Source organism: Schistocerca americana, chromosome 1, assembly GCF_021461395.2.
Source record: "Schistocerca americana isolate TAMUIC-IGC-003095 chromosome 1, iqSchAmer2.1, whole genome shotgun sequence".
NCBI lineage: Eukaryota > Metazoa > Arthropoda > Insecta > Orthoptera > Acrididae > Schistocerca > Schistocerca americana.
Genome location: NC_060119.1, coordinates 972,143,240 through 972,431,597, shown reverse-complemented (window position 1 = coordinate 972,431,597; position 288,358 = coordinate 972,143,240).

Below are 288,358 nucleotides of genomic sequence, written 5' to 3'. Positions count from 1 at the left end.
ACTCACGTTAGCAAGTTTATGGTGTTGCATTTCCCGAAAACGTAATAGCTACAAAAATACGGATTTATTTTGATTGAGAATGCTCGCCAAATATTATGTCTGTCGGTACCTAATGCAGTCACAGTTTTTAGCCATCGACCTGCTCAATACGCCAAGCGAAATTTATGTTTCTCGTCACAAAATTCACTTAAAAATTCCGAAATTTCTACACGCCCATCGGAATAATTATGACGTCACTTTACAACACTTTTGATGTATGACACACTGCTAGATCCGGCCACTTATCATTTCCATCGGAACTACTACTACACACGTCCGAACTGTTTCATGGCTAGGTTCCGACTCCTCTTTAGAATACTCTAAGTCTTCTTTACCAGCAGAGAAAGGCGCGCGAAGAATATTGCTTTACCATTGGTCAGTTTACTCAACAGCCAATAACTAAACAACATTCTCCCGCGTCAGTCCTCGCTTTGCATCAATAACCAATCGCAAAATAGTAAACCTCACGATTGCACTTTGTACCGACGTAAGTATCTAATAAGCTGAAGTTTTGTTTATACATTAAGTTAGTTACTATTGTTATTTATACCTGAATTAACTTTCCCTTTACCACAAACTTACTTTACAAATCTATTCTACAAAAATCCCCTTTGTCCACATCCATACTTCTTCGAAATGTTCCCACACTAAATCCCACTACATAACTCGTTAAACAATTATCTTCGTATTAACCTTAAACCACACTCAAGCATCATTCATACTGCTAAAACACATTTATACCATTTTACATACACAAAAAGACATAATCACACTTTATGAAAATACTAGAACAGTTTATGAAAAACATTATATTACTTCATTGCACTCTAGTGGGCACAATCGAAACTAAATCACAGTCCCCTATCCAATACCGTCCTCTACGTGCACGTCCAGTCTCGCGTCACCATCTGTCACCATCCTGCCCTGAGACACATCTCCTACTTAACCACCTCCAAAGCAGGATCGGTATACGGCGCTACGCCTCAGAGTGTCAGTGCGAATTTTATGTTTCTTATGGTTGCGTGATAGAAACTATATCATTTGAATTTCTTCTCGGTGAAGACAAGCTTCGCCATATTTGATGGGGTACAGGAGGAATGAAGTCACGATTTTGATGCCTCAGCTTTACAGACAACATCCGACTACCTAGCAACCACATCAATATACAGTTCCTCTCCAGACTTCTCGAGAAACTGAGGTGGACAAAACGACTCATACTCTCAGTGACTGTAAGTCACTCTTAAGTGGTCGTTAGGGATGTATTTGGAAAGCACCCTGGAGAGGGGAAAATGGAGATATCAGTGCAGGTGCGTTCCAGCATCTCCGGCAAGAGAAGTAACTTTGCAAAGGTATTAAGAAATTGAAAAATCTGTCGTTGCAGTAACTAAACAACTATCAACACTACTAATGCTTCAAATGTAACTGAACCCTTAGTAAATGTAGCTTCGGCTTCCAACTCCTAGAAACAAGATGTTATATATACTGTAAGACAAAGACAATAAGACGTATCACAAAGGAGTAATCCGAATTGGAGGGCAATCGGTAAATTTGGTGTACATGTACAGATAAATAAATCATTACAATTTCAGAAAATTACATCTCCGCTGGCCCCAGTGGAAGCATGTAATGGGCTTGTCATTGGTTGACAGTGTTGTTAGATGTCCTCCTGATTATGTCCAGTCCAAAATTCTCAGTTGGGGAGAGTTCTTAGTCGCCAAGGGATGGTTTGGCGAGCACGAAGACAAGCGATAGAAACTGTTGCCCTGTGTGGGTGGGTATTGTCTTGCTGAAATGTAAGCCCACGACAGCTTGCCATAAGAGTAACAAGACAGGGCGTAGAATATGGTTCATGTATCGCTGTGCTGTAAGGGTTCCGCGAATGACAACCAAAGGTGTCCTGCTATCAAATGAAATGGCAGACAGAACAATCAGTCCAACATGTCGGGCCGTATGGCGGGCGGCATTCAGGTTGGTATTCCACCGCCGTCCTGAGCATCTCCACACACTTCTTTGTTGGTCATCGGGGCTTAGTTCGAAGCGGGACTCATCACTGAAGCCAATTTAGTCCATCGCCAATGAGTTTCCAGGTTTAAGGTTCCCAACACCACCGCACATAGGCTTGTTGGTGTACAGAGGTCGATGGTAGTCGGTGCAACGTGCGTCGTGAGCTTAGCTCCCTTACTGTGAGCCACCCATTAATGGTCCTTGTGCTCTCTGAAGCTCCGGTTGCACTTCGGATCAATGATAATGATGAATCCGGGTCTCTGAGAACCTCTCTAACGATTTCTCGGTCCACACGTTCTTTCTCTAGGTCAAACGCTCCTTCTTGACGCAGTGTTTGCCCATGACTCACCCAGTCCTGCCATCGTCGTCGATTAGTGACATCCTTCCTCTTCAGATGTCGAAAGATTCGTCGATTACTTCAACAGGCGTCTTTGGGCCCAACTACACGTCCTCTCTCAAATGCCGACTGCTGCGTATATTGTTCACGCGCTCCTCTGCAAGGCGTATTTAATGTCCATCTGACAGCAAGAAATGAAATTCGTAAAGACCTCATGGCCTGGTACCGATATGTCCCCAGTTTACTATCCTTGCTAGTGAGTGGTGAAACTGCACTACAGTGTCACACATTCATCCATAGGCCGCCAAAGTTTACAATTTTTCATTTTCCATCGAAACCCACACGAATATTAATGTGTAACGAATTTGCCTAAGTCCTTCGTGGTACGTCATTTTGTTTTCTTTATGTATACTTTCGTCGCGTTGTAAATGCAGCTACCTATAGGTCAACTTACTCCTATAAACGTGCATATAGTGGTCCATGTACATTTTTTGCGTGAAAAGTTTCAAGAAAAACATAGGTCGTCTGCAGCCTACAGCTCTGCAGAAATTTTTCCCTCTTTCCTTATCAGTACCCAACAATGCTGTAATTAATATATCTTCTCTCGGAATGAACGAAGTTGTGGTCGAATTAAAAACTCCAGAAAGGCCAATATCCTTGTAAACAGCAAATATACAAGCTGGCATTCCTTTTGTCATTGTCCACACACAAAGGGTAATGAGAAAAGTCTATACAGACTTCAAAGACGCAGAAATTTTGGAAGTACAATCCGTATTTCTCGTTATGGGTATTGTGCTTACTGAGCAATATGTACGGCATATTAAAGAACGAATTATCAAACTACAGAACTTCTTGTTAATCTTAAACTCTCACTTTGCTGGATGCTGTGTCTCTGCATGTAACTAGGTGCCCCGCACACAATTATGAGCCATCTGAGGGTCGCCGGCCCGCAAGAGGATGCGTGGGAAGCGGGGGGATGCAGGGGATGCGCGACAAGCAGTGTGGAAGAAACGTACTTGCAGACAGCAATCTGCGGTGTTACAGGTCTACTTTTACCTAGTACTTGTGAGTGCTCCGTTGGATCGAACTTACAAGGGGAGGCACTTCTCAGCCGTTGTCGAGAAAATCGACAGTTAAAAGAAACCGTTGCGATGAAATACTCTCTACGACTAACGATTTACTACAGCGTCGTGGCGCAGCGGTAAGCGCTCGGGTTCGTAATCCGAAGATCCCCGGATCGAATCTCTCGCCCTGCAACTTTTTTTATTATTAGTTTTTTGTAATTCAACTATATATATATATATATATATATATATATATATATATATATATATAGCTTATGAATGTTGGTGAAGGCGGATCGCTCTCCAATTGTACCGCCTCCATTTTTCCGTTTGTTTAACAGGGTGTACCAAAGCTCTCACGTCCGCACTGATTCTCGACGATGTTCTAAGTAGCGCTAGGGACCGCATCTACCTTCTTTCGAAGTTAGCAGGCAACTACACTGTTATGCGGCGGCTCGTTTCGGCCCATTCAACATCTGTCCTTCAAGTGTAACGAGCGAGTAACGGAGTTTATATTTCATACCCGCCACAGCAAATTTGTGTTCGTGGGGTTTCTGTTCTAATTCGAACGTTTGACTTACGCTATAAGTATTCGTTTCGGAATATCGTTTCTACGTCTTCCGTTAACTATACGCGGTTAACATTATGAAGACAATTAATAACATTTGTGAAATACAAGTTTGTTTGCGGAAAACATAATGATGTTCGCAGTCGCCAGTTATTCCACGACAAACGACTTTCAACAACTTATTATATGCATAATTGCTGCAACTGATGGCCGGGAATTTTATATATATATATATATATATATATATATATATATATATATATATGTGTGTGTGTGTGTGTGTGTGTGTTTGTGTGTGTGTATATATACACGCATTTGAATTACAAAAAACAAATACTAATAAAAGAAGTTGCACGGCGCGAGATTCGATCCGGCGACCTTCGGATTACGAACCCTAGCGCTTACCGCTGCGCCACGACGCTGTAGGAAATCATTAATCGTAGAGAGTATTTCACCGCAACGGTTTCTTTTAACTGTCGATTTTCTAGACAACGGCTGAGAAGTGCATCTTGGTGCTTTGCCACACTACACCTCTGGCCGTGAGCTTTCATTATGCGCAGTATGAAATGAATCTGAGTTTCTCAATTGGCGGCCTCCCCTTTTTAGCTGGAAAGCGGCGGCCTACCTTCTCGGTTGGAGTTTGTCAGCTACTCAAGAAGCGAGCCGGCTGGACTTTATGGTTAGCTCTAACAGGCAGTAATTTCGTTCTTAACTGAGGTGTGACCCTCTGTATCCAGGTTGCTTTCGGAGCCAACTGCTATTTGCGGACCTTCCTCTGATATTCTGTCGTGAGCAAAGGTCTTCGTTTGCCTTTTCCTACCAGGCAGTGTCTAGCCTGTTTTCCGGACACTGAAACATGACAGACCAGTTTTCATACGATTTTAAAGCTACTCTGAGTTGCTAATCTGGATCGCTTATATTGTCATTAGGTAAGCCTTCAATGTGCTTTTCAACAGCATTACGTCAGAAGATTTGCTAATACTGTAGGTTGATTGGTAGGGACACACAACGTCTATTCCTTCAGTCGCATGTAGCACTTCACGTACAAACAGTTGTTAAACAAAAACAGACCCGCAAGAAATCGCGCGAGCAGACTACCACAATATGAAATTTTGAGCTGCACCGTGTGAAGTAACAGCAAGTGCAGGAATTGCGAAAACATTCAAAGTTGTAAATCTGAGTACACCTGAATCACTCTCTGACCATATACGCTGCTGGAGAATCTTAGTTTTCTCTGAACCGTCATCAATTCAGAAACTGCCAGGAAGAATCAGGTACAACGAAGTAACGAAAATAAGTTAAATTCGAGCCAACATTTTTTTAACAATCTGAGTTAGACCCATCCAACTTCTAGAACTTTTATTTCAGTTACCTTCTTCGAGATCATTATTCGTAATGACTTTTACTTTGCTCTATTTATTTTTTCGACTTATTATCTCCGGCAAGGCGCCTACACCACAGTATGGTGCTTGGAGCTGGGATCGTGATTTAATGCAGGTCAAAGAGCTAAAGTGAACTTGTGGGTTTAAGGTGTACTATCGTAACGTCAAGACTGAATGTCGATTTTATTTGGGAAACTAACTGGACAACGATACATTCTGGAATCAAAAACTTGCTAGGGCAAGAAAATTGGGCTCAGGAGCTGTGAGCTTGACTAGAGCTGAGCATTGCAACAACTGAAGTATATCACCTACTATTATTTAGTCCTTTTTTCAACTTCATCAGTTCAGTAGACGGTGTGAAGAACTGTTTGTTTCAGGAATTTTCTTTTCGTTTTCTCTGTTTCTTATAATATTTTCATGGTTCGCAACGACAGTAGGGCCTGCACTCAGGAGATGGAGGAGGAGGTAAATCTGATAGAAGATAATGAGGAGACATTTCAAGTTGATGGTAGTCAGGAGAGGAAGCAGTACCTGAAGATTCTGCCAGTATCTGTTCAGTTTTGAGGTATTACTAGGATGTAGCAGCGAGCTTTTTAATATGCTTGCGTGACTCATTGGGGAGAAATCAGACATTAGGACTGGGAAAAAACTTGAAAAACAGACTGAGAAATCACACAAAAAGCCTGGATCAACATCGAAAGAAATTTGATAGCTTAGATAAAGACTTTAAGTGACAAGATCAGTTACACCTAATGGTGCCGGTAAGACTCCGATACGGCGATAGTGTACAATGTTTTCTGTCGTGTGAGATCTCGGTCAATAAAAGTAATTTACAACTGTGGTGGGTTTGTTTACCATGAACATGTTGCAGAACACTTGTGGATGTCCCACACATTAAAAATTTATGATACTTGATTTTTTTCGAGCCTCATCATGAAGTCTATTTTGGTAATACAGTGGAACGCTAGATAATTCCAACAGAGGAGGCGTGGTAAGAGTAATATTTTTAAGTTAGCCTCATAAAGTTCCGTTATAGATTGTTATGGTTCAGATGGTATTATTTCGTAATATGAGAATGATGACGTTATATACGTAAAAATTTCGCTACCGCATAAAAATACCTAGTCAACGTATGACACAAACAAATCGAATTACCTTCCGTGTAAGTAAAACTCTGCTCTCAAAATATTTGCAGTTGTGTCAGTGTTTAAAGCTCCCGAATACAGCACTGTGGAAGATGACTGGAGACAACAGATAATGTGGTTTCACCCTCCCTTTAAAATATCATCATGGAGCATTATGAGAAGGCATAGCAGGCAGAAACTCTGAATGTCATGGAAAAAAATGACCCGATGACAGTCTACGATGTATCTCCTGTTCTAGTACATACACTTATCGCTAGAACTTCTGCAATAGATGTGTATTAATGTATGATGTATATTAATAATATTTAAATTCGCCGTCTACAACACAACCTGCTGCGGGAACAGTTGGAAGCGATTCAACCAGGTGCAGCGACGTCGTCGAGGTAGTTTGATCCCTGCAGTCTTTCATGCTTCCCACAGCTGTGCTCGTGAAGGTTGCCTGGTTTCATCTTTTTTTTTACACGTAAAGTTCTATTGCCAGTTTCATCACTTTCCGAAAGGTTCCATTCATTCCAGGCAAGATATCAACTTTTACAAGTGAATGTGATCTTCATGAATAGATTCATTAGGAAATCTAGGGAGAGTCGTCAACTTAAACTGTGGAGAATTCCATAAAAAACATTTTAAAGAAAAGAAAAATGGGCATACAGACAATGTTCCTCCTGAGTCTGTGAAGCTTATCAGATGGTATTTCTCACCAGATCAGTTTTCTACATGCATTTTGCGAAGAAGAACACTAGACTTATAGGATTAGACAAAATTCTGTCAGTCAGCATTTAATTTTAAGCACCCTGGCAGATTAAATGTGGATGCCGGACTGAAACTCTAATCTCGGGCCTTCGCTTCTCACGGGTAAGTCCTCTACCGGAGCTAACCGAGCGCAGCTCATGACTCCCCCCTCCTTCTCGTCATCTGCTTCACTTCGGCTGCAGCTCGAAAGGCCCCATGTTCAAGTTCCGGGCCGGCATAAAGTTCTAATCTGCCAGGACGTTTCAAATCAGTGCAGACTGCACTGCAGGATGAGAATTCGTTTCTGAAGTATTAGTTGAATTTCCGCTCTGTAGAGCGAAACCTTTCACTATCGATGTGCTGTCGTTGCCGCAAGATAAGTTCATCGTATTCAACATTATTAGAGAAGATACTGAGGTAGACGGGACTGTTATTTGCTTCTCGCTTATTGGCACTGTCAGCTGTTCTACGTCATCATAAGGACTGGCTTTTGATTCAGCGTCATAATGGACGCTCACTCAATCATCAACGGCTAAATATGAACTTCCGTTCTTTCAGCAAAGTCTGTTCGCAATTTTGTCAGCATACCAAAAGTATTCCCTACAGAGCCAACATAACACTTCACACACTCGTTCGTTTCTACATAAATACGCTTTTCGCGGCCCTTAGACGGTAACTTCCCTGCCTAGAAAACACAGCATTCTTTTTTCGTGACGTGGAATTGAACTAAACGAAATTCCTACATGTAAAATGGCATGCTGAAAAGTAATGCATCCGAGTTGTTTACGTGAAAACCCTTAAAGGTTTTTAAATCAAAGCAATATTCTATATCTTTCTGCTTGATGCCTACATATTTATTCCTCAACATGATCACCCTGGAAACAAACACATTTCTGTCAACGAAAGACCGTCACTGTAGAACGTTGTCAAAGCGAACTCCTATAAGGTTTACCTTAGATTTGGAAACAAATGAAAATCAGATGGGACCACGTCGGGACAATATGGAGGATGATCGATGACAGCGGACCAAGGCGTCGAATGTTTGCAGATGTCGCAGCGCTCGTGTGTGGTCTGGGAATTCATGCTGAAGGAGTGGGTTCACCATGTGCACGAAGTCTTCGAATTCAAAACACGATTACAGCACGATGTTTCTCACGCGTTGACATAGTTATGTTACATGCAGCCATGTTACACGCTACAACTCATAATAACCTCTAGAGGCAGAGGGCTGCATAAATGCAGACATAAAGAATAAGGTTGTAGAATGATAACATCGTTTGTTTTATTTAAAATTCGGAGACAGTGCTTTTCAACACGCTCTCGTTATTTGTAACGACCCTAAAGACTTTAAAATAACATTATTTTTTGTTAGTGTGTATCAATTTTATCACTTTAAATAAGACATGGATCACGCTCTGTATGTGTGGACTATAATACTACCTCTCCTTGTGAGATCAAAGGGCGTGCTGTGTCGTCGTGTTTATGGTGTAGATGGTGGGAGAAACGCACAGTTTTGCTAAGTGGCATAATTAATTTTATCGTTGGATCCAGGTCTACATGTTATAGTCACAACCTCGTGAAACAAAAGGAGTCGTCAGTCTCACTTTGAACTGTGATTAATTGTTAGTCAGTCCTAACTTTTACAATACTGATTTTAGGTCTGTCAGTATCAAAACGCACTTAGAAAATCTCTTGATTCGACCTGACCGACTTTGTTCTCCTTAACCTTCCTGTTAGTTCCTTGAACCACCTTAGGATTTCGAAACAGTATACAGAAATACGAGAGTCAATTACAGAGAAACAAGAATTTTGGCGTGATGAAAATAGTGCAGGTGACTTCCTCCAAACCATATCTAGTATAAGAACCTTCTTGATAAATTAAATCTGTGTCCCGGATCTCGATTCGAGCATGGGACCTTTGCCTTTTGGGCGCAACTCATCAACCGAATGAGCTTACCAAGTGCGGCTCACATCAGTACCACAGCACGTACCTTCCTAACTTCATAGAAGTTCAACAGCGAAACTTACAGGACTGGCGCTCCTGGAAGGAAGGATACTGCGGAGACATGGTATAGCCATGGCCTGAAGGATATTTCCAGATTGATATTTCCTGGCATCTCTGAAAACATCGCCCAGGCTGTGACTATCCAGCCGGCCGGTGTGGCCGAGCGGTTCTAGGCGCTACAGTCTGGAAGCGCGGGTCCGCTACGGTCGCAGGTTCGAATCCTGCCCCGGGCATGGATGTGTGTGATGTCCTTAGGTTAGTTAGGTTTAAGAAGTTCCAAGTTCTAGGAGACTCATGACCTCAGATGTTAAGTCCCATAGTGCTCAGAGCCATTTGAGCCATTTTTTTTTTTTTTTTTTTGTGACTATCCATGTCTCGGCAGTATCCTTTCTTCCAGCTGTGCTACTCCTGCAAGTTTCGCAGAAGAACTTTTGTGAAACTTAGAAGGTAGGAGACGAGATGCTGCAGTACGTAAAACGGCGGCAACAGGTCGTGAGACGGGGTAGGATAGCTCAGTTGGTAGAGCATTTGCCCGTGAATGATTCAGTTTTAATCTGCGAGGAAGTTTCTTAGCCGCACACTCTGCTGCAGAGTGAAAATTTCATTCCGAAGTTCAAAACAGTTGGTTACTCTGATGGACACCTACTCCACCGTGAATGAGTGAAATGGCACAGCGGTTAAAGCATTGGACTCGCATGGGGGGGGGGGGGGGGGGGGTGAGGAGAAATCCAGGTTTCAGTCTTGATTCCTGCCACTCATGTTTGGGTCTCTGTCCTTTTTCTAAATCTCTTAAAGAAAATTTCGCTATTACTCTTTCGATAACGATGGATGATTACTCTCCTGTGTATTCCTTCTCCTAGCTTTTATATTAATCCTAACGAGATACCGGTTATGAGAGTCTTTACTTTCTTCTTCCTCCACTTAGCTCGTACTCCAGCATCCTAATAAATGGCTTCTGTCGAGAAGTAACGCATGCGTGGACTAAATCACGAATCTACATCTTTCCTTATTAGTATTGCCGGAAGTAACTTCATTTGTTCCACTTGCTGCAAGGTGCAGGGTATAGTAGCCGGGATGCGTGACCTGAGCATAATTTCCATGGAAGATACAATTTTGTGGCAGGTGGGAAAGACGGGAATAGGAGGAAAAACGGGATATTGAACTAGAAGAAGAAGTAGAAGGAGAAGATGCAAGGAAATAATTAGAGGGAATTAAAATGGGAAAATTGTGGAGATGTATGATGGAAAATCGTGAAGAAATTTAGACTTGACTGTGTTGAGCAACAGTTCCACTAGACCTACCGCTCCCTGCTACAGAGACTCCTGGATTTTGTTTCCAGCCACAACCCTGCCATTCACGTGCCATGTGTGTCAACGTAACTGAAATGAGTAGAGCACATGGCTTGAGTGTTATTTTATTTGTTACGGTTTTGGATTGATCAGCAGCCAAATAATAAAAATGGAACAGCGGTATAGTTGCAAGCAGTTGGACTATTAACAGTAATTTATTTCATGTTGTGCACTTTATCGTACAAAAAGAGTTTATGAAATAAGTAGTCTTTGCATCATTGTAAGGTCGAGTTGATCTAAGCCAATAAACAGAATAAGCAGCACAGCAACGAGTATCAAACAAAAAGTGAAATGATGCCGATGAGGGCGAGGGAGCGCGCTCCGCGTTGGCTCCATTAGTTAAGCCACCGGTACCAATCTCCGTGCTATGTACTCTGAGTGTGCATACAAGACACATAATACTTAACAGTTGTCGACTTTTTAAAAATATTTAGTCTAGTTGCTAATCAAGACTGTTTGTGGATTTCAGAAGGTGAAATGTATTCATTACTTGACAACAATACTTTCAATGTCACAAAATACACTCTAAGCCAAAGAGATGAAGCACCACGAAGAAATAAACCGAATGGGACGCACATCTATAGGCAAACAAATTATTACAATATCAGAAAAATAGGGTGATTTACTAAAGAGAAAAAGCTCCACAAACTGAGCAAGTCAATAACGCACTGGTACACCACTGGCCCTTATGCAGCCATGATTTGGCTTTTCACTGACTGCTAGAGTTGTTGGATGTCCTCCTAAAGGGTATCTCGCCAAACGCTGTCCATTTCGCGGGTTAGACCGTCAAAATCCCGTGCTGGTTGGTGGACCCTGCTCATAATGCTCCAAACGGTGGCGAGATCCAGCGACCTTGCTGGCCAAAGGTACGTTCAGCAAGCACGAAGACAAGCAGCAGAAACTCTCGCCGTCTGCCGGCGGGCATTATCTTGGTGAAATGGAAGGCCACGCTGTGCTGTAAGGATGCTGCGCATGACAGTCAAAGGAGTCCTCCTATGAAATGAAATGGCGCCGCAGACCATCGCTCTTGGTTGTGGGGCCGTAAGGCGGGCGACAGTCAGATTGGTATCCCACCACTCTCTGGAGCACATCCACAAATGTGTTCACTGGTCATTGAAACTCAGTTCGAAACGCGACTCATCAGTGAAGACATGTCTACTCCATACAGTGAGATTCCAGGCCGAAGATGTGGCTGCAAATGCCGCGGACAGCGGTGGGATACCAACCTGTCATCCACCACGCAGCCCAACAGCCAGCTGTGATGGTCTGGAGTGCCACGCCATTTGGTAGCAGGACCCCTTGTCAACTAGGCACAATGACAGCACAGCCGTAGGTCGACGTTATTCTACGCCTCGTTCTGTTACCCTTCATAGCAGGCCATCGTGGGTTTACATTTCAGCAGGATAATGCCATGGCGAGAGTTTGTACTGTTGCCTTCTTCCTTGCCAGACCCTGCGGTGGCCAACATGGTCGCCGGATCTTTCCCCAAATGAGAATATTTCGAGGATCGTGGGCAGCGTCCTTCAGGCAGCTCGGAATTTTGACAATCTGACGAGTCAGTTAGACAAAATTTGGCGTAATATCCCTTAGAAGGACATCCAGCAACTCTACCAGTCAATGCTAAGACGAATTACTGTTTGCGAAAGGGCGAGAAGGGAGCCAACACTTCGTTGCTTCAAATGGTTCAAATGGCCCTGAGCACTATGGGACTTAACTGCTGAGGTCATCAGTCCCCTAGAACTTAGAACTACTTAAACCTAACTAACCTAAGGAAATCACAAACATCCATGGCCGAGGAAGGATTCGAACCTGCGACCGTAGCGGTCGCGTGTAACACTTAATTGACTTGCTCAATTTTTTCAGCGTCTTGTCTTGAATAAATCACCCAATTTTTCTGTAACTGTAAATGTAACACACATCTACCTATTTCAGTCCTATTCACATAATTCCTTCGGGGTGCGCCGTTTCAATTATTTTATTTTCTTAGATAGGAGATGGGCGGCCTACAAACTACATTCAGAGACAATATGATACTAAGTGGCAAGTTGGTGAGTGTCAAATGATTTTTATAGATCCTGTAAGATTGGGAACATTTTTTCCTTCATTGCTCCATGTGTGACAAGATAAAACTATTGGTGAGACGAACTTTTGAACGGGCACTCCAGCTCACAGGTCCGAATTCCCGTCGAAAGAACACTTTGTAATGCATGACGAAGGAGCACTGTGAGAGCCTTCTTTCTAGTATCATGAATTTATTGGCAGATATGAACCCCAAGTTTTCTTCTGCATCAAATAAGGAAGCTAGTATTCATCATTTGCACTTACGACTCTTATTTGGGTATGTATATAAGTGAAGAAGCTGAACCCGTGCAGTAGGTACTGCTGCTTTTCCAACAGTCTCTACGGGCGCGTCTGTCATTATGGCGTCATGTCTACAAAGCTGATGTCCGGCTGCTGCACCGAGGCGGCGCCAGACGGGACGGCGTGTCACAGGGAGCGGCGCGCCTGTCAGAGCGGCTCTGCCGGCGCCGAGGGTGTGTCAGCGCCGGCCCGCACAAAAGCGGCCGCCTCCGGCTCAGCGCTCCATTCGGACGCCGCGAGCGGCCTAATCCGGATATACTCGCGCGAGCGGCCGGACAGTGCCGGCGCGCCGCCATTGGCTGCGAGTGGCGCGCCCACGCTCCACCGCACGAGTGCACCCGGCCCCTTATACGGTCACTTATCTCGCCGTTGCCATGCGTGGGTGGCCCGAGTGCCGTGGCAGGTCATCATGCACGCACCGCTGAGCGGCTGTCGGCGATCTTTTGTGCTTGTGTGACAGCCGATTGTGGGGGTGAAATGTGGCCCAAGGCGCACTCCGCAAATGCACGTGCACACTCTTCTGCTCGCTTCTGCCAGCCCCAGTGATATAACGGTGGGAACTATGGACTCGTAATTGCTTAGTCTCTGGTTATCCTATGCACTGAACTGAATTTCTTTGTCTGTAAAGCGGGTGCAATTGACGACACTGCAGATACAGAAGTTATTAGACGGTAAGTGACAGAACCTCAGTAGTATACATATGGGCGTCCTGACGCACTTTGTTTGCATTGGTGTCGTCACACGACCGAGGCTATTCGCCTACTGACTTCATCAGCCTTATCAATAACATCATCCTTGTCAGTGGGGCCGCGCGGGATTAGCCGAGCGGTCTTGGGCGCTGCAGTCATGGACTATGCGGCTGGTGCTGGCGGAGGTTCGAGTCCTCCCTCGGGCATGGGTGTGTCTGTTTGTCCTTAGTGTAATTTGGGCTAAGTAGTGTGTAAGCTTAGGGACTGATGACCCTAGCAGTTAAGTCCCATAAGATTTCACACACATTTGAACATTTTTTGTCAGTGGGAAGCCATGTCCACTGCGCTCTCCCCACACTCCACAATTTCTTCAGCCAATTACAGCTCCGAAAAAGTCTAAGATGGTGGAAACAGACGACTCCCCCACCACCACCACCACCACCATCACCCCACAACCACCTCCCTATCTCCAACCAATCACGGAACAGCAAGGCTGTGGAAAGAGGCCAGTTGATTGTTTTATACCCCACACCCCCTCATCACCATCTAATCAGTGCATCGTATTAAAATAGTGTCAAATTAATTATTTGTGATGTATGCATCAAGTCACGCCTCCTTCCCGCCTTCCTGTCTTCAGAAAATCGTAACGCAGTGTTTATAAATCCAAAATGGTGGAAATATGGAACTGAATTAAAGGAAAAACTTTGACTTCCTCATATGGAAACAAACACTTATTTGCACCTCCCTGCTCATGTTCCAATCAACCCAGACATAGTATCTATATAATGTGGCAGATATGCAGTAAAGATTATGTAAACTCTGCTTGAAAGTCAGAGGTATGCATAATTTCCTTGAAAGTCAAACATATGCAGCTTTAAAGTTTCATTATTTTCTTGAAAATTAATAAAACGAGAGTAAGGTCACAGGTTGAGATATGCATTGCATAACACATACAAGATATTATTTTATTTAATATGTCCAATTCTATACTCCTTACAAACATGTGTGATCTCTCTATCTCTCTCCCTTTTTCTCTGTACAAAGTAATTCACGAATTCATAACCAAGCCATTTTTTGAAAGTATTATTCCGTTTCCTCTACACGAGTTTTTCAGCTTGATATATAAATGGATATCTGGTTTTTGCTAGTTCTGTGATGCGGAAACTTCCAGCTACAGGTCGTGGCATGTTATCGTGCGGCAGATACGTTCTTGGGTTAGTCTCCTGAACTGCTCGAATTTCGAATATTTCAGTAGACCAGTTGGGGGTGTAGCATTTCTCAAAAACTGCCATGTGTTTACTATTTCCAACAAAATCACCAACTCTGAATGTACCTTTTAGTGAATCTGTCACCTTGATCTTCTTATACACAACAGACCAAAGGCTCTTATCTTTCACATCATCGACAGGCTTCATACTAATTGTTCCATGTTTTGTTTGAGGTACTGACTTACATGGTCTCATACGCTATCAATCTATCTGAAAGAATAGTGAGCGAGGAAATGTTTAAACACCTTTCCTTTACAAGCTGTGTTGAATCATTCCACAACTGAAGTTTTTAGAAGTTCTGAAAGGATAGGTAGTGATTAACCTTACATTTTTCCTTAAACTTCTGTTTGTTAATGATTTGGGATCCTATGGCTCTCTCTGTAAATTTTTCTTAAGTGCACCTACTACCTCAGAAACAGCTTTTGTCTTTAGAGTGGCAACCTATGCATACTTTGTATTTGGTGTACACATCGATTACTGTTAATAATTATTTATAATCTGAACTGTATTTGGAATATGCAGCCAGGTCAAATAAATTAACTTTCTTTCATAATAACCGCTCTCCTGAGATAATGTTTGCGTGCTGAGTAATGCTTCTTCAGTTATTCCAGGTTTCATGCTGATTGCTGTCAACCAGTAAGAAGAGCAAACTCTCTCATCAGAATGACGTATCAACAATGAATTGTCTCTTTATGCTGTATGTTGTGGAAACTGTAAAAAAAAATTATTCTAGATATAAATTTCATTATAAAAATATTACACCAGGGTATAGTATCTTTTACTATACATTTCTTTCACTAATTCAACGACAGGGTCCATTCCTCTCGTTGGCTTCATAAGCAAAATCTCTCAAGTAACACCACTGTTCTAACAATTTTACGTTTCATTCTCCAATGACGGCTTTCCGTTTGTCCACAAGCGTTATAGATCAAAGTGCAGGAAGCGAACGACAACTTTTGTTTTATGTATTACGCATATGATATTCCGGCAACAAGTCTTTGATGCAATTCACTTTATCCAACCCCTTCATCTGGACATTCGACTCGGGTGGAATAATTGCGTGTGTACTATTAATTGCAGTCTTCAATGGCACACGAGCTGAGCCGATACTCTGATGGTGTTGAGTTTCCATTAGACGTTTTACATCGTTGTCCACTGTCGAATGAAATAGCTAGAGGCCACTATGCTACTTCGAGCACTAGTCAGCATTCGAAATGCAAGTTTCTCGGGAACAAATAGACTGTTTGTGATGCAGAATCCTTGGTGGTCAAATAAGGCGTCAGACATAGTTCTGGAAAAAACATAACACAGCCATGGGCAACCTCACACAAAATCACACTCTCTTCGTAAACACGAGAGAAGTGTTTTTCCTCTAATTACCTGCGAAGGAGAATACTCAGTAGACGACTGATTAGTTGTTACTGCCAACACGTGTACTCTAAAGATCCTACACGGCAGCTTTTTCTGTAGCGTGAACAGGCCTCGAGAAAATTGTGAGAATCCCTTTTCATACGTAAGACATTAAAAAAATGGTTCAAATGGCTCTGAGCACTATGGGACTCAACTGCTGTGGTCATAAGTCCCCTAGAACTTAGAACTACTTAAACCTAACTAACCTAAGGACAGCACACAACACCCAGCCATCACGAGGCAGAGAAAATCCCTGACCCCGCCGGGAATCGAACCCGGGAACCCGGGCGTGGGAAGCGAGAACGCTACCGCACGACCACTAAGACATTAAATCTGATATATACGTATGCCTTGTTACCCAGATGGTTGAGGCGTCATGTCTATGCCATATTCATGAATAACCAGACAGTGAGCTATCGTATATTTGGGTAAAGACCTTTTCGTTTGTATTTCAATTCTCATATCAATGACAAATGATTTCAGTGTATTTTCACCTCGTACGACCCGTGACCAGCTTTCTCCTTAATCCTCGTTCCAAATAATACAGACACACAAAAGTGCAGTACGTTTCATAAGCTTTCCCAGCATTCTTTGTGCTAAAATTAGCTGAATAATTAACTTCGGGAAATTTAAATGAACTGCGATATGCATTCATTTGTGTTATTCCTGCTACATCGAATACACTGCAATCAGAGGACATCGAATTCTTGTTCGTCTGAAAAGCTAAAATTAAGCGTATTGTCCTTTCGAGTGCTGCATTTAATTTAAGTTTCCACGGTTATGTACTAATTTTTAGTGCAACACATTCATCCAAATCCCAACAACGGAATATTTGGGTCAGACTTGGATCACTTTTTAAGATTGTTCACAATGATATTTGCTCTTTCTCGAAAACTCGTGTTTCTGGCATTTGCTAGTAAATTTTTTCGATCACAGTTTTCGACTTGGTGCCTACATTACCTGAGATAATACATTTAGTGTCATTTCTGCTCTGAATTTCTACGGGTTCATGGGAAGTGTTTAAACCTATTTTCCTGTAATCTTCTGCGAACCCAAGTATCATACGAAACGAGAATACCCCGATCATCAGCAACAAATTCCTTTAGTTCATTTCTCGTTCCCAAACCAGCATTCTGCAATGCGACTGCGTCATTTGACGTAAAACATGCATATTCTTTAATCAGCGTTGCAATTACAAATAGAGCACGTGATCAGTAATTTGGTTATTCAAACGATACTGTATTTCCGAAAACAAGTGAAGTGTACAATTTTTATTTATTTCCATGACGCTAGTTTTCTGCAGTTCTGATTCATCCACGGGTCTCCCATCAGCATACATAAAGCTTTCGCGTGGTAGTGGGTAAATGTTTTCATTTTGTATCACATTCGATATGGAATCGTTATAAGCGAAAACTGGTTAACCAAACGGTTTGTGTTTATAACATTCGAAGCGAGCAATTTCGTCTTCAACAACAGTTTTTTATTCAACATTCTGTATGTAACTCATCATCTTCTATTTCTTCATTATTCTCTCCATCGCTCAGCACAATGTAGAATGAGAGTTTGCAGACAATGGAGGTCATATTTATGACACTGTGTATCTTAAGGCTTACAGTATCTGCTGATTAGAAGGAGTCGAGAGGATTTCCACTTTCTTATTCTTTTTCGTCATCGTCGTCTTCTTCATATCCATTTTCTTCTTCTTCAGCCAGATCACGTTATCTGACACCATACTCATTACGCATGCTTTCTGAACTATAATACACACAACAACAAAAGTTTTCCATCTTCTTGTTTCAGAGAGATCCTGAACCTGTACAGAAAATTTGAATAGAGATCAACATAAACATCATATCCGCCGTTTTTATTGCTCATGAAGCCACACAGAGCACGTTGTGCCACCATACAGCGAGACCGTCAGAGGTGGTGGGACTGATTGCTGTACACAACGGTACCTTTAATACCCAGTAGCACGTCCCCTTGCGTTGATGCATGCCTGTATTCGTCGTGGCGTAATATCGACAAGTTCATCAAGGCACTGTAGACACTGATTGTCCCTCCTCAACGGTGATTCGGCGTAGACCCCTCAGAGTAGTTGGTGGGTCACGTCGTCCATAAACAGCCCTTTTCAATCTATCCCAGGCACGTTCGATTGGGTTCATGTCTGGAGAACATGCTGGCCGCTCTATTCGAGCGATGTCGTTATCCTGAAGGAAGTCATTCACAAGATGTGCACATGGGGGCGCGAATTGTCGCCCATGAAGACGAATGCCTCGCCAATGTGGTTGCACTATCGGTCGGAGGATGGCATTCGCGGATTGTACAGCCGTTACGGCGCCTACCATGACCACCAGCGCGTACATCGGCCCCACATAATGCCACCCCATAACAGCAGGGAACGTCCACCTTGCTGCACTCGCTGGACAGTTTGTCTAAGGCGTTCAGCCCGACCAGGTTGCTTCCAAACACGTCTCCGACGATTGTCTGGTTAATGGCATGTGCGACACTCATCGGTGAAGTGAACGTGATGCCAGTCCTGAGCGCTCCATTCGGCATGTTGTTGAGCCCATCTGTACCGCGCTGCATGGTGTCGTGGTTGCAAAGCTGGCCTTCGCCATGGACCTCGGGAGTGATGTTGCGCATTATGCTGCCTATTGCGCACAGTTTGAGTCGTAACACGACGTCCTGTGGCTGCACGAAAAGCATTACACAACATGGTGCGTTGCTGTCAGGGTTCCTCCGAGCCAAAATCCGTAGGGAGCAGTCATCCACTGCTGTAGCAGCCCTTGGGTGGCCTGAGCGAGGCATGTCATCGACAGTTCCTGTCCCTCAGTATCTCCTTCATGTCCGAACAACATCGCTTTGGTTCACTCCGAGACGCCTGGACACTTCTCTTGTTGTGAGTCCTTCCTGGCACAAAGTAACAATGCTGACGCGATCGAACCGTGGTATTGACCGTCTAGGCATGGTTCAACTACACACAACACAAGCCGTGTACCTGCTTTCTGGTGGAATGAATGGAACTGATCGGCTTTCGGACCCACTCTGTCTAATAGCTGCTGCTCATGCATGGTTGTTTGCATCTTTGGGCGGGTTTAGTGACATCTCTGAACAGTCAAAGGGACTGTGTCTGTAATACAACATCCACAGCCAACGTCTATTTTCAGGAGTTCAGGGAACCGGGGTGGAGCAAAACTTTTTTTGATGTATGTAGAGCCACTGTTTCTTTTTTGTCGAAATCCACAACGTTTCTCCTTAATCTCTAATTTCTATAATTAACTCTGAAACGTACTTTTCCTCGACAATGCTGTAACTGAGCGGACTATGTGATTCCACAATCATATCCGGCCGTTACTGCAGGCCAAATATGATGTATGATGTGGAGGAGCAACAATTTAGGAATGAACCATCGAAAATGTTACGGTCCGCTCAAACGATATTAAAGTTCTTGACATTTACTGGATTTTCTGCTGCCTTAAAAGTTTATTTCTCAATTATACTTTTCCACAAACACTGCAACTGAGCCTATATGTACCATTCAGCTTAAAATAAACATCATCATTCCTGCACATCTCACCTCTTTCAAGACTCGTTTCGTAACTGATGTTCAGTTCAGATTTTTCTCCGTTTCTCCTCATCATCTTATCCCTCGTTCTTGATGTCGTATGACTCTGTTTCTCTAACAGGGTGGGAAGAAACGTCTTCGAATTTATAAGTTTCACTGTATAAACTCGGTCCATTATTTCCACGTTGCCTATCTCATTATAAAAGAAGAAGTTATTGTTCATCGATATAGTATTCGGAGCTGAATTGTAGGTAAATACTTTGGGTAAAGCAACTTCGTAAACTTGATGAGGTAAGTTAAGCGTGGGGTTAAAGGCAGCTGTTATAAGAAAGCTGTAACAAACGGTCTAACATTATCTCATGTCCGATGATATCCATTGTCTTAGTTACAATATGACATAAGAGACATGTTAATTTGTCTAGAGTTCATAAAGATGACCACATCTTTGTCTTCTAGACCATTAAAACGCATTGTAGTCATACTTTATCGTATAAGTTTTGAAATACCTTACTATTTCTGGAGAAGGTGATAATTTGCCGAAAGCAATCAAAGTAGCATACAACATTAGGCTGCTATTTGCTTCAGAATCTCAGTTTGATTGTAATAAACTTTCTTGAGGCAGAAGCTTGTGTCGACGAATCAGCATGGTTTTAGACAGTATTTGTCGTGCGAAACTCAGCTTACCATTTCCTCACATGATATGCGGCGAACTAAGGATGTAGGGCAACAGGCAGATTTCTAGATTGCCGGAAAGCATTTGACACGGTGGCCCATTGCAGGCTATTAACGAAGGTACGAGCATATGGAATAAGATCGCAGAAATGACAGTGGGTCGAAGGTAATGGAACCCATTACATTGTCCTCGACGGCGAGTGTTCATGAAAGACAAGGATGTCGTCAAGAGTGCCCATGGAAGTGTGACGATACCGTTGTTGGTCTCTACCTACGTAGCCGATTTGACGGAAAGGGTGAGCAGTAATCTGCGGTTGTTTGCTAATGACGCCATGGTGTTTGGCAAGGTGTCGAAGTTGAGCGACTGTAGAGACATACAAGACAGACAAAATTTCCAGTTGGTGTGATGAATGCCAGCTAGCCCTAAATTTGGAAAAAAGTAAGTTAATGCGGATGAGTAGAAAGATCAAATCTGTAATGTTCGGATACAATATTGGTAGTGTCCTGCTTGAGCAGTCAAGTCGTTTATATATCTGGGCGTAACCTTGATAAGCGATATGAGATGGAACGAGCATGTGAGAACTGTGGCAGAAAAGGCGAATGATCGACTTCCCTTTATTGGGGGAATTTTCGGAAAGAGTGGTTCACTTGTAAAGGAAACCGCTTGTAAAGGAAACCGCATATAGGACGCCGGTGCGACCTATTCTTGAGTACTGTTCGAGTGTTTGCGATCCACAACCGGTTGGACTAAATGAAGACATTGAAGCAGTTCGCATGTAAAGGGAACCGCATATAGGACGCCGATGCGACCTATTCTTGAGTACCGTTCTAGTGTTTGGGACCCACAACCAGTTGGATTAAAGGAAGACACTGAAACAGTTCAGAGGCGGGCTGCCAAATTTGTTAGTGGTAGGTTCGAACAACACGCAAGTATTATGAAGACGCTTCGGGAACTCAAATAGGAATCCATATAAGGAAGGTAACGTTCTTTTGGAGAAATACTAATGAGAAAATTTAGAAAACTGGTATCTGAAGGTGACTGCCGAACGATGCAACCGGCGCCAACATACATTGCACGTAAAAACCACAAAGGTAAGACACAAGAAATTTTGGCTCATACGGAGCTATATAGACAATTGGTTTTCCCTCGCTCTGTTTGCGATTTGAACAGGAAAGGAAATGAGAAGTGGTAGAGGGTATCTGAAACCTAGTAGCCAAGGGAAGGTAGGATTCGGTTAAGATTGTGGACAGCGCCGTAATCAGTTACTATTTGTTGCCTTTTACAGTTACACATAATTTATTTTAAACCAGTAATTCCAGACTCAACAATAAAAAAATACCACACATTACCAATGAAGGAATAAACAATTTTGTAAATAATAGCGTTTTCAGTGAGTTACAATTTAGCAAATCACCGTTAAATACTGATACAGTAGATAATGTTTTAAAAGTAAGCCACTGTGATCTGGGCGAAAGGCCTTACACGCCAGGAATGGCAATAAATTAACAATTGTTTAAAACTCGCTGCAACTTACAAATTACAGGTATTGAAATATTGAAGGCAAATCGCCATAAATATAGCAGAATGCATCAGAAGACAGGAATGGCAATAAATGAGATTTTAAGGCTTACTACTAAAGTACAAATAACAAATTAGAATTTTAAGCAAGTGATCACAGTCACGGCTGAAGGCCTTACACGATAGGAACGGCAATCATATTAAAAATTTAGAAACCTTTTGTAAAACAGCAAATACAATAGCAAAGGTTAATTAAAAAAAACAAGAAAGTAATCACCAAACTTTGTAACACAACCCTTAACATCCACTTAACACTACACTGACAGATTTATTCCAGAAGACAACCAGAACAATTAAATAGACGTATATTACCTTTAATGTAGGAATTACAAGGTATTACAATGATGACGATAATGATGATGATGATGATTAAGTCCCATACTCCTTGACAGAGCGTAGGGAAACGACGCAGAAGACCCGCACTGCCGTACTAGGCAAGGTCCTATTGGAGGTGGTTTGCCATTGCCTTCTTCCGACCGTAATGGGGATAAATGATGATGATGAAGACGACACAACAACACCCAATCATCTCGAGGTAGGTGAAAATCCGTAACCCCACCGGGAATCGAACCCGGGACAGCGTGCTCGGGAAGCGAGAACGCTACCACGAGCTATGGACGGTATTGCAATAAATAATACAATAATAAAACACAAGGACTGGTGCATAAGTTCCTTAAGGGGTACTGGTGCAGATTATACCCGCAGGAAGACGTGGGCTGAAGGAGCGTTCAGTGTAACTATTGGCCATCAGACCGCCTTTTAGAACACACATGTCATACAAGAACCTAGGGGCCACAGACGGCGCTCCAAGAGTCGACCTCTGAGAAGGTCCGGCAACAAACACTTTCGCGAGCGGTGAGGTAGGCAGCCAAGAGTTGCATTCACTTCACAGGGTGGTAACTCAGACGAGTGGTAGTCTAACGAATAACTAATGAAAATCTTGCTTAGGCTACCTGACGTCCGATAAACCATATGCAACGATGGAACAACACGCCAAACCCGGAACCGGCGGTCTACACTACGTCCCCAGAATACAGGGTTTCGAGCGCCCAGAACGAGAAAGGAATCACTACCCCCAGAGTAGTAGGATCACCAGCCGGCCTACAATCAAGAAAGCTGTCGGAACTACACGCCTTACCGGACTAACCTAAAGACATCACACACATCCATGCCCGAGGCAGGATTCGAACCTGCGACCGTAGCAGTCACGCGGTTCCAGACTGAAGCGCCCAGAACCGCACGGCCACACCGGCCGGAAGCACGTTATCCCCAACGGTGAGCGTTAATTAGAGACAAGGGTACCATCGGATGTGCCCCAAGGGAATGTGACATGATTGTAATTATTTTGTGTGTTCATAAATGATCTGACGAACAGGGTGAGTTGGATTGGGTTGCTTTTGGGGAAGGAGACCAGACAGTGAGGTCATCGGAAGCACGGGGAAGGAAATCGGCCTTTCAAAGGAACCATCCCGATATTTGCCTGGAGCGATTTAGGGAAATCACGGAAAACCTAAATCAGGATGGCCGGAAGCGGGATTGAACTGTCGTCCTCCCGAATGCGAGTCCAGTGTGCTGGCCACTGCACCACCTCGCTCGGTGGACAGGATGAGCAGCAGTCTATGGCTGTTTCCTGATGATGCTGTGATGTATGGAAAGGTGTCGCCATTAGCCGGACGGTGTTGCTGAGCGGTTCTAGGCGCTACAGTCTGGAACCGCGCGACCACTACGGTCGCAGGTTCGAATCCTGCCTCGGGCATGGGTGTGTGTGATGTCCTTAGGTTAGTTAGGTTTAAGTAGTTCTAAGTTCTAGGGGACTGATGACCTCAGAAGTTAAGTCCCATAGTGCTCAGAGCCATTTGAACCATTTTGTCGCCATTGAGTGACTGTTGAAGGATGCAAGCTGATTTAGGCGAAACTCCTAGTTGGTGTGAGGAATGGCGGATAGCTCTAAAAGTAGAAAAATGTTAGTTCATCCGTACGAGTAGAACTCAGTTACGTCATTCAAAAAGGAGCACATATAAAAGCTGGAAGGAAAGGCGAATGGTCGATTTCGGTTTATTGGGAGAATGCTAGGAAAGCGGGCTTCATATACGAAGGAGACTGCATGCAGGACTAGTGCCACCCAGTCTTATGTACTGGTAGAGTGTTCGGAATGCGCACCATATCGGATTAAAGTAAGACATGAAAGCAGTTCAGAAATGGGTTACTAGATTGTAACAGGTAGATCTGAGCAAAACGCAGAGATTATGGATATGCTTCGTGAGCTCAAATGGGAGTCCCCGGAGTGAAGGCGACGTTCTTTACTAGGAACAGTATTGAGAAAATTTAGCGAGCCAGGAATCCTACAGCCGCTTACGTACATCTCACGTAACGACCACAAAGATAAGAGAAATTAGGCTTGTAACGAGGCATAAAGAGAGTCGTACTGCTTCGCTCGATTTGCTACTGGATCAGGAAAGGATATGACTAATAGTAGTCCAGGATATCCTCTGCCACGCAGCTAACGGTGGCTTGCGGAGTGAGTATGTGAATGTAGACGTTGATACACAATATCACACGTCAACAGTCCTACTGTAGCACTCTTCGTGCAGAACAGTGCACCAAATTAATGCCATTACCGTATTTTTACCAAAGTCGATTTAGTAGTCGAGCTTTACGTGATGAAGTCTACAGAAAATTCTCAAATGACACAACCAGCCATGGACTATTATTTAAGGCTTGCCTAGGACTAATTTTATATCTGAAACCATTAACTTCAGCTGGTTTAACCAGTAACTGCGCTTTTTATCATAAAAGGCTGGGGACGTTACTTGAAATGCCCACACTTCTGTGCTCTCGTCGCTGACTGGCTATCTCTTAATGGCTTTAGTTCTTCAACAGTGTATTTCCGACATACAACTGGGGTAAACCTTGGTAAGTTCGTGGCATTGCTTATTTCGTGATACTTTGTTGATTATCAACCACGCTAGAAGTGCAGTCACTGACCCACAGACAGCAGTACATGTCCCCTACCTGCAGCGGTATTTCGCGCAGCCCTACCAGCGGCCTTGGCAGCACAGTGAGTTGTTTCCTTCCGTTGGGGGCAGTTGTCTTTCGCTTTCGCGCTGCACAATCCCACGTGTTTTTAAAGTGCTGATTACTTCTCATTTTAACAAGATAAAATTTTTGTATTTTGCACAGTTGTTTTGTGATATAAGTAAATTTTTCTGATTAAGGTTTGTGTTTTTGGGTTCGTTAGTTTAGACGTAGCCTTAGCTTCGCTAGAAAAAATCTTAGCATTTTAACTGCCATCTTACGCCACCCTAGACAGTCTTCGAAAATAATGGCTAATAAACGTATTTAAAAGCGGATATTTAATTATTTGTAGTAGCTTGCCCGTGGTATAGATAGAGCACTTCATTTTAAACCAGAAAATATAATAAATTTACGTATCACGAATTAATCAAGCTATCACGAACTTAACCAGTTTTTTCCATGTTAGATGCCTCCAAAATATAATATGCCAACCCAAATATTATTACAGCAGCAAGGTTGGTGAAAGAGGAGAGGTACTCAATTTACAAGGCATCAAAGTGTTATGAAGTGCCATGAAAGACTTTCTTAGCAGGACTAAAGGACCTAAAGGATCTAAATTAGGGAAATCGTTTTCTTTACCTGAACAAATGAAACAAAGAATATGCAATTACATACTTTCCATGCAGGAATTAGGATTCAGATTGACTGTAGTTCACATTCGAAAACAGGCATATAAGCTATCCACAGCAACTGGTGGGAAACATCCATTCAATGAAGAAGAACAAGCGCTGGGGACTGGTGGTGCAATGATTTTAAAACATGTGCCTGAAAATATTGCAGCTTATAGGTCTCTAATGGAAAATAGGTCAATAATTACTGACTTTCATCAAAAATCAGAAGCGTTAGTCACAGATCTAGGAGTTCAAGATCGTCCAGATCTATTATGGAACTGAGATGAGACAGGGCTCTCATATGTGGTGAAAGAATCCAAGACCGTTACAGCAGTTGGCAAAAAGTATGTATATAGCAGAACGTTTGCTGATCGAGGTGAAAATCACACATTGCCTGCCTGTGTCAATGCTAGTGGTCACTGGATACCACCTATGGTGATATTTAAGGAAGTTCGAATGTCAGAAGATCTTCTGAAAGACGTAATTCCTGGCACCATTGTGAAACTATCACCAAAATGGTGGATAAATGGAGAACTTTTTCTGGAATGGTTCAATCATTGCATACAATGTATACCTCCTACAATACCTATAATTTTAGAAATGGATTCCCATAGATTGAATATTTCAGAGAAGGTCATTGATCTGGCCAAGAAGGACCAGATCTTTCCTTTGACATTTCCTTCTCAAACTATTCACAGTCTGCATCCATTGGATGTAGTGTTATGCAGGCAACTTAAAAGATCATGGAGGAAAACCTTCAAATAGCTACATAGTCAAGAATCCAGGTCTCAGACCCAACAAATCTGATTTCCACAAATTGCTGAAACCTGCTTACTATAGCGCTTTCAATCCTGAGACCATCATATCAGCTTCTAGGAAAAGCACTCCGTCTTGAAGCCACAGTGGCCCATCGGGGCCATCCGATCGCCGTGTGATCCTCAGTTGATGATGCGGTTAGGAGGGGTGTGTGGCTAGCACACTGCTCTCCCGGTCGTTATGATGGTTTTCTTTGACCGGAACCGCTACTATTCGGCCGAGTAGTTCCTTAACTGGCATCACGAGGCTGAGTGCACCCCGAAAAATGGCAACAGCGCATGGCGGCTGGATGGTCACCCATCCAAGTGCCGGCCACGCCCAACAGCGCTTAACTACGGTGATCTCACGGGAACCGGTGTATCCACTGCGGCAAGACCGTTGCTAGCTTCTAGGAAGATTGGGAGATATTCATTTAATCCTGCCGCTGTGACTGATGAGGCAATATCAACATCAAAGCTGACAGACAAACCTGCAGAAGACAATCTGGTACCAGCATTAGATGATTCAGAAAGTCATTCAGAGGTGAATGAACTTCTTGCTCTGTCTGTCTTAATAGATGATGGGAACAAATGCAAGCGGGGGAGAAAGACAGACAGCAAGCCAAAATGTCTGACCCCAAATCAAGAAGCAGCTCCCACAAGAACCAGAGGTAGGCCTATGCTTTTTCTTAAATATTATCTCACGTGCTTCATTAACAGAGTGGACAGTTGCTCCTTTGAGCTGTTGTTTATCTATTTTAATTATATTTATTGACTTATAGGCAGGCAATGAAACGAAGATACATTAAATCCACAACCCAGCACGTCTGGAGTGTCAAAGAAAAGGTCGAAGGATGACAATAAATGTGGGTCCTGTGGCCAGAGTTACTTAGAAGACGTGAGGAAAAAATCAGGGGCACTATGGATTCTGTGTAGTTTTTGTTTAATGTGGAACCACTCGGAATGTCAGCATACTTTTGTAGAGAGTGAGGACGTTTTTATGTGCAACAAGTGTGAAAACCTTTGTGATGAGGACTAGGCCGGCCGCAGCGGCCGTGCGGTTCTAGGTGCTGCAGTCTGGAGCCGAGCTATCGCTACGGTCGCAGGTTCGAATCCTGCCTCGGCCATGGATGTGTGTACTGTCCTTAGGTTAGTTTGGTTTAATTAGTTCTAAGTTCTAGGCGACTGATGACCTCAGACGTTAAGTCGCATAGTGCTCAGAGCCATTTGAATTTGATAAAGACTAAAATAAGGCTTTCATTTAATCGATACATTCGATTCAGTGTTTTTCCTCATTACTTCGTCAGTACTTTATCATTCTTATCACAAATAAGCCTGAATGCCGTAAAATGTCAAAATAAAATCGTTTATAATGGTTCAAATGGCTCTGAGCACTATGGGACTTAACTGCTGTGGTCATCAGTTCCCTAGAACTTACAACTACTTAAACCTAACTAACCTAAGGACATCACACACATCCATGCCCGAGGCAGGACTCGAACCTGCGACCGTAGCGATCGCGCGGTTCCAGACTGTAGAGCCTAGAACCGCTTGGCCACTCCGGCCGGCAAAATCGTTTATAGAAACACAATGCTCCCATTATTTAATTAATGCATTATCACGCAATTACCCAAGTAACGTCACGAACTTACCAAGGGGTATCACGAAATACCTTACAAAATTCTTAGTTGATGAAATCATAAGGGAGAGAATGTAGAATCAACAATTCATAACATTGTGCATATTGAGTAATGCATTTCAGGACAGGCTTACATATGTAATTCAGCAGGGTCTCAAAATATTTTTATTGTACTTTAAATTAACTTAATACAGAAATCCTCACGAAATTACTAAGGTTTACCCTATTTGGAAGTTAGAACGATTCGAAGTCAGCCACTCTGTTGTAAACTGATGAAGCTGCTTTCTCCCCCTGTGTAGCTGCCGTTCAGATATCCGTTGTGCGCCACTTACGCACTCGGACGTGGGCTGGCAGTGACGGGTTGTCGGCCACTTAGGAGTCTGCTGCGACGCGTGCAGCGGATGCTGGGCGTTCCGCGCTCTCGTGTTGCTAATGGCCCTCGCGGTTGCGGCGCAGTCGATCGCCGGCGACTGACATAAATCCGGCAGCTCGCGGGCTGACGACCGACTGCACACTACGTCAACGTCGGCGTACCGCGCCAAGGACGAGAGCGCGCCCCGCATTGAGATGGATCAGGGTGATTGATGCAGGTGCTCTGTGCATTCGGGATTTACTGCTCGGCCCCGGCTGCGGTACGCGGCGTTTACTTGTTGACAGCTACTGCTGCTATATTGTTGGCATTTGTGGAATCCCCGACTGCCGACAATATTTCTGTGCATACTTTCCTTACGTGTCTTAGGAAACATAGAACATGAACTATGTTTCATCCCGATAGTGGCAAATGCCGTGGTATTTTGATAGTTCTGAATGAAAGAATCTGATAACAGTAACAAATGTCTCAGAATTTCATATAATGTCACTTGCCAGGTAAAATAAATGCATAAATAAATAAATAAAAATAAAATAAATAAAGGCCATCAAAAATATGGGGTGTAATACATATCGATACATCATCCTACTGTCGCGTATTTCTCTCTCCATTACAGGGCGGAGCCAAAGGACGTGATCTATTACTGACAATAAGTGTTTAAAGAATTAGACAAATTATAGTGCAAGGGAAAGGAAATGCAAATACACACACGAGTTCAACGCCCCTGCTACGGACGGAAAAATACATACAAAAGTTCTTAAAATACAGGATGAGTCACTAACTATCGTCACATAGAAAACTTCGAATGTATGATAGCTGCTGAAAAGTTTGTGGGACAAATGTTGCGGGGGCCACAATAAGTCGTGGTTTTCTGTTGCTAGGTAGGATCGCTTCAGAGATATGGAGGTCAACTTTTTTTTTTTTTTAACGGGGTGCTATAATTTGGTACTTATTTTATGATAACGGCTATCGCGACGAATCCAGTGATGTGTAACAGTAAGGTCTTTGAAGGTCAACGAAGGTCACAAAGGTGGCTTGAACGTCCATTTACAGAAGGTGTTCGCCGAGCTGTCTAAGGTGCTGCAGTCATGGACTGTGCGGCTGGTCCCGGAGGAGGTTCGAGTCCTCCCTCGGGCATGGGTGTGTGTGTTTGTCCTTAGGATAATTTAGATTAAGTAGTGTGTAAGCGTAGCAGTTAAGTCCCATAAGATTTCACACACGTTTGAACAGAAGATGTTCGAAGTGATGACCATTGGTATCAATGCAGTGCTGCAATCTTCTTATCATGGATTTAAGTGGTATTCCTTATCACTTCGACACCCATCGAAGCACAAGCTCTGAAGTAAATATTCGCCGAATACAGCGTATCCATCTAAGGTGCCATTGACATGTTAACACTATACGACGGTTTCGCAGTACAACACTAACAGGAACGGTAAGACCAGTATCGTCGAATCAAGCGAATGCGAATGACGTAGTCCGTCGAAGAAGAAGTCGGTATGCACCTCATTTACGGAGAATGCCAACTAAATTCAGTGCGAGCTAGAGACTTACACGCTGAAAGATATTCTCAACGTACTCACTCTACACGTCGTACATTTAAATATGTGTATGATTGAGAACAACTGGATCTATAACGCATCGGAAACATATCCGACAAAGGAAAGCTACTAACGAGGTAACGGAAACTGGTGGTCTACTCTTGCCACTGTCGTTCGAGATCCTTGTGTTAGTTCACGTCGAATTGCAAGGGAGTCAGCCACGAGCAAGGATAGTGTTCCTCGTGCTCTCCATCACCATAACTATCATCCTTACGGTATCAGTCTCCACCAGGAATGAAATGGTACAGATTGTATGCGTCGCATAGAATTCTGCCTATGGGCTCAACTTCATTTTCAGCGGGATGACACGATTATTAATCCGATTTTATTTAATGACGACGCTACATTCACGAACCATCGAAATGTTAATTTGTATATCATGCATTATTGGGCAACTGAAAATCCATGTTGGCTGCGGCAAGTTGCACACTAGAAACCGTGGTCGGTGAATGTATGGTGTGAGATTCTGGAGGACAGAATTATAGGCACCTGTTTCATCGAAGGAAATCTTAATGGTAGAAAGTACACCACATTCCTGCAAGAAAGATTAGGTCTGTTATTGGAAGAAATACCTTTAGTAACAAGGAACAGAATGTGGTATCAACATGATTGGCGTCCGGCACATTTTTCACTGATGGCTGAAAAAGAGTTGCAGAGACAATGCCCAGATAGTTGGATTGGACGCGGAGGAGATGCATGGGGCCGGCTCCTTCGCCAGTCTTCACGCCTCTGGAGTTTTTCTTGTGGGGATTCATAAAAGACACCTGAAGATGTGCGACAGGGAATTGTCAGAGCATGTGCTTCGATAAGTGCCTATCTGTTAAGGACTACCACTCAATTCATAATAACAGGATTGCAACACTGCACTGATACCAATGGTCATCACTTCGAACACGTACTGTAAATGGACGTTTATACCACCTTTGTGACCTTTTTTGACCTTCAAAGACCTTAGTGTTACTCATCATTGGTTTCGGCTCGATAGCCGCTGTCAGGAAATAAGTACCAAACTATAGCACCCCACTTAAAAAACGAAGTTGACCTTCATATTCCGAAGCGACCCCACCTGGCAACAAAAAACCAACGTCATATTATGGCCCACACTGTGCCATGCAACTTTTGTCCGACATATTTTTCAGCTCATATCATACTCTCGGAACTATTCTTGGTGGCAATAGTTAGTGACTCACCCTGTATTTCGGTGCACATTCATGTATTTCGCGATACATTAAGCGTAATTTTCTCGGAAACAGGTGAGGGTATGAACTTTGTAGCAGAACATGGTTGAGTTGCTAGTATCTCTGCTTTCAGCTATAGAAATTGTTTCGTAGATGACCAGTATGATGCCTTGATCAGCTCAGAAACAGCATATATGTCATTCACACTATTCCCGTTCTGCTGTGGCGTTATTTCTCGTCAATCGTTTCGTTTATTACGTCTGTCTTGTGCAATATATCATTGGAATATGAGCTTAAGTGATTTATTGTTGTCTCGCCAATTCCAATGTGTGAGTTCTGCAGCATCCGTAAGAATGCATGCGTTACAACCATGAGCTTTCCGCTTCGTACCAAATAATTGGATTAATAATATCACGTCTACACCTCTACTCCGGAAACCACGTTATGGTTTTTAGCGTAGGGAGCTTATGGTACTGTTCTCATAACCCACTTTCCTTGTTTCATTCGCAAATAGTGCCTGAAATATACTTATCAGCTACCATATATCCGACTTTCTCGTCGTGGTAATTTTGCGAACAGCAAGTAATTTGTGATTCACCTCTTCTTGGAACGTACACACTTCCCTGTCCGTGATACACATATTCTCTCTTCTTGCGTCTGTCACTAGAATTTTGAAACTGTCCGTGACGATCTCGCAGCTACTGAACAATCCCGTGGTGAAACGTGCCGCTCTTCCTTGGAACTTTTCTATCTCTTGTATTATTTCATCCTAGCACAGGTCCACCTAGCACAGGTCCCAGACCTACAAGGCACATTCGAGAGTCGGTCTTATATCTGGTTTGTAGCCTTATGCCTTTTGTAGATGCATTACATTTCCTTTACACTGTTCTAATTAAGTTCAGGCTTGCATATACTTCTCCTACAATTAGTTCGCTCCGGGCGGTTACTCCAAGGTGTCGTAAGGCTGTTACTGTTTCTAGTGTTTACCACCAGTGGATCACTTCGTCTATACATTAAATTTATTTGCGTTCGGAGTCAACGCCGATGGATAATGTTCAAAGAAGAGCATCAGTTCACAATCAAGTTGGCAGAGTGAACCACGTTCATGCTACTTCCTACCGTTCTACTCTCGAACTGCGTGCGGGTAAAACGAATACTTACATTTTTCCGTGCGAGATCCGAATTCTCTAGTTTTAGTATGCTGATCATTTATTCCTGTGTAGGTGGGCGCGAAGAAAAAATGTTCGCATTCGCAGGACAATCTTGATGACTGAAATCTCATGAGAAGATTCTGCCACTACAGAAAAGTCTTTGTTCTTATGACTGCCACTCCAATTAGCGCATCACATCCGTGGCACGCTCTACTGTATTTTTGCTTAGTACAAAATGAGTTGCCCTTCGTTGAACTTCTCGATGTCCTCCGTCAGTCTTATCTGATGTGACCCCAAACCGCACAGCACTACTCCAGAAGAGGACGGACAACTGTGGTGTAGGCTGTCTCTTTAATAGACCTGTTTTATTTTCTAAGCATTCTGTCAATAAATCGCAATCCTTGGTTCTGTTTTCCCAAAACACAAACTATGTGACCGTTCCAATTTAAGTTATTCGTAACGGTTACCCCTAGGTGTTTAGTTGAATTCACAGCCTTTAGATTTTTGTTACTCATCGTGTAACCGAAATTTAGGGGCTTCCATTTAGTACTCATGTGGATGACTTCAAATTTTTCATTATTTAGAGTGAATTGCCTCTTTTTGCAACATACAGATGTCTTGCCTGAATTATTTTTCAATTGGTTTTGATCATCTGATGACAGGTTCAGTTAGTAAGCGCTAAGGTGCTCAGCCAACTCCAATGTCAGGCGCTACAAAATGAAGCGTTTTACATCACAGTGTGGCTTACAGTTACAATTTCAAGAGTGTACATTCTTAGAGGAAAGACACTGTAGGTAAAGTTAGAGATATCTGAGTTCATACAGAAATTTGCCAACAATCGTTCTCCTCGCAATACATCCACCACTGGAACGGGGATAGGGAGGGGGGGGGGGGGGTATGTAAGGAGGCTGTTACACAAAGTTCACTCCGACTCCTACCTTAAGGGGGTTTGCCAAGTAGAGATACAGAACTCAATGAAATATATATGTACAACTAGAGAACATCGTTTGGGAACAGACTCATCGACCTCCGTATATTATCCACTAAATCACTGTGAAAGACGCAAAGCTCTCGTGGCTTGCCCCATTCCATTTTTTTCTTACTTTTTTTTGTCTTGATTCGACAATTTCTTTTCAAGTTCCCGACTGGTGGTGGCCAACTAAGGTCATTGGAGTAATGAAATGTGAAAATAGATTTTTGATTTTCTTTAGATAGTAACTAGATGATGGGGCTGGCGCACTTGATTAGGTGTGTGACGATGTGAGAGGGGGGGGGGGGCATGGCTAACGGAGCGACAAATGCAGAGTACGGCCCGCTTTTCGCACCACAGCGGGTGGCTGGCGTTATCGCATTTTTCTACCGAGGCGAGCAGGGTGTCTGGGCACACTGTAAATCTTCTTAGTGCACCGCGACCCTTTGTTCGCCTACCAGACAGACAGTACGGCGCCCACGTAGAACACTGTCATCCAATGGCCAGAGACTGTTTCAGGCCAATACTTTCCCGTGCATAGACCGAAAAACACCATTTGATTGCTGGACCGTTCTGATGTGTGCTGACACAAAAGAGAGCACTGCGAATTTATCGGGACGACCTGCGATGGAAGGAAAATTGGTTGTAATACTTCAGAAGGGAAAGAAGCAACAGAATCTAAGACTATAATTGGCAGCTGTTTCTGGTTATCTTATGGCTGAGGATTTTCCTACGCGGTGGAGACAAGGCGCTGGTGAGGTCACTAGTGTTTAGCTTCTGGACTGCCAGAGTGAATGTTAAGAGTTCTTCACATCTGGTCACCCAGAGTGGAGGTGAACGTAAGAGTCAGAAATACTACTGCCACGGTAGTTGGGGCAGAGATGTCTGTTATCGCTTGGTGACAAAACTCCGTATTATCTGTCATTTCATGCTGGCACTGTCGGTCGGGTCTTTATCCACGGGTGCGGATGGCCACAGAGAGCAGCTGCAACATCATCCCTGTGCTCCGAGCCGTTGGCGCGACGCGCGGCCAGTCGGGCAGGTGATGACGTAATCACAGCACCGGCTAAGTAGACTAATTAATTTGAGGCCTCCCAGCTTACGCTGTTGCTCTGTCGTCGTACACAGTCACGGTTTGCATGTGTGATCTGTATATGGGCTCGAATTCGTGATCGATATTGTTTGTAATGATCAGGTGTACCTTTTTAAGGCTTACTCACAAAGTTTGTAGGGCTCTGTAACGTGATAGTTGATCTCACCCCTCTGCACGAATTGACCCAAAATCTCATCACAATTATTAAATTGTTATTCTTAACATTCCATTCAATATTTATATCTTCTAATACTTTATGAATACTCGCAATAAATCACTTTCTGATATCAAAATCTGCATGCTGTTCAGTTGTTGAATTTCAGCTTTGCCAAATACGAGCGAGCAGCTATTATCATAAGCAGATTTGTGTCGAAGGCGTAGCTCTTTAATTGTCCACCTACAGAGCCATACCATAATTTTCTCCATAAACTGGCTGTTGTATGATAGGAACTGTGGTAGTTAAAGGGGGCGTTGATCGTATTAGTCAAACTAATACGGATTTATGTAAGGAATGTGGGTGACATGTCCACTTCTCAACCCCAGCATTTGGCGTAATATGGCGACCTGCGCCTAGGGTCTTTCCAGGTTGGCTCTGAGAGGCAGTCAGCATTGAATAAAATTATTTTTTTCCGTCCCTTCATTTATATTAGCTCCGCTGCACTATAAGGCGGAGGCACGAATTTATTAATCATTGTGTTGTTCTTTTTATCAAATGTCGATGTCCACTGAAAGGACCATTAGTCAGCTGCATTCAATGCACAATCCTTATTTGGTAAGGAATACTTTGTGTGCGTGAGTCAACAGAAAAAATCTGAAGGTTACACTATTATAATAAGGATATTTGCCTTCTTGGGGAATAATGAATGTGTTTTTGCTGGGTACAAGAAACCAATTTTTAAGTGTTTAAAAGTGTCTGTGAAGCAGCAGCGACCAGGTGGTCCTATAATTTACAGCAACTTTCAGCACGGCATTCTACCAAGTGCCCAGTTATCATATGTGTGATGACTTGGTCGTTTAGTGTGTGTGGCATGCCTGAACATGTGTGCCTTGCAGAAGATGTTGTAGTTAGTGGGAAATAGAGGTTAGCTGTATCGGTCTCTCTTCCACCTACCTTCATGTACCTATTAACTTTCCCTAATTTGATTAAGATGCAATGTATGTTCCATCTTCTTAGATATTTTTATGTGTATGAACGCTATCCTAACCCTAAATGAGCCAATCACTATAAAACAAAACATTTTTTGAGTAAGGATCTATGAAGGAACACGCGATGCTCTCGTGGATAGACCCATTCCATTCTTTATCATTTTGACTTGAGTCAGCTTCTTCTTTGCATATTCCCGAGTGATGACAACCAATTAAGGTCACTAGAGTAATGAAATCTGGAATGAGAGTTTTGATTTTCTTTAGACAGTAACTGGTTGATGGGATCGACGCACTGTATTAAGCGTCGGACGGTTTGTGGTGGCACGGCTACCTGAATGACAAAGAGAGGGTACAGCCCGTTTGTGGCATCAAAGGGGGTAACCGGCCTTTTTCGCCTTTTCTAACGAGGCGAGCAGTGTGACTGGGATGTGGCCAGTGTGAGGGCTGGCACCTCGCCTGCCTTTAACTGCACTGGGGCCCGCCCCTAGCCTACCAGATGATGTTGGATGGCTGCTTTCTATGCATCACTTTGGAGAATTTAAATGTCTGCGTCCTTTGAGGGTGTACAGTACAGCGGCCACAAATGTCAGTGTCATCCAATGCCCAGACGCTGTTTCAGGTGCATAGACCAAAAAACGCCATGTTGTTGGTGGACCATTTCGCAGTCCCACATTTTCGGTCAGGTCTTCATCAACTGGGTACTTTCTGCCATAGAGAGCAATTGTATCATTATCCTTGCGATCCGAGCTGTCGGCGCCGCGCGCGTGCAGTCTTGCAGGTAGTAATGTATTCGCATCACCGGCGCAGTAGTCTAATTTGAGCCCTTCCAGCTTACGGTCTCGCCTCGTCGCCCTACTCACCCACTGTTTGCATGTGTGAGCTGTATCAACAGCTCTCATTCCCGGTCTCTATTGTTTATAATAGTGAGGGGTAACGTGTAGCGGCATACTCTCACTCGAAAAGTTTGTAGGGGTTTAGTTGATCCTACTCCTCTAAGCGAATTGAGTCAATATTGTTCTCCCTTATATTGCATTCAATATTTGTGTCTTGCAATACTTTAGGAATTCTCATAAAAAATCACTTTGTGATCCTAAAATCATTATATTACTTAGTAGTTGAATTTCACCTTCATTATCGGGGCCCTTTACCCGATAAGAGTGATCGGCTACTAAATCATCATAAGCAGAATTATGTCAATATTGCAACTCTTAAACTGACCACAAACAGGGCCATATCATAATTTCCTCCATAAATCAACTGTTGTATGATACACTACGTGATCAAAAGTACCCGGACACCCCCAAAAACGTACGTTTTTCATATTGGGTGCATTGTGATGCCACCTACTGCTAGGAACTCCATATCAGCGATCTCAATAGTCATTAAACATCGTGAGAGAGCAGGATGGGGCGCTCCGTGGAACTCCCGGACTTCGAACGTAATCAGGTAATTGGGTGCCACTGCGTCATTGACGGTCTGTACGCAAGATTTCCTCACCCCTAAACATCCCTAGCTCCACTGTTTCCGATCTGATAGTGAATGGAACCTTGAAGCGACACGTGCAGCACAAAAACGTACAGGCCGACCTCGTCTGTTGACTGACAGAGACTGCCGACCGGTGAAGAGGGTCGTAATGTGTAATAAGCAGACATCTATTCAGATCATCACATAGGAATTCCAAACTGCATCAGGATCCACTGTAACTACCATGGCAGTTAGGCGGGAGGTCAGAGAACTTGGATTGCATGGTCGAGTGGCTGTTCATAAGCTGCTCATCACGCCGGTAGTTGCCAAATGACGCCTCGCTTGGAGTAAGGAGCGTAAACATTGGACGATTAATCAGTGGGAAAACGTTCTGTGGAATGACAAATCATGATACATAATGTGGCGATCCGATGGCAGGGTGTGGGTATGGCGAATGTCCGGTAAACATCTTCTGCCAGGGTGTGTTTTGCCAACAGTAAAATCGGAGGCGGTGGTGTTATGGTGTGGTCGTGTTTTTCATGGAGGGGGCTTAAGCCCCTCGTTGTTATGCATGGCATTATCACAGCTGAGGCCTGCATTGATGTTTTAAGCACCTTATTGTATCCCACTGTTGAAGAGCGATTCTGGGATGGCGATTTCATCTTTCAACACGATCGAGCACCTGTTCATAATGCATGGCTTGTGGCGGAATGGTTACACGACAATAACATCACTGTAATGGACTGGCCTGCACAGAGTCCTGACCTGAATCCTATAGAACACCTCTGGTATGTTTTGGAATGCCGACATCGTGCCAGGTCTCATCGACCGCATCGATATCTCTCCTCAGTGCAGCAGTCCGTGAAGAAGGGGCTGCCATTCCATAAGAAACCTTCCAGCACCTGATTGAACGTATGCCTACGAGAGTGGAAGCTGTCATCAAGGCTAAGGGTGGTCCGACACCATACTGAATTCCAGCATTACCGATGGTGGGTGCCACGAACTTGTAAGTCATTTCCAGCCCGGTGTCCGAATACTTTTGATCACCTAGTGCAGGAGCTGTGGTATTTAAAGGGGGTGGGGAGTTGAGTGTGTTAGCCTAAATAATAAGGATTCCTTAAATGAATTTGCGTGACATGTCTGCTTCTCAACCCAAACACCTCACAAGTTACAGGCTGTATGTTATGAACTGCAGCGGCCCTATAACAGTCCCTTGGATTACTTCAGAAATTATCTCCACATCTGTCAATTTCGTCTCGTTGACGACATTTTGAGACCTGTCTACTAGGAAGAGCTGAATCCAGTAAAATATTTAGTACGATTTTAAATTTGTTTCCAATGGCGCTCACTGCAATAGCTCCCAACTTGTAGTGTAATTAGAAAAACTTTATGCTTCGTGTGTTTAAAAAACCTCACCGTTCTTACAGGTTTGACAAAATTGGAAACAGGTAACTATGTGACTTCCCTCCCTCCCCCAACCACCCTAAAGGGAAGGTAGTCAGACAGGAACCATTCCGTTGTGTAGTAACATTCTACATATTGATACATCGGAAATAGTCACATGTGGTTAGATAGTATTCTTACTTGTTTTTCAGCTTCCTTCTCAAATAACAGTGAGCTAGTGGAAAAACATCTGGCTGATACTGGATATGATAACATGCATGAGGTACAATCGCTACAGGGGAATTTGCACATTGTCTAATAGCGTAGCCTAAAAGTGAGCTTTCGAATGTCTCCATATCTAGATATACGAAGATTGAAGTATGATCGGTGAAGCTGCCTTACTGAAGAAACGATAATTAGGGCTTAACGCCCCGACAAAGAGGTCATTAGAGACGTTGGAGAAGCTCGGATTGATTAATGATTGGGAAGAAAATAGGCCTAGTTCTTAAAGGAACTTGCCTTAGATTTAGAGCAATCATGTAACACCTAAATCTGGCTAGTTGGACAATTATTTAAAGCGTCGTCCACCCGAATGTAAGTCCAGAGTGTTAATCAATATGCCACCTTGCTCGGTGCTGTGTTACTGGACCAATTCAAGGCTCCACCGACATTTTTGTAAGGCGTTACGTCATACAGGGCGTACAAAATGAAATATTACGCCGTCTTGGACAAAGAGCCTCCGTTGTCTTTTGCAAGGGTACCGTTTTCAAATAACTCCGGTAAATCGTCGTGCAACAATTGTAGGTATAAATACTGTAGTTCATAAGCCCGTTAAAGCGTATACTGTTTCTAGATTGAAACCTAGACGTTACTGTCACATATTCGTACTAAGGCGAACCATGCATCTACCGTAAAAATAGTTTATGTGATGTTTCATTATTTCACTGACTACGGCTTCAACGATTAATCGTTATCAGAGATATAATCTGAAGTGACTGACATTAACACTATTGCCACTATTAAGATGGACAGTGACAAACACAATCCATCTTTCTGGACATATATTTAGCAGACTGTTTTCTTAGCTTTTAAGAATACTATTTGCTTTCAGAACGGCGAACACTTTCTTAAATACCTCCTACATTAATATAAATCAATGACCTAAAAGATTTGTAAACAAATTTTTAACAGAAATGTATTGAGTACAATGTGTGTAAAATGACGGCAGTACTGAAACTATCACTCCATGAATCTGGTAATATGAAGAAACTAAAATACGATTGGATCACAGCGGAAGAGTTTGTTGCTGTGTACTCCAGCGTTTGTTGATCATGATGAGAGTATAACTGTTCACTATTCCGGCTGTTAAGCAGGGAGAGAATCATCTGGGATAATATTTACAGAAGATTCTTGTAAGAATGATGTCTACTGTCAGTTGTAGAACTTACTGAGGAGTTTTCTTCAAGATATGTGATGTTTTGGAAATTGTTCGCAATACGTGTATTTATTAATGTCGTCTGTCGTTACCAATATTCCTCTTTTTAAAAAGTATAAAGCGACGCAGTACTACGTAAATACAAACAAAAATAACATCTACAAAGACTTCCAGGACACCCTTAGGATTTATATACAGGCGTACGCATGCATTCAAGAACCTGACATGGCAAATTAAAGCGTGAGTAGAGTGGCTGACTTAAAACCTTTCTGCCGAGCCAAATCTACGATATCTTTCAAGAGTGTATCCACAGAAAATTTTAATATTAACATTTTGAGCTATTTTCTAGTTAATATTTTCAAGGCATCGCACTGCATTACAATTAGGTAAAATGTACATCGTTGACTTCTTTCGACATCCCAGAGAGTACTCTCTGCGGGATTATGGAATATGATTAATACAGTGTAAAGGGATCGCTCTGACTCTGTTATATCTGTTGTACGATTACGAGAATTATTTCCTCAAGTGCGTTTTTTTAGTTTGTGTAGTGTAATATTTTATTACAACCGTGCTATAATGTATTACACACCCGCTTGTATGCACTGTGGTCCCTCACTCTACACGGCGGTGTTTTCTATATTCACTAATCTACGAGTGTACTGCTCGTTTAACGTCAGTGAATTTTTCTGTTTCATATAGTTGCGTATAGTGCGTAGCAACGTAAGTAAAGCGTCAACTTGATACGCGGAACAGTTCTTTTTCTATGTTTTCTTTTTAAACTTACCGTCATAAAACTCTGTGAATAGCATGATTTGCCATATAAAATGGCGAATGGGAATAACGAATCTGCCACTGGTACTTTTTTTTCGACAGTTAAATGAAGAACAGCTAAATTCAAAGGTGACACAATTTGTCCCTGAGGTAATCCACGCAAAAAACGTCGAACCATTGCAATCGAAGATTGAAAACTAAAAACCTGCTTAAATTACTCTAGGACTTTCAGTGATTAACCGTGTATTTATTAGCTGACATAATTGTCAGAGCAGTAGTAAGAGTACTTCATTTAGATGATGCATTAATTAGCGGAAAGCTTTGTGCGAAGTGAGTACTGTGGAATTTCTCATCTACTTAGACTCACTGAGTGCCCTGCAAATTATTCAGCGTCCGTATCCAGCAAAGTAATCAGACGTTTTAATAGAGGTCTCCACTTTATAGCTGCAGAGGGTGAGTAATGGACGGTGGCCGTTTATGACCAGAAAAGTCAGAAGAAACTAAAAAAATATCATCAGACATGAAATAGAGGCTGTGTTATGGTTTGTGCTTTGCACGGGTGTAGCACTTTTGTTCTGGAACAGATAAGCCGGTACTTCAAGTGTAAGATTACAGCTGAGCTTATTGTAGTTGTTATATTCAAGGTCAGTCCGCTCCACCCACCTCCTATCCCCTTCCCCTCCCTCTCCATCCCGTCCCGTCTCCCATTTTGCTGCTATACTATCAGATGTCATCATCATCACTCTGGGCTAACAGCTAAAGGCCCCTCCGCTCTCGGGCAATTTTACCTCAGCCAGCAGGAAATAGGCACTACCTCAGACCAGCCTAAATTGCTAAATAGGACTGTTAGATCTAAATGCAAGTGTTCGTCCATCAATCATAAATCATAATGTTAATAACTTCCATATTAGTCTTTTATTAATATATTCGCATACAATTACGTTTTGTTAATTTTTTTTCCAACAGTGCAACTCACTCCTGATTCAATACCAGCAGTATTGTCGGCCCAGAACATGGAGATGTTCCGCATAGAGTTGTCTGAGCAACCGCAGGAGCAGCAGTCTACAGGCAGTCATCTTCATTTATCGACTTGGCGTTATCATCATAGCAGACGGTGCAGGATCTTCAACTCGCTGAGACTCATTTAAGTTCCAATAGAATATTGCTATTTATCAATAAACATAATTTGACTGCTAGTGGGTCTAAACACGCGAATGTGGGCGTAGAACCTGACAGAGACTTTGATGTAGAAACTAAAACAGAAAATGTTCAAGGTTTCAGGGCTAGAGCGCATTACTCATGGCAAGAAGAGGATCATCTATGTAGCTTGAAGGTGTATATAGGAAAGAAGTACGAGTCAGGCCGTACATCCATCAACATCACTATGTTTTAGAGGAATGTTGCAGTAGTTGATAGGTATGGAGAAGCTGGGCTTGAATGAACTTCAGAGGATGTGTGGATTTTCATAAAACCTTAGAGAGTTGTGACTTTCGGTGATCTATAGTGTGTGTCTGTGATTGTGACAGACAGACAGAGTCACTGCCGTCCATGTGTCACAGGTGCATGAGAATAATACATATATGAATCAGTTAGAACTGTGTATAAATGCTTGTATTCACCCAAGGCCAATATGTGCTAACGTAGATCCAGTAAGCATAAAGCCTACAAAAGCTGAATTCTTGAATGGTACATCGGCGTATGTTGTTGTGCCTGTAGATTTGTATGCTATATAGGCATAATTTAAGGCGTATAGAAGACAACTTCTCGCTAAATACTGCAGAAAACAGTGACTGTAAGAAATTTAGACGAATTATATGTGTAAGTAAAATAAAACGTTTTCTAGGAAATGATTATTATTCCCCCCCCCCCCCCCCAATTACATAATCAGTATTCTAGAGTCAATAAGTAGTCAATCAAAAGATACTTGATAGGCAAGGTAGTTTACAGCGTTCAAACTATGCGATCTTTCAGTAAGTTTCCTACAAATGTCAAAAATCAGTTTATCAAAAAGCATTTTGCACATAATTATAGATTTCAGTCACTAAAATACGTAATAAGGTGTTTTCTGCTCCTTTCTCGTTGAAATCATAGTTCTCCAGCTAATCACCATGAGATATTTGAGAATAATTAGTTCCAGAGTATCTAGGATATCTGGGCTAAGCAGTTTTCTTAAACATACTGTCGTGCAGTATCATTCTTCTTTAAGAACGAGTTAATGTATAGCAGAAGGATAAGCAGCAACAGTCATAATTTGAAATATACGTTCACTACCATCACAGAAGTAACCGTCTCCCTCAATTTATAAGATTTAGTGTCAAGATCTATAACCTTCCCCATTTCCGCACAGGTGACAGTGATGATATGACTGTAGAGCTTAGATTATTTACACTCCTGCCAAAAAGTTCTATATTAACAACTATTAATAAATAATTTACCCACTTATGTCAGAACACTCAAAGGGTAAGCATGTCGAAGCTGCAATGCTGCTGCAATTAAAGGATTACTGCTGATGATGGCGAATAAGAATGTAGTTGGAACAAATATATACTTAACTTATTGTCCCTTACATTTGTGGCAAACTCACTGCAGCAGCAGCCACATGACGTGCAAATAATGTTGTTTAATATCAGTTACAGTTCAAACAACAGCACCTGTAAACGTATTAGCATGGGAATGGTGTAGTATCGTAAGTTCTAGACGATGGTGGTATTCGGAAATACTGCATACAATAATGCCAGAGTAATATAATCCCTGGATGAGCTGGTATATCTTTATGGTAGTTCACTGCAGATTGCTGCCTTTTTACAAAAAGCAGTCACTGCCCTTCAGTGATAACAGGTGATTATATGATCATTGCAGGGGATTCCCACAGTCAGTTTCGTCTAAGGGAGCAAACGTTTAAAAATCTATCAAATGCCAGTTGTACAGTCCAGCATGCTCTAGACTATGAACTAGGCTGGTAACTATATTTCTGTCGACTCTATGAGAGAACGTGGAGCAATCTGTGGGATACAGAACACAAAGCTCTTCATCTGTCAAAAGAAATTATCCCTCAAATTCATGATTCATGTTGTGTATCAGTGCAAGTAGAAATGTATGAACCAGCTGAGCCAGACGTAGGACGAGAACTATATTCTCACCAAGTATCTTCATATACCCTGTACACATAAATCTCTACAAATAAACAAAAAAGAATAAGAGCTAAATGTTTGTGTTCTTCAGTGTGCTAATATAAGCACGCTATCAGAGCCCTGACAGAGTGTACGAAAGGCTCCATTGGTAACCATCAGGTCCTGCAGTGGTGTTGGAAACTGATAGAAAACAAAAATGGACTGCTACTTTACAGGAATACCCATGCTGTAATTATTGGACCATCTGACTGCAGAAGACTAACCTTCTTCTGTCATTTCAGCCAAAATACCAGCTGTTACGGTACATTTTCTATTATATTGATGGAATTACGTACCAGATATTCAGTTAGAGCAATGATATCATGTCACCTGAAAAGTAAAAACTAAACATCATGGAAAACCGGGATAAGATAGGCAAATATTTTTGTTTTAGCTGTCACATGAAAACTGAAGTGTTTTTAGAGATCTTTTACACGAGCCAGAAACATTCGAGGATTTCAAAGCAGCTGGTAACTGATGATGTTGTGATCTTCAGTACGAAGATTAGTTTGATGCAGCTCTCTACTCTACTCTGTCCTGCACAGACCTCTTCATCTCCTAATAACTATTGCAACCTACATCCTTCTGTATCTGATTACTGTATTCATCTCTTGATTCCTACTAAATTGGCGATCCCTTAATGTTTTAGAATGTGTGGAAAAACCAAACAGCATATTCATATTTGACAAAATTGGCATTGTAAACCAGGATAAGCTAGGCAAATATTTTTGTTTAAGCTGTCACGTGAAAGCTGAAGTCTTTTATTAGAGATCCTTTACTCGAGCCAGACGTATTCCAGGATTCTATAGCAACTGGTAACCTATCCCTTCCTCAAGTCTGGGCCTACCACAATTTTTTTTCTCCCCTAGCGCCTGTATTTCACTTGCATTAATGGCTACACTCAATAGAAAAACTTCCAGAAAACACTTCCTGGAACTTAAATCTGTATTCAATGTTAACAAATTACTGTTCTTCAGAAATGATTTTCCTGTCATTGCCAGTCTACATTTTATACCATCTCTACTTCATCCATCATTAGTTATTTTGCTGCCATAAGAGCAAAAGTCATCTACTACTTTAAGTGTCTTGTTACCTCATCCAGTCCCCTCAGCATCACCTGATTTGATTAACTACATCCGATTGTCCTTGTTTTGCTTTTGTTGATGTCCGTCTTATGTCCTCCTTTCAAGACACTGTCCATTCCGTTCCATTGATTTTCCAAGTGCCTTGCAGTCACTGACCCAATTAGACAGTCAGCAAATCTCAACGTTTTTATTTATTTTCTCTGGATTTTAACTCCTACTCCAAATTTTTCTTTGGTTTCCTTTACTGCTTTCTCAATGTAAAAATTTAATTATATCGAATGTTAAGCTACAACCCTGTCACTCCCTTCTCAGCCACTACTTCCCCTCCATACACCTTGATTCTTGTAACTGTCCTCCTGTTTCTGTGTAAGTTCTATACTAGATTTTCACCTCCTGTATATTACTCCTGCTGCCTTCAGAATTGCAGGGAGAGAAGTCCAGTCATTTCTCTGGAATTCAGACTGATCTTTCCTGAGGTAATCTTCTACCAGTCTTTTCCATTTTTATGCAAAGAATTCTTCGTGTTAATATTTTGCAGTTATGATTTATTAAACTGATAGTTTGGTAATTATTCACACTTCTCAGCACCTTCTCTCTTTGGAATATAAGTTATTTTATTGTTCTTGAAGTCTAATGGTATTTCGCCTCTTAATACATTAGTGCACTCCAAATGGAAGAGTTTTGTCAACGCTGGTTCTCCCAAGGATACCAGTAGTTCAGATGGAATGTAGTCTATTCCAGAGGTCTTATTTTGACATAGGTCTTTCAGTGCTCTGTTAAATTCTTCTCGCCGTATGATGTTTCCCATCTCATCATCCTCTACGTTCTCTTCTGTTTCTATGCTTTTATGTTTCTATAATGTTGTCTGCGCATTCATCTCTCTAATATAAAACCTCTATATACTCCTTCTACCTTTTAATGCAAACCTCATTATCACTTTCAGACAAGACAACATGCATTTAACATATATTTATCAGGTGCATGTAGGAACCAATATAAGGTATGTGAGTATTGCTGGAATCACACACAGTACTTACTTCTGGTTATTGAGAAAACATGAAAATTGAATGACAGACAATGCATAATAAACTTCCATAAGTTTCTCAATAAGTAGTGTACCATTACATAACTGTGTCAGTATACTAAATACAGTGGACAATTTTGCACCTATGTGGTGCATTCATTCCAAGGAGATAAGATACAGGCCAAACATGTGTTACACATTGATACAGAACTTTAAGCACTTAACAAACAAAAAATTAACACAGTTGGAGTTTTATCAAGGAAGTAGCTAGAGAAATCAAGATGTTGGATACGTTGAATGATAGAATCCAACAACATGAACCATATGTCTATGGAAAACTAAGCAACTCAACGCTCAGCTTTATCCATGCAATAGCTGTGACAATTGACTCCTGTCATCACTAGCATTCTCAGAATCTCTGAATGTATATATACATACATACATACATATATATATATATATATATATATATATATATATATATTCTGGGATTATATATATATATATATATATATATATATATATATATACACTCTCAGAATATATACTCTCAGAATGTGTGTATATATACATCATTCTGAGATTCTGAGAATGCTAGTGATGACAGGAGTCAATTGTCACAGCTATTGCGTGGATAAAACTGAGCATATATATATATATACCCCGTGTGGGGTTGTTGGTACCCCCATTGGGCGCCTCCCTGGGTGGCGGATAGGGGAAAGCTTCCTAGATATAGGTGGCACTGAGGAAATGAAATACCCAGGGCGGCAAAAACCAATAAACCCAGTGGTGTCTGTTCAGCATCTGGCGGCCAGTGGCCAGCGTCTGTTCCTCTAGTTGAGGCGGCTGCACAAAATCTTCTCGAACTCAAAAATCGAGTCGTATACCTGTGGTCTCAACAGAGATCACCACAAAAACTAAAATTCAACTTGAACGCATGATGGAAAAGACGACCACAGAGTCACTACCCCAGGCACCAGTCGATAGACTGGATTCACCTGATCATCGGATTCTGGGGGATCTGGGACACCATGCGGAGAAGAATCGGAGCATCTCAAAAACTCCTCACACTCTCAAAACGAAACGTAAAAATTTTATTGGTACAATTAATGTGAACACCCTCACTAAAACAGGCAAATTAAAGCAACTCATCAACGCAATGAGAAAATTTAACCTGAACATCACTGCAAGAGACAAGATTCACAGATGAAGGACACTTTAACACAGAGAATTACAGGATCTACAAGGGCAAACCTGCCATAAAAGTAAGAGACAAACTACCACTTTTCGGAACAGGATTCGCCATACACACTTCCGTACTCGACTCAGTTATTGACTTCACGTCTCCCAATGAAAGAGTCTCTCTGTTATCAGTAAAATCAGCTAATAAAGCATACACTCTGATCAATGTGCACGCCCCCACAAATCACCACAATAAAATCTACCCTGAAAGAGTGGACAATTTCTGGGAAACACTAGAAGAAACAATAAATAAAGTACCTAGGCACCATGTGAAAATCTTAGTAGGCGATTTTTACGCACAATTAGGGAAGGAAGAAAATTCAGAGATACCACTGGACCCCACGCCAAACACAAACGTACCAACAAGAATGGTGAAAAACTAATCGACCTCTGCAGAAACTTTGGACTTAAAATAATGAGTACCCAGTTTCCAAAACCTGCACATAAATTAACCACACGGAGATCACCCAGTCTTAGACAAGGTGAATACCAAGTAGATCATGTCGCAATATCGAAAGAAAACATAAAATAAATTCAAAACATCAGAACCCGCAAAAGTGTCTTTGAATCAGATCATCATCTTCTCCAAATAAAAATAAAATTCCAACCCAACAGATGCTAAAAAGGCCACCCAAAAGTACCAAACCAGATCCGGAATATCTGCAACTCAACAAAGAAAAAAATCATCATCCAAATTAATGAAGAAAAATCAACAGACTGGAAGAAACTAACAGAGAAAATTCAGGAAGCCCTCAAATTAGGACAACCCCCTCGCAACAGGAAACATCGCTGGTGGAATGCAACCTGTGATGAGGCAGTCGACAACCGAATAACTGCACGGAAAAAATTTAACAGTCACCAAAACTGAAGAAAACTGGGAGAACTTTCTTAAAACTCGAGGATATGACAACAACAGACTCTCTTAAATCCAGCAGGATTTCATAAAAAATAATACAGGATATTTTTATAAGATTTTCAGAGAAACCTTACAGGGATACCAGGCGCCTAGCTTGTGCTTCAAGAAACCCGATGGCTCTTTGGAAACCAACACGAAAAATAACTGCAAAATCTTAGCCCAATATTTCAGTTCCCTTCTCAACTGCGAACCACCCCAAGAAAAACTTGTCTTCTCTTCTCCAGTATTCACACACCCAGACTCACATGCCCCGGATCTTGAAGAAATTATGGAGATAGTCAAGCAGTTGAAAAATAACAAAGCACCAGGAGAAGATGGGATCATTTCTGAGCTCTGGAAACTAAACGATCCGATACTTATGCGGAAATTACACCATATAATGTCAGACATATGGATGACGGAGCAGATACCAGAGGACTGGAAATGCGCTCTAACTCACCCGCTACACAAAAAGGGCGACAACACAGACATGAACAATTACAGAGTAATTTCCCTGCTCCCAGTCGCTTACAAAATCCTCTCCATAGCACTTTTAAACAGGATAGAATCCCAAGCAGATACACTAATTGGTGAATACCAGACCGGATTCAGAAAAGGACGCTCATGTGCGGAACAGATCCGGTGCTTAAAGACAATATTACAAATGAGGAAATGCAGAAACACAGTGTTCATCGACTTCAGGAAAGCATATGATTCGGGGGACCGTGGAATCCTGTTTCATATCATGGAAGAATTTGGGATCGACCGAAAGACACGGAAAAACACAGAACAGACAATTACAGGAACAACGGCCAAAATGAAATTCATGGGCAAAGTATCAGAACCCTTCGAAATCAAATCTGGAGTCTGACAGGGGGACGGACTATCCCCAATCCTTTTCAATATTGTTCTAGAAAAGATAATCAGGGAATGCGAACCTCACGTAAATGGTATCAAAATTGGTATCAAGATAGGGATCCGAATTAATGTCAAGTGCCTTGCTTTCGCTGACGATATTGCAATTATCACCAATAACAGAACAGAAGCGATTCACGCAGTGGAGAAACTACATGAAATTTCACAAAAGAGCGGACTACAGATATCTTATGAAAGAACCCAATATACGGAAAGGCAGCCAGAAAATAGATCCCCTTTAATAACAAAATATAGTAAAATTGCACAAGTCTGCCATTTTAAATACCTCGGTGAAATTATACAGTCCTCAGGATTAAACCGAATTGCCAATGAACAAAGAATCACCAAGCTCCAGAAGGCCTACAAGCTAACATGGACGCATTACAACAAGAAGTGCATTTCGACAGACGCAAAATTAAGGCACTATACAATAGTGATTCTTCCAGAAGCAATCTATGCAGCTGAAAAAATTGTGATTGATGGTCTTTCAAAAATTAAGGAAATAGAAAAGCAGGAAAGAAAAATTCTCAGAATATTTACGGTCCAATCAATAAAAATGGCATTTGGATGAAGAGACCACAAAACGAACTCTATAGAAAGATCAACATAGTAACAGATGAAATCAGAAAGCGCGGAGCCAAATTTTATACACACATCACAGGATGAAAGACTCCAGAACAGCAAAGAAATTATTCAATACTATAACAAAGAGTAAATGTGGCACAGAATGGCTGAAAGAAGTCCAGAGGGATCTACAGCAGATCAACATAAAAAATCTCGAAGATCGCACCGAGTGCCGGCATAAAATCACAAGTGTGAAGTTTGGGGAAAGAACATCGCCTGGTAAAAAATGGACAGAGGAACGGAAGAAGGAGCATTCTGAGAGGATGAGGAGCTTTTGGAAAGCAAAGAAGAAAAACATCCGAAGATGAAATTATGAATTCAAGTTCAATCGCTCTCCTAAAGGGGAACAATCGTTATATATATATATATATATATATATATATATATATATGTGTGTGTGTGTGTGTGTGTGTGTGTGTGTGTGTGTGTAAAGTAGCATGATATCTCAAGACCAGTTTAGTAGTAATAGCATTTTGAAGAAATGTAAAGTTGTCAAGGTGAAGAAGGCTCTTCGCCATAAATTGTGACTGCTGAAGTTATGACAGGTGCAACTAGGTCATTCTCTCTCAGAAATGTTGAAATCATTAGCTGACAGTCTAAGAAGTTTCTCACACTGCTCAGATGGAGGTAAAAGATGTGAAGAAGAAGTAGAAGAAATAGAGGAAGGTAATGCTACCGATTTCATTAGCAATCACAAGGCAAAGTGAGTAAAGGCCGTTGTGGAGGTGTTTGTACAGTTGCTGCAGATGAGGACAAACTGATGTCATGACAGTCTTCAGACTGACCATGAAGGCAAATTTTACAATAGAGATTCCACGTCAGTAGTGGGACGATATGGAGTAAACCATTTCTCTCATATGAAAACGAGTAATGTGGATCATTTGAACAAACTGACAAAAAAACCATACATGGATGAGATTTAATACTCAAGTGTCATAGTAATGACTAGTCACTCTCCCACAAATTATTGGGAAGTGAAATCGAGTTAAACGTCATACAGTTAAAATGAAACAACTGATGTTCATGATTATGAGCTTCTAAATACATCATACAATTGTATTAAGCTGATGAATCAAAACAAGCATAAAGTCAGTGCAGGTGATTCAGTGCTTATTTCAAAAGACAATGTGCAAGGGACAAACCTAAAAACATACCTTTTAAAGGGCAGTGATGGGGAAGACACTGGTGAGGAGATACAGAAGAGCTCTGAACCAGATGTGTTTTTCTTACAGCATGTCATTAGATATCTAGGTAACAAAACTTCAGAGAAATGGTTGGACTTCCCATCATGACACAACAGTTGGCTGAATGTACACAGTTTGGTATATAACAGGCCATGCAGAGCTCAAACCATGTAGTAGTGTGGCATGAGTGGTAGGAAACGTATTTGAGGTAGTGGTTGTGACATTCTCGGTAATTCACCAGTTGAATTGAGAATCCCTGGAAAGTAGCTGAAAAAGTGTCTAGCTCATAGTGTTACAGGAATTAATATACCGGACGAAGCCTGCAGGGAGCATGATTTAACATTTGTTGAAAATTAACGTTTGGAAAAAGGCACTTGGCAGATCGAATTTTAACTGATGAAGACAAAACAATATGCAGAAGACGAAGAGACACACACATGAGGTAACTTATTGCAGCGTTTACAGTTGATAAAGCTATCTGTGGCAAACATAAACTGAGTGCTAGGATAAATTCCTGAGAAATAGTAGATTCCGTTCATCAAACAATAAAGAAGTAGCAGAAAAAACCTGCAGGATGTTAAACAAATTAAATCCAATCAAAAAAAGGCAGAAGCTAAAAGCAGTTTGAAGAAGTAAAGAGTAAGATGAAAAGGTGTGCCTAAATGCCAAGGGTGGTTAGACACTGGACTCGCATTCGGAAGGACGACGGTTCAATCCCGCGTCCGGCCATCCTGATTTAGGTTTTCCGTGATTTCCCTAAAATCGCTCCAGGCAAATGCCGTGATGGTTCCTTTCAAAGGGCACGGCCAATTTCCTTCCCCGTCCTTCCCTAATCCGATGAGACCGATGACCTCGCTGCCTGGTCTCCTTCCCCCAAAACCAACCAACCAACCTAAATGCCAAGGGATCTACCAATACCTAAAACACTTTGTGAAATTTTCCAGTTTCTATTTCTGGTGCTCGTGGGACTTTCAGGTAGTGGCTCATTAGTAGTAGGTGCTGTTGCCATATCCCCAACAGCGTAGAACGCACAAGACGCAGAAGAGCAACTACAGGAGCTAAAAGGCATAGTAGGTTAACGGATGCCATCGCTATTCATAAATGACTACACTTAAAAATGGACAGGAAAGGGCTCGGATGGTTCACACAAGACATTTCGTAACGTTACTATCAGACAGACTGCTTACAAATACAGATATGCTTAAATTCCTCAGAAACTCAAAATCTCATAATTTCGTGAATTTTTATGCTGGCAAGGTCGCCAAAGACGATGTGGTGTTGTAAAATTTAGTTGTAGCAGGAGGATATAGGCCTCATTGGATCACGTATGTTAATGAAACCAGAATACCATCTACTACTTCGATTGATTCGGCGCCTTAAGACCTTTGGAAGAACTGTGTTGTTACTTTATCAACGAGAAATACGTGTTCTGCCATTGTCAGGGCTACCAGGACTCCCATTTGTATCTCTGCGGACATTTCTGTCTAATGTATCTCCTGACAATTACGTAAAAACAAGCTGCTTACAGAAAACTGCATTTTTTACGTTTTAGTTCTGACTTTGTACATTTCAACTTTAGAAAAACGCTCATCTGTATTAATAACAAACTAATTTCCTCATTAGATTCAAGTAAAGGGGAGTCGCAAAACTGCATTAGTTGAGGTTTAAAGGTGACTTCGTACACTACAACTTGAAAAGGACACTCACCTTTTTTAGCAGTGAACTACTTTCCCCGACAGGTCGAAGCAAGGTTGAGTGGAGTACTGCACTGACTGGTTTCAAACCAAACATAGGAGATAGCAAAGCTGTGCAAATGCTCCTGGCTTATACGATGCTGATAATTTAAATATGTACATAAAACCTTTTGTAAAAGGGTCTGAGTTACATGCAAAGGATAATATGTACAAAACAGGGATAAATAAAATGGAAGAAGCAGAAGACTTTAATAGCTAAGGTTCAATAGGACCATTATTAGGTTTCTCAAGAAGCCAAGTTTTGAAGAATAATACTGAGAAAATATACGGGTGGGATCAACGAGTGAATAATCTACCAGTTAGCTCGATCTGTGTCAAATGAGATACATTGCTACAAATTTACACATTAAAAACTAACTAATTCATACCATACACGGAGTGTTCTCTGTAGTAGGGCTAGGGTACCATATTCCTGTGACTGTTAGATATTACCTTCTCGAGTTGAACGTTGTCAGCGCAGATGGTAATCTAGTCTATTTTCGAGGAGAGAAAATCACGCAGTGGAAGCAGAATGTGACAACACATGGGAACTGGCACTTCCTTAAATTAATAGGATTGAAACCTCGCAATGATATAATAACTCCATTTTAACATGACTATCAGATCATTCATCAGCAACATTTTTCTTATACACCGTTTGCTTTCGCAGGGCTTAACAGTAATCATGAAATAAGAATTCTCATTCACAGTTAAGATGACACAACGGTTCTGAGCAACAGTTTCCTAAATTTGGAAGGAAGATTTGTGAAGAAGAAGGGTGGAAGCTCTCCACAGTTACTTCACAACTCACAAATAATGTGTTCATCTTTCCTTTTCAAGAAACAAGCTACAAACTTAATGGCATTGACGTCGATCACACAAGAAATGTTGGAACCATATCTAAGCATCAACGTTGTACCAGAATGCTTTACAAAATGCTAGACAGACAGCTCGATAAATAACCACTTTACTTTGTATATTCTACTCAAAATGTTAGTAGTGTTCCTTGAGATTAATAAGCACATCATTATGCATGCTAAACAGTTGGTGCAGTCTTCTTAAATTTCCTTTCACAGCACTTGCTATATTAAAAAACATCTATTTTGTAAAACTATAAATTATCTTTATAACTGCTTCTACTGTTATTGTTATTATTGTCATTATTATTATTAATCTGGTCAATATCATTAATATTGACCACAGCAGCAGTAGTAGAAGTACCTCCAGTATTAGCTTTATTAGTTCTTGGTCTACATAGATATTCTTATTTTTTAAAATACCTTTTGTCATATTGCAGTTGTTATTCCCTTGGTAACTACGATGTATAAAATTGAATGAAACCCTAGTCCAATGAAAGAGAGGGTCTGATATCCCTAATCAGATCAGATTCAGTACATAAATTAGAAAATTAGTAAACAGCAATAATTACAGTTAGAATTGCTGAGGATATTAACTCATATATTATTCTTGAAAAATCAAGTTAGCCTAGGTGGCTAATGAGCCCTTTTATTACTATGACCAATTTCAACAGATCTTTGCTGTCATCGTAGGATCTTGCACAATTATTAATAGTACATGCTTGTTTGAATACTGAATGTCACATAGTAATGTTGCATGAAACAAAGCTTGGCAGGGCAAATCAGCACGTCACAAATAAAATAGCACACAGTTAAAACAAAATGTATTTTTAACTATGTGTTAATTTATGTGTGACATGCTGATGTTCCCTGACATGTTTTAGTTGGCACAACATCGTTATGTGACTTACAGTATTGTAACAAGTATGTGCAACAGATAATATTTCAAGATCCGATGATCACTGTCTATATCTGTCGAAACCAGTCATAGTAATAAGAAGACTTGCTAGAAATGTTGGCAAACTTGATTCTTCGAGAATACATAATTTTCAGATCGCCCCCAAATTGAGGTACTGTCAGACGTAAATGACATATGTTCAAGAGACAAGAAGACAAGCAAAGAATTTAGTTGGATAAATTGGTGTGTTAAAGTGCCCTGCTTACCCATATAAGATAATAAGGATCTGAAACTTCTATGCCATTCAACTGAAATGCTCAGCTGCCACTAACTTTCCTTTCATGCGAAATTTAAGTGTCTCCAACACTTACTGAGACATCAAGAGAAACATGGACAATCAACAGATCAGTAAAATTAAAAACACCTCGATCTATTGTTCTGGCATTGCAGACAGATAGGAAAGGGAATTTGAAAGTGTATTTGAGCATATTAGACAACTGAAAACAAACTAACTCTACAGTGTACCCGAACTCCGAGGTTTTCCCTCATAACTCACAACCTCACAGGGATAAAAACGTGTATATGCTATTGTATGACATACATCCAAGATCTTGCCCTTCTTACTACAACATTGAGGATGGCTTCGAATGTTCTACCAACACAAGAAATTGTAGGGGAATTGTACGTAAACAGCTGTCAAAAAATCGATTTTTTAATTTTTGTCTAAAAAATTCTCTGTAGTTTTCTGAATGGCAAAAAGTTTACTTTCAGGAAAGTGGACCCCAGAATAAAGTTTTGCTCTCATTTGTTTCGTTTTTATGACTTTTCAGTCCCTCATGTTGCCTGACCTGTGAAAACTTCACAGTTTCTCATTTTTTGTTCATACAGAGAGTTTAGTCATTGTTTGCTGTTGTTTTGGTGCGAATATTTTGTTTACAGTTAAGTATTTGTGTGTTGTGAGATTCTTATTGTATTATTATGGACAAGCCATAAGACAAAATAAAAATGATCTTAAGGGAATGAAAAAGGCAGTATGTGCTACCTTCTTTCATAAATCCTCCACAGATGACAGCCCATGTCATGCAGTATGCCCACCTGGCAGTGATTCGTGGTGTGGCTACCAGCGAGCTGTCACTCAAGGTGAGAACTACAACTACAAACATTCCTTGCCATTTGCTATAATGGGAGTTATAAAACCTATACATGGCAATCTTAGAGACACAAGATTTTTAGAGAAATGTTTACATGGTAGTACTCAAATCCAAATGAAAGTTTCAATCATTGTATACATGAATGGATACCAAAAACTGTCGTAGTAGGACTAAATATTTTGAAAATTGGTGTAGTATATGCTGTTCTATGTTTCAGTGTCGGTGCACTGTCATGACTTGATGTTATGGAGCTGATGGGAATGGCTCATGGACTAAATAAGTGATGAGCTCTTGTAGCCATTGGACGAAGGAGACGCTTCAAAGTGGAAAAATCAGAGTTGGAAGCCACCAAAGGAGCAAGAATACAAAGAAGTGGTGCAAAAAGAGAAGGGAGGATGAGCAACACAGGAAACAAGATGAATATGCGCCTGGGATTTATTAGCGCCATGCAAGTTTAACAGAAAAAGCAAGTTTTAACTTTAACGCGAGTTTCAAAGAAGTTAAATTAATTCATGTTCTAGTACACTTTGACTAAATCTATTGATGATAGAGAACTGAATCTTTTTTACTGTCTAAAACATGCTTAACGACAAAGTAGATGACTCATGTGACTTAACTCTAAATATAAAATGATTTTTGAAAAAAAACCAAATTCATTTCCAAAACGTTTGATAGTCATACTTGAAACTTTTTTATACCACAGTTTACGACAGCACCATCTTTTCAATAGTCTGCTCCAAAGATAATAATGTAAAGAACTTACAGGAAGAAAGTAAACCTTCTACTTTGTTTTCATTTTGAGTAATGTGGACCTAAGATGTACATAAATAATTCGCGTGGTGTATTTCACTAGCAACAAGAAACTACACTTTAAAGAAATGCATAACTAAGCTGTGGTTCATACAAAAAAATGTTTCCTAACAAAGTCTTAAAAGATGGTAACCATTATATGTTGTAGTTTTTGTGGCCTTCAGTCCTGAGACTGATGTGATGCAGCTCTCCATGCTAATCTGTCCTGTGCAAGCTCCTTCGTCTACCAGTACCTACTGCAACCTACATGCTTCTGAATCTGCTTAGTGTATTCATCGCTTGGTCTCCCTCTACGATTTTTACCCTCCACACTGCCCTCCAATGCTAAATTTGTGATCCCTTGATGCCTCAGGACATGTCCTACCAACCGATCTTTTCTTCTAGTCAGGTTGTGCCACAAACACCTCTTCTCCCCAATGCTATTCAATACCTCCTCATTAGTTACGTGATCTACCCACCTAATCTTCAACATTCTTCTGTAGCACCACATTTCGAAAGCTTCTATTCTCTTCGTGTCCAAATTATTTATTGCCCATGTTTCACTTCCATACATGGCTACACTCCATACAAATGCTTTCAAAAACGCCTTCCTGACATTTAAATCTATACTCGGTGTTAACCAATTTCTCTTCTTCAGAAACGATTTCCTTGGCATTGCCAGTCTACATTTTATATCCTCTCTACTTCGACCATCATCAGTTATTTTACTTCATAAATAGCAAAACTCCTTTACTACTTTAAGTGTCTCATTTCATAATCTAATCCCCTCAGCATCACCCGATTTAATTTGACTACATTCCATTATCCTCGTTTTGCTTTTGTTGATGTTCATCTTATATCCTCCTTTCAAGACACTGTCCATTCCGTTCAACTGCTCTTCCAAGTCCTTTGCTGTCTCTGACAGAATTACAATGTCATCGGCGAACCTCAAAGTTTTTACTTCTTCTCCATGAATTTTAATACCTACTCCGAATTTTTCTTTTGTTTCCTTTACTGCTTGCTCAATATACAGATTGAATAACATCGGGGAGAGGCTACAACCCTGTCTCACTCCTTTCCCAACCACTGCTTCCCTTTCATGCCCCTCGACTCTTATAACTGCCATCTGGTTTCTGTACAAATTGTAAATAGCCTTTCGCTCCTTGTATTTTAACCCTGCCACCTTCAGAATTTGAAAGAGAGTATTCCAGTTAACGTTGTAAAAAGCTTTCTCTAAGTCTACAAATGCTAGAAACGTAGGTTTTCCCTTTCTTAATCTTTCTTCTAAGATACGTCGTAAGGTTAGTATTGCCTCACGTGTTCCAACATTTCTACGGAATCCAAACTGATCTTCCCCGAGGTTCGCTTCTACCAGTTTTTCCATTCCTCTGTAAAGAATTCGCGTTAGTATTTTGTTGCTGTGACTTACGAAACTGATAGTTCGGTAATTTTCACATCTGTCAACACCTGCTTTCTTTGGGATTGGAATTAATATATTGTTCTTGATGTCTGTGGGTATTTCGCCTGTCTCATACATCTTGCTCACCAGATGGTAGAGTTTTGTCATGACTAGCTCTCCCAAGGCCATCAGTAGTTCTAATGGAATGTTGTCTACTCCCAGGGCCTTGTTTCGACTCAGGTCTTTCAGTGCTCTGTCAAACTCTTCACGCAGTTTCTTATCTCCCATTTCATCTTCATTTACATCCTCTTCCATTTCCATAATATTGTCCTCAAGTACATCGCCCTTGTATAAACCCTCTATATACTCCTTCCACCTTTCTGCCCTCCCTTCTTTGCTTAGAACTGGGTTGCCATCTGAGCTCTTGATATTCATACAAGTGGTTCTCTTCTCTCCAAAGGTCTCTTTAATTTTCCTGTAGGCAGTATCTATCTTACCCCTAGTGAGACAAGCCTCGACATCCTTACATTTGTCCTCTAGCCACCCCTGCTTAGCCATTTTGCACTTCCTGTCGATCTCATTTTTGAGACGTTTGTATTCCTTTTTGCCTGCTTCATTTACTGCATTTTTATATTTTCTCCTTTTATCAATTAAATTCAATATTTCTTCTGTTAACCAAGGATTTCTATTAGCCCTCGTCTTTTTACCTACTTGATCCTCTGCTGCCTTCACTACTTCATCCCTCAGAGCTACCCATTCTTCTTCTACTGTATTTCTTTCCCCCATTCCTGCCAATTGTTCCCTTATGCTCTCCCTGAAACTCTCTACAACGGTTCTTTCAGTTTATCCAGGTCCCATCTCCTTAAATTCCCACCTTTTTACAGTTTCTTCAGTTTCAATCTGCAGTTTACAACCAATAGATTGTGGTCAGAATCCACATCTTCCCTTGGAAATGTCTTACAATTTGAAACCTGGTTTCTAAATCTCTGTCTTACCATTATATAATCTATCTGATACCGTTTAGTATCTCCAGGATTCTTCCAGGTATACAACCTTCTTTTATGATTCTTGAACCAAGTGTTAGCTATGATTAAGTTATGTTCTGTGCAAAATTCTACAAGGCGGCTTCCTCTTTCATTTCTTCCCCCCAATCCATATTCACCTACTATGTCTCCTTCTCTCCCTTTTCCTAATGACGAATCCCAGTCACCCATGACTATTAAATTTTCGTCTCCCTTCACTACCTGAATAATTTCTTTTCTCTCGCCATACATATCATCAATTTCTCCATCATCTGCAGAGCTAGTTGGCATATAAACTTGTACTACTGTAGTAGGCATGGGCTTTGTGTCTATCTTGGCCACAATAATGCGTTCACTATGCTGTTGGTAGTAGGTTACCCGCATTCCAAATTTTTTATTCATTATTAAGCCTAGTCCTGTGTTACCCCTATTTGATTTTGTATTTATAACCCTGTATTCACCTGACCAGAAGTCTTGTTCCTCCTGCCACCGAACTTCACTAATTCCCACTATATCTAACTTTAACCTATCCATTTCCCTTTTTAAATTTTCTGACCTACCTGCCCGATTAAGGGATCTGACATTCCACGCTCCGATCCGTAGAATGCCAGTTTTCTTTCTCCTGATAACGACGTCCTCTTGAGTAGTCCCCGCCCGGAGATCCGAATGGGGGACTATTTTACCTCTGGAATATTTTACCCCGGAGGACGCCATCATCATTTAACCATACAGTAAAGCTGCATGCCCTTGGGAGAAAGTACAGCTGTAGTTTCCCCTTGCTTTCAGCCGTTCGCAGTACCACAACAACAAGGCCATTATGGTTAGTGTTACAAGGCCAGATGAGTCATTCATCCAGACAGTTGCCCCAGCAACCATTGAAAAGGCTACTGCCCCTCTTCAGGAATCACACGTTTGTCTGGCCTCTCAACAGATACCCCTCCGTTGTCATTGCACCTACGGTATGGCTATCTGTATCGTTGAGGCACGCAAGCCTGCCCACCAACGGCAAGGTCCATGGTTGATGGGGGGATATGGGGTAACAAATATTATCCTTTGCGTTGCACTGTTGTTTGCGTTACACTGTTCACGGATCAGTTCCCTTCAAGGATGATCACTCTCCTTGGCCACAGATCATTCAAAACATATCAATCCCTTATTCTAGTCAAAGTGTGCCACAAATTCCTCTTCTCCACAATTCTATTCAATACCTCATTAGTTTGTAATCTAACCATCTAATCTTCAGCATTCTTCTTTAGCACCATATTTCGAATGCTTCTATTCTCTTCTTGTCTACACTGTTTTTCACTACCATTCAGGGATATACTCCATTCAAATACTTTCAGAAAAGACTTCCTGACAGCCGGCCTTTGTGGAGGAGCGGCTCTAGGTGCTTCAGTTTGGAACCGCGCGACCGCTATGGTCGCAAGTTCGAATCCTGGCTAGGGCAAGGATGTGTGTGATGTCTTTAGGTTAGTTGGGTTTAAATATTTATGAGTTCTAGGGGACTGACACCCTCAGATGTTAAGTCCCATAGTGCTAAGAGCCATTTTTGAACTTCCTGAGGCTTAGATCTATTCTCGATGTTAACAAATTTCTCTTCTTCAGAAACGCTTTCTTTGCCATAGCCACCCTACATTTTATATCACTTTACTTAGACCATCATCACTTATTTTGCTCCCCAAATAGCCAGATTCAACCAGTACTTTAAGTGCTTCATTTGCTAATATAATTCCCTGAGCATCACCTGATTTCATTCGACTACATTTCATTATCCTCGTTTTGTTTTAGTTGGTGCTCATCTTAAGTCCTCCTTTCAAGACACTGTCTATCCCGTTCATCTGCTCTACCAGTTCCTTTGCTGTCCCTGAGAGACTTAAAATGTCGTCACCGAGCCGGATTAGCCAAGCGGTCTGGGGCGCTGCAGTCATGGGCTGTGCATCTGGTCCTGGCGGAGGTTCGAGTCCTCCCTGGGGCATGGGTGTGTGTGTTTGTCCTTAGAATAATTTAGGTTAAGTAGTGTGTAGGCTTAGGGACTGATGACCTTAGCAGTTAAGTCCCACAAGATTAAAAAAAAAAAAAAGAAATGTCATCGGCAAACGTCAAAGCTTTTATTTCTTCTCCATGAATTTTAATTCTTATTCAAAATTTTTCTTTTGTTTCCTTTACTGCTTGCTCCATGTACAGATTGTATAACAATGGGAATAGGCTACCACCCTCTCTCACTCCCTTCTCAACCACTGCTTCCCTTTCATGCCATTCGACTCCTATAACTGCCATCTGGTTTCTGTATAAATTGTAAACAGCCCTCTGCTCCCTGTATTTTCCAACTGTCACTTCCAGAATTTGAGAGAATGTATTCCAGGCAACATTGTCAGTAGCTCTCTCCAAGTCTACAAATGCTAGAAACGTACGTTTGCCTTTCATTAACCTATCTTCTATGATAAATCGTGGGGTCAGTGTTACCTCGTGTGTTTCAATATTTCTATGGAATCCAAACTGATCTTCCCCGAGGTCATCTTCTACCAGTTTTACATTCCCCTGTAAAGAATTCGTGTTAGTATTTTGCAACCTTGACTTATTAAACTGATAGTTCGGTAATTTCACACCTGTCAGTACTTGCTTTTTGGAAATTGAATTATTATATACTTCTTGTAGTCTGAGGGTTTTTCGCCTGTCTCATACATCTTCCTTACCAGATGGAAGAGCTTGGTCATGGCTGGCTCTAACAAGGTTAGCAGTAGTTCTAATGGAATGTTGTCTACTCCCAGGGCCTTGTTTCGACCTATATCTTTTAGAGCTCGGTCAAATTCTTCTCGCAGTATCATATCTACCATCTCATCTTCATCTGCGTCCTCTTCCATTTCGGAAATATTGTCCTCAAGTACATTGCCCTTGTATAGACCCTCTATATAACCCTTCCACCCTTCTGCTTGCCGTTCTTTGCTTAGAACTGGTTTTCCATCTGAGCTCTTGAAATTCTTAAAGCTGGTTCTCTTTTCACGAAAGATCTTTTTAATTTTCCTGTAGGAAGCAACTATCGCACTCCTGGTGATAATGCTTCCACATCCTTACATTCGTCCTCTAGCCATTCCTGCCTAGCCATTTTGCACTTTCTTTCGGTCTCATTTTTAATCAATATCTGTTTTGTTACCCAGGGATTTCTACTAGCCCTCATTTTTTTACTCACTTGATCCTCTCTTGCCTTCACTATTATATCTCTCAACACTACCCAGTCTTCTTCTACTGTATTTCTTTCCCCTGTTCTTATCATCATTCCCTAATGCTCTCTCAGAAACTCTGTACAGCCACTGGTTCTATCAGTTTATCCAGGTCCCATCTCTTTAATTTCCTACCTTTTTGCAGTGTCCTCAGTTTTAACCTACAGTTCATAACCAATAAATTGTGCTCAGAGTCCACATCTGCCGCTGGAAATATCTTACAATTCAAAACCTGGATCCTAAATCTCTGCCTCACCATCATATAATCTATCTGAGTCCTTCCAGTGTCCCCTGGCCTCTTCCAAGCGTACAAGCGTCTTTCATGATTCGTAAACCAAGTGATAGTAATGATTAAGCTAGGCTCTGTTCAAAATTCTACCAGGCAGCTTCCTCTTTCTTTCCTTACCGCCAGCCCATACTCACCTACTATATTTCCTTCTCTTCCTTCTCTTACAATCGAATTCCAGTCAGCCATGACTATTAAATTTTCTTCTCCATTAACTATCTGAATAATTTCTTTTATCGCAGCATAAATTCCTTCAATTTCTTCTTTTATTGTGGAGCTGTTTCGCATATAAACTTGAACTACTTTGGCAGGCGTGGGCTTCGTGTCTTTAGTGGCTACAGTAAAGCGTTCACTATTCTGTTTTTAGTAGCTTACCCATGATTTTTTATTCATTATTAAACCTACTCATGCATTACCTATATTCGATTTTATATTTATACATATTTGTATTAATATGTATGTGACTATTCGTTTTAAATAATGATTTGCATTTGTGAACAATGCTTATATGTTTCTTCCCTTGTTTCTAGGTGATCTGAATACTATTGTATTTATGTTTGAGTGCGCCAACAGCATACTGGATAACAAACACACAGAAACAGCCAAAACAACGAGAGAAGACACAGAACTATGCTGAGCACCGTCAAATATAGTAAATTTTTAATGTATCATAATCACTTCTCCTAATCAGAGAACGGTCCCAAATGGCGCAAAACAACACACATGTTCTCAGAACCCTGCCTGAATCTACTTTCCTTATGCAGCATATCCAAATACAATGAAACACCTGAAATCATAAAAAATCCATCCATATTCAATACCACACATTTAAAGCATTGGAAAATTTAACGAAACATAGATAGTCACTACAAGCGCTCAAATATAACAACATGATATGCTTTCAGTCCTTACGGCAAGCAGCTAACGATCTCGATTCTGAAAACTGATGTGAGTCTTACTCGTATTGTCGGCACATACTGCTCACAGACAGCAACCCAATAAGGCAACTAGTGTCCACAGAAATTGTACTATCCACAACTTATTTGCTGTAAATAGTCTTCGTTAGTGTTAGCATTAGACTGAGACACATACACATATCCTACTTTCACAAACTGCACCTGCAGACTATCAGTTCTGTCATGTTCATACAATGGTGCAGAAGTGGCCAGAAAAGAAACCATAAGTTCACTCACCACACCAATACGGTCAAAATTGCTAACTGGAGCTGGCATTGAGTTGCAACTGCAGAGTCCTCCCAACGAGTGGCAGACGTCACGTTAAAAATTTCTGACATCTGAAATTAGGAATGAGGACGTGACCCTCACTGTGCTGGGTGAAACGGTTGATGGAGTTCTCAGGGTGTAACAAAATATTTCCAGCTAGACGTGGGATATAGGTGTAGTTGTGACAGGGCTCCTATCGCATCCACGAGTAAAACATTGTTGGTTATAATAACACTTTGTGCAACTATGTCAACCATGAGTAGAACATCGTTGGTTATAACAACATATTACTTATGCCAATTACAATGATGGAGCCATAGCCAGATGGTAGATTATAGAACTCGGTGATGTAGAGGGTCACGAGCGTGCATCGTGTTGGGGTCAACATTTCACCATCCTGGAAGGCTATGCAAGCAAAAACTGCCACTGCTGTCGTCAACTCTGCTTTTAAGTCCTGATATAAGTACCATCCCATATGCGATGGGAGACCGTGGCACAGTGACAACACTCTTGATTATGCGGCGTTAAACCATTGTATCTGAAGTTGAAGATGTATGCCCGCACTGGGTACTGATGAGCAATAATAAGGGATCTTGCAATAGCTTAACAGCGACAGTATAGTCCAGTCTCGAACACGCGAACTACTAAGGGAGGTGGTTGCGAGCAGAATGGAGTGACACACCTGGTAACCCAGCAGCATGAAGGAGCCATGTAGTCTCGCCTGCAACTCCTGGAGTCAACCTCCATTATAGGTGGCTGCCTGCTTTTCATGTACTGCAGTGGTCTTTGTTTCGAAATTAACAGCTGACATTTATTTCAGTGTTCAGCATCACGCACCCAGATGGAAACCGCTGGGCATAATGAATATTTGCGAACACCGGAGAGTAATTATTTGAGCTTACTAATTAGTATTTCTGAATTGCTTGCACTTCCACCCAGAACTCATAGAGAGCTGGAACATTAAGGTGTAGTGATTGGACAGCAATGACTTCATTTTCTCTGATTTTCTTGTTTCGTCAGCGTCTACCGAATCCTGTAATATTTTCCATGTTCGCCTTTCAGAGATGCTGGTCGGTACCTTCCGCTTTGTCAGCGTCCTCAATGAGTGCTCCCGCATTCTGAATACAACTTCATGCGAAACGGTGTCTGAACATTAGGTTGACGACTATTTCCTCCTCTATGACTTTTTTCTAATGAGTGTTGCAGAACAGCATATTTCACCTGGCGAATCCATGGTTGAATACTAGGAACAAAAATTAAATTGAAATTTAAAAGAGATGCAATGAAGAAACTTGTGTTAGTACTGCATATAATAACACGCCGATGGAAAAAAAATCTCAACACCGATAAGGAGTTCTGCAACATAAACGAAAAATGGTAGCCGTGTCTCTACATCAGAAAGATGGTGTCCATTCAAATTTCGCTCCAATCGCATAAGAGTGGCCCTAGTAGCTCCACTATGAGAATGTAAATCGTATTTGCTTTAAATATACGCCATAAGCGTTAGTTGCCTTTGAGACTGGGCGTGGTGAATTGCTGTTAGTCAAAAATGTCCTTAAGGCGACAAAGAAGCCATTATCAGCAACCCACTGAGTTAAAACGAGATGGCCTAATAGGGCTACGAGAAGCTGGATGTTCCTTCTGCGATATGGCAGAAAGACATGGCAGGAATGCAACCTCTGCACATGATTGCTGGCCGTGGTAGCCGCTGTTTTCACAAAAATCTTCGTGCAGCTGATATCATAAGTTCCTTCCTTTTCCCTTATTTCTTCCCCCACCTGTAATTTATATAGAGTATGTTTGTCGTTTCGGAAAGTATACTCATTTAGAAAAATCAACTTGTACGACAGGCAGAGATAAAGAACAACTGCAGCGGTCACGGTTATTGTCTGTGACAACACTATACACAAATTATCGAATTAGTAAGAACTTTAAAGTAAATTTGGCAACGACCTTGCCGCAGTGGATACACCGGTTCCCGCCAGATCACCGAAGTTAACCGCTGTCGGGCGTGGCAAGCATTTGGATGGGTGACCATCCGGGCCGACATGTACTGTTGCCATTTTTCGGGGTACACGCAGCCACGTGATGCCAATTGAGGAGCTACTCGACCGAACAGTAGCGGCTCCGGTCAAAGAAAATCATCATAACGACCGGGAGAGTGGTGTGCTGACCACACGCCTCTCCTATCCGCATCCTTAGCCGAGGGTTAAACGGCACTCGGATGGTCCCGATGGGCCATTGGTGGCATGAAGACGGAGTGCTTTTTTAAAGTAAAATAAACAATATTTTTAATGAGATGATACGAAAAGGGAGACTCTTAACAGCCATTAATAAGATAGTTTAGTATATTACAGGTATGAAGCTGGGCATCCAAGATTTCCTTTTGCATATGATAGTTAAAAGTCTTTTACGTGCTATAATTTTCCAAAAAATGTAAGTTTTTGCGCGACATCGGTATCTGGTGCCAGTAGCCGGTTAAAAAGCGTTTCTAACGACACGTCATTCATCTCCGTGCGACTAGCATTTGTTGAGGGAAATAGATGTTGACATAAGAAATAAAATAAACTATAATTAAAACAATATTTTTTGTAATCTGCGATTTTCCGCCTCCTGCTACGAGGGAACTATTACTCTTGGAGAGGAAATGTATGGGATGTTTTCGTAATAACAGCGACTTTTGAGTTACTCAAGGAAAACATAAATACTGACCTTTAAACGCCCCATACCCACCCCAAGGATCATCCCTCACAGTTGGGTAGAGAAGTCCTTGTGACAGTCTTCATTCGCCTGCATGTTAGGGTGGTAAGCGAGCCAATGTTGTTTGTTCAAGTGGCAGTCTCGACGGCTGCAGACTTGCCTACAACCTGCCGCAACCTCCCATGGCGCGGGGACGGTAGGCTACCCGCTGCACATTCCAAGGCTGCTGCCGCGTTTTATAAGACGGCCGTTGTTGCCACAGCTGTGGGAGACTGACCGCTATTGCTCCGCAGGCACTCTACGACACTGCCAAAAGACACATGCAGTCACGTGTCAAACAAGTAATGTCCTACATCAGTTATTCAGTACTGCTAGTTTTAAGTCTTCCCATTACGGCTTTACAAGTATGGATGGTACACTGAAAGTGTCTGCGTCTGACTAGTTATTTCTGAGACTATTGTATTGTGTCCTCCAGTAAATTTGTAATCTTTTTCAGACGCAATGAACGTAGTCCTACTCTTTCTATAGGTCTGATGCTCCTTTAACACAACATAAACTTGTTCCATTGTTCCAGCAGTTTTGGTTTCACTTGGCGGCTGTCTGTCCTCAGTGAAGCTTCCCGTTTTCCCGCAGAAGAGACGAATCGTGTAAACTACTTTATTGTGTGTATATAGTCCTCAGTACAGAATGTCCAGCTTCCTTTTTTTCTTTTTTCATCTAGTTAATTGTGAAAGTCTATGTGTTCATGATTTTAAATATTATTATCCCCAGAACACGAAAGGTGGGAATATGTTACATTGTTGGTGAACTATCATATATTACAATACTCCATATTTTAATCCCAAGGAGGTCATTATAGTTTATGCCCCAGTTAATTAAAATTATGTCTCCAGTGGCATCTCTAAAAAAAAGCACAAAATGTTTTGTTTAATAACGTATACACAGGAAACCAGATCGGCGGGAAACGCGAATTGGTGTCAACCGCAATCTTAAATTTTACGAGGGTTTAGTAATATATGGTTATACTCTTTCACTGAGATTTACATAACCTAGTTACAGTCATATAAAGGGTATTTCCAAAGTTTTAAGTATCACACTGAATATGCAAGTGTAAGTAATTATACTTTTGTTCATTTGCAGATATACATCTTCATCCTGGTACACACTAAAATTCGAGTGCGGTAGTACCGTAGCATGTCGCTAGATGAGTTAAATAAAGATTCTGCGACCCCGTTGGCAAATTGGGCGATCATTCGGTTATCTGCTTTCGAAGTTTGAAGAGGAAAAATATGGTCAGAATGGTCCCACATATGACAGGTTGACAAGGTGGCACCGACTCGTTCAAGGTGGACATATATGCCTCAATGACGAAGAACAAAGATGTATACACTCTTGTCAAGAACCGGTGAACGCGAGAAAAGTGGAGGTTCTGTTGTTCGAAGACCGGCGTATTGCAATCATGACGACAGTGGAAATATGACGTTTACTCACCCGTCGGTGTTAAAAATCTTTGACGATACTTCAACCGATTACTGATCACTGCTTCTTTTCAGCGACATCGATAACGTTGATCATCTTCGCTGTTTCACAAGTGCCCTTACTGTTGCTTTTGCGACTGCACAGTTTTTAATGACGTCTGTGGAAGCCTGTAAGTTTCCCTAAATTATTTGATTCCACGGTGTACCCTGATGGTAAACAGCATCATCTGCCGTGATTCTTCCCCATTACAAAAAGGGAATTATTTGTTTCTGTTCCATTCGTATTACAATGCCTCGTTGCCATTCTTGTTAATATTACTTTCATATTCCGCATATTAAAATGGCTCTGAGCGCTATGCGACTAAACTTATGAGGTCATCAGTCGCCTAGAACTTAGAACTAATTAAACCTAACTAACCTAAGGATATCAGACACATCCATGCCCGAGGCAGGATTCGAACCTGCGACTGTAGCGGTCGCTCGGTTCTAGACTGTAGCGCCTAGAACCGCACGGCCAATTCGGCCGGCTTTCGCTTATTACTTTCTTTTTAATGGCACACATTTAATTACACATAGTTGTGCTATTCAGGGGTTTCTGTTCTTTTCGAATTTTCTTTTCCTTTTTGATCTCTGTAGAGAGCTTTCAACATGCCAAATTACGTGGTAGTCGTTACGGACAAACTTGTCGCATAGTTTCATTACGGAAATAATTTACACACGATACATGGATAACAAAATGTTGTTATTGTAAAATATTTTGTTATCTTCGTAAGCTGTTGTGTATGTGGTGCTGTAGAAAAGTGCGAGAGGTGAACAGAATTCTGTGATGGCGAATATTCCAGCCAACCAGCACCCTGAGCGGGAAAAACTATTTGAAGCAGCAGCTGGCCGATGTCTGAGGTCACAACACCCTCACTCGATAATTTGAAATTGCTAAAAGCGCTAATAACACTGGTCTTTAATTTGTGCTTATTGGCTACTGAACTGTTTTGATCTTTTTAAGAGTCATTACAGTTTTGAATAGTGAACGACTTGGATCAGGTCGGATATCCATTATCTGAATGTGTTTGAACTGCAAGTACATAGGGGTACGTCAGCAGTGGTGCCGAACGTCTCAGTGAAAGTCGTGGCGGTGGAGTTATTGCGTGCTAATTTTGCAAATATAAGCCTAGATTTCGAGTGTAAGGGTATGTTGAGCAGCTTTGATTTTAAATCGGTGTTAAATGGTAACTGAGGTCTTACACAGCTCACAGGTGATTAGAGGGCGTACAAAAATAATAGAAGCATTAGGGATTTCTGAGCTGTGGCGCATTCGCTTTATACCTGGTGCCTGCCGTGAGTCGACCCTTCGCCTTAGCTTGTTTTCAGTGGACTGATTGACGACGTCAAGTTTAGAAAGGAGGGTGCTAAGACGAGCTGACACGTCGGTTTCCAGTGACGTTGGAAGGAGTTACAGGCAGGTTCGGAAGAAGGCAGTACTCTCGTGTACCAAGCGCTGTACGGTGTACGGCGGTCGCAGCGAGCAACCAGCTCTGGAGCAGTGGGGTAGCTGTTGGTTTGGCGTAATGCGGCGGAGCGACACCGCTGTGTCGGCGCGGTAAGGCCAGGATGGCGTAGCGGAACTGGGTTTGTCGGCGTCCGCTGCTGTTACAGACAGCGTCCTTTCTAGTGGCTGAGCCGAAGTCCTGTGCTTTGAAATACCGAGTTGTCGGCAGTTATTTTTTTGTTGGAAACCCTGCCATCTTGTGATTCCACTACTTTTCTGTCTGGCTCAGCAGTGCCCGACTTCTGCCGCTTCTGTACTGCTATGTACATTTAAATCAGTTTATTAAGCCTCTAAAACGAGTTTTCTCTGGTCGTGCCAGGCACGTAACATTTAGAATGTTTTAACGAGAAGCCAGTGAAAAACAATAAACTTCTGTAGTTCTGTTAGTGATTCTTGAGCTACATTCCATCTGGAAAGTGTCATTATAAACACTGTACTTTTCAAATGTATTTGCTGCCCGTTACTGGTGCCCAATGAACATTTCTCCCGAGTCACTGGGTGAGGTCACTGAATTTGTTGAATTTTATAGAAGTTTATTGGGCGATTTCCTGGATGATTTATCAGGTTTTGAGGTTGGCTTCCCATCTCTAAAGTAGGTTTATCGATTACAGACACTTTTGGATCACCTAGCTACTAGAATTCGTGACATACACTGTGATAGTAAAGATGCCTTACAGTTGTCCCAAATACAAAGGTTAAGGGATGAGGTTATTGCCTTGCAACAAAAAGTTATTCCTAAATTCGTGAAATGGGGAACAGGTTGCTGAGATTAAAACTAATGATGGAAAACACGAACCAAATACTAGTAGTCCGTTCGATAAGTTGCTGAATCCACTAATGGCTATTCTTAAAGGGGAGTTGTGTTTGTCAGTAGGTAGTGCCGGTCAGTTAACTGAGTTGTTGCTGTTGGTTAGGCTACATGAACAGGCTAAAGTGTTAGTTTCGTCACAGGCTGATATATTCGTTATTTTATCCATTGGCTGTAGGCCGTTTGGGTAGAATGATTATGGAAGCATATATACCAGGAGATACATTGTGGTTTGGAAATATGTTAGGGTAAATAAAGTAAGTTAAAAGGGGTATTGTCATATTGTATCCTTAAATGGGTCTAGTCCTCCTACTCCCGCCGCCATGTGCTCTGCAATTACCTATCAATTTAGCCGTGAATTGGCTCTGCGTTAAAAAAACAATTGTTCAATTTCCGTCATGCTGGAGCGTGTGTTTGTTCTGCCAATGTTCATAGAAAAACTTGAATATATGTGTATGTACAGTCTTAACATGGTTTCCCTGCTATCACAAAATATACCACTCTTTCTGCTGGGTGTTTTGAAAACAGATTCAGATAACCTGAAACTAGTCATCTATCAAATTAAAAACTAAAGCTTGCAACTTTGGCTGGTTTCTACATCAAACAGAATTGTTTTTGTAGACATGGAGTGGCTTAATTATTAATCGCTGCGGAGTCTTATTTATTGTTCCAGTATTTCGGAATTTTGGTCCTGCCCATATCCTGCACATGCTAAAGAGTGGTGCCTGACCGAATTGGGGTGACTAGTTATGTGGATATTACAGGGAGTGCATAGCGACGACTCGTTTTTATATACTCGGTGGTCCATTGATCGTGACCAGGCCAAATATCTCACGAAATGAGCGTGAAACGAAAAAACTACAAAGAACGGAACTTGTCTAGCTTGAAGGGGGAAACCAGATGGAGCTATGGCTGGCCCACTATATGGCGCTGCCATCGGTCAAACGGATATCAACTGCGTTTTTTAAAATAAGAACCCCCATTTTTTATTACATATTCGTGTAGTACTTAAAGAAATATGAATGTTTTAGTTGGAACACTTTTTTCACTTTGTGATAGATGGTGCTCTAATAGTCACAAACATATGGCTCACAATTTTAGACGAACAGTTGGTAACAGGTAGGTTTTTTAAATTAAAATACAGAACGTCGGTACGTTTGAACATTTTATTTCGGTTGTTCCAATGTGATAAATGTATCTTTGTGAACTTATAATCTCTGAGAACGCGTGCTGTTACAGCGTGATTACCTGTAAATACTACATTAATGCAATAAATGCTGAAAATGATGTCCGTCAACCTCAATGCATTTGGCAATACGTGTAACGACATTCCTCTCAACAGCGAGTAGTTCACCATCCGTAGTGTTCGCACATGCATTGACAATGCGCTGACGCATGTTGTCAGGTGTTGTCGTAGGTCACGATAGCAAATATCCTTCAACTTTCCCCACAGAAAGAAATCTGGGGACGTCTGATCCGGTGTACGTGCGGGCCATGGTATGTTGCTTCGACGACCAATCCACCTGTCATGAAATATGCTATTCAATACCGCTTCAACCGCACGAGAGCTATGCGTCGGACATCCAACATGTTGGAAGTACATCGCCATTCTGTCATGCAGTGAAACATCTTGCAGTAACATCGGTAGAACATTACGTAGAAAATCAGCATACATTGCACCATTTAGATTGCCATAGATAAGATGGGTCCAATTATCCATCGTCCCATAATGCTGCACCATACGGTAACCCGCCAAGGTCGCTGATGTTCCACTTGTTGCATCCATCTTGGATTTCCCGTTGCCCAATAGTGCATATTATGGCTGTTTATGTTACCGCTGTTGGTGAAAGACGCTTCGTCGCCAAATAGAACGCGTGCAAAAAATCTGTCATCGTCCGGTAATTTCTCGTGTGCCCAGTGGCAGAACTCTACACGACGTTCAAAGTCGTTTCCATGCAATTCCTGGCGCATAGAAATATGGCGCTGGTGCAATCGATGTTAATGAAGCATTCTCAACACCGACGTTTTTGAGATTTCTGATTCTCGAGCAATATGTCTGCTACTGATGTGCGGATTAGCCACGACAGTAGCTAAAACACCTACTTGGGCATCATCATTTATTGTAGGTCGGAGCTGACGTTTCACATGTGGCTGAAAACTTCCTGTATCCTTAAATAACGAAACTATCCTGTGAACGGTGCGGACACTTGGATGATGTCGTCAAGAATTCCAGGCACCATACATAGCACACGCCCGCTGGACATTTTGATCACAATAGCCATACATCAACACGATTCCGACCTTTTCTGCAATTGGTAAAGGGTCCATTTATCACGGGTAATGTATCACGTAGCAAATAGCATCCGCACTGGCGGAATGTTACGGGATACTACATACATTGTGAGCCGTATGTTTGTGACTATTACAGCGCCATCTATCACAAAGCGAAAAAAGTGGTCCAACTAAAACATTCATATTTCTTTACGTACTACACGAATATGTTACAATAAATGGGGGTTCCTATTTTTAAAAAGCGCAGTTGATACCCGTTTGACCTATGGCAGCGCCATCTAGTGGGCCAACCAGAGCGCCATCTGGTTTCCCCCCTCAAGCTAGACAAGTTTCGATCTTTGTAGTTTTTTCGTTTGACGCTTATTTCGTGAGATATTTGGGCCGGTCACGATCAGTGGACCACCCTGTATAGTAATGGCCTGTACGATTGATCATGGTGACAGAACTATAAAGGCGTAGTACAGCATAAATGGCCCGAAATTGTGTAAAGATTCTCACCTAATTTTATTACATTGTTTGGAATAGTAAAGTAACCATTAAGAAAAGCTATGGAGAGTGTTGTCAACAACTTAAAGGGAAAAAATCTGTGGAGAATGTATGAAGTGTTGAAAATTTCGTGTGGTAAGGTATTAGTAAGGGTCCAACGCTAGAACAAGCTGAGGTTTTGCGTACTGATGTTAAATGAAGGGTCAAAGTGGCTGTAGCGACCTTTTTTTTTTTTTTTTTTTTTGTTATTTAGAGCTTGATAAGTTCTTTTGGGGCACACAGATTCCCGTGGATGTCAGCGAAATAATTGTATTGGGCACTAGATGAAACAGAAAACCTATTACTTATTAAAAAAATCGTAGTTTCCTGAACTCATAGTTTACCCTGCAAGAAAAATTTCATGATCTATCGCTGAATATTCATGAAAGCAGTAAAAGAAAGATCATAAAAGGAAAAGGAAAGAAAAATAATTCCGGGTATATGAGTAATAGTGTCAACTGCAGTTAATATGAATAAAATATTATTAATCTTCACAGTGAAAATTAGTTCAAAATTATGGGAGAAACTGTATTTTTGAGTTTTAAACAATACTGTTGAGTAGTTGCTTTTTCATAAGAATAATTTGTTACATTAACGAAAGAAGATCGAAACGCTAGTACGAGAGCAGCTCCAGTTACGAGAGATAAGTGTATGTGACTAACTACATACTAATCAAATACAAATATTATTACACCATTAAACGTAGTTTAAATATGAAAAGGGTAAACAACACATCACTAACTCTGAGCTAAAATATTTCTTCACTTCCTTGTTCAGAACATTAAGGAACAAAAGGCAGAGGAAATTATCCAGTTTTGAGGAAAAGTTGATTCGTCCCCAGAGACGGCAATATTGTTCAAGTACATGCGCTTGTTTCAATCGTAGCACACCATTGGTGCAAGTTCAGCAGTAGGAGGAAAAAGTCAGAAAATAAAGAATAAATTATTACTAGAGGATAATCTTCAAGGAAATTTATTGGTGCTTAGTGCTATGGTGTGTTGTATTGATAATAGGCACAGATTTGTTGGTAGACCTCGCAGCAGTTACGGATTTAGGAGAGGGTAGTATGACCATTTATGGAGAGCTGCATCAAACCAGTCTCAGGACTGAAGACCACAACAACAACAACAACAGTATGACCATAACAGAAAACGGTACTCAGAAATTACATTTGGTAACATTTTTAGTCCCAGAGGGAAGATGCTGGGTATGTACAACCTAAAAGTAATACATGAGTGTTTTCAGTGGGAAGTAGAGAAAAGGGAATGTATTTCACAGCGAAAAGGGAATCAGAGTGAGGTTTGTTCAGGGACAATATATGAAATAAAAAATAAAGAATAAAGTAAAGAATATTGATGTTATTGATACAGATGGGAAAAGAGAGCTGGAAAATGTGTTGTTAAAATGGACAGTATTTTCTGGTAGACCAGGATTAATGAAGGGATAACCTTATGAATTTAAAGTCAAGCCACATAAAACTTTAGGAGTATATATAATACCCCTATAAAAAAAGAACAAACAAAAGTACCATTTTAACTACGGCAAAGCAAAGTGGAAATAAAATCTGGAGCCCCAAATAAGGGAAATTTATTCTGAGGAAAAAGTGGTATTGCTCCACAGAAGTAATTGTGAGATGATGTTAAGTTATGTTTACCTCAACGTATGGTATATACACGTGAGCATTTTTAACCCAAAATGAGTGTGGGGAAAAAAATGTGTATTTTTATCAGTATGGTAGAGTGGTAGGAAAATATTAGAAAGATGTAAAAAGCGCCAGAAAACAAAAACAACTACAACCAGCACTAAAGCGCAAACGTATTGTATTATACCGAATGAGATAGGTGAGCAAACTGAAGCCAATGTGTTCGGGCCTCTACCAACCAGCAGATAAATAAATGTTGGTAGCAACGGGTATTGTACCGGAAGTTTTAAGATATTCCCTATGATGAAAAGTACCAGAAAAGCAATAGACAGCGAATTAGGGTAAGATTATGGGCATGCAATATTCAGAACTTAACAAATACTTAGTGATAGTGAATACCAGTTTTTATCAAAACCTTGCAAGAATACCTTAAAAATCTTGATATAAAACGTGCCATCTGTATTCTAACCCCATGGAGAGGGTTATGAGAGAGCTAGGAAGACTACGTAGATCTTTTTGCCATAGCCTGAGGAACGTATGTCAAGGAGTTTGCGGGGATAATTAATGAAATTCCACATTCAACAATAGAAATATCGCCCTATGAATTGTTGACAGCCAAAAGACCTGAAACTATGATCGAACGGTTAGTAAAATTCCCATAAAGACCTGATTTGAGTTTGGAAGAAGAACACAAGTTAGGTTTGGAAACGTAACAGCAAAGGGAGAGTCTTGAGAGGTGTAGCAAGAAGATAACACTTAACGAATATATCTTGAGTGATCTGGTACTGATAAGTATCTTGGGTGATCTGGTACTGATAAGCGCTCACAGAAAATAATCTAAAACAAATGCTGAAATAAGAAATTTTTACAAAATTTTTGAAGGATCATGTGTGATTAGCAGAGTGCCATACCATTATGTAGTAGGAGTAGCACATCCCGAGGCCCATGTAGTACGGGGCATACACAATGTAGTCGACGTTAAGAGATTTCGTGGTAATCGAAGGGAAGCCTCCAAACACTGACGAGCCTGAACTTCAGTTATAAGATAGAATTTCTCGAGTAAGATACAGAAGATAATACATTGTGAAAGACAGACACAAACATGAAATTCATTGTATACCAGTTCCATTGAACCGCTGAGAGAGAATGTAGTTCTAAGTATTTTGAAATAACTTATGTCGAGTTTGTTTGTAAAGAAAAGGCAGAGGTAGAATTAACCTCCAGATGACGTGGTGCCCGCACAGGCAGCGACCGGCTAAAACATGAGCAGGTCACAGTTGCCTGCTAAAATAGTGAGCTTGGCGATTATATGACGAAAGCAGAGACACTGGTAAACATAGCAATCCATTGTGAAGTATAGATAAGCCAACAACGCAAAACTAAATGAGTTAATACTAAGAGTTAATAGCTAGTATTAAAGAATCAATTAAACAAAGAATAAAGTAATTAATGGAGGATAATACTTCAAGAATCAATGAAATTAGACTGTCACGTAACTTTAAAATTGTTTACTAACCCTTTGAAAGAATTCACTAATTCATGAAGGTAGTATTTAATTGAGTTTCGAATTTTGGTCACTTGGACAGAACCAATAGAGTCAGAAGAAAATATCTGTGTTTGGGAAATGTCATTTATTACTATGTTGGTTCTGCATTATGTTTCCTGGTTTCGTGTATCATACTTCGTGTCTTGATGATGGGAACACGAATTCACGATAAAGTGCAATGATGACCAAGTCTGTAGACACTGTTAGCATATGCTCGAATTATGGCTACAATCATGATGCAGTGCAAACACGTTGCCTAGGACTAACAATTTCTGCTGGCCAAAGATACCATAGTGCTTCTCGCCAAATAAGTGTGTCAGTGCAGTGATTTATCGCAGAACGACCTTGAGTTTTAAGTGCACCATAAATTTCAATGGTGCTCAGAGAAACACCATAGCATTTTAAAAAAGAAAAATTGACATCTGGCTTTATGAAATGCGTTGCGTATTTTGTAATCTTATGAATATAGGAAAGTTCTGGATACTAGGCTGCAATGGATCCCAGCGGTAAACCAATTAGCTACTAGAAAACGTGAGCTAAACGTTTGTAATAATTTTTCTAGATTTATGTTAAAGTTAAGAAAATTGTACTATTATGATATTTTCTAAACAAATTTTACATGGTTGACAAATGTTTCAAAGGCCAATGTTTGTCTTTGTTAGTATACTTGACGTGTTTTCTATAATATGTTTGTTGATACACGTATAAATGTGATATTTTGAAAGAAATTTGATAGGTAAAATGTAGGAGAGCGCAGTAGTCCAAATTGAAATATTAATAATCAGAAGCTAGGAAAACTGTTTCAGTAGGGGCAACTGTAATAAGATTTCATAAACTAGTAGGTTTTACATTTTGGAGGCATCAAATTACTAAAACTGTATTTGAAGAGAGAGATTATTAGAAGTAACTGGCATATAGTAAAATTATCTATGGTGTAAAGGCTGTTCCTAAGACCTGAGATACATTGTTCCTAATGTTTGAAAAATTCCGATTTTGTCTGAACGAAAAAAAATCGGTTTTGAATAGAAACTACTGATAGGGATGTGTAAGCTACCCCTTGCTAGCAGATAAGAACGCCTTGTACTTCATTTCCAGTTTTCCTGTTTCACATACTTGAGGTGAATACTGTATGTCAGTGCTGCAGTACGTACAGAGTACGTAGCAAGCGGTAGGTTCCTACGCTGGCTAGCATAGGCAATTGGCCACCTCACGCTTTCAGAGCCAGTGGGATGAGGTGCCGAAGCAGAAGTCGCTCGTGACGTCAGCAAACAGATACGTAGGAAAAATACGTAAAGTCGACGCGAATCAAACAATTCTTGTCATTAAATGTTTGTTAACAACATATTTCGCCACTCAGTCATTAGGAGTAGTCTACAGGTCATAAATACTATCTTCCAGTAATTTATAATCTCAGGAAACGTCGATATTAATAAATAAATAACTCTGGCGGAACCGAGGACGTGCGATCTTATACAAACTATACCGATTGTACGCTTAAGTTAGGCTATGCGCCATGGTCGGCAGCCGTTGAAAGGATGCCTTTCGAACTTGTCGTGCGGTAGATGATGCCCTCGTACCGTTAATAATTAGCTTACAATCAGTGTGAGCGAGATCAGTTTACGGTATTCCTCAAATAAACGCACCATAATGGCATCCAGTGTAAAAATTATTTGCACAGAAAAACTTCTTCCTGCTTCATCACATAAGACAGACAATAGTGTTGCACTTTCAGAATCCGATGGCGCTGCTACAGCTCTGCAAGCGGACGTAAAAATACAAGAGCATCTCCACGTAACAGGTGGAAAGAATTACTACGCGGCTGCTCACTAAGTCAGTTCAAAGACTGACTGGGTTAATTATCGCAGAACTCGGGTAGGAAAGCGTGGCAAGCTATACTGCACGTCTCTTATATCACCATCTACGGACCCGCCGGATAAACTGAGACATTTCTGAAGGTCCAGCAAGAAGCAGGGAAGCGATCGTAGGCTTGTTACATGGTATCTGTCTCAACCTCGTTGTCAGGCGTTCTTGGTTTTGACTGACTCACCGGTTCGGTTTGATGTGAGTACCGATTCTTTCGGAACACCACTCACGCGTGAAATCACTGGTGAAACTGTTCTTGACCCAAGTATCTGATCTCTGTGGACCACCGTCTTCTCCAGCGACTTTATTTATAACTGATACTGATATCTCGTGGCCTGCAAATAGAGTTCAGTATGTGTTGATCTTCTAAATAGACTGTGACCCAGGAATCCGTCTTTTCTTCTCCTAGGTAGTCGGTGAAGTGTTGGCAGAAGAGCCAACACCGTTTTGCTAGAGGAGGCCGAAATGCACGCTTTTAAACTCATGCAGATTGGCGTGGGGTCTGGAACAAGGTAAAGTAATTATCCTATAAAGAAAAGAACGTAGTTCTTGGAATACTTAACTTTAATCCACAATTGGAGAACATCGCTCTTGTTTAGACATTAATATAATCTCAATATAACTGGTAATGGCGCCTTGCTAGGTCGTAGCAAATGACGTAGCTGAAGGCTATGCTAACTATCGTCTCGGCAAATGAGAGCGTATTTGTCAGTGTAGCATCGCTAGCAAAGTCGGCTGTACAACTGGGGCGAGTGCTAGTACGTCTCTCTAGACCTGTCGTGTGGTGGCGCTCGGTCTACAATCACTGACAGTGGCGACACGCGGGTCCGACGTATACTAATGGACCGCGGCCGATTTAAAGGCTACCACCTAGCAAGTGTGGTGTCTGGTGGTGACACCACAGTCGGCTTTCTTTTTCAAGTACCATTGTGAATTTTATTGTACTATGGATATTGTTTAAACGTTCCAAGTGCTGTTGAAGATTGTCCGCTCCATATTACCACAACATAAAAGTGTTGTCAATATAGCGACAGAAAGACGTTGCTTTCAACTTCACACAATCTAGTACCTTTGGTTCAAAGTGTTTCATGCACCGGTTCACAACGGACTACCCATCGTCACGCCATCAGTTTGTTCGTAATATTTTCCGTCGAAAATGAATTTAAATAACGCTTGGAGCCTGGCACTCAATTTATTAAAATCTCGTCGGCTATCACATACACCAGAGTTGGAAAAAGATGAGAGAATTTGCGTTTCACGGAATACTAGTGCGTAGTCTGAAAACAGAAGAACTTCGCAGGGCATAGTGAGCGCCGGACATCGATCTAGGCTAAAAACAGCGGCATGATCGCAACGGTCGTTGACATTATGTTTCACGTCCAGGCAACTTGTGCTAAAGCAACGAAACTCGCAGGACTTGAAGATGACGACAGTCTCAGTAGTCGAAACATTGTGCAGAAACTGGAAACAACAACTCGGCAGAACGCCCAGAAGTACAGTATTAATCAATATCACGGAAAAAATCTGAGAGATCAAATAACAATATAATTATTATTAAGCGTCGTCAGTACATGGACGTCAAAAATTAGTTGCTTCTTAGTTGTAACAAAACACTCTTCTTCTGCAATGCCTTCAGTAAATAGCATCACAAAATTGCAGGCTATACGCAAAATTAAATGAATCTATACGGTTCCAAAGATCTCAAGCCTTAAACATCTCTGATATGTTTATGCAGACTGAAGCTTCGAATGAAATCTTGTACCAAAGCCGAGATTCGAACCTGAGTCTCCTGCTCACTAGGGAGATGCCTCAATCATCCTGGCACAGTTGCTTTGCACAACTGCACAGATCACAGATTACCCGAGTATGCCTCCCTCCTAGAATTCCCATTCACACCTCTGACCACTTGGCATTCCCTCTGAACTCGAACAGCATTAAGAGGCACTCCAGCTTTATTGGAATAATACCTCATTCCCGAGAGCATACAGCTTTACTGCATGATTAAATGATGATGGCGTCCTCTTGGGTAAAATATTCCGGAGGTAAAATAGTCCACCATTCGGATCTCCGGGCGGGGACTACTCAAGAGGACGTCGTTATCAGGAGAAAGAAAACTGGCGTTCTACGGATCGGAGCGTGGAGTATCAGATCCCTTAATCGGGCAGGTAGGTTAGAAAATTTAAAAAGGGAAACGGATAGGTTAAAGTTAGATATAGTGGGAATTAGTGAAGTTCGGTGCCAGGAGGAATAAGACTTTTGGTCAGGTAAATACAGAGTTATAAATACAAAATCAAATAGGGGTATTGCTGGAGTAGGTTTAATAATGAATAAGAAAATATGAGTGCGGGTAAGCTACTACAAACAGCATAGTGAACGCATTATTGTGGCCAAGATAGATACGAAGCCCACGCCTACCACAGTGGTACAAGTTTATATGCCAACTAGCTCTGCAGATGACGAAGAAATTGATGAAATGTATGATGAGATAAAGGCAACGGCCTTGCCGCAGTGGCTACACCGGTTCCCGTGAGATCACCGAAGTTAAGCACTGTCGGGCGTGGCCGGCGCTTGGATGGGTGACCATCCAGCCGCCATGCGCTGTCGCCATTTTTCGGGGTACACTCAGCCTCGTGATGTCAATTGAGGAGCTACTCGACCGAATAGTAACGGCTCCGGTCAAAGAACACCATCATAACGACCGGGAGAGCGGTGTGCTGACCACACGCCCCTACTATCCACATCCTCATCTGAAGATGATACGGCGGTCGGATGGTCCCTATGGGCCACTTGTTGCCTCAAGACGGAGTGCATGATGAGATAAAAGAGATTGTTTAGGTAGTGAAGGTACAAGATAATTTAATAATCATCGGTGACTGAAATTCGAGAGTATTAAAAGGGAGAGAAGGAAACATAGTAGGTGAATATGGATGGGGGCTAAGAAATGAAAGAGGAAGCCGCCTGCTAGAATTTTGCGCAGAGCATAACTTAATCATACCTAACACTTGGTTCAAGAATCATGAAAGAAGGTTGTACACATGGAAGTACCCTGGAGATAGAAGATATAAGATAGATTATATAATGGTAAGACAGAGATTTAGGAACCTTGTTTTAAATTGTAAGACATTTCCAGGGGCAGATGTGGACTCTGACCACAATCTGTTGGTTATGAACTGTAGATTAAAACTGCAGAAACTGCAAAAAGGTGGGAATTTATGGAGATGGGACCTGGATAAACTGAAAGAACCAGAGGTTGTACAGGGTTTCAGGGAGAGCATCAGGGAACAATTGACAGGAATGGGGGGAAGAAATACAGTAGAAGAAGAATGGGTAGCTTTGAGAGATGAAATATTGAAGGCAGCAGAGTATCAAGTAGGTAAAAAGACGAGGGCTAGTGGAAACCCTTGGGTAACAGAAGAAATATTGAATTTAATTAATGAAAGGAGAGTATACAAAAATTCAGTAAATGAAGCAGGCAAAAAGGAATACAAACGTCTCAAAAATGAGTTCGACAGGAGGTGCAAAATGGCTAAGCAGGGATGGCTAGAGGACAAATGTAAGGATGTAGAGGCTTATCTCACTAGGGGTAAGATAGATACAGCCTACAGGAAAATTAAAGAGACCTTTGGAGAAAGGAGAACCACTTGCATGAATATCAAGACCATTGATGAAAACCCAGTTCTAAGCAAAGAAGACAAAGCAGAAGGATGTAAGGAGTATATAGAGGGTCTATACAAGGGCGATGTACTTGAAGAGAAAATTATAGAAATGGAAGAGGATGTAGATGAAGATGAAATGGGAGATATGATACTGCGTGAAGAGTTTGACAGAGCACTGAAAGACCTGAGTCGAAACAAGGCCCCTGGTGTAGACAACATTCCATTAGAACCAGTCCTGACAAAACTCTACCATCTGATGAGCAAGATGTATGAGACAAAAAAACCCTCAAACTTCAAGAAGAATATAATAATTCCAATCCCAACGAAAGCAGGTGTTGACAGACGTGAAAATTACCGAACTATCAGTTTAATAAGTCACTGCTGCAAAATACTAACGTGAATTCTTTACAGACGAATGGAAAAACTGAGAGAAGCCGACCTCGGGGAAGATCAGTTTGGATTCCGTAGAAATGTTGGAACACGTGAGGAATACTGACCCTACGACTTATCTTAGAAGAAAGATTAAGGAAAGACAAATCTACGTTTCTAGCATCTGTAGACTTAGAGAAAGCTTTTGACAATGTTGATTGGAATACTCACTTTCAAATTCTGAAGGTGGCATGGGTAAAATACACGGAGCAAAAGGCTATTTACAATTTGTACAGAAACCAGATGGCAGTTATAAGAGTCGAAGGGTATGAAAGGGAAGCAGTGTTTGGGAAGGGAGTGAGACAGGGTTGTAGCCTATCCCCGATGTTATTCAATCTGTATACTGTGCAAGCAGTAAAGGAAACAAAAGAAAAGTTCGGAGTAGATATTAAAATCCATGGAGAAGAAATAAAAACTCTGAGGTTCGCCGATGACATTGTAATTCTGTCAGAGACAGCAAAGGACTTGGAAGAGCAGTTGAACGGAATGGACAGTGTCTTGAAAGGAGTATACGATGAACATCAACATAAGCAAAACGAGGATAATGGAATGTAGTCGAATTAAGTAGGGTGATGCTGAGGGAATTAGATTAGGAAATGATACACTCAAAGTAGTAAAGAAGTTTTCCAATTTGGAGAGCAAAATAACTGATGATGGTCGAAGTAGAGAGGATATAAAATGTAGACTGGCAATGGGAAGGAAAGGGTTTCTGAAGAAGAAAATTTTGTTAACATCGAGTATAGATTTAAATGTCAGGAAGTCGTTTCTGAAAGTATTTGCATGGATTGTAGCCATGTATGGAAGTGAAACGTGGACGATAAATAGTTTAGACAAGAAGAGAATAGAAGCTTTCGAAATGTGGTGCTACAAAAGAACGCTGAAGATTAGATGGGTAGATCGCATAACTAATGAGGAGGTATTGGATAGAACTGGGGGGAAGAGGAGCTTGTGGCATAACTTGACTAGAAGAAGGGATCGGTTGGTAGGACATGTTCTGAGACATCGAGGGATCACCAATTTAGTATTGGAGGGCAGCGTGGTGGGTAAAAATCGAAGAGGAAGACCAAGAGGTGAATACACTAAGCAGATTCAGAAGAATGTAGGCTGCAGTAGGTACTGGGAGATGAAGAAGCTTCCACAGGATAGAGTAGCATGGAGAGCTGCATCAAACGAGTCTCAGGACTCAAGACCACAACAACAACCTCATCATCGAACGAAGAATGGAAACCTGCCTGAAACCCATCGTAGATGCTTTAAGCAAATTGAATTTTATGGTTTCAAAGACCTTTTCAAGTCTCAAACGTCTTTGACGAACGTGTACGTATGCAAACCTTAATGATAAATGAAAAGTTGTGAAAAGGCTGGGATTCGAATAAGGATCACCTGGTCATTAGGCAGACGAGCTAGCCGTTATGCCACCCTGACACAGTGGCCTTGCACAACTGCACCACTGCCCTAGCTGCTTCTCTCCTTAGTCCAATATACCATTCGTAACACAGCCTACATTGTTTTCTCTCCAAAGCACCTAAGCCCGGGTTTCAGAGAAGCTTTCCTGTTTCGTTCGATGCTCGATGCAGAGGTGCTATTTTAATACAGCTGGAGAGCCTCTGCAGTGATGTTCCAGTTTAGGGGGAAAACCAAGTAGGCTCAGACGTTAATGAAATTTGGATCCAGGAGAGAGGCGTGCGTGGGTAGACCATACAGTTGTATAAAGCCACTGTGGTAGGGTGGCACATGCAGAGTAATTAATAGTAACTTACTAATTAACAAATTCTACAAATAAGGGATGGGTTTGAATGGCATAGAATAAATATATGTAGTCATGGCACACCAAACAGTCCATGAGAATTGAATGGCATGATTGTATATACAGTCATACCTCAACAAGTAAATGGAAGGGGTGGGGTTTTGGCTTGGAAAATCCGTGGTGGACCAAGCTGCCGTATACACCACTCGTTTCAGGTACGCAATGCGCGTTACTGACTGCATCCATCTGTGAAAGGCAAAGCGTCATCGACGTGAGATGGGTCATCGTAGCTACCACTAAAGGCGGCCTGCAGTAGCTGCGGAGCTACTAGTTGCAACTAAGCCTAATGCCACTGGGAGTTGAACTGGTAGTGAGACTATTAGCTAGATGACTTCTCCCGACTTGAGGGTGTGTACCTGGGAGCCCATGGTGCGCATCTGGAACTGACTAGCCGCCAAGTTACCGCTTGCTTTGAACAGGCGCTTTACTACTGCAGGAAACCCCTGAATGCTCTGCTGGGTCATTCGTTCAACTCCACGTGCCCGGATAGTTTCCGTACTGACAAGGGTAGACCACGACGTTTGGAATGCGGATATACTGCAAAATTTCGTACACTCGTAGTACTCCATGAGGACAACAAAATGTGTAAGCAGTAGCGCGTACTTCTCAAGCGATATTGAGAAAATCGCAAGATAATTTCAGTCATCAAATATGTACCTGAGCGTGGCCGTTATTATCACGAAGCTGCGGCAGCCGAGTGGTTAGTGTCCAAACCCCGTAATCGTGGGTCGCTGGTTCGAGTGCCGTTCGTCACATTTTTTTCCAACACAATCATGTTCTTTACTATTTATATTACAGTTCATATATTGGGAAAAATTCGTGTAATCAGATTAATTTTTATTACATTTACAATGTTATTTGGCAGTCTACAAAGTTTTTTTATCACAAATCATATAATATTCATAACTACCAAACGCACAAGTAGTAGTAGTATGGTATTCTGCTATACGGCAAGTCTTGTCATGGGTTAAGCCTCTTCCACTTTTGTCTGTCCATAGTCTTTGATTTCTGAATATATTATTTATATCTTCTTTTTCCTCTTCCTCTTTTTCCCTCCACCATTCCTTCTATTCCTTCCTTCAATAAACAGTCCCTCCTCAAACAATGTCCAATCCATTTCTGATTTCTCTTTCTGATGACTTTCAGCATGTTTCTTTCTTATCCAACCCTTCTTAATATTTCTTCATTCCTTACTCGGTCTTCCCATTTCAGTTTTTCCAGTCTTCTGCATAACCACATCTGTAGTGCCTTCAATCTTCTTTCATCTTCCTTCCTCAATGTCCAGGTCTCAGCACCATATAAACGCATAAAATGATACTGAAAATGTTTGCTTGTCCGTGATTTGAGGAATCCCTTATACCTGGAAGGAGCCCGAAAGTACTTGTTTCCTGCACGTTTTGACTGCCACAGAGAGCTTTCGAAATATGTACAACTAATTATCGCTTTCAACATTACGAGTATGAGTTGCAGGATGGTATTTTTCGTATAAACATGGAAAACATAAAGTTAAGCGGCACCAGCTGCATTGAATATATGCTGTGTTTCCACATATGCAGGGTCTTTTGAGGTTTTCCATGGAAAAACAAACCTCGTTAACATTTTTAAAAGCCTGTCTTTCATCCGCTAATTTGGAAGCAAACCATGCATAACACAGCACTTCCTTAAATATAAGCGCTGATAATTGGTCATGCATTATCGAGTGTATTTTAATAGCGTCATCACGAGAAGCAATTTCTCGTTCTCTTTCGATTAAATAAAAACAGTTTTGAAAACGCTTAATGAAATAGAAAATTAGATGTAGAGTGATAAATATGAACATTTACTTGCTGATAATTTTGGCGAGACTCTACGAAACGGTCATAGGTCCACGAATCAATTACCGAATATTTATCGATCGTTGATCTCCCAGATTTTATGTTTTCTTCCCATGTCATCAATTCGTCTTTTCATGTCAAACTTCTAGACCCTTTTATCTGCAGAGTTCGAAGACTCCATTTGGGGTGTTCTTTCGCCAGTTTAACATTTATTTTGGTCTCCAACGGAACATAATCGCCTTTTGACGCCTTTTCTGCTGGGTCATAATCTTCATCGTCGGACGAATTTTATTCAACTTCACGGAATTGATCTTCTATGTCTACTTCATCAAAATGAATAAGGTCCTCGTCAATGATAAGTATTTATTCTCCTAACATTTCCATGATAGCCCGATACAGTTCTTCTCCAATCATCATTGCATCAGCAGAAATCGTTGCTGATGCTTCTGTATCAATGACGTCCGCTTCCTGAAGAAGACTCTCACATTATACGAACGCATCTCTCAAACGACGTTTCGCAACTACACTATGGATTGAATGTTCATGACATTCCTCGTCCGCAGTTCTTGACGAACCGGGCGCCACTTCCATTTTTCTAGTCACGATATAAGGTTTTATACTTCACGAACAACTTGCATGTACGCTATTTCTTCCTGCTACATAAGCAAGGTCTCACCGCTATGCGAGTTAACCGTCGAATGATCCCCAATCTATCCCGGTTCAATCCTGGCCCTCCCCTCGTTGGTCATTTACTAGTCGATAGTTATGAATATTATATGATTTGTGATAATAAAACTTTGTAAACTTCCAAATAACATTGTAAATTTAATAAAAGTTCATCTGATTACGCGTATTTTTCCCGTAATATCAATTGTAATATAAATAGTAAAGAATATGTATGTGTTTGGAAAAAAGTGACGAACGGGACTCGATCTAGCGACTTACGATTACGGGTTTTGGACACTAACCACTCGGCTGCCGCCGCTTCGTGATAATAACGGCCACGCTCACGTACATATTTGATGACTGAAAAAATCTTGCGATTTTCTCAATAACGCTTGAGAAGTACGCGCTACTGCTTACACATTTTGTTGCCCTCATGGAGTACTACGAGTGTGAGAAGTTTGCAGTAAATCCGCATGCCAAACATCGTGGCCTCCCCTTGTGAGTCATGCAGCTGGCAAGGAGACCAATGTGACCGACTAGGGCCGCTTCAAGAAACCGGAGAACCGTGAAACGATAGCAGCTGAAGTGAGCGCACAATCACACCGGCTGAAGCCCTGCCTGTGCCGAGACATAAAATCGGACACGATCCAGTTTCTCAATAATCAGACCAGCAGCCGATGTCTCCCATAGTGGTGTACTGTTCCCCAGTCTGATACCCTGACGTTGCTCTACTCCGTCGATTGTTGACAACGTATCCTCGCTTCAACTGCTGCCCGCTGGAGAGAGCGACGCTGGGTGCTGGTCGATGGTTCAAATGGCTCTGAGCACTATGGGACTTAACTTCTGAGGTCATCAGTACCCTAGAAGTTGGAACTGCTAAAACCTAACTTACCTAAGGTCATCACACACATCCATGCCCGAGGCAGGATTCGAACCTGCGACCGTAGCGGTCGCGCGGTTCCAGAATGTAGCGCCTACAACCGTTCGGCCACTTCGGCCGGCCTTAGGTGAGGTATCTCGTAGAGCTAAGCATATTTTCCCCACCTAAACCAACCTGCATCTTGTATGCCATGATCACCACCCTGCATCAATACGACTGTGCTACCTTTCACTCGGTGCAACTTCATTTATGTCAGCTCTGTTTTTATGCCTCCATATATCGCCTCCCTGTTAATCGACCCTCAACGCCGTCTCTATCTATAGCGGGGTACCTGACCTCACCAGACATCCTAGTACCACTTTATATATGGTTGGATGTAAAAGAGTGACTGAAGCTCTAACCCTACCAAATGAAATTAATGGATAAATAAATAAATAAATATTTTAAGACTATCCTGAAGTATATCAACTGGACATTTTGCGCAATTACACACTCCAAGAGGAAAAAAAACAAAGCACTACGAAGAAACTACCCGAATCGGACAGAAATAGGTGAGCGTGAGGTATATTTATAGACAAACAATGAATACAGATTCAGAAAAAAATTGATAATTTATTCAAGAGAAATGCCTCCAAACACTGAACAACGGAATAACGCGTTGATCCACCTCTTGCTCTCATGCAAGTAATTTCTTCGTCTGGCATTCATTGACAGATTTGTTGACTGTCTTTCTGAGGGATATCGTGTCTAGATCGTCCAAATCCCGAAATGGTGTGATGGTCCTGCCAATAATACTCGGAACGTTCCCAATTAGAAAAAGATTCAGTGTCCTTGATGGCCAAGGAAGTGTTTGCCAAGCACGAAGACAGGCAGTAGGAACTGTCGTCGTGTGCAGGCGGGCTTTGTCTTCTTGATATGTAAATCCAAGATAGCTTGGCATGAAGGGCAACGAAGCAGGGTGTAGGACAGCGCCCCAGATCGTCATTCCTAGATATTGGGCGACAATTTGGTAGGCATTCCACCACTGGCCAGGTCGTCTCCAGACACATCTTCGCTGTTCATCGGGGTCAGTTAGAAGTGGGACTTACAACTGAAGATACTGAGATCCCACGGTGAAGACTTGTCTGGAGATGCCCCACACGGCGGTGGGATACGAACCTGACTGTTGCCCGCCATACAACGAGGAGGGAAGGTCGGGAACCCTTCGATTGTCATCCGCGGTACTTTTACAGCGTAGCGGTACGTCTACGATGTTCTAGGCCCCTTTTTTTGCCTTTCGTGGCAAGCTACCCTTATATTCCAGAAGATAATGCCCTCACGCACATGGTGAGAGTTTCTTTCTGCTGCTTGTCTTTGTGCTTCCCGAGCCCTACCTTGAGCAAGGTCGCCAGGTCTCCCCAACTGAGAACATCTGGAACATTATGGGCCAGGCCTTCCACCCAGTTCTGGATTTTGATGATCTACCGTGCCAGTTGGATAGAAAGAGGCACCATATCACTCATGCAACCACTCCATCAGTCAAGGCTAAGGCGAATAATTGCTTGGATAATGGAAAAAGGTGGACCAACGTGTCACTGGCTTGCTCATTTGTAAAGTTCTTTCTCGTGAATAAATATTTCAAAATAATTCATTTTCTCTGAAGTTGTAATCATCTGTATGTCTGTAAATGCACATCACGTTTACCGATTTTCACGTCGCATTCGGATAACTCCGTCGGCGTGTGTTTTTCTTTTTTGACTCGATAGGAATTTTGCGTTATTATGTTGGGTGCAATACTGATTTTGTTTATGTATATCTATTTTTTACGTTCGATATACACAGTCATATATATATATATATATATATATATATATATATATATATATATATATATATTAGTGTTTAACACACTAATCGCCATTAATATAGCCTTACACACGAATGAAAACAGTCTGACAAAGTTCGGATAATTTTTTCAATTTCACGCCTATGCATAGTATGTTGGCAGCACTTCGTCGCCTTGCCTGTTATGCTGTGTAGCAGACTTTAAAGCTGTGCGGATCAGCATAACGAAAAGGCGAGGGGTCTCGCTCGTTTTGTCCACGACTGTACATGTATCACATTGGAACAACCGAAATAAAATGTTCAAACGTACCTACGTTCTGTATTATAATTTTAAAAAACCTACCTGTTACCAACTGTTCGTCTAAAATTGTGAGCCGTATGTTTGTGACTACTACAGCGCCATCTATCACAAAGCGAAAAAAGTGGTCCAACTAAAATATTCATATTTCTTTATGTGCTACACGAATATGTAATAAAAAATGGAGGTTCGTATTTTAAAAAACGCAGTTGATATCCGTTTGACCTATGGCAGCGCCATCTAGTGGGCCAACCATAGCGCCATCTGGTTTCCCCAAACAAGCTAGACAAGTTTCGTTCATTGTAGTTTTTTCGTTTGACGCTTATTTCGTGAGATATTTGGCCATATCACGATCAGTGGATCACCCTATATATATATATATATATATATATATATACATATATATATATATATATATATAGTTGCAGGCGATACATTAGCATATTACTCGTAGCAACGCCTTCGATCCAAATCACGTTTATAGGAATGCAAATAAAATCTATTTGTCTACACACATGGTAATTCAGATCCCAGTATTAATGCCACCGCGTTTTAGAAGTGCGAGCATTCTCATTGCCAGCTAGAAACACTTCGGCTGATGAACATTTTCTGGGTCTGGCGAGTCTAATGGAGACTTAGAAACATGTCGCCGTTTATTTCCTGGGGTGGTGCTGAATTATCCTACTAAATTTACTCGCTAATAACACTATTTTGTTATTGCCATTTTCGTTGAGCAATTGCCGGATTATTCATGTCTGGGGTAAAACAGAGGGCTGTTTACCTGGGTTGTCTCCTAGTGTAGTGAAAGGTGTTTGCTACTGTAAGGGAGGTCCGGTTTGTTTTCGGTTCTAATCTCGATGGAGGCAGATAGACTATCAGTAAAGCAATTTCAAGAAATTATTGAGCCCGCGATACGTTTTATTGCTACCCTTATTCTGTACTGGCGCCCTTTGGATGTCAATATGAAACTCTTGTAGAGTCTCATACTTGTTACTGCCTACTTTTTCCGCTTCTGTCAAAAATTTTATTGACTTAAGTGTGACACTGAATGATTTTTAACTGAATTTCGTTATGAATCTTCACGCATTGCTAAATTTGCACACTTTCTTGGTAGGTCAGCAACGGTAATCCAGTATGATTGGTCTCAACGTTGACACAGACCTTTTCGCGGCCGAATGCGCATAATATTTTGCTAATTCGTTGCGATCTCGAGAACCTTCTCCTATTAAAACAGTTACGTTATTTCGATAAGCTGAAATTAATTTTTTTAATTACAGTTCAAGCTAATTAGCGTTTCTTCTTTCGTTTATATCTTATATTTACGTGTTGTGTTTAACACACTAATCACCATTAATATAGTCTTATACATGACTGAAAACAGTCTGACAAAGTTCGGATAGTTTTTCAGTTTCACGCCTGTGCATAGTATGTATGTTGGCAGCACTTCGTCGCCTTGCCTGTTACGCTGTGTAGCAGATTTTAAAGCTGTGCGGATTAGCATAACGAAAAGGCGAGGGGTCTCGCTCGTTTTGTCCACGACTGTACGTTTGTGAACTTATCATTTCTGAGAACGTATGCTGTTACAGCGTGACTACCTGTAAATACCACATTAATGCAATAAATGCTCAAAATGATGCCCGTCAGCCTCAATGCATTTGGCAATACGTGTAACGACATTCCTCTCAACAGCGAGTAGTTCGCCTTCCGTAATGTTCGCACATACTTTGACAATGCGCTGACGCATGTTGTCAGGCGTTGTCGGTGGATCACGATGGCAAATATCCTTCAACATTCCACAGAGAATTAAATCCGGGGATGTCAGATCCTGTGAACCTGCGGGCCATGGTATGGTGCTTCGACGACCAATCCACCTGTCATGAAATATGCTATTCAATACTGCTTCAACCGCACGCGAGCTATGATCCGGACATCCATCATGTTGGAAGTACATCGCCATTCTGTCATGCAGTGAAACATCTAGTAGTAACATCGGTAGAACATTACGCAGGAAATCAGCATACACTGCATAATTTAGATTGCCATCGATAAAATGGGGGCCTATTATTCTTCGTCCCATAACGCCGCACCTTAAATTAACCCGACAAGGTCGCTAATGCTCCACTTGTAGCAGCCATCGTGGATTTTCCGTTGCCCAATAGTGCATATTATACCGGTTACGTTACCGCTGTTGATGAATGACGCTTCGTCGTTAAATAGAACGCCTGCAAAAAATCTGTCATCGTCCCGTAATTTCTCTTGTGTCCAGTGGCAGAACTGTACACGACGTTCAAAGTCGTCGCCATGCAATTCCTGGTGCGCAGAAGTATGGTACGGGCGCAATTGATGTTGATGTAGCATTGCCAACACGACGTTTTTGAGATTCCCGATTCTCGCGCAATATGTCTGCTACTGATGAGCGGATTAGCCGTGACAGCAGCTAAAACTCCTACTTTGGCATCATCATTTGTTGCAGGTCGTGGTTGACGTTTCACATGTGGCTGAACACTTCCTGTTTCCTTAAGTAACGTAACTCTCCGGCCAAGGGTCCGGACACTTGGATGATATCGTCCAGGATACCGAGCAGCATGCATAGCACACGCCCGTCGGACATTTTGATCACAATGGCCATACATCAACACGATATCGACCTTTTCCGCAATTGGTAAACGGTCCATTTTAACACGGGTAATGTATCACGAAGCAAATACCGCACGCACTGGCGGAATATTACGTGTTACTGCGTACTTATACGTTTGTGACTATTACAGTGCCATCTATCACAAAGTGAAAAAAGTGTTCCAGTAAATCATTCATATTTCTCTACGTACTATACCAGTATGTAATAAAAAATGAGGGTTCCTGTTTAAAAAAAACGCCGTTGATATCCGTATGACCTATGGCAGCGCCATCTAGCCGACCAAAGCGCGATCTTGTTTCTCCATTCAAGCTAGACGAGTTTCGTTCTTTGTAGTTTTTGACTCTTATGTCTTGAGATATTTGGTCCGGTCACTATCAATGGACCATCCTGTATATATGTATGGAACGTCAAAAATAACTAAATATATTATGGTAACAAACACGTGTGATGCATAAACTATGTAAGCAGAGGCACCCTGTTCGATACGAGCATTCCGTATGGGCGGTCGCGGGTGGTTCTATGTAAGATTCGATGAGTGAGACCAGTTGTCGCTCTCGGTATAGGCAGCTCTTTTTAGTCGGTGCAGATCGATTCTAAGGGAGATGCGGTGATTTAGCCTTGTAGCTGTAGCACTTTGAAAAAGATACAAGAAATCTGGGATAGAACTTTGATTTTTCATGTTTGTCACAAATGAACAAATATTTTCGCAAAAGGTTGTACTGAGTGAAATTCAGGGTATGATGCGTTCTCACAAAATGTCGTGGAACACTGAGCACGTTCGGGACTCTTGTGTTGTTTGAGATTTCAATCAAATTTAACCTGTATGCCTACTACTTATGTCAAGAGACTACAGTCTCTCATTAAGCGTTAGAACTCCGAGATAATATACAATTTTTGTGGAAACGTAAGTAGCCAATGTAGAAAACAAGTAATTCTTGTTTTATTTGTTACACCTGCATCTTTGCCTAAATGGAACTTGTCTGTTTATTTCGCGCCAGCGGAGTGGCTGCGCGGTTTAGGGCGCTAGGTTACGGATTGCGCAGCCCATCCCGCCGGAGGTTAGAGTCCTACCTCGGGCATGGGTGTAGGTGTTGTTCTTAGCATAAGTTAGTTTAAGTAGTGTGTAAGACTGGGTACCGATGACCTCAGCTTTTTGGTCCCTTGGGAATTCACACACAGTTGAAAAGTTTATTTCTTAGTGTGACGTATGTGACAACAGTCTAACTACTTATCCACGAAAGTCGGTCATATTTCTCGCGCCGCTGATGGCGACTACCTATTTTCTTAACTGTGTAAGACACGAAAATTTAGGGAAATAAAAGGAATTGCCTGGGTTCTATCTCATATCCTTCTACGGAATTCACCCTACTTTCTTGGAGGCAGATGGATACAGCGTGGGTGGACGCGAAGACGCAGGAGGAATGGCGGCAGCGTAGCGCCACGAGGTCAGGAGCGTCAGGCGCCATCCGGAAGCTTACCGCTGCAGCCGCTGTATTTCTCACCGTCTGGCTAAGCCGCTCTTGTTAGCTAAAGCAGGATACCGCCGCAGCCTGAGCACGCGAATTTGTCCTGGCGCTTAGCAGAAGGCCGGCGAGCTCGTGGTCGCAGCCTGGTTGCTGTTGCGTTAGAAACTGAAGGGCGAGTTACACACATGTTTGACAAAAATATAGCCGATTGTAAACAGATTTGGGAAAATTGCACTAAAGTAAACAGCGAAAACTTTTCCGACCAGAAACTTATATCACAAATAGTGGTCCACATCAATATACTTTATCCTACCTCTATTCAGTGTATAAGTACTATTCCTTAAAAGACTATTCTGGAAGGCTTAGACGGCCGGAGTGGCCGAACGGTTCTTGGCGCTACAGTCTGGAATCACGTGACCGCTACGGTCGCAGGTTCGAATTCTGCCTCGGGCATGGATGTGTGTTATGTCCTTAGGTTAGTTAGGTTTAAGTAGTTCTATGTTCTATGGGACTGATGACCTCAGAAGTTAAGTTGCATAGTGCTCTGAGCCATTTGAACCATTTGGAAGGCCTTTGGTTGCTCCTTCTTATTAATCATCATCATCTTCTCCATCTGCACTTCATAATTAGATATTAGGCCTGTTCAGTTCTCAGAATTGCCTGTCCATGTCTTCTTAAGTCTTCCAACACGCCTTCTTCCTTCCGGTCTACAGGCTAAGGCTGGTTTGGAAAGTCATTTACAGTCCATTCTTTGTACTTATTCGTACCAGGTGTTGTCACATCGGTGTGCATGCGACATCATGCTTGCCAATATGTTCCTAAACGTCGCGCATAGAAACAGGATTCGCCCATGCTCATAACTCGGGTTCTGTTAGTGAAATGTTTTATATAGCTCATGAGCTAGAGCTCATTTGTGCACTCAACAGAAGAACGCTCTTAGTGTCACTATTCTACAGTGTAGGGTTAAGGTCAGAATATTACACACTTCCTCCTGTTTAGGCAATTGGTGCAAATAGTATGCGATGATACTTATGGAGACACCATTAGTTCACGAGCACTATCTTGGAAAACACCAAGCGAAAGGGTATTTTTGCTATGTTTTAGCCGTCATTAGAGGACCAAAACCCAGCAGTGGATTCCAAGACGGTTGTGGACAGCGAACGCCGAAGTTTTTACTATATAATCCTAAGATCCCCTTCTAGATCAACCTTGAAAATTTCTTAGATATCTTCATTCGTTTTCAGGATGAAGTGGTTCAAATATGACCTAAATCTACACGTAAAATTCGGTACGAGACAAAACTTAAATAACAAATAACTGCAGGGAAATTTTAAAAGTATATTCTCTATGCATTTATCGAGAAGAACCGTTTCCTCGTTTTAAAAAAGCTTCATCCATTATTGAGAAACGCCCCCGCCCCCAAATTTTTTTTTAGGTACGAAAACCTAGCCGCGTATTCCGAGACGCTTAAGCACAGCATATGTTGTAATTTTAACGATGTATTCCTAAGATCCCCCTGCCGAAAATGTTTGAAAATTTTCTTCATATCTTTACCCGTCTGCGACATATAGTGATTCAAAGTTGCCCTTCTGTTACACATAAAGTACGCACGTAAAATCCAATATTAGTCGAAAATGTAGTGACGTAACACGGAGAAATACGCTGCACAGTGTCTCCGCTATCATGTGGGAAATCCATCCTGTGGTACGGAAGCACACTCAAAACATTTTTGCACGTTGAGTCTGGTCTATACCATTTTCCTGGCCAATACAGTTCTTTTCATATGAGTTACTGCCGTGCTGTAGCAGAGAAAGGAAGGAAGCCGATGGAAGAATGCTTCTATCCGAGCACAAAAATTGGGATATTTTGCTATTTATTTCAAAAACACTGACTGAAGTCAGGTACCAGCTGTCTCATTCCACCTTCCATAGCACGTTTAAAATTTTCTCAAAAATTTTGTCATGCTCATATATTACCGCTTTTTTAATGCTGAAAGAGAATAAGACAGTGGTATTGGCAAGGAGATGGAAAAGTAATAAACAGTTTAAGGTAGCAGACAGTGGTTCTATTATAGAAATAACGAAGGAGACACTGGCAGTGTTAGAGAAATAGAGGCTCACCATGGTAGCTGAACATAACTTACAGTGACAGAGCAGTGATGGAAGAGTGAAGGATATAGCGCCAGGATAGGAGGAATAAAGAAAGAAAGTAGAAGTGGGTGAGAGCCACTGATAGTGAGAGACCGGGTGTATGAGAATGACAACAAGAAAGAGAGAGATAGTGACAGTGAGAAGAGTCAGCAGCAGCGAGAAGGAAGCAATGAGATATTAGCAGTAGAAGAAAGTCAGTGGGAGAAAGTGACAGTGAGAGTACAGCAGAACGAAGGTTGCTGTGCCCGTAACACAGGAGACAGTGACAGAGAGACACAATAACAGACTCGAAATGACAATCAGTTGCACTGAATGAGTGAGAAAGGACAACCGGAGAGGATGGGTTCGAGCGACTTCAGCGATGGATTAGTGGGTGTGAGTGTGTTACAGTTAGGAAAGCTTGTGGAAATTCGAGGTGAGTAGCCTGTTAAAAAAGCGCTGATATGTTCAAATGCCAAAATTTTAGAAATGATTTAAAGCTGCTAAGGAAGGTAGGTAGAATGAGGCAGCCGGTATCCCCACTTCAAGTCAGAGAATTTTAAATGAACAGAAATATATTAACATTTTTGGTGCTCCGAAAGGAGCATCTTCCCACTGCTTTGTTTATTCTGAATTCAACAACTTCTACTTTTAGTTCCTGTCCCAGTGTTTCGTTGTTTTTAGAAATCTTTCCGTGAGTAGTCTTTTGTTCTTCTTAAAAATCTGTATTTAACCTAAAATTCTTCTTGTAGGTTCACTGCCTTGAAGACAAGAAGAAGTGCTGGAGAGTCATAGTTTCATGAAGTTTTACTCTCGTTTGTCGTCTGGTTTTATTTTAAATTACATTATGCTTAGTGCCACATATATTTCCGGATCTAGCGGGTTGTACAACTCGATCTATATTACTGTCTAGGCCAATTAGACAGCCAAACTAAGTGAAGAACGGTATTTATTCTAAAATCACATTATATACAATGATTTTTAGTGGAGCCTCATTTTTGTCCCAGAAAGACATCACTTTATCCTTGGTATTATAAGTCTCAACATCGTGTTGTTTTCAAAGGCATCTCAGGTGGTTCAGTGCACGTTTGTAATTCGACTTCTTTTTCTTGCAATATACAGACATAGCATGCATAGAGTAAAACATTTAACTTGGTGTTTTTTGATATTTTCATTTTTTGTGTGTAATGCTTCCAGTTTAGGATAATGTCATTAATATAACCATTAATAATAGTGGATGATTTTGGGCACTGTCACCGTACTGGTTTGTATATTAAAGTTTCTTTAGTTGTTAAAAATTTTATATTCTTTCTACACCTGTTATTTAGGTCTTTACCAGTTTGCAGGGATGTCTATTGCTTTCCATTATAGTCCATATTTGGTTTCTGTTCACATTGTCAAATGCTTTGAAACAAATCTTTAAATGTTTCGTGTGTTCGTAACTCAGATTCTCGTCTTTTCTCAATTACTTTTTGACTAGTAAAGACTTTGTCTGTGACTACTCTTCCTTTTCAAAATCGACTGTGTTCTTCACTAATGACGAATTTCTGAATTGTGGCAACCCTGCTGTTTCTCGCATACAACTTATACAGCGAGTAGACAGGACTTGCGCCTCTATAGTATAGGCAGTTTCTCCAGCCCCCCTCTCGATATATGCTCTGGTGGCAGCAGATTTGCTGTACGAAAATTCGCTACACTCTCTCAGCAGACTTCCAAGAATTCTTTCATTCATTTTCACTACTATTGATTATCAGGATTCGTCCCGGTTCGTCCCTTGCCATATCACTTCTTAGCCTTACCCCATAAATATTATAATGATACTAGTACGATGAGCACCAAAAGTTCCCAAAAAATCTTGCAGTCGGATAATAAGGATTTCTATCTCTTTGTTCTGAACATTATCCTCCATTCATTCTCTTTTAAAAAGTACTTCCGTTCATTAAGCAAAGTGTATTCTTCTTCCAAGTCTTTTCGCATTTCCTAAGGATTGTTCAGCCGTTGCACTCACCTGTAGGCACAGCACCGTCGGTGAACAATGGTAAGTGCTGCTGACGCTACGTAATACAGATCGGATGCTCATATTGCAAACATGAATTCTCCATTTAATCTTCTTTGGGCATACACAATGTTAATTTTGTTTCAATTGAACATTCGCCAGACCGGTATAGCGTACTAACTTGTATTTGTCAAAGCTATACGATCCAATCGAAAATGATAACTATGTTCTATATGACCGTAAGTAGAAGTCATATGGTTAAAAATCTGATGAATACTCGTAGTTTTCACTGCATCTTCGTGGGAAGATATATTATTCTGAAGAAAGACAATTCTTTTTCTTTTTCAATCAAATGCTCGGCGCTCATAAACATCTTGATAACCTATTATTGTAGCAGCAGGAACCGAAATAACAGCTGCGCCAGTCAGTTGTCATATACAGGCCTTGCCGACCGCTGCTCCGTATTCTGCGTGTTTATGTATCTCTGTATTTGAATACGCATTCCTATACTAGTTTCTTTGGAGCTTCAGTGAATATATATATATATATATATATATATATATATATATATATATATATATATACATACATATATATATATATATATATATTACGGAAGCTAAGATTATATAATATATTTGTAAAAGACATATAATCACTTTTCTGTAAATACTTTGCCAAGAATTTCAAGTTAATTTTAATAAGCACTAAATGTCATTCTCGAATCAGTTTGGAATGCAATAAATGTGCTACAATGAAACCTAAATTTCAGTTAATCATCACGGCTTCTCGTTTATTGCATCAGTTAAATTTTAATTTCAGTGGCCACTGCATTTTTCATTCCTATCAAATAATATGTCTTGCATTAATCGCCACTATATATATATATATATATATATATATATATATATATATATATATATATATATATACCACAGAATGCATTAATCGTCACTATCTGCAATCAGCACAAAGTAAAATTGTGCCACTTAGCAGTGTAGTTTTGTAAAAGATTTGCCTTTGCCATAGATTCATTAATTTGGTCATTATAATTACTGGTAAACAGTACTAAGCGTTCAATGTAACAACTTACCGATGATCGTCTCCTATTGCCATCATCACTCAGTGAAAAGTAATTAAAAGACATATTATTTGATACGAATGATAAATGCAGTTGCCACTGAAATTAAAATTTAACTGATGCAATAAACGAGAAGCCGTGATAATTAGCTGAAATTTAGGTTTCATTGTAGCACATTTATTGCATTCCAAACTGATTCGAGAATGACATTTAGTGCTCATTAAAATTAACTTGTAATTCTTGGCAAAGTATTTACACAAAAGTGATTATATATCTTTTACAAATATATTATATAATCTTAGCTTCCGTAACTTCAGCGTTATGGTGAGTCTTGCTATTTGTAAAATCCTGTTGAGTACGAATGACGTAAAATCAGGTATGAGATATTGAATAGTCGCAGGTATTGCTTTACCAAACCTGGTGACAGTAAACCTTATAGTGAGTGACACTGCTCAGTAAATCCGCGTTACACGTTGCTAGTAAATCATCAGTATCATTTTCACTTATGGTATACAGTTCATTACAGTAATTATTAACTTTCACCCAAGTTATTATGCGTGACTTCACACAATGTAGTACATATTACTGTACATGACATTCTCATTTGAGCTTACACGTGTACATATAATGTTGCTGCCTAAGCACATCTTACTAACGGTTACTAACATTATTTTCAACTAAACAGATAAAAATACATTATTTTTGCTCAAGCCTGAGCTGGTGACCGTAAACAATCATTCAATAATTAATATTCAGTCTCATTTACATAATTATTTACTCATTTAATTAGCTACATTAATTTAACTAACATAAATAGTTACTTCGGATCATTGCTATACAGTGTCCGTAAGTGTTTGATGACGACCAATAATAATCTATCTGGATTCTTCCGGTTATAGTGTACTCTTCAGAAACGATGCCTTTTCTGTGAAGTTCATAACATTAAGTTAGAAGTGTTATTAACATACCGAAGGGTGCAGGGCTGTTATAAGTGCACAAATACATTGAAATAACAGTGGAATATTCGAAGCTTTGCAAGAGCTGTAATGTGATCCGTATGATAATGAACAGAAGTGAATGTGTTAAAAATACATATTTTTCAATTGATACTTCGTAAAACGCATGTAGCTACGTTTACTTCGTGTTGTACGTTTGCACATGTATAAACCTGACGTTGTATTGAACAACGTAGAACGTAAATAACAATGTACATTAAACGTGTTTTGTCTTGGAAACTATTCGGAATAGGGTATATGTCCATACGAAGTATTTTGCTTCAAGTGAAGATTCCTGTCGTATCCTTCAAAACTACCTGGGACACCCTGTATATGTCATGCGAACCCCTCTTTAAAACTGAAATGTTCCAAATCTTCCCATAAATCTCAGTAAGAACTGTCGAGACACAAATTAAAAGCGGCCTAATGGGACGTACGCCCTTCTTGTTACTCCGTGTTAAACATTTGTTATTTTCTCAACCTCATTCATCTCTCTGGAACTCCGTCATCGTCCTTCAAAAATTTAAGCAAATTTACTGACATTGTAGTTTGATGTACGCGTAAGGGGTCGATAGGTCAAATGTTTTTCCTTGTGATTATCATTAATTTCATCTGTTTCTGTCACGTTTCCAAGGTAACATAATTACGAAAATTCAGTCTCCTTATGTCTCTTTCCTCGTCAGCTGATTCTAAGTCGAGTTCTAAAATTGTAGACGTATCAAAAAACTGAATAAAGACTTCTGATTCTGGAGCACACAACACACGCATTGCAGACAGGGAATATCAACACTTATTTAAAAGTAAGGAATGGATTGCGTCTCAAGGCTACTACACAGTTGACAGCTTCATTGGAAAAGGCACAGATATATCTGATGCAAAGAGAATTTAATTTTTGATTTGCTCTTCGGAACGGTTTGTAGTCAAATATTTTTTATCTAGAACTAAGGATACATCCTTTTCACTTTCTTCTATTCCTTGTTTCTTTAGAATGGATCTTTCTTTTCTTTTAAACAGTTTCTGGGGGTAAAATCTATTAAAAAAAGTGTAATCAAGTACACGATATTACAATGGCTTAGCTTTCGGGAGTAATATGACGTGACTGACACAAAAAAGTGCTCGGAACTTTAAATATTGACTTATAAAATCATACTTTTCCTTTTTCTATCGATTCTCTGTGTGGCGGCCGTGATGATATTCAATTTCAGTTGATGACTTTCGCCTTGATTAAAATGTCTGCTGGGTGCTGCTGCATTTTTTTCTTCTTCCTACTGTTGTGTTGGCAAACACGCCCTCTGCCGCTGTTTGTTTAGCAACAGTTATCTGTGAATATTTACGGATGTTTCACTTCAGAGAGTTTTCCGAATTATTCTGAAAGCAACGTCCGCGCATCAGAGCGAATTTCATCACGCAACAAATCTTTTATTCACAAAGGTGCATGGAATATTATATCGAGATACTACGAGCTCCGGGCAGCGAGGGCATAGTGATCCGGGCAGTACATCATCTTCTGCCAGGCATTTCCGGTAATTCGGTTTAAAAGTGACGCGACCTGTGTGCTCTGCATTCGAAATACAAATTTTAATTTAAAACAAAATAAACGTAAATTAATTAATGTCACGTCAAAAGTCAAATACGTCAGTGGCGTGCACGTACGTCAGAGTTAGAAAAGTCCTGGTGTGGCCATTTCTCTGCTGGAATTAAAATGTCAGCTTGTCAGCGTACTGACCTTTGCGAGCAGACGTTGCTCTAGCGAACACGCGGTCTGCATAAGCGTGAGATTCTACGCCACAGGGCATTCCACTCCAACTTCTGAGTTAACTGGAATTGGGAGGTTTCCCCTAATGCACGACAAGCTCTTCCCTTTGATGATTCCCGCCTGCCTCATTGTATCCTAGAGCACCGCCAAAGTTTCATTTCATATGTCCATCCTACAAAGTTACCATTCACTTTCCAGTCAAAATAAAATTATCTGCCGATCATTTATACATATTTACTCAGAGTTTCTTTAGATACTGGACATGTTTCTTCGCGCTGATTGCCATTACTTGACCCTCCTTTTTTACACTATTTCGTCATTCAAAGAAAGGTACGACTGTTCGCGCTAGTCTTCCTGGTACACGAACGACGTTCCCTGATAGTCCGACCGAATAATCCCAAGGTTTCAGCACTAATTCCCCATGGGCGGTATGAATTTTTTTTACAAGGAGTCTCTATCAAAGATATCTCCCACCTTTTCTAAGAATGTTCGCCACAGCCTGGTGTGATTGACGTCACTCAGTTACTATTTATTGCTGATTCATTATTATTAGTGAAAATGCACACAGTGTACAAGTACAAAACACAAACAAATACCAACACAAAACTGACTTAAGTTACTCTAGGCGTAGATTTATAGTTGACATTGTTCTTTTTCTGCAGTTTCTTGCATGATATCTTTCGCAGTGTTCAATGCACAATTCACACGCACAGTCTTCGTTTAGTTGGTGGAATGGCAGAACATGTGAAACCCAAGTGTTGCGCATCGTGTTGCTGAATGTCGGAGTTCGTAATAGACTGTTTCTATTATTCTGTTATTATGTCGTCGGTCGAGTAAAAGTCATATCAGATTTGCGTTTTGCTGTGACCAGTGGGCGTGTACTTTCGTAGGTTTTGGCGTTTGCAAAGAGCATCTGCATTCTGATGTTTCTACGAAAAAGGTTTCTTTCATTAAGACATGAGCCAGCTTTGAAAGCTCAATGTTCCCAGTGTCCAGAATTTGTTTCAAATAAAGAGGCTGGACTTCCTGTAATGTTAACGAGGTCATTAACTATTTGTAGCAGATTACGTATATTCCATAAGCTGCTATTGCTGATATGGTTGTTTTAAAAAGAGTCATTGGTTGTTGTAAACTGCTTATATTGCTGCTGTTGCTCTTTTTTTTCTAATGGATGTTGAATAATGTCAGTGTTGAAACTTCCTGGCACGTTAAAACTGTTTGATGGACCTAGACACGTACTCGGGACCATTGCCTTTCGCTGGCTAGTGCTCTACCAACCGAGCTACCCAAGCACGACACACGACCGACCTCACAACTTCAATTCCGCCAGTACCTCGTCTCCTACCTTCCAAACTTCACAGAAGCTCTCCTGCGAACCTGCAGAGGTAGCACTCCTGCAAAAAGGAAATTGCAGAGACATAGCTTATCCACAGCATGTGGGATGTTTCCAGAATGAGATTTTCACTCTGCAGCGCAGTGTGCGCTGATATGAAACTTCATAGCAGATGAAAACTGTGTGCTGGACCGAGACTCGAACTCGGGAAACTGCTGCATCATACATGACGTTTAAATTTATTACTTCTCTTTTACAAACTCCAACAGGAATAAATGTTACAGACACTAGCCACACATTCCACTAAATCCAACAACAAGATTACATCATAGTACCACACATTGTTCAGGAGACATGGCGTCAGAAATAATGAGATGCGTGGAATGTGCCACATTTTCCATGACGTTTGAATTTATTTCTTCTTTGTTACTAAAGCAGTTCGCAACACATTTTGCTGACAGTATCCACATATGCATCTGTACGTAGCTAATCAAATACACCATTGTACGACACAGTTTCTGATGTGTGACGTCATTAACACTGAGATGCGTGAAAAAATCTCGCATCATGCATGAGGTTTTAATGTATTCAATCTTTATTGATAAGAAGATCCTGAAGTTAAGGAAATTCCTGATGCCTGACAACGCCTTTGACACCTATCAACTGTGAAGTTCAAACGGCTGTAGGCGAAAACAATAGCCCTCTATATAGCTACGAAGAGGCGTTGCCATAAAGACTTTTATAAAATCGCGTTGTGAATACGCGAAGCACCTGTGCCCAGCGTACAGATATACTGTATTTCTTAATTTGTACATCATGGATATTTCTTTGTACAACTGTTTCATAATTTGAACGGTGTTGTCATGAATACATGAAAATGAAATTTTTTCGATATTATGCTACAAACTCAATTATTTTTGTAGAAAAATAGAACACTGGCAAAATGAATACCCTCTAAATACTTCGTTTGTCAGACAGTATTTTATAATTGTTTGCATACCTTATAAATTTAATTGATTGCAGCTTCAGAATCATTATTACGAGAGAAACTAGCTCACATAAATATAAACTGATAATGGACCCTGCATCAAACAAAATTTGCAGCCATCATATATCGTGAACAGTGCAAGATATTGACCAGTGATTTCAGTACATGATAATTGCGTATTTGATAGACACAGTTGCTGTATCAACTAAATTACTGAAGTAAATATGTTTTAAGTGGAATGACATGTTTCTTTAACGACATTCGAAACCCCTTGAAAAGACGATTTAAGTGATAAAAAATTTGCCAAGACAGGCGTTGAAATTGTTAGCTAAAGTATGAAAAGCAAGATGGCAGGAATCTGCTTTTGTAGTGTGAACACGGCCAAGTGCGGTTCTCATGGCAGTAGCCTGAGTAAGCACTTAGGAAATTATTGCAAGCAGAGTTTCATTACCAAGTATATAAGCATTAATCTAGGTTTTGTTGGCTATACAAGTATCTGAACTACCGAAAAGTCCCCTTTTAAGGGATATCGTTTTTAAATTGAAGCATATCAGTAAATTAGCAGTAATGTAATAATTACTTACAAAAAGGTGGGCCTCCAATGGGATCCCCAGTACCGGGAACTTTGGCAAATATGTTCATCAAGCACATAGAAAACAATCTTTGATACAGTCATCACAAAAAAGGAAACAAAACTGTTCACTATCACAGGTATGTGGATGACATAATCTTTATGGTAGATGTACCAACAGAGACAATTGATAAATCTCATAAAGTAATGAACAATATACTTAAAAATATTCAATTGTCCATGGAAAAGAAATACAAAAGCAAATACATTTCTTGGGTATAACAATGAAGAGAAACGGCAATAAACATACATTTGACGTCTTCAGAAAGCTAACAGCCACAGACACAATTAATATACCCGCAAAATCAAAAATTAGCGTCCCTAGAGCATATGTTACACAGACTAAATAACATTCCACTCGGCAAAGAAAACAACAAAAAAGAAATACACACAATACGACTCATAGCCACAAACAATGGTCACAACTCCCATATAGTACAAAACCTCGACCAGAAAATTAGCGCACAACTAATGAAAAATGAAAACAAGCACAGAACACAAACACCAAAGAATCCAACCCACACACCCACAGCCGGCCGAAGTGGCCGTGCGGTTAAAGGCGCTGCAGTCTGGAACCGCAAGACCGCTACGGTCGCAGGTTCGAATCCTGCCTCGGGCATGGATGTTTGTGATGTCCTTAGGTTAGTTAGGTTTAAGTAGTTCTAAGTTCTAGGGGACTAATGACCTCAGCAGTTGAGTCCCATAGTGCTCAGAGCCATTTGAACCACACACCCACACACACACACACACACTACAGTTCACGCGGAAACAAAACAGTAAAACGCAAGACATGAATAAATGAAAAAATATGGTACACTTTAACAAGAGAACACAGAGAAACACTCAATGCAGCAAATATATTAAAGAAACAGGGATTACACATTGCTTACAGAACAGGAAACACGCTCCAGTCACATTGACAAACAACAGACAATCGAGATAGATACCAATACCAGTTAGAGTGCCATAAACGTAAACCAATATTCCTGGGGATGACAGCTAGGAACTTGTAAACTACGTGCAGAGAACATATAAGAAGTGGGAAATATCAAAATAGCCATTCTACTTCCGCCGAACACCTGATAAAACATGGACACGAACCATACAACATGAAGCAAGATATGTCAGTTATTAGAGTGACTAATCACAACAAAAAGCTCTTGACGTTGCAAGAAAACTTTCGCATACAAAGACAGTGCAATGAAAAATACTCTACTTAGTGAACAAATCCATGTAAGCAATAGCTCTCTGATCATGCTAATCACTGAACGAAAAAAAATAACAAAAATAAATAATTAATTAATCTTCCTCTCCCCCCTTCTCTCTTTTCTTCTCTCACCATCTCTCTTTCTCTCTCTCTCTCTCTCTCTCTCTCTCTCTCTCTCTCTCTCTCTCTCTCACACACACACACACACACACACACATACACACAAAAGAAATGAAAATATAAAACCACACACACACACACACACAAAACACAAAGGACGAGAGATAAACACACAGCAACAGTTGGCAACACTACACACCGTAAACATGCACATGTCGAACACAAAATATAAAGTGCAAGTGATGCACGTCATGTGATGAAATAAATGTGGGCGAAAGACTGCCTGAAATCGGCCAACTGGAGCATGAAGACTAATGAACACATCTGCGGGACCACACACATGGGCTAACAGTGCTGGAAATGGTAACACCGAACAATAATTTCACATCACGACTCTGGTGCTATAAAAGTTGATTCTAACGTAAAATAGAAGAGAAAACATGACGAAATGTAACATAGTTACAATAAATTCATCATTAGAATAAACCTGATGTAAACAGACGCGGTGGCACACGTACACTGGTGGTGTTACGCTCTTGGAAGTAGGTCCTACTGATGTATTAGATATCTTGTTACTAAGTTACGTTAAATGAAACTTTAAGATATTCAAATGTATTAACAGCTATCTAAATTTTCTGTTAATTACGCTGTAGCTACGTATCTTTTATTTCAAAAATCGTGTACAGTCACAGCCTGTGCAGAGTTGTGCTCTGATTGTCGCGCTGCTAATGTGCAGTATGAAAATGGCGGAGGCTGCTTTCTGTTCCGTAATGAAACACGCGCTTGGAACACGGTTAAAAAGTGCCGAGAAATAGGCTTATCTTAACGTTTTTCATAAATTTACGGATATAATCGACTTTTAAGTTTTCCCAAAGTCGTGTATAATGCAGTTGATTAAATAATTCAAGTTGATCGTGTAGCGCAGGCGGTAGCGTAATGGAGTGTGAACTGTTTGTTCCAATCCCCCAAGAATCGTTTTTTTTTCGTTCAATCTGAAATACCTACATCTCGTAATTATAAAACTCATCATCAATTCATATGAACATTGCACGTTTTCTTGTTTCTAATTACATATTGAACGCGAAATTCCTTTTTCCATTTCGAATACAAATTCTTAATTATCGATGTTTTATGAAAGACTGTTCATAAAAGTAGTTTAAATTGAATAAAAATAACAATTTTTAGGACAAAAATGAAAAACCAAATCCTCTTTATCTGGAATATGTACATCGTTTTATACCACAGAGGTAGATAAGTATGGTAGAAACATGAAAATCAATCAATTTCACAGCATCGAGAACATCATACAAATGCTGCATTTTTACATTTGCTACTATACCATTAAAATACGAACCCAACAGAACTGATCTGAAGCCGGGCTGTTGGATTTGGCCCAAGAGGTAACAAGACTGTTAAGCTGCCAGACGTACTGGAACTAAAGCATGCAGCTTTTTCACACGTCACTGCCGAACGCTGGAGGGATATAGAACGGCTCGTCGGAAAAGAAGAAGAGAGAATCCTGCGCCTGGTTGTCTTCGTGGATTCTATTGTTGATAGGCTCGTTATCAACGTAGCAGGTGACACTTCCAGAACTGAAATGTATATCTCGGATTCTGATAAGGAAGGAGCTAAGAGATTACCAGACGACTGACTATAAGTAATACCTACAGTGGCTTCAATATTTAACTACACGGTGAAATCCTCCCATACGCTCTTACGTTACACCCAGCTTATGCAGAATAATTACTCTGTCGTTTTTAATTTCAATAATACGTTAGCTAAAAACGACAACGTGTTGCGGTTTTCTTCTAGGAGCATATTGTGGGAGATTTGCAGTGTATTATTTCATTACGATTAAAAATTAAATGGGATTCGAAGTTGCATTGCTCCTCTGCTCGTCTCTTTTTTTAGTGTCATCTGCAGCTGACCACGGCACGGCAGGCAAGCTGTACTAGCAGACTGGCCAGTGCTGTCCAAGTTAAATGCGCGAGTAAATCTGTTGTCTTGTATTATCGCTTCGTCGATGTGAGAGTAACGCACAGCGCAAAACGTACCCCTTTTATTGTACTTGACAATACTCGAGACGGCTTGGCTACAGTCCCACGTGAAAAGGAAATTCAGTGAGGTTCCAGAAAACGCGGAAGAATACATAGCGCAATGTTTACATCAGGTTTATTCTTATGATGAACGGATTATACCACCTAATACATTTATAAGCCTCCTGCTTCCCATGCACTGGGCCCGGGTTCTATTCCAGGCAGGGTACTGGGTGGTTTGATGTCCACATCATCGGCCATAAGTCGCCCAATGTGGCACCGACTGAAATAGACTTGCACTTCGCGGCCGAACCCGTCTGGGATATCCCGACCAACAATGTCATACGATTATTTCATTTCAGAGCATTTATTATATGTATAAAAAGAAGCATGTATTACAGACCACTGAAGATGCTTCACAAATAATAGAAGCGAAACGCGTATTCCAATAAACAAGCTGCCTTCAGTTCGTTGCACAGACGGAAAATGACTCCACCAAATTAGCGGTCTTAAAATTATGTAAAATGTGCCATACTATTACCGGGGGATATTGAAATACCATTTGCAAAAAATTCTGCGAATATTTCCTCATTCTGAAATAGCTGCACAAAGAATTAAAAAGTGTCAGTTTTACCTCCGGAAAATATGACTCATAATTTCGAGTTTTCGGGCGTCCTCAGTACGGGTTGTCAGTGAAAGCTAAAATATAATTAATACGTACCAAATGTTTGTTTCTGAAGTAGAGAGGGCTGCATAATTGTCGGTTACTCAGCAGACGTTTCAGCCGTAATAAGAAAAATGTTCAGTCCTTGTGCTTTTTGATACAGAAGTGACATTTAAAATGTTTCCAACTTCCATTGTAGACACCTGCACAAAGTTCAAGATATCGATGCACTTAATCCAGGTCTCTTTAGTAGTATCAGCTGGCCACAGTTGATCGCAATGAATGCACGCCTAATCCTCTTCATTTTTTAAACCATGTGCAGCCACATTTGTTGTTGCAATACGTCCAGCTCGTCATTGGCCCTTCAAACACTGGAAATATGGCATGTGGAATAAAATTCGGAATATCTGCTTGTATTAACTGGCGCCAAATTTCAGGCACCCTAAATATTGAAACCCATTGCTATTAGCCCTTAGAGACCGTCCCTTACTACTTTGAAGTCTCATGCTGCTTGGCAGAGCGTAGGGGAACCATGCGGGAGATCCGCACCACCGTACTAGGCAAGGTCCTAATGCAGGTGGTTTGCCGTTCCCTTCCTCCGACCGTAAAGGGGATGAATGATGATGACGATGAAGACGAACCAACAATACCCAGTCATTTTGGGGCAGGTGAAAATCCCTGACCCCGCCGGGAATCGAACCCGGGACCCCACGATCTGGAATCGAGAACGCTACCGCGAGACCACGAGCTGCAGACTCTTACAACTTACAAACCGAATTTCCGTAGCTGCAATAGGATCCACCAAGGATGCAGTCAACAAACTAAATACTGCAAGAGTTCAAATGGTTCAAATGGCTCTGAGCACCATGAGACTTAACAAAAAAATGGCTCTGAGCACTATGGGACTCAACTGCTGTGGTCATAAGTCCCCTAGAACTTAGAACTACTTAAACCTAACTAACCTAAGGACAGCACACAACACCCAGCCATCACGAGGTAGAGAAAATCCCTGACCCCGCCGGGAATCAAACCCGGGAACCCGGGCGGACTTAACATCTGACGTCATCAGTCCCCTAGAACTTGGAACTACTTAAACCTAAATAACCTAAGGACATCACACACATCCATGCCCGAGCCAGGATTCGAACCTGCAACCGTAGAGGTAGCGGGGTTCCAGACTGAAGCGCCTAGAACCGCTCGGCCACAACGGCCGGCTACTGCAAGAGTATATGAACTATGTTGTGAGTACCGAGCTACCTACATAGCGAATATAGATAGACCAATTGACCAACTAGTACAGGAGTAAAAGAGCATGAACGATATGTGCGTATAGCGCAGCATAATAAATCGGCGATAGCGGAACACCACCCTGAGTGAGGGCAGTGTATCTTATTCGAGGGAAGCCCGTGTGCTAGTTACAGAGTCCTAGACGCGCCAAAGCAGAATTCGAGAGTCGATTAAAAATATTAAGCATCCTGACAGCATCAACAGAGAGGGTGGCTACAAACTGCCGGGGTCTCGGCTACCAGCTGTCCCAGGCCAATGGGCCGCGAGCGCTAGTGGGACAGAAGCCTCACCGTACTCACGGGACAGCATAAACAAACTGCTGCAGGGAAACTGTCAGTGTATATCCGCGCATGCCAGGAGCAAAGCATATACACTAGAAACCAATCGTTGGTTTGCTGAGAGTCACCAGTCACTGACAAGCCGGCTAGCTCCCCCCCCCCCCCCCCCCCAATAGCTTTTTTCCTATCCTCTCCCTTTTTTCATGACTAATATGTTATATTCTAGGGCCAATAATGTTTCACAAATATGGCGTATTAAAGCCGATTGTCTACAATAAACAAAGGCATCTTTCTTCCATCAAAACAAGTCCTGCCATGAGGAAAGCCTTTTTATTACGGTCGAAACCTATGTTTTACAGTTTACAATTAATGTATTCTATACCATGGTACGGTACAACATGCAGAAGAACGTTAATCACCATATTTATCCTTTATTTTCTACAAGTTCCGGACGTCGTGGCCACCTCCACACGAAGAAAAGAAACTGTGCATTAGATGGATATGCAATTTATCTGCACATTGGACAAACTGGAAACTATCACAGTCATAAGAAGTTTACAGAATCACATACAGCAGATCGTGATTTAGACGGAAATGAGCGCATAGCACTGTTCGCCGGGAAGCTCTATTCGGAGAAGTTCGGCCGCCAAGTGGAAGTCTTATTTCAGTCGACGCCACATTGGGCGACTTGCCTGCCGGTGATGAGGATGAGATGATGATGAGGAAAACGCAGCACCCAGTCCACGAGCTGAGATAATCCCCAATCCGGCCGGTAATGGAACGCGGGCTCGCGGCATGGGAGGCAAGCACGTAACCATCCAGCTAAGCAGGCGGACGTGATTTATATACCAGCACGAAACTGACTTCACAATAATTAAATACAGGCATTCGTTACGGCAGTACTAACAAATACCCGATAATTACACGCATTACTTAATCCAATATTTATAGTTAATTAATTATATTGCCATGATATGTAATTAAATAAACCTAGCATTTTCATAATGAGACGTGTGAAGATTTGCGAATGCCGCTATAAAACTGTCTACGAACTATTTCGTTTTAACATCCAACAGTTCCGTGGCTGAACCAGATATGACCTTTTAATCTATAGTATCTCACCACAGTAGAGTTAACTATTTGTGTACAATATAAATGTCTACGGAAAATGAACATAAGAGATCTCATGTGCTTCAGCAGTGTATCACAGCTCCTTCTCATTTGGCGACGTCTTTTTCGTGTTAGGGAAAGTAGAAAAATTTGCTTTCGTTTGAATCCGATTCAGGTCAGTTCACTACAAATCCAAATGAGTTCTGTACTACCACTGATTTACATACTCCAAGTTGAATCATAGGCGTGAATCTAATTTTTAGATCGAAAAACATGAAACTTACTATTACTGCTATTTTTGCTAACTTCAGCGTTATGAATTAATATCGTTGAATTATACTAGTGATCAGTCTTTTGCACCATAACTAAACTTCCGTAGGATCATTTGAATTAATTGAATGCAACTGATAAATAGATTTAAAAAAGGGGGCGCTAATGGGACTTCGGTTGACTTGGGACTTAAAGTGCCAAGAAGCATTGCTCTGTCGAAACCCGTCGTACAACAAAATGCTTTTTTAGCGATTTTGACTTGTGAAATTTCCTTCAGTTACCATATACTGCCGATCGCTCCCTTATGGACAATGTCAGGAAAATACAGGGTGAAAAGTATTTAAACCGACAAACTCTGGGAGGTTGTAGGGGACATCAAAACAAATACTTTTCGCTAATGTCATTTTTTTCCAAGAGGATTTTTTAAACATGTGGAGGCCGTACTACGCTCGTCAGTTGTTAGAGGCCGTATTACGATCTTCAGTTGTTAGATGGCATATTACGCTCTTCAGTTGTAGGCAACTGCTCAAAATGGCTCTGAGCACTATGTGACTTAGCTTCTGAGGTCATCAGTCCCCTAGAACTTAGAATTAATTAAACCTAACTAACCTAAGGACATCACACACATCCATGCCCGAGGCAGGATTCGAACCTGCGACCGTAGCAGTCGCTCGGTTCCAGACTGTGGCGCCTAGAACCGCACGGCCACTCCGGCCGGCTAGGCAACTGCTGTCCACCAGTCTAGTAGTGCACTGTCTCTGTTTACTAATGGAGCGATACACCTGGAGTGAGTACACTCATATGGTTGGTGCGTGCTACGTAGCGCACCACAACGGACGAGCTGCACAGCGGGTTTATCAACAATATCCTAATCGCCGTATCCCGCATCATACGACCTTTGCTGCTGTGCACCAACGTCTGCGTGACACCGGGTCATTTAGCAGATTACCTGGACAAGGACGCCGTGGCACGGTAAGAACGCTGCAATTTCAGGAACCAGTCTTGCAGCATGTGGAGCGGGACCCTTCACTCAGTGCAGTTCTTCGCTAATGTGTGGGTGGGTGTTGTTACGGACTGTTTAATTGGGCCGTATCTGCTACCTAGGCCATAAAATGTCAGGCATTATTACAATTTTCTCGCCAGAGCATTGCCAGAATTGCTGGAAGACGTCCCGCTCCCTACAAGACAACGCATGTGGTTCCAACATGACGGGGCGCCGGCACATTTCGGTCGTCGTGTGCGTCGATTCCTGGACCGACGGTTCCCAGGAACGTTGATTGGCAGAGGTGGCCCTGTACCATGGCCTGCTCGATCCTCAGATATGTCCCCTCTGGACTTATTTGTGTGAGGCTAGATGCGCAATCCTGTTTACGCAACTCCTGTTGCATCAGAAGAGGATAGTAGCAGCAGCTGGAACAATTCAGGATACTCCTGGGGTTTTTGCCCGTGTCAGACAGAACATGATCCGACGGTCTAACCTTTGTTTACGTGTCAATGGAGGCATTGTTGAAAATCTAATGTAACTGAAGTTGAGTTGTATTAATGTGTTGTCTCCTGGTCATAAAAAATGGAAAAATGTTTGTTGGTTTAATGAATTTGCGACCAGAGAAATCTTCCTCTACTACACTCCTGGAAATGGAAAAAAGAACACATTGACACCGGTGTGTCAGACCCACCATACTTGCTCAGGACACTGCGAGAGGGCTGTACAAGCAATGATCACACGCACGGCACAGCGGACACACCAGGAACCGCGGTGTTGGCCGTCGAATGGCGCTAGCTGCGCAGCATTTGTGCACCGCCGCCGTCAGTGTCAGCCCGTTTGCCGTGGCATACGGAGCTCCATCGCTGGTAGCATGCCGCGACAGCGTGGACGTGAACCGTATGTGCAGTTGACGGACTTTGAGCGAGGGCGTATAGTGAGCATGCGGGAGGCCGGGTGGACGTACCGCCGAATTGCTCAACACGTGGGGCGTGAGGTCTCCACAGTACATCGATGTTGTCGCCAGTGGTCGGCGGAAGGTGCACGTGCCCGTCGACCTGGGACCTGACCGCAGCGACGCACGGATGCACGCCAAGACCGTAGGATCCTACGCAGTGCCGTAGGGGACCGCACCGCCACTTCCCAGCAAATTAGGGACACTGTTGCTCCTGGGGTATCGGCGAGGACCATTCGCAACCGTCTCCATGAAGATGGGCTACGGTCCCGCACACCGTTAGGCCGTATTCCGCTCACGCCCCAACATCGTGCAGCCCGCCTCCAGTGGTGTCGTGACAGGCGTGAATGGAGGGACGAATAGAGACGTGTTGTCTTCAGCGATGAGAGTCGCTTCTGCCTTGGTGCCAATGATGGTCGTATGCGTGTTTGGCGCCGTGCAGGTGAGCGCCACAATCAGGACTGCATACGACCGAGGCACACAGGGCCAACACCCGGCATCATGGTGTGGGGAACGATCTCCTACACTGGCCGTACACCACTGGTGATCGTCGAGGGGACACTGAATAGTGCACGGTACATCCAAACCGTCATCGAACCCATCGTTCTACCATTCCTAGACCGGCAAGGGAACTTGCTGTTCCAACAGGACAATGCACGTACGCATGTATCCCGTGCCACCCAACGTGCTCTAGAAGGTGTAAGTCAACTACCCTGGCCAGCAAGATCTCCGGATCTGTCCCCCATTGAGCATGTTTGGGACTGGATGAAGCGTCGTCTCACGCGGCCTGCACGTCCAGCACGAACGCTGGTCCAACTGAGGCGCCAGGTGGAAACGGCATGGCAAGCCGTTCCACAGGACTACATCCAGCATCTCTACGATCGTCTCCATGGGAGAATAGCAGCCTGCATTGCTGCGAAAAGGTGGATATACACTGTACTAGTGCCGACATTGTGCATGCTCTGTTGCCTGTGTCTATGTGCCTGTGGTTCTGTCAGTGTGATCATGTGATGTATCTGACCCCAGGAATGTGTCAATAAAGTTTGCCCTTCCTGGGACAATGAATTCACGGTGTTCTTATTTCAATTTCCAGGAGTGTAGTTTAAGTATTCCTCATAGGAAAAAATGACATTAGGGAAAAATATTTGTTTTGATGTCCCCTACAACCTCCCAGAGTTTGTCGTTTTAAATACTTTCTACCCTGTATAAGCGTAAAAGTGACGCTGTGAAACGATGGCACTGCCATAGAGCGGTACAGTCGCTGCAACTCCAGACAACAGCGAAGCTTGAGCTAGCGGGCCCGGTGGTCTTCTCACAGCAGGTCTTCGCGTGCTGGGCTAGTGGGCTGTACTAGTTCCGCCTCTTACTGTTAGGGCATCGAGTCTTAATTTTTGCGTTCCATGTCGTGTAAGTACTCGTGCGCGTCGCATTGCTGTTCGTCGCCTATTGTCTGGTGTCTGGTGTTTGTGCATCCCTCTTTGACGTGGCGTTGTCTTGCTCCGTGATGTCCAACTTGTTGCCTGCGTACAGGTGCTATCAGCTTCAGTTTTATAAATAGTCTTCACGGGTGTGCGCCGGATGACGTTGTGCAAATCCCACAATACTTCCTCGCATCAACTGTCCGACATCATCAGGTGATTTAACCTCGCTGGTGGCTAGGTACAACTTGTCAGTGTGGTGCCTACGCTACAGTCCTTGACAGTGCAGGTCTTACAAGTGCTAGCAGCCATCTCCGGCGGGGAACGAGTAAATACCTATATGTCACTCGAATTTAATAATTCTTAACTGCTCGTTTATATCTATGTAAGCTCGCGGTAGCACACGATGCATTTAAGATCTGTAGTGGGTACCTTTCCAGTTATATATCGGTGCCGAACGTTCGAGAAGCGTGTCGGACAGGCCGTCTACTGTGATCTCATCTGCAGGGACCGTATATTTCGTTCGTCCCGACTCAGGTCCCCTTTATGCATCGTGTCGGTTCAGTTAGCGCGGTTCTTTTGGCGAATGCACAATTTGTCTATTCAGATGTTCGGGTTTTTAATCTTCCGCTAAAGGTAGACGACAGTTTTTTTAGGTCCACCCTGCTCCGTTATGGGGGTACATAACACATTCGAAGGGAACGCTGGTCTGCAAACACCGCATACAGTTCTAAAGTGGCGTTCGGTCGGTAGAAAGGGGGACTAAAATAATATTCCCTCTCACTTATGGGTATATGGTTACTTATTATACCGGCCAGGAAAGAACCTGCTTTGCTTGTAATCAGAGGAGCCACCTCACTACCAGTTGTACGCGATGTGTGGTAGTATTAAAAATCGTAAAAAATTACTTTGGCAGATTTTCTCCAATAGGATTCTGGAGCTGAACCAACTCTAGTTATTGATGATGAATGTGGATTTGAGAGATAATTCTGATGATTTTCTCCAACAAAAAAATGGTTCAAATGGCTTTGAGCACTATGGGCCTTAACATCTGTGGTCAAAGTCCCCTACAACTTAGAACTAATTAAACCTAACTAATCTAAGGACATCACAAGCATCCATGCCCGAGGCAGGATTCGAACCTGCGACCGTAGCGGTCACGCGGCTCCAGACTGAAGCGCCTAGAACCGCACGGCCACACCGGCCGGCCTTTTCTCCAACAGTCCATGCGTAGGGACATTAATGCCGTCACTCCTGCGGTGCTGGCCCAGTTATTCGCGTCGAAGAACACACGGAGAGGATGCAGATAAGGAGCCTTTACGTTTGGCTCGCCCTTCGGACAGCCCTCCATTGAAGGACCCTCTTCTCTGGCCTGAGTTTGTGGACATGAAAGCCATGCGGCTCCTGCACCTGATATTTGATTACTGATAAGTCATCTGGAGATTCTCACGTTGTCCAGAGCGCCTCGTCCACGCCCCCTGTTAAGGAATCTGTTTCAGGACCCCAATTGTTTCCCTCGGCTCTATCGTACACCTCTCCGGTTGTCTCAGATTCCCAAACTACTTGTGCTCCTTCTGTGGCGGCCTCCGTGTCACACCACCTCGCTGAGAATAATATAACTTTATTGTCTCCCAAGGGCAGAGGGACGCCATCATTATCAAACAAACCAATGGACGCGAGTAGCTGTCCGTTTACGTGTGGAGTACGAAGGTTTCTCCCTAAACGTTAGACATGGAATTTCTGCATGACACACCCACACGGCCGGCCGCGGTGGTCTCGCGGTTCTAGGCGAGCAGTCCGGAACCGTGCGACTGCTACGGTCGCAGGTTCGAATCCTGCCTCGGGCATGGATGTGTGTGATGTCCTTAGGTTAGTTAGGTTTAAGTAGCTCTAAGTTCTAGGGGACTGATGACCACAGCAGTTGAGTCCCATAGTGCTCAGAGCTATTTGACTCGCCACCCACACAACCGCATAAGGTAGCGACAATTCCGAGGAGCAGCAATAAAGAAGGTTTCCAGCCCGAGAGAGTAGCATCACGGGGAAAAAAGCAGTTGAAGTATGGGAGAGATGTTCAAACTTTTGCTCCCTCCGTTTCGTCCATCGATTTTGCCATAGCTTCCCTCGAAGATGGTTTTGTAATTTTGCAGTTTTTGTTCAAGTTCAGTTGTCTAAGCAAGGATATACTTTGCGACAGTTTACATATGACTCTGGTGCAGAAAATTTTACAGGAATTATTACTCTGAAGACCCAAAGAAACTGGTACACCTGCCTAATATTGTGTAGGGCCCCCGCGAGCGCGCGTAAGTACAGTGTTAACAAGACGTGGCATGGACTCGACTAATATCTGAAGTAGTGCCGGAGGCAACTGACATCATGAATCCTGCACTGCTGTACATAAATTCCTAAGAGTACTAGGGGGTAATCTCTTCTACACAGCACGTTGCAAGGCATCCAAGATATGTTGAATAATGTTCATGTCTGGGGAGTTTGGTGCCCAGCTTAAGCGTTCAAACTCAGATGAATGTTCCTAGAGCCACTCTCTAGCAATTCTGGACATGTGGTGTAGCGTTGTCCTGCTGGAATTTCCCAAGTACGTCGGAATGCATAATGGACATGAATGGACGCAGGTGATAGGACAGGATGCTTATTTACGTGTCACCTGTCAGAGTCGTATCTAGACGGATCAGGGATTCCATATCACTCCAACTGCACATGCCTGACAGCATTACAAAGCCTCCACCATCTAGAACAGTCCGCCTCTGACATTCTGAGTCCATGTATTCATAAGGTTGTCTCCATACCCGTACACGTCCATCCACTCGATACATTTTGAAACAAGACTCGTCCGACAAGGCAACATGTTTCCAGTCACAAGAGTCCATTGTCGGTGCTAACGTGCCAAGGCGAGGCGTTAAGCTTTGTTTCTTGCAGTCATCACGGGTACACCAGCGGGCCTTCGACTCCAAAAGCCCATATCGATGATCACACTTGTCCATGGCCCAGCATTCAAATCTGCAGCAATTTACGGAAGGATTGCACTTCTATCACGTTGAACGATTCTCTTTAGTCGTCGTTTGTACCGTTCTTGCAGGATCTTTTTCTGGGCGCAGTGATGTCGGAGACCTGAAGTTTTACCAGATTCCTGATATTCACGGTACACTCGTGAAATGGTTGCACGGGGAAATCCCCACTTCGTCGCTACTTCGGAGATGCTGTGTCTCATCGCTCGTGCGCCGACTATAACAACACGTTCAAACTCACTCAGATCTTGATAAGCTGCCAAAGTAGCATCAGTAACCGATCTAATAAGTGCGCCAGACACTTGTCTTACATTCGCGTTGCCGACCGCAGTACCGTATTCTGCCTGTTTACGTATCTCTGTATTTCCTTGGCGCTTCAGTGTAGATGGCTCTGTTATACTTCATTTGATCGCCTTTTCTATATTTGCAAATTACTTTAAGCTCTCTTCCTTTGTATTTTGTTTTATAATTAACCGTTGTCTAATTCAATTATTTCTGTTACAATGTCCTAAATGGACGCATGTCACTGTCCGCACCCGATTTGCGGCGCAACTTGTTTTCGTGGCACGAATGTAAGCCACAGGGCCGGTCAGTCTGATGTTATTCCGAGCGAGGCATACGTGCCAAAGGCTTGAATGTGTTTAATTTTAATTTCTGGCTTGAACGTATCTGCTCGAGACTTTGAACATTGCTTTCTCGCAATTTAACTTTACGTATTTAATTTCTTGTGTGCTATGACAGTTGTCATCTTGGTTACCATTTTTGTCAAACTTGATTTTCTATGGATTATTTTATAATTTTTCTTAAAATTTCATTCTGATGAATACATCCTTAGAGGAGTCGAAACCTATGTCAGTGTACCAAACAGTTATTTGCAACTGGCTGGCTGTGTGATTCCTAAGGTGTGACTCCGTATTATATTAACTTTGCGATAGCGCTAGGCAAGGTCCACTGCGGGTTATGGATGTACGGCGAATTAAAGACAAATTGCTACAGTTAAAACTATTTCAGATGGAAGGACTCCAAACAAAATCCCAACCATGTTCCATTCTACAAGATGAACTGACTTCACTCTACCACCTTATCAGTATGCGGGAGCGAAGGATACGCGCTGCCTTACCGAATCTTTGTGATGCTCACGTTCCGGTTGAAAGTTTTCTCACGACATTTCCCCTATGTTGGACTGCGTCGTCACCCTGAATTGAATGGCGTTGTTTTGAATGATTCCCACAATGACGGTGTATGTGATACTATTACAGGGTCTCAATCACGCAGTTAACCTGAAATAGATGGTATTTCTAAAAAATTATATATTCATTTTTGTCTTCGCGTATGTGACACAATAACGTCGATGTTCAATGAAATGGTGCGGGGTGTCTCGCTTCCTGCTCCTTTCAAAGAAGGTAAAACGATTCTTATCCCGGAAACCAAGGGTCGACCTGACCTTGACTCACTTCGTCGATTACTCTTCTAAACTTCGAGAATAAAACTGTCTCTTGAGCTAAAAACACCCATCTCTCTAAGGTGCTCCACAAAATCATAGCCGTTCACCAAAGTTGTCTGCCTGGAAGCAAGACACTAAATTCTATTACCGAGTGTGGATATGTCATTCTGTGGCTGCAGTCACTAAGATCTCGAGTGCCTCGCTTTTTCTCGACTTCCAAAAGGCATTTGATCGAGCAGTCACAGTTTTTAACGGCTTTGGTTTATACTCACGACGCGTGCCAGGACCTAGCCAATTTCAAAAAAAAAAAAAAAAAAAAAAAAAAAAAAAATGTTCAAATGTGTGTGAAATCTTATGGGACTTAACTGCTAAGGTCATCAGTCCCTAAGCTTGCACATTACTTAATCTAAATTATCCTGAGAACAAACACACATGCCCATTCCCGAAGGAGGACTCGAACCTCCGCCGGGACCAGCCGCACAGTCCATGACTGCAGCGCCAAAGACCGCTCGGCTAATCCCGCGCGCCCCCAATTATTTCAGTGGTATACATGCCCCAGTTATGAACATTCACCTTACTCACCAGATTTTGATACGACGGTGTCTATCCCAGGGCAGCCCCTTATCCATGTCGGTCTTTGTTTTGTTCTTAGAACCCGCGCTTTGGTTTATCATCATGCAACTACGTGGCTGGCCTATAGCGGGAGAACGATACTCGGTCCGCTCTTACGCCGATGACGTCATGGTTTTGTTACGAAATGCTGACGATATTTCATGGCTCAAGCGTACCTTGAATTCCTTTTGTCGCCTTGCCGGTGCTCAAATTAATGATCCCAAATGCACGTTCTTACCGTTGACATGCTTTAACTAAGTGCTAATTCCTTAGGCGACGGTTGTCGATCACCTCAAGACTGCAGGGATCATACTAGATCGCAACCAGATCAAAATGGCGGCACTTAACTGGTCAGATGTTACCACTCGGTTTCAGGGAGCAATTCTTGAAGACTAACGGCATTCTTCATTAAGTCCAGGTCTTGACACCTACATTTTCGGTAAAGTGTTTACATCGCGGAGATATTTCGCTATCCGCGACGAAGGTCAGCAGAGTCAAACAACTAGCCGGTCGATTCTTGTGGCAATGACGCATCTTTAGAGTTCAGTATGACACAAGCTCGAAGTGTTAAGTCTGCCCGATATTAAAGTGAAGGCGTCCATTTTCTTTGTACGACGAAGTGTCCTAACATGTACACACACCCCGCATTCCAAAATATCTTCTTCATTTCTTTATCTACAACCAGTGAGTCTGACTCCTCCCAAAACTGCGACATACCCGCAAATATCTTATAACTGTCAGTTTCTTAGGTGTTGATGGTTTTTCAGAGACGCACTTCACTACTACAGACTTATTATCCCGTTGAGGTCAACTATCTTGCCTCTCCCCTGCTGAAATAGCTTCCCCGTCAACCTCTGGAAAATGGTTGGATCTCATCTTAATCTTCCTTTAGTACCGATGGAGACTGCTTCGTTGTGATATATGGTCATTCATACTTTGATACGGACTGGCGTCTGTGATTTCCGGATAGGCCTCTACCCCACTGATATATGTGACGAATGTCATCACGCTGATATTCGTCTCTTGCGGACGGGATCATTGGCTCTGGATTCACAAATAGTTGGCATTTCTTTTCCGAGGACGTGAATCCCGTTTTTCGTCTGGACGTATCCTTTCCTACCCAGATGAAGAGGAGTACGATCGCCTTGCTCCTGGGTCACTAAATTCACTACGTTGTTGATGGAGGGAACAGCCCTGACACCCGGTTTGGGAGTGGCTGCGGCTCCCACGTCATCGAGCACTATTTGAAAATGTGCCTTTCCTTGTTTTTAATTGACAGGCTGTTGGTTAAGTTCCCAAGTGCTCTCTGATTCCTCCCTATTTCTGGTTCCAATTCTTCCTAATACAGTTAAAAATGAAAACATAAGAAATTTACAAATGTTAAATTAATGAAATTAAAAAAATAAGACATCACGCCTTGAGTTACTTTCCGGGTTGCTCAGATTATTTCTTTTTGTGTTGTTACTTACAATTTTTTGTATTCGCAATTTGAAGCTGATATTACATGATGATTTTGACTGGGATTGTCTGAATTATCATGAAAGTACAAAGTCACGCTGGTATAAAAAAATTAACAGAAATAAAAGAAAATCTGCTGAAGTGCGTGCTTGAATGGTTGCGGGATCGAATCACCATAGGACCGTGGATTTTTCACTGTCTCGTAACCCAGCATTCACCTCTCAATGATGTGGACATAAGAAAGAGGAAGAACGGGGTACAGAGTCCACATTAAACTGTAGGTGTCATTTTCAAGAGTGCAGTCGGAGTCCGACTAGGTGGTGTAGATACAAATGCGTGCTTGGTAGCTGAAACTTCGTTGGATCGAATGCTGACTGAACCACGAAATTTTAGCTTTCTTTTTTAACCTATCATTCAACCCTGAATGACAAGGATGTTTCGGGAACCACTATAAACCGAAGGTCGCCTTTTTTCCAGGTGTATAACTAACTAGGGAGACGTATTTCACTGGACGGACGCCCAGTTGAAGATATTTGCATCAGGACATTGAACCACACGAAAAAAATGGTTCAAATGGCTCTGAGCACTATCGGACTCAACTTCTGAGGTCATCAGTCCCCTAGAACTTAGAACTACCTAAACCTAACTAACCTAGGGACATCACACACATCTATGCCCGAGGCAGGATTCGAACCTGCGACCGTAGCGGTCGCGCGGTTCCAGACTGTAGCGCCTAGAACCACTCGGCCACCCCGGCCGGCGAACCACACGAACGAATCTATACATATATAAGTACATTTTCGTTTATATATGTTATGAAGCCCCTTCTGCCTATACGTGATGACTAATCCCAGAAATCACTGTATGGATTTTGGTAACATTGATCCACCTGGAAGATTCCTATATACAAATTATACACCTTTGGTGTTAATTGGCTGAATGATGAATTACACCCCCTGTCTGTCTTGAGTGGCAACGGCCTTACCGCAGTGGCTGCACCGGTTCCCGTGAGAGCACCGAAGTTAAGCGCAGTCTGGCGTGGTCGGCGCTAGGATGGGTGACTATCCAGGCCGCCATGCGCTGTTGCAATTTTCCGGGGTGCACGCAGCCTCGTGATACCAATTGAGGAGCTACTGGGCCGAATAGTAGCGGCTTCGGTCAAGAATACCATCGTAACGACCGGGAGAGCAGTGTGCTGACCCCACGCCCCTCCTATTCGCATCCTCCACTGAGGATGACACGGCGGTAGGATGGTCCCGGTGGGCCACTCGTAGCCTGACGACGGAGTGTATTTTTTTCCGTCTGTCTTGAGTAGGCCATTCTCAGGAACTGCTGCACGGAATTAGTAACTCCCAGCGCGCTGGCGCGACCGCCCCGCCGACAAATGAGGTGAAGTGCAGCCTTTGATACACGGGTTGCATTGTTAAAGGGTTGCTATCGCGAAGTCCGCTCAAGCCTTTAGGCGCTGCAGTACACCAGCAAGCGACGTGTGCTTATTAAATAGTGTAATTTACATGAAAGTGATGACATACAGAAACCTATCATCGTTCTTTGATTTCTCATCACAACTCTACGCCGTAGATACTTACGAGGAGAACACGGCAAGTGGCATACGTGATTTCCCATGAAATTCATTCACTGGTAGAGGAGTCAATGTAAGCGAGCAAGAGTCTCGTCTTCAGTAGATAATTCTGAAAACAAACGACATTCAAAGCGTTCGAGGTATTGTCAAGGTTCTTTACGTGCCTTTTACCGCAGTGTAGCCTCAGACGAAACTGTGACTCTGTGGTGAGCGTCGCGGCTTCTTAACTTTGAGCCCGGTGTTCGAAAACCGATTATTGTCTATATTTATCTTATTTTTCTTTTATTGTTTTCATTTATGTACTCATGTCCGTAGAAGGTTACTGTATGAATGTTTCTTACCAAATTAGGGAATGAAAGGACTTCATATTACTTGTAAAATTACAACTGGATTCCATATTTATTATACAGTATATGTGTGTATGATACGTTGAGGCGTTACAATCTTTTTTAATTCTCATATTCTGATGTTTCATTCTCGTATCAATTGTTGTATTAACTCTCATATTTTATTCACGTGTTTATTCTTTAAGAAAATTTGCTGTATTCTCTTGGATGATACCGATCACAGATACATTCCAAACACAAATATTCCGAAAACCACGAGCAATGTGCAAAGGCAGGGTTGCCACAGTGACTTTTCTTCGTATGAATATCACTCGGGAAAGAAATGTGGTTAACAGCGGCGAAGATTTGGTGCTCTGGCAAAAATTTCGCGCCGGACCATGCGTAAAGGATACCTTTTTCGAAATCTGGCGCTACAATACAGGAATTCCACCGAAAACAGTTTCAAATGATTTTCACATTTAAAAAAAAAAATTCATTCATCTGTCGTACAGTCAGTAGACGAATAGCGACAACGTTATATAAATATATACTGGAAAACATTCATATATTAATCTTCTACAGGCATTGGTATATAATGAAAACGAAAAATAAAAGTAATAATCAAGTTTCCAACACGGGTCGCTAAATCAAGAAACCACAACGTTACCCACTGTGCCACCCAGTCGGGAATCGAACCCGTGCCCCGTAGGACGGCAGTCCGTCACGATGACCACTTTTTTTTTTTTTTTCTTTGTTCGCTTTTGTTCGTGGCATCTGCTCAGGGCGGACGTCGTAAGACATCCTTTTAAGTTCGTTGTTGACCGATTAACTCAGTTTTTTTATTACAGAGGGCAGCTAACCCTCTGACCGAACACGCTGAGCTACCATGCCGGCGTCCATTCAGCTATCGGGGCGGACACCTTCACAAAATTCTCTATTACTCCAGTCTCTAACAACGGGCGGAAAAAACGAACACCTAAATCTTTCCGTGCCTGACAACATGCTTCAGCGCATAAAATGTTCAAACGTACCTACGTTCTGTATTTTAATTTAAAGTACCTACCTTTTACCAACTGTTCGTCTAAAATTGTGAGCCATATATTTGTGACTATTACAGCGCCATCTATCACAAAGCGAAAAAAGTGGTTCAACTAAGACATTCATATTTCTTTACGTACTACACGAATATGTAATAAAAATGGGGGTTCCTACTTAAAAAAACGCAGTTGATATCCGTTTGACCTATGGCAGCGCCATCTAGCGGGCCAACCATAGCGCCATCTGGTTTCCCCTTGCAAGCTAGATGAGTTTCGTTCTTTGTAGTTTTTTCGTTTGATACGTATTTCTTGAGATATTTGGCCCGGTCACTATCAATGGACCACCCTGTATGTCTAGGACCTCATTGCATACGAAACTGAACCTAAGTAGCTTGGAAACATAAATACTATTGGGCAGCCCTGATTGCAACGGCCGTTACGTTCATTTGTCTTATGGTAAGTAGTGTATTAGTTTCTGAGGACAATTATCCATTTATGCATCTCATAAGAATGTGGAATGGCAACATACGTTGTTAATGATAAATTTACCGATGGCGCAAAGTATTTGTGAATAAGACGGGTTTTGTTTTTCAAGTCTTAGAATCTTTACTACGGTTGTACTAACAGATAACGTTCCATCTGAAATTCTAAAATGATTGGGGGAAGGGCAACAAAACGGCTATTCACGTAGGTGGGTAGAATGTGTGAGTCTGGCGACATACCATCTGACTTTCGGAAAAGTATCATCCACACAATTCCGCAGACTCCAAGAGCTGACAAGTTCGAGAATTATCGCACGATCAGGTTAAAAGTTCAATGATCCAAGTTTTTACCAAGGATAATATACTGAAGAATGGAAAAGAAAACGGTGAACGTGTTAGATGACGATCAGTTAGGATGTAGGAAAGGTAAAGTCACCAGAGAGGCAGCAATGTCGTTGAGGTTGATAATGGAAGCAAGACTAAAGAAAAATCAGGACATGTTCATAGGATTTGTCGACCTGGAAAAATCGTTCGAAAATGTGAAAGTGTTCGAAATTCTGAGAAAAATAGGGGTAAGCCTTAGGGAGATATGGGTAATATACAATATGTTCAACAGCCAAGAGGGAATAATAAGAGTGAGCGGCCAAGGACGAAGTGTTCGGCTTAAAAAGAGTGTAATACAGGGATGTAGTCTACTGTTCAGTCGGTACATCGAAGAAACAATGACAGAAATGAAAGAAAGTTTCAGGAGTTGAATAAAAATTCAAGGTGAAAGGGTATCAATGATACGATTTGCTGATGAAATTGATATCCTAAGTGAAAGTGAAGAAGAATATTGGATCTGCTGAACGGAATGAGCAGTCTAATGAGTACAGAATACGGACTCAGGGTAAATAAAAAAAAAGACTAAACTAAGGAGAAGTAGCAGAAATGAGAACAGCGAGAAACTTACACCAGAATTGATAGTCACGAGGTAGATGAAGTTAACGAGCCCTACAACCTAGGCAGCAAACTAACCAATTACGGACGGAGAAAGGAGGACATCAAAAGCAGACTAGCACTGACAAAAAGGGCATTCCTGGCCAAGAGAAATCTACTAGTGACAAACATAAGCCTAATATGAGAAAGAAATTTCTGAGAATTTACCTATGCAGCACAGAATTGTTAGGTAATGAAACATGGTAGTCGGAAAAACGGAACAGAAGAGAATCGAAGTATATGGGATGTGATGCTACAGACGGATGTTGAAAATTAGGTGGACTGATAAGGCAATTCGGCAGACGGAGATGTTGTTGCCAAAGTTGTCAGGAGGCACGCATTTTTCTCACATCGATTGCGCGAAGCATAACCGCAGATGCCGTTGGAAGCCACTTCTCAAAATTTTTACAGTTCTGCATCCCTTTAGGCTCTATCAGTTTATACGCTAGCCGTACGGAATTACTTCTGCGTCAGGAATTTACCATTGATATTTGGAGCAGTTGATTCAGAACATTTGTTGTTGTGTAAACTCTCTCAGTGATATCTGCGTCACGCGAGAGGAGCAGTTCCCGAATTTTCAGGTCATTTTCCAATGTTTTCTGCTGAACAGCATTCGTTGCAAGCTGGAAATATGTAATTTTCTTCATATGATGGTGTATTTTTTGGGACATGTGCTTAGCACCTCGTAACTACAGACCAGCATGTCACAGCTATTGTCATCTGACAGCGCCCTCCTACTTCATGTGATTATGCATTGACGTCCAACATCTTGTCACTTACTAGTGGTCTCACCATTCTTCAATCACTCCCCATAAATGCTCATCACAATAGGAATTGAATAACCGACATGCTGCGGCGTTTCCGGGATCCTCCTTCTGAGACCCCAGGCCATTACAACAAACTGCCCTTTGTTAAAGTTGCGTATGTCAGTGGATTTCCGCTCAATGGCCCACATCGTCGCAAGTCTGCATTCTTGAGGTGGGCAGGGAGCATAATGACTGGGCTCTTCATTGCAAATAAATATTATATCTCATTTACATCGAGGTCATTAGAGATTAACTAAACTGAAAAAGTTCCGGGTATGTTCACCATTGGATTTAATTAATGAACCACTCCAATATCAATCCAACCTGACACAGAAGCCGAATCAGAAGCGGATGACACGGTTTTGTGCTGAGTCCTTCTAGAAGTCTTGTCCTCCGATTAAAGCATTGCGCCAACTCAGACAGTATCGTAAGTACTGTCGGAAAGAATGTATGCCAAGCAGTTAATTCCAAGATAGGCTGCCCATATTCCGTAAAAAGGACATAGTTTGTATCCTTTGATTGTTAGAAACGGGTGTATACTTCAAGTACGTTCTGATAACTAAACAAAAGAGCCTATGGTGCCTCTGTAATTTGGTAGGCTTAAACCAGCTGCACAGATTGTGCAAGAAATTTTATGATTTTTAAATTTTCTGTACATGAGTCCGCTTCAAGAGAAGAAATGTAAACCTGCTCAGTGATGGCGTATGCTGGAGATGCAGAGAAAATCACCACGTCACTGTATTACTTATTGATAAAATACTTCCTTTGTCAGAAAATTGCAGGACAGTTCTTTCATTTCTGAATTTACGATACTGACCACGAAAAAATGTTGGTTTTACGTTACCTGATATGTGTGCGTACTTAAAGTGACCTTGTCCATGTCTCCAGGAAATTTCACAAGCCGTCAGGGCTGTGTTTTGCGATACACTGTTGTGTTTTTGGCGCTTGCGTTACGCCAATGACAAAAAATGGCTCTGAGCACTATGCGACTTAACTTCTGAGGTCATCAGTCGCCTAGAACTTAGAACTAATTAAACCTAACTAACCTAAGGACATCACACACATCCATGCCCGAGGCAGGATTCGAACCTGCGACCGTAGCGGTCGCTCAGTTCCAGACTGTAGCGCCTAGAACCGCATGGCCACTCCGACCGGCGCCAATAACACAATGGATGCTAATAGTGAGCAAAAAGTAAATATTTAGTTTTGGGTAAAGCTCCGGAAAACCCTGCCGAAACGAGTAAAGTTATTAAATAATAATATGGAGGTGGTGCACATTTACGAAGTCGTGTTCTCGAATGGCACAAAAAGGTTTTGTGAAGGCAGAGATCCAGTGCGGAATGATCCCACAGCTTTTCGCCCGTCTGCAGCAAATACCGATGAAAACGTGGAGCGTGTAAGGCAGTTATTGCGAGAAGGCCTTCTTGTAGTTCTGCGTACAGCATCAGAAGAACTTAATTTGAATCGTTATGTGTGTCATAAGATTTTACGCGAAGATTTAAGGAAACAGGAACTTAATGCAAAACTCGTCCCTCACACTCTAAAAGACGAACCAGAAGCAGGAAAGATGAAAAAGTCTGCTCAACCACTAGATACAGCCCGACGTAATCCCACATTTCTGTCAAAAATTATTGCAGCAGATGAAAGTTGGTGCTACCAGTAGTGTGTCCTGGCATGAAGTGTCAATGTTAGTCAAACGACAACCTTCGAGAATAAAGACAATGTTGATCGCGTTCGTCGATAGTAAAGAGTTAGTTCGAAACGAGTATGTTCCTCCAGGTTAAACAGTGAACCAAACTCCTTATATGAAAGTCACAAAACGTTTGCGACAAGCAAATCTACTTCGCCGCCCTTACCAGTCGCTACTTCCAGCGTGGTTCTTAGTGCATGACAATGCAAGACCCCAAAGCCCCATACTGTTTTATCTTCTACCGAGTATCTGGCCAGACAATCTGTTATTGCCTCTCACATCCACTACATTCACCCACCCACTCGCCTTGCGATCTTTTCTTGTTTCCATGAGTGAAAAGGCAACCGAAAGCAAAGCTTCATCAAGATATCGCAGACATCTAAGGGGCTGTAAGCTTCCAAGAATCGCAGTTGAAAGTTTCCTTACTTCCTTCCAAGACCTCGAAAATGTTGGCAGTGTGTATAGATAGTCAAGGGGATTACTTCGATAGGAGCTAGGACCATTACTAGGTGTTTCCTATTTTCTTAGAAGCATATCCTGGAACTTTTCTACAAAGCGAGTAGCCGAATAGAAAGATTTAAATACTAACAGTGGTCAAAGTATTTTGCTTCAGAGAGCATAACCTCTCATCAATAAGTAGCAACTTTCCCCACAGATTACTTCATGTTCCTACAAGGGGCGATCAAAATGTTTCCGTTCGAAAGCCCCACGGCCCATAATCGGTATGCCATTCAGGCAATATCACGCTAAGCACTGAGGCAGTCATCCCACTGACACACCGCTTGAAAAAACGCCATGTTCTGCTTCGTGAAGACGCCCGTAACTTTCTGATACACATCATCGTCGACCTTCAAGACCTAAGGGACTGAACGTGTGATTAATGCCATGGGGAGAGGACTACAGCGCAGCTGGTCGAGTATCTCCCACTTGAGTTGGTCCATAATGAATGTGACTCGCCTTCCATATCGACCGGTATCTTGTTTCAAGTTGCGGTCAGTAAGGAATTTGGCCCACCATTCCACAACGGTGGTTTTCGACAGATATGCTGCCTCATTCACATTCTTCATTTTCCGACCGGTTTTTGTGCTTCGACAGCCAAGATAGGAATAACAGCACGCTGGTCCTGTTTGGACTCACTTGGTAATAATGTCACTGTAGTTCACGTTTCTGCATTTCCCACACGCACGTCGCACAGACACGAATGCCACACTAATCCCTTGACTATGACAGTCGCGCTACGTTGCCTGTACTACGTTGCATATACTCTGCAGCAAAACATTAAAAACGGAAACTTTTTGATCGCCCCTCATATCTTAGAATAGTCTAGATTCACTGGACAAAGTATTTGTCACTATGTGACTTTGGTTAGTTAGTTACCTTCATGTTCCAGGGATGCTTTAATGTGGGACGAGTCATTTTACATGAATATCCCAAAATAATTTTTAAACTTGGATACATTCTAAACATTTATAAAGGTGTTTTTTTTAAAGATAATATACAGGCGTCAGTTAGCAATTCCTACACTCCACCTTTTACACATTATAGCAATAATAGTTTTTCTGCTGTAGGAGTTGTAAGGAAATACATTTTCAGCTTGTTATCAAATATTATTTTGCTATCCGTCCTACGTTTTACATCACTTGTAAGGTTATCTAAAATGTTAGTTGCAGCATTGTGCACACCTTTTTAGCTAAAGACGACCTTAATGTGGAACAATGAAAGTCATTTTTGCTTATGGTGTAATTACGTCCATCATTGTTCCTTTTGAAGTGCTATGTATTATTTACAACTAAGTGCATGACGGAATAAACACATATACTGTGAAGCAGTAGATAGAATGCCAAATTCCTTAAACTGATGTCTACCAGACAATCGTGGGGGTGCATCACGTATTACTCTCACAGCAAGTGTCTAATCAATGAAAGACGTTCTTTCTCAAAGATGAGTTACACCAAAACATTATTCCATATGACATTATTGATTGAGAATATGTAAAATATGTCAACTGATGGATTGGAGTTGGTGTAGAAGTGACACAGGGCCGTCAAGTGACTCTTCATCTCCAACTTAAGTCACAGCAGTAAGTTGTAAGTTCACCGAAAGTGTCACTTGGTGGTTTTGAATCACGCAGGAAGATTGGTCGACATGGGGACGTGACAAGCTGGCAGGGAGTTTGCACGCTGTACCAGTCACAGCTATGTAACACGTCGCGATTACAGTGGTTATTGGTATATAATAACCGACGGCGGCGGGAAACGAGTGTCACGGATTGTCGAACCCAATAATAATTTCTGCTGTCAGTGATGCGTGCCCATTTCGACAGTTTCGGCAGATCTATACGGAGGCAGACGGGTATCTCGCTAAAGGCCAATGTTCACAGAGGAGCATAAAGCTGCAGATCTCAGCATTCGTGAGAAAATAGTTAGTAATATCTGAATCATTTGAAATAATAGTTGAAAAGTTTCTAAATCAGTCGTCCCGTTCCATTTACGTAGCTTCTGCAGGGTTTGGAATTTCCGGCTGTGGAACTAAATTATCACATGTATTTCGTTTTTTAACTAAGTGACGTTGTAAGGTAATGACATTAACGGCATTCGGTGCGAGCTGGACTCCACAATACCGAAAATGTCACTTGCCTTCAAGGTACTAAGATATTTTCACAATTTTAGCGTGTCATTGTTGACCGTTTGCTGCATATTTGCTGTCTTCCTCCCTACTTTAGTAAGCAGTTTACAGTTTTGGTCTGAAATGTTTGTCTTTGTCATTGTCCAAGACTCAATAATTTTTAATTGTAAAGAAAAGTGGAAAAGAAGTATACGGACTGTTTCAGTAAACTACTTTATGTGAAATATTTCTTACTGCGTAACCTTCGTCCCCAATATTACTAGCTTCTCATATTGTAGTGTACAGCAGCTATTCTCAAGCTATGCGATGCTCCCCCATAGGGCGGCTTAATAAGACTCAACGGGGGCGCGAGCTTCTTGGAAAGAAAAAAATATGAATGCAAAAATTGATTAATTTGTTGAAAGAAACACAAAGAAAAATACGTCCTGGTAACATAAACATTTAAATTCACGTTTGCACTGATATAATGCACTCACAAGTAGAACTCCATCGATACTGCACAGTGCATTTAATAATTAAATTTGAAGTACTAAATCGACAACATGTCTAGTAATTCATAGTGACTCCCTTGGGTCTGGCTTACGAGCAACGTTTTTCGAAAGAGGGTGTAAATTATAAACAGGTATCTTGAGTCCTTTTACTATTTTTAGCTGAAATCCTTAGTCCGCCTTCAAAGCAGCTAGCACAGAAAACCCGCAAAGATAGGATGCTGAGAACAGTAATTGTATACGAATTGTTCTAGTTTTCAGTGTAGAAAATGTGTAATCCACCCCTGCACAGAATTCAGGCAACGGATTCATACAGAGCTTTTGTATGTCCATCTCTGTATAGGGTGTTGGTTGGGACACCCACTGGCCAATTTGAGATAAGCAGCAGTACACGTACAGCTGTAAATTTTGAACCCTTTATTAAGTTGCCGATTTCGATGTCACAATATATCGTCATCAGGGCCCTTGAGAAAAGTCGATCGGATAAAATCCAGTTACTAAACTGAGATCTCATGCATCCACTTGCCGTGAAGTCTATGAAAATTTCTTCTTCGTCAGTATTTTGAAATTAATTCCTAACGAACACGTAACGTGCTACCAGCTTTTAATCAGAAAGTAAATACTCTCTAAAATAATTTTCCGGGATGGCTAAATGATTTTGAATTGTTACAACAACAGTGTTAGAAGTTTAACATTCAGTTTTGTTAGTCTTAACACTTTCTTCCGCAAAAAACTTAGTTTTGACTTGTATTCATTGGAACATTGACATTTCGTCCGAAATAGAACTTACAAGTGTGCACTTTAATACTGTGATAACCAGCAAGCATGTAAATAGCGTTGTTAATTTTAATGATTACTCCCAGCCCTATAACAAATAAAAAAATCTTAAGACTCAGCAGCTCGCGGAATTTCCTTAATTTTCATGAACAGTTTCGCGGGAATTGGTGCGGCCTCGAGTGAAAAGCTTCCGCTCTTTGAACACTGTGCAAGCGACCAACATACGCACAAGATTTGGGCTTCTACATAACCAGAAATGACATAGGAACGTTTGGATCGACTCGAAGTTTTGTGTCACGTAACTGACTTAAATAAAGAGCTACCACTAAAGGGCACATTTGATGCTGATTGCCTCTGTAACATGCATTCACGAATCAGTGTTGCTTACGTGTGTGATCTATACTATTGAAGCTCATCTGTAGGAGTCGCGCACAGCCGTAAATTCTCGGCACTGGATAGAAACAGGAAAACGTTCCCTCCCTCCCCCAACCCCTCCCCCCCTCTAATGTCCACTGATCCTACGGTAAACATGCTAGTCCTCCTCTGTAAACAGCATTCCCCTGAGGAAATATGTCAATTTTTAGCGCGCTCTCTCTAAGACACGGAGCAATAGAGGGCCTTCGATTCCGCCTTTACAATGTAGCGGATCGGAGTTGCGAAACAGCAATAAATGTGCTCATTCTTTGTCATTCGTAAGGTTTGTAATTTGAAGAGTTAGCGTCAAACTATTCAAAGTATATAATATGAGGAAGGCGTGCGCAATGAAAATTTTGATCGATATTTCAGTGTTGAATACTAAAAGGCTGAGAGGCGCTGATGTTTACGAATACGTACTGTGACTCGAGATGGTCGCTTGTGATGATACTTAAGAATGGGCCTACCAGATATGGCACACACCTACGCACACGCATACAGTGTTGATGTTTTACATAAAAATATCCTTCCATGGAACTGGCGAAAGTAAATGCTCCGTTACAAACAATGCAGGTAGATAATGTTGATAGTCTAATTTTGAATGAATCCATATTGTATTCGTCTTTCAAACGAAGACATTCATTACGTAAGTACGTTATTATGAAAAATATGATAGCCATCTAAAAAAAAAAAAAAAAAAAAAAAACAATTTTAAGTTATTAAAAACTGAGTAATCAAATGCAACAATTTTATTGTGAGCCGGCCGCTATGGCCAAGCGATTCTAGGCGCTTCAGTCCGGAACCGCGCTGTTGCTACGGTCGCAGGTTCGAATCCTGAATCCTGCCTCGGGCGTGGATATGTGTGCTGTCCTTAGGTTAGTTAGGTTTTATTAGTTGTAAGTTCTAGGGGACTGATGACCACAGATGTTAAGTCCCATAGTGCTCAGAGCCATTTGAGCCATCGTACTCTCGTATTGTACTAATTCTGCCATTTTATTTGGTTTAAGTGGCAGATGTAATGCAACAGATTTTTGTGTAGAAAATAACTTTCACTTTGGTGTGGTTTCATTGAATATTACAGGAAAAATGTCTCAGGCATTGATGGCTTCAAATGGCTCTGAGCACTATGGGACTTAACTTCTGAGGTCATCAGTCGCCAAGAACGTAGAACTACGTGAACCTAACTAACCTAAGGACATCACACACATCCATGCCCGAGGCAGGATTCGAACCTGCTACCAGAGCGGTCACTCGGCTCCAGACTGTGGGGCGTAGAACCGCACGGCCACTCCGGCCGGCTCAGGCATTGAAATCCTGGCAGTAGTTACTTACGAGCCAACTTCCTTGACGTCAGTGTCACAGAACGCCATTGATAATTCAGAATTCTTAGTGTTTTGTTTGGACCAGAAGCAATTGCTCCGACACAGTGCATTCAGTATCCTCGCAGGTCTACAAACTTCAGGCGAGATTAGAAAGCGCGCATTTGAAGCGTACTTTCTCGCTGGTGCTTCTCTTGGAGGCCGGAAAGGGCAGGGTAAGTGACGGCGAGGAATCCACGGCTTTCAGCAGTAATGACAGCCACCTGCGGCGGGCGTCCTCGCCTCGCGGGGATGAATGTCGCAGCGGCAGCAGCGGGCTGCGGCCCGCGGCTGTGCTTGTTATCTCGGCATCTCTGGTGTCACGGCCGCAGAGGCCAACACGAAAAGCTCCACTCGAAACTGCCATTCAGCCGACTGGGTAAGGGAGAATTTCCCCAGGGGCACAGACGCAGCTGTTGCTGTTGACCATAAATGACACGACAGACTGAACAACTTGTAGCTTCCCTTCTTTTTGTCGGCCGCGAATTATTTTTTAGAACAAATACGTTCTTTGCCATGGGTTGCAAGCAGTTCACCATAAAAGGTTTAAACATCTGCGCCGGCCGGGGTGGCCGAGAGGTTCTAGGCGCTTCAGTCTGGAACCGCGCAACCGCTACGGCCGCAGGTTCGAATCCTGCCTCGGGCATGGATGTGTGTAATGTCCTTAGGTTAGTTAGGTTTAAGTAGTTCTAAGTTCTAGGGAACTAATGACCTCAGATGTTGAGTCCCATAGTGCTCAGACCCATTTGAAACAATTGAAAGATTGTCCTTCGAGTCAGGCGAATTCAGGGATGATTCCATTGAAAAGGCACGGTCGACATCCTTACCTAATTCGAAGGACCGATCACCTCGCTGTTTGGTCCCCTCCCCCCAAATCAGCCAACCAACCAACCTTTCGAGTCCATAGTACGCTTTGCAGTGAACGCCGGGACGCATCGTCTGAGGCTTAAAACATGTAAATTCGTTATGAAATGCTGCCGAAGAAGCGTCTCTGCTCAGGATGGATGCCTTCAGCACAACACCGGTGGAGGCACTGTGCATGGTAACGGGACTGTGCCCCATTGACATCACCGTCCATCAAAAAGCAGCAGTTTACTGGTTGAAGAAAGGCAGACGCGACGAGGAGTTTGAAATTATAGGAGAGGACGTGACAGAAAGACGTCAACTAAACTGCTAGTGAAATGATACCTTGTAGTGAGTACGGAATTCGATAGAAAAGGTGCGTTAAATCCGTACTTTTTTTTCCCAAACATCAAGGAACGAATGATGCTAAAAACATACAAATACCGCAACTGGCTTGGTACATTTCCTCACGGGCTATGGATACATATGGCCCTGAATTACATATGGCAATAAATGAAAAATTCTAAAACAGCTTGATGATTGGTGCTCGCTGAATGACGTAAACGATAATGTCTCGCGTACCTTACACGAATTATACAAACAAGAGCAATCACATACACAAATATGAGCTAACATACATAAACGGGAACATGATACTTGGATTGACATAGACACGGAATCAGACCCAGATGCTGAAACAGATACAAACAGTGAGTGTAATATACAGAGCTAGATGTAAGATAAGAGTAAATTCAGGAAGACAGAAATCGATCAGCTGTCTTAAAATATTTTAATATATGTAGAAATGTCTTTAGTAATATGTGTAATTTATATTATGTAAGTGTTTATCAAGCTTAGGTACCTGTAGTGAAAATGATTCAATTGCTTACTAATCCTAGGTGAGGTTTAACCTTACAGACAGTACAAACACCATACACACAACACTTAGAAATAAGGAAGTCGAGGATACACAAATAATGTACCGATTATCCTCCGTATGAATCACATATGACACATAATAAATGTGGTACCAGAGTAATACACACAAAGGACTTTCCAAACAAATTTATCAAATAGATATATTGAGCACGGTACCACGAATTTGAGAGGCTCGATAATTTGCCGAGCCTTCATATCCGACATAGCTAGGTGCTGGGATCACTAAAGGTAATCTCTGTAAATTCCTATTATATTTTATTTCCCCTTCTTGAAAGCAAAAGTCTTGTAATTTCAGAACATCCTTCCGAATTTTAATATGCCATAAGGCTATGAAATACCGTAACCTCTTTTCCGTCTTCCTAAATTCCTATCTTTTATTCACAAATCGTTAATTTTCAGATCTTCGTTTCTTAATTACTTTTAAGTCTATAAGTATTTAACTTTGCAATATTATTAACCCGTATTACAAATAATAAATATCAAATAAGTTTCGTGTTCTGTACAAATACAATCTCGTATTGTGGAAATACGACCTGTCTTAGTAACCAGGTGTCAGGTCATTTGTAAATGCCAGCAAAAAGAAAAAAAAATTAAAAATCTGCCGCAGTCTCTTGAGTAGCTGTGGTACCTACATTGCTATTGAAGGAGGGCAAATAGAAGTTATTCTAAATAGCGAATCTCTTTATCTTTACGCAAATTTATCTCGGGGGTGACAGAAGACTTATCAGAGAAATCAGTACAAAGTTCAATAGCCCGCCGCTGTGGCCGAGTGGTTCTAGACGCTTCAGTCCGGAACTGCGCTGCTGCTACGGTCGCAGGTTCGAATCCTGCCTCGGGCATGTATGTGTGTGATGTCCTTAGGTTAGTTAGATTTAATTAGTTCTAAGTCTAGGGGACTGATGACCTCCGATGTTAAGTCCTTAGTGCTTAGAGCCATTTGAACCAGCCATGTTCAATAGCGCTGGTTGTTCCATTGGAGAAATATTAGAGTTGAACCTTATGTCGATGAGGGGACCGTAAGAGGTGGAGTACAAGCTGTAATTTCAGAAGCCAGGGGAAAGAAAGCCTCCACGATTAAGAAAGGAATTGTACTGACATTTACCTCAAGGCATTCAGGAACACGACGTAATATTTAAATGTGGATGGTAAGATGGGGAATTGAACTTCTGTCATTCTGAAGGTCCTGTGTCAATCATCTCACGTTTAAAAATCCGGTATGAAGAATTTATTGCTTGATTTATTGGCTAATGCGTTGAGCCTTATCTATTCTACTGTTTGCGACAGTCATTATTTTCTGAACAGCTTATATTGTAATAAACAGAGCTTTTTGTCGAACCTCTAGTGGACAACTTATTAAAAATGGAACACAATGGAAGACGAAAGACAGACAGTCTACTCATTGATGAAAAACTTCTCCATCTATAATTACTGAACGAAAAACATGAAGAAAAGCTTACCATTCAAAAAATATTAGGTAACTAAGTGTTTGTCCTCAGGACAGTGAAAATGAAGAAAAATCACCTAAATTAAGGTAATATTTATCAAAAGCAAAAATATTTGACTATGTGTCATCTGTTTCCTCTCTATTCGTTGTACTTCGTGGTGCTGTCTTGTTATTAGTCTAGTACTAAATTGAAGCCAGCCAACACGGACGCTCTATTCTGTAGAGCTCTTTAAATGATCTGGCACTAAATTTGCTATGTTGTGCTGGAAATACTTACAATTCTGGTTCTTGTGTTGTGAGAAAGAAAGATGGGTGTTACATTGCACTTTCATTTTTACCTACAGCTGTTGACTTCCTTTACGGCACGAAATAGTCTGTGCTGTATTCAGCGAGACCGTCCAGTAATCAGTATCGATTAACTGCGCAAACTCTTTGAGTCCTTTCTTCGTTGTGTTGCTTTAGCTTGTCTATCTTCTTTGGTGAGACATTCTCTCCCTCTCTCTCTCTCTCTCTCTCTCTCTCTCTCCCTCTCTCTCAGGCAATATGCGAGAAATAAATGGCAAGTGTCGGGAAGGTACGGCGAAATGGCTGTACGAAAAATATGAAGAAACCGAAAACGAAGTGGTTGTCGGCATGACTGGCTCAGCATAGAGAAAAGTCAAAACAATCATCGGCGAAACTAAAGGCAAGGGTGGTAACATTAAGAATGCAATGAGAATTCCACTGTTAACGCAGAGGATAGGGCGAATAGGTGGAAAGGGAAAAAATAACAACTCTATAAGGGAGAGAACTTGCCTGATGACGCGAAAGAAGAAGGAACAGAAATTGATAGAGAAGAATAGATTTTACAATTTGAAAGAACATTGAAGATTTAACATCAAATAAGCAGAAAGGATGGATAATATTCCCCATGAAATTCTAAAATAAACGGGGAAGTGGCAACAAAACGACAATTCACGTTGGTATTGCAAAAGGTACAGTGCCCAGAGAGTCATTTCTGACGTTACAGTTGCAAATGGAAGCAAGACTGTAGAAAAAGAAAGACACATTCATAGAATTTGTGACCTGGAGAAAAGCCTTCGATACAATTAAATGTATCTGAATGCTTGTAACTGTTGTAAGTAGGCTGCATCTGTGTTCGCAGCGCAGAGTAGCGCTTTGCATTGGACCTCTAACTGCGCTTCCTTTGTAAGAGACTCTGTGGCTGTTTGAATTCGTTGTTGGAAGTTAGTCACCAGCAGTGACGGAAGTACTGTTGGGCAGTTGGAGGTGAACAGCCAGCAGTAATGGATGTTAGATGTGACAAGTTAGCACTGATGGAGGGTAGAGGTCTGAAGTGTTAGCGTAGGCCATCAATCTCTACATGTTCGACTTGGAGATTGAATATTATTCATGATTATATACCTGTGTACTAGATGTCAATGACGATCTATTCGTGTCTGAAGTGGATGTCACATCATTAAGGTAAAAAATACATTATTTCGTTTGCAACAAAATCTTTCCTTTGCTAACCACTTGCATATTAGTAGTTAGTGGCTTTAGTAGATAGAGTGTTTTATTTACCTGGCAGTATTGACGCTCGCTGTATTGCAGCAGTTCGCGTAATGAAGATTTTTGTGAGGTAAGTGCTTAATTATATGTATAGGTTATTGTTAGGATTTCTTTTTAGTCAGGGCCATTCTTTTGAATTAATTATTTGAAGTCAGGTTATTCTTTATTTGAGCAGTCAGATTGCTTTGCGCCAGAATATTGGCGACCAATGTTGACATGATAAGAATAAGTAAAGGGAAAGTAGGCTCAGTACGTTCAGTTTTACTCAGCTCTTTCAGAATTAAATAACGTAGAAGCCTCAACTCCCCATTTCATTCAGCAATAGAAGCAGAAAAAAATTTCAATAAAGAAGTTTCATCTGTCGACCCTTATCCGAGGATACCTCACTGGAATTTTCTGATTCTTGTCGTATTTTGAATTATTAGTGCATTATTAGAAATTAGTTATTGTTACTGCCTGCGCATAACTGTATAGAGAATTTCCTTCGTAGTTGTAGTTTTTCATTTTTGTGCAATATTGTAATGAGCAAAGCCGTTGTGGCATGCATGTGAAGTTGCACCAAGTATTTCGCAGTCGCGTTTGCAATTAATTAGATATTATTTTAATGCTATTTTTAATGCGTTTTCTTATTTTTGCACTTCAAATTGTGTTTTTCTGTGATATCGCGGGAAATTCTGTGATAAATATGGCGTGTGGAAAGCGACAATAGGATCGAAGTAAATTGAGAAGTAACAGTGAAGACGAGAGTAGCGTGTTAGCCATACATTGTACTGAAGTGACAAATGTCCATAATAATTTGGTAAATGTGCATAGGGAAATGGACCACACAGTCAATAACCTTGTAGATAGTGAAACAGTTAGTGATCAGTGAAGTGTTGTCGATCGATCGGTCGACAATAGCTTGCCTCAGGAATGCGAAATGACAGAACAAAATATTGCAAATACCGTAGATTCAGGTTTTACGTACTTACCCTTTTCTCAATTAAGTCAAGACTCACTCTCTGCTTTTCAAAATGCGAATGTTGCCGTTGCAAACGCACTGGCAGAAAACACAAAGGAAAATGTTTCTGACACTAATACACTGTTATTGCAATTTATGCAACAAATGGCACAAATGCTTCAAAAGTTAGACACAATGGAAAAAAAATCTTCAAAAGTTAGACACAATGCTTGAACAAACACGCGAAGGTTTAACTGCTCAGTTACTTAAAATCGAATCTAAATGTCAAAAAGTTTGTAAAGACGTAAAAACGCAAATTTGTGGGCAATTTCAGCCTATTTTTTCGCGGCATGAAAACACATTACAGAATCATGAAGCACCAATAAAAGAACTGCAGACTATTGTTCACGAAAATCACGACATCTTGCAGGCTAAAATTTATTCAGTTGCGTCTACCGATACGGTCACGGAACTTGTTCAAACTCAGTAAAGGGAGACAGTAGATACGCTGTCGACACAGATGGACAGTTTAAAACTTGGTTCACAAAAACATAATGAGGAAATTAGTACAGAATCCGAAAAAGTAGTCTAATTTTCGAATCAGCTTACTAATTTATCTAGGAAGGTAGATGATGATCTGAATGACTCAAGACCGGTAGCATTTACTGACACAGAAAGTGTACGAGCAAATCAGGAAATTCAAACAAAATGAGAAACAAATCAATACACAGTACAAAAGAGAAATTCGGGAAGTACAAGATCAGTTGGCTCACGTAAAACAGAAATTACATATTTCAGAGGACACTCGCACTCCAACACGGGAAGAGGGATTCAGAAATAAGGAAAAGTCACAGAGTAACAACACAGGGTATTTTAGAGATTTTGAAAGGAGTTGGCAACGTGCACTGGATCTTGAGATGAAACCACCGACACGACGTAACAATGACCGATTTGCAACTCGCCGACACGATGATTTTTACTATAAGCTCTTCATTACAATGCGTTAATTTAAAACATTCAAAAATTCCACAAGCTTGGCTTCATCAGTTTGCTCATTGCTCTCCTCCTAATTGGTCATTGGAGTTCAGATTAGAAATTATGTGTGGTTATCAAGAAAATAAACAGCAGTTAGAATGCGTTCGGGTATTCCCGACTGCCACAGTGAAGGAGATTTCTATCATGCCTTCCTTTCTGCATACTGGTCTCGGGCTACTCAAGAAGGAGTAAAACACAGCATTATAATGATGAAACATTCTGAACAGTCTGCACTCTCCAGCCCAGTAAAATATTTTGAAGATATGTTGCACAAAAATCAGTATTTGTCAGACTCATACAGCCCATCAGAACTCCTCTGTATTTTCTTAAATAAATTTCCTGAACATTTGAGACATGTTATTTCGGCAGGAGTTTGTAAAGATGACATTGAAGCTTTTGAGGGACTGTTACAAGAACTGGAAATCGACACAGACTGTCACGGGATGTGAAGACAGGAAAATGACAATTACAGGTCCTATCTGACACAATTCCATGACGACAGAAATAACAACCGGACACGACAAGACTACTTTTATAATAATGCAAATAGACACCACCCATACGATAACTGTTGGCAGAATAACAATAGTTACAGGGAAAGATCACCTTTCCGTGGTAATGAATATGACAGAGACAACCATAGGAACAGACAATATGGGAACCAGAACAATTATTATCAACGGAGACAAAATGACTTCAGACGCAACAGCCCACCTCGTTATTACGATTCAGGGAGAAATTCTCCACCACGTGAGTGACAAGAAGGAAATTGCAGAATTTACCAACATGACGACAGACGCTATAATCATGACGACAGATCTGAATTTAATCATAACTGGCGGGAGAGCCCTCACGACAAATTTAAATTGTAGAAGTTAGATCTCCAGATCCCAGTAACGAAGCTCGACTACAAAGAGATACTTGACAATGACTTGCACAGCAGGCAGCCACGTGCGCCGGCTGGCCTTGAGAAAAGCAACAGAGAAGCTAACACCGAGAAAAATTTCAGTATTATTTACATTCTTAAAGTAGCCTTTGAAAACTTCGTCACTGCTTCTTTAAAGGACATTGCTTATGAACAAGACAAACAACCAGTTTGGAAAGATATCAAACGAAAATTGCATGAAAATACACACACGAAGATTCGTCATTATTATCTGGTTACAAACAACATACTCTTCAAACGTTGCACTCTTGATGATAAGTTATGGGTACTTTGTATTCCTGACGATGTTGTTAAAAAGCTCATCAGGTACATTCATTTCAGCTACGCACACTTCGAGCGACTTGTTATTTTAACAATATGGAAAATAGAATTTGGAGGGTCTTGTCTATTTGTAGGCTCTGTGAAAAAGCTAAACCATCTCACATCGTGCTCCGTTGTTTCCTATCATTCCATCTAAAGTAAAGGAATTTGCTGCTGTTGATCTCTTGGGACCCCTTGTCAGAACATCTAATGGATTTTCGTACGTTCCAGTCGCTGTGGAACTTACTTCAAAATATGTTTCTTTCACGACGTTATGCAAAGCCACTGGACGGTCTGTATCCAGTGCCTTTGTTAAAAATTCCTTACGTGAAGTTGGACACGTTGCTAAAGTTATTCCAGATAATGGACCGCAATTCAGATCTGCAGTTTGGTCATGCATCCTTCGGAATCGTAAAATCAAATCTGTTTTTATTTCATTGTACTCACCACATTGTAACCTGTCTGAACGGTATTAAAGAATTCAATAAGCTTAGCACTCTTTATTGTCACAGGAAGCATCAGTATTGGAACAGATACTTACACTTATTTCAAAATGTGATCAATGAAATCCCTCATGACTGCACTGCTTTGCCACCTATTATTGTACTGAACAATGAAAAACCACTGAAGAGAATTAGAGAGCTTGTACCTTTTCCAAATACACATTAAGTTCGACATAAATACATAATTGATATGGCTATTAAAAATATAAATTCTGCTGCAGACAAAAGGATAAAACTACAAGGTAAGACAAACGCAAAGAAACTGCATATTGGTCAGAAAATTCTCATTAAAGGCCGTTCATTGTCACATTGGAATTTGAGTCACAAATTCTTTCTGATTTACAAGGGACCTTATAGGATCTGACGTATACTTCGTGATAATTGTGTTGAAGTTGAAACCCTGCGTACTAAGAAAAGTAATGGACTACACCACATTTCTCATATAAAACCGTTTATTGAGAGATAATTTGCTTTCTGACTTAGTCTTTGCTATAATTTTTTTTTTTACTTTACGTTACTATTGCGCTTTGTCACACTTAGAAACTGTAAACATGTATCAATGTTTTGAAGTTAACTATCCAGTCAAGAACCTATGGGACTTATTAAGACAGTAATTTTAGAGTCCATTTTTATAGGGAACAGACGACACAGTCTCTGTGTGTGTACGTTTTTGTTTGTTGGTTGCAGGATTATGTAACGGCTATAAGGCTTACGTACTTGGAGCATAAACTGCTAATGTGATTTTACTGCAATGTATTGGTTTACTTGAAAAGACATATTTTATTGAAAGTACTTTATGAGATATTACAAATGACCGAGTAATTGGTTTGTTTGACAACTACATGATTATACTACTACGCTATTAATGAGTAACACAGTTTTTATTATTATTTTTGCGTTTTTCTGGAAAGTAAAACATATTTTCGTAACGACTCTTACGACGTAGATACAATAAGACAGGTATTTTTCATAAAATAACAATATGCTATAATACAGTACTTTCTTGGTTACAGTAATGTACCAGGTGATCAAAAAGTCAGTATTAATTTGAAATCTGAATAAGTCACGGAATAATGTAGATAGAGAGGTACAAATTGACACACGTGCTTGGAATGACAAGGGGTTTTATTAGAAGCAAAAAAAAAAAAAAAAGGTTAAAAAAATATCCGACAGATGGCGCTTCATCTGATCAGAATAGCAATAATTAGCACAACACAGTAAGACAAAGCAAAGATGATCTTTACAGGAAATGCTCAATATGTCCATCATCATTCCTCAACAATAGCTGTAGTCGAGGAATAATGTTGTGAACAGCACTATAAAGCATGTCCGGAGTTATGGTAAGGAATTGGCGTCGGACGTTGTCTTTCAGCATCCCAAGAGATGTCGGTAGATCACGATACACTTGAAACCTTCAGGTAACCCCAAAGCCAATAATCGCACGGACTGACGTCTGGGGACCTGGGAGGCCAAGCATGACGAAAGTGGCGGCTGAGCACACGATCATCACCAAACGACGCTTTCAAGAGAACATTCACGCGTATAGCAATACTTGGTTTTTTTCGGTTCTAATAAAACCCCATGTCATTCCAAGCAGGTGTGTCAATTTTTACCTCTCTGTCTACATTATTCCGTGGTTTATTAAGTTTTCAAATTTATACTGACTTTTTGATCACCCGGTACATAATAACTTCGACATCTATTGGCATAGCATTTTTACTTTTGTGTATGACAAGGTATGTATACTGACTTCTGGAGAACTTAGCTTAGGAACGACGATAACTACGACGCTTTGCACCTTTTTACCGTTAGCCAATGACAGAAATTATCTACAGCAAGACGCATAGTTCAGCACTACATGATTATCTTTCGTACTTGGAATACTTTAAGAAAATTTTAGAACCACTATGATACAGAGGTGATTTCCAGCGACACATTTCATTCCGTTGTTGTTATCTGTAACATCTGAGGGTATAATTACATTAACCCTCATGGGGGTATACGCGTACTTTGTGTACCATGCGTGTGGCAGTGGGTCTGCACCCTTGGTGACCCACTACTGCCATAATCTCTACAAAAACTACAGTGGGTCTGCACCCTTGGTGGCCCACTACTAACATAATCTCTACAAGGACTGCAGTGGGTCTGCACCCTTGGTGGCCCACTACTACCATAGTCTCTACTAGAAATACTGTGGGTCTCCTCTGTGGTGACCTACTAATTCTACCAGTATTCTTCAAAACTTCGACTGACTCTGCTATGGGTTTGCTCTGTTGTGGCCCATTACCAATCTTCATATCAAGAGCCAGCACTGTGTTTCCGTTGGGGGGACAACACTTCTTCAAGACTGCATGGAGATCCACTACTTTTGTGTGCATTTTCTATTATTGTTCAGACTTTGTGCATAAAACTGTCATAGACTACTACTCTGATACATGATTAGGACTGTCTTTAGGGACTGTGAGGACAATATTTGGTTTTGACAAACAGTGCGTTAATAATTGTGTGCATTTGATCTATTTGATATTAGATTTAAAAACAGCCGGCCCGTTGCAAAGGATAAAGTAATCTTTACCTAGGTTTCGATAAGTTTAAACCTATCTTCTTCAGAAGTCGGCCTGAGGAAATGAACATCGTGATTTATATGAAAGGTATATACATAAGTCAAGTTTTTTTTTTTTTTACTTTATTGTTATTTTAAAACCTGTACAACAGGCAGGCTGTCAGCAGCACACTACGCTGCTCTTCAGCCAGAGAAGACACAATCAGCAAAAACAGTGAGAAGACACATAAGTCACAGAGCGGTGGGCAATAAAACAGGAGACACATAGGGACAATCACGGAGCCGGCATAAGTCAAGATTAGAGTTTAACATATATTAAGAGAAACTTGTGTTACAGAATATGAGAAGAATTTCTTGTACTTACACTATTATATTAACATGGAGTAATACGTCGTTGCCATTTTTACAAACGTCTCCGTAGCTCCATTAGTCAAAATCAGATATTGCCCTAAGAGTAGGGTTTGTCAGATAAATAAAATTAAGTACATGGAAGCTGGAGAGCGCATAAGCAACTGAGTAAAATCGGCCTGCGTGGTAGCACTGCGACCAGGACAGGTGGCGCTCAGGTCGCGTACTAAGTGCCGATTGGGGTACTGAAGCTACATGTAAAATATAAATGTTAATTGCGTCCTTAGATAGAGTGACAGTAAATAAGAGGAAAGCATTTAACATTACCATTATGACAATGTGGGAGCCTTAGAAACAATAACGTAGGAACATATTTCAAAAAAGTAGGTGGCGCATACGCCATGAGTTACATGTAGTGGCATATACAGCCAAAATAAAATTATGTTACCATGTTAGTGAAGCACACAAAACGTATACAAGTCAAAACCCCAAAACAAACAGTAATGGCGTCTTAAGACATAAATTATGAAAGCTGGTCCACAATCTAGTTAATACACATTCACTGGGATCCGAGGTTTTAGGATAAGCGAGAATTATATGAGGGCCAGTGTAGTGGCAGCCATACATCATAAGTAAATCACACTGCATAAAAGGTAGTGCGCTTAGAGATACAAAAATGCATTATAGTTTCCTGAGGAAATAGACAACTGAGGTTATCAACATTAATGTTATGAAGTAAATAGTACGGGTTTAAAGCCTTCAAAAAATTGTCTACAGGCAAGGTTCAACTGATCATTGAGTATATTACCGTCTTTGAGCGCTAGATGTTTAAAAATAAATAACTCTTCCCACAGATCTAGTCTCCGTCCTTTAACTTGTCTGTGTAGGATAACCGTATCTTCTAACTGTTTAGGCGTATGGCCGGCTATCAAGAGGTGTTCAGCAAAAGTAGAGTTGTGAACATTAGCTCCTTTTTTACCTAGTAGATATTCTTTATATCGTGTTTTAACAGCCCTGCCTGTTTGACCAATATAATATGAGGGGCAGTTATTACAGGTTAGTTTGTATACACCTGAATTAGAAAACCAATCGTTAGCAATTTCTACTGAATCTATAAGATTTCATTTTTAAGCTGTTGTCTATAGAAAAGGAGACGTTACAGTTATATTTTTTATTTAGAAGACGTTTAATCCTATACGAAATGTTACCCAAGAAAGGGATGGAAATAAATTTTTTAGTTTCTGTGGTATCTGTGGGGAGGTTATTACTCAAAGTCGAACAATTTTGGGAAATTTTCTTATTAAGCAAGTGATCGATCATATTCTGGTTATATCCATTATTAACAGCAATCGTTTTGATGACATTCAATTCCTTTTGCTGATCCGCAGGTGATAAAGGCGTGGTTACCATTCGGTGAATGGCGGAATGAAAAAACGCCAGTTTGTGCGCTTTAGGATGAGTTGAGTCAGCAGGAATGGCATTATCTGAATATGTTTCCTTGCGGAACATATTGAAAGGAAAGGTATTATCTTGTATAGAAATTGTTAAATCTAGAAAATTAAGCTCACGTTTATCATTTTGAAGTTCTTTTGTGAAGGAAATTTTTTCATGTAAACCATTGAAAGTGTTGAAAAGCTGCTCTAACTCATGGTCAGTGCCATCAAAAGCAATGAAAATGTCGTCCACATAACGTGCATAATAGCGGATTTTTTGGTGTAATTCTGAACTAGAATTGAAAAATGCTGTTTCCAGGGCGTTAATGAAAACCTCTGCTAGAGTACCGGCGAGGGGGCTGCCCATTGCTAGACCATCTGGCTGTATATTCATTTTCCCATTAAATGTGAAATAATTGTATTTTAATATGACCTTAAGCAAACCAATAAGTTCAGCAATCTGAGTTTCACTTAGTTTTTTATGCTTAAAAAGATTTTCTTTTACAAGGTCTATGGTTTCATCAACCGGGACATTTGTATAGAGGCTGACGATGTCGAAGGACACCAGTCTAGTGTCAGGTGTACATTTTACAGATTGAATATTGTTAATTAATTCCTTACTATTTTTTTATAGAAAAGTTATTTTCAAATATGAAAGCATCTTTAATTTTAAAATGGAGGCGCCTAGCAAGAGTGTGATGTGGACTCCCTATACCATTCACTACAGGGCGGATCGGATGATTTTGTTTATGCAGTTTAAACTGGCTTCTGAGCACGGGTGGTTTCGGGTTCATATTTATAAGCCCTTTCTTTTGAAACTTATTAAACAGGCTGACGGAATTAGTTAGAGTACGTCGGATTTCATTTTGCAGTTCAGCAGTAGGATCTACGGTAACCTCAGTGATGTCGTTTTCCTCAAAAAACTTTACAGTTTTCTCTATATATTCATTCTTATAAGCCACGACAACGGTGTTACCTTTGTCACTCTTAGTGACTAAGGCGTCGTGTTCTCTAAGTTTATGATTAATGCTTTTTACTATACTATATTCGCCCGACTGACTATTAGGAGATAATTTAATTTCTTTTTCTATTATGTTATTACATTCGTAGGCACATTTAACTTGCTCCGTTTTATCTAATTTCAGAGATTCTAAACCGGTGTTCAGATCTACAATGAGATTACAAATAACTGGATATTTATCGAGTTTTGAAGGCAAGTTATATTTAAGGCCTTTACACAATAAGTCATTCTCAGCCTGCGTGAAAGTGATATTAGTTTTATTTAGTACTCTTTCATAAAATAGGTGCTTGCCACTATTGTCTGCTGTATTAACACTTTTTCTTGTGGTCCTATTACTAAACTTCAAAAGCTTTCTTTCATGTCTAGCCTCGATTTCTTCTTTACGATTAAAGAGCCATTCATTGATATTATTTAACAGGTGGTCAATTTGAAAATTACAAAGATCTTTAAAAGCTTTAGTTAAAAATAGGTGTAAACAGTAGGCTTCACTATTAAGAACATCTTTTTTCTTGTACAAATTCACTATGCTATCCGAAATGACTAAACCCACTAACTTCTTTTTAATAGAAGGCACTCTGTTACACTGTTTAAAGTTTACGTACGCCTTCACGTAATCAGGGATAATGTCTTTATCTAGGCACTGTTGATTAAAGTCAATAGCCATACCTGCTTTCACAATTTTTAATTTGATGTCCATATACCTGGAAGCAGCTTTTGATACCTCGGCAGGCAAGAATTTCATTATTTTAAACATAGCTGCGTAACAGCAACGTTTCCACGTAATTAGATTTAAATTATATTTGATATATTTGATCCTGGCCACTGCCAAAAATAATTAGTAAAATTGTTTTGTGGGGAGCAAGGGGGGGGGGGGCTATGTAAGTCAGGTGCTTGTGCGTTGACAGCACTGTGTGGCGCTTTGCATTGGATCTCTGACTACGCTTTCTTTGTAAGAGACTCTGTGGCTGCTTGGACTTGTTGTTTTGGAAGTTAGTCGCCAGCAGTGATGGTAGTACTGTTGGGCAGTCGGAGGTGAACAGCCAGCAGTGATGGATGTTAGAGGTGAAAAGTCAGCAGTGATGGGGGGTAGAGATCTGAAGTGTTAGCGCAGGCTCACGATCTGTACATGTTCTACTTGGAGACGGAATATCATTCATGATTGTACACCTTTGTACTAGATGTCAATAACGATTTATTCGTGTCTGAAGTGGATGTCACGTTACCAAGGTAAAAGTCTTCCCTTTGCTAACCACATGCCAATTAATAGTTGGTGGCCTTAGTAGTTAGAATCTTTTATTTAGCTGGCAGTATTGACGCCCACTGTGTTGCAGTAGTTCGCGTAATGAAGATTTTTGTGAGGTAAGTGCTTAATTATATGTATAGGTTATTGTTACGATTTCTTTTTAGTCAGTGCCATTCTTTTGGATTAATTATTTGAAGTCACGTTATCCTTTTTTTTAACAGTCAGATTGCTTTGCGCTACAATATTGTGGGTCAGTGTTGACATGATAAGAATAAGTAAAGAGAAAGTAGGCTGAGTACGTTCAGTTTTACTCAGCTGATTCAGAATTAAATAACGTAGAAGCTTGAACTCCCCATTTCGTTCAGCAATAGAAGTAGAAAGGAATTTTAATATAGAAGTTTCGCTGTTCGCTGCACATTTCTGACATGGTTTACACATCTTCAGTAATATCTTTTTTGACTATGTTACGATTGGAAATGAGTCTCAGCACGAAATTAGTCATCGAGTGAACAAAAAAAGTGAAATTTGTTACTTTAGGCTAGTTTTTGTTTCTACCGATTAACGGAAGTTGCTCTCTCACAGCAATTCCAGCATGCTGGAAGTTCGGAAATGTAAAATGGTGCAAAATGTTCGAAATTCTGAGAAAAATAGTACAAGCTGTAGTGTACAAGAACCAAGAGTGATTAATAAGAGTGGGAGACAAAAATCGAAGCTGTCGGATTAAAAATGATGTAGGAGAGGTATGTAGTCTTTTATCAGTACTTTTCAATCTACAGATCGAAGAAGTAATAACGTCTTGGACCCGTGGTCTAGGCGTAGCGTCTTTGATTCATAATCAAAACGTCTTCGGTCCCGGGTTCGATCCCCGCCACTGTCTAAATTTTGATAAATAATCAGCATTGGCGGCCGAAGATTTACGGCATAAGAAGTCAGCCTCATTCTGCCAACGGCCTTGTCAAAGAGGGCGGAGGAGCAGTTAGAGGTTCAGGGCATTCTCTTGTCCTAGGGGTGGGAAATTGTCCCTAAAGGCGGAAGAATCAGCTATGATCAACGACATGAGGATGCAGAAGGCAAAGGAAACCACTGCATTAAAGACACGTAACGTGTACCCACAGGACATGTGGCCTGTAATAGAAGAAGTGTCAACATGATCTCTCCATTGACAAAAGATTCCGGAATAGTCCACCATTCGGATCTCCGGGAGGGGACTGCCAAGGGGGAGGTTACCGTGAGAAAAAGACTGAATAATCAACGAAAGGATAACGTTCTACGAGTCGGGGCGTGGAATGTCAGAAGCTTGAACGTGGTAGGGAAATTAGAAAATGTGACAAGGGAAATGCAAAGGCTCAATCTAGATATAGTAGGGGTCAGTGAAGTGAAGTGGAAGGAAGACAAGGATTTCTGGTTAGATGTGTATCGGGTAATATCAACAGCAGCAGAAAATTGTATAACAGGTGTAGGATTCGTTATGAATAGGAAGGTAGGGCTGAGGGTGTATTACTGTGAACAGTTCAGTGACCGGGTTGTTCTAATCAGAATCGAAAGCAGACCAACACCGACAACGATGGTTGAAGTATACATACCGACGTCGCAAGCTGAAGATGAACAGATAGAGAAAGTGTATGAGGATATTGAAAGGGTAATGCAGTATGTAAAGGGGGACGAAAATCTAATAGTCATGGGCGACTGGAATGCAGTTGTAGGGGAAGGAGTACAAGAAATGGTTACAGGAGAATATGGGCTTGGGACGAGGAATGAAAGAGGAGAAAGACTAATTGAGTTCTGTAACAAGTTTCAGCTAGTAATAGCGAATACCCTGTTCAAGAATCACAAGAGGAGGTGCTATACTTGGAAAAGGCCGGGAGATACGGGAAGATTTCAATTAGATTACATCATGGTCAGACAGAGATCCCGAAATCAGGTACTGGATTGTAAGGCGTACCCAGGAGCAGATATAGACTCAGATCACAATATAGTAGAGATGAAGAGTGGGCTGAAGTTCAAGACATTAGTCAGGAAGAATCAATACGCAAAGAAGTGGGATACGGAAGTACTAAGGAATGACGAGATACGTTTGAAGTTCTCTAACGCTATAGATACAGCAATAAGGAATAGCGCAGTAGGCAGTACAGTTGAAGAGGAATGGACATCTCTAAAAAGGGCCATCACAAAAGTTGGGAAGTAAAACGTAGGTACAAAGAAGGTAGCTGCGGAGAAACCATGGGTAACAGAAGAAATACTTCAGTTGATTGATGAAAGGAGGAAGTACAAACATGTTCCGGGAAAATCAGGAATACAGAAATACAAGTGGCTGAGGAATGAAATAATTAGGAAGTGCAGGGAAGCTAAGACGAAATGGCTGCAGGAAAAATGTAAAGACATCGAAAAAGATATGATTGTCGGAAGGACAGACTCAGCATACAGGAGAGTCAAAACAACCTTTGGTGACATTAAAAGCAACGGTGGTAACATTAAGAGTGCAACGGAAATTCCACTGTTAAATGCAGAGGAGAGAGCAGATAGGTGGAAAGAATACATTGAAAGCCTCTATGAGGGTGAAGATTTGTCTGATGTGTTAGAAGAAGAAACAGGAGTCGATTTAGAAGAGATAGGGGATCCAGTATTAGAATCGGAATTTAAAAGAGCTTTGGAGGACTTACGGTAAAATAAGGCAGAAGGGATAGATAACATTCCATCAGAATTTCTAAAATCGTTGGGGGAAGTGGCCACAAATCGCCTATTCACGTTGGTGTGTAGAATATATGAGTCTGGCGATATACCATCTGACTTTCGGAAAAGCATCATCCACACAATTCCGAAGACGGCAAGAGCTGACAAGTGCGAGAATTATCGCACAATCAGCTTAACACCTCATGCATCGAAGCTGCTTACAAGAATAATATGCAGAAGAATGGAAAAGAAAATTGAGAATGCGCTAGGTGACGATCAGTTTGGCTTTAGGAAAAGTAAAGGGACGAGACAGGCAATTCTGACGTTACGGCTAATAATGGAAGCAAGGCTAAAGAAAAATCAAGACACTTTCATAGGATTTGTTGACCTGGAAAAAGCGTTCGACAATATAAAATGGTGCAAGCTGTTCGAGATTCTGAAAAGAGAAGGGGTAAGCTATAGGGAGAGACGGGTCATATACAATATGTACAACAACCAAGAGGGAATAATAAGAGTGGACGATCAAGAACGAAGTGCTCGTATTAAGAAGGGTGTAAGACAAGGCTGTAGCCTTTCGCCCCTACTCTTCAATCTGTACATCGAGGAAGCAATGATGGAAATAAAAGAAAGGTTCAGGAGTGGAATTGAAATACAAGGTGAAAGGCTATCAATGATACGATTTGCTGATGACATTGCTATCCTGAGTGAAAGTGAAGAAAAATTAAATGATCTGCTGAATGGAATGAACAGTCTAATGAGTACACAGTATGGTTTGAGAGTAAATCGGACAAAGACGAAGGCAATGTGAAGTAGTAGAAATGAGAACAGCGAGAAACTTAACATCAGGATTGATGGTCACGAAGTCAATGAAGTTAAGGAATTCTGCTACCTAGGCAGTAAAATAACCAATGACGGACGGAGCAAGGAGGAGATCAAAAGCAGACTCGCTATGGCAAAAAAGGCATTTCTGGCCAAGAGAAATCTACTAATATCAAATACCGGCCTTGAGAAGAAATTTCTGAGGATGTACGTCTGGAGTACAGCATTGTATGGTATGGACTGATAGGGTAAGGAATGAGGAGGTTCTACGCAGAATCGGAGAGGAAAGGATTATGTGGAAAACACTGATAAGGAGAAGGGACATGATGATAGGACATCTGCTAAGACATGAGGGAATGACTTCCATGGTACTAGAGGGAGCTGTAGAGGGCAAAAACTGTAGAGGAAGACAGAGATTGGAATACGTCAAGCAAATAATTGAGGACGTAGGTTGCAAGTGCTACTCTGAGATGAAGAGATTAGCACAGGAAAGGAATTCGTGGCGGGCCGCATCAAACCAGTCAGTAGACTGATGACCAAAAAAAAAAAGAAATGACGAAAGTAAAAGAAAAGTTCAAGAGTGGAATTAATATTCCAGTTGGAAATGTCGTGCGGCTAGGGCCTCCCGTCGGGTAGACCGTTCGCCTGGTGCAAGTCTTTCGATTTGACGCCACTTCGGCGACCTGCGTGTCGATGGGGATGAAATGCTGATGATTAGGACAACACAACACCCAGTCCCTGAGCGGAGAATATTTCCAACCCAGCCGGGAATCGAACCCGGGCCCTTAGGATTGACACTCTGTCGTACTGACCACTCAGCTACCGGGGCGGACAACGTAGAATATCTATGATTTGATTTGCTTACGACATTACTAGCTTGAGCGATAGTGAAGGAGACTTACAGGACATGCTGAATGGTGTGGACTGTCTATTGAGTACGGAATATGGTTTGAGTACAAAACGACGAAAATAATGAGAAGTGGCAGAATTGAGAATTGACAAATTGAACGTCAGAAATAGTGATGACGATGTAGATGTGTGTTGCTACGTACACAGTAAAATAACACATAACGAACGGAGGAAGAAGGCCATAAAAGTCAGAATAGTACTGGCAAATACGGCATTCATAATCACTATGAGAAGTCTACAAGTATTAAACATAATAATATCATTTTGTTTAAACGCCAGTTTAACCTCCTTTTACAACCGTTAAAAAACTTGTTTCTGAAATATCTGATTTTCTGTTTTTAATTCCTGTAACTTCCTGTAACAAACGGAGAAATGAAACAAAGTCTGAAAAATTAGGACTGTCTCAGTTCAAGATGCATAGAATCAAAATATTATATTAAATACGCAAATAAATTAGACTTAGCCCGTACACTCTCCGCTGCTAGTCTTTAAAACTGATACGTGGTTGAATACTACAGTAAAACCACCAGTATTCGCTTAGTGTTTCTAAATTTTTGAATCTACCCTCAAATATCGTGTTATAATTGAGGATGCTACCACTATTTGGGCATTACAAATAGTCAATGCTGAAGGGTGAAATCTGAGATTGATGAACTCTATTTTCCGTTCTAATTTGTCCATTTTCGAGAGCTGCGAGCAGGTAGAGGCATATTGTGTACACCCACGTAGCCAATCAGCTATTTTCTATTTTTAATGGTAAGCGATGAACGAACTGTTAAGCAAGTTTGTTGTGACGCTTCCCGTTTTTAATCTTTTGCAAAAAATGGAGTATTGCATTTCACTGCTACCGCAGTTTGTAAAATACTTCCAGACTAGGTACGGTGCCATTCCGTAATACAATTGCTGTCTGACGACGACTGTGAGAAAGTAAAACACAGAGCAGGCGGGGCATATCTTGCACACTGCGTTCACACATGTACCACTGTAACGGAACATCCTCCTCTAGGATTACTTTTCCTCAACAGTCGTTGTCGATACCAGTATTTTTTTCGAATTTTGAACTGGTCAATATTATCTCAGCTACTTTTCTGAAAACTTTCGTATAATTTTATACACAATATGTTATATTTCAAGCTAAAATTTATAAAAAGGAATTACTTTATTTTCGATGTTACAATCGATAAGTACAAGCTCTGAATGTACAGTTGCAATTCTTTTTTTGGGAAACATTTGAAATTACGAATTATTTCGCACACTTAAAATTTCTGTTTTTAATTGCGCAATCTAGTGTTGTTTATTGTGTTTACTGCAGGATTTATTTATGAATTAATAACCGGAATTAATAGAAATTCATTTGTCAAGACTGTTGTAAACCCTTTGGAATAAGGTAACTACCGCAGAGTGAAGCAGTAGCAAGCATGCCTCTCATGTTATTGGACGTATTTATGTATTATGAGAGAGCAATGTAATTTCGGCTTTGTTAATGTGGGGAAGCTACAGCCGTAATTTTTCCCGAGGGCATGCAGCTTTACTGTATGATTAGAGCTGCATCAAACCAGTCTCAGGACTGAAGACCACAACAACAACAATGTGAAAATTCAAAAGACTGTATGAAGTACTAAAATGTGACAAAAACGGGGTGGTCCATTGATAGTGACCGGGCCAAATATCTCACGAAATAAGCATCAAACGAAAAAACTACAAAGAACGAAACTCGTCTAGCTTGAAAGGGGAAACCAGATGGCGCTATAGTTGGCTCGCTAGATGGCGCTGCCATAGGTCAAACGGATATCAACTGCGTTTTTTTTTTTTTTTCAAATAGGAGCCTTTCATTTTTATTACATGCTCGTGTAGTACGTAAAGAAATATGAATGTTTTAGTTGGACCACTTTTCTCGCTTTCTGATAGATGGCGCTGTAATAGTCATAAACGTATAAGTACGTGGTATCACGTAACATTCCGCCAGTGCGGATGGTATTTTCTTCGTGATACATTACCCGTGTTAAAATGGACCGTTTACCAATTGCGGTAAAGGTCATATCGTTTAGATGTATGGCAATTGTGATCAAAATGCCCAACGGGCGTGTGCTATTTGTGCTGCTCGGTATCCTGGACGACATCATCCAAGTGTCCCAACCGTTCGCCGGATAGTTACGTTATTTCAGGAAACAGGAAATGTTCAGCCACATGTGAAACGTCAACCACGACCTGCAACAAATGATGATGCCCATGTAGGTGTTTTAGCTGCTGTCGCGGCTAATCTGCAACATCACTAGCAGACAAATTGCGCGACAATCGGGAATCTCAAAAACGTCGGTGTTGAGAATGCTACATCAACATCGATTGCACACGTACCATATTTCTATGCCCCAGGAATCGCATGGCGACGACTTTGAACGTCGTGTGCAGTTCTGCCACTGGGCACAAGGGATATTACGGGACGATGACAGATTTTTTGCAGGCGTTCTATTTAGCGACGAAGCGACATTCACCAACAGCGGTTAACGTGAACAGGCATAATATGCACTGTTGGGCAACGGAAAATCCACGATGGCTGCGACAAGTGGAACATAAACGACCTTGGCGTGTTAATGTATGGTGCGGCGTTATTGAGGAAGGATAAATGACCCCCGTTTATAGATGGCTATCTAAATGGTGCAATGTATGCAGATTTCCTACGTAATGTTCTACTTTGTTACTACAAGATGATTTTCACTGTATGACAGAATGGCGATGTACTTCCAGCATGATAGATGTCCGGCACATAGCTCGCGTGCGGCTGAAGCGGTATTGAACAGCATATTTCATGACAGGTGGATTGGTCATCGAAACACCATACCATGGCCCGCTCGTTCAGTGGGTCTGACGCCCCCGGATTTCTTTCTGTGGGGGAAGTCGAAGGATATTTGCTATCGTGATTCACCGACAACGACTGCCAACATGCGTCAGCGCATTGTCAGTGCATGTGCGGACATTACGAAAGGCGAACTACTCGCTGTTGAGAGGAATGTCGTTACACGTATTGCCAAATGCATTTAGGTTGACGGACATCATTTTGAGCATTTATTTAATGAATGTGGTGTTTACAGGTAATCACGCTGTAACAAAAATGGTTCAAATGGCTCTGAGCGCTATGGGACTCAACTGCTGTGGTCATTAGTCCCCTAGAACTTAGAACTACTTAAACCCAACTAATCTAAGGATATCACACACATTCATGCCCGAGGCAGGATTCGAACCTGCGACCGTGGCAGTCGCACGGTTCCGGACTGTGCGCCTAGAACCGTGAGACCACCGCGGCCGGCCACGCTGTAACAGCGTGCATTCTCAGAAATGATAAGTTCACAAAGGTACATGTATCACATTGGAACAACCGACATAACATGTTCAAACGTATTTACGTTCTGTATTTTAATTTTAAAAAACCTACCTGTTACCAACTGTTCGTCTAAAATTGTGATCCATATGGTAGTGACTATTACAGCGTCTCCTACCACAAAGCGAAAAAAGTGGTCCAACTAAGACATTCATATTTCTTTACGCGCTACACGAATAAGTAATACAAAATGCGTGTTTCTATTTAAAGAAACGAAGTTTGACCAATGGCAGCGCCATCTACCGGGCCAACCATAGCGCCATCTGGTTTCCCCCTTCAAGCTAGACAAGTTTCGTTCTTTGTGGTTTTTTCGTTTGACGCTTATTTCGAGAGATATTTGGCCCAGTCACGATCAATGGATCACCCTGTATATTAACGTAACAATAAAAACTCTGCAACAACAATCATAAAATTTATTTGGATCAATTCAATCATGAGGACCTAAAGTGGGATAATTTCAGCTTCAAGAATTTCGCTCCCCCCAAATTTATCATAAAAGACTTTGCTAATTGTGGTCAATAGCTGGAATTAGGAATTTAATATGCCACATCACTGGGAAACAGATACATTACTGGCTCAGTAACGCTGTTCCAATTTTTATGCCATGTGTTTATTGCTCATTTCTGTCGGCATTGTTATTAAAATAGCATTAATCGCTTTTCCCATTTTCTATTATAAGGCAATATTTAAAAGCAATGGAAATATTATGAATAACCATTCCTATGTCTTAGGTTTAATTAAAAACCAATAATTGTAGTACTGCTCCTGTCACTAATTGATATTTCGATTATTTATTCGATTGATAGTAACAATAAAAAAACATCTGTTATAACCCAGACCAAACTAATACTGAGAAATACCGGTTAATCAGAACTAAAATATCGATATCGCGTTCAACCGGTCGATTTTTCCCATCTCTAGCTGCTATCTCTACTCCATCACTCCAATCGCCATGCCACTCAGGTACAGATATGGACACTTAGACTTCACAGCAATTCTCCGTGCTATGTTCGTTCTTAACTCACCAAGTACTAATACTGTACTCCGAGAACAGTACTTTACTTGAAACTAGTCATACAGTCACCTCATACACACTGTCACCAGTAAATTGATCCCTAATACAATGCCATTACCTCAAGACTTAAAAATAACACAGGAGAAACGAGTGTTCGTAGTTTTTCATATTCGGTGGTTGTCGCAGTTTTGTTTGGACCACAAGATTTTCAATCTTACCTTCTTAAGTGAATGCCTTTTTTTGCTGAACTGATATCAGCTTGTAACGAACTTTGACCTACATAAGCTGTCCGACGGTGTTTTTTTCGCGCCTATAACTCCGACAGTCGGAACATACAATCTGTTATATAATTTATGCACCGTGGTCAGATCTTCTCCAAACTATTTTGCTGTTCTGAAATTGAAAAATGGACTGCAACACAGTTCGGAATGTAAGCGAAATATTTGCTTTAGTGAGTAGAAAGACATACTTACTGACGTTTCAGGTATGTACCGAGACAGTCAGATATCGTAATTTATATCTCCAGACATATTCCATCAATGGGAGTCAAAATTGTGGAATCATGTCATCACAATAATTTCACACTAACTGCTACTCGCTCCGCTTTTTCTCGTACGCAAAAGTATTTATCCTCCATTCGTCAGACAATTCTTGCATTTTTAACTTAGCGAACACAGCTATTTGTGAATGATGCGCTTTCAGATTAATTCCTACTGTCCTGGTGACACAGACTCCATTACAACACGAGACAAACGTGACCGCTGTATCCTTTTCACAATATGTCTCCGATCACCACGCTGATCTCTCTTTGGCTTGGACTGTCTCTGTCCACCTTCTGGATTCATCTCAGATTTGTCGTATAACTTTGAAATTAATTTTCTTTGCCCATGGCTGACTAACATCTTAGCAGGAAAGTTTTATACAAACACAACATATACAGTTATAAATATAATTCACATAAATATTAATGCATTGGAAAATTACGTGTACTCTACTACATAACGTCTCGTCCACGACGAAGTACGAGCGTTGGAACTTAATTAGTGGCACTTTTTATTCACAACCGATACAAAAGAGTCACATGATTGCACCCGTCACCAGCGTTGCGTAGAATCCGTTGCCACCGATGTGGAAGGCGTAATATACCGTTAGCAGAGCCTGTTCTGTTGATGGTGCGAATGGAGCGGTCTACTGCCTGTCGAATCTCTGGAACAGTCCAGAAGCGAATGCCACGAAGTGGTTCCTTCATCTTCGCAATCAAATCCAAGTCACAAAGACTTGATGATACTGTCGTCCAGGGAGTATGGTGTAAAGTCCGGGGAGCATGGTGAGTGGTACAGTCCGTTCCCGTCCCATCGACCGAACAGTGCAGCCACAGCTTGCGCTGTGTGCGCCAGCGCATTGTCGCGCAAAACGATGGGACGGTTGCGCAGAAAGTGTTGCCGCTTCTTTCGCAAAGCTGGTCGCAAATGATGCTCCAAAAATGAACATTAATACTGTGCACTGACGGTCTGCAGTGGAGGAAAGTAATGCGTTAGGGTAACACCATCACAGTCATACAAGAGAATGACCATAACTTTCACCATACAGGGGCTCTGACGCACTTTCGCGGCGACCAGTAATGACGCCATTTGTTCGATTGGCGTTTCAGTTTTGGCTCGTACGATGTGGACCATGTCCCATCCAGTGTTACGATACGGTGTAAAAAAGCCTCTCCTTCTCGCTCATAGCGCTCCAGGTGTGTCTGAGCAGCGTCGTAAACCAACCATTTCTGTATTTCCGTCAAGTCATACGGAACCCATTGTGATACAATTATTCGCATGCCCAGGCATTCCTTCAGGATGCGAAGCCCAGTCGTATGCGCTAATCTGGTTTCGTGGGCGAGCTTACGACTGAGTCGATGGAGTCGATCACTGTCCACTTCTCCTTCAGAGTTGCTAGGATGACCTGCCTAATGCATGTCTGCCACAGTTTGCCGACTTTCGTTGAAGGCTTTTTCCCAACGTGCCACTGTTCTGTACGGCAATGCCGATTCCCCGCACGCCTCTTGAAGACCTTGATGAAACTGTCGTGCTGTACAACCTCTGAGACATTCAATCTTGATCCAACTCCGTTTTTCCTGTTTCGGAAACAAATGACACCGTTACGTTGGGGCGCTCGCTCGTAAGTGACTGTGTTTCCCTCGATTGTGCGCACGCCGGTGACGTGGGACGGGCGAGTACATTTGCTCGAAGGTAATGTAGGCATGTCAGCAACGTGTGCTATCAGCGACGATAGTAGATTCCATTCTGTAGTTTCACCACAGCAGCGTTGCCACTACTTAAGTTCCAACCATCGTAGAGAGGGACGAGACACAATCAATAATGAAACTGGCCAAAGAATAGATCTACTGCGGCCAGTCAAAGAAAACATCGTGGTTGCATGTGGGGAAAACACAGAATACTTGTACCTTAATGTAATTGCGTTGCATTAATCATTGCGTAATCCTTGACTGTGTACCACATATGACGGCCTGAGGTTCAACACAAGAGACAGGAATTCACGCGTTTACCAGCAAACCAGAAATACCGATAGCGTATTGAATGAGAAGGCGTGTGTGCATTGCAGAGTTTACATGTCATTACCTCAAAATCTGCCACCACCCGTTATTCCACGCCTTAACAGAAAGAGTCTGTCATGAGCAGCTCCGAGTACGTGTGACTGGTATATGCCAGTGAGTTTCGAGTTTTACAGACGAAGAGTATCCCACATCAATTTCATAACCGTTGGTCTGTTTTAAGTGACCGACGACATTCAGTAAAGTGTGAAAAGAGATGTGCTTTAAAGCGAAAAGACAACACCATCGGATACTAGCAGCTTACTAAATCTGCAATGGATACTAAATCTTGTGTGCGAGAGGCTTACTAACGTTCATTAATTCAGAATCACTTACCGTTACAGCGCGGAAGCGTATGAAAATGCCGCTCTCAGAATTAGGACTTTTTTGCGGGGGTGGAAGGTGATTGTTGGCGGACCGGTCTTGGTGCTCGGTGAAAAATGAAAAGTTTTCGGTTCAGCCCGGACAAGGGAACATTTCTATAGCCATTCTAACATCTGTCATACTGTAGCTATGTACAGTATATTAAATGAGGGATGAACGACATACCGGAGCTGGTGCCGGAGCAGACTGTGCGAATCGAGTAATTCCTTTTGCAAAAGATTTTAATTGGGCTGAAATTACTGCTCAGGTAATTGCACTATTTGTAAGTGCAACGTCCGGATTTTACTTGCAAGTCGAGAGTGGAGCAAGGCTGACGATTGAAACTAAGTCCACAGGTTATTGGACCTGTATCGTTTGAAATAAATCTTATTTCGTTTGGATTTTACGTGAAAAAAAAAAAAACATTTTCTCGAACGTTCCTGAAGTGCGCCGGTTGCATACTATAGACGTGTGCGAATCGGTTCTAACCTTGCACGCCCGCATCTCGTGGTCGTGCGGTAGCGTTCTCGCTTCCCACGCACGGCTTCCCGGGTTCGATTCCCGGCGGGGTCAGGGATTTTCTCTGCCTCGTGATGGCTGGGTGTTGTGTGCTGTCCTAAGGTTAGTTAGGTTTAAGTAGTTCTAAGTTCTAGGCGACTGATGACCATAGATGTTAAGTCCCATAGTGCTCAGAGCCATTTGAACCATTTAACCTTGCACGAAGATAGATAAATGGATAAAGCAAAAATAATTTTTCATCCAGTAACCTTTATCCATTGTCGAGATACGACGATTTAAATTCGAGCTAAATGTAAAACGTGAAATTCGTTCTTACGTGAACTGAATGCACGGAAACGGTTTAGAGGGAATCAAATAAATAAATGATGCATTCTTAAGATTAAACTGAACTCGCTTTCAAAAATTCACCTTTATTCCGATTTTAAGCCCAACAGACATGTTTATGAGTTTTTTTTGCGAGCGCCGTTTTTATTTTTCTAACTTGTGCGAATCGGTCCAAATCTTGACAGAAGGTAGACAAATACATGCAATTAATGGTCGTTCTTTTGTTTTGTGAAAGCTTTATACATTGCCATGATATAGTGGTCTACAGCTGCACATAAGATGCATGTAGAATCCGGTTTTACACGAAGCGCATGTACTGAGATAGTTTACAGTGATATAGGTGATAAAAATATACTTACGGTAATTATAAGAAACGTTGGCAAAATTATTTCGCCTTTCGGGTTTTACGTAAGAAAAATCACTCTTTTACACACGAATTTCGTAGAGATGCACTGCCTTTAAACAGCTGTATTTAGAAATAATCGATGAAAGTGGTTATTAAAGTTGATTATTGTTTCATTGTTTATGCGTGAAAGATTTTATTCACTATTGGCTTAAAATTTTCGAAAAATCTTTGGGCGTGCAAAACAATTCATGTACAAAAGCAAAATTATTCCCAGCCCTATACAGAATGATACAGTCTTTGATCGACAATTTAAAGCTTTATTCATTGCTACACAGAAAGTTAAACTAACACGAAAATCGCTATAAAAGTAAACCTCTGAAAAAATGTCACCTGATCTCTAACCAGTAGAAAGTGTTTAACTGCCTTTTCTTGAAAAACTTGCATGCTATAAAGTAAAAAATTGATTTTCCGGCAGAACGAGCTTTATTTCGTCAATTTTCGTATCGGATTGAAAAGTTGCTAGCGTGTTGTCGTGCGTACATAGTTTCGCAGTTCTTCTGTGTACTTCAGCTAATCATAATGAAAACTAAGAAACCGTAGCTAGCAAAGGTTTATTATTATTACTTAAGTATTAATTTATTATTTAATTCGGAATGGTTGTTGCAACATTTAGTGCCAAAATTATTCACGTGAGTTTTTCTAGCTGCGGTCTCTTCGTTCTCAGTTTTTATTATTGCATACTTTAACAAACAATGATTAGAATTACAAGATAAGCGATAAAAAAGCTTATGGTTTTCAGTAGTTTCTTATTTGTAGCGCGAATCGTTCAGCGTTCTTGTAGTGCATGCTACATTAAACACCCATATTTTTCCTTATTTGTTTTCAGACGCGTTTAATTTACAACAAACTTCCGAAAAATTTCTAATACTTCGATAGGAAACGTTCGCTCAGCTGATAGCGAAGAAATTTTAGCCGGCCGCTGCAGGCGAGTGGTTCTAGGCGCTTTAGTCCGGAACCGCGCTGCTGCTACGGTCGCAGGTTCGAATCCTGCCTCGGGCATGGATGTGTGTTATGTCCTTAGGTTGGTTAGGTTTAAGTAGTTCTAAGTCTAGGGGACTGACGACCTCAGATTTCAAGTCCCATAGTGCTTGGAGCCATTTGAACCATCTGAAGAAGTTTTAACCGCAGATCGGTAGGTTTCCTCGTAAGTTGGGAATATTTTGTAGGTTTCCTCGTAAGTTGGGAATATTTTGGTTTAAAGTCAACAGTCTCAATCCTCAACTACTTAAATAGTCAAATGTCTTGTCAATTAGACAAATTAATTAAACTGTCAGTTGATTCTTATTGCATCGTCTCGTCACTCGAAGTCGAAGAGTCAGCGGTTTGTTGCTCGCGCTTCGTGATTCATTATTAATAAAAAATTCACAATTTATAATGCCCCACTGTAATAATTGTAGCAATATTTATGTTATGATTGACGCTGTAAATATTGGGTTTTGTTATTTGGGATCCATTTTAGAAATCGAGGGAAAATCAGAGTCAGAAATCAATAAAAGAATTAGTAGCGGACGGAGGGTCATTGGGATGCTTAACTCAGTCTTATGGAGCAGGAATGTAATGAGCAGAACAAAAAAATTAATATACAAATCCATATTATAAAGTGTAGTTCTGTATGGAACGGAGACCTAGACGATTAACATGAAGCACATTAAAAAATTACAAGCTCTAGAGATGGACTTCTGGAGAAGATCGGCAGGAATCTCCAGGAAAGAAAAGGTAAGGAACACCGAAATAACAAGGAGAATGGAAATAAAAGAAAGAATATGTTTGCTGATGATCAAGTAGTCGTAGCACAAGATGGGGAGGATGCTAACTATATGTGCAATCAACTAGCAGCAGCATACAAAACATGGGGTTTGAAGATTAATTACCAAAAAACAGAATACATAACTAATGATTCAGATGAGCTATACATTGAAGGAAAGAAAATCAAAAAGATAAACACTTTTTGTTATTTGGGATCCATTTTAGAAATCGAGGAAAAATCAGAGTCAGAAATCAATAAAAGAATTACTAGCGGGCGGAGGGTCATTGGGATGCTTAACTCAGTCTTATGGAGCTGGAATGTAATGAGCAGAACTAAAAAATTAATATACAAATCCATATTAGAGAGTGTAGTTCTGTATGGAACGGAGACCTGGACAATTAACATGAACCACATTAAAAAATTACAAGCTCTAGAGATGGACTTCTGGAGAAGATCGGCAAGAATCTCCAGGAAATTAAAGGTAAGGAACACCGAAATAATAAGGAGAATGGAAATAAAAGAAAGAATATATGACGTTATGGATAGGAAGAAATTAAAGTGGTATGGGCATGTACGACGAATGGAGAAAACCAGAATACCAAAATTGATAGTGGAATGGGAACCGGAGAGGAGAAGAAGAAGAGAACGACCAATGACCACCTGGCTCCAAAATGTACAGCACACAATGAGGAGAATGGGCGCAGAGGAAGAGGACACACAAGATCGAAACATCTAGAGGAATATCTTGAAAATATAGTTTAAGAACGTTTATTGTTTGTATTGTAATTTCCAAGTAAATTATTATGTTGGAGAGAAGCCTCTGTACTGAGGAAAGCTCAAAATAATAAAAAAATGTTGGGTTTCACTGCCACCTTTTTCATGTGTATAGCAATTGATATATGGTAGACAGACTGATAATAATCTGCATTTTCTTATGTGAATAATTAGATGTTCTCAGTCTTCCAGCGTGCGCCTTATGTAAATTATTGGTGCTAAATATAATTGTGGAATCTTGATTAGGTTTTCTCGCTCACCACTCCCTATATCCCCGTATTCTGCGCCGTTTGATTCGTTCTCTAGCGTTTCCACATCACAATCACATCAACACTGGCAGGTTTAGAAAGGCAGAAATGGCCCTGATGGATATGTTACTCAGGTGATACCTAATGGTTAGTCCACGCTCAAACTGATTGACCTCTCCTGACCGACTCATTTAGCTTTTACTATTTCCCTACCGAGAACAAAATACTCCCAGCCTCTTTTTAAGCTTGCGAGCCCGCCCTTGGTGACCTGTTTTGGTTAGTTTCGCGTTATATGGCGATATCGGGATATTTTCATCAGATAAATGTATTAATCATCATTACATTTTGGCTTGTGAAACATAATGTAGCAGTTCATTACCGGGTTGGTCAGATGACGGCGTGAGTTACTTTATAACTACTCTCTAAGAACTACAATATTCTACAGTCTTATGATGCTGTTAAATTAAGCGTTTAGCCGTCCAGACGCTATCTGACAAAACAGCGCTCTGTGAACACGTGGAGATTAAGAAAAAATTTCCAACTTTCGGAGTAGCTGCTTCACATGAAACATTCTCTTTTGTACAATCATTCTACATTTTCGTTTGCATCGTGAATTTCTGTATGTACGTATTGTAAGTCTATCTACGCAATATAAACCATTTATACACACTATTGTCATAAACTTCGCAGAGTATTTTATATTTCGTTCTGTATAGTATTTAAGTTTGCTGTTACGCTGTGCACTGTATTAACTACTCATGGCTATTTTTCTTACGTTTTCGTATGCAGTCTCATGCGCATATGAACAAAATGTTTGACAATTAAATAATAAATAAAAAAATTAAAAATTAAATAAAATAAAAAGATAAAAAATAACAAAATGACAAAGGTGTAAAAATGAAAAATTGAAATTCGAAAAGTAATAAATAAACTAAAAATATCCGGTAGGCATGTGACCTACATGTTGTGGTGAGGCTTGTGTGGTCGTAGGACGCAGCAGGATACAGCCATACCGCCCCTAACTATAGAGGAGCCAGTGTACAGATGCCGAACTCAGACAACATGATTCGAAAGAAAATTAAAAAAAAAAACCTATACTGGATCAGTCGTCACCCAAGTCAACAAAAAGCTGCATCAGTTGCCAAGCTATGGCGGTCTGATATCAGAATTATGGTGGAGTAAAATTTGAGAACCAGAATGAAAAATTCTCGTATCATGGCACAAAAAAGGCGAGTATGTCCTGGGCAGAGTTAGGAATTTAAGACAGAGGAACTAATTTTCGACCTGTCTGATAGCATTAAAGGCGTTTAAATCAGAACATCTTGACATATTCGCGCTCCTTTACGAGTTATCCCTATTTCCCAAGCACATTGAGCTCTCTTAGCTGGTAGAGTGTTGGCAAACCTTAATTTGCAATGTATACATTAAAGTATCTGATACTGTTGCAATAAAATCCAGATGATTCGCCAGTCGTAGCAAACAATATAGAATATCACACGGATGAAGAGCACAGCGTAATATCTGGAGGGATAACATTTCTTGGGGTGGATTTGTTCGTCGAAAAGGGGGAAGGGTTCTTTGTTTTTTACCATTAACGAAGAAATTTGGTGAAATGGTTTTACGTTGTTCAGATAAATTTTCTTAGTGCTTTAGATACTATGTACAACGTGTAACGCCGGAAATGCATATCCTCCTATTTCCATCTATTGTACTATTATTTTTTTCCTTGTTTTGTTACCTCAAGACATGACATTTCTGTCTCTTTATATATTGTAATTGTTTTACTGTTTGTATATATATATTTATGCACTTATGTCGATGTATAATTAGTTTGTTCCGTAAATATTATTTGTGTTTTTACGCTAGGTCTTGCCTAGGGAAAACTGCTATCGAACGATTGCATCGATAGGTCGTGTGAAGAATCAAAGTGTGTAGGTTCTTTGGTAGTGTTAACTGCCGCGTGGGGCGCGGGCAGAGCAAGAGAGAGTCTGGCTGGAGTAGCGAGTGGAGCAGGTGTGTTGTGTGTAGCTACCGCGAGTTGCCGCGCTTTCGGGGTTTGGCAGCATGTAATTGCGCTCGACTTGCGAGAATAGTTTCTGACATGGTGTCACGGACGGGAAGCATTAGCTGGCGAACATCAAGAGCCCGTTTCGCCTGGTGACCGTGTTGAGAAGAAGGCGCGCCAACATCCAGCTTCTGGAACAGCGACGGCCGACAATGAGTGACTGTCGCCACCTCCTCGATCGACGGCTTCAAACCTTCAATCAACCAACAAGGAAGACTGGAAGCACGTAAAGTTTTTGATCTGTATGGCAGACCTCAGCTTTTCAAACTGTTCAAATCACAAAATTACAGCAACGTAGCATGAACCTTTGTTGCTCATTGTCCCAATTGCATTGCCAAGCAGGGTCCCTTCCTTTTCCGAAATGAACCCGAGTGTCGTTGAAATTCAAACGCCAGCATAATTGCATTTCACTGCTTTAATTTCAAAGTTCACTTTAAGTATTCATAGCTGGCTACAATATTTAGATTACACAAGCACAAATTAAGAGTGCGAGTTTTGTTACCATATTTTAGCTTACCTGTGACTGCAGCTCAGCTTGGTACGTACTAAATTTTACCATTGTTAATTGTTCAGAATCATTTAATTCAAGTTCAAAGTAAAATCTCTTATTTCTAAATTGCCTAGATTCAAGTTGCTTTTGAAATGATTGTTGAGGTAGTCCAAGACTAACCGTATTTTACTGAATTTCGATGTGCTTCAGAAAGAAAGCTCACTATTAACTTCAGTCACTAAATTAACTTTCGATATTCCGGTTTTGTTAATTCTTCTGCTAAATTAAGTCAGAATGTAGCGAAATTTATTACTTCTGACAAACTTTCAATTTTCACACTACACATGTCAACCTCCAGTTGCCACGCTTTTAGTGCTAATTATATGTGTAATAACCTTTCTTTTTCAGTTACTATAGTAATTGTCCATAGGACTGGCGACAGTAATTTCCCCCAAATCTCAAGTATCTAATTACCGCTAGTTAATTGTTAACGTAACGGCTGCACATTTACTTTCTTTATTAACTTTACCCCTTTTCAAAATTAATTTCCACCAGTTTCATTTGCATTTTTCCTTTCATTTAGATGTAACCCTTTCCTCCCTCTTTACCGACAGATTAACTTCGGTGACGATTGCTTTTCCCAAATTTCCATTAGGTACACGCGGTTTAATTTTTCACTGTCATTAAGGTCGATAAGTGAGGGGGAGGTTACAAACGCTCCTTAACATACGCCTTTCGCAACTGATTGGTACTGCCACTTGGGATCTTTTAACATAAGAAATTGTATTGAAATTGTTTTAGACTTATACACTACTTAAACTAACTTATGCTAAGAACAACACTCACCATGCCCGATGGAGGACGCGAACCTCTGGCGGAAAGGGGCCGCGCAGTCCACGACATTACGCCTCAAACCGCGCGGCCACTCCGCGCGGCAACTTCGAGATATATCGCACGCTTAGGGCACGCTCAGAAATTCCGTAATATTTTATTTAAAAAACAACATACGATCATGAATTTTTTGAACAGCATTAACATTTAGTTTATACTATTGGACCATAGCGTAATTTACAATTTATTTTATATTTTTATATTACTGTAAACGTAAACGACCAAGCACTGTCCCAAATTTTCGGTGGTAAGATTGTGTCTTCGATCATTCGATGCATTTTTATAAGCAGGAAAGGACCGTTCTACGTTAACTGAGGTAACTGGGCAGTATTTGAATTTGGGTGATATGTTGACACTTATTGTTTGTGGTGAAAGTTCATACTTCTCATTAATAAAACTATTAACTTGGCACAAGGGTTCAAATCCTGGGTTATTGTTTAAAATATTTTCAAACTATTCTTTAAATTTTCTGGGGAATAACCCCGGCAGTGAGGAGATCACTAGAATAATTTTATTCGTTGACTGAATTGTTTTATTCAACGCCAAACCTTGAGTTTCAAGCCTTACTTGGAAATGTATGGGGAAAATGAGTGCTAATCACAGCAACGTCTTTTTAATATCGGAATCATTAAAAGCTTCCTTGCACTGGCAAACTGCCAAAGCCTCTGCAGTATCGAAATCGTTTAATACCCTTCTAATGGCCTCGAAATGTTCATTGTAAATCATCACAGCCTCGACCCCGGTATTCCAGCGAGTTACCACTGGTTCTGGAGGTAAAGGCACGTTTGGTAGTTTTTCTTTGCAGGACTTGACGGGAGAAGAAACATTTAGAAACACTTTCGTTGTGGATCAAATTAGTTTATTTAAATTCACAAACATGGAACGTACTTCTTCGGCAACGCGGTGTACTCCACGAGCAAAGCACGTCACATGAATCAAATTGTGAGAAAATACTAGGAGTGCTTTTCCTACTTTGATCATATTGGGAGCAGCATCTGAAATAAACACTAACACCCTTTCATCTGCAGAAGATTATGGACATATTTTTCTAATACCCTCATTCACAAATCTGGCAAGGTAGAGTTATTTACTTTTTCAAGTTCTTTGCTGGCCGCTAAATAGGAAGAACAAGGCTCTTCTTTTAAAGCACCAACAATTAAATTTGCAATGTAATGGCCACAAGTGTCTGTAGTTTCGTCAACTGACATCCAGATAATGCTGTTCCTAATTTCATTGCGTATTTCTTCCAGAACATTTACGTAAATAGTCGGAATCTAATTTTTACGCAATGTTGATTCATCGGGTGTATTTTGATGTAACCAATATTTGCGCAGGAAGCCTTTGAGTACAGGGTTTGTAAGTTTGTGAAGAGGAATATTGCTTTCAATGAATGCTTCACATAGATCCATGTTAAACCGACTTTTTTGGTTACCCTTGGACAAATCCCTGCTAGTGCAACTCGCTGCTGTCAGTAGTTGTTGTCGTGCTCCTTTCTTCAGCATTCCTTGCGATATGAAGACTTGTCTTGACATGCTGGTCTATTTGAAACTTTTTTTGCCACAAACGTTTTTCTCGCTAACTCAAAAAAATGAAACAACTCCGTCAAATGTAAATGTCCCAGGATGGTCAGCTATACACGAAACGACGTTTCTTTTTCGGGTGGCATGGCAAACAACAGTTTACACTACAGGTCGTAAACACGTTTAACTGTGTACAAGTAAACAGAAAGCTAAACGGAAACAATGGACATGCGACTAAGTGCTTGAGTAGTTTAATTTAATTGTTGCCGACGCTACTGTATGACCGCGGAGGGGATTAACCGAGGGCGCTGGTGCAGGAGCATTGACTCTGTCTGCCTGTTCCTGTTCCTCTTCTGTAATGATTTCTCTAGGCAGTGGCCTCTCCGTTAGCGATTGCACGCAGTTCTAGGTCACGGTCAATCTGTGAGACATTAAAACTGGATCGAGTTAGAGACCCCGTCTAAATTTTTAAATTATTGTAAACATAGAGTGAAAGTATGCATCGTCACTAGCTTTTAGTCAAATTCGCAATAACTGTTGGAAAGAAGCCAAATATGCAAATGCATATGATTATTTTTTCTTTGTAATACTGATACGAAGATATGAGCTATCTTATGCACCTGTTTGGTTTACAACATGTAGTTAGTCTTTCATCCTCTCGGTTCTAGGTTCTTCCCTTTACGCCATCTCCTATTCTTATGTGCTGTCGGTTTTACTTCTGAGAGAGACACTATCAGGGCGATGTAAAACGTAACAGTACGATTCTAACGCTGTTTATTTACTCACTCGATTTAGATAACCAGGGCTAGGGGTTTCCGTGATTTTCCAAATGTATCCTCCAAACTCTACGTAATATTCAAATAGTTGACGCTCTGCACGTCCTGTAACAGTCATTACTTCCTTATTCGATAAATTGCTTACCTTGAACCTGAGAGTTTTCTTTAAAGTAATTCTTCATCTTCCAGTACCGTATCTCTCGCATCTCGAAGTTTTCTTTCTAGTTCATGTGAACTTACGATAAAACATTTTTCTCGATGCTGTCATCGCAACAGGTGACAGAAAGGCCACTAACTTTAACCAGAACAGGAGACTGAAGATTGGCATGTGATATTCGTTGGTTGATTGCCTGCAATCATAAATGACCCTTAAGATGATAGGTTTAAGCATGCCTGTACCTAAACTTTTAAGGTCTTGAAATTTTAGCCCCAGCATGGACTACTGAGGGGCAAATACGAGTCTATTCCGATCTCTGGTGCAATTCTATCCAAAATTACATTGGTAGCTGCCCTCTCTTGCCGTACGCTCAAAAGCTATCTGAAACAATGCTACTGTGAAATACATTCACCTCGCGTCTTGGTTTCTGGAGCGCCGCCTATGGAACCCGATCCCAGAGATATATTCACGTGGATTTAACTTCACATACGCATTTAAATATAAACTAAGCGACAAGGAGGTGGGCGACGAGGGTGGGCGGGGAGAGGGAAGATGGTGAGGGGAGGGGAGAATTTACAGAATTCCCATAAAATGAGTATATTTAATCCTAGCCCTGCACAACAAATAATGTGCGAAACTTTGTGATATGACACACACCAGTATTCACACAAGGTATTTGTTAACAGAAACATGGATTATTGCTCGACATAAACACCTCCCACATTTCGATAGTCTTAATCCATTTCTGACAACGCTTGCGAGTATGAATGATCAACATGGGTGAACTAAAGAATATCAGGAAACGTTCGCTAATTTTATCCTACAGGTCACCGGGTCGAATCCGTTTGCTACCTGCGGAAGTGTGTCTGCCCCAGAAGCATTTCTATGTTCTTACACTGCCCGACACCTTCAAAATTACCGAGCAAAAAGACATGCCCGTGTCCTTGGTGCCAGAGATCGTGCCGGAAACACTACTTCAATCTGCAGTCCGATGATTTTTTGCCCAGGTAAATAGAAATGACCATATGGAGCTACTAGCGGAGACACCCTCTCTGGAGTTGTGCGATCACTTCGATGGCTTGCGCTTTGATGAAGATGAGGTAAAATTAGTGACACATCACTAACACACAGTCCTTGAGCAAAGAAATATGTTTGACCTCGCAGTAATCGAACGCAGGACTCCGATATCCGAAAGGAGCGAGACTTTCTTTTGGTCTTCTTTCTTTCCATCTGTTTCTTCGTCGTTTCTCGTCAGTGGTCCTATGTGTATGTATCACTAAATCTTCCGCCTTCTATAGAGGAAAACTTTTTTTTTTTTAGTTACCGAAGGTGGTCTTTCGCTGACCAAATGCTCTGAGGTACCGCGCCGACAACCTATAAGTCAGGCAATTAATAATTAAACAGAGTGATCGGGAAACGCAATACCGGCAACAGAATACAATGTTCCCGCGAATCGTATCGTTTGTATCATAGACTAGGAATTACCGTGTGTACTTCGATATATCCCTCTACTCTCCCTTTCCAGAGACCGCATAAAGAACTGCCGTTGGGAATTCAGCGCGCTAACCCCATTCTGTTGCCTGGCCGGTAGAAGTGCTCTTTGCGACGCCCGTTGTTAATGGTGCATAGCACTGACCGAGAGCAACAAAGCTCTCCAAATGAGAACAATGGCAGCGTTGCGCCGTTGTTTTGAATGTGAATAGTGGGATTTGGGCCGTAAGCGGCAGTGCTGCAACAACAAAGAACTCATTGAATTGATGTCAGCAGCAGGTACACCGTAAGCCTACGCCTGGTAGGGTTTATGTGATGTTTCTCGTTGTCTAACATAATGGGGAAGTTTCTTATCACCTACTCCATCTCAAAAAAGCTACAGCGGAACCGTTACAGGGAAATTAGCGTCATTTTTCGAGTATACTCATGAAGTTTCATGCGTCAGTGTTAAACACATAGCAGTTTTTCTGCTAACACGAAAAAGTTTTCTTCGCACTTGGAGTACACAGATCATGGCGAATATAAGTATATCAACTAGTCAGTGAGAGAAAAACTGATTTATATCCAACAAAATCTAGTGTGTTTTGAAAAGCAGTTAACAGAAATCTTTAATCCAGTTTTTCCACATTCGTTAAATGACACAATTTTCTGTTAGAAAGGTTTCATCTAAGCGTGTACTGATTAAGCAAATCTCTTGACTTCGAAAGTTTGTAATTCAATACTGCACTACATTTTCGATGGCCTACTGACGAGGCAGAACGTATTCTGGAGGCTCACCCTCGAACATGCAAGTAAATTCTGCCGTGTCTCATAGACGTGTCACAGCGCCGTTACACTTCATGTTATAAACAAGTAGTTCAGCAAATTACGTTACTGGTAATCTCAGATTGCGTCTGTTAGGAGGCGCAGTCTGCTATAAGCATCATGAAATGAAAAGTGCTGTTCTGTCGCCAACACCCAAACAAAAATACTATCCTCCACAATGGCATGAGTATCGATGAATATGATCTATCTTGGAGCTCTACTTCTCGCATCACAAAATTTTTTCGTCTGAAGAAATTCCAGAAGAAATTTGATGAAAATATGTCTTCATTCCAGCGACAGTAAAATTCAATTATAGTTCTGACAGATAGTTAAGATGCCATCCAAACAGAAAACGGACTAGGTTGTCTTACACGTTTTGTCAGAAAGGGTTCAGAAATGAATAATGGAAAGAGTTAGAACGATCACGATGGAGAAATAAGTAAGAGATTGATGGGTTGTAACGAAATTTATAGAAGCTAGGGTGAGTCTGCCAACAGTCTCTATGTACTTGAAACCAATACAGTGGGTACGAAATTGCTGTACTTGGGTTGTGAAGAAGTACGATGCAGTATGTCTTCGGAGATGCATACACATCTCGTGGACAACGTATTGTAATAAATGCAGTTACTGCATAAACACAGGCACTTCAACATTAATAATGTTGCTCACTCTACTTTTCGCAGACGCGATGGACAAGAAAGAAATTCGTACAAATACGAGGAAATCCTTGGCACGAGAATAAGCAGTGGCGTTTATTTCAGCGCAGCCGTTTCCCCGTCTGCCTGGCAGACAGCGCTGGCGTGCAGGAACGGCACTATCTGCGCTATCACTTCTCTTTGGCGACAGTCTCGCGGGAGTTCTCCGCCATAATCCTTATTTATACGTGTGATCTTATGAAACCTAGTGGGACCCTAACTTTAAATTATAGCCCATTTATAATCTCTCTGCCTTATATCTGAGTTTCTCGCTCTGAGAGGGTGCTTTACTCAAGTCGTCCGAGTCGTCGTCGTCGTCGTCGTGCATGACACAAAGGATGAGAGGTTTTTGCATAAACATTTAGACTGTTCTTCAAGAAATAGTTACGAGAAGATAAGGATGACTTTGTCCTCGAAGTAAAAATGCAAAACTGTTTGCATAAATTTACAGTAAAGTACTGCATCATCACTCGTCTACCGGATGTAACATACAAACTTCGCAAGAAAGTCCTTCCAGTTCTATTGTAGTTTTACAACCTAATAGCACCACGAAAATTGTACTAACTTTCATTGAAGAATATTATTTTCATTGGTTGTCCATGACTATTCTCGTAATTTACTTAGCTGCACTGAAATATTACCATTTATTCTTACAGCTATCGTTTACAAAAAATTAAAATATAGATGAACACATCGCTCTATGGAACACTTTCCGTACTCTATTTTGTTTCATAAAATTAAAACAGAAAATAGAGAAAAAATTTCTGAATATGAAATACAAGAGGTGGAGCTCCTCAGAAGTAATAAAGAATTCAACAACACTAAGTAGATGTAAAAGTTTTAACCCATTTATTACAAGTGAATACCAAATTTTGAAATGAACTGTTCAAAGTGTAACCTCCCCCTCACTTATCGACCTTAATGACAGTGAAAAATTGAACCGTGTGTACCTAATGGAAATTTGGGAAAAGCAATCGTCACCGAAGTTAATCTGTCGGTAAAGATGGAGGAAAGGGTTACATCTAAATGAAAAGGAAAAATGCAAATGAAACTGGTGGAAATTAATTTTGAAAAGGGGTAAAGTTAATAAAGAAAGTAAATGTGCGGCCGTTACGTGAACAATTAACTAGCGGTAATTAGATGTTTGAGATTTGGGGGAAATTATGGTCGCCAGTCCTAAGGACAATTACTATAGTAACTGAAAAAGAAAGGTTATTACACATATAATTAGCACTAGAAGCGTGGCAACTGAAGGTTGACACGTGTAGTGTGAAAACTGAAAGTCTGTCAGAAGTAATAAATTTCGCTACACTCTGACTTAATTTAGCAAAAGGATTAATAACACCGGACAATCGAAAGATAATTTAGTGACTGAAGTTAATAGTGAGCTTTCTTTGTGAACCACATCGAAATTCAGTAAAATACGGTTAGTCTTGGACTACCTCAACAATCATTTCAAAAGCAACTTGAATCTACGCAATTTAGAAATAAGAGATTTATCTTTGAACTTGAATTAAATGATTCTGAACAATTAACAATAGTAAAATTTAGTACGTACCAAGCTGAGCTGCAGTCACAGGTAAGCTAACATGCGGTAACAAAACTCGCACTCTTAATTTGTGCTTGTGTAATCTAAATATTGTAGCCAGCTATGAATACCTTAACTGAACTTTGAAATTAAAGCAGGTAAATCGAATGATACTGTCGTTTGAATTTCAACGACACTCGGATTCATTCCGGAGAAGGAAGGGACCCAGCATTGTAATGCAATTGGGACAATGAGCAACAAAGGTTCATGCTACGTTGCTGTAATTTAGTTATGAAAATGGATCAGTTTGAAAAGCTGAGGTCTGCCATACAGTTCAAAAACTTCACGTGCTTCCAGTCTTCCTTGTTGCTTGATTGAAGGTTTGAAGCCGTCGATCGAGGAGGTGGCGACAGTCACTCATTGTCGGCCGTCGCTGTTGCAGAAGCTGGATGTTGGCGCGCCTTCTTCTCGACACGGTCACCAGGCGAAACGGGCTCTTGATGTGCGCCAGCTAATGCTTCCCGTCCTCGACACCGTGTCTGAAACTATCATAGCAATTCGAGGGCAATTACATGCTGCCAAACCCCGAAAGCTCGGCAACTCGCGGGAGCGTCACACAACACACATGCTCCACTGCACCATCCCAGCCAGACTCCCGCTGCTCTGCCGGCGCTCCATGCGGCAGAGTTAACACTCCCAAAGATCCTACACACTTTGGTTCTCCACACGACCTATCGATGTAACCATTCGATAGCACAGTTTTCCCTAGGCCAGACGCAGCGTAAAAATATAAATAGTATTTACAAAACAAACCAATTATACATCGACATAAACGCATAAATAAACATATGCAAATAGTAAAACAATTACAATATATAAAGACACAGAAATGTCATCTCTTCAGGTAACAAAATAAGGAAAAAAATTTGCAGTGCAATAGATGGAAATAGGAGGAGATGCATTTCCGGCGTTACACGTGCCCCACATTGTCAGAGGATGTTCGTGCAACCTAAACAGACTCAGAAAATGTCCCAAAAAGGAGAAACAGAACCAGCAGAAATGCATATGCTCAAAACATCAAGAAATTTAGCAATAGGCTAATTAACCATAAACCAATTTTTAGACCATAATAATTCAGTGGAGACACTCCTAATCTTATTCCACTCTGTCATCTTACACAAAAGAAAACAGGTTGACAACATATTAAGATTCATAGAAAACATAGAAAATGGTTTAGCTATTCAAAAAATCAAAATTCTTAACAGCATCAAGTAATGTACTACTATTTAAAAAGTTAATCAAAGTACATGGTCATAAAAAACAGGTATATCAAAATACGGAAATTACTAATTAATTACATAGAATACACATTTTATATAACCTTTTCATAATTAATATTCTCGTCATGGGAGTCCACTTAACACTAAACAAGAAAATAATATACAGCAGATCGACAAAAACATAAATATTGACAGCAGAATTCTTTCACATCAGCTGTCCGGGAAGAAAAACAATTCCGCCTTCCGTACCCGCAACTACAAAGAATGCCGACAGCGGCACAAGAGCCGACAGCGGCACAAGAGCCGACAGCGGCTCCGCCTCGCCAGTATTGTTGCGCCCGCCTGTGCGGCACGCTTGATCTCCCTTGTAACGGCATTTCCAGAACGTCCGTTTCACTGAATTATTTCGGAAAAACCCACTCCCGATTAATCTCAAGGAGTCCATTAACACTATCACAGTGAACAACTCAACACTGTCCATCATCACACGCATGTAGTAACCTGAAACTTAAAACAGCGTCTAAGTACATCGGCAATGACTAGTAAAACACATATTCATGAAATTTTACAGCTAGTTACTAAATCATATTTACATTGCTTAATGTACTGTGACTCAGCTGAAAACTTAAACTAGCAGCTTGGATTTTTCAATTGATAAATAATCACTCTCTCTTATATCATTTATTAAAAATGTATTGCTTATTAATTACAACTTCTTTAATGTCCTCTTGGTCGGGCAAAAGCATGGCAATCTAGCAAATCGTTTAAATCTTACACCCTATATTTACATACTGTACAAATTACCCATTCTCTGGTATTAATCAATCCTATGTTGGTACAATTTCAAGTCTACAATGTTCCATATACCTAATAGTTTTCCAGAGCTTGGATACTCTAAGCAATAAGCATTTGTGTGAGGTATACCAATGACTTTATATGGTCCATTATAAACAAACTTAAATTTAGAGATTTCATTTCTCATGACCTATCACAAGTACTAAGTCTCCGATTGCAAACTTAGCAAAACGCGCTTTAGCGTCATGACGACGTATGCGAGCATCGGCTTATAGCTTCATTACTTCTCGCAAACGATCTTTTTTCACACCAATACTAATGTCAATCCGTGGAGGGAATTTGATTATCTCTTCCACTAAACCTTTACTTCTGTCATCCAACAGGATTTCCTCTGGAGAAAATCCCGTAGATTCATGTCTCAAGGTGTTCATAATTCTCTCAAATACTGCTATATATTTGCCCCATGCCCTATGGTTGTGATGGCAATAGGTACGGCAAAGTCGGCCTAGCTCGCGCATATACCTCTCAGCGGGATTCCCAGCCGGACAATAAGCTGAAATACGGATCACCTCGACCCCATTACTTTCCATGCCTTCATTCCACAACTTAGAAATAAATTGTGCCCCATTGTCTGATAGAATCGCCTTGGGCTTACCAATATGAACAAAATAATCGTTCACAAGCTTGCTATAGACCGCTTTGGCTGTAGCTTTCCTAATCAGGTATGGTTTGATCAAATTGGAGAAAGCTTCTAGCACTACTAAAATGTAGGCAAAGTTTCCTGATGACTTGGGCATAGGTCCGTACAAGTCCACGCACAGTAATTCAAAGGTGTCGTTAGGCCTTATTTTTTGCATAGGACCACGACTCGTACAGTTGGTAACCTTCACCTTCTGACATAAATCGCAAGTTTTCACTCTGTCAGTAATGCGTTTTAACATGTTGTTAAAATGCACTACTTCACTCAGCTTTTCAGTACATTTCTTTGGTCCACAGGACCATACGCCAAATGGTAGTATGGTTCAAATGGCTCTGAGCACTATGCGACTTAACTTCTGAGGTCATCAGTCGCCTAGAACTCCGAACTAATTAAACCTAACTAACCTAAGGACATCACACACATCCATGCCCGAGGCAGGATTCGAACCTGCGACCGTAGCAGTCCCGCGGTTCCGGACTGAGCGCCTAGAACCGCTAGACCACCGCGGCGGGCCAAATGGTAGTAGTCTATTATTCCCGTGACGTATTTGGTGGGCCAGCATACCCGCCAAATATTACTTCAAATGTTCAAATGTGTGTGAAATCTTATGGGACTTAACTGCTAAGGTCATCAGTCCCTAAGTTTACACGCTACTTAACCTAAATTATCCTAAGGACGAACACACACACCCATGCCCGAGGGAGGACTCGAACCTCCGCCGGGACCAGCCGCACAGTCGATGACTGCAGTGCCCAGGCCGCTCGGCTAATCCCGCGCGGCGCCAAATATTACTATCTTCACCCTTACGTATGTACAAGATATGATCGTATATCTTGCAATACTTCCCTAATTTCTCTCCTTCTGGACTCCTTTCGTCATATCGGGTTTTCACCATATTTAAACAACCATCCTCGTTCTGATGACGACGTAGATTCTTACAGATGTTCACTATTAATTTGCGTCCCTCAACTTCTTTAAAATAGTATAATTTGACCACTCCATCTGACTCATCTTTCAATACATCTTGATTAGACTCGGGCAACCGCGACAGCGCATCCGCTACGCAATTGTCGTTCCCTTTTACGTAAAAGATGTCATAGTTAAATTGCTGTAAATACAGCGACCACCTAGTCAGTCCTTCGTGGAGTAGTTTACAATCCTTCAGATAAGTGAGCGCCTTATGGTCCATATGAATAATCACCTTACGGTCCCATAGGTAACCCTTGAACTTCTTGAATCCCCACACGATAGCGAGACAATCTTTCTCAGAAATCGTGTAGTTTCGCTCACTTTTTGATAAAGTTCGCCGCGCGAACGCTATCGTCCGGTGTTCCTTGCCCTCTCCTTTACCAACTTCTTGGAACAGTTCTACCCCCACGCCGTAATTTGACGAATCCGTTCCCAGATGGAAGGGTAGCGATAAATCAGGTTGAAATAGTATGTTAGATCTTAACAACTCGTCTTTTAATCTCTCGAAAGCGGCCTGACACCCGTCGGTCCACACAAACCGAACATTTTTCCGTAAGAGGTTATTCAAATTTTCATCATTAAACACTTGTCCTTTTACAAATTTACGGTAAAATCCTGTTAGCCCTAGAAAACTTTTTAACTGTTTCCTAGACTTGGGTGGAGGACAATCCCTTATTGCCTCTAGTTTCTCTGGGTCCTTCGTAATACCAGCAGTGGTAATTACATGCCCTAAAAATTTCAGTTCCTGCTTCAGAAATTCGCATTTCTTTAGCTTTAGAGTCATTCCGCCACGGCGCAATGCTCTAAAAACTTCATCTAACAGGTCACAATGGTCATGCCAGGTGCCATTGGCCAACAATAGGTCGTCAACATATACAGTTAATCTCGAACTCAAAGCCGGTCCTAGCACTTTATCTAGGGCCCTGATGAATGCGGACACAGATATATTAAGTTCAAACGGCAGTACTCTATACTGATAACACCTGCCCGCAAACAAGAAGGCGGTGTATGGCCTAGATTCTTCTTCGAGTTCTATTTGCCAGTAACTAGTCAGATCGAGGCTAGTCATGAACTTAACGTCATGAAAACGTTGCAAGATCTCCTCCATACTCTCTGGTCTGTCTGTTTCGCGTTGAACGACCCTATTCAACGTGCGTGCGTCAATCACAATACGCACACTACCATCCCGTTTTGCTACAATGACCAAACCGTTGTTGTAGGGACTCGTACTTCTTTCAATCACTCCCCATTCGATCATCTTATCTATCTCCCGTTGCACTGCTTCCTTTTTGGACAGCGGTATAGCATACGGTCTCACGAAGAATGATTCGTGCGGAATTACATGCAACTTGCATTTATATCCTTCCACAAGTCCCGGTATGTCTGAAAACACACTCTTATTCCTCATTATTAATTCATACAGGCCTCGTCTTTGTTCGTGTGTTACGTTTGACACACCGTCTACAATACTATCCAATTCACTTTCTACGCTATTGTCAATGCCGAGATTCCTCACATTACAGTAGTTCAAATTCACACCTACGTCAATAGCATCCGGCCAGTTAACAATGTGTATAGGCTGGTATTGCCTATGCACACCGTCTCCTGCCTCGTCAAAACTAACTACTACTGTTTTATCTTGTGACGTACATGTCAAAGTTTTGCTTTCACAATTAATCACTGCACGATACTTTAATAGCCAATCTAACCCGATAATTACTTCCGTAGTTAAGTCTGGCACGACGACAAACTCTTATTCAAATCGTGCCCCACATATCCCGAAGTTGACAAAAATCTTTTTTGTGACCGGTTTACTGGCCTTCCCAGTAGCACCGATAATTTTCACTCCTGTTACTGGCATAACTACGATGCCAGGTCTGTCTTTCAGTAACTCAAATACTTTCCCAGATACAGCAATCAATTCTGCACCGGTGTCAATCAACACGTTTAGTTGTAGGTCGTGCATATTAACAGACACTACTATCTGTTTACACTTGTCCTCGACTGTTTCTTTATTTTCCCACAGTAAATCCTCGTCTATATCCAGATCATTCCAGAAAAAAACCATCTGGCTTTGATCCTAAATCCGGCTTATCTGGCGGCTTTCTCGGCCTCCGTTCACATACAGTTTTAATTTCAACATGTTAGTCCTGAGGCTTAGTCTGTAGCATCGCCTCCAATACCGAAACCTTTTCCTGTAACTCGTCAACCATTGAGTGTTGCTTTGCTATCAGTTCACTAATTGTCACCTTCGTTGATTCATCTTTGGCCAGATTGATCTCATCTGCCAATCTACCTGGAGGAATGTGCCCAGTAGTATCTGCAATTACTTCCTCTGGATCTACGCAACCCGCACTGCTATCGTCCGACCGTGTAACGTCAGTTCTAACCTCATACACGCTGTAATCTACGTGCTTTTCTACTAATCGATTCCGGCTGTCACTAAAATTCTCGTAATATTTCTCCTTAATACTTTCGCAATGTTCAAAAACTGGAGTTTTGCGTCGGATGGGTCGGCCACTTCTCCCACTATAATTTTCGGTAAAGTCTGCCGGTCAGGGCCAGAACTTTCCGTTACTACTTCAACATCCAACTCTTGCGGGACGAAACACGACGAATCATTCTCGTGCCCCCAATTAACATCAACTATTTCTGGTAAAGCCTGCCGGTTAGGGCCAGAACTTTCTATCACTTCACAAACACCACCTTCCTGCGGGACGAGACGCGGCAAACCCTGCCCGCGCTCCCCATAAACACTTCTCCCGTACAGGCCCCTATAATCTCTTAGTTCGTCGTACAAGCGACCGAACTGCCTTAACCAGACCTCATCCCTCTCTGCATCCCCTCACTCGATGACGGACGTGTTATCCGACATCTGATCTTCTCTCAACAATTGCGAATCATTCTTAAAACCCAATCTCCATTTCCGCTGTGGGTGTTACAGCAGCCACTTTATAATCATTTTCCGGAACACTACTTAAATTGTTCTCACTGACAGTGAATCTATTTTCTACCGCCGTGTCTACAGCTGATCTACTACTTGTGGGCGCACTCCTTTCTCCTAACACTAGCACACTCTCCCGCCGTTGATTATTCCACACGGAATTTTCATAACGACGACACCTGGGTTTTCTCCTGTTATTGGGCCACAAAAATTTCTCCACGCCCGGTCGGCCCCTCACCGGCGCGGCTAATGGTTTCCCTGTCTCGTCCCAGCAGATACGCTTCCCAGATACTGCTGAGGCGGCTGGTCACACCCTCTGGCGTTATTACTATTCTGTGAAGCCCGTATCACGTTAGTATGATACTGGTTTCCGTCATTCCTGTTATTATTTGCATTGTACCGATTGTTATTACGGCCCGAACCATTATTGTTATTGCTGCCATGGTTTCGGTATGCATTATTCCCATGGTTATCGTTGTTGTGGTTGCTGTGGTACCCGTTGTTGTTACCACGGCCTCTACCACTATCGCGATTATTGCGCCAATTGTCCTCGTCCTCAACTCTTTCCAGGAAATCATTGATTGTCCTCCAATTGCTTCCCATGTAGCGTTTTGTATCATCTGGAAGCTTCTTGTAGAGTTCCCAGACTATTTCGGATTCCGTGCGGCGATCACGCAAATATTCCAACCTGCGGATCCAGCCCTAACAAAACTCCTTCATCGAGCCGCGCGAATTCGCATCGAAAGGCCTCGATACGACAAATTCGCGCCAGACACTTTGCTGTTTTTGCTCTGATCAGTATTCAGCCAGAAACAAATTTTTAAACGCGTCAAAGTCAGGTTGGTAATGTTGAGGTTTAAGCCCCAACGCTTGGCATCACCAGCCAACACATCAATAACCGCATTAATTTTTCTCTCATTAGTCCATGATCTGGGTAAAACTCTTTCACAATTTTAATGAAATCCGTCGCGTGTATACCGCCTTTTTTCAAGGAGTCGAACCGCTCCTCTTTCGTCAACAGTTCCGAACTATGTGCACAGATTGGCACATAGCTCTGTTTTTCGTCAAATTTCTTTTCTAATTCCGACACTCTCGTAATTACTTGGCAAGTGGTTGTCGCAAGCGTTTCTGCTTCCCTTTTTTTTTCTTCGCAGGTATTAGCCTGCTTCGACACTTTGGTGTCCACTTAGGATACTAAAGCCTTTAAAGTTTCCACATTCTTTTGATCCTCTTTTTTTCACTAATTGAATTTGTTCCGTCACCTTACTCTCTATGATCGGAGCAACTGCTTCTCCTACACTTTTCTCGATTCTGCTAATTTCGGAATAAAAACGAGTATTTATGCTCGCAACTTCCGCCTGAACGCCTATCATTTTCTGTTTAAGATTACCGACTTCGGTATTAATCACAACAATATCTTCTTTGATTTTATCAACTTTTGTGTTAACAACTCCAAGATTGTTGTTAACAACATTAATAGCTTTGTTTTGATTGTCTAGCTTCCGTTCAGTTTTTTCAGACTGACTCGTGATTTCGTTAATCAAAACATTCAATAAATCAGTTAAATTCCCGGAAAGTACTGGTATTACTTCCGTAGCTGCTTCCTCCTTAGTTGTCCCACCATATTCGTCATCAAGGGATTCACATTTGATTTTCACTTCCGATTCCGAAACTTTTTCCGAAGTATGGAATTCCATTTCTGCTCTTTGTTGCGTTTCGGCGGTCGCGTCTTTCATGCTAGCCGCCTGCCCCTGAACAATGGGTACCGCGGTGCGCGTTTCCCACTGTTCGACCGATTGTTCCGTATCCAAGTTTACCAAATTTTGGTAATTGTTGCCTTCACTCATTTTAATAATGTTCCATATAAATGCCAAATCTCAAATCTAATTAGGATTCCTCACAGTAATATTCTCGCTGACGTATCGGCCATTTCGTAACCAGTACTTTGTTACAAGATTTGCACAATGCAAAATTCGTGTCCAGAACAACCTCAAATCCGAAGATTGTCCTGTCACCAGGTCGCCACGTGTAACCTCCCCCTCACTTATCGACCTTAATGACAGTGAAAAATTAAACCGTGTGTACCTAATGGAAATTTGGGAAAAGCAATCGTCACCAAAGTTAATCTGTCGGTAAAGAGGGAGGAAAGGGTTACATCTAAATGAAAAGGTAAAATGCAAATGAAACTGGTGGAAATTAATTTTGAAAAGGGGTAAAGTTAATAAAGGAAGTAAATGTGCAGCCGTTACGTGAACAATTAACTAGCGGTAATTAGATATTTGAGATTTGGGGGAAATTATGGTCGCCAGTCCTAAGGACAATTACTATAGTAACTGAAAAAGAAAGGTTATTACACATATAATTAGCACTAGAAGCGTGGCAACTGAAGGTTGACACGTGTAGTGTGAAAACTGAAACTCTGTCAGAAGTAATAAATTTCGCTACACTCTGACTTAATTTAGCAAAAGGATTAATAAAACCGGATAATCGAAAAATAATTTAGTGACTGAAGTTAATAGTGAGCTTTCTTTGTGAACCACATCGAAATTCAGTAAAATACGGTTAGTCTTGGACTACCTCAACAATCATTTCAAAAGCAACTTGAATCTACGCAATTTAGAAATAAGAGATTTATCTTTGAACTTGAATTAAATGATTCTGAACAATTAACAATAGTAAAATTTAGTACGTACCAAGCTGAGCTACAGTCACAGGTAAGCTAACATGCGGTATCAAAACTCGCACTCTTAATTTGTGCTTGTGTAATCTAAATACTGTGGCCAGCTATGAATACCTTAACTGAACTTTGAAATTAAAGCAGTGAAATGGAATGATGCTGGCGTTTGAATTTCAATGACACTCGGATTCATTCCGGAAAAGGAAGGGACCCTGCATGGTAATGCAATTGGGACAATGAGCAACAAAGGTTCATGCTACGTTGCTGTAATTTAGTTATGAAAATGGATCAGTTTGAAAAGCTGAGGTCTGCCATACAGTTCTAAAACTTCACGTGCTTCCAGTCTTCCTTGTTGCTTGATTGAAGGTTTGAAGCCGTCCATCGAGGAGGTGGCGACAGTCACTCATTGTCGGCCGACCTGTTGCAGAAGCTGGATGTTGGCGTGCCTTCTTCTCGACATGGTCACCAGGCGAAACGGGCTCTTGATGTACGCCAGCTAGTGCTTCCCGTCCGCGACACCGTGTCAGAAACTATCATAGCAAGTCGAGCGCAATTACATGCTGCCCAACCCCGAAAGCGCGGCAACTCGCGGGAGTGTCACACAACACGCATGCTCCACTGCACCACCCCAGCCAGACTTACGCTGCTCTGCCCGCGCCCCACGCAGAAGAGTTAACACTCCCAAAGATCCTACACACTTTTGTTCTCCACACGACCTATCGATGTAATCGTTCGATAGCATACTTTTCCCTAGGCCAGACCCAGCGTAAAAATATAAATAACATTTACAAAACAAACCAATTATACATCGACATAAATGCATAAATAAATATATACATATAGTAAAACAATTACAATATATAAAGACACAGAAATATCATCTCTTCAGGTAACAAAATAAGGAAGAAATTTGCAGTGCAATAGATGGAAATAGGAGGATATGTATTTCAGGCGTTACAAAATGAAAGAAAATATTAGTACCTGATGCTCGAAGAACTGGATTTCATAGTGACAATATTACTTGAAGCTATCAGTGAAGCGTTATGCTGGGAGCATTACTCCACTTCCTTCCATTTGACATGGTTACTGATGCATTACAACCCTATGTGAAAACTGATATCTGGTGATTTCCGCGTCGCAGCGTCGTATGGCTACTGTCAGAGCACAGGAAGACGATCTCAGAAGGGCTACAGGCGAAGCTGTTGCAGGGCTGAAGAACTGGAAACCTTTCTCAACAGATCGATCAAACCCTTGCGCCTCTTTTCTCCATGGAGTTAGCGTTTCTGACAGGGAAGTCCCGTTGTACGAGATAGCTGCAGTTTGGTTCCTGCAGTCGTAAGTTATTAATCGAATATTTAAACCCTAACTCTCCTCCAATGCTGAAAGCCTGCTAACATAATTAATGACTTTCGACCAGGTAACTGTTACTGTTATTAATCGAATATTTAAACCCTAACTCTCCTCCAATGCTGAAAGCCTGCTAACATAATTAATGACTTTCGACCAGGTAACTGTTACTGTTGCTCAACAAGATTGTTGAGTGTTTCCAAAGAAAATAAGGAAATCATACAAAATTAAATTAGCGTTTATCCAAAGTTCACAGATAGCATAATACACAGTTTGTAAATCCCAAACAGTCCCCTAAAGTATAACTGAGGCACGGTTTCCGTATGGCAATGCCCAGCCACAGGCCCTGCTATATACCCTGTCCATATTCGCTGGGGAAAGTTAACCATTAGTGTTTTCAGTGAGAAGTAAAATAATAACATCGTTTAGGAATATGTGCAAATTTCATTACAGTATTTTATAGCACTCAAAACAATGGATCATTCACATAAACTGAGTGTCGTTTTTAATGTTCAAATAAAGTATTCGATGTACTGTATTCTATAAACCCACAATTTATGAATTACAAACTTACACAAGAATATAACTTACATCTTCTGCACACTGTGGTCTGTCACACAGGCCAATATTGCAAACCTGCACCATATTATTACACAAAGACATGATTTACATTCTTTGCTAAAAAAGATTGTCTAATATCCGTTTCTTAGTACAATATCTCACATCAAGGTACACAGGTCATTAAACGAAATAGTAGGATCACCAGAATGCTCCAAAAATCTAATTAAGTTGAACTAAGGTCGTTGATAATATGCTCCAGTTGTACTGTTTTAACGATTGTTTGTCATGTTCCTTCTACTAATCTGGAGTTGACCCAATGTGTACCCTGTCAGGATGTTTTTTCCCATGTTACAATACCTTTTTGAAGATGTTGATTCATACTTTAACTGTAATCTACTCATTTAGGCCAATATGCACTATTGTACCTGCAAAATGTCACCCTATTGTATGTGCAAAATGTCAGATTAGTCGTCAAATTCAGCCATATAATATAGATTGTTTTGAGGACTGCGAATTTATAGTAAATTTGTGAAATAATTTCTGCTGCTTCAGTCAGATTTTTGCTGATATTTAATTAACAGAACACGTTTTGACAGCATGTGGCCATTGTCATGTGCATTTCAGTTACATGTACATTATATTAACTTGAAGTGTGATTATTTTCTTTCTTGTGTGTGCCTGTAAGATTATAAGGTGAAAGACAATCCTGTACAGAAAAACACATGTACTTTAAGAGTATTGATTCAGTGATTTGCATGTTTAGATCATTTAATTAGTCCATTTACTTACACCTTTGTTGGAAATTTAGTTGTCCAGCTTCCAGAGCACAGTAACAAACACATCACAGCTTAACACACATACTGATCTTCATATCATTCCAAATAGTCTTCATTGATAAGATGTAATAGTTTTAATTGCTAAGATGTAGCATATAGTGAAGATGAAACCTTCATAAATTTGATGTATATATGTTGTGACACAAAATAGATAAATGTTAATGTGGTAAAGTCAATTTCTCTAGCATTCTGCATTGGAGACAATCTTGAAGAAATTAATATGGTAGTTTTCTACACTATCATTTGGGCATGTGTCACCATGTACTGTGCCATGAACGATAATTTCTAATTCTTCATATTAGTCCGTTTGGTCTCTCTTGTCTATTTTATGTAATATATACTCATCTACAGTACCATGGAGTATATGACTACTGTGGTTTATGTGGGTGGCTTTTGCGGATTTATTAAGCTTGCTGGTGTGATAGACATTTATATATTTATTGTATCTTTTCTGGAAGTCTCTCAGACTTAAGCCTACATGGGGACCTCTACGTATACCACATACTACTTTATAAACACTCAATTGTGTGTGTTTATCTGTGTATGTGTTTATTTTGTGAGTAGAAAATGGGAACATTGGCCACACTTGGGATGTTCTTAATACACAACCATGTTATAAACGAATTACATTAGGTTAATTCTGTCATATAATACAACTAATCTGAAAAAGGTTGTGAATTAGAAATATGTCAAATATGCTTAACACACACACTTATGCCTATACATAAAAATTCAAACCATATTTGAGTACATTAAAAATTACAGCTGATTTCTAATAATAACTTTTTAAAATCCAGAAATAATGTTAAGAAGATAAAATAAAATTTACGTTGAAAGGAACAGGCAGTGCAGTACAGTAAAATTAAATTTTCTAAATCACATTTTGGTGTATCAAATTTGGTTGAATGATCATGTGACAACTAAATTACTGTGCAAACGAAAATTTCCAGATCATGAAATTTATCATTATTTTCAAGTACATAGTACCCTTTATATCTCAGTTTAAAATTCCCACCTTCAAGTAATTGAAAATCCCAGTGCCTAATTAAATGCAAATATCTGTCTGATGAAATAATTTTAAAATCATTATTTAGTACCAAACATATTTTATGTCTATGTCTAATACTCAAATATTCATAAAGTGTTATGATGCAGAATACATTCACTAGTAGCTGACTAATATTTTAAACAAATAGTATTGTTGGTGTTGTTGAGTTTTTTCAGATTACAGATTTAATGAAAAAATTAATAATATTTTGATGCAATGAATTTTGAACGTACTTTTTCCATAAATTAACGACATGTTGCCTTTGTTACCTGTAATACCTTTTCAGTTGCCCTTTTATAATACCATTTCATATTTTTTATATTCAATTTATACATATTAAATCTATAGTCGGTATGTATCTCTTTTATGATACAACTACACTTATAATTAAAATTTAAAGATTCTTCACCCCACTCACCAGATTTCAAGAATTTATGTGTCCTGAAATATCATTAATGCTTATCTAATTACGTCACTCACTCAAGATCTTTCCTCTGTTGCTGGAAGCATTTAAATATATTATTGCACTACACCTGTCTTGTCCAGGTACTATTTTCACAATCAATGATAATAAAAGTTCCTTCATTTATATTGACTTAAAAATTATAAAATCGAAAAAATATGTATTTCTAATAAAAATTATTTTTATTAAATGGCATCAGTCGTACATCTTGTCAACAACAAGCTTCAATGTAACAATAAACAAGTGTGTATTATTATTGATAGAAAGAATACATCATCAATATATGCAAATCAAGTGTTTTAGGATATGCTCATTTTTGAGTTTGTAACAACAACTACTGTACATATAATAATTTTTGCTTCGGATTATTTTTTTTTTTGATAAATTAGTATAAGCAATGTTCTGATGTCACTTCTTTTTCTTTTCGTGTTATTATGTTGAAGAAAATGTAAGCAACTTTAGATGTGAATAGTAATATTTATGTCAGATTTCAAGCAATACTATAACAAAATTGAAGTGTAATCCCTGTTGAATCTATTGTAACATGTTTGAAATTATAATTGTGTGCCTGGTCCATGCGTAGGCAATGTATTAAGATATGTGGAATGTAAAACCTTTGGTGAATACCCTATCTGTAGGGGAGCGGAAAATGGTGGATGGCAGGCGAGCGCGGGAAAAAGCACACGGGCGCGGTACAGCAGAACGGGCTCAGCAGCGGTACTAGTCGGAGTTGGGCATCGGTCTGAGGAACACATACCGGATCGAGGAGGCTATCCTGGAAAAAGTGGTTCCATTGAGCCTCAGATGTGCCGTATCCGACGACTATACATCATGGCTATATTCTAATGGCACTGGATTGAAAAGGATTACGACGCCAAGAAGAAGCAAAGTGCCACTACAGCAAAAGCCATAGCTGTGATTGTATGTGTGCTGTGCGTCTCGCCATCTCGCCGCCCGCCAACCGCCGCATCGACTCACACAGGTTGAGTCTTTAGAATTGTATTCGTGTGGACCAATGTCAATTTTTTTCCTGACTGTTCAATAATAACTTAACTTTTACCAGATTTGTTCTATCAATGAATTATCCTAATCACTAACCTAGACAGGGTCCTTTCCACATGTTGTGCAATCCAAGTGTCCCGAAATGAAGATTTAAAGTTGATGTTAATAAGAATTAACTGCAGACCTATTTATGCTAGAATGAATCTTAATGAGCTTTATTGTTAATGAAAATATGAGTAAAGAGCAAAGGTCTGACAGAGTACTAAGATAAATTTGGAACTGACTTAGTAAGGAAGTTTAATTAATTTGAGACAAAAATAATGGTAGTTAAATGAGGAAGTAATCGGACAATAAGAGTAATAATTCATATTTTTTAAATCTTGAGTACTCAATGTTTCCAATAGTTAATGGTTTCAACACCGTGATCATAACAGTTTCAGGGTCTCCCCCCCCCCTCTCTCTTTTACTCTTTTCTTTTCTATTCATTTAAATTCTGAAGTGATTGCACTGATTTGACCAGCAAAGTTAAAGTCAAGATAATACCTAAATTTATCAGTGTTTTACCATTATTAAAATTGACATTCTATGTGTGTGTGTCAAAAGTGCTATTTCTAGGGTGACCTATGTCCAATTTCAGTCGGATCAATAGACAAAATGCAGTCGTAGTAATTATTGTAGTGTAATGTTGTGTATTTATAGCTTGTTCAAATTAGTACAGAAAGGGAAAATTTTAGTTCAGTAGATTTTTCTGGTTCAAAAATTCACCATATAATACAGTATTATTACGTGTGGTTATGCTTGTACGTACATCTACTTGTACAAGGGAAAAACTCACTTAATGCCTAATTAGGGTGGCGACCGTTTTATTAACAATTGGTAGCATCTGCTGTGCATATTCCTTGCCTGTCCTAACGTGTAGTAGCACTTTATACTTGCTTGGCGTATCATTGTTGTTACTGACTGGGTATAAGTCCGATTTTGCTTCCATTCAGGTACACGCGGTCAACATATGTGTTAAAATCCTTTCTTAAATAGGTGAAGCCCGTCAACTTATCATAGTACGGGCTTTAAAGAGTTAACGTACGCGAGAGCGTGGGCATTACAAGTGGCTTCCCAGTGACTGGACATCCAGTTGTTGTCGGTCACAAATTAATGTGAATACCGAACAGTGGATGTTCAGTGGCACCAATTGTAATAATATTCGTCAAGTACAGTGGAGAGGTGTAATTTGCATTCAGTATGGACAGGAGCGTAGACACGGTAGATGTGCCGAGCATAATGGAAGATGCACAAGGCAGTAGCAGGAGTTCACGCGGCCAGATAACAGATGGCGTTAGTGGAAGACAATTGGCGTACATACAATATAACGAACATGTTAACGAACAGATTGAAATGTCGAGAGTGCCTCGAACACAGTAAGGGATAAAACAAGAAGTAGAGGGTGACTTTGTAGATGATAGTGGGTATGTGAATGAATCCACTGACATGTTTGCTTCACCACAGATAAAGAAAGAACCGAAAGAAACTTTTGAAGTAGGATCGGGACACACCGATTCCGTAGCACAAAACAGTGTGAAAATTTTAAGCATGAACGATTTATTTGAACTATTAACCAAACAAATTGCAGGGCAGAATGATCAGCTTCAGAAACAAGTCAGTAATCAGGTTAGTCAGCTTAAAACGTTGACGAGCAGCTTAAAACTCAAAGTAATCAGCTCAAAACACAGAATGATCAGCTTAAAACACACGTTGGTCAGCTTAAAGCACAGGTCGAGGAGCAAGGAATTAAAATTAGTAAACAAATAGAACAGGTAGAACAAAAAGTGGGTAATTTAAGTTCTGTGGTAAATTCTATGAAATTTGAAATTGACACAATTAACAAAAATATGAATATTATGCAGGGGGAAATTGACAACATTAGCAGTAGGTTTGATGTTGAAATTCTCAGCATCCAAGATAAAGTAGAGCCTCTGGTTGAAACAAAAGTAGACGAAAAAGTTTTCGGTCTTAAAACTGAGATCGTAAACGAATGTCAACACGGAATCTCACAATTGAAAAAGGCAGTCTCAGATACTGAAAGAGATTTAGGCGAAAAAGTTACCGGATGTGTACAAAAATGTGAACAAAATTCTTCGAAAATTCAAGGCAAAATTTTCGATCTTGAGAGTAAAATTAAAGATAGACCTGGTGTTGTCTGTAATGGCACACCACTTACGAAGCTGTTGGAAGGTGAGGAACGCTTTGATCCCGCCAAGAAACATAACGGATGGCATCTGTTAGATTTCATCAAAAATTGCGAGAGAATATTTCCTGAACACTTGTCTGATCAGGAAAAGATAAACGTAGTAATTAGCGCCTTAGCAGGTGACGCTAAGCGCTGGGGAATTAATTTGAATACCGAACGAATGACGTTCGAAGAATTTAAGCAAAAGTTTACGGAAGAATATTGGTCCGAACAAAAACAGGATCATTTGTGGCGCGAGTTTATCATGGCCAAACTTCATGATAACAGGGGCAGAAATTCTTTGAAAGATTTCTGAGAATATTGGTACCGGAAGTTGACGCATTTAAGAGGTAGAAGATCCGATTCAGAAATCATCTGGGAGCTACATAAAAAGCTTCCAGAAGATTCAATGAGATACGTGGGAAGCAATCATCGCAGCTTCCAAGCATTTCTCGAAAGGGTCGAAGACGAAGACCACTGGCGCGAAAGTCGTGCCAATTATCAAAATTTTGGTAACCGAAATAATCGTAATAATGACGAGAGAAATGACGGCGAAGGGTTTCGCGTCAACATGATACAGAGAGGTAGAGGTAGAGGCAGAGGAAGAGGAAGTTATCCAGGTCGCGGTAGAGGGTATACCGCGCAAGATAATAATGACGCGGGAAACTGATTTCCGCGAACGTTGCGGGCCAAACGGAAGCGGACAACACATACCGGCACCGATTTAAGAAAAGTTACCGAACCGACAGTAAAGTTATGAGACAGGCTAGAGACAGGCGTGGAACGACGCAATGTGTTGTTGCGAAACAAGCGTCAGGTGCGGGCATAAATGAGTCATCGTTGCCGCGCAGGGCGTTGCATGTTAACAGGAGTGGAGCATCAGAGGGCTATGGCCCAGCCTAGCAGAACAGCTGTTCAGGGAGAAGCCGGTAGCAATGTGGCAGCATTAGGTACGAACATAGCCGTAAGAACTGGTGAATACATTACGAGTGGTAATTCCGAGGCGAAGGAAATAATATATGAAACTGTGGATACACAGAGAGGTGCGGATAGCAGTGTTTGCAATGAAGTAAAAGGCGAGAATGAGTTAGCGGAAGTAAGTAATTGGCGTGTACAGATCGACGATCTGTACAAGGGCCTAAAGCAATGTGAGTGGGAGAATTTTAAGGAGTATGAAGCAAGGAAGTTAATTAGTGAAAAAAGGAGGTAGTAGGGACGTCGATAAGGTGACGTGGCCCAAATTCGAAGAGGAGAGAGTAAATAGCGCCGCGCAAAGTACGCGTGCTGCCGATAGGACGAAGGTGAAAAGTAGGAAGGAATTAGAGGACGAAATCCTCAGCATTGACGAGGAAGTAACTTCTGTTAATGATCCGCCAACAATACAAGCTGCTACCGAAAGGCTCCGTGGAGAAGGGGCAGATAATTACCTAAAAGTAATTGAAATCCACGAGGATTACACGAAATATGAATTAACAGTAGATGTGAGTAAAGCTGATGATGAGGCCGTTTTGCCAAAAGAAGATATTGAGTTAACATCAAAGCCTGACGAAGATGCAGAGGGAGAACTTAGTGCCTGTCTCAGAAAAGCGTTTATGTTAGAACCTGAAAGCGATCCAGAATGGTCGGATTCTGACGATAGTTCAGATGATGAATATTTCGGTAATAGCGAAAATAAGGGGGATACAGCTAATTGTGATATTGTAACTAATGATGACGAAGTTTCAAAACAAAACCCAGATGATGAGACTGAACAAAGAAAGAAAGAGCCACCTGATGACTCAGTGTTTATTTTACAATGAGTTCAAGTAATTAATGACTTTGAACTCCTGGAACCAAAGAAACCGCCAGATATATGTGGGGTGAATGTTAAAAGCATATCTTGGGATGATGTTATCGTGGACCCGGATTTGCTTAGGGAAGATCACAACAATGAAAAACATTCGACTGTGAAACAAACTGTAATACCAGTTTTAATTTGTGATGTGAAATTGCAAGTACTTCTTGATACTGGGTCTCAGATAAGTGCAATCTCCCAGTCGTTTTTCGAACACATTTGTGATAAGCCTGGACTAGTAATTATGTCAGTGATGGGTGTAAAAATTGTTGGTGCTACGGGAAAGACTAGCAAGCCGGTAAAGAACCAGATTTTGGTTGATTTTAATATAAAAGGACAAAACTTTGAACACGATTTTTTGTTTGTGCCAGACTTGAGTACTGAAGTGATTCTGGGAATAGATTGGTTGGATAAAGAAAAGGTGATTATTGATTGTAGCCAGGAAGCGATTAAAATTGATAGTACATCTAGGAATTTAGAAGTAAAATTTGAGGAAAATGGGAAGGTATTCGATTCAGAAATTGATTATTTATTGTTGGAGATTGACCAAGGGAATGATGGTTTGACAAACAAGTATGAGGTGTACCATGTCCAGACGTTAATAAATGAGAGTGAGAAGCAGGGCCATGATTTTAAAGAAATGGTGGAAAATTTGAAGGGAATATCTCCCGAACAGAAAACAAAATTGTTTGGTATTTTAGATAGTAACAGCACCGTATTTTCGGACAAACCTGGCCTAGTTAAGAAGTTCGAATACCACATTGAGACAATAGAGCATAACTTTCTTTGTAAGACCGTTTTCGATACCCACATCAAAGAAGCAGGCTGTGCAAGTGGAAATAGATAAAATGATAGAATGTGGTGTAATCGAACGGAGTAGCAGCGAATATAATAGTCCCCTTATCATCGTGAACAAAAGGGATGGGGGAGTGAGAGTAGTTATCGACGCCAGGACTTTGAACAAAATTGTAAAGAAGGAAATAGACCGACCTGAAAATCTGGACGAAATGCTCCAAAAATTTTATAACGTGAAGTATTTAACCAGTCTGGATATGACCGCCGGATACTGGCAAATCCCATTAAGTAAAGACTCCCGTAAATATACCGCTTTTCTATTTGCCGGGAAATGCTATCAGTATAAAGTAGTGCCATTTGGGCTTAGCACTTCTGTGGTAGTATTTATTAGGGCACTGGACTTTGTATTAGGGAGAGAATTGAGTTCCCGGCTAACCATTTATGTAGATGATTTACTGATTGCTACAGAAGAATGGCAAGAGCACTGTGAATTATTGCATAAAGTTTTCGTTGCTCTACAAGCAGGTGGCATGACGCTTAAATGGAAGAAATGTGAATTTGTGAAATCGGAGATAAAGTTCCTGGGGCACATTATTACTACGACCGGTATTGGCAAGGACCCGGAAAAGTTAAGTGCAATAGCAGAGTGTCCAGCTCCTAGAAATAGAAAACAGTTGAAAGCCTTTTTGGGTTTATGTGGGTTCTATAGAAAATTCGTTAAGGGGCAAGTTTTTAATAGTCCTCATTTGAATAATCTACTTAAGAAAAATAGTGCTTTTGTGTGGACTGAAGGGTGTATGAGAGATTTCGAAAAATTAAAAAGCGAACTTTTGAATGACAATATTTTGCATCACCCCATACTGTCAAAACCTTTCCATATGAGTACTGACAGCAGTGCTTATGGAATTGGTATAGAAGTTTTCCAAGAAATTTGTGATGGCAAAGAAATAGAACACAGGACTATTGCATTTGCAAGTAGAACTCTAACAAAATACGAGAGAAACTACACTATATCGGAAAAGGAAGCTTTAGCCATAGTATGGGGGTTAAAGAAATTCAGAAATTATTTGTGGGGCCATAAACTCATCATACATACTGACCACAAAGCTTTAACTTTTCTTAAAGATTGTCGTTTACTTAATGGCAGGTTAACTCGTTGGGCTTTGTACCTACAACAATTTGATTACGAGATTTGCTATTTTAAGGGTACTGAGAATTATGTGGCAGACGCGTTATCTCGATTGCCTAATGGCATGAGTGAAGTGCCCGATGAAAATGGTGAAGAGGGTACTTTTCAGATAAGGTATATGAAAGAGGTTTCAGGAAAAAGGAAAATTGAGCAAATATGTAAAAATATGAGATACCATCAGAATGAGGATCCGACATGGAAATCTGTGAAGGTAAATTTTGACAGTGTGCAGTATCCTCAAATTAAGAAATATTACAAAATTTTGAAAGGCATTTTATATAGGAGGGAAGATTTATTCACTGAGGATTGGAGAGTATGTTGGCCACACCCGTTTGATACTGATGTTATAGATTATTTTCATTTAGCATTGGGGCATAGTGGGCCAAAGAAATGTTTGCATAAATTGAATAATGTAGTAGTGATTGCTGGTAGTATCAGTAAGAAGGTAAAGGAACAGGTTAAGTCGTGTGATGTCTGTCAAAAGGCGAAAGTACCGAACAAAACTAGTAGGGGTCCAATGCAAAGTACATTACCTGAAGACACCCTAGACTTATTATCGGTAGACTTATATGGTCCCCTCCCAAAGACTTCGGGGAATTGTGCATATATTTTAGTAATTTTGGAAGTATTCTCAAAATTTATGAAATTATACCCCTTGAAAAAAGCAACAGCAAATGTTGTATTTAGTAGTATGGTTGAATACTTCAGAACCATTGGCAAACCCAAGGCAGTACTTTCTGCAATGGTCCCCAGTTCATATCCAAAATTTGGAAAGAAGGAATGGAGCAAAATGAAGTAGAGATTAAATATATCGCAGCCTATCATCCTGCTAGCAACCCGGTTGAAAGGTACATGCGAGAAATTGGAAGATTATGTAGAATGTACTGCAGTCAAAACCATAGGGCCTGGGGCAAGTTTATATCGGATTTTGAGAATGTAATGAAGACATTACATCATGAAACTATTGGATTCCCACCGGAAGAAATTTTGTTAGACTGCAGGAGTAAAAGTTTAATTGAAGAAAAACTGGAGTTTCCACCTTGTACAAGTTTGTGGTTGAGTCAAAAGAAAGAATTAGTCAGAAAAAGGGCAAAGCAAAAAGCTGAATCTAGATCAAAATGATACGATAAAAATCTGAAAGTTTCAAAATTTAAAACTGGGGATTATGTTCTTTTAAAAACCCACGAAAAGTCTAGTGAACTGAACCATGAAATTGCCAAATTTAAATATATTTATAATGGTCCATATATAATACAGAACATTCCACACGATAATGCTTACTACGTGATCTACCCAAAATCCAAAAGACCTTTAGGTGTAAGAAGTGTTGTGGACCTGAAACTGTACGTGCCTAGAAATGAGTGACATAAGGCTACTCAGACAGCAATTTTCAGTAAATTTGCTGTACCCTATGCTGGAACTATTTTATTCAAAATGTAACTAATCTCTGTAAATATATGTATACAAATATTAGTATGTTAATGTAGTTATATGAGTTTCAGATTACCAAATGCACTATAAATGTAAGAATGTATGGACAGAAGGACTAAAAAGGAAAGGGTAAATGCCAAAAACCAAAGTGGACAGTATATGAGTCATAATATGAAGGACTGCCAAACACCAAAGTGGGCAGATAAATAGTCAGAGGAGAATTGCAAGTGTGGTACAGGTGATGTGATAATATGATGTGAAAAGGACTGCCCAAATCTGAATAATAGGCAGCAAATATGTGTAGTAATTTTCTATATTTTTTTGTGTGTTTATTAGTAGATAAGAAAATGGACTGCCACTTAATGCAAGCAGCAACAAATTGTTTTATAGTGTATACAGATATTTGCATTTGCTTTTGTAGTTAAATGTTTATGTTCCAGATTTTGAAGTTATTTCTTTGAAAAATTTAGTAAAAATGAGTAATTTGCTATTTTAATAATGTTGTGATGGGAGGTTGGACTGTGCAAAAGGCACTTAAGTAAATAACAAGTAAATGTTCTTGATATGTTAAAAAGTATAGACCTATATAATGTGAGTGAAAAGAAAGATGTGATATAAATTTTTTTGGACATTCACGTAAAGATTCAGAACAACGGTATAAATATAAAATTTAGTGTTCCCATAAAATTTATACTTCGTAAAATTTTCAGGAAACAGGGGCATGTTAACAACAACTACTGTACATATAATAATTTTTTTCTTCAGATTTTTTTTTGATAAATTAGTATAAGCAATGTTCTGATGTCATTTCTTTTTAATAATAAATGAAAAGCACCAGTTTGCTTTTGTTCTACAATATTATTTTTATTGCTAACCAGTTTTCGGCTTACAAGGCCATCTTCAGGCATTTACTGAGTATTATCACCAAAGAAGTTAAATGTTAGCAGACAACACTGGAAGAGAAGTAACACATCTAGAGTGAAGTAGAAACATACAGTGAGTAACATCTTTGCAATGAAATAGTAAAAACTGAACAGTACATAAATGACAATGGAGTTGACAGGAAAACCTTTAGCACAATATAAGAATAACATGCCTACATAACGGTATCTATTGATAAACAAAACTATTGAAATAAGATAAACTTAGTACTAGGAAAGGGTGCATCAAGAGGTATGTAACATGGAGAGCGATACACAACCAATTAAAAAGAAGAGACAGTTGTCAATGTAAATACAGAATACACGAAGAACTTAAGCTATATCAATACGATAAACAGAAATTAATAAATGCAGGAAAATTGAGGTGTTTGAGGGAACCTACAGTTTGGGAGTGTGGTGGTACTGCATTTTAACATTAACTTTATAATCAAAGCAGTGGCTGTATACCAGTTTACATTAAATAAATGAGCAAAGTAATATATGAACAGTATTTGATGAGACAACTACAAGGGGAGTTAAACATGGACAGTAATACAAGTACAAGTTAAAAGCAAACCCTTAACTATTGAAACTACAGTATATGTGGAATACAAAGAGAACTGCAACAAATAAAACAACTTAATGACTACAGGAAAATGGGAATATGTAGGAAGAGAGGGTGTGGGAAGTAATGAACAACAAAGATGATTATATGAAGTTTAGGAGAGGGGAAGTGTTGAGTTGTGTCTGGTCATTTAGGATGAGATCTGGACTGTGAGCAAGATGTTTGTTAATTTCCAGGGCTTCCAGCAGGTTGAGTTTATGGCCTTTGTTTGCTAAGTGAAGTACATGGGACACTGGCTGGTAGTTGTGACCCTAACTCAGTACATGCTCAGCAAATGCAGAGTCTGAATTCTGCAACCTCCAGCTGCGTTCATGTTCAGCCAGCCTAGTTGATAAGTCTCTGCCTGACTGACCAATGTAAAATTTGTCACAATCAGAACAGGTGATTTTGTATACCCCACTGTTGGCTAATAACTGGATCTTATCTTTGCTATTAAAAACACACTGGGCTGTAGTGTTCCTGACATAGTAGGAAACCCTGTACTTGCAGGATTTCAGTGCTTTGGCTATAGTCTGTGATACCTTACCTAGAAATGGTAGAGTACACCATTTCTTGCAGACAGTGGATGGGGAAGCAGGTGGGGAATAGAGGAGGGGTATAATTTTCCGTTTTTGTTTCCTGTGCGAGATGTGGTCAATAAGAACTGGATTGTAGCCATTGGCTGAGGCAATAAATTTTATTGCATCTAACTCTGCTTTAAAATCATCTCTGGACATGGGGATGGATATGAGACGGTGTACCATTGAGTGGAAAGCTGCATGTTTGTGAGCTGTGGGGTGTTGTGAGCAAGAAGGTATTACTGTGTCTGTAGTTGTTGTTTTTCTGTAAATTTTGAAACAATGTGTGTGTGTACTGATGTCAATGGTGAGATCTAAGAAGTTTATGGATTTGTTGCCAATTTCCATAGTGAACTGGATATTTTTATGTTGACCGTTTAGGTTTTTCAAGAATGTGTTGAGTTGTCTTGTAGTACCAGTCCACATACACAGGACATCATCTACATATCTAAACCAGTATTTGATGTTTGCACTCAAAAGTTCTGTTTTTAGAAAATTTTGTTCAAAATGGTCCATAAATATCTCAGCCAACAGTGGACTAAGAGGGGAACCCATAGCTAAGCCATCTAATTGTTTATAAAGAGTGCCTTGGAACTGGAAATAGTTCTGTGCAAGGCAGGTCTGTGTGGCTAGTCTCAAGTCATTCAATTCCACAGGATTGACATTAGACTTGTGCATCAGCTCTGTCAGAATGTCTATACATTCTACTACTGGTATGTTAGAAAGCAAACTGCTGACATCAAAGGATACTAATTTATCACTGTGTGAGACAGATATACCTTTTAACTTGTTTACTAGGTCCACAGAGTTTGAAATACCATGCTTTGGTTTAAATTTAGTCTTGCTCTTAATTAGGACATCAAGTTTACTGGCTAGTTTGTAAAATGGAGCAGTGAATGATGATACAACTGGACGAATAGGAATATCTTGTTTATGCAGTTTAGGAAGGCCGTACATTCTAGGAGGCATTGGGTTCATATTAGTTAACGGTTTTACTTCAGATTCAGAGAATATGCTTTTGCATGAAATGATTGCATATTTAACATCCTCTTTGAACAATTTAGTAGGGTCTTTAGGACAGACTTGGAAGCCTGTGGTATTCAGAAAATCATTAACTTTATCCACATAATCACATTTGTTCAAAAGCACAATGCTGTTGCCTTTATCAGATTTTGTGGCAACGATACCTTGGTGTTGTAATTTCTGTTTTAAGGACTTGAGGGTGTGAAAGTCAATAGACCGTGGGATGTTACACACGAATTTGGTTTCGTTCTTTAGTGCATTGGCAACTATATATTTTGCAGTGGTGTCTTTCGTTAAGGCATATTCAATATCAACTTTCATAACATCCAGTTGTTTTTCTGATGGAGGGTGGGGAGGAGCATATTTGAAACCTTTTTCAAGCACGTTTTGTTCCTTTGGGGACAGAACCAAGTTCGATAAGTTAATTACACGTTGCGAAAAATTTTGTTTACAGTTTGAGGTTAGAGGTTCACTCACCTTCCTAATCATAGATAATTTCTTGTTCTGACGCAAAAATACGTCGTGAATAAGATCACTTACACTTTGACGAACTTCTCGATCGAAAACATCGAACTCACACGGGTGTAACTTAGATGTGATTGCCATATGTACCACTTTTAGATGTGTACACACGTTGTCACGAACACGATACCATTTCATCATTTCTTCCTTTATCCACGTGTATCTAGCGACGTCAACGGCTTTGTTTTCTGCGGCGGATGTTCCTCTTGACTTTATGGAGACGTATTTTGGCGTGATTTTGCGTTGCAAACACTGTTTGTTAAACCAAATGTGTTGTGTTGTGTTATTATGTTGAAGAAAATGTAAGCAACTTTAGATGTGAACAGTAATATTTATGTCAGATTTCAAGCAATACTATAACAAAATTGAAGTGTAATCCCTGTTGAATCTATTGTAACAAGTTTGAAATTATAATTGTGCGCCTGGTCCATGTGTAGGCAATGTATTAAGATATGTGGAATGTAAAACCTTTGGTGAATACCCTATCTGTAGGGGAGCGGAAAATGGTGAATGGCAGGCGAGCGCGGGAAAATGCACACGGGCGCGGTACGGCAGAATGGGCTCAGCAGCGGTACTAGTCGGAGTTGGGCATCGGTCTGAGGAACACGTACCGGATCGAGGAGGCTATCCTGGAAAACGTGGTTCCATTGAGCACTGGATTGAAAAGGATTACGATGCCAAGAAGAAGCAAAGTGCCGCTACAGCAAAAGCCATAGCTGTGATTGTATGTGTGCTGTGCGTCTCGCCATCTCGCCGCCCGCCAACCGCCGCATCGACTCACACAGGTTGAGTCTTTAGAATTGTATTCGTGTGGACCAGTGTTAATTTTGTTCCTGACTGTTCAATAATAACTTAACTTTTACCAGATTTGTTCTATCAATGAATTATCCTAATCACTAACCTAGACAGGGTCCTTTCCACATGTTGTGCAATCCGAGTGTCCCGAAATGAAGATTTAAAGTTGATGTTAATAAGAATTAACTGCAGACTTATTTATGCTAGAATGAATCTTAATGAGCTTTATTGTTAATGAAAATATGAGTAAAGAGCAAAGGTCTGACAGAGTACTAAGATAAATTTGGAATTGACTTAGTAAGGAAGTTTAATTAATTTGAGACAAAAATAATGGTAGTTAAATGAGGAAGTAATCGGACAATAAGAGTAATAATTCATATTTTTTAAATCTTGAGTACTAAATGTTTCCAATAGTTAATGGTTTCAACATCGTGATCATAACAGTTTCAGGGTCCCCCCCCCCCCCCTCTCTCTTTCACTCTTTTCTTTTCTATTCATTTAAATTCTGAAGTGATTGCACTGATTTGACCAGCAAAGTTAAAGTCAAGATAAAACCTAAATTTATCAGTGTTTTACCATTATTAGAATTGACGTTGTATGTGTGTGTGTCAAAAGTGCTATTTCTAGGGTGACCTATGTCCGATTTCAGTCGGATCAATAGACAAAACGCAGTCGTAGTAATTATTGTAGTGTAATGTTGTGTATTTACAGCTTGTTCAAATTAGTACAGAAAGGGAAAATCTTAGTTCAGTAGATTTTTCTGGTTCAAAAATTCACCATATAATACAGTATTATTACGTGTGGTTATGCTTGTACGTACATCTACTTGTACAAGGGAAAAACTCACTTAATGCCTAATTAGGCTGGCGACCGTATTATTAACAATTGGTAGCATCTGCTGTGCATATTCCTTGCCCGTCCTAACGTGTAGTTGCACTTTATATTTGCTTGGCGTATCATTGTTGTTACTGACTGGGTATAAGTCCGATTTTGCTTCCATTCAGGTACATGCGGTCAACATATGTACTAAAATCCTTTCTTAAAAGGGTGAAGCCCATCAACTTATCATAGTACAGGCTTTAAAGAGTTAACGTACGCGAGAGTGTGGGCATTACAAGTTGCTATAATACTCCATTTTAAGGGAAAGTATTTCAGGAACAGTAAAAAATTAAGCAGTTGGAGGAAAATATCAACACTGGAAGATCGATCTAAACACCATATTTAAAAATAAATGTGACTTATATCTCTTATTACAAGAGAAGCTCAAATAAATTTTAATTACTTACTTTCCTTATTAAAGTGTTCATAAAAAATAGATGTTTCTCCTCCATTCAGATTGTATAAGTAAATCACATTCTTATCAGTTAAGTGATCTATGATATGGATATATCACCATCATTAGGATAACATGCAGATAGTGTTCATTTACTCATCCTTCTGGTATATATACACTGAAGTGCCAAAGAAACTGGTATGGGCATACATTTTCAAATACAGAGATATGTCAACCAGCAGAACAAGGCGCTGCCGTCAGCAGCGCCTGTAAAAGATAACAAATGGCTGAACAGTTCCACACTTTTTAGATTGGTTACTGCTGCTGCAATTGCAGATTATCAAGATTTAAGTGAGTTTGAACGTGACGTTATAGTTGTCCTAAGGGCAATGAGACACAACACCTCCGAGGTAGCAATGAAGAAGGGATTTTCCCATATGACCATTTCACGAGTGTACTGTGAATATCAGGAATCCAGTAAAACATCAAATCTACAACATTACTGTGGTGGAAAAAGTTTGTGCAAGAACAGAAGCAACGATAACTGATGTGAATCATTCAACGTGACAGAAGTGTGAACATTCCACAAATTGCTGCACGTTTCGGTGCTGGGCCATCAGCAAGTGTCAGTGTGAGACCCCTTCAACGAAACATCATCGATATGGGCTTTTGGAGGCCCAGTTGTGATCCCTTGATGACTGCATAACACAAAGCTTTACTCCTCACCTCAGCCTGTCAACACCGACATTGGATTGTTGACCACTGGAAATGTGTTGCCTGGTTAGACAAGTCTTGTTTCAAATTCTATTGCGTTGATGGATGTGTACAGGTATGGAGACAACCTCATGAATCCATGGACCCTGCATGTGAGCTGGGGAGTGTTCAAGCTGGTGGAGGTTTTGTAATGGCTTGGGGCGTGTGCAGTTGGAGTGGGACTGCTGATATATCTAGATATGACTCTAACAGGTCACACATATATAACCATCCTGTCTGATTACCTGCATCTATTCATTCCTGCTGGGCATTCCGACGGACTTGTGCAACTCCAGCAGGATAATACGACACCCCACACGTCCACAATTGCTACAGAGTGGCTCCAGGAACACTATTATGAGTATTAACACTTCTGCTGGCCACCGAGCCGCCAGACATGACCATTACTGAGCATATGTGGGATCCTTGGAACGTGCTGCTCGCAAGATATTTCCACCCCCTTGAACTCTTATGGATTTATGACAGCCAGGATTCATGATGTCGGTTACCTCCAGCACTACTTAAGACATAAGTCGAGTCCATGTAATGTTGTGTTGTGGCAATTCAGTGTGCTTGTAGAGGCCCTACAAAATATTAGGCAGGTGTACCAGTTTCTTTGGCCCTACAGTGTATAAAAATGTAATGGAACCAGTTCCAAGTACATCTGCTTCAGCTATCTCTAGATGAGAAGTACCATCAATGAATATATTTCAGAATAACAGCAGAATTGCTTATAATAACACATCAGTACCAGTGAAAATTGATAAAGAGAATAATCCTTGATTAAAGCTAAGGATGTGGTTGAAATTTTAGAATTTAAGAACACAAATGTAGCAATTTTATCTAATGTGAGAGAAAAATAAAGCAAAAATTATAAATATAAAAGGCACAAAGATTTGCTCCCCTTGAAACATGCAACTACACACTATATTTGTTAATGAACCAGAACTGTATTCATTAATTAGTAAGTCAAAATTGATATTACCTTAACAATTCCCAGAGTGGTTTTATGAAGAGGTTTTACCATCAAATAGAAAACATATCTAATATAAGCTAAAATCAACAACTGTAAATTTACAAGAGCAAATTGAAGATTTACTAACTGATAAAGAATGGTTACATGTGTGTGTGAGTGCGTGTGTGTGTGTGTGTGTGTGTGTGCATGCTGAAGAAAAGATGAGAAAAAATTCAAAACTTAAAAAGATATGAAGAACTGCCTGTAGAACGAAGTACTATCATGCACATAAAGTTCTTCCAACTGAAAATACTGTTATGAGAAACAATTCATTATTCTTCAATTATTCAATGATGTCTTTTTGTATGATTACTATGTGATTAGATGTCAAAGAAGAAAGCTTCCAACACAGTTATATCTACTTGTAGATATACATCCAAACTGTGGAGAAATAAGAAGAACAGAATATGACCCAAACCCAATTAATTTTTACAATAAAATGAAAGGAGAATTGAATCAGTATATTAATTTCTACATAATGGGTACATTCAGCAACAACTTTCACAAAATGTAAGAAATTGTTTATAAAATAACATTGTCCTTAACAACCCAACTGCTATGTGCATTACCAGATCCGCCTTTCTTTCTCAAAACTTTCTCATTAAGATATATTTCAGGATACTGTAGTTCACATTCATAAGAATTTTCTTTTACTTTTTTCTCCATCCAGTGACTTTAATGTATGTGATTGGATTAGAGGGAATAACATCTTCAATTTCCAAAAGTCAATTAGATGTATAACATTTTTTAGAATTCCATAAGTTTGATGACTATAACTTTATTCCAACTTCATATTTAGGTTCAGTTTAGATATAATGACAGCAGGTTTCAAATTTTTTTCACTAACCTCTATTGGCTTCAGTTTTATTGTTAAATATTTTGTATATTGTATTCAGCAAGCAGTTTTTCAACTAGTGCTATATATATTTCCTTGTAAGCCAAACGTTTTCCACATTTTATCTTTTTAAGTGTCCTGTTAGATCTATCACAACAGATACTTTGAATACAGTAAATGTTGAGTAATGATTAATATTACATTTTTTCACAAGTTCTTCAAAATCTTTACTAGAGAATTCTTTAGCATTTATTGTTTAGTTCTTTTAAAATTTCTTTCAACAACATTTTTATTTTTTTATCTTTCTCTGGATGGTCCAGGAAAATTTTCGAAAACATCACTTACACTTGGTAAATATACACAACCATTATTTATTTTAGAAATTCCTTCAAACTGCCAGAATTCATTTCTGCTAGATCAAATTGCCATACATCATTTTTACCACAAGAGACAATAATTCTTCTTTTAAACTCTTTTCTCATTGATTTATTTACTTCATCAATAAATTCTTCACAAATATTGCTCACCCCTTTTTAAAAAAAATTTACTCTTTTTAGTTTTCACTACTGTGCAAAGATCTGCACTTCTTTGTCTTCCATTTTCAGTTGTTACTCTTTACAGGGGATGTACCACTGTAATATTTTTCACTTAAAACACAGATATGATCATCCGTTTACATAGATTAAATTTCACCAAATTAAATTATTTTTACAGCTATAGGTTGAGATAAATATTAACATTTAATTGCTTATATTTAGAAAATTTCGTTTATTAACAGTCATTGACCATTATTATTTATTTCATATGTTTTAACATGAGAATAACCTATTGTGATATAACGATTGTTAAATGTAAATTCAGTATCTACAATAAACAACATATTCAGTGTGAAAGCGTACCGAAATACATGCTTGCGTACTTCATGCCCTATGTTAAATCTAAACTCATGTACTTGTTTGTCTCGTACCTTCATTTCTAGTACACCACATCTGTCTAAAGCATAATAAAGAGTTGGATTGATGTTACGTATGTTGTTACGATAATCTTCTGCAGCAATAGCAAAATTTGTATTTATTTTTTGAACTGAGTTAGAATATTTTCGTATTCATCTTCAATAGCAAGATTTTTTAGTTCTTCTCTGTCACTTTAGCTACTGAACTGTGTTAGAGTACTTGCACATTCGGTTTTGTAAGAAAATCGTTTAGTCATGCACTAAGTTGCTGACAAAAGTCAGTAATGGCTGGCGTTAAGTCTGCTTGATTTTTAATCGAGTGCAGTTCGCCATTGCTGATCTGTGTCATACACTAACGTTCGACACCAGGAGACTTGTTGTGACATGACTGACATTAAATAAAGTACAAATGCTACTGGGTGAGACCAGCCATACTATGATTGTACAGATGTTATTTAAAAAATTAATATGCTACATAAATTGTTCTGCTTGAGCTCTTAAGCCCCCATTTGCGATGGCACGAATTAGTAGTTGAAATAATGATGTTGCTGGGATTCAGAATATGTCATTGGATTTTTATAATCTGGCTACACTAGTGTCCAGGGGCCGATCAAGTATATTTGTCATGTTCACCCTCAAAAACTATTTACAAAAGTTCAAAAATATCCAGGCAGGAATATGTGGTGAAAAACATTGTTCACAAGTCACAATATTATATGACTGAAATAGAAGTGAGTTTATTCACTGTCCCTTAACACTGAGCTTAATAATTCTCTGTCACTGAATTAGGTACACCTGTATGAGATCTTAAAGAAAACCAGAGCAGTATATCGCATTATGTATCATGTAAAAATTGCAGTACAAACTCGAACAGAAATTAAAGTTCATTCATGGTACGTTTTTAAATCAAAGTTCCACATTTGCAATCCAGTTAATAATCACAAGTTCAATCCCTCACAAATAGTCGCAGAGAAGTTCCAGAGGTCAAATAACATTAATTATTGTGAGTCCTCAAACATATTCAAGAATATTTGCTGCTGACATATTTGGGAAATCACAAGTCCCAAATGATACACTTCTCATAGAAACCTGATGGTCACTATCGAATCGCGAAATTCTCATCGCTCATACCTACTTCATAGCTCTCGCTTTAGTAAACGATAGCTATTTATGACTCCCAAATTCAGGATGTATAATGGCTATTTATTATTATTATTCATTTATGAGCCCAATAGCATCATGCGAGGTACAATCCTTGAATGACACTTTCGATGGTTCGCCTTATTTTGCGTACAAATTTCTTTCATCCTTGCATAATGAAGTATTTTTGTTTAATCAGACAATGGTGTGCCAGGACATTTTCTAATTTTCCTCTGACCAACTTTCCAAGCAAACATCTTTTGCCCATATGTTTTTCTGTCAGTAAAGCCTGCCTGAGTTATTCTCTCTACGTTAAGATACTCCTTAATTGCATCAGTTCCTTTAATTGGCACAGTTTTGTCCTTAACTCTGTTTTTGTAGATCTGCACTATTTGTTTTGTCAACCTAGTGGGTGCCATTCTTTTAATGTGTCCATAAAATTCAAGTCTCCTTTTTCTCATGCCATCATGTATGTCTGTATTTCCTTCTATTTGCTAATTCTTTCTCAGCCTATAAGTTCCCCCATAAGTTCTTCTTGACCCTAATATTTTCCTAATACTCTTTCCCTCCTACTTTTGAATTTCTTCAGTATCGCTCTTTGTATTTAAAATCAAAGTTTGTGCTCCACGAAGACATTCAGGTGTGAATGAAGTACTGTAGTGCCTAACTTTACTGAACGATATTATGAAAAGAAAAGTTGCTACTCACCACATAGTGGAGATGCTGAGTTGCAGATAGGCACAACAAAAAGACTCTCACAATAAAAGGTTTCAGACACTAAGGGTTTCATCAACAATAGACGACAGGCGTACACTCACACACACACACACGCACACACACACACACACACACACACACACACACACACACACATACACAGAAACACAACTGAGAAATATGACTGCAGTCTCAGGCAACTGAAACACACTGCCACACTGAAAGCACACTGCCAGTGTGTTTTCTGTTACTTGAGACTGCAGTTGTGTGTGTGACTTGCGTTTGTGTGTGTGTGGGGGGGGGGGGTGTATGCATGTCTGTTTTCTATTGTTGAAGAAGGCCTTAATGGCCAAAAGCTTTGCTTGTGAGAGTCTTTTAGCTGTGACTATCTGTGATTCAGCAGAGCAGCTCCACTATATGGTGAGCTACAACTTTCATTTTCATAATATTGTTACATTCCATACTGGATTTTCCATTGTTTATGTTTACTGAATTTAGAAAGTGATTTTTATTATAAATATTTTGTGTTAATCTGAATGCAGTTATTACTTTTTGAGAGCAATCTTCATTTGCAGCTATTTCCAGATGTTATCTTGTGTGATTTCCCCTAAGCATTTAAACTGAGAAATCCCTTTTCTTTTTCTATATGTTGTGTTCAAAAACTATGGTGCTTTTTTCTGGTATGTCATATATTCCGTTTCTTTAAGAATTTTAATTTGTTTTAGATCTGTGGTAACATCCCTAGCTATAATTGTCTGATCATCTGCAAAAGCAAGGCAATCTACTCTAATATTACTTCTGTCTAACTTGATTGACTGATCTATATTTTGACTCGACTTTGGCTCTCGCCATTCTGTAATCACCTTTTGCAAAACACAGAATCCATCTCCCTGTCTAACACCTGTCCTTATATCAAATCGTTCAGAAATTTCTCCCACGAATATAACTTTAGATCCAGTGTCAGCTAACATTTCCTTAATCAGTGTTGGTGTTTTTTATCTAGCCTTATCTTCTTTAAAACCTGGAAAAGAGGTTCACGATCAATTGAGTCATAGGCCTTTTTAAAATCCACAAATACACATACGCTATTGTTACCAGAAATCCTTTGGTGCCTAACGATTAGTTTTAAGTTAAGAATCTGTTCTGGATAGGATGTGTTTGGTCTAAGCCTGCTTGGTATTCACCAGTTTTAGGTTCTGACTGTTCTTGTGCTAGATAACAGAAAAAACGTGAGCGAATTTTGTAGAAGAGAGATTCCTTGATATTTATTAACATCGGTTCTATCCACTTATTTATGCAGTGGATGAATTACGGCACATTTCCAGTCCCTGAATATTTTCTCAGTTCGCCAGATATGTCCTATTAGTTGAGTGACCACTGCTATTGTATTAGGGCCAGCTGATTTTAGTAGTTCTGAAATTATACATTCTGCTCTGGATGCTTTATTGTTTTTAAATCTCTCAAATGATTTAATTCTTTCGATTTTGTCAGATACTTTAGAGTTGGGGTTGGTGTTATTAGTTTTCTGTGGCTGGAATTTGTTCGCTGTTCTGGATATTTAATAGATGTTCAAAATAATTAGCAAGTACCTTACAAGTTCCCTGGATGTTAAGAGCCAAACAGCCATTTTGATTTTTGAAGGAAAGACTTTGATGTTGCTAAGAAGTCAATTTTGTTTTGAATACTTTATAAAAGTTTCTTGTATTCTTCTTTTGGAAGTCTTTTTCAGTTTCTAAGAGACGGGCATTTTCGTAGTTTCTGTCAGTCTGTCAGATTAATTTAGATGTTTCTCCTCTTACAGTTAGAAAGGTGTTGTATGTGTTATCAGTTTGGTTACTACTTCTGTTTTTGAATGCCTCATGCCTAGACTTAGCTCGTCTTTCAAAATCCGCTTTCCACCAATGGTGTTTGTTTCTTTCGAGGCAGAATTCAGTTTTGTGCTGTTGTGATGAACTTTTCTTTTGGGCTTTGCCAATTTTTTGATTATTTTTAGTCAAGTTAGCTTGTTAGAGCTGGGGTTATTTCAGCAGTGTCAAATTTCGGGAAATTTTTTTGTTTTGAAGATTTTTGAGGTTGAAGTTTTACTTTTATTAGCATTAAATTATGGTCATAATCTATATTATCCCCTTTCCTAACCTGGACAAATAAAATTTCTTTGTAGTTAGGGTATGAAATTGTTATATGATATATTAGAAAATCCCCAGTAAATGCATTGGGTGCCCACCAAGTTTTTTGTTTAGGAAGTTTTTTTTCAAAACGTGTTGAGATGATACACAGGTTAAAATTTTTGCACTTTTCAAAAAATCTCTGATCAGTTTGGTTTGTTTTGGTTTGTCCATTTATGTGCAGGAAATGCACCCACCTTTTACCTATATTTTTTTGTCTTTACCTAATGGAACATTAAAATCACCCATTAAAATTGCAGCATGGTTTTAGGGAATTTTTGAGATGATTCTTTCTAACATTTCCCAGGTTATGTTAACTTCTTCAGGTTCTTGCAGATATTCTCATTGACTGGCAAGAGTAGGCCTTATTTACACATTTAACGGAAATTGTCATTAGTCTAGTATTAATGGGTTTTGAATTTAAAATATTTTTCGGGACTGCAAAAACAACTCCCAATTTTGGTGTATTATCACGTATTCTTTTATCAGTTTTACTTTTAAAAAGACAATAATCACCTAAATCCACAGCTTTATTGTCTGTCATTTGTGTTTCTTGAAGTGCTAATATTTGAATCTTCTGTTCTTTTAATGTCTCTCCCAATTTATGGAGTTTACTTGGTCGCAAAAGTTTGTATGTTAAGGGCTGCAAGAAAGTATTTCTTTTGTTTTCAAGTTGGCCACAGGTAATACTGGCGGTCGATTGACCACTTGGGGTAATACAGTGATTATCAAAATTCTCCATGATGATTTTTGCCTTGAGTCAGGTGTGCTTGGGTAGACTCATTAAGTGAACTGAGAGTGTTAATTACTGGAAGGGTTAGTTCCAGAATGCAAATTCCAGCTGCACTACTGATGAACAGACACTGACGTCTTTGCTGCTTGCTACAAGACAGACGCCAAGTGGATTTAGTTTTATTTTGCCTTTCTCTGGGACTGCTTAATCTGTATTCGCAGCTGTCCATCATATCTGGAGGTACATTCACAATCCGCCACCCACGATCCGTCTAATGCCCTAGGCAAGGTCGGCATCTTATACTTTTAGTTACAAAGTCTTGAAGCCTGGATGATGGCTATTGATGTATTTCCCTTTTTTGTTAATTCATTTAACCTGACATGATTAGGGTCATCAGACCTTCTCTTACATCTGACAGTGGTTTCACACTCACAACATCTTTTTACATCATAGTACCTCAGAAATAAATATTTTCATATGACAGACAATATTAAAATCAGTGAGTATTAATACAGGCAATACGAGTAAATAATACGATCTATGGACTAATAATAATAATGTGGCTGATATTTAAGCTCCCACATTAGTGTGAGTCAAGTTCATACACTTCCATCTTCCGTAGCGTACTTAAAAACTATTAGTTTTCTGCTATATCTACGCTGCCGGAAAGAAAATTAATACACAAGGAAAAACGGCGTCGATTTTGATCCAATGACGGCATATGCCACCTTGGTGATAGTAGGTTTCATTGTCGTCTGCTGACAGATAGCTTAGTGGCATAGCTACCAGGGTGCCATCTGTGTCTTATCCTTTAATACGGGCTCACAGCCAGATAGCTTGGTGAGGTGCAAACTTGTGGAGTAGGCAGGCAACCATTCCATGATGATGCACTCATTCTTCAGGCTGTGGCCTTCTGAGTGGCGGGATGGTCCTTTGAGGAACTGCCACACAAGTTGGACGAGCTGTGTCAGTTGTACCGACGCAATTCATCCTGGTACCAGTTGTCACGTGAACGTTCTCACACCCGTAAACGAGCTTCTGTGCGTTCAAGCAGCACAGAACGCCCACACGATCGTCGTAGTGTAAGGACAGCGGTGTCAGATCGTACAACTACAACAGCATAGATAAGAGGGCTTGTGAGCCCCGTCATGTCAACATGAACTGTTGGGAACTGGTTATTAGCAGTGGGACTACGGGCATGCATACATGTAGCCCATCTTCCACCCACGCCACAGCATGGACATGCACGGCTCCATTGGTGCTGTTGTCTTCAGCCACGGAAGCACATTCTACCTACACGTAAGAGATGATTTTTTGGGCGTATGACGTCTCGTAGAGTTCATTCATCCAAGACAATCTGGCCCAAACCCTGGCCTTATGGTCTGTCGTGCGACTCTCGTTCACTTTTGGTATTTCTGGAAGGGACGCTAACCAACGTTCGGTGTGTGCAGAATGTTGCCAGAATCGCTCTTTTTCCGTTCTTGCAATGACAAAGTGATGTGTTGTTCCAACAGGATAGCGCTCGCCCACACGCTGCCCGTGAAACTCAACGTTCTCTGCAAGACGCTTAGCAAATTCCCTGGACAACACGATCACCAGACAAATTTCACAAGTTTCCAACAGAGAGAGTGTGGGATATGTTGGGACAAAAAGTGACTCTGTAACACCGAAAACGCAAATAAAATATCTTCTGCACCATCCACAACTTTTCGCCGTTTAATATCCGTCGATAACCCCTACTGTACTTGTCTTTCTGAATTTGTAAGCTTTATTACAGAAACTAAATTTAATATGTAAGCGATGTAATAGTGAGAGCTGGTTGCTCAGGATGAGGCAGGATAAGGTTACGATTGTGGACGGGGCCATAATCAGTTACTCTTGGTTGTACAACAGTTACATAAGCTTTACTTAAACAATTTTAAAACAATCTCTTAAAATAACACAACTGACCGCTGAAGACCTTATTACAGGAAAAAAAATTCGCAATTTTAGGGACGAAGGCCACCAAAAGGAACCTCAAACAACAAGCGGCTGAAAGCCTGAATTAGAAGTCAGGAAAACAATTCCAAATAGCACCCATCTCAACACATACCTTGCTTTAAAACAAATTTGCTTAAAAAACTTACTTAACACGGCTGAAGATCTTATCACGAAAATAAGTAAAATTATTGCTCGGCTGAAGGCCACACACAACTTCAAATAACAAAAGGCTGAAGGCCTGAATTAGAAATCAGAATAAAAATTCCAAATAGCATACATTGCTACAATTCTTTGCTTTAAAAACTAGTTTGCTTTAAAGAAAACTTTTTGTAACACAGCTGAAGCCCTTATTGTGAAAGAGGTGAAATCACTGCTCGGCTGAAGGCCACACACAACTTCAGGTCACAAACGGCTGAAGGCCTGAATTATGAGTCAAAAGAACGATTCCAAGTAGCACATATTACGATAAATATTTCGTTTTAAAACAAACTGTAGCACGGCTGAAGGCCTTATTATATAAGAAGTGAAATTACTAATCGGCTCAAGGCCACAAACAATTTCAAATAATAGACGGTTGAAGGTTTGGTGAGGAAAACAATTCCGAATTGCACTTTCAAAATAAATCCCGAGCTATTAAAACAACTTTGCATAAAAAAAACTATCTGTAACATGGCTGAAGGCCTTATCACCAAAGAAGTGAAATTATTGCTCGGCTGAAGGCCACACCAACAATAATTAGAAAATTACAAATATCCTTAAACAAACACCACAATCTAAGAAATCAAGCAAGCGGTCCTCAGCAAGTGTTCCAAGGGTCGGCCTGGGTATGTAGCTCAAACATAAGGTAAGACGAGACAGGCAGCCAAGAGTTGTACTCACGTAACAGGATGGCAACTCACACTACGGGCACCTTTAGCGCCGACCGACCGACTAAACAATCCGCCTAACGTCCGATCACCAGTACAACGATGAAATATTTTTAGGCAAGGGCGAAGGGACAGACAGTGCAGTCTTCAGAAAACACCCAAGGCCAAAGGAAACACAAGAACCAAGGTAGACTTCCCCCTCTCCCCCCCCCCACCCCTCCCCCACCCCCAAAAAAATGCACAGTACAATACAAGAGGCTGTCGAACTACACGCCCTGTCGGACAGCATCAACACGACGAGGAAAGGTACACTGCCAGAAAAGTACGCTAACCTCCAGGGCAGGTAACTGGGCCGTTAGCGGCCACAAGGCAAAGAATACCACTGGCTGCACTTCACTAATAAGGATTATACTAAATTCAACGACGAATAACGAACAGAGAAATACAGCTGCAATATTTCACCGCCTCGAAACACTTCACTGGTTGCCGCCAGGCTCAGCGGCCCTGGGAGCAACAACACGTAAACCAAAGGCGTGACCTCGGAATAATCGAGGTTGCATTAGCAGTTAACTCTTCACCCAACTGAAACGTACAGGGTATGGTGTGCAAAGAAGTCGTCGCTCTCGCAGCTACCCTTCCTCGATCCAGCAGTGGCAGCACGCAGCCAGCGGCCCCGGCTTGCCCTCGCGCTGCACGGACCTGTTCGCAGCTGCGTCCCAACTTAACTGATGTCCTTTCGCAACTCCTCACCAAAACCAGTACGCAAACAGCATTAAAATAACTGCTCATTCAAAAGTACAAGACACACATGGATCCGGGAAAACAATTCCACCAACAACGCACAATGCTAAAACCAGTCACTGAGAAACAATACGGACGAATTATAAGTCGGCACAAACACAGAGAAGACAGAATCGGTCGAAAGACCAAATGCACGTCGTCATCTGCGACGACCGACCGATCGACCTACCAAAGGTCGTCCCCACTCAAGTCAGGCATGGGAAAGATCCCAGTACATTTGGCGACTCACAACTTATTGCCATGAGGTTACTTCGACAGGCGGACGCACACACACAAGTGAAAGTTTCACTGCTCGATTATCATGGTCAATTCAACTAAAACTGGCGGAATCCGGTTCTTGACGTGGGCGTGCGCTTTCGCGACCACATCCTTCCGTCGGACAGTGCATGTGTGTCGCCAACGGTCGAGCGAGTACTGGCTGGCGACGTCACCGCTGCTCCGTCCCAAATTGACTAGCTCTTGAAACATTAGAGGCCCTCCAAACATGGTACCACAGTACGCGCTATCGATAAGCGCTGCTGCTGCCACTCACGGACAGACAAGGCGAGCAAACGTAGTGACGCCAGTGAACACACTAAGAAAAGGAGACGCCACTATAGCTATTACAAGATTCCAAGCTATGAATGGCATCAATGGGAGCCGGACACGGCTCAAATAGTGCATTTATTTCTGACTGTATAAAATTGATTGTAATTATAATGAAAATATTGTAAACTGCTGGGTAATAGCCAAGGAAACTTTATTTAAAAATATCAACAGCAACGACGAAATGGCAGTAGTTGTGCCGTTGTTTATCTCTGCATATGGAGAGGCTCTGTCACATTGCGAGCAGAGTGGAAGCAGAGCAGCTTGAGCGATAAATGAGTGCGGAATTGTTTGTTGGGCGCTCTCGCAGGCTTGGTATACATTTATGTTCGCGTCAGCATAGATGTACCTGATTCGTTACCCCGTGAGTATTGAGAGCATGGTAGGAGTGGACAGTCAGAGGAGGCCGTATTTGTAACTATTGCCTGTCCAGTAATTATCTGTGGCTTTGGAGACGACTGAAGGATCTCAAAATCAGCAGCAGCAACAGTGGCAACTTAGCATTGTTGACGGCTACCTTCTTCATTGTCCTCACAGCTACAACATGGTACCCAGTTGCATTTCCTTCACAAAGTATTACTAAGTCGAATACTAACCTGCAATAGTTACAACTTTCTGGGCTCCGGTGCTGTCATCATCCTCAAAAATTGTAACCAAGTGTGTCCTTTCCTTTTCCATGCAATCACCAAGTGTCGTAAGAATATTAAAATTGGTTGATTATTTCCTGCCAGTTTTGTGTTTGTTAATGATAAGTCTCAGTTTAAATTTTCTGCCTCAGTAAGTGTTCATTCTTGTATTTCACAACAGAGGGTTTTCTAACTTGCAATTTTGAGTATTAACTTCATTCACTGAAATTAATGTAAAATTTCCTTGGCAAAACTAATAACTAAAACTACAGCAGAAATTAAGAGCGCAAAATTTAATTGATTCCATATTGAGCTTAGCAAGTGGCTTATGCTGGCCTGGTATGTATTTTATTGTTGTAATTTTAAAAGTAAAATCAGTTGCTTGTTTGCTTAAAGTAAATTTAATACCGTCATCCAATAACCAAAAGTAAGCAGTAACTTCATTTTACATTATTTTACACTGAGGTTAATGAAAGTAATTCTTTTTTCCATAACAAAGTTTTTTTTTACGTAACTGAGAGAGGACAAGTTACTCCCTCAACTATTTTTCGTATACTGAAAATTATTAAAGATTTTATTACAACCTGACGCACCTTGAGCGAGACTCTAGAAATTTAACGGTCTGAGCAGACATTCATGGAGCCTGGTAGGGCACTAAAAGCATGAGATATTTTTATGGTTCTTAGCTTGTTGACATGGCATGTTCGTAGTTGAAAGCAATTGGCAGTGAGGCCATCCCTCAGTAAATCTTGCCGGAGAGGTCCACAGCTGTACAGGGCAGCCCTTGATGAGTCAGGTCTCCAGCAGAACAATGCTGTGATACCTGCCATGGAGCCAGCTGAAGCCTGGGCTGGGGGCAATGGTCTGAAGGAATGCCAACTGAATTGATGGAGCATATCTGTAAAACTTGTTTGTTGATCGGACCCCTCGGTAACACACCCTGCAGCACGCATCTGAATTGCTTCGATGTCTTGCTTTAATCTATCATGGTGGGCATCCCAAACGTTCGAGCTGGCATCGATGCTGTGTCACACAAGTGGTCTGATGCATTTATTTCATGAGCTACACATTCCTAGAATTTTCCCAGTAAACCCAAGTTTACCATTCGCCCTCACTACAATCAATATCAGTTGTTCGCTCCACAGCCTATCGATTTGTAAAGATGACCTAGATATCTAGCCGGAGTGTCAATATCAAGCATCACACCATCTTAAGTGTTTGTTCCATAACATGACGCTTTACAATGTTGCACCTACATATTTAATCAGAGCGTCTGTGTCAAGCATCATACCATTAATACTGTATTCAAAGATAAAAAGGATTGTTTTTCCTACCTATCCTCATTAATTTACAATTTCTCACGCTTACAGCAAGCTACAATACATCAGTTGAAATAGGAATTCTATCCAAGTCATCCCGTACCCTGCTACAGTCACATACGGACGATACTTACCTGTACAGTATCAGCTGCGTACCCAATCCGTCAGAACATTTACATCTGAGAGTGATAACATCATTACGAAGCATATAGTTTCCATTCTATACGTATCTAGAGGGTTGCAGCACATGTCGCGTACAAGGCAGCCGATACACAGTATTCCGCGGCCAACGATTAATCATGTGCATCATACCAAAATTGCAAAATGGTTCAAATGTCTCTAAGCACTATTGGACTTAACATCCCAGGTCATCAGTCCCCTAGACTTAGAACTACTTAAACTTAAGGACACCACAAACATGAATGCCCATGGCAGGATTCCGCCCTGCGACCGTAGCAGCATCGCTGCTCTAGAGTGAAGCGCCTAGAACCGCTCAGTCACAGTGACCGGCTCAAAATTGCACTTTTGCTACGAGTGTGTACTCGACTAGAACAACGCAACAATTGTGAGAGGAGACATTGTCCGGAGAGCAAAATTCGTCCCGCATATCGTTAAAACTGAATTTCATGGACTTTTTTGATCAGCTGGCTACAGGAATTCGGAAAAAGACAACAAAGATGAAATTAACAAACAAGAAGTGTGCTGTCAACCCTGGTTATCCAATGGTGGCAGATTGTTTTCCCGTTTTGTGGTATTTCGCTCCCTCATCACATGTTGGTCTTGTAGGTTGCTTCAATTTAAGGAACTAAGAGGTCACTTGTTATATGCTGAAGCTGCCACAAGAATTTAATGCAGATCGCTTTTAACGTTTTGTCAAGCGATGGGACTAAAGTTTAAGTTTACAGGGGGAAAACCAAAACATGTTCCACTCTGGCACACACGGCTCTGATGTCTCTATACCAGTCTGCGACTAATTTATTGATGACCCTCGTAGGCAGAGAGTAAGAACAGTCCTAACACACTTCCACAGGGCACTCCTGACGATACGCTTCCTTGTCAGCGATGAACGTTTACCATTCAGGATTACTTACTGGGTTACATTACTTAAAAAGTATCAAAGTCACTCACATGTATCAGAAGCTCATGCTTATGCTCGGATCTTTGTTAACAATCTGCAAAGTTGCGCTGTGTCAGGCTGTTTCGGCAAATCTGGGAATACGGAAGTTGTATTTTGCCCTTCTAGTACCTCATGAAGCGGAAGATAGACAGCCACACTACAGTCAGGCAGAAAAATGTATACACTCTTTCTCAGGCTCTAACGAGATATCGATTATGTTGTTCGACTTGAGTATGGTCTTTTGTTCAACAGGTGTTAGTACTTTCATGTCGATATTGAGAAAACAAAATGGCTGGAGCACAATTGACATTCAAACAACGAAAATGTATTGTGATGTGGTTTTCCAAGTTCGATACTTCCACTGAAATGCAACGTCAGTGGAGGCGGGAGTTTGAAACAGAATCTACAAACCACGTAACAATGAAACGCGTCGTTGAAAAAGTTTGAATTGCATGGAACGATTTGTGATATTCATAAAGGAAGATCAGGAACACAGCGCAAGTGTTGGAAACGTATGTTATTCTCTACAGAAGTCTGCTACGCAATGTGCGTGTGAAGTGAAGGTTAGCAGTACAAGTGTACGAAGAATTCTAAAAGCTGCAAAGTGGAAAGTTTACATTCCACGATTAATGCACGCCATTAATGATGGAGATCCTGATATACGAATGCCATTTTGCTAATGGTATCAGCAAACGGTGGCTGATGACGAACAATTTGTGACGAAGATAGTGTGGAGTGACGAGGCACAATTTAAACTTAATGGAACAGTGAATCGGCATAACAGTGTGTACTAGGTACCGGATAACCCTCATGAGTCTACCAGGGGTCATGTGTGGTGTGGACTATCATCTAGGGGATTAGCAGGACCCTTCTACTTCGATGCTACTGTCACTGGAGAAGCGTACCTGGAAATGTAATACACGTTAATTTTGCCTGGTATACATGCGCTTTATGTATCTGATGAAGAGGTGTTCTACCAACAAGACGCGCCACGACACTTCCACCTAGCCGTACGATCTTTCCTGTATGACAATTCTCCAGGGCTTTGGATTAGACGACTAGGGCCCATTGAGTTCCCTCCAGGGTCGCAACACCTGTAGACTTTTACTTGTGGGGAACTGTGAAAGCTAACGTCTATCGGTGTAAGCCATGCACGCTAGAGGAATTTCGCCAGGAGATTTCATGTGCAGCGATCTCCACTGTAACACTGACTGGCGTTGTTGCGGCGACCGCTCGTCGTTCTGTTATGTTTATAGCCGCCAACGATGAACATTTTGAACATATAAGATAACCATGTGAACTGAGGGTTGTACATCATGTGTCACCAATTATTAAATGTAAAAAAAAACACTTAAGTAACAATTTTCGTTCCTTAAAGTGTGTAAACATTTTTCTGGCGGACTCTGTATATGGAAGCTGTTTAAAATGGCCTATGGATGTGCAAGTACACAGCTAATTTACAAATGAAAGTTTCCGCAAGCATGCTGTCTGACTGACCAACATGTGGTGATAGAAATGCTCTCATGTCGTTGACGAATGTATCGTGGTGTGGCAGGAAACTGTTCTGCACTACTTCTTAAAGGACCTTGCTGAATAACGATGGCTAGCATAAAATATTGCTCAGCTACGATAAGCCACTTAGTTGGCCCCCTACTTCTGGTTCTTAATTTCTGGAGAATTTCGTTCCGCCGAGCTTGCTTTCGGAGTCTGCAGGCGAGTAGTTAGGGTCGGCCCCGTATTTCATATCCGCGCAGCTACTTTTCGGCTTTAGCTCGCCTGCTGGGAAGGTAAGCTTCATTAATTAATTAAATCTGTCGGCAAAGTTGAGTTTCGCATAGAGGACGGAAGGCAGCAGTCGGGGGTGGAAGGTGAAAGAGGCGGATGGCCTACAGTGGCAGAAACCCAATGCCTGCGGAACAGCGGGCTGCAAGCCGGGGCGTAATTGAATCCCGGACGGAGGCGGAGCGGCGGCGCGGCGGAAAGCGGCGCAGCGCAGACCACGCGCCGCCGCCGCCGCCCCTGCCGCTGACTCGTTCGGGCCCCGCCCGTGCTGCAGATGCAAATCGCAACACCAACAGGTCTGCAATTAACGTCATGAGCGTGACTGGCAGCCGCGCCCCGATAACATCGCGCCGCAGCGGGCGCCCGCCACGGCAACCTGCCTCTGCCAGCCGTACTGCCAACTAGTTGTTCCGCGCCTCGCCAGTAACTGACGATCTACCTGTCACGCTAGGTACACTCCTCCTAGAAGGCTGCTCTCGGTTACTTCTGAACTAGTAGTTAACGGTGCTCGTAACTTGACGTCGTTCACTGCAGCTAATACACATCTGGCAACGGAAATTGCAACTTGATGAAGGCAGCACGCGAGAGACATTAGATTCTATTGAAGTGTGTTGTATGCGTTGATTTGCAAATAATTAGCATTTCTGCGAATCTGTACAAAGTAGGGACGTCCTTACATATTATAAAACTATACTACTGGCCATTAAAATTGCTGCACTACGAAAATGAAGTGCTACAGACGCGAAATTTAACCGACAGGGAGAAGATGCTGTGATATGCAAATCTTTAGCTTTTGAAAGCATTCACACAAGGTTGGTTCCGGTGGTGACACCTACAACGTGCTAACATGAGGAAAGTTTCCAAGCGATTTCTCACGTACAAACAGCAGTTGACCGGCGTTGGCTGGTGAAACGTTGTTGTGATGCCTCGTGTAAGGAGGAGAATTGCGTACCATCACGTTTCCGACTTTGATAAAGGTAGGACTGTAGCCTATCGCGATTGCGGTTTATCGTATGGCGACATTGCTGCTCTCGTTGGTCGGGATCCAAACACTGTTAGCAGAATATGGAATAGGTGGGTTTAGGAGGGTAATACGGAACGCCGTGCTGGATCCCAACGGCCTCATATCACTAACAGTCGAGGCATCTTATCCCCATGGCTGTAACGGATCGTGCAGCCACGTCTCTGTCCCTGAGTCAACAGATGGGAACGTTTGTAAGACAACAACCATCTGCACGAACAGTTCGACGACGTTTGCAGTAGCATGGACTATCAGCTCGGAGACCATGGCTGCATTTACTCTTGATACTGCATGACAGACAGGAGCGCTTGTGATGGTGTACTCAACGACGAACCTGGGTGCACGAATGGGAAAATGTAATTTTTTCAGATGACTCCAGGTTCTGTTTACAGCATCAGGATGGTCGCATCCGTGTTTGGCGACACCGCGGTGAACGCACATTGGAAGCGTGTATTCGACATCGTAATACTGGCGTATCACCCGGCGTGATGGTATGGGGTGCCATTGGTTACACGTCTCTGTCACCTCTTGCTCGCATTGACGTCTCTTTGAACGGTGGACGTTACATTTCAGATGTGTTACGACCAATGGCTCTACCCTTCATTGGATCCCTGAGAAACCCTATATTACAGCAGGATAATGCACGACCGCATGTTGCAGGTCCTGTACGGGCCTTTCTGGATACAGAAAATGTTCGACTGCTGCCCTGGCCAGCACATTTTCCAGATCTCTCACCAACTGAAAACCTCTGGTCAATGGTGGCCGAGCAACTGGCTCGTCACAATACACCAGTCACTAATCTTGATGGACTGCGGTATCGTGTTGAAGCCGCATACGCAGCTGTACCTGTACACGCCATCCAAGCTCTGTTTGACTCAATGCCTAGGCGTATAAAGGCCCCTATTACGGCCAGAGGTGGTTGATCTGGGTACTGATTTCTCAGGATCTATGCTTCCAAATTGCGTGAAAATGTAATCACATGTCAGTTGTAGTATAATATATTTGTCCAATGAATACCCGTTTATCATCTGCATTTCTTGTTGGTGTAGCAATTTTAATGGCCAGTAGTGTAGATTCTACGTTTGTATACGTTGTCCATCTTCTCCTAAACCACTGGACCGATTTCAACCACACTTCCTACACATGTCCCTCACTGTCTGCCAATAACTTAAGTCAGGGTAAGGATCACCTACCTATCACAGTTCAGGAGATAAGACGCCGTAAACAATGACGTGCGTCAGAAACAGTTGCATCCTGAATGACGTTTGCGTTTCTTATCTCTATGCTATTAACCCCGTTCGAAATAAATTTCATATTCAGTATCCACATAAACAGCTAAATGAACCTACAAAATTATATCACGTTATCAAGTTCAGTTCAAGAATTATGTTGCCATAAACACTAACATACCTGAAAAACTACCGCATTGTGCGTGACTTTTAAATTTAGTACTTCTTCGTTACAAACTCTATTCGGAACATATTTTGCAGTCAGTATCCACATATACCGCTGAACACACCTACACAAATATATCATTTATGACACATAATTAAACAGATGTGATACCATAAACACTGAGATGCGTGAAAAAATGCTTTATTCCTTTAGTACTAAGACACTCGTACAGTAGAGTCAACTTAAGGAAATTCCTGACACCTGACAGCGCTTTTGATAGTTTGGAACTACGAAACGCAAATGGCTGTGAGCCAAAACAACCGCCATCTACATAGCTATGAAGAGACGTTGCTGTAGAGACGTTTACAACAGCGAATTGTAGACTCACAAAGCAGTTGCACCTGTGCACAGAAACTGTCCGTGATATTACTCCACAAACACACTTGTTTTTTGTTCTTCTTTATAATAAAAAATTGACACAATAAATACCCGGTCAATGCTGGGTTTGTCATCTAGTTATGTATATGAGCAAAAAGTGCGGAGCACGTTTCTCTCTCAGCTACCTTATTTCAATGTTATTTGTTTCTGAGAAAATCTTGAAGTGCCTCGTGTAAGAAGCAGACACGTCCTCCAGTACGCGTCAAAATTGGGCAGCGGCAGAAAAGGGTATTTGTCTGTTTTCAGGAAATCGCCTTAAGTAGTTAATTACATCATTTTATGCCCATAGAATGCTTGTTTCCTCGTGAATTTCAGTATTAAAAACCAAAATGAAAACCAAAAGATTTGAAATCCCAGGTTATGTTATGCCTGTGGCGTCACTGGCTAGCATGCCGCTCCTACTATCGTAAATCTCATTCACAGTGATACCTAGTTTTTGAATGCACGTTTCGGAAAATGGGTTATATTAGAAATGGAGTGTAGTACCATTTGTGCAAATACATCTATAAAAACTACTAAAACTCTTTTTGAATGTCCGAAAGAACGGGAGATGCGTAAAATGTGGTTGCAGCTCTCTCGAAAAAATACAAATGAAATAATGGTAACAATGTTTGTTTATTTCTGTGACGATCATTTTCACGTAAGTAAACACTCCATATCAACAAGTTGTCGCTTCTAGCGTAATAGGCAGTGTGCTAAACGTCTAATGCAATGTTCATAAAATAGATTTTTTTCCTGTTATCTTCGCTTAACAATACTGCGATCTCAACTTTACTTCATTCGTCATACATAATTCTATATCGTCACCTTTATCATCTTCATTTTAGATCAAATCAATTTGAAATGAGTCACACGAACGATATTAAGAAACTGTATTTTATGCCTGATGTAGCTGTTATTCTCAAGAATCCGAGAAACAATTTAACAATTTTCGAACACTGTATTCTTCCAAAACAATTTGCAGAAGCCAATACTTCGCTACTTTCGATGTATCTATTAACCCCGTTGCAAAGCTGTATGATTCTGACAAAGAGAAATATTACACATTGCTTGGAACCTATTAGGGAGTGTGTTAAGACTAGATCACTACTTAAAAGTTGCAAATGCATTTTCCGTGACTAAATAACAAAACTGTTTGCAGAAAAATTTCGGAAAAGCGCTACTACCTTCAGATAACACTAGTACAACACAGCCAGTAACAGAGCGTTTTTCTATCACGTGATAAAATCTTAAAACTTAATGATTTTTAAGCTTTTTTTACCCAGAAATAAAAAATATTTTCTGAGAATATTGAGCAAAATTGATATCTGAGTATTATAATCATGCAGAATAACAACATTCCGCCATATATTTAATACAGGAAGATAATTTATTATGGTCTATAGGGAATGCAGTTTATAGATCCACCATATTGCTCCTCGCAGGGTTTACGCCTAACATCTTCCATGCGATACATGGAATCGTTGATTCAGGGGGCATACTCTATCACGATCGTCAACGGCCCACGTTAATAGCGCCTAAAAGAACAGACTTTGCTCGCTCGGCAGTGCAGGTGCCTATAGCCACTTGTTTGCAGCAAGACAATTGTCTATAAGCTCGTTGTTTATTTATTCCGTTTTTCTTGCTGCCATTCACAAATGATCTCCCCCTAGTGAGTAAGAAAGGTAGCGTTCTCACAATATTATGTTATATTTGTATGTGAATTCCAAATTAAACGAGATAGAGGCAGCTCCTTCTTCCCCAGTCAATGACATTATGATCCTTTCAGCGGCTTTCATTTAACAGCCCTCACTTGTTTCTTAAAACACACAGTACAGGATAACGCTTTTATTGTTTCTTACTTAGCGATGTTGCACTTTTAAAAATATTTAAACTTAAAACTAATTAACAAACGGAAATGCTTTAAATTACAATTTATGTCTTATGAAGATAGGAAATTAGGAAGGAAGGAAAAGGTTTACATAACAGAAAGCAACCACTGTTGCCATCCAGGAGGAGTTCTTCAAAAGCACATTGAGCCTCTCGCACCGGGCCGCTACCGGCGGATCCAATACGCTGCACAACAGAATTAAATGATCACTGTTTGTAAACCCCATTATTGTCTCCCATAGGAACACATAAGTTTGAAGTTTGGCTCAAAGATGCCTGCAACCATTCTCTATAATGGTGCATAAGCGTGGCACCCTGTGAGTCACGTCCCGAACGGTGACAGAAAAGTGTCTACCAATGCGAAAGAAAGGGCAAAACCCAGCAGTTTATTTGTGGTGTAACTTCGATTAATTGTTCCAAATGATACCTTGGACGTGTCACACGAAGGGAAGGTAGCCACATCCCCTCTTATCTACATTTCACACAATTTTTGACGCCTCTGCAGTGGAGGTCAGAACTGTGACGCCTAGCTTTTAAATAACGAAGATTCATTAGGGGTGGTCGAAGAAAAAATTTTAAACACACTGCCATTAAGAATCGACACGAGAAGGTCTCAGAAAGTGGCATAAAGGGCGTCAGTGAAACCACGCCTATACATCAAGCGTTGATTCCATACATTTCGCATAAATTACGCTTGATCAAAAGCACTAAAGGTTGCTTATTCTTTTTCAGCTCGCCTGTTTCGTGCGATCCTGTGGCATGAGCACTGAAAAAGTATAACACCCCCCCCCCCCCCCCCCCCTGCTTGGGATCACGTTTAAATTTTTGAAAGGTTCTTAATGGTTCCATGCTGTACATCAGAACGAAAAATACGGTCATACTCTACGTCAAAGAGATGCGATCGCGTTTAGCAGGGTTTCTTGCCCACGATGTCCTTAGAGAAAGGTTAAATCGTCTGTTGGGGTCAGTAGTGTCAACGGTTGTCAAGATGTCGTTCTGTTGCTCACCACTTTGGGAACTGTCGCTTCCGACCGTTAAATGTGGTGGATCAACGGCTGAAAGGTAGGGGTGGCTTTGTGCCACTACCTAAGGCCTTTCCGTGTCGGTTCTGATTGGTGGTCAGTCTTAAATGTCTTCCTCGGCCACTCGTAAGGAAAACAAGTGATTTAAAATCCGGGCGCCGCGGTTCTGACCTCCATCGCAGAGGCGTCAAAAATTGAGTGAAATATATATAAGAGGGGCTGTGTCGATCTTCCCATCGCGTGACATCATCAGTGTGGCATTGGCCATGGTTGTGGTGAAATGTGGATCCAATGGGACGTCTTTAACCCACTTTACAGCTCACATGAACTTCTGAGCTCTGACCTTTCTTTCACAGGTGTCGATGCCATGCTGTCTGAAGCGTCACCGATCGGGAAGGTGACGCCTCAGGGAGCAACGCCTTTGTACCGTCATAGACTAAGGTCATAGGCACCTTTGAGCCATGTTTCAAACTTATGCTTCGTTTGGGAGACATTTAAAGGTTTTCAAAAAAGTGATCCTTTAACAGTATCCCATTACTCGCCTTCAGAGAGCGTGGACCTCAGTTGTAATTTTAGCCCCTCGCCCTCAAATGGCGTTATCCTACCTCTGTGTTACGTAACTCTGCATGGCAGGGTGTGTGCTGAGATGTATTGCCACGTTCCTCCTATAGTCTAATATTACTGTCAATGAACACTGTTTTTCACAACTCTCCCATGACTACACATTTAATCCTTATTCTACGTTTTTCTACATCTATATGGCACTGTCTTTGTTCTACTACCACTGCAACTGTCGTCTGTCTCCGTAGTATTGTCTGTGGAGTGATTCATCGAATTTGCTCTTTGCCGCCCATACTCCCTTTTTTGCAGGTACTCTTTCACAGCGCTCTAGATACTCTGTCTGCACAGTCATTGAGAGAGGTCGACAAGATCTGATCTCTAAGTGATTATATTGTGTTTTCTTCTGAGTGTGCTAGTCGTCTTTCCTGAGTCCATCTGTCACTGAAATATGCGTTCCGAGGCTCCACGCACTCCACAGGCACAACCAACCTCTTGATCGAGTGTTACACGCAGCAAATGCATGGGGTATGGCCCGTTGCCGCCTAAGAAATGAACCACATTCTGACATGTTCCATCCTCAACCGCGCCCTGATGTTGGGGCAGTTTTCATACACATTCTCCAGGTGTTGATCTCTGTATTTCTTCCCCTAAGAGGTCTCTCACTGTGCCTGGTGTACCTGTTTTCAGCCGATATACTGCCGCACATTACTTAACAGTTACGTCTACCCAGTACATGCTGAGCACCAGGCATAGTGCCTCTAATGACGTTCATTAAAGTTTGATTTTTGATCCAGGTATATGCCCAGTTATCTTGAAACCATGCGTCTTTTTATGCTATTCACACCTAGTTTAAATGTAGGATTACTTCCCTTTCAAATGCAGAGGGTTTTATTTGCCACAATGGAGAGTCTACTTCTAGCATACAAAATGCTCATGGTTTGCAGTACTGCTGATGTTTATTTTCAAGCTGACATCGGAGTTGACCGCTGTCAGGAGGAGGTCCTCACTAGTTGTGCGATCGATCCTTTCTATGATTGTTTGGAGGACTACAGTATTAAGTTTCCTTTAATTTACGTCAATGGTCACAATATGTTTTGTTTAACAGATTACCGGTTTCGGTCTGTAATGACCATCATCAGATCTGTTTCATAAAAACAAAGTCCTACTGTACAGCAACCATAGTGGCATCGTCAAATGTTAAATGCGGGATCAGCTTCAGCATCGTCAAATACATATAAATCACATGTGATGGCTGCAGTACATAAGGATTTTGTTTTTATAAATAGATCTGATGGTGGTCATTAAAGGCCGAAACCGTAATCTGTTAAACAAAACAGATTGTAATTACAATGAAATGAACACCCTTAGCTGCTTACAGGCGTTGACATACGTCAACGGGGACAGATGAAAATGTGTGCCCCGACCGGGACTCGAACCCGGGATCTCCTGCTTACATGGCAGACGCTCTATCCATCTTTTTTTTTCTTTTTCTTTTAATCTCACTTTGTTCGTTTTTGGTCGTTGTATCTGCTCGGAGCGGACACCGCAAGACAACCGTTTCAGTTCGTCGTTGATCCATTAACTCATTTTTGTTTATTACAGAGTGCAGCTAACCCTCTGACCGAACACGCTGAGTTACCGTGCCGGCGATCCATCTGAGCCACCGATGACACAGAGGATAGCGCGACTGCAGGAATTTATCTCTGGCACGCCTCCCGCGAAACCCACATTTTCAACGTATTGTCCCGCACTACATTCGTATTGCCCCTGCCCATTATATTCATTACTCGCGGCGCGTTGCCGATTCCCGTAACAGTTCGGGCACTGTTTGTGCATTCGCACAGAAGAAGAAGATGGTCGAGTGGCCGGTGAGCCAACACAATTAATCTTTTTTTTTAGTACTGTAAACTAATATACAACCAATATTCAGAACCGCTTACATTTTTTCTCTAAGAAGCTGCTTTCTCTCCCAGACTAAGGATGACCATAGACGTAAATTAAAGGAAACATTACATATACGGGTCACTGTGCTTCTCCGCGACGATGTCGCAGTTTGTGAGACTACAGTGTTGATGTTCCACAAAATCATCCCGCAAATCGACCCCAGGTTACGTCCCTTAGTGAACATTTTGATGGCCATCAAAAATTCCCCTCGTCACTAGTGTGCTGTATTTTGGCTGTAGTCAAGAAGACGCAGGGAACTGCAGGTCCGGATCAAAAGTTATATGCCTCATCCCACAGATTGTCATTTGATTGTCTGTCCACGGAATACTCTCAATGCCTCTTTTTTAAAAGGGAGCTAAAAATCTTGAAAGCGGTCCGAATTTTCAAATCCTAGATGTATCATAGTTGTTGGAGAAAACTGAGGTGGGTCAAAGTCTACGATTATAGAGACGAAACTTTCCAGTAAACATAGATCCACAAACGAGTCGCTTGCGAGGCGAGAAAATTGCGGATGGGTAGTTACGAGCTGCCACCGACTGCCGAATGAAATATTATCCTATTTAGTACAAACTAGCAAACCCTTCATACCCATTTTTTTAAAGAATCGAATTTCCATGCATTAGATAGAATATTTGAAATCAAGTATGTAGAACCTTTATGACGGATGATGCAATTCCACAATTATGTTGATTTTATCAGTTTCAGTCAATTCAGACATTGACTAATAATTATGTGGTATATGCGGATACTGTCTATAAAATGGAAAGCGTGTATTCGCAGTGAATAAGCAGTTAATAGAGAGGTCATGCTCGATGCTGCAGCTTTACCGCGTGCACGACGAACAGTTTTAAACGATCAGCTGCTTTCATTTATTTTGTGGGACCGTAAGCGATAACAAGTTTTGAGAATATTTGAAATTTTCTTTAGAGTTCGTTGGAGTTGTACCACTATCAAACAATAGATGAGCACAGTCTGGGTGATTCGCCCTCCTACACTGGAAGGTCAAAGAAACTGGTACAGGCATGCTTATTCAAATACAGAAATATGTAAACAGGCAGAATACGGCATTGAGGTCGACAACGCCTATATAAGACAATAAGCAGTTGTTAGATAGGTTACTGCTGCTACAATGACAGGTTATCAAGATTTAAGTGAGCTTGATCGTCGTGTTACAGACGGCGCACGAGCTATGGGACACAGCATATCCGAGGAGGCGATGAAGTGGGGATTTTCCCCCACGATCATTTCACGAGTGTACCGTGAATACAGGAATTTGGTAAAACATCAAATCTCCGACATCTCTGCAACCGGGAAAAGATCCTGCAAGAACGGAACCAAAGACAACCGAAGAGAATCGTTCAACGTGACAGAAGTGCAACCCTCCCTGAAATTGCTGCAGATTTCAATGCCGGACCATGGTCAAGTGTCATCATCGACAAGGGCTTTTGGAGTCGAACGCCCACTCGTGTACCCTTGATCACTGCACGACACAAAACTTTACTCCTTGCCTGGGCCCGTCAACACCGACATTGGACTGCTGACCACTGTAAACATGTTGCCTCGTCGGATGAGTCTCGTTTCAAATTGTATCGAGCGGCTGGACGTGTACGAGTATGGAGACAATATAATGACTCCATGAACCCTGCATGTCAGCTGGGGACTGTTCAAGCTGGTGGAGACTATGTAATGGTGTGGGGCACGTGTAGTTGGAGTTATATGGGATCCCTAATACGTCTAGATACGACAATGGTAGGTCACACGTACGTAAGCGTCCTGTCTGATCATCTGCACCCTTTCATGTCCATTGAGCATACCGACGGACTTCGGCAATTTCAGCGGGACGATGCGACACCCCACACATCCAGAATTGATACAGAGTGGCTCCAAGAACAGTCTCATGAGCGTAAACCGCTGCCCACCAGACTCCCCAGATATGAATATTATTGAGCATATCTGGGGTACCTTGCAACGTGCTGTTCAGAAGAGATCTGCACCGCAAGAGGATTCATGGTATCAGTTCCCTCCAGCACTACTTCAGTCTTGTCCATGCCACGTCATGTTGTGGCACTTCTGATTGCTCACGGGGGCCTGCACGATATTAGGCAGGTGTACCAGCTTCTTTGGCTCTTCAGTGTATGTAAGGAAAGCTAGCTTTACGCACCCCTATGTCTATGACATCGTATCTCCTGATCTATGTGTGGTACAATGATACAATCAAACATATACATTCGGCGGTACGTGCAGATACTTTTTACAAAATGGATTTCGAATAGAGTTATTGGTAAAGAATAAAGAAATTAACTTGTCATGTCGATGTTGAAGTTTAGCTGCATGAGAAGCGAAATGAAGCAAGCGAGAAAGGTTTTTCTTCTATTGTTTTTCATTGTGACATCGAGATGAAGCTTCGAAAATGGCCCGCATCTCGTGGTCGTGCGGTAGCGTTCTCGCTTCCCACGCCCGGGTTCCCGGGTTCGATTCCCGGCGGGGTCAGGGATTTTCTCTGCCTCGTGATGGCTGGGTGTTGTGTGATGTCCTTAGGTTAGTTAGGTTTAAGTAGTTCTCAGTTCTAGGGGACTGATGACCATAGATGTTAAGTCCCATAGTGCTCAGAGCCATTTGAACCATTTGAACCTTCGAAAATGTTTGAAATGGCTCTGAGCACTATGGGATAAGTCTGAGGTCATCAGTCGCCTAGAACTTAGAACTACTTAAAGCTAACTAACCTAAGGACATCACACACATCCATGCCAGAGGCAGGATTCGAACCTGCGACCGTAGCGGTCGCGCGGTTCAAGACTGAAGCGCCTAGAACCGCTCGGCCACAGTGGCCAGCAGGGTCTGAAATCACGTCAAAGTTTGTTGGAAGTTGCTAAGTACTCTCATTCTAAAATACTGAATAAATATAATCTTGGTAATTTGTGCTACGTGAATTACGGAAATTTGTGATAAGTTCCTATGGGACCAAACTTCTTAGGTCATCGGTCCCTAGGAACACACAATACTTAAGCTAACTTACGCTAAGGACAACACACACATCCTTGCCCGAGGGACGATTCACATACTTTCTAACTTTAATATCTGACTCACTGCGTTAATCTTATGAAACAATATCATAATTGTTAATATTTCAATTATTATCACTTTAAATCATTAATACAATGTATGTAAAATCCTATTTTTTTGTCACTGGGCAACCTGCAGTTGGGAATGGGTGGCCGTTTTATCCATTTAGTAATAAACAGTGTGTTTCACAGTTCATGTTATACACTTCTAGAGGCTAAAGATAGCAGTCCATGTCCAGAAACATCATCATGTGACGCTACAGAGCGTCAAAGTTGTAAGAGCTGGCGCTTGTAAATGTGTGTGTCTACATGATATATACGGCATCACAAATCCCAAAAGATCCATACCTCGAACAGGCTCAATACCTTTCCCTCCAAGATCACCTGACGTGATTCCTCTGGATTTTTCTGCCATACGTCATCTCAAAAGAAACGTTGCAGCACTCCTACTGATACGGCCCAAGATATGAAGCAGAAATTTGTACAGTTTTGGCAGATGAAAAGATGATAATGAGTGTTTGAATAATAACTCGCTATTTAAACGAACCAAATGTTTCATACAAATACGAGAACGACAAATGCAAAATTTTTTTAACAGATAGAAATGTGCAGTAAGTTGTAACACGTAACGTGCTGAAGGAGTATGGTACTTCTTGTTAAGTTAAACTATAGAAGAAATGTTAGTGCAGTTAAACGGTGACTTTAGTAAAAAGTTTACATTTGAAATGAATTAGTACTAACAGACAATATTTCATACTGACATCAGTGACGTCTCTTAACCACACGTTTATATTTATCTCATAAACGGCTCGTTTGCAGACCCTTATTTAGTGGATCATTTTTCATTCCATATAACAAGACGCTGATCGTCTTTTTGTATCTCAGATTACGTAAAAGTAAGGCAGCGAATAATTAATGACCACTCTGTAACCAACCATCTACAGGCAGATAGAAATATTTTGATTTCATCGAATAGTGTGAGCCATATATAAAAAAGGAAAAATATTATGTATAACGTCTCACTTGTGCGCTGGGATTTCAATTAGGCGGCGCGCCGTGTTGGCGGTAGCTTTGCGGGTCATCCCATTGCCTGCCCCACGGGGCTGCCGTGCTGCGCCAGCAGCGCCGGCGGCTGAGGAGAGCATAATTACTTCTTACACACCACGCACTAAATTAATTTACGGCACGGACGCGGAAACGTACTCCGCTCTGCGCTTCTTCTCTTTTACTTCCTACTTTTTAACCGGTACAAAAACTCTAGGGTCACATTTCCTAATTCGTGAGCAAAACTCGTAGGAATTGTTTCATTTCTTTTCCTGCCATTTGGACTTCTAGATGTTAGCACTCCTCCTTTTCTCTTTACCTGTTGTTTTCTTAATTATTGTCACTCTTTCTTCACGCCCGCTATTGCTTCGGATGTCTTTATGGTTGCAACGAGAACGCATCTATTCCAAGTGGCTGTATAGACGAGATTATCCTCCATTTCAGCCGTCTGAGTATTTATTTCCTTAAATAATAGTAGATTGTTGTATATGTGTGTCAGAACTTAGTGAAAGGAATAATAAGTGTACTGTAACAAGGAAACCTGTGAGTGTGACGTCACAATTTAATCTTTCGTAAGGGTCATCTGAAAGTGATCACGAAGGTTTGTACCACCGAGATCGACGGTGAGCTGCTTGGGAGTTACAAACCATAGAGAACGTTCGGCTGTGCATCCCCTCTTAAAGAATGCATATAGAATCATATTGGTGGAACAGGATAGTGAGAACTGATGGAATGTGATGGCATGCCACTGAACGTGAAACAGTCTGTCGAGGAGATTATCGTGGAACTTCCTACCCCTTTATGTGTGGCTGCAGATAGAGCGATAATACCTTTTATAGGCTCGAAAAAAAGACGTTCAGAGGTTGAACTTGTCCAGTGGTTCCATGTGTTATGAACTGCAATGTCACACACTTCTCAGGAGGAAAACGTTTTTCTAAAGGAGTGTGATTTTTATACGCAGACCAGGAAACAAGCAAAAGCAACTTAATTTGACCAGCTTCGAGCCAAAAGCAGTGCTCATACCACAGTTGTAGTGCTCTTACGTCCATTTTCCCATTCTTGCTTGCTGTGCCGTAAATATTCCCTACTGCTCTTCCATGACTGCGCACATGAGAAAGAATAGTAGGGGACAGATCACCTCCAACTGCTCGCAGCACAATAAGTAACTTTCCATCCAATTCACCAACAAGATAAACAGTTGGCATAAATGTAGACGAATGCCTCATTGCATTGATGTTAGTTGATTCATGCAACTTTCTTGAAACTTTTAATTGCTAGCGTTCCTTTCATACGCACTTCCTCTTCAAATCTCGATTGGTTAAATCTTAGAACAAATTCCTTACTGAACCATGAGCTGAGATTGTTTATCTCATCTACAAATTTTCGGGCCGATTCCGCAGTTCGTTGTGCATCATCAAGTAGAAGCTTTGTTTGAAACTTTCTTATCTTACGTTTTCCAATTCTGTAGTACTGTTTAAGGTTATGCAACCATCCACTGCTTAACTTGAAATTACTGTCATCTATGTCACGCGGAACTTGATGTGCATAACGGAATAGGTCACTGTCATGTGCACCCTGTAAATTGTATCGAGTATCCTTGAAACGCGCAAACGCCAGTTTTTTTAACAAGTGCGCCCTGTTCTCCCTTGAATATCCGTAGTTTTTCTTACGCACTTTATGGTTATATTGCTGCGGACTGATTCTAAATTTAATTTTTATATGTCCATCCTTGTGCTAAGATGTCTGCAGAGTACGGCCGTTCATTATTGTAAGATAGTGAAACACCTACAGTCGTCCTGATGTTGTCTTTTATTGAGTAGCTACCAGTTTCGGCGCTTCATTGCACCGTCGTGAGGCCTTATTTGATGCTGAAGGGGTTATCACGATCAATATGTACGATTCATCAGTGACCAACAACTGCTTTACGCAGACTACCTGCAACTGTGATGTTGTCTCTCCAATCATCAACTGTCAACTCTGTTTGCTTTGACAACTGATGGTTGGACAGACCCCTGACCGGTATGCAAGGCGTTATTCGGCTTGGCATTGACTGATAGAATTGTTGGATGTCCTTTTGAGGGTTATCATGCCAAATTCTGTCCTATTGGAGGGCTATGTTGTTAAAATCCTCATAATTATCTAAACTTTCTGAATTGGGGACAGATCCGGCGACCTCGCAGCCCAAGGTAGGGTTTCGCAAGCACGAAGATAAACTCTAGGAACTCTCGCCATGAGCAAGCAGGCATTGACTTTCTGCAATGTAAGCCCAAGTTGGCCTACCATGACGTGCAACAAACGACTCGCAGAATACCGTCGACGTGCCTCTGTGCTGTAAGGGTGCCACGGAAGACAACCGAAGGTGTCCTGCTATGAAATGAAATGGCAACCCAGATCGTCACTCTTGACTGTTAGACCGTATGACGGGAGACAGGTACGCTGCTATCTCACCGATTTCCACGAATGCCTCCAGACACGTGACTGGCCTGGTACCTCATTGACTACAGTAGAACTGTCTTCAGTGATGAGTCCCTCTTCGAACTGACCGCGATAAGCGGCAAAGTCGTGTCTGAAGACTCCAACCATCTCCGGATTGTTATGAACTAACGCAATAATGTGACAGAATCTGGCATGATGTCCCTCTACGACATCCAAAAACTTTAAGAATCAGTACCAAGCCGAATAACTCATTGCATAAGGGTATACAGGGTGAGTCACCTAACATTACCACTGCATATATTTCGTAAACCACATGAAATACTGACGAATCGATTCCACAGACCGAACGTGAGGAGAGGGGCTAGTGTAATTGGTTAATGCAAACCGTAAAAAAATGCACGGAAGTATGTTTTTTAAGACAAACCAACGTTTTTTTAAATGGAACCCCGTTATTTTTGTTAGCACATCTGAACATATAAACAAATACGTAATCAGTGCCGTTTGTTGCATTGTAAAATGTTAATTACATCCGGAGATATTGTAACCTAAAGTTGACGCTTGAGTACCACTCCTCCGCTGTTCGATCATGTGTATCGGAGAGCACCGAATTACGTAGGGATCCAAAGGGAACGGTGATGGATCTTAGGTACAGAAGAGACTGGAACAGCACATTAAGTCCACATGGTAACACCTTTTTATTGGTGCGAGGAGAAGAAATACGTACCATCACGTTTCCGACTTTGATAAAGGTCGGATTGTAGCCTATCGCGATTGCGGATAAAAAGGAACTAAAAACTGTTGTAATTTAATCTCAAAGATACATGAAGAAAATTTGTTCGACTGTCATAACAGAGGAATAATCTGAAAAACTGTTTTATCCTTGATAGACAAAGGACTAATTTCGGGATTCTTTTATTACTTCTAGTATTAACTACTTCTTGTTCTGAGGTGCTGGTGTAAAGACGTACTGTATAATTTCATGACTATGTGTGTGTTAAATGATGAAAATTGTGTTTTTATAATTTCTGTCAAAAACCAAGCCTAAATCCCATACCAATGGAGTACAATTTATTCTGTTAATTCGAGAAGGCGAATTTTAGATGGAGGCGACGATCTTCACGACGGCGCTGCTCAACAATAGAGGTACGTGATTGTGCTCACTACTTCCCTTTGGTGGTCGCTAAGATTAATTCCGATATGTTTTTGCCGAGACATTCAGAACCTGTGAACTTCCTTTTCGTGTTAAAAAATTGGAGTCCGATAGAAAAAGAAACAGTCTTAAATTTAAATAATTGCAATTCTTTTACCCAGGCCACGGGGAATGATAGAACGTACGTACCTCTACCCTGTTTGTACGTTCGCAGTCTCCGAGTGTGTTATGACGTAATTATTTTTCGAAACGAAAAACTAAGATAGATCTTTCTCATCAGATCGCAACCACTCGCACGCGCATGTACGTACTCTCTGAATGTGTCTAGTCAGTCGTGCGCATTGTTCTAAAGCTTTTCTGTTAATATTCAGTGGATTGTATCTCCGCAATTAATTTTTCTTTAGGCCGCAAATCGCACCTCACGCGAAGTACTTGTTACGCCAGTTTGAGGCTCAATTTAATGTCAAAAATTTCGAAGTACGCCTGAGTAAGCAAACCGCTACAATAATTTCATATCTCTACAACTACAGTAACACAAAACAACAATAACATAACAGAGAGGGTACGTTACAGGGTTTATCGTATCGTGACATTGCTGCTCGCTTTGGTCGAGGTCCAATGACTGTTAGCGGAATATGGAATCGGCGGGTTCAGGAGGGTAATACGGAACGCCTTGCTGGATCCCAACGGCCTCGTATCACTAGCAGTCGAGATGGCAGGAATCTTATTTGCATGGCTGTAACGGATCGTGCAGCCACGTCTCGATTCCTGAGTCAACAGATGGGGACGTTTGCAAGACAACAACCATCTACAGAATAGTTCGACGACGTTTGCAGCACCATGGACTATCAGCCCGAAGACCATGGCTGCGATTACCGTTGACGCTGTATCAGAGACAGGAGCGCCTGCGATGGTGTACTCAACGACGAACTTGGATGCAAGAATGGCAAAACGTCATTTCTTCGGATGAATCCAGGTTTTGTTTACAGCATCATGATGGTCGCATCCATGTTTGGCGCCATCGCGGTGAACGCACATTGGAAGCGTGTACTCGTCATCGCCATACTGGAGTATCACCCAGCGTGATGGTATGGGATGCCATTGGTTACACGTCTCCGTCACCTCTTGTTCGCATTGACGGCACTTTCAACAGTGGACGTTACATTTCAGATGTGTTACGACCCGTGGCTCTACCCTTCATCCGATCCCTGAGAAACCCTACACTTCAGCAGGATTATGCACGACCGCATGTTGTAGGTCCTGTACAGGCCCTTCTGGATACAGAAAATATTCGACTGCTGCCCTGGCCAGCACATTCTCCAGATCTCTCACCAACTGAAAACGTCTGGTCAATGGGGGCCAACAACTGGCTTGTCACAATACGCCAGTCACTACTCTTGATGAACTGTGGTATCGTGTTGAAGCTGCATGGGCAGCTGTACCTGTACACGCCATCCAATCTCTGTTTGACTCAATGCCCAAGCGTATCAAGGCCTTTATTACTGATATCTCGGGATCTATACACCCAAATTTCGTGAAAATGTAATCGCATGTCAGTTCTAGTATAATATATTTGTCCAATGAATACCCGTTTATCATCTGCATTTCTTGTTGGTGTAGCAATGTTAATGACCACTAGTGTAGTTTCAAATGGGTCTCGTTGTGGGTCTCCATTTAGCCGGCGGTCGAACTGTGCAGTATCCATATTTGTGGGGCTTTTGGCTATGACAGTAGCCAGTTGCAAGACTGCATGGGAACGTAAGGTCTGGCACACTCACCGACTGACTATGTCTGACCACCACAAGGATGAATTGCCGCCTTATGCTCGAAGCGCATCCCAGTCCCTTCATATTTGCACTTCTCATCCTAGAAGAAGAAACGTACTCCCTGCAGCATTCTGTGTTCTACCATATCATTGGTTGGAGAGTAGCAGGAGACGGGCTGTGGAATAACAGTCCCATGTATAGGCTGTCGGTAAAATCACAACACAAACGGCGGCGTCTGTAATGGTGCCGTTATTACTGAGAAGGACCGGCTGCTCGCGATTGGCTTCACGGTGTGTCAGCGTGGAATGGCGGTTTCGTGCTAATCCGGATAACCATCGCCTGGGAGTACGACGGTGATCTTGCGAGAGGTCTCATTTTCCCATGTTTTGGAGAGGCACAGAGGTGTCAATCCTGGTGTCTTCGGGTCACAGTTGGAATTGATTAGGGGAAATCTAATGGCAAAAACTTAAGTCACGTATATCCTACATCCGCGTGTGTTACCCATAAAGTCACAATATTGTTATGCCATTTTTCAACACGACAACGCTCCTACACGCTTCGCACGTGTCACTAAGAACTGTCTGCGTGATTTGAACATGCTCCTACGACCAGCAAGATGACCAGGTCTGCCCCTGATGGATCATATCTGGGACGACCGCAGACTTCAACTTGTCCCAGTCTTAATATCCAAGAAATCAAGACCAGTCACAGTTATGGGCCAGTTTCCCTCAGGAGGAATGCATTGATTTTATGGCACCCTTTCCTACGATGTATTCACCACAGAGGAGGAAACGTCCTATTGATACTATGAAACGTCCCCTTTTGAAAAATTATACATGACTGTAATTACTATTAAAAACAGTCTTGATCACGATTTATTTAACAAGGTGACCGGTTTCGACCAGTACTGTGGTCATCTTCAGACCATTGAGTAGGAACCCCTTTCTGTTGTGATTCTCCAACAGAAAGGGGTTCCTACTCAATGGTCTGAAGATGACCACAGTAGTGGTCGAAACCGGTCACCTTGTTAAATAAATCGTGATCAAGACTGTTTTTAATAGTAATTATTTACAAGACATTGATCACTGCTGTTCCCCTAATGCATTCAAAAGTTATGCATGACTGTGCTTAAACTGACACACAATACTTTTTTAGCGCAACACAGTTTGACTTTCAATAATCCCTACAAAAGAATGGCCCTGACTAACATTAACCTATACCTATCACAAATCACTTACCTCACAAAAAACTTGGTTACTCGAACTACTGCAAAACAGCGAGCGCCACTACTGCCAGCTAAATAAAATATTCAAACTACGGAAGGCACTAACTATTGATAGGCATAGTTAGCAAATGAAAGATTTTGATAGAGAACAAACAATGTATTTACCTTAATAGTCATAATATATATAGCAGTTCATGACATCCAGTCTTACAAATTTCAAAACTCCGCCATCTCTCTCCCTACATCCACCACTGCTGGCGGCTCACCTTCAACTGCGCAACGCTACGCGCTGTTCACATTCTGCTGCCCAACACTACAATGGTAGACAACAATGCAAACTAGCCACAGACTGCACACAGCACAGCCTGTGATTTTCATACAGAGCGCTACGTAACGTTGCCCCAATAAGGAAACATAAACAGCCTACCACCTACCTACAATTAGTAGGTTCGTATCTCCAAGTTCTCTTAAATTTGACTCGTTTTTGTAATCACTGAAATAACCTCTCAACCAGTGATTTTTTTATTTCGTTTTCGCCTCCCCTTCTGCATATCTAGCTCTGTGGCAGGGAGTGTATGAAGTGTAACAAGAGGACTGTTTCTAACTCCTGTTGTATGTTACACTTTATCAGCGGAACTAATGGTTGCAAGCATTTTGCTTTGGAGTTGCGTTGTCACATTTCAAGACTGCTCTGCTTGTCTTCCTGTGGTCTTGTCATATTGCCGTCAAACAATATGTGTCACAGAAATTTGGAACGATGCGAACACCGGCTGCTGTGGCCGCGCGGTCTAGGCGCTTCAATCCGGAACTGCGCTGCTGCGACGGTCGCAGGTTTGAACCCTGCCTCGGGTATGGATGTCTGTGATGTCCTTAGGTTAGTTAGTTTTAAGTAGTTCTAATGACCTCAGATGTTATGTCCCATAGTGTTTAGGGCCATTTGAACGATGCGAACGGCTTCGTCAAATTGTAAGATGTGTTGTAAAAGGAAAATACTGTGAGACAGTGTCTTCTAATGGACACTTGTTTATGAGCAGGAAGCGAATATAGATTTGTTTACAGAAATGATTTAAGAAAACTGAGTGCTTAAACCCACCAAGTACTTAAAATAAAGATTCTTACCTTGCAAATTAATTTTTTCGGCACTCTATAATATCATATGCCTTTTATTAGACTACATCGAATGTATTCGCAGTTGCGAATATGGCCAACCAACAGCTGTATAATGGAATGACAACAATGAAAATGTGTGCCGGACTGGGACTCAATCCCGGATTTTCATCTTATCTAGAGCGGTCGTCTTACCATTACGCCATTCGAACGCGGCTTACGGCCAGACCCAAACATGCGTACGTCGTCAACCATGTGTCCGCAACGTGCATTCGTACGTTGATACGTACATTCCCGTACATGGGAGACGTTTTTAATTGAAAGTAGCTTTTCCGATGTCGGCGGATAAATACGATACTGCCATGCCTTTGGAATTCAGAAACACGATGCAATGTTCCTTCGGTCAACGCACGCAAGTTCGAAAGAACAGACACTGCAGCGACTACAGCCGTTATGAAATAAATTAAATGTATTCGCAGTTGCGAATATGGGCAACCATTAAAGGAATGAAGACAAATGTACAGGAACATACATCTCAGTGCACGAGTGCAGGCTATAGACGCGTGGCTGACGGCATACTGAGGTTTGGTTGTGGCCGTGAGTCTTTCTCGGATAGCCTAATGGTAATGTGATCGAATGCGATATGCGAGATATCCGGAGTCCTGATCTGGTACAAATTTTCACTGTCGTCATTTCATTATGCAGCTGATGTTTGTAAATATTCACAAGGGCGAATACAATTAATGTATTTCACAACGTCTGTATTCACCACAGCGGCCTGTGCTTTGAGACATGCATTGTATCGTATTTCTGAATAACACAGGCAGAGCAATATCGCATTTATACGCCGACAGTGGGTTAGCAACTTTCAGTTACCACATTGATGTGTTCATGATGTGTAAAATATTCACTTCATAATTTGACACTTAACATCAGCGGCTGAACGACTCTATGCATGTAGATAATTTGTGATGGAGCCCACTTTACCGCAGAGGACATGTCAACTTTGTTTAACACTACTGCGGACCACTGTTAAGTCTTCAAGTTACTGGTGCCTCGAACAGACGTGTCGCCTTGGAGGTGATGGATGGCATTAATGGTCACACATGAACTGCCTTTCTGAGGCCTAAACTGTAAATGAGACTTAAGTTCTGGGTACTCTCTCTACCACTTTACAGGTTTTCTCAACCCAGTGCAGTCGGCATCGGTAGTCTAGCATCATGTGTCGCTAATTACGCATTGCTTGTCAGCCTGTGGCAACAGTATGGCCGTGGTGCGGTCAGTACTTGCCCCACGTCATGTTTATTCACACAAAATTGACTGTTCAACGCCAAAAAAAAAGAAAAAAGGTTGAAACCCAACATTGATTATACCGAAGACAATATGCGACTTGCTTGTTAGTGTTCCAGAATGGCAACAGTATCATTCATAAAGAGAAAGTCATATGCACGTGATGCTGAAAAGATGAAATTAACTCAAAAGGCAGTAAAAGATTCCGATTTAAAAGGGACTGAAGGATTCCTGTACGATATACAACACCAAGTATCAGTATGGAAGCCCACAGAGAACAATGTTTCAGGAGGACTTAGAACGAAATACTTTGAAACGTATATAGACAGTTACTGTAAAACTGTCACAGAAAGTTAGTGCCCTTGAAAGCAATGGAAAGCTAACCTAAGTCAAAGCGGCATAAGCACAGATAAACTGTTTTAAATAGGTCTTTAGTGCAGTGCAATGCAAGTGACATCTAATGGCATCTAAACAACTACAGTCTGATTGACGGGAAGCAACCTACACGGTCTACTGTGAACTTACAGAAATTAAAAAACAGCTCCATCGAAGTGCAAAATAGACTGCTTACGTGAATACAATGAGATTTTTTATGCCTTCAAAATGAATGTTGTGACAGAAAATACCATAAATGTGAGATCTAAGTGATAGTTTATATATGCCGTGCTTATAAAACTTGTTTCAGATGTTTTATAAGTTTAACAAGAATTTATGGAATGTATATGAAATCGTACGAAGCGTAATTAATTTATACATTTCTGACAGCGCCAAGTTTGAACGCTCAATAATTTACATGTGTTTGTACACGGTGAACTGCAAGAAAGACATTGAACGTTGTAACTACAAAGACAGCAGTTGTCTTGCTCAAGAAGAACTTTGAATAATTTCGCGGAAGATTCGCCTTGGAAACGACCATTAATTGGTCCTCGACGATCAAGCCGTGCAGATAACAATCATTTCACATTTATTTCCCTCAAGCCAGTCACCCACGCTATTGTAAATCTAATACCTATAGAACAGCTTCTCAACATGAAGCTCATTAAAGATCACAATACTGGCGAAAACTGATAAGTATCGTGAAGAGAGCTTCCACCGTTGTGAGGAACCAACGAAGCGTCGCGATGTTCTCCCTAGCTGACAGCTTGTCAACCGCTCGCTCATTAAAGGGGAAGGTAATTTGAGAGGACTGATAAGCAGCGGGAAAGGAATCGATCGGCAGAGAAAATGCAGAGAGTACTCTGAAAGGAACTGTTAAGTAACATATAAATTTGGAAAGCACTTCTCTGCCCTAACAAAGCCCATTTCATAACAACGGACATCTTGGTCTAATTAATATTTACGCTTAAGGGCGAGCCAGCACGTATTATTTTAAAACTATACATTTCGCGAACCATGGAAGAAGTTCCACACATAATTAATTTTTGAGAAGTTACCTTATCAATCTCACAAAGGAAACTGACAGAACTTCGTCATTTTTGGGTACGTATACTCGTAATACTGAATTTTGTCATTATTTCCGTGGAATATCGTCAGTGCGTCATTTCTTTGGTACAGTGATACTCGTTATTGTACTTGAAACAATTTTGTCATATGTTTTCACACCAGTCCTACTGAAGTATCTACGCTACTGAAATATTTGAACAAGGTGGATTTCATTACAGTAATTCAGAATTAATGGTACAACGCATAAAATACGGTAGATTTTCCGCTTAATCACTAATTACACTCTTAGAAAATACCTTGTACAATCAGTCAAAACTTGGTATTTGTTTACTTTTTTTACAATATGACGAAGCATTCTGGATACAACTATATTAATAATTTTCATTACAATGGAAGCGAAAATCGTATATCAAATTAATTTATTTTTTAAATATAATTAATTATGAACTGTTGTGTAGCTTTTAATATCAAGAACAAAACATGGTTGAAACGAATTTTGTACGGAAAAATGACTGGCGTTACAGAAATGTACCCACATCAAAAAAAGCTTTGCACCACCCCAGCTCCCAGAACACCTCAAGATAGACGCTGACAGGATATTGCATCGCAGACACAGTCGCTACGACTGTTCAGAGATGTCACTCAACCCGCCCAAAGATGTGAACAACAATGTATGAGCAGCGCCTATTAGAAGGAGGAGGGCCGGCCGAAGTGGCCGAGCGGTTCTAGGCGCTTCAGTCTGGGACCGCGTGACCGCTACAGTCGCAGGTTCGAATACTACTCGGACATGGATGTGGGTGATGTCCTTAGGTTAGTTAGGTTTAAGTAGTTCTAATTTCTAGGTGACTGATGACCTCAGATGTTAAGTCTCATAGTGCTCAGAACCATTTGAACCATTTTAGAACGAGGGGGTTCAACAGCCGATCAGTTCCAGTCATCCTATCAGGAAGAAGGTACACGGCTCGTGTTGTCTGTCGTTCGACCATGCCTAGACGGTCAATACCGCGGTTCTATCGCGTCCGCATTTTTACTTTGAGCCAGGAAGAGCTCTCAACAAGGTAAGTGTCCAGGCGTCTCAGAGTGAACCAAAGCGAAGTGTTTCGGACATGGAGAAGATAGGAGATACAGAGAGACAGGAACTGCTGATGACACGTCTCACTCAGGCCCCCCAAGGGCTACAACTGCAGTGGATGACTGCTACATACAGACTATGGCTCGGAGCAACCCTAGCAGCAACGCCACCATGTTGAATAATGCTTTTCGTGCAGCCACAGAACGTCGTGTTACGACTCAAACTGTGCGCAGTATGGTGCATGATGCCCAACTTCACTCACGATGTCCATGGCGAGGTCAACCTTTGCAACCACTATACCATGCAGCGCGATACAGATGGGTCCAATAACATGCCGAATGGGCCGCTCAGGATTGGCATCACGTTCTCTTCACCAATGAGTGTCGCACATGCCTTCAACTAGACAATCGTCGGAGACATGTTTGCCGGCAACCCGGTCAGGCTAAACGCGTTAGACACACTGTGCAGCGAATGCAGCAAGGTGGAGGTTCCCAGCTGTTTTGGGAAGGCATTATGTGGGTCCGACGTACGCCGCTTGTGGTCATGCAAGGCGCTGTAACGGCTGTACGATACATGAATGCCATCCCCCGACCAATAGTGCAACCATATCGGCAGCATATTGGAGAGGCATTCGTCTTCGTGGACAATTCGCGACCCCATCGAGCACATCTTGTGAATGACTGCCTTCAGGATAACGACATCACTCGACTAGTGGTCAGCATGTTCTTAAGATATGAACCCTATCGAACATGCCTTGGATAGGTTGAAAAGGTTTGCTTATGGACGATGTGACCCACGAACCACTCTAAGGGATCTACACCGAATCGCCGTTGAGGAGTGGGGCAATCTGGACCGACAGTGCCTTGATAGTACGCCACGACGAATACAGGCATGCATCAGAGCAAGAGGATGTGCTACTGAGTATTAGAGTTACCGGTGTGTACAGCAATCTGGACCACCATCCCTGAAGATCTCCTTGTGTGGTGGTACAACATGCAATGCGTGGTTTTCAATGGCAATAAAAAGGGCGGAAATGGCTCTGGTTCAGATGGCTCTGAGCACTATGGGACTTAACATCTATGGTCATCAGTCCCCTAGAACTTAGAACTACTTAAACCTAACTAACCTAAGGACATCACACAACACCCAGCCATCACGAGGCAGAGAAAATCCCTGACCCCGCCGGGAATCGAACCGGGGAACCCGGGCGTGGGAAGCGAGAACGCTACCGCACGACCACGAGATGCGGGCAAAAAGGGCGGAGATGATGTTTATATTGTATTCAAATTATCTGTGCAGTTTGCGGAACTCTCAGAATCGGGGTGATGCAAAGCTTTTTTTCATGTGTGTGTATGGTATATGGGATTTCAGTGTGCTGTGAAGACCTGATAGGGTGATATCATCAACAATCTGCTAGCGGAATTTTTAAACTTTATAGCGTGGAAAGAGATAGGATGTCAGTATGTCTTTCGTGAATAGCTTCCACAAACTTTGTAACTAATTTCTTATAATCATCCAGAGAAATAAATTGATGTTCTATTAGGCTTTTGGCGATAAATTACGGGATATAGTAAGAACTGCTAAATACCTAGATCGTGACATAAAACTGCCTGTAGGAAAACAGACACCATGCTGTCAATCATTGCTGATATATTATATATTGGTGGTATATAAGTAATTCATAAAATAATTTGCTTACAAAACAGTCACTCGACTGCGTCTTGAAGGTTGCTCATGAAGTCGGATTAAACCAAGTAACCATCGCACAACCATTTAGTAAAGGCGACAGGATTACGGAGATGCTCAAAAAACTACAGTAGTGGACGCCACAGAAGGAATTTACTGCTGAAGTTCCGAGAGCTTACGTCCCACCCAGAATCGTCAACGAGAAAAATCAGCGAAATCTGACCCCACACGGAGGCTTATCGACATCTGTAATTCCGGGGCAACATTCACGAGCAGAACGGGAAAGGGAGGGGAACGACAGTGATAGCGGAGGTACTCTCCACCACGCGGTAGGATGGCTTATGGTGTGAAGAGCTGAAGCCTATAAATTAGCAGTGGTTGCTCAAAATTCATGACGAACAAGTCACCGACCAACTACTCATGATGTGTTTGAAACGAAAGGCGTGTCAGCTGAAAATTGAATCGAGCAGTCATTATTATAGGAACATGGGATGGCTGGTTTTTAAATGCACTGACGTGTTTTAATAATTTTCTGCTTGCTGTGAACTAGGTATGTTACAAGACAGCAGTGTAGGGACGAATGTAATCAATGAGTATAACAAACAGAATGTCTGAAATTAACTGTTGTAGGCAAACTAGAAAATCTGAAAAGGGAAATGGAGAGGCTCAATCTACAGTACGGTCAGTGAAGTGAAGTGGAAAGAAGACAAGAATTTCTGGTCAGATGAGTATAGGGTAATATCAACAGCAGCAGAAAATGCTGTAACGGGAGCAGGATTCGTTCTGAATAGGAAGACAGGGCAATGAGTATGTTACTGTGAGCAGTTCAGTGACAGGGTTGTTCTTATCACAATCGACAGCAAATCAACACCGACAACGATAGTTCAGATATACATGCCAACGTCGCAAGCTGAAGAGATAGAGAAAGTGTATGAGGATACTGAAAGGGCAATACAATATGCGAAGGGAGATGAAAATTTAATGCCGGCCGCTGCGTCTGAGCTTCAGTCCGGAACCGCGCTGCTGCTACGGTCGAAGGTTCGAATCCTGCTATAACATCCATGATATATATACATATATATATATATATATATATATATATATATATATATATATATATATATATATATTTTCATTACGAGTGGAATATGAACGTGTGGATAATATTCTTCCAATTATGTCATTATTTCTTAACAAGATGATAATTATGCAAAACAGAGACAATATTTGTCTCACATTCTTTGTTAATCTATGTCATTCTTTTCTTTTGTTTGGTACCCTTTGGTCGTCTTCTTCTGATGTACATCGCAAGACGCGAATCGATTTGAGGTCTGTTAAATGAAAAACATTTAATGTAAAATTATTGTATTTTTATGTTCATTTGCTGATAAAAACAAATAGAGCCAAGCACGTTAAAACTTAAAAAAGAAAAAGCAGAGTGAATTCAAACCGCAGAATACCATAGAGTATCGTATCATCCATATTCATTGCACTTGTCGATGCTGACGATACACAAAAACCGCCACACTGGCGCCCGAACAGAGACCACCAATGCACATTTGTTCATTTAAATGAAATAATAACACAAAATTTGTAATTTATTACAGGTATAAATTGCCACAACAACTTATTAATTATTTGTATGTATTGTTTTTCACGAACATTGACACCTGTCCACCGAGTTGCTGTTACTACTAGTACTAGAGCTGGTGCGACAGACGAATGAAATAGGACACTGACCTCTTCAGAAGAGTACAAAGGCAGGAACAGGGATCCATCTTTGCCTTATTAATTTTGCAGTTGCACATACGCAACATTCGCTGCATACAACTTACATTCTTTTTTTTTTTTTTTTTTTTTTTTTTGTTATATGTTACAATACAGCATCACCGGTCTAACTGTGTTGGTGAGGCAGTAAATTTATCCACAGGCCAGTGACTGCGTGACTGCAATTCACTTTGGAGGTGTGGTGGTGGGACTTGTAGTCCCGTACCACCCTCTGACGGTGACAGTACTACATGAGTCAGGCAGAAGAATTTAGCCTAACGTGGGCAGGTATGATTGGAAAGTATTGGACGTAGAATGGGGGCTGGTCCCGCCAAGGGATGCGTCCGTGGTGGGCGTGCCAGGCCTATCGTTATCCATGGTCGGAATCCGGTTCCTCTAGTGTGGTTGGGGGAACCGCATGTCGATGCCAGCGGCGTGGAAATGTGGTCCCAACGTGTCGTAGCCCATGGACAGTGTCCCGCAAGGCATCCACTTTCTCATAGGGCCGCCGCGCGTTGTTTCGTATGGTCGTCTTTAGGGGGACGAAACCCGCTTCCTCGTGTAGAGTGACAATTCTCGTGAGTGGCGGGGCGTGCAGGCTCCACCTGAGCACCTTATTCTGCAGGCGCTGCAATGTCCGCATCCTGATGACACTAATCGTGGCCCTTGCAGGAGATCCATTCGTCTGGGCAGGCGGGATGACTGACCAGACAGCAATAAGTAGTACAGATCCAATAAACCGGCTGCGAGAGAGTTGCTGCTTCTCTACACATATTTAAAGAGTTTTCAGTGTTAATATATATATATATATGTATATGTGTGTTAGTTACAAGATTGTTTTGTGTTGATGTACATGTGTCAGTGATATATATATATATATATATATATATATATATATATATATATATATATATATATATATATATATATATATATATAGACTTGTTGTGTTATATCATGTATAAAATGGTTAGGCCCAGGAAACTGATTAAACCTAGTGAGGAGACGGAGGCAGAAATGATAACAGATTCTCCTGTAGAACAATCTGTTCACACTCCTACTCAGTTATTAGAGGATTTAATTACCGATGACAATTTTGTACATGATGTTCCATCGGGTAGTGAGACTGAGGAGCTGTCGAAGCAAACTGGCACTCCACCAGTCAATCAGTTAGAAAATAGAGACACTATTTGTCCCGACCTAGGGGCACAAGTGCACAACGCACAAGCTATGCCGTTGCAGGATATGTTAACAGCATTATTCGAAAAATTTACTATCCAGCAGAGGGAAGAAAGGACTAGAGAGAGACAGGAACAAGAAATTAAAGACCAAGAAAGGGAAAGGAAATTAGTTGAAAATATCAACAACATATTTCTTAAAAGAGATGAGGAAATTGTCCGCCAGATCAATCAAACTTTAAACGAACGGGATAGTGTAATTAATAATCACGTGAAACAAGAGATCGATGCAGTGAAATCCGAGATTGAACCATTAGTGAAAATTCCAGTTCAGGTTAGCAGCCTTCAAACTGATGTCGATGTACTTGAAAATAGATTCAAAGCTCTAGCCACAGCTGTCGAAACATTGCAGGAAGATATTCCTTCCGAAATTCATAGGCAAGTTAAAACCGAGATAGCCAGAGCGATGTATCCTGAAAACCACAACCCACAAAATCTGTTAGTATGCAGCAATAACAACACAGAACATTCTACCCCGAATCTTGTTGCACCGCAAAGAAAACCAGGCTTTGGCAATCAAATGATTTTGCCGCAGCAATGCGTGACAACAAGAAACAATCATGATAACGAAGCAGAGTGTACTTGTAAAAAGGTAAATGCAACACCTGCAAATGATAGGAGTTCAATGCAACTAACAACTCTGATGCATGAAGAGAGTCTCATCAAGCATCGGCAGTTTCAGATCTTTAATGAAGAACGCAAAAGAAACGTACACGCTGCTGTATTTATCCGTAATTTGAAGTGTTCTCCAAAAATCATGGACAGAAGAACAAAAGATACAATTTGTATTATCACATATATCTGGTGATGCGTCATTATGGGCATTAAATGCCGCAGAAACTTGTAAAACCTTTCATGACATTGAAAAGGCGTTTTTAGATCAATTTTGGTCGGCGTCTATTCAAGAGCGGCTTCGTAAAATAGTATACAATGCCGAAGTCTATAATCCGAAATCAGGTTCATTAAGGAAGTATTTTGAAAAATATGTTAACATGACCAGATAGTGGGATGAGGCAGTTACCACTTGAGATTTGTTGCAAGTACTAAAAGCCAGACTACCGATCCACATTAGAGAGAAACTGTTCAATGTTACAGACACCGTCTTAAAATAATTTCTGTCTGTAATCGATTCCTTGGATCTTGTGCAGGAGGACGCCAGAAAAACTTCTGATGTCACCAGCAATACAAACAGTCCGAACGGAAAGAATTCATGGAATTCAAACAAGGTAAATAGGGGCGAAGCTAGTCCTAAACAAAATAAAAATAAATATTATGGAAACAGCAATTACAACAATAACAGTAATAGAAACCAATACAACCAAGACAGTGGTTACAACGATAATAATAACAAGGATTATAGGAAAGCCGAAGAATACCAACAGCCGAATGGTAATCCAAGGCAGCATCACAATCAGAATTCAAATTTTCATAGTGACATTAATAACCGAAAAAGGCTGAATGACCACAGACCAAACAGTCCGCACAAACATAAGCCAAAGAATATGCGCGGTGATAATTGTCAGTTGCAAGTTTATAGCAACTTCGTCTGTACTTCTAGTTGAAAATAGCATGGGTTTGTCTTAAACTAATTTTAAAAATAATGTAATAGTTTCTTTTTATTGGTAGCATCAATTTAAATGATTTATTGGAAAAAGGAAAACCTTAATTAAGAAAGAAATCCTCTATCTTTTGTTGGCTGCCATCTTAACTTTTATTACAGCGGCAAATTTAAATTACTTGAAACTGTAAACTGTCAATAATCCGATGTGTAAGAAATAAATGTGCGCCGGTGGTACTGAACTCTATTTATAAAAGAAAAAGTTAATTGATTCAGACTGCATTTTCTAAAAATAGTGCTGATGGTATTTACTGTTGAGCAAGATTTCATTGCTGATGTATGTGGCCAAAATTAAACTACGCACGAATCACGGAGAAAAATATTTCTGGTAGCATACGTCAGTATTGTGTGCGGGTGGTATCCTGTGGTTCCTCTTCATGATCAATTTGCTAAGAACAATCAAATGCATCGAAGACAAAAATATTATAAAAGCTCTGATGTACGATATGTAATTTTAGTGATATGAACACAGCTTACAGTCAACATTATTACACTACGTCGGGTGGAAATCTTGTGCAATTTGAACAAAATAATTATCCGGGAGAAGTTTTAGTTTGAATAATGCATTACACAAGTGTACAATATTGTCAGAATCATTTACAAAAACAAATCAATCCAACTGCTAAAAAAAAAAAAAGGAAAGAAAAAGAGTGAAATCAAACCGCAGGAGACCATAGGGAATCATATCATCCATATTCATAGCACTTGTCGATGTTGACGATACACAAAAACCACCACACTTCCTCGGGCATGGATGTGTGTGATGTTCTCTGGGTAGTTACGTTTAAGTAATTCTAAGTCTAGACGACTGATGACCTCGGATGTTAAGTCCCATAGTACTTAGAGCCATTTGAACCATTTGAAAATCTAATAGTTATGGGGGACTGGAATGCAGTTTCAGGGGGAGGAGTAGAAGAAAAGGTTACAGTAGAATATGGGCTTGGGAACAGGAATACGACAGGAGAAAGACTAACTGAGTTCTGTAATATAAGTTTCAGCTAGTAATGGCGAAGACTCTGTTCAAGAACCACAAAAGGAGGAGGTTTACTTGGAAAAGACCGGGTGATACAGGCAGATTTCAGTTAGATTACATCATGATCAGACTGAGATTCCGAAATGAGGTACAGGATTGTAAGGTGCAGCCAGGAGCAGACATAGACTCAGATCACAATATAGTAGTGATAAAGAGTAGACTGAAGTTTAAGACATTAGTAAGGAAGAATCAATACGGAAAGAAGTGGGATAAGGAAGTACTAAGGAGTGACGAGATACGCTTGAAGTTCTCTAAAGCTATAGATAAAGCACTAAGGAATAGCTCAGTAGACATTACGGTTGAAGAGGAGTAGACATCTCGAAAAACAGCCGTCACAGAAGTTGGGAAGGAAAACATAGGTACAAAGAAGGTAACTGCGAAGAAACCACGAGTAACAGAAGAAATAGTTCAATTGATCGAAGAAAAGAGGAAGCACTAAAATGTTCTGGGAAACTCAGGAATACAGAAATATAACTCGTTGAGGAGGGAAACAAATAGCAAGTGCAGGGAAGCTAAGACGAAATGGCTGCAGGAAAAAACGTGAAGACATCATAAAACAAATGATTGTCGTAAGGACAGTCTCACGATACAGGAAAGTCAAAACAAGCTTCGGTGACTTAAAAGCAGGGGAAAAAACATTAGAGTGCAACAGGAATTCCACTGTTAAATGCAGGGGAGAGAGCGTATAGTTGGAAAGAATACATTGAAAGCCTCTATGACAGAGAAGATTTGTCTGATGTGATAGAAGAAGAAAGAGGAGTTGATTTAGAAGAGATAGAGAACTGGAATCAGAATTTAAGAGAGCGTAAAATCAAATAAGGCAGAAGGGGTAGATAACATTCCAACAGAATTTTAAAATCATTGGGTGAAGTGGCAACAAAGCGGCTGTTCACGTTGACGTGTAGAATGTATGAGTTTGGATAAATACAATCTGTCTTTCGGAAAACCATCATCCACATAATTCCGAAGACGGCAAGAGCGGACAAGTGCGAGAATTATCGCACAATCAGCTTAACAGCAGATGCATCCAAGCTGCTTACAAGAATAACATAAAGAAGAACGAAAAAAAGACTTGAATATGCGCTAGATGGCGATCAGTTTGGCTTCAGGAAAGGAAAAGGCACCAGATTGACAATTCTGACTTTGCGGTTAATAATGGAAGCAAGACTAAAGAAAAATCAAGACACATGCATAGGATTTCGTTGACCTGGGAAAAGCATTCGATAATTTAAAATGGTGCAAGGTGTTTGAAGTTCCAAAAAAAGTCGGGGTAAGCTATAGGGAGAGACGGACATATATATGTACAACCGACAAGAGGGAATAATAAGAGTGGACGACCAAGAACGAAATTCACGTATTAAAAAGGGTGTAAGACAAGGGTATAGCCTTTCGCCCTTACACTTCAATTTGTACATCGAGGAAGCGATTGTGGAAGTAAAAGAAAGGTTCAGGAGTGGAATTAAAATTCAAGGTGAAAAGATATCAATGATACGATTCGCTGATGATATTGCTGTCTTGAGTGAAAGTGGAGAAGAATTACATGATCTGCTGAACGGAATGAACAGTCTAATGAGTGCAGAGTATGGACTGAGAGTAATTCGAAGAAAGGCGAAGGTAATGAGAAGTAGTAGAAATGAGAACAGAGAGAAACTTAACGTCAGGATTGATGGTCACAAAGTAGACAAAGTTAAGGATTTCTGCTACCTAGGCAGTAAAATAATCAATGACGGACAGAGGAAGGAGAACATCAAAAGCAGACTTTTTTTTTGGTCATCAGTCTACTGACTGGTTTGATGCGGCCCGCCACGAATTCCTTTCCTGTGCTAATCTCTTCATCTCAGAGTAGCACTTGCAACCTACGTCCTCAGTTATTTGCCCTCTACAGCTCCCTCTAGTACCACGGAAGTCATTCCCTCATGTCTTAGCAGATGTCCTATCATTCTGTCCCTCTTGTTATCAGTGTTTTCCACATATTCCTTTCCTCTCCGATTCTGCGTAGAACCTCCTCATTCCTTACCATATCAGTCGACCTAATTTTCAACATTCGTCTATCGCACCACATCTCAAATGCTTCGATTCTCTTCTGCTCCGGTTTTCCCACAGTCCATGTTTCACTACCATACAATGATGTACTCCAGACGTACATCCTCAGAAATATCTTCCTCAAATTAAGGCCGATATTTGATCCTAGTACACTTCTCTTGGCCAGGAATGCGCTTTTTGCTATTGCTATTGATAGTCCCCCATTCGGATCTCCGGGAGGGGACTGCCAAGGGGGAGGTTACCATGAGAAAAAGATTGAATAATCAACGATAGGATAACGTTCTACGAGTCGGGGCGTGGAATGTCAGAAGCTTGAACCTGGTAGGGAAACTAGAAAATCAGAAAAGGGAAATGCAAAGGCTCAATCTAGATATAGTAGGGGTCAGTAAAGTGAAGTGGAAGGAAGACAAGGATTTTGGTCAGATGAGTATCGAGTAATGTCAACAGCAGCGGAAAATGGTATAACAGGTGTAGGATTCGTTATGAATAGGAAGGTAGGGCAGAGGGTGTGTTACTGTGAACAGTTCAGTGACCGGGTTGTTCTAATCAGAATCGACAGCAGACCAACATGATGCTACATACGAATGTTGAAAATTAGGTTGACTGATAAGGTGAGGAACGAGTAGTTTCTGCACAGAATCGAAGAGGAAAGGAACATGTGGAAAACACCGATAAGGAGAAGGGACAGGATGTTAGGACATCTGTTAAGGCATAAGGGAATGACTTCCATGGTACGAGAGGGAGCTGCAGAGGGCAAAAACTGTAGAGGAAGACAGAGATTGTAATACATCCAGAAAATAACTGAAGGCGTAGGTTGCAAGTGCTACTTTCAGATGAAGAGGTCAGCACAGCGAAAGAATTCGTTGAGGGCCGCATCAAACCAGTCAGAAGACTGATGACAAAAAAAGGACACAAAAATATGAGATAAGATAAACAGCTTGCCACGAATATATTTCTAAGACCAGAAGAAAATCTTGATGAATCTGAGACTTTCGACGAAACTTTAAGCATCACAAAAATAGAGTATTTTTTAAATTCATAAGCAGCACAACAGAGTGCCACTGTCAAGTTTTTGGCCTGGATTGAAGAATTATTTTTATTGCCAGTGTCTTTATCGTAAACTCTCATCGTCTAGAAAAAGCATATGATATAGTTCTATTACTGTCAGAACTTGAAGACACGACACAAGTGATTAGTTTTTTCTTTTTTCCAATCGGGTTTCGACGCTTTATACGCTATCTTCAGTTTCTTTTATTAAACTGCTTCACGTAACTCTATAATTAATTACGTGCTGGTACCCGTACGTAACATTCTGTTTATATTGCAAAAATTTGAAATTTGTCATGAACTCTTCTCGGGTGATCAGCGGTGTGGTGGCGTCGTCTTGTCGCAACGTTTCGATGGGTTTAGTACCCATCACCGTCACGCGACCTCGCTTGAGGGTCATGGGTACGAAACTCATCGAAACGTTGTGACAAGACGACACCACCATTCGGCTGATCACCAGAGAACAGTTCATCACTGGCATAAGCCTCGAATGATTGTAATCGAATTTAAAACTTATTTATTTTGTAGAAAATCATCAATCACTGGTAGCACAGCAAAATTTCACTATCCGTCAGGTGCACATATTGTGCAGAGTGAGCACTGTCGTGGGCCACCTTCAAGTCTTCCTGGCTGCTAGGAGACTGGTCCGTCCCTTTGAACTCCCCCAAGCCCTTCTCTTCCTTTCATGCTTAGGTGGTGTCCGCTCACCGAACGTCAACAGCAGTGCTCTCTAGCGCGTACCAGCGACCACTAAGCACTGCCTCCAGCTTACCCAAAACACACGGTGACCACAAAGTCTTGCCCCGATTATAAGACTTTATTACAGAACAGCCGTTTGACATAAAATTTACATTTGATGCAGTTACATAGGTTAGTGTTACTAGTGTTTTTAAGACCACTAACGTTAGTTAACCTCGACGTGTGCTCCCTTGGTACCTCGGAGAATATCGAGGTGGTATTCCTGTTCCCACCAGGTGTTTCGTACCATGTGTTCTGTCACAGGATACAGCTTGTATCCTAGCCTTCAGTTCGTCGACGTCAGCAATTGGTGTGACGAAGACTGTGTCCTTGATATTGCCCCAGAAAAAAAAGTCAAGGGGCGTAAGGTCGGGATAGGTGGATTGGAAGGAACGGTCAAACACCCTGGCCACCCGGCATTCTCCTGCAGACTTTGTGTGGTCTGCCATTGCAGTAACGTTGTAGACAGCAGCTCAGCATGTACCATTACACAGCTGACCAACATGGTGCGTTCATACGGCACTGCGGATTGCAACAGGAGAGCGGCAGCAAGATTGTATGCGGAACGTTTTTCAAACAGACGTACCCCACATTAATCCGCGTTCGCGAGAGACGAATCAGAGAAGCCGAAAACTTGCAAGTTCTTTCCAGTTAACTTCAATTGTCTATCTGAATAACGCCATGACACTGAAAAATGTTCACGTTGGCTATGTGACTACGGGCCACGGACGATGTCTATATTCTGTTTCTCCCGCATCTTGGAGACTGGTGAGGTCTGAAGACGCCCCGGACAGCAGTGGGATACCAGTCCGACTCTGTCACCCGCCATACGGCCAAACATGCGGTAGCAGTAGTCTGTGGTGCCGTTTCTTCTCATTGCATGGCCCCTTTGGTGGCCATCCGCGGCACCCTTGTAACACAGCGGTACGGCGACGATATTCTGCGCCCCACTTTGTTGCCTTTCAAACGGGTCAAATGGCTCTGAGCACTATGGGACTTAACATCTGAGTTTATCAGTCCCCTAGAACTTAGAACTACTTAAACCTATCTAGCCTAAGGATATCACGCACGTCCATGCCCGAGGCAGGATTCGAACCTGCAACCGTAGTGGTCGCCAGGTTCCACTGTGAAGCGCCTAGAACTGCACGGCCACACTGGCCGGCTGTTGCCTTTCATGGCAAGCAATCCTCGCCATACAAATTAAACAAGATAATTCCCGCCCATACACGGCGAGCGTTTCTGATGTTTGCCTCCATGCTCTCAAACCCTATCTTGACAAGCAAGTTCTCCAGGCCTGTTCTCAACTGATGCGCTTTATGCGCAGAGCAATACTCGTATAACGTGCTCGGGATTTTGACGTTCTGACTCGCAAATATGACAGAATTTGGCACGTTATCCCTCAGGAGGACATCCAGTAACTCTATCAATCAATGCCAATCCGAATAACTGCTTGCATAGGGGAGGGAGGAGGTGGAGGAACGCGATATTTAATGCTCAATTTGTGAGGCTCATTCTCTCCAATAAATCACCCGTTTCTTTCTGAAATTGTAATTATTTCTTTGTCTCTGCATGTACATCACATATGCTAGGGAATATCAGACCAGCTGTACGTAGGCTGTTTAGGTTTTTTTAATGGTAACGCCACGTAGCGCTCTGTATGAAAATCATGGGCTGTGCTGTGTGCAGTCTGTGGCTGGGTGGCATTGTTGTAATTTGCCATTGTAATGTTGGGCAGTTGGCTGTTAACAGCGCGTAGCGTTGCGCAGTTGGAGGTGAGCCGCCAGCAGTGGTGGATGTGGGGAGAGAAATAGCGGAGTTTTGAAATTTCTAAGACTGGGTGTCATGAACTGCTACATATATTATGATTTTTGGACACTATTAAGGTAAATACATTGTTTGTTCTCTATCAAAATCTTTCATTTGCTAACTATGCCTATCAGTAGTTAGTGCCTTTAGTAGTTTGAATCTTTTATTTAGCTGGCAGTAGTGGCGCTCGCTGTATTGCAGTAGTCCGAGTAACGAAGATTTTTGTGAGGTAAGTGATTTGTGAAATGTATAGGTTAATGTTAGTCAGGGCCATTCTTTTGTAGGGATTTTTGAAAGTCAGATTGCGTTGCGCCAAAAATATTGTGTGTCAGTTTAAGCACAGTCATGTATAATTTTTCTAAGGGGACGTTTCATATGGCGACCCTTAGCCGTGGATATCTCACTGGAATTTTCTGATTTTTTCTTGTAGTTTGTGTAATTAGTGTAGCTATTGTTTATTGCTAGCATGTTATGATAGAGAGAATATCCTTTGTATTTGTAGTTTTTCAATTTTGTACAGTAAAACAGTTGTGACATGCATGTAGATTTGCACCAAGTATTTCGCAGCTGCGATTGCAATTAAGTAGATATTTTTTTCAGTGCTATCTTATTGTGTTTTCTTATTTTGCTCTTCAAATTGTGCTTTTCTGTGTTATCGTGTGAAATAAGTGATAATTATGGCGTGTGAAAAACGTACCACTAGGCTCCAAAGTAAACTGAGAAGTAATAGTGACGACGAGTGTAGCTAATCAGCACCACTGTGTAATTAATTAACAGACATTCAAAGTCGTGATTTGGTAATTGTGCATAGGGAAATGGAGCGGGCGGCAAATAATGGCGCAAACAGTGAAACAAATAGTGAACAGAGAAGCATTATCGATCGACTGGTCGGCAACAGCTCGCCTCAGGAATCTGAAGTGACAGGGCACCATCTTGCAAATACTGTAGATTCAGGTTTTTCGTCCTCACCGTTTTCTCAAATAAGTCAAGACACATTTTCTGCTTTTCAAAATGCGAATATTGCCGGTTCAAATGCACTGCTGAATAGCACCGAGGAACATGTTTCAAACACCAGTGCATTGTTATTACAGTTAATGCAACAAATGGGACAAAGGCTACAAAAGTTAGACACAATGGAACAAAATCTTCAAAAGTTGGATAGAATGGAACTACACCAGAGACAAACACAGCAAATGCTTCAAAAGTTAGACACAATGGAACAAAATCTTCGGAAGTTAGACACCACGCTTGAACAACACGTGAAGATTTAACTACTGAGTTACATAACATTGAATCTAAATATCAAAAAGTCTGTAATGACGTAAAAACACAAATTTGTGAGCATTTTCAACCTATTTTTTCCTGGCATGAAAATGCATTACAGAATCACGAAGCAGCCATAATAGAACTGCAAACTATTGTTCACGAAAATCATGAGACCTTGCAAGCTAAAATTCACTCAGTTGCATCTACCAATTCGGTTACGCAACTGGCAAAAATTCAGGAAAACTTAAAGAACACAGTAGATACGATTTCAACACAAATGGACACTCTGAAACTTGGTTCAGAAAAACACACAGAGGAATTAATTTCACTATCGGATAAAGTAGCCGAACTTTCAGATCAGTTCACTAACTTATCTACAAAAGTAGATGATGATCTGAATGAGACAAGACCTGTAGACTTCACTGACACTGAAGAGTATGAACAAATTAGAAAATTCAAACAAAATCAAAATCAAATCACTACACAGTACAAAAGAGAAATCCGGGAAGTAAAAGATCAGTTGGCACAAGTAATACAAGAATTACATATTTCAGAGGACACTCGCGCTTCAGTACTGGAAGAGGTACATAGAAATACGGAACAACCACAAAATAATGACAAAGGACACTTCGGAAATTATGAAAGAAATTGGCAAGGCGCATTGAATTTTGAGATGGAACCGCCAAAACGAAGTAACAATGAGCGATGTGCGACTCGTCGACACGATGATTTTGACTATAAGCTGTTCATTACTACACGCAAATTCAAAACATTTAAGAATTCTGGCAACATCATTCATCCACGAGCATGGCTTCATTAATTCTCTCATTGTTTTCCTCCCAACTGGTCATTGCAGCACAGATTAGAATTTATGCGTGGCTACTTAGAGAATGAACCAGCTGTAAGAATGTGATCGGTCATTAACAATTGTCACAGTGAAGGAGAGTTTTACCATGCCTTCCTCTCAGCATATTGGTCTCAAGCCACACAAGACCGAGTAAAACATGATGAAACGTTTCGAACAATCTGAATTTTCCAGTCTTATGAAATATTTTGAAGACATGTTGCATAAGAATCAGTATCTTTCAAACCCATACAGCCCCTCAGAACTCATCCGCATTTGCTTAATCAAACTGCCTGAACATTTACGACATATTATTTTGGCAGGACGTTGCAAAGACGACATTGAAGCATTTCAGGGACTGTTACAAGAATTAGAAATTGACACTGACAATCGCGGATCGCGAAACCAGGAACACAACAATTACAGGTCACATCTGTCGCAATTCCGCGATGAAAGAAGTAATAACTTGACACGACAAGGCTATTCTCACAACACAAATCGTGACCAAAACAGACACCACCCGTATGAAAACCGTTGGCACAGTAGTAATAACTACAGGGAAAGATCACCTCTCCATGGTAATGACTATCACAGAGACAATAAGAGAAACAGACAATATGGGAACCAAAACTATTATTATCAAGGGAGGCAGAATAACTTCAGACGCAACAGTTCGGCGCACAGTTACGATTCAGGGAGAAATTCTCCACCACGTGACGGACAAGGAAGAAACTACGGAATCTACCGACATGACGACAGACGATATATTCGTAACGACAGACCTGAATTGCATCAGAACTGGCGGGATTCAAACAGGGCAGGGCCTTCTCGTCAGAGTGAATTTGTAGAAGTTAGGTCTCCTAATCCCAATAACGGCGCGTGCCAACAAAGAGACAGACAATGACTCGCACAGCAGGCAGCCGCGTGCGCCCGCTGGCTCCGAGAAAAATAACATAAGACGCTAGCCTTGAGAAAAATTTTAGCATTCTTTACCGATGTATACAACATGATAATTGCTTTGAAGTTGAAACTAGGAAGAGTAAAGGTTTACACCACATTTCACATGTAAAACCGTTTATTGAAAGATAATCTGCTTTTGAACTTAGTCTTTGCTATAAAATATTTCACTTTACATTACTAGTATGCTTTGCCAGACTTAGAATCTGTTAACATGCAACAATGTTTGAAGTTAAATATCCAGTCAAGAACCAGAAGAACTTACCTCAACAGAAATTACGAATGCACTGTTATAGAGAACAGACGACACAGTGTTCTTATTTGTACATTCTTGCTTGTTAGTTGCACGATTACGTAACGACTATCAGGCTTACATACTTAGAACATATACTGCTGATGAGATTTTAATGCAACATTTTGGTTTACTTGAAAATGCATTCTTTATTGAAGTACTTTCTGTGAGATTAAAGGTGACTTAGTATTTGGTTGCTTTGGCAGCTACACGATTATATCATGACGCTACTAATATGTGACACAATTTACATTTTTGCTTTTGCGGTGTATCTGTTTTATATCTGCACAGTATTTCTGAATTATCCTGGACAGGAAGACATGTTTTAGTAGTAACTTTTGTGGTATAGCTACAATGAGATAGCCTTTTCTGTAGTACAACAATACGTTACATTGTAGTACTTTCTTGATCACGGTAAGGTATGTAATAACTACGATATCTATACACAAAGCATTTCACTTTCGTTTATGATGAGGTAAGTACATTGACTTTAGCAGAACTTTGCTCAAAGAGGACGATAACTACGACACTTTCACAGAATTATCTTACAGCAAGATGCACATTTAGCGCTACAGGACACGCATTTGAGTGATTAATGTTGTACTTAAACCATTTATTTTTCAAGATTTTTCAATTACAAAGAAAGTTTTCTGTGATACATTTCATTCCGTTCCTGTAATCTGTAACACCTGAGGGTATAATTACATTAATCCTCAGGGGGGTACACGCTTACTTTGTGTACCATGTGTGTGGCAAGCACAAGGAGCCCTAGCTAATATGGTATTTGCTTATACAACTTTACACATCAGTACCATATTTCTCTAACACATAATTACACAGGTATCTGATAATTCTTACTGAGAGAGCCAAATATTTATTTTACTACATCAGTGACAGATGTTTACGTAATTACACAGTTGGATAACTTCACACTTATGAAATTGTATTTTGTCTGTACTTTGTGAAATGTTCATATTTTTTTGGAACCATTGTGATACTATGAGAGCTTTGAATGATGTATTTGGTATGGGATCATGATTTTTAAAGTATGTTTGAGGTACATGAAACTTTTGACATAAGCAGGGAATTTTTTTTAGGTTTTGAAATTATTGGAGGAAGCTATGATGATTTTGAGATTTGGCTGAGGTTTTATGATATTATGATGACGATGTGTATTACGCTGTTGCGGTATGTTTATGATCAATAAGCTGATGCTATATGAGGAATTTGATTATGCTATGTATTTATTATGATGAAATATTGAAGAAGTGTCGACGAATATGTATATGTGTAATAAAGAAAGGAATAATGAGTAGTGGTTAGGGACTCTGGTTTGTGAAAAAGGATGTGGGGAAACCGAGAATCGTACTTTAAGAGTTATGAAATGTGTGTATATGCATGAATGTATCACTATGCTGGTGAAAATTTTTTGGACACTGTTATATTTACAGGATTTTGTTACTACAGATTTGAAACGCAAATTCTCGACCTGTGAAATTTTTATAAGAGACTGTCACTGTAGTGCAAACTGGTGTCATAAATATTTCGGTAAGAAAGGTAAGTGACCACCTGCACATTAGTGTGTGCCTTTCAGAGGCACAGGTGGAGAAAAAAAAGAGGCCATTATCCTTGCTATTGACATTCCTTTGTAGAAAGCATCGTAAATACGACATGCTCAAACTTGAAAACATACGATTATACTGTGGAACTCTTAATTTATGATATTTACAAAAATGCCTAATGAAGTGATGAGGAACATTTTACATCTATTGTCTTTCTAGTTGAGGGATTGCTCATTTTGTTTAATATCTAGTTTGTAGCTGCACTGCAGCATTGGTTAAAATAAAATTTAATAGATGTACTAATATAGATATTTTATGCCGACAGATCCAGTAAACAGTAATTTTATGATCTACTTCCAAAAAAACGAGGGAGCACAAAAAGACATTACCCTTCACAGGAATTGCATACATAATTTTTGTCAATGACTGGTAACTTTTTAGTAGTGTAAGTTAAGGTGATGCATCACTCTAGTATTAAGTTGTGACATAGGTATTAAATATGGCCATTTTTACTGTAATCTTTTTTCTGCTTGAGGTTTGTCATGTTTAGGTATAAGTAATTGCATTTGCTGCTGCTTTGTGCCATGCATAGTACTACTGAATTTCACTTTGTATTACTCTGTTAAGCCAGCTTTACTACTGCTTTATTATTCTTTTTGCTGCACATTGGCTCATATTAGCGATAATGTTGCATTTGCTTTGCTAACTTATATATATTGCTGCTTGCTTTGCCAATTTGCGTTTTTTTGTCATTGCTGTTTGTGTTCATTGTTCTGTGCTGCTGCATTGCGTCGTCCCTTAGTTATTCATCTGAGCTCAATAGATTTAAGGTAGCTTAAGAGGGGGTAGACTATATAAGAAACTAACTATGATGAATTGGAAGAAATGCATTGAGAAGCTATAAGAAAATGGTTTGGCCAAAAAAGTAGTGTACAGTGGAGAAAAGCTATTTTTGAAAGAGGATGTGAACAGAATACAAATTGGATAGGATTTTTTTTTGGCTGGCGAAAATGTTGAAATACGAGGAAAGATCTACAGAATGAAGTTTTGGGTTCGACTGCAGTACCAAATGTCACACTGAAAACAAACCCTGCCCTTTCCTTTTGTGTTATCGCGCTACATGTTTGTGTACCCTTGTGTATTTGTCTTTTTCCTGTCTTTATGTGTTTAGCTAATAAGATTTATGTTGTAAAATTTTTCAAATACTATATCATTTTGTCTGTACAGATGTCTACAGATTACTAATTCTGTTCTGTTTCAAAGCTCATGTGTTTCGAAAACTATTCTCGTTTTTTTATATATTTACTTATGTCATAATTCCTGTAAGACTGATGTGTATGTTATTTCGATTCTTTTGTAAAGCCTGTACTACTACAAATGTTATCTGCATTGTTATGTTCTTTAATGATGTATTTTGTATCTTTGTTATTGTATTATCATGTTATAAAATTGTAATTGGCACCAGTTCATCAAATTAAGTAACTTGTAAGCACTCATTTCACTGCACACATTTCTGTTGATCATAGTATATGCACAAAATGTGAAAAAAGAGGACTGTTAGTGTTTGGACGTGTGTTGATAGTTCAGCAAGGGACTGGTTAACAGCATTGATGGTTCCAAGGACAATTCAAAAACTTTGTGAGTGCACAAGTGGTGGTTTATGGACTTGCTATATTCTCCGCAAGACTCTTCAATGGTGATTGTGCACCTGCACAGTCGCAACAGATGGCTGTTGGCCGTCTCTACAAGGTCTGCAGTGGGTCTGCGCCTCTGGTGGCGCACCAATACCATACTCTCTACCAGGACTACAGTGGGTCTGCTCTGTGATGACCACCTACCAATATTCTTCAAAACTTCGACTGACTCTGCTGTGGGTTTACTCTGTTGTGGCCCATTACCTGTCTGCATGTCAAGAGTCAGCACTGTCTTTCCGTTGGAAGAACAACACTACTTCTTCAAGATTGCATGGAAATCAACTACTTCCGTGTGCATTCTCTTTTTCTGCTCAGACTTTGAGAAAAACACTGCAATTTTACTGTGATGAACGATCAGGACTGTCTTTATGGACTGTAAGAAAATTTTAGCTTTTGACCGACATTCTATCGATAAGTGTGTGCATTTGATTTCTTTGTTATTGTAATTATGAAAATTTTTTTCAAATCTGTATTGGCCACTGCCCAAAACAATTTGTAAAATTTTTTGTGGGAGCATGGGGGCTATGTAAGTAGGCTGTTTAGGTTTCTTTAATGGTAACGCCACGTAGCGCTCTGTATGAAAATCACTGGCTGTGCTGTGTGCAATCTGTGGCTGCGTGGCATTGTTGGAATTTGCCACTGTAGTGTTGGGCAGTTGGCTGTTAACAGTGCGTAGCGTTGCGCAGTTGGGGGTGAGCCGCCAGCAGTGGTGGATGTGGGGAGAGAAATGGCGGAGTTTTGAAATTTGTAAGACTGGATGTCATGAACTGCTACATATATTATGACTTTTGAACACTATTAAGGTAAATACATTGTTTGTTCTCTACCAAAATCTTTCATTTGCTAACTATGCCTATCAGTAGTTAGTGCCTTTAGTAGTTTGAATCTTTTATTTAGCTGGCAGTAGTGGCGCTCGCTGTATTGCAGTAGTTCGAGTAACGAAAATTTTTGTGAGGTAAGTGATTTGTGAAACGTATAGGTTAATGTTAGTCAGGGCCAATCTTTTGTAGGGATTTTTGAAAGTCAGATTGCGTTGCGCCAAAAATATTGTGTGTCAGTTTAAGCACAGTCATGTATAATTTTTCTAAGGGGACGTTTCACAGTTGTGTGGCTGGATTCAAGAGTTATTGGCAAACAGAAGACAGAATGTTGTTCTCAATGGTGAGACGTCTACAGACGTTAAATTAACCTCTGGCGTGCCACAGGTGTGTGTTATGGGACCACTGCTTTTCACAATATACAAGGTGTCCAGAAAAGGACTCCCTGATTTCAAAATTAAATATCTCGAAAACAAAGATCGATAGAGGAATGCAGTAAACGGTATGTGTATTGTGAAAGCTGTAAGAAGTTTGTACAGCAGTTTGAAATAATAGTTACAAAAGCTGCTAACAGATGGTGCTGTAATCGGCATACGTAATGCCTAATATAAACAGTGATCCGAAGCCCAGAGCGATTAGTGCCACTTTTGAAACGTGAAAGGAGGATGTTAGCGTACCGAAGGAAGAGATTAAAACCATGTTTTTGTGGTGTTAGAGTTCCACAGGTTAGAAGAGAGTCCTATGGCAACAATTCGAAGTTTTCAAGCACGATTTAATGTTCCAAAGGGACCCGATGCGGAAACCATTCGTACGCTCTTCGCAAAATTTCAACGAACAGGCAGCGTAACTGATGATCTAGTGGGGCATGTTGGCTGCAAGCAAACCGCTGTTACGCCTGAAAATATAGCCACAGTTTCTGGAATTATTCAGCTAAATTCAATGTCATCCGTCCGTAGAATTGCAGCTGAGACTGGTTGGAAGCGTTCCAGCACGCAGAAATTACTGAGAAAGAGCCTACACATGCTCCCATTAAAAATTCAAACGCACCAGGCCATACCCGTACGAGCTGTGCAACAAAGGGTTGGCTTTGCTAATCAGATGCTCACAATGACTGATAGTGAAGGATTTGATGTTGGCTGCATCTGGTTTACAGATGAAGCACACTTCCACCCGAATGGATACGTGAATAAGCATAACTGGCGATTTTTGGGTTCCGAAAAGCCATACTGGTGTGAAGCGAAACCCCTGTATTCACCTAAAGTTACTGTGTGGGCTGCAGTATGCAGCAGAGGCATTATTGGCCCTTTTTTCATTCGAGAAACGGTCACTGGTGCACGTTACGTTGCAATTTTGGAACAATTTGTTGCCACACAGCAAGTGTTAGAGGATCGACCAGGTACTGAATGGCTTATGCAAGATGGAGCCCGACCACATCGGACCGAACAAGTGTTTCGCTTTCTTGAGGAATACTTCGGGAATCGAGTCATTGCTTTGGAATATCCCTAATTTACTGGTGCAGGGATGGATTGGCCTCCATATTCGCCGAATTTGAATCGCTGTGACTTTTTTTTTTGTGGGGCACAGTGAAAGACATGGTCTACCCGAAGCATCCCGCGACGCTGGACGTGCTTGAATCGGCGATCTCTGTGGCATGTGAATCCATTTCGGTTGAGACACTACGAAATGTGATGGCGAATTTCATTCATCGTTTGCGCCACCTCTGTAGTGCCAATGGTGAACATTTTGAAAACATTGCGATGTGATTGTTTCCAAAGATTGTTTTCATACGATTATTTCACTTACGTATGCTGATATGAGCTGTACGGCGTACAGCACCATCTGTTAGCAGCTTTTGTAACTATTATTTCAAACTGCTGTATAAACTTCATACAGTTTTCACAATAAACATACTGCATTCGTCTATCGATCTTTGTTTTCGAGATATTTAATTTTGAAATCAGGGAGTCCTTTTCTGGACACCCTGTATATAAATGACCCAGTAGATAGTGTGGGAAGTTCAACGTCGCTTTTCACGGATGATGCTGTAGTATACAGAGAAGTTGCAGAATTAGAAATTTGCAGCGAAATGCAGGGAGATCTGCAGCGGATAGGCACTTGGTGCAGGGAGTGGCAACTGACCCCTAACATAGACAAATGTAATGCGAATACATAAAAAGAAGGATCCTTTACTGTACAATTATATGATAGCGGAACAAACACTGGGAGCAGTTACTTCTGTAAAATATCTGGGAGTATGCGTACGGAACGATTTGATCAGGAATCATCATATAAAATTAATTGTTGGTAAGGCGGGCGCCAGGTTGAAATTCATTGGGAGAGTCCTTAGAAAATGTAGTCCATTACCAAAGAAGGTGGCTTACAAAACACTCGTTCGACCTATACTTGACTATTGCTCATCAGTGTGGGATCCGTACCAGGTCGGGTTAACAGAGGAGGTAGAGAAGATCCAAAGAAGAGCGGCGCGTTTCGTCACAGGGTTATTTGGTAACCGTGATAGCGTTACGGAGATGTTAAGCAAACTCAAGTGCCAGCCTCTGCAAGAGAGGCGCTGTGCATCGCGGTGTAGCTTGCTGTCCAGGTTTCGAGATGGCGCGTTTCTGGATGAGGCATCGAATATATTGCTTCCCCCTACTTATACCTCCCGAGGAGATCCCTTCCGAATCGTTGCAGACGCTCCGTGGTTCTCGAGCAATGAGGAGATCAGAGCAATGTTATGACAGCCCTCATTCTATCATCTCATAAAACAAAAATCATTAAAATTCTACGAATCATGCATCGCATCACCACACCAACTCATCAACTCTCTGGGAAGGGATGAACACCCTGGCCAGGGAGCACCAATCACAACCATCCATCGCCAATTCAGGTGTTAGTCATATAAATTTATGCTCAATCATACACTTACACCATCATCGCCGCCGCCTCCACTAACATCATCTACCCAGGGGAAAACCGACCCCTAGCCAATACCATATATAACCCTGAATCCGCACCACCATGGAACACCTCGTGAGACAGAGCGTTTTCAAGAACGCTGGTTCTTCAAATACACCATGGGTATAGACCCAGCCATTTCTTGTCGACGGATGTGAAATTAGAGAGATTCGAGAGCGCACGGAGGCTTTCCGGCAGTCGTTCTTCCCGCGAACCATACGCGACTGGAACAGGAAAGGGAGTTAATCACAGTGACACGTGAAGTGCCCTCCGCCACATATCGTTGGGTGGCTTGCGGAGTATAAATGTAGATGTAGAGGCAGATACTGATTGTCGCGCATTCGGATTATTCCATCGGGGTGCGTCGATTTTTTCTGTTTGAATGTATTTCGTTTTCTCGATTATTAGTGTGTAGACGCGCATGGATGCATACGCACACACACACACACACACACACACACACACAGACCGATAAAGACAGAAATTTTTTCTACTCGAACATTTGCCGGAATTTCGTAAACGAACGGGCACTGCGCCCCCTAACCTATAAATTAATTATCTCAAATGCGTATTTTAGCACCACACACAAGTAACAACAGTAGCGTATTCAGTACATAAAGATCACAGAGTGAACTATTTCGAATCTACAATCGCCGTGACTAAAAGCAGTACTACCAGATTTGTCTTTAAGCACTGCTTTGAAATTTTGCCCGCACCTTACAAGAAACGGGGCAATCGGTGCCGACGACCTTTCCCTGCCTGTGGTTATTGTATTCGTGGATCTGTGAGATGTCTCCATTCTGTCCGCATTTTCACGTCGTAGTTTTTCGTACGAATAAATTAGTTCACTCCACGATATTTATTCTGTTAATGCTCTGGTAAGTGGCAGCGTGAGTGTTTCTTGTAATTGGAAAGCATTCAACAACTGAGTAGGGAACAGCCGGCCGGCTTGAGAAACTGCTCCCCGCCCGCAGATGTGTGGGAGCTGGTGCAGCGCGGCGCGGCGCGGCGCGCCGTGTACTGGGGTGACCTCAGCCCTGGAATTGGTCTACAGGGACGGGGACAGCTATCCGGGCCCTGCGTCATTCGCTCCGCCGCAATAATGGCGGCCTTTCGTTTCCTCGGCGGTTCAGCCGGGCCTCCGTCCCGCCGCCCCGGCGGCTGCGCGAGGGTGCGGCCGTGGCCCCCGGAGCCATAAATCTACTGACGGGCCCCAACGCGCGTGCTCTTACCGCGGGCACCAGCTCAAAAATAGAAATACGACCCGCTGCCCACGGCAAGGAAATGTTCGCTGCTCATACACAGCGTGTTTCAGGGAATAAGAAAATGCTTTAGCACGTGTGGCTATAGACTAATTGGAATGAAATATTCCATGTAAAATGTGTCAAACTTTGCTTACAAAGAGACAGGTAGCTACAGAGAAGAGTTTCCATTTCGCTTGTGGGCACTCCTGTTGCTATGTATTCTTTTACATTGTTGTTGTTGTTGTGGTCTTCAGTCGGAAGACTGATCTGATGCAGCTCAGCATGCTATTCTATCCTGTGTGAGGCTTTTCATCTCTGAATAAATATGTAACCTACATCCTTCTGAATCCGCTTACTGTATTCATCTCTTTGTCTCCGTCTACGATTTTTACTGCCGATCTTCCCTCCAAAACTAAATTAGTAATTTCTTGCTGTCTCATAATGTGGCTTATCACCTAATCCCTTTACTTGGTCAAGTTGCGCCACAAATGTCTTGTCTCTCCAATTTTATTCAAAAAATGGTTCAAATGGCTGTGAGCACTATGAGACTTAACATCTGTGGTCATCAGTCCTCTAAAACGTAGAACTACTTAAACCTAACTAACCTAAGGACATCACACACATCCATGCCCGTGGCAGGATTCGAACCTGCGACCGTAGAGGTCACGCGGTTCCAGACTGAAGCTCCTAGAACCGCACGGCCACACCGGCCGTCAATTTTATTCAGTACCTCCTCATTAGTATGTGATCTACCCATATAATGTTCAACATCCTGAAAAGCGTCCGAGCTGCTCATGTTTATAACTAAAGGTGATATTTGCTTTTAAAATCAGTCATTAGTTTATTGCAATATATGAAGTGTGATGGAGGTGAATTACTGTGTCATTAAGCATCGGTAAAGGGCTATGATTCTTCTTTTTGCAAACTTGATACACTTAGTGCAGGAAAGGAATTCTTCTGATGCGTTCCTACCTGGGAAGCCCGACCACCGGGTGGATAACAGGTAGTGCGCCCACAAGCGAGCGGCAGTCGTGCGCCTATGTCGGCATGCTTCACAGAGGGCAGGCCCCCAGAGGATTAGCGACAGGCGAAGACGCTGCATACATCAACACGTTGCCAAGGGAAGCCGTAGACTTTCGCACGTGTGCCCGAGGCAGCGGAAACTACAAACTTCGAGCGAAAAACAGCTTTGTCACGATTCTAGGTAACGCGGACAGAGAGGCGGGTTGAATAGCAACAGCACGACCTGGGTGTCCAAGAATCTCAAGTGGCCCGGGGAATTTTGGCCGTTCCCCGCGAGAAGAGCACCTGGGAACGTAGCGGCAATACTCAAAGGGAGAAGTCTTGGTTTATTTGTATACTCTTTCTCACACAGAGTATGGCTCTCTTTTCCTCGAGGAATGCGACGGCAAGCAGGGAGGAAATTTTGAAACGGACTTCTTCATTGGCAAGAATCCAATGTTCGCTTTGAAAAATAGTACGAGCTACGTAATTTGCAGAAGGGCGGAGACAAGACGCTGGAGTGGAGCGGCTCTCTCTATTCAGGTGCGAGGAGCGCACTACTTTTTAGGCATTCCGAATATTGCTTCTGAGGAGGCAGGAGTTCTCTCTTGACTGCTTCCGATAGGTCGCAATGATACTCTTATCGCTTGTCAGGAAACTATACGCTTTGCATTCGTCGAAAACAGCGTAGAGAGTAAAGTTTGTTAGATCCAAGTAGGCGAGCTTCACTCACTGTGCGCGTTGTCAAGAGCTTAACTCAGGATCATATTTTGATGTACTACATGTCCGATGACGGTAGTACTGTTGGAACAGTTTTGAGTTTTGTTTAATGCAGTTTCACGTAGGTTTGCACTTGCAGATGGGCGAATACCGTCGCCCAGTAATGATAACTTTCAGGAGCAGGTTTCGGTCACTATTTTCAGCGTAGGGCATGTTACACGCTATCAACTACGTCGCTGGCAGAGTCTCGATGCAGCCGCACACAATCAGCCGAATCCAACGCCACGCCGACCACGCTATGAACATAGCATTACAGAAAACGCTTGCTTTCCTAGCTGTGCATTCTTATTTCGCTTTCTTCAATTTCCTTGCAATATGTTAGACGCTCATAAAGACGCAAGGCACAGGATTCACCGTTTGCCCGCTAAGAGAGTCATATGTCCAGCTGTTTTTTTTTTTTTTTAATTCCTTTCTCATTTATTACACCAGGTCAAACCGTCTTGTGTAAAATAATTATATGTTGAATTAGAATGAAGTCATACAATGCTCATGTTAAAAGGGACCTTATATAATTCACTTGTTGTGAACTGTTGGTGCGAATTCAATTATATTTGTTGTTTTTTTGTGATACTTCCTACAGTATCCGGCGACCTTAATTTTTTACTTTTGTTTATCATTATTTGAATAATTTGTGAGTGATTGTTTAATGAACTTGGTAATTTTTCAATAAATATAGCAGTTTAATGCAGTTTCACTGAATAGTCCACTTATATGTTGAACAGCACTCCTTGCATTTCATTTATAGAATCTAAATAAAATTCACACCTCTTTCTCCCTCCCACACGTGGTATCTAGCAACTCTTCTGCAGCACCACATTTCGAAAGCTTCTATTCTCTTTCTGTCTAAACTGTTTATCCTCCATATTTCACTTCCATACAAGGCAACACTTCACACAAATACTTTCAGAAAAGACTTCCTAATACTTAAATCTATATTCGATGTCAACAAAATGCCGCTTCTTTAGAACTTTTATTTCCATTGACAATCTACATGTTATATCTTCTTCACTTCGGCTGTCATCAGTTACTTCGTTGTCCAAATAGCAAAACTCATCTTCCACTGTAATTCCCTCAGCATCATCTGAATTAATTCGACGACATTCCATTACCCATGTTTATATCCACCTTTCAAGACAATGTCCATTCCGTTCAACTGTTCATTCAAGTCCTTTGCGGTCTCTGACGGAATCTCAATGTCATCAAGGAACATCAATGCTTTTTTTCCTCCCTGAACTTCAATTCCTAATCCAATTTTTGCTTCGGTTTCCTTTACTGTTTGTTCAATGTACAGATTGAATTACATCGGGGATAGGCTTCAACCTTGTCTCACTCCCTTCTCCACCAGTGCTTCCCATTCTAGCTTCTCGACTCATATTACTGCCAGCTGGTCACTTTGTATATAACCTCTCCCTCCTTGTATTTTACCTGTTCTACCTTCAGAATTTCAAAGAGAGTATTCTGGTCAACATTGACAGAAGCTTTTTTTAAGTCTACAAATGCTATGAACGAAGATTTGTCTGTCCTTAACCTATCTTTTAATATAAGTTCGAGGGTCAGTATTACCTCGTTTGTATTCTTCTTGAAGTCTGAGGGTATTTTGCCTGTCTTATACAACCTGCATAGCAGATGGAAGAGATTTGTTATCGCTGGCGCTCCCAAGGCTATCAGTCTTTCCGGGGGAATGTCGTTTACTCCAAGGGCCTTGTTTAAACTTAGGTCTTCCTGTGACTGGGGTTTTTTGGCCAAAGTCTACCGCATCATACGGAATTGTTTGGAAATACTGAGTATGCCAAAATCGCTTTTGTGTACGGTTTTGTAATATAAATGCTGCTGTTGCTTGTAGAGAATGCGGTAGATGATTTCCTCACCGCAGTGTACCTAACTCAGGAATGTGCTGTCGTCTCTTCAGTAAACTGCGAGACACTTATGTGGTCCCAAGCATTCATATCCTATCTGAATGTGCAGATCAACAATGTGTGGATAAAGCAGAAGACATTATTCAGTTTCCAGAATGAGTTTTCCCTCTGCACTAGTGTGCGTGCTGATTTGAAATGTCCTGCTCCATCGATTAAACTATCCAAGCACTACTGACGACATGCCATCACGACTTTTCTTCAGCCAGTACATCTCCATTATCCAGTTCGTAGGAAATAGTTCTAACCACAAGCCTGTGTTCTACATGTATTGTTCTACATGTATCTGTGTTCCACACAGAAGAGTATGATGGACGTTACGTATGCACCACCTCTCTCTTTATTATTTACAATGGGTTCAAGAACTTCTAGAAGGATATGTAGATATAACATTGGAATTCTGTTGTTGGCTAGCTGAAAATTGCTTGTTGATCTCTTTTTATGATGTTTTCTGATTAAGCCACTCTCACACTCGACGATATCAGTAGCTCTCGTAACTCAAATCGTCGGTCCGAGGAAGGAATAAATGGCTTGGTGGAGACACATTTTTAAGAACGCTTCGCTTCTCTATGAATATTTGGTCTGGTATGATAGACAATCAGTTCATTGGACCTGTTGTGTTACCCACACCGTCTTACAGCCCGTTATGTAGAATTTCTTGAAAGTGAACTTTCGCCGTTATTGGAAGCTGCTGCAACGACCGTTAGATTCTCCCAGTATGACAATGCCCCAGCCGATTCTATTTGTCAATAGTAATAACCTTCCCAATATTTTACCCATCCGAGTTCCAAATCACAAGTACCAAAATGAAACTGTACGTAGCAGTTTTATTGTGATTAGAGTTTGGCGACGAGTAGTAATGTTAGAACGAACTTACTGTTGGTGCTGAGGTCTACTTTTAGGGCCTGTTGACGTCTTTCGGTATGTCACATGTTTATGATATAATGACTTGTAAATTGTTAAGCTTAAGGCTGTTGCATGCAGGTGAGGGCACTCCAAAGTAGGAAATCAGAGACACAATGCAGAGAGCAGGCAAAGTATTAGTGGAGGTCAACAGTAATTCTAGAGCCCTGCGAATGGCAGATGCTCTGGGCAGCCATCTCAGGGGCCAAGTGTCACTTCAGAGGATTGATTGGTAGCTCCATCACTGCCTATTCGCTGTCTTAAGGCGTCACAGATGGTCACAAAAAGGGATGTCTTATCAGCAGCAGCAAGCTCGGTACTTGCCCCTCAGAACCGCAACGTGAGTGGGTATGCATAGGTTAGAGTGCTACAACAGCGATTCCTATTCACAAAAGGCCTACGGGCGGGAGCGAGTAACGTAAAACAGTGTTATAGCTAGCCATAAGACGCAGGGAAACGATATTTAGCTTTGAGCTGAATGCTGTTGCTACCAAACTTGGATGCAAAGTTCAGAAACATCCCTATTTATTGAGAAGGAGAAGGGGAGGAATCTGAATGTGGATGGTCAGAGGCGCCCTGGTGATGCAAGGCCACTCATCAGATTGGCCGAATTCCATAAAGCGCCGGTGGATTAGTAAGCCGACTACAAGAAAGGAGAAACAGTGCGCCCCCGCAAACATTTAAAAACCCATGTTTTTGTATTCAGACGGGAGTTCTCAGTCGGATCATTGAGGTGCCATCTACATTTCGTTGGTCGTCGGCCTCCGGTAAGCTCTGATAGGCCTATTTCTCTCAGTTGAAGTGCTGTTTTCAAAGTTTGTACTTAAAATGCTACTAGTGTTCGCCATATCTGTCAGCCCTACCGACACGGATTCAAATACTGACATATGTTGTGCAATCATTTGCCCCTTTCCTTTTTCTAGTGGTTAGTATTAGTCTACAGTGTAGTAGTTAGTCTGATTGCAAATAAATAGCATTAATGAGACCCCTAACACGGGGTCCAAGGTGCATAACATGTAATCAGTGTGATTGATTCATCCAAATAATATAAACCTTAAACATGTATGTAAAGCCATTGCGAATGTTAATGCTAGATTTCTTGTTCTAGTATATAAGTGAATAATCACGTGAAATTATTAAACAATATTATAATAAAAATTGAAACGAAGGTGGGAGTCTCATGCTGCGAGAATCCCATCGAGTCTCAAAATCTGCGCCTCTTGGACGTGCCTTGTGACAGTATCTGGCGTCGATCCTTGCAAATCAGCCTGCTTCTCTGGAAGTGTGTCTTTCTGTATTTGCTCCTAAACACCAGGAAATTTCTGACGAACCTTTAACCCCTATCTTCCCTCTATCCTGTGTCAAGAAATGGTAGGTACGTGACTGAGTGTCATGGTGTGTCTCTCCACGTATCAGATCAGTTTTCGGAATACACTGGCTACATAGCACGTTGATGACCATCGAAAAGATTTGGCCATAAATACCAGAGATCACCTCCTAAAAAGAAAAGAAAGAGCAAACTAGTCGTTCGAAAACGCTGTTGTGTTGCAGAATTCGGAGCAAAATCATATGACAACCTCACCATTCACATAAGTCATAACAGTGAAGTGTTGTATATGTGCCAGACGGTTATGTTGAATCAGTGCAATAAGACGACTGAGTAACAAAAAGAAGCAAAATTGTTTTAACGTTCCAATGACCTCAACTTGCATAAATTTCCCCGATTTATAACTCGGCCTCTTAACCGCCGACATGAAAAGATACAAATAGAAACGGGCAGTAGATGAATGTTACACCTTGTCAAGGGCAATCGACGGATGCAGTAAATGCAGTTCCATCTCAACCAGATTCTGAGCGAACCATGTGAGAGGAACTCCGTGCACGTCACATCTAGAGTCGTGTATGTCCAAATAGCACATATCTTGAAGTGTCATACAGAGCTGCACGTACTCTGAGCAACGCAGAAACCTGGGTAGTGTTTGACTAGAGGCATTAAGCGTGGCCCGACGAGGTGAGATTTTTACAATGTTCAAATGATGTAACGCGTCAACTGCACCAGCCACTGAATGAGTCGTTCAACCCCCAGTATGCAAAGTATGCGGTCCATGGTAGAGGTGGTTCTGTGACGTTTTGGTGGTGTTTTCCGTATTATGACCGGAACCCACCCCTGCAGGTCAGCATGAACGTGAACCATGGTATTTATTCCAACATTCGCATGACTAAGTGTTGCCTTCTACTTCCTCATGATGAGCATGCTGAGGTCAACCTCTGTTTGAAGGTGTCATCAACAGCGTTCACGGCGCTGCACGCATACGTTCCTTGTTAGACGAACTCTCCGACGCCCTGTAACGCCTCGCTTGGCCTTCTTTAAGTCCTCCGATCTCAGTCCAACGGCAAACGTCTGTGTACCGTAATTTTATAGCTCTACGCGGTCTAAACATCAAGGATTGGCCTCAGCTTAAGATGGGATATTTAAAGAACTCTATTGCTCGACAAATTGACGTAATCGTGAAGTGCAGAGACGGTGTTACGCGGAATTAGCGTGATATCTGCTGAGAGTGACTAATTTCTTATCCGATATCTGTATTACGCTTAACGCCACACTGCGCTACCAAAGTTTCTTAGTAAGGACACAGTACGAAGCATACTTGTCTTGCGATGACTGTAGCGGCAGTGTCGAAATGTGGATTAAGATTTTAGTGATAATGATGAAACTAAATAAATATCGTTCCCTTGTGGACCATATTAGCAACTACGTACGAGGGGAGTGCAATAACTAATGCAGCACATTTTTCTGAAACCAGATTGGTTTTATTTAGGATTCCAAGGCACAATGTAATTCCCCATTCTTTTGGCTACAGAACGCTGTTTATCAGTATAATATCTGTTCAATGCGAATACGATAGCCCAGCATTGTATTGTATTGTATTGTATGTTAACCGGGGACCTAGAAACGACGGAGAGGCTCCGTCCCCGCCGCAGCAGCAGTGGTCCACAACCCCATGACGACTACCGCAGTCCACTTCACACGTCCGCCGCCCCACACCGAACCCAGGGTTATTGTGCGGTTCAGCCCCCGGTGGACCCCACAGGGAACGTCTCACACCAGACGAGCCTAACCCCTACGTTTGCGTGGTAGAGTAATGGTGGTGTACGCGTACGTGGAGAACTTGTTGGCGCAGCAATCGCCGACATAGTGTAACTGAGGCGGAATAAGGGGAACCAGCCCGCATTCGCCGAGGCAGATCGGAAAGCGCCTACAAACTATCCACAGACTGGCCGGTTCACCGGACCGCGACACAAATACACCGGGCGGATTCGTGCCGGGGCCAGGCGCTGCTTCCCGCCCGGAAAGGCGTGCGTTAGACCGCACGGCCAACCGGGCGGGCATAGCCCACCATACTGGAAAATCTTGTATGCCCGCATGGTACCAATCTACTGGCTAACGTCGGAGACAACGTCTTGCTGAATCGATACCCTTCCCATCATCCATGTACTGCTCCCCGGGGAGATCTGGGCTGTGGGGTTCATGAGGAAGATCAGTCCAATAAAGTTCTGTGAGATCCTCTCAGGTGCGCAGACTTGCGTGAGGTCGTGGAGAAGTTAGTCAGCATTTTTGCGGCGACGAACTCGCTGATGTCGTTTCTTCAGTTTTCTGAGGGTAGCACCATAGCCTTCAGAGTTAATCATGGCACCATGAAGGTTACCAAATAGAACCTCTTGAGAGTCCCAGATGACCGTCGCCATGACTTTACCGGCTGAGGATGCGACTTTGAACTTTTTAACTTTTTCTTAATGAGATACGAGGTATGGTTGTTTCCGAAGTAATGAACCCACGTTTCACCGCCTGTTACGACGATCGACAAACAATCACCGCTTTCAGCCTCGTAACGCGCAAGCAGTTCCTCACGGATGGTCTTTCGTTGCTTTTTATGGTGTTCTGTTAGGCTGCAGGCACCAAGCCCGCACACATCTTTAAGGACCCCAAATGGTAGACGAATGTGTCAACACTACCAACAGAGACGTTCAGTTGAGGAGATGCGTGTTTGATTGTGATCCGTCGATCACCTCAAATGAGAGTGCCCGCACGTTGCAGCATTGCACGAATCACGTCTGTGTGCGGCCGGCTTGCACGCGGGAGACCGGACAGATTTGCGCGACCTTGTTGCGATGATGAGACGCCTCGCCCTACGACTCACCGTGCTTTTGTTCACTGGCAGTTCCCGTAGACCTTCTGGAACCGCTTATAAATGTCTACGATGCTCCGGTTCTCCGCCATACGAAACTCAATGACAACTCTCCGTATGGAATACATCTCCGTAGCAGTAGCCATTTTGAAGGCGACATGTAGCTCCACCACCTATCGGAGGGGCTGAGGGGCTGAGAAGTGAATATTCCAAGATGTCCAGCAACTGTTCAGCATTTTTTTCATTCGAAGCTGAACGAGAAAAAATTATCTTGAAATTATTAATTCACGCCCCTCGTATAAAGGACAGTCAAACGCAAACGTCACGAATGGAAGAAAGTAAGTTAACTGCTTATTAGTTCAAAAATAATCGACATAACTGTTACTATAAGGGCAGTCAAGTAGAACGAGACGTGCTATATCACGAGCATGGCGTGGACGATAGTAACGCAGCTACGTGTTTACACTGAAGTGCCTTCTATAAGGAATTATGAAGGAACAGTGCGAAAGTACACCACTGTACCGTTTGTCTGTTACGCGTGCTCGACGCAAGATCAGGGAGCCGTGTGTGCAGCCGACTTCACTATGGATGCCGGGAAAGAGGAACATCGAGGAGTGGTGCGGATTTTTGTTGCGGAAGGAGTGCCAGCAAGAGAAATTCATGCCCGAATATTTGCGTCCTACGGCAAAGTAAGTTTATAATGTGCACATTGTTTGTGTGGAATAAACGATTTTGAGATGATATAGTTCAAAGGCAGCAGTAGGCCAGGGTAGTCTCATCATGTCATTAACCATTTTGTCATGATGGATGCTGCCGTCAGAAGTAACCGACGGTGAACAGTGGAAGACATTTGACTCATGTTTGGCATCAGTCACAGTGGCGCTCATGCCTTCATGACAGAAGTTGCAGAAAATCTGTGCACACTGGGTTTTGGGTTTTGCGCAGCCTGATGGAGGAGCAGGATGTGAAGAGAACGTCGACATCACTGCAACATCTGGAAAAGCGTCACGGTGAAGAATATCGTTTCCTGCGCCTTATCGTAATGGGTGATGAAGCATGGTGTTATGACCTCGTGAAACTACGATCACCTAGTCATAACTGTGGCTTCTTCGATTCCTTTAGGAGATGGCTAATCGAAACTACAAAGTGTGTAATATTAGTTCCCTTTACTACGGAATGATAAAAACAGGAACTTAACTTTACACATTCCATGCCAGTGGAAGGAGCCGAATATTTCCAACAGTCTTTGAACAGTATAGCATCACTTGATGCACACAATTACAAACTCTTCTCTTGACGTACAAGTTCAACATTTACATAAGTACAGTCCCATCTGGGACGAGAATAGCACTGGTGTCCTAACTAACTGCTTCATCAGGAGTCACGAACTGCGACCGATTGACTCCATACTCGCCCCTATAACACCGTGCGATGGCGCTGTGGTGACGTGAGAGAGGGCGTGTCTTCCGGATTGCCTCCCATTCGTCGTTCCACATAGCTTCCAGAGATCGCTAATGTCTGTGGTATCGATGCGCGTTGCCGACTTTGGTATAGCACCACGATTTTGGAATGAAACGACAAATGGTGGCAGGTGCGAATGCGTATAGGTTGCCCGAACTCTTACGGGAATCGTCAAATATCTATAAGGCACATTACGTATGTTGATTGTGGACAGTTAGGAATGTGGGTCTCACGCGAATCGTGCAAGGGATAAGTCCCTGCAGTCGCTGTATTGATATGTTTCCTAGGTGGGTCGCCGGCACGGTTGCTCTGTAATAAAAAAACTGAGTGGAAGGATCAAAATACGAAGTTTAACGGATGTCATGTGATGTCCGCAACGAACAAACCCAACGATAAAAAGAAATTTTAAAAATTAAAAAAAACTGCCATATAAGCAGGAGATCCCCGGTTCGAGTCCCGGACCGGACACATATTTTCAGCTGTCCCCATTGAGGTATATCAACAACACCTGTTGGCAGCTGAGGGTTTCAATTAATTATCACCTTTTTCTTTGACTGCAAGGATCCGATTATCTTTGACATTCTGGTGCATGGCGCCAAATTAACGAAAGTGGTGCGTGGACATTGCTATTCCATGAAGGCACTGATTGTCTTGTCTCATAGTGGGATAAATGCATTAACAATCATGGCGATTACACTTGAAATAGTAAACTGTTTTCTTACTTTTTTCGTCTGTCTCGTTTTTATTTACCAACCTCTTACAAATTGCTGAAAAATAAATAATAGTACACCTGGAAAGACGACATCGATTTTGATTAGATCACGGCATATGCCACCAGCGGATAGTATGTTTACTGATAATGGTTTCATCGTCGTCCGCCAACAGATAACTACCAGAGCGCCATCTGTGTCTACTCCTTAATAGGGAATGCTCAACGTCAGAAAGCTCAGTGTAAAGTATAAAGCAAGCAGGCAAGCATGTCACGGAAATGTCCTTGGACGTGCTACGTTAGTTGTGCAACAATGCTGGTATCTGTAGTCACGTGAATATTCTCACACTGTAGACGGTGTTCTGGACGACCAAGCAGCACAGACACACGCCAGGAATGTCGTATTGTAAGGGCAGCAATGGCATGTCGTACAGCTACCACAGCACAGGTAAGAGGGCTTGTGAGTTCAGATACCTCAATCCCAACTCTTGCCCGTCTTCCGCTTACGCCAGAGCATCGACGTGCACGGCTCGACTGGCGCCATCAGAGGATCACTTGGAAGACAGAATGGCGCGTCGTGATCTTCAGCGACGAAAGCAGAGGTTGAGGTTGCTGTGGAGGAGGAGACCAGACTGCGAGGTCTTCGGTCTCATCGGATTAGGGAAGGACGGGGAAGGACGGCGGCCACGAAAGCAGATTCTGTCTGCAAGCAAGTGATGGTCGGTTGCACATACGACGTAGACCTGGTCAGCACTGTCACGTAGAGTGTATCCGTCCAAGACACGGTGGCCGCTTCACAGGCCTCATGGTCTGGAATGCGATAAGCTACCACTCCCCTTCACTTTTGATGTTTCTGGAGAGCACGCTGACAAGAGCTCGGCGATTTCAGAATGTTGTTAGACCCGTTATTTTGCCTTTCTTGAAACAGGGAGGTAATGTGTTGTTCCGACAAGAGAATACAAGCCCACACACTGACTGTGAAATTCAACGCGCACTGCAAGACGTCCAGCGACTTTCCTGGCCAGTAGAATCCCCGGAATCGAGTACACGTGGGATATGATGCGACAAGAAGTGATTCGTGCAACTCGTCAGCGAACTAGTCCTACAGAACTACGTGAACGTGCCGAGCGGGCGTGGAGTAACGTATGCCAGGACACTATTCACCATCTGCATCATCGACTGGATGCCAGAGTCAGTGCCGGCATTGCCGCTCATGGAGGCAATAGGGGGGGGGGGGGGGGGAGTGTTTCAGCATTGGTCGATACCTCGTACCTCAGAACCGCTTGTGCTATTGATCTGTAAATATAGTCACACAATGAAGGCTTTCACGACCGGATGGTACTGTTGTCGATAATTCATCCGGGTTATATGGCCGTAGTCCATGGAATACTTCTATTCCCAACGTTTCGTCCAATACTACGTTGGACATCCTCAGAGGTGTGGCTGGTCCTGTTGAGTCCTGCCGAAGACGAGTCGGGCGTCGGAGAGCGGCCTAAATACCGAGGAAAGTGGGCGTGGTCTAGCTTGCACATAGTAGCAGAGAGAAAACTAGTCAAAGATAAAATGCAACCATCGATAATAGTCCGTCATAGATAAAAATCACTTATCGATTCTGTAACGCCACTGTCCATATCTCGCTTAATTTCAGGGCCTCTTCTTTTCTATTAAAATTATCTACATGTTTATAAATTTCAATAGCCTCCCTACACAGTCGTGGATAATAGTTCGTGATAACACTTAAAACTGTAGTTTCAGAAAACTTAACTACATGGTCACCGTACTGAAGTGCATGTTCCGCAACGGCCGATTTATCTATTTTACCCAGTCGGCAAAGACTTTTATGCTCCTTTACCCTCGTATTCACACTTCTTTTCGTAGTATCAATATAGACCTTGCCACAGGTATACGGAATATTATGCACACCGCTAGATGATAATGGTGACCTTCTATCTTTAACAGAACGAAGTACTTGTCCTCTTTTTCTGGTAGGTTTGAATACCGGTTTCACTTTATGTTTCAGCAAAATTGTGCCGATTCGATCTGTAACCTTACTAATGAAAGGCAAAGACACCGTGCTCTTCCATTGTTGTGTACCATCCTTGTCGTTTGGCCTGCTGTAATTAGGTTCTAAAACTCTATTAATTTCTTTGTTTGAGTACCCATTCTTTTCGAAGACCTGTTTCAGATGATTCAGTTCCGTATCCAGATGTTCCGGCGTACAAATCCGTTTTGCCCTGTCCACTAAACTTTTGATTACACCTCTTTTTTGTTGTGGGAGACGATTGGAGTTCTTATGTAAGTATCAATCAGTATGTGTGCTCTTTCGAAACACTTTATGTTTTAGACTGCCATCGGTCTGTCTCATGACTAACACATCGAGAAACGAAATAGCCTGGTCTTTTTCCACTTCAATGGTAAACTGAATTTTAGGGTTTATGCTATTAAGATAATCCAAAAATTCGTCGAAGGCTTTTTTACCGTGTGTCTAAACCACGAATGCGTCGTCTACATAACGATACCAACAACATGGTTCCTTATTTGCTTTATTCAACGCTAATTGTTCAAATTTCTCCATGTAAAAATTGGCAATCGCAGGGCTCAACGGGTTACCCATGGCAACACCATCCACTTGCTCATAAGACTCCTCATTCCACTGAAACTGACTAGATGTGAGACAGTGTCTAAACAGAGCGGTCAAATCTTCAGGGAAAACTTCCGTTATGTAAACCATAATTTCATTGACCGGAATCATAGTAAACAGAGATACAATATCAAAACTGACCAAAATGTCTTCAGGAGCCAAGGTTAGACCTTCAATTTTCTCAATAAAATGACGTGAATCCCTCGCATAAGAATCAGTCTTGCCAATGTATGGTTGTAGAGGAGTAGCTAGATACCTAGATATTTGATAAGTAGGGGAATCAATCGCACTAACAAAGGGTCTCAGAGGGAGATTTATTTTGTGAACTTTAGGTAAATCATAAAGTTTATCCTTCTGTGGAATGGAAGTAGAAGACTTTATCAACGTATTAGTTTTCCTCAAACCGGTAGGAATAGAAGTATTCCATGGACCACGGCCATATAAGCTGTAAATATAATCAATGCATGTACTCCATATGCACAGTTGCAACAATACATTGTGAGTGACTTGGGCACCTCTAAAGGCGTGTACAATTTTTTCCGTCAGCGTAATAGCATATTTTTCAGGAAATGTAAGCACACAAAAAATTTCATTAGTAGTAAAAACGCGGAGCAGATTTTCCCCCTAGTAGCCGTAGCGGCTCCCTCGCCCTAGGAGTCGTGGCTGTAATTAGCTGTGGCTCATGAAGACACATTAACACCGCCGCGGGGCCACGCGTTAGCCCTATAAAACGCGACCCCTGGCATCCTGCACCGGCGGTCCACCCCAGAGCGGCGACTGTTGCTTCAGTGACGAGATGGCTGGCTGTCCCGCCCCCGCCTAGCGCAGATCGTCCCTCCGCCCCCGCGCAAGTCCCTGGGCCGACATTTGTAACTGGGCGCACACACCCGCGGGACACGTGGCCGCGCGGCAAGGCGCGCGCACTGCCACGGCACACGGCACACGCGTGCGTCACAAGCGGCCATTAATCCCGCGAGGTGGGGGTGGCGGCGGCGGCGTGGGCGGGTGCAGGGGAGGGGAAAAGTTTTCAGAGCGTCAGCCGTGGCCGTGGGGGAGCTTGCAGCGAATGCAGCAACAGTGCGGCACGCTTTTGAATCATTCACTGCGAAATTGTTCGGACACGTTACTGCAATTTGAGGGCTCCATTCACTGATTGAAAGCAGTGAGGAGGGGACAGCGGCCTGCCCCTTAACGGCCGTGGGTGCTATATGGAATAAACAGAGGGCCGCCTGGGAAAAGCGAAGGCCTATTATTACAGCAGTGTGGCCGTGAACTGTGACATGATAAAGATGAAAGGAACATCAACTTGCTACACAGCTCTTCACTTACGGCTCAGAGCGAAAATCGCTGCGTAAACAATAAAAAAGAATGATAGATCTTCTGCGTGGGAGTAGTATTTACATTCGAAAAAAACCTACGATTGTCAAGTTCTTATTCGTATCTTCCTGTGCGGCTGGTCCCGGCGGAGGTTCGAGTCCTTCTCGGGGCATGGGTGTGTGTGTTTGTCCTTAGGATAATTTAGGTTAAGAAGTTGTTTGTAAGCTTAGGGACTGATGACCCTAGCAGTTAAGTCCAATAAGATTTCATACACGTTTGAACAAAAAGAAAAGTATCTTCCTGATATTCAAAAGGGATCAAACTTAAGAGCTGTGTTGCATTGTAAACGATCTAAAATGTTGGTGGATGGCATCCCAGTCGCGTAAGGTGGCCAATTGGAATTAAATGTCTTAAGGTTGCATGCCAATTGCCTATTTCATACGCCAGGTATTGGAACCTCCTGCTCTCTACTGAATCCTGCAATCACTGATGAGACCTGTAATCCGGAACTACAATATGAGACAGGTGTTGTTGTACTCACTGGCATACTTCAGTCTTTTGTGCGTCGTATAATGTGGGTCTGCAGTATGAGAAAGAAATACACTCACGAGGGGAGTGGAAGTCTATCGTGATTAGGTTTTCGGTGGTTTATAAACTCGTAAAGTCTTTCAGGGGAATGGCCGAGTGATTGTTAGATATTAGTTTAGGGCAGCTAGAAACTCACTTTCAGAAGCTTGGAATGTGGTATTTTTACACCAGTCTTTTCAACAGCACTTCCTCGTAACTACCTCATGAGTAAAAGCATAGAATAAGCATTGTTGATGTTACGGCATTCTGTTAGGAGACGTCTCTGCACCAGTGTAGTCCGTGCATTCCTCTTCAGTTCCTCATAGTTAATGCAACAGACGTCCACCCGCTTACTGTAATCAAATCATGATAAATCTCGTCTCTCACACACACACTCACCCTTCCAATACCAGAACTCACTGTTCCTTGATGTCTCAGGACACCCACTGTCAATTCAACTCTTGATTTAGTTATGTGTTGCCATAAAGTTTCATTCTCATCAATTCGATCCTCTTCCATAATTACTCAATCTAATTTTCTAATCTTCAGCATGCTTCTGTAACACCACATTTCAAAAACTTCTATCCATTTCTTATTTTAACAGCTTATCATCCACGTTTCACTTCCATAGTTGCACTGAAGTACCTTCAGATAAGACTTCCTACCACTTAAAATTATATTCAGTGTTAAGAAAACTCTATTTCCTTTTTATTTCCAGTCTGCCCTTGTTACTTAGGCCATCGTCAGTTATTTTTGTGCTGTCTCAGAAGTCGCCACTGTTGCGACGAGCTCAACTCCAGCTCGCGCCGCTGTCGCTAGCGCTGTTAGGGGCCGCTATGGGTGACACTGTGAGCAGTGCAACTGTGGCCTCCCCTCAACGAAACTGCCTCCCACGTGTTGCAAAGTGTCAGGACCAGTTCCCTTCCGTCACAAGCTTGGTATTCTGTTCGACATCGTACACAACGGTAAGGACAGGAGGACTACGGAGTAATGCTGCGACTATTGTCGTAGGAAAGCTGGACAGGAGCAGAAAAGATTAGTGAACAAGTTAATCACAGGAAGCAAAAAGTTCCACTGATCAGCCAGAACATTATGCCCGCGTACCTAATAGCCGATATGTCCATCTTCTGGTGAATTGGGGGCCATCACATAGCCACTGTGTTCCTGGAACCACTCCATCACACTCCTGGCTTGTGACATGGCGCGAAAACTTGTTGAAAAATACAACACCTGTCAGGAAACATGGTCGTCATTAACGGGTGTATCTAGTGTGCACCCCCTGTACGACACTCCTTGGTCGTCATGGTGCCCTGCAAGGGCTCCACTAGACCCACGGATATCCACGTGAATGTTCCCTAGAGCGTTGTGGAGCCGCCACCAGCTTGTTTTCGTCCTGCAGTACAGGTGTCAAGAGGCTATTCCCCTGGAAGACAACGGATTCTCCCCTCTCAGCAGCATGAAGAGGATGGTATCAGGATTCATCAGACCATGCAACGCCCTAAAACTGCGCCAACGTCCAATGCCAAAGGCCACGCATCCATTCCAGTCATAGTCGTCGATGCGTGGGTCGGAGGTTGCGGAGGCCCACAGTTAGGAGTGTACGGTGCACTGTGTGTTCAGACACCCTTATGCTCAGCCCAACATTAAAGTCTGATGTTAATTCCACCACAGTTCGCGCCTGCTCTGTTTTACCAGTCTACCCAACCTAAGACGTCTGACATCTGTAATGATGGGAGGCCTCTGAACCCCATGACGTCTGAAAGTAGTTTCACCGTGGTTTCGCCACGTGTTGAAGACGCTCACCACAGAAAAGCACCAACACTCAACAAGCCGTGCAGTTTCTCAAATGCTCGTGCCGTGTCGCCGGGCCATTAAAATCCGCCCTTGATCACGCTCATACAGATCGCGCGCCTTCCCATTTCCACACACAGACAGCTCGCTCACTGATACTACGTGCACCGTGCGTGTGTCTGACTATTCCTCAACAGTTGACGCTACTGTCACCTGAACGGGTATATAGCGGTAGTAGGTAGCTGGCCAAAACGTTCTGACTGATCAGTGTATTTAACTTGTATTTCTTCAAGCGAACGAAGAGATTACAAATATTATTGTAAGAAACAGAGTCCAGATCATACAATACAACAACGACGTTAGAGCCGCGACTAGGTGTCCCATAGTGAAGTGGCTCCGAGCAGGAGTGAGTGATTCGCTACCGCGGCGGCAGAGGCCGGACGAAGTTGAGTGCTGCTGGAGGTGTGACTTAGTGGGCGAACTCCACTGGGTCCCTGGATGCTGCACGACCGCTAGCGGCGTTGGACGGAAACTTGCTATTCAGTTACCAACTGTGGAAGCTATGCGATGTTACCGGTAACGATACCACATTTGGAACTTGCAGTGACTATCAACGAAGTCGGCTCCACGTTTGTTTTGCTCGCGCTGTATCGTCAACGTCGGTGCCTATCCTCGTGTGATCCAAAGAGATAATGGTCGCCAGTTTGGGGTTGTTATACACTGGCACGCATAGGAGTTCTTGGTGGATTATTTATGATCTAGAAAGGCTCTGGTCGTGATTCTGAAAACCATTGGTGTGGCTGGCCTGAGGCGGGCTGGTTATCTTAAGTTCACGATTTCACTGGCTCCAGTCCCCTTGGTTATGTTTAATCAAAGTTCTGAGATAAAACCAACTTGACAAATATGGATAACTTCGTCGGGCAGAGTGTTGGTTGCTGAGCAGGCCAGACGTACACGATGGAACGGATTTAGCTTGCTGCGCGCAGCCGTTTAAGCAAAGTTCCGTAGCGACAGGACAGCGACACCGGCCCTATGCTGGCGCACGCAGCCTTTCATCCTCCGCAGCCCCCACGTAACGAGTTCCTTAACTGGGGATCCGCAGCCGGCCCGCCGCAGCTGTTGCTATTGGCGGCCGAGGCCGAGGCCTGGTAATTATGAGGCCGCCTCATCACGCCGCCGCCGACTGACATCCAGTTAGGCCCTCGCTGAAATATTAGTCCGGCTGGAGCCTCCGCCGCCTGAATTATGTACACATTCATCAGTAGCGCCCAGCCCACCGTCCTTACCAACTCAGCTGCGCACACCGCACTTCACTTGTTCCCGTCTTACTACTCGCCTGACTTGCTGTGTCGAGACACTGCGTCTCGTTCCATCAGTTCAACTTGTAAGGTGATTACTAACTAAACGCCTCCCAGCCCCCAAGAATCAGTTCTAACATTCTTTTACTGTAGGGTCTACGACACCAGGAGATTTCTTCTGATTGTCAACTCTTTTACAACAGTTTTTCTTTTAGAAACGGACTTTGACAGGGGTAAAAAAGCAAAAAGTTTATCGTTTGCTGAAGTCAGATTGTAACTCAAAGAGTCGAGGCTTGTATTAGGAAAACAGTAATTGATCAAAGAAAGAGACACGTTTATACCAAGTCACATACAACTAAGAATACTATACCTCATATGTGAAATATGGTGAGCTATAAATTCTGTAATGGACTACAAAGATTTTATTTTCAAAAGATCCATCAGATTTTATAACGGTAGATACGTTACATGCACGCGTATACTTTCTTATGTACGTTTGACACATATGTTTACGATCGAAGTTTCCGTTTACTTATTACAAATATTCATTGTGCACTCCGCTAGACATGTGCAATGCGCCGAGTCACTACTCAAACATGTCCCATTTTTCTGAAAGCATATGCAGAATTAACATGTTCCTGTCGTTGCTATGCACCGGCCAAGTTGACACAAAGGTACCGGAATGGATTTACACTTCGCATTCGAGACGGCGCTGATGTTAAACTTCCTCCCATATTAAAACTTGAGAGGTGGCAGAAGCCCTCTCTCGTATTTCTATCTTACTCTGAGTAATTCGATTTTCCTCTCTAATTGCATGCAGTGAAAAGTTGCTATTCCTTCACACGTGGACTTCCCACGTAGCGTCTCTCGTCACCCGGGTGGTCCGGTGACAGGTGGGCTCTGCTAATCTTGAAAGAGTTAAGCTGACGGGTGTGAGGGAGTCGAGAGAATGCTTTCCAGACGCCGACATTGTCATAATGGCGGGGAGACACGCCCGCAGGGGCCTGAAGGAGCAGCTGGGCTAGAGATTCCGTTACTTCGCAGAAACTTAGCGAAAACACTTTCTGGCGGGCTA